Source organism: Gigantopelta aegis, chromosome 8, assembly GCF_016097555.1.
Source record: "Gigantopelta aegis isolate Gae_Host chromosome 8, Gae_host_genome, whole genome shotgun sequence".
In the NCBI taxonomy this organism is placed as follows: Eukaryota; Metazoa; Mollusca; class Gastropoda; order Neomphalida; family Peltospiridae; genus Gigantopelta; species Gigantopelta aegis.
Genome location: NC_054706.1, coordinates 65,680,475 through 65,922,759, shown reverse-complemented (window position 1 = coordinate 65,922,759; position 242,285 = coordinate 65,680,475). Strand labels below are relative to the sequence as shown.

At 36.9% G+C, this 242,285-nt stretch overlaps 3 protein-coding genes across 6 annotated transcripts; 2 read left to right on the top strand and 1 right to left on the bottom strand.

The window, feature by feature from the left end:
• Nucleotides 1–7,660: 7,660 nt before the first annotated feature.
• Nucleotides 7,661–145,498, top strand: LOC121378274 (calcium-activated potassium channel slowpoke-like). 4 transcript variants are annotated; one of them, XM_041506358.1, is made up of 27 exons: nucleotides 7,661–8,830; nucleotides 42,596–42,654; nucleotides 44,961–45,063; nucleotides 46,767–46,878; nucleotides 71,718–71,869; nucleotides 75,157–75,327; nucleotides 77,061–77,152; nucleotides 79,567–79,677; nucleotides 80,904–81,009; nucleotides 92,463–92,615; nucleotides 92,898–93,053; nucleotides 94,818–94,930; nucleotides 97,920–98,078; nucleotides 98,931–99,007; nucleotides 107,697–107,759; nucleotides 110,848–110,908; nucleotides 114,828–114,866; nucleotides 120,206–120,374; nucleotides 122,273–122,290; nucleotides 126,111–126,338; nucleotides 126,794–126,995; nucleotides 127,716–127,814; nucleotides 129,236–129,366; nucleotides 130,781–130,975; nucleotides 131,614–131,784; nucleotides 133,718–133,818; nucleotides 138,401–138,533. In XM_041506358.1, exons 1-26 carry the CDS (start codon nucleotides 8,507–8,509, stop codon nucleotides 133,793–133,795), a joined length of 3,342 nt encoding a protein of 1,113 aa, XP_041362292.1. In that variant the 5' UTR covers nucleotides 7,661–8,506; the 3' UTR covers nucleotides 133,796–133,818; nucleotides 138,401–138,533. The 4 variants fall into 4 exon arrangements, with proteins under 4 accessions (XP_041362292.1, XP_041362290.1, XP_041362293.1 ...); XM_041506356.1 differs by lacking the exon at nucleotides 133,718–133,818 and having other exon boundaries at nucleotides 138,401–145,498; XM_041506359.1 differs by lacking the exons at nucleotides 114,828–114,866; nucleotides 133,718–133,818 and having other exon boundaries at nucleotides 138,401–145,498.
• Nucleotides 145,499–146,617: 1,119 nt separating this feature from the next.
• Nucleotides 146,618–190,234, bottom strand: LOC121378416 (sodium-independent sulfate anion transporter-like). The gene is made up of 21 exons (XM_041506580.1): nucleotides 190,167–190,234; nucleotides 184,399–184,571; nucleotides 182,899–183,001; nucleotides 179,737–179,941; nucleotides 173,414–173,499; nucleotides 172,840–172,919; nucleotides 172,528–172,582; nucleotides 170,292–170,385; nucleotides 167,455–167,633; nucleotides 166,579–166,651; nucleotides 165,630–165,680; nucleotides 164,152–164,212; nucleotides 163,445–163,500; nucleotides 159,006–159,146; nucleotides 157,687–157,745; nucleotides 156,837–156,908; nucleotides 155,565–155,667; nucleotides 154,666–154,733; nucleotides 153,060–153,125; nucleotides 152,455–152,548; nucleotides 146,618–151,089 (listed from the first exon to the last, which is right to left on the bottom strand). Exons 1-21 carry the CDS (start codon nucleotides 190,182–190,184, stop codon nucleotides 151,025–151,027), a joined length of 1,902 nt encoding a protein of 633 aa, XP_041362514.1. The 5' UTR covers nucleotides 190,185–190,234; the 3' UTR covers nucleotides 146,618–151,024.
• A 42-nt stretch (nucleotides 190,235–190,276) lies between these two features.
• Nucleotides 190,277–235,650, top strand: LOC121378994 (N-sulphoglucosamine sulphohydrolase-like). The gene is made up of 7 exons (XM_041507427.1): nucleotides 190,277–190,470; nucleotides 212,765–212,897; nucleotides 217,682–217,815; nucleotides 219,138–219,288; nucleotides 229,400–229,638; nucleotides 231,953–232,128; nucleotides 234,357–235,650. The coding sequence occupies exons 1-7, from the start codon at nucleotides 190,386–190,388 to the stop codon at nucleotides 235,020–235,022; spliced, it is 1,584 nt and encodes a 527-aa protein (XP_041363361.1). The 5' UTR covers nucleotides 190,277–190,385; the 3' UTR covers nucleotides 235,023–235,650.
• Nucleotides 235,651–242,285: the final 6,635 nt, after the last annotated feature.

Below are 242,285 nucleotides of genomic sequence, written 5' to 3'. Positions count from 1 at the left end.
TTAAAATGTATACTGTAGTTTATTGTACATAAAGTAGCAGCTAGATTTAATTGCTCTTGAATTATTTTATTATGTTTATAGAAAGGTTTTTATATATAATTGTTTTAAACTTTTTGGCTATTTCAGTGACCACTTGAATTGTCAACATTTTTGTGAGAGTGTGAAAAAACAAAAACTTATTAAATCAAATTTTGTATATACTTTTATCGACACCCCCAAAATAAAGGTGATGATTAGTAATATTAGGGCAATACATCACTACCTTGCAAAATGGGTGGTCATCATAAAACACATATAGACACACACACATATATGCACACGCACACAACACACACATACACGACACACACACACACACACATACATACATACACACAACACATACATACATACATACACACACGACACACGACACACACGCACATACAGGACACGCATACATACATACACACACAACACACATACACACAGTATGCATGAACACTTATGTACGTATGTACATATGTCTATGAGAGAGAGAAAACATGAAGTAACGCTATTTTTCAACAAGCGTTTTAATTTCCATTTTGCAGCAATATTTACGAAAGGTTATTTGTGAAGTAGGGTCATTTAGTACGGCCTAATAGTCTACATAACCTAGTATTCACACTCGAATTGTTCTGAATTTTAACATGACAAATAAAAAACATAACATAACATAATAACAAGTTAAATGTCAGAGTACCAACTGATACTAGTACAATTTCCAAAGTTTTTCTGTTTAAAAAAATAGTTATTTTAATATATTGTTTTGGACAGAAATATAAATGATTTCATATATCCTGTAGAACATTCTAGATGAATTTGTTAGCTGCCTTCAGGCACAACGGAAGCAAGTAGACATTGGATAAGCTGACCGAGATCGAGAGTGTAAAGCAAAGTTTCTAGAGGGTTTGGGGTATTCTCTCCCATAATATTTTTAAAAATTTGTCTCTGCCTTATGATTTCTACCAATAATATTTTTGATTCAGAACTATTGGTGGGGGGTGGGGCAAGAGCCATGCCTGGCCTTATGTCTTATAAAATAACCTTGGCATAAGGTTTCCAGATAATTCAGAAATGGTAGAAACAAGACCAGTCAAAATCAGGCTTGAACATATTCATTATTATTACTTCTATTGGAAAGACTTTGTTGTCAACGTCATTTTTGTTCACAGGCACTGATGTTTTCATACTCCAAATCACATGCTTATGAAACATCAAACTCTAGATTTGAAGATTTAATAACGTCTTGGAGACTTTGCTAAAGTCTTAAGTCTGGAGTGTTATGACATCTAAATTTATATTCATTTGTCTGTTGTGAATGGAATTGCAGGGGTTGGTGCTTCTCAAGGGGAAGTGGAGTGTTTGTTATGAATGTATGCTTTATTATGTAACTAATGTTGATGGTTGTGAATGGTTGGTCCATTATTTTAACAATTGTGAAATTTGCAAATTTTATTTTATATTTTGTGACTCTTATGACAAGCATATACACATATATCTGAATAATAAAAGCTAGAAATTGACAGTTGTTCTGTGTTTAAAACATGCAAGTCTGTTTAACTGAAAAATATAATAGGTGCAGCCATAGTCTGCTTTTGTTTAATGACACCACTAGAGCACATTGATTAATTAATCATCGGCTAATGAATGTCAAACATTTAGTAATTTTGACTCGGTCATCAGAGGAAACCCGCTATAATTGTTTTCCATTATATGCACTTTCCCACAGACAGAAACGTATTGCTGCCTTTGACCAGTTGAGAATGAGAACCATAAAAACCAGTCAGTTTTTTACGTTCCACCTCAGATGACCACACAACCCATAGTCATGAAGCTATACAACACTGAGTACAGTTCTTCTTGGGAAGACTGGTGCACTCTGTCATCAAGTCTAAGATCAGTTAGCAGAGCTGAGACGTGTTGCAAAGGACAAGCGGATTGCTACCTTTCACCAGTTGTGGTGCACTGGTTGGAATGAGAACAAAAAAAACAGTCAGTTGAATGGATCCACCGCGGTGGTTCGATCCTGTGACGCAAGCACCTCAAGCAAACACTGAACCAACTGAGCTAAATCCTGCCCCCTGTAGAATAATGTCAGTATGTTTAAATGTAGTTTTTCACGTTCCACCTCAGATGACCACACAACCCATAGTTATGAAGCTATACAACACTGAGTACAGTTCTTCTTAGGAAGACTGACCGGCGTCGTGGCAGGCCATCGGTCTACAGGCTGGTAGGTACTGGGTTCGGATCCCAGTCGAGGCATATGATTTTTAATTCAGATACCGACTCCAAACCCTGAGTGAGTGCTCTGCAAGGCTCAATGGGTAGGTGTAAACCACTTGCACCAACTAGTGATCCATAACTGGTTCAACAAAGGCCATGGTTTGTGCTATCCTGCCTGTGGGAAGCGCAAATAAAAGATCCCTTTCTGCTAATCGGAAGAACCATGTAGTGGCGACAACGGGTTTCCTCTCAAAATCTGTGGTTCTTAACCATATGTCTGACGCCATATAACCGTAAATAAAATGTGTTGAATGCGTCGTTAAATAAAACACTTCTTTCTTTCTTTCTTTCTTGGGAAGACTGGTGCACTCTGACATCAAGGCTGAGATCAGTTAGCAGAGCTGAGACATGTTGCAAAGGACAAGCGGTCTTGATCTATCGCTAGACTGGCTTTTGCACTGAACGTTAGAATGAATGTGATGTGATCGAAGATGATTATAACAGTCAAATCAATCATGAGTGCTTGGCTTCCTGAACACGCCCACTGGTAAAATGTTAACTGAACTGATATTTGTGCTTCATATTAACCTGAATGGCCACTTGGTGAACACATCGCAAACACTAGCATTGCCACAGAACTCGGGAAGAATGAATTAACCAATGAATTCATGTTTGGTGTCTTAAAATGATTTTTTCAACATCTAGTCAAAACAGGAAGTTCGCTGCGGTCACATAGGTTTCTCCCACCAAAAAGCAGCAATAGACTTATTGTGCATTTTTTTCCATGTCGCCTGTTGTCATCAAATTTCCTACCTGTTTTATTTATCTCTTGACCATCCCTTTTCTCAAGCTCATTCGTTGTTTGAGAGCGTGTATTTAGAATTGGTGGGGGAAACTGGGAGTGGGTTTGATCCTTGAGCACTGACGTCACCTTTGGTGCAACAAAACTTAAGTTAAAATTGCTGTTTTGAATCAATTTTGATAATTGATTATTTTCAGGAACGAGGCTTCCTTTGCAAATGAGTTGAAAAGGTTGTGACATTCTATTAAAAACAATCGCCTTTGAAAGCTCTGTGGCGTAATGCTCGCACTCCACAGATCTGTAGTTCCTGTGGAAGTGAGGGTACAATTAAATGATACAATGGGTGATTTCACATAGAAAGCCACGATTCCTATAATACAATAATCAATTTTCCACCAAGAGATATACCAGACGTTGTCAGAAATAGCTTTGCATGGTACCAATTTCTGACGCATGTACTATGTGCAAACGTTTTTGTCATCTGCACCTTTCACCGACAACGGTGATGTTCCAATTAATCAAATTGTTGAGAATTGCTTGCTTGACCCATCGGATTAATTAATCGGTACACGTCCCATGACTAGGATCTGTCTGACCAAGAGACTATTAATATTATCTGCGTTTTCGAAAGTTGTTTTTCAAAGTTAACAGAACTCATTCTACAAAGATGAATAGTTTGTTAGGTTGTTTGTTATGTTTAACGACACCACTAGTACATTGATTAATCAATCATCGGCTATTGGATGTCAAACCTATGGTAATTCTGACTCGTAGTCATCAGAGGAAACCCGTTACAATTTTTTTCTAATGCAGCAAGGGATCATTTATATGCACTTTCCCACAGACAGGAAAGCACATACCACGGCCTTTGACCAGTTGTGGTGCACTGGTTGGAATGAGAGAAAAAAACAATCAGTTAAATGGATCCACCGACGTGGTTCGATCCCGTGACGCAAGCACCTCATGTAACTGAACTAAATCCCGCCCCCTGTAGAACAGTGTCAATATGTTTAAATGTAGTTTTTCACGTTCCACCAATGGAGTACGTAATTAATGGGGACTTGATCGATCGTGATAACCAGTTTTGGAATCAATCCATGTGGTGACATGTATATTCGAGATCGTCGTCGAACATGCACATATTGCAAACATTCAAGCATTTTAAATACCTCCCCCCCCCCTCTCCGATATATTTAAAATAAAGTATCATCAATGTAATGAAATATGATTTTCAAATTATTAATAACTATGCTGTTAATGTCTTCATTACGTTTATGTGCACAAGACATATGCGATATATAAATATGAAGAAAGAGGGTCGCCTTGTCTACATTCCCTTGCATGTGCCAACTGTTACTCACATATTGAAATAATATCTTTTTAAACTCCACAGAATACGACTGCGTTATTTATACTCACTTTAAAATTGCATGCACATAAAAACCAAAAATTGTTATTTCTAAAAACCTTTCCGTTTCTTTCTACGTCATGCCAAACTGAAAGTATGGGAAAATAACACATTTAGTTGAGACTGGTATTGTTTTTGAATTTGTACGCATATCTAAATTATTTACTAGTAAGTAAACTTTTTTTATTTATTTTTTATTTATTTTTTTTTTTATTTATTTATCTATTTATTTATTTTAAGGTGGATCTTTTCATCAATAATTTATTCAGCTAATATATAGCATAATATGGTATACACTTCAATATCATTACTAGGCCTACTTGTAACATGCAGTTTATGAATGTCAACGGTTTATTGACATACTTTTTCCCCTTGAAATATTTCCTAGTTCCACTCTTGTATTATGTAATAAAGTTATGGGTTTTTAAATTTACATTCTGCATTTAAAGGCGCAGACCCTAGTTTTAACCCGTTAAACATGGACACCAAGTTTAGTTAATCTACAAACCTGTAACTCGTTTGGATAAAGTTACAATAGAGTGAAAGAAGAGTCTGTGACGTTAAAACTGGAAATATCTGTAAAAACTCTAATCAATAAACCGTTACTTCTCAGACGCACATGTGTTTTTAAAAAAACATTTAAAATGCTATTTTTGGTATTAGAAACACCAGGATGACCAAAAACACTTCGATTCCACGGAAATTGATAATCTAAAGAATAAAATATAAATAATATTTCATTTCAGTGATCATAAATGGCTCTAATAGTGAAAAATATACTGAAGTGTTTAAAAACTTTCGTTCAATGTTTATTATGATATATATATATCATATAGATATTCAAGATATCAATAAAAGCATCAGTGATTTTCACATTGTCTGTTGGCAAATATTTCAAATTTAGCCTTATAAGTGCTTCGTCACTTTAATGGGTCATGTCTTAACAAATCAATCGTGATATTATTGAAAAGTGTTTTTTCCTCAAAGATATACTGTCCTGAGTTTGTTGCCATTTTGTCAAGATATTCTCGGTAAACAAACGTTTTAATGACTAAAATTATACATTAAAAACAAACATTAGAACGACCAAAACACACATTGAATAAATAGATAGAGGATATTTCATATTTTTTGTCAAATATGATTTATATCTCATTGAGTGAAGTTTGCAATCATATCTTACGAGTCACACTTGCACGACGAGTATGATATGATTGCAAACTTCACTCGATGAGATATAAATCATATTTGACTAAAAAACATGATATTTTCTATTATTATATAACTTTTGACAGTTTACCTTTATTTTTAAAATGCCAGCAGCAAAATAGTTCTGGCTTTCTTACAGTGAAGATAACACTTTCTACAGTGACGATAACACATTTTAGAGTGAAATAGTGAAATTTTCACTCTAAAATGTGTTATCGTCACTGAGTGACTGATAACACTTTTATTTCACTGATATTTTAAGATATTTCACTAAATGTTATATAATAAATAATGATATTATAAACACAAAATTATATTTAGTATGTGATTTTAGTCGTTTATTAGTCGAGAACATGGTACAGTAACAGTAAACTGATAATACCGTAATCTCTTTAAAAGAAGGAAATGTTTTATTTAACGACGCACTCAACACATTTTATTTACCGTTATATGGCGTCAGACATATGGTTAAGGATATTGAGAGAGGAAACCCGCTGTCGCCACTTCATGGGTTACTATTTTTGATTAGCAGCAAGGGATCTTTAATATGCACCATCTCTTTAAAGGAGGAGGACCGTGGAAAATAAACTTCCTTTATTAGATCTAGGTGTAACTACAGTAACAGTATCCTTACACAATACATGTAATAAAGGCAGTGTGTTCCTACAATCAATGAAATATTTGTAATTAAAATGTTTAAAAATACATCTAGTAAGTGGGAGGCACGATTTTCAGCAAAATATTAAAATTTCTCCCCTAAGCAATGTAGCAGTTCGTACTCTGTGTGCATTATAAAGTTTGTTTTATTTAACGATGCCACTAGAGCACATTGATTTTTTATCTTATCATCGGCTATTGGACGTCAAACATATGGTCATTCTGACACTGTTTTTTTTAGAGGAAACCTGCTGTCACCACATAGGCTACTCTTTTACGACAGGCAGCAAGGGATCTTTTATTTGCGCTTCCCACAGGCAGGATAGCACAAACCATGGCCTTTCTTGAACCAGTCATGGATCACTGGTCGGTGCAAGTGGTTTACACCTACCCATTGCGCCTTGCGGAGCACTCACTCAGGGTTTGGAGTCGGTATCTGGATTAAAAATCCCATGCCTCGACTGGGATCCGAATCCAGTACCTACCAGCCTGTAGACCGATGGCCTAACCACGATGCCACCGAGGCCGGTCTGTGTGCGTTATATGTGTTCGTTATATGCGTTCGTTTACACCAATGTATTTCCTAATAAGTATGGGGGTGAGATGTAGCTCAGTGGTAAAGCGCTCGCTTGGTATGTGGTCAGTGTGGGATCGATCCCCGTCGGTGGGCCCATTTGTCCATTTCTCCTTCCAGCCAATGCATCACGACAGGTATATCAAAGGCTGTGGTATGTGCTATTCTGTCTGTGGGATGGTTCATATAAAAGATCCCTTGCCACTAATAGAAAATGTAGCAGGTTTCTTCTCTAAGACTATATGTCAAAAATACCAAATGTCTGACATCCAATAGCCGGTTACCGGCCTCGGTGGCGTCGTGGCAGGCCATCGGTCTACAGGCTGGTAGATACTGGGTTCGGATCCCAGTCGAGGCATGGGATTTTTAATCCAGATACCGACTCCAAACCCCGAGTGAGTGCTCCACAAGGCTGTGGGAAGCGCAAATAAAAGATCCCTTGCTGCCAATCGAAAGAGTAGCCCATGTAGTGGCGACAGCGGGTTTCCTCTCAAAATGTGTGTGGTCCTTAACCATATGTCTGACGCCATATAACCGTAAATAAAATGTGTTGAGTGCGTAGTTAAATAAAACACTTCTTTCTTTCCAATAGCCGGTCATCAATATATCATTGTGCTCTTGTGGTGTCGTCCAACAAAATAACCTATTTTCTATTAAGTATAGAACAAAAAAAAAGCCTCTTCTTTGCGTGATGTGTTCCAATTATTTATTTAAAATTATGTTATCAAACACATATATCAAAAACCGTATTTCCCAATAACGCATATATGGGGCAGGCTGTTTATGTGTACTGGGTTTCCCCAGTAACAGGCGAAGAAATCGATCAGAGAGCTGTGCTCGTCTCCCGAGTTGTAGAGTATATGTGTGTCTGTATTTCACACACACTGCAAGATGCGCGAACCGCGCTACTGCTGGAAGGCACAGACCGGTTAATATTAGGCTCATCTCTAACAAGCAGTTCGCGTATGAAGCGTACCAGATACCGTATTTACTACACTATGTCCATACCAACAGAGTCGTACTGTTGTACGTGTGTTTACTTAATCGAATGTTGAAACACTGCTCGTTACGACGGAATAAGTGCCAATTCGGTGGAGGCAGTGCCCTTTTTTACAACACACTTAAAGTATCGTTTTTTTTACGCTCGATACTGGATTCTGTTGGATGTTTTTTTTTTTTTTACTGAAAGGTGAAAAAGCCAATTCTCACCAATGGTTTGTACCTGTGCCAACTGTTTCACCTGTCGGCAAGTTAACAGTGATTATTCAGCCAGCAAATGGAGTACTAAGAGAAAGTGTATTCACATTGTACACACGTGGACCTATATAAAATGATTCCTTATAGATTATCGTAACGCACCATTGGGTTACATGGAGTCTTTTCACTGGACGTAAGATACCGTTCGTATTGCATGACCCGAGCAGCTACTGTTTACATTTAACGACGGGCGTTCGACACTTTCTTCTCGAATTTGTACTCGGCTAATTAATTTGTATCTCTACTTCTGCTAATTTCATACACGTGCCTCCTTACAGGCATGTTCCATATATGTTTATGTTTATAAATTTAACGACAACATAAAGGTTTGGATTGGAACTGTACTACGATGGCTGATAATTCCTCGATAGTTGGATCAGTGGAGTGTCGGAAGGGAGACCGCATGTGGTATGCATTTCTTGCTTCGAGTCTTGTGACGTTCGGTCTCGGCTTTGTAATCATCGTGATATGGCGGTTCCTGACGTGGATATGTTGTCGCAAACGGAACAATGTCCAAGTGTTTTACAAGGCGGCGTCGGTCCCAGGGCAGAAACCAGGGACGGGAACCTCCCTGTTCAACAAGAACCCCGACCCGGAGATCGGGTGGATGACGGAGGCCAAGGATTGGGCGGGAGAACTCATTTCCGGGCAGACGACAACCGGCAGGATATTGGTAAGTGACCTCAATATCGTGACACAAACTGCACGTGCTAGCTCGAGTATCCTCTTATTTCGATGCACCGATTTATATCAGCATATGAATGTGGCAGTACCAGAGTACCTAAAGGCTATGTATGTGACTGTTATATCGCTTTTATTATAAATTATCGAGCTTATGCATGGGCGTACATAGGATTTTGAAAAGGGGGGTTCCAATACATAGGATTTTGAAAAGGGGGGTTCCAAAATAGATTGCAGAGATATTGGGCATATATTTCTATGCTGAGTAAATATAATAATGTCAGATATCAATGTCAGATATATTAAATTATTAAAAAAACGATTTCAGGGGGGGTTCGACCCCCCCCCCCCATGTACGCCCATGTTATGTAAATAACGGAAATTATGGCAAATTTGTTGGCAGCATTGCAAACTATTATAACTTTTAAACAATAACCACCATGAAAAGGAAAGAAATGACCGGCATCGTGGTTAGGGCAATGGTCTACAGGCTGGTAGGTACTGGGTTCGTATCCCAGTCGAGGCATGGGATTTTTAATCCAGATACCAACTCCCAACCCTGAGTGAGTGCTCCGCAAGGCTCAATGGGTAGGTGTAAACCACTTGCACCAACCAGTAATCCATAACTGGTTCAACAAAGGCCATGGTTTGTGCTATCCTGTCTGTGGGAAGCACAAATAAAAGATCCCTTGCTACTAATAGGAAAGAGTAGCCCATGTAGTGGTGACAGCGGGTTTCCTCTCAAAATCTGTGTGATCCTTAACCATATGTCTGATGCCATATAACCGTAAATAAAATGTGTTGAGTGCGTCGTTAAATAAAACATTTCTTTCTTTTGTTTTGTTATCCCTATGACACCCAATATGTGTTAATTGGCAGTTGCAACACAACTTGCTTCTTTCATAATCATCGCATGAATTATTAGAAATTGTATTGGCTCCATTTAAAAGGTCAAGGTCACAACATGTAGGTAAATGTCCCACTGAGCTTGTAATCACTTCATACATGTATTTTTACAACTACTGTCAATCTAATTAAAATGAGCTCCAATGATTAATTACTGTTACCTGTGAATCTAACAGCACCCCGTTGGAGCTCATGTCTAGTTGACCTTTCATTCGACCAATCAAAACATTATTTGCAAAATCATGCTAGTGATTTAAAAAGAATTTGAAAACATTTGGGATTATGCCGAGGGCATATGAAATGATTCGGGTGAATTAAGAAGTATGCCGGAAACTAATTTCAGTACAAAATTTTATATTAAATTCGTTTCAAGACGGAAAAAAATCCTGTGATGGTATAGCCATAAAATCTGTTTATACTAGTATATAATCCAGAGTTTATTACTGCACTTTCCCCGAAGTTTTTAATGTTGAAATAGACCAACAAGTTCACCTATTGCATAAATAGTCTCTCGCCCAATATTTTTAGAATTTGTATGCTCCCGAATAACGCTATAAAAGGCGAAGTGTAATTGGTCAATATTTAAATTGTTATTTATAGATGAAATGTCACCTGGACATGGGAGTCCACGCAATGCTGTTAGATCTAATGGTAGACCAGTAGAGCTAATTTTAATCAGATTGCAACAACTGTAGTCTTTTTAGCTTCTTAATTTGTACAGACAATCATCTTGGATAAATGCATCAACATGAAAGACTGAAGGGAAGGACTTTCATTTGGCACTGTCACTAACCTTAACCCTAACCCTAACTCTATTTATGATAAGTATTTACAGTGTTGTTTATACGTGACAGTGCCAAAGGAAAGTCCTACCACAACATTAACTTTACCAACTGTGATACATTCACCTGACTCATCTAGAGGTAGGAGTGGGTTAATGTTTTAGAAAGAGTTCCACTCATGCCGCTCTATCAAAGGCTCTAAAGACCTAACCCTAACCCTAACCCTAACCCTATCCCTAAAACTACCCTAACCACTGAAAGGTGGGTACGGATTGAACTCATGCCTATGTTTCATCCTTATATGGACTTTCCAGACTATTGAAATGATGTGAAGTAGGGGTGGGGTTGGAGGCACAAACACATTTAAAAAAATTGTTTATATATATATGTATGTATGTATGTATACAAGTGTGTATATATATATATATATATATATATATATATATATATATATATATATATATATATATATATATATATATATATATATATGTGTATATATAGTAGAATGAAAAAGCATAGTCATACAGGTCCCATTTTTGTAGGGGGGGGGGTAGGCTGGCTTTTGCCAGCTAGAGTACGGAAATGCCCGAATCTGCATAACAACATTTATTACTACCAAACAGCTATATATGGTTGCAAATGAATCACTATGCATTTTTACATGGAAATCCTAGCAAGTTTCAGGGTAGAATTATGGAAATACATGGTAAAAAGGTTACCACATTTTGCCTGAATATCTGTATAATTTTAGCCCGAATTTGAGGTTTTGCTCCAGCATTAGAGGGGCAGTTGCTCCATTTAATTTAATTTCAACTTATTTTCGTGTTTATATCCAATTAAGTTTAAGCACGCTGTCCTGGACACCCACCTCAGCTATCTGGGCTGTCTGTCCAGGACAGGGGGTTAGTACATTTATGTGAAAAAGGTAAATGTTTTTGAACCCCTATTGGGGTCTGTTTTCCTAATCTAAACTGTGTTGTTACATGTGATTATTCTGTGTTAAAGGGAAGTACCTAGTTTTCAGTTATTGAAAGATGTTTCCAACTAACAGCTAGAGCCTGTTGGGCAACTAAAATTACCTTTTTTTAAATTCAGATACTGATATTTTAAACAGAAACATACTTTAAACAGGCCTTCAGGCTATCATTTCTGGTAGCGTGTCGGTAAAATCATGAAACTGAAATTTTGTTTCCCATGATTATTATATCGAGCACGACTATTCAACGAATATATATATAGATAGATAGATAGATAGATAGATAGATAGATAGATAGATATAGATATATAATAAAACAGTTTCCGGTGAGTTCCTGTGATCACAAGGCACGGAACAGTGTTCGAAATAAGCACTTATCCGTTTGTCCTGACAAGTGATAATCTGCTGGGACAAGCAAAATGTGTCTTTAGTGGTTGTCCAGTGGACAAGTTAAAATGTATAATGTTGTTTCATGTTGAGCAATCAAAACAATTGTCCTTGCTCTTTAATAAAATTAACAGCTTATAATATGGACAAGCAAAAATATTGATGAACAAGTAGATTTGTAGATGTACTTGTCCGGTGGACTATTGAAAAATTATTTCTTATTTCTAACACTGATGGAACCGAAAAAGTGTTCCCCATGAAATTTGTAATCCTATGGCCTATTTAATATGTAACATTAACTACAAACAATCTGCTACCATAGCAGCAAACTCAGAAGAGTCACTTTAACATTTTTGGGTTGGGACGTTGCCCAGTGGTAATTAAAGCATTTGCCTGATGCACGGTCGGTCTGGGATCGATCCCCGTCAGTGGGCCCAGTTGTCTATTTCTCGCTCCAGCCAGTGCAACCACGACTGGTATATCAAAGGCCATGGTATGTGCTATTCTGTCTGTGGGCCCAATGGGCTATTTCTCACTCCAGTCAGTGCAACCACAACTGGTATATCAAAGGCCATGATATGTGCTATCCTGTCTGTGGGATGGTGCATTTAAAAGATCCCATGTTACAAATGGAAATTATATAGCAGGTTTCCTCTCTCAAGACTATATGTCAAAAGACTCAAAATTATATATATATATATATGGGGATGGGGGTCATGGCAGTGATTTTATTACATTCTTACTATAGTGAAAAAGACATTTTGAAACTGTGTGATAAATTTATTTTGTGTGATCTGGACCAGAACTTTTAAATGGGGAATTCCCTTTTTATTTTTATTTTTACTGCAGTTAGCACCTTTTATTTACTGACTCATATGATTTACAAATTACGTCACGTCATATTTGAAACATTACACAAGGCTGCTGCAGAGTATGATTCTTAACGTCTAGTAAATCCATGAAAGGAGTTTTGATCATAGATTTAACAAAGTGTTATGAAGTTACTGTAATAAATACAGAACTTCACATACATTGTTTTCGCTTCCTTTTTATTGCACTAATTTATTTTGCGAAAGAACATACCACTTGACCACTATGCGGTCTCATAATGTATATTCTTGCGCAAAATAAACATGTGCAATAAATAGGAAGCGAAAACAATATATTTGAAGTTCTGTATATTTATAAACAAAAAGGTAGTTAAAGAATTTCTTGTTTAACTTCACCAGTAGAGCACATTGATTTATTAATCACTGGCCATTGAATGTCAAACATTTTGTAATTTTGGACTGTTGGTCAAATTCGCTACATTTTTCCATTAGTAGCAAGGGATCTTTTACATGTATATGCACAGACAGGATAGCACATTATACCATGGCCTTTGATATATACAAGTTGTGGTGCACTGGCTGGGAGGAGAAATAACCCAATGGGGCCCACAGACAGGATAGCACATGATACCATGGCCTTTGATATATACAAGTTGTGGTGCACTGGCTGGGAGGAGAAATAACCCAATGGGGCCCACAGACAGGATAGCACATGATACCATGGCCTTTGATATATACAAGTTGTGGTGCACTGGCTGGGAGGAGAAATAACCCAATGGGGCCCACAGACAGGATAGCACATGATACCATGGCCTTTGATATACAAGTTGTGGTGCACTGGCTGGGAGGAGAAATAACCCAATGGGGCCCACAGACAGGATAGCACATGATACCATGGCCTTTGATATATACAAGTTGTGGTGCACTGGCTGGGAGGAGAAATAACCCAATGGGGCCCACAGACAGGATAGCACATGATACCATGGCCTTTGATATATACAAGTTGTGGTGCACTGGCTGGAAGGAGAAATAACCCAATGGGGCCCACAGACAGGATAGCACATTATACCATGGCCTTTGATATATACAAGTTGTGGTGCACTGGCTGGGAAGAGAAATAACCCAATGGGGCCCACAGACAGGATAGCACATGATACCATGGCCTTTGATATATACAAGTTGTGGTGCACTGGCTGGGAGGAGAAATAACCCAATGGGGCCCACAGACAGGATAGCACATGATACCATGGCCTTTGATATATACAAGTTGTGGTGCACTGGCTGGAAGGAGAAATAACCCAATGGGGCCCACAGACAGGATAGCACATTATACCATGGCCTTTGATATATACAAGTTGTGGTGCACTGGCTGGGAAGAGAAATAACCCAATGGGGCCCACAGACAGGATAGCACATGATACCATGGCCTTTGATATATACAAGTTGTGGTGCACTGGCTGGGAGGAGAAATAACCCAATGGGGCCCACAGACAGGAATCGATTCTAGACCGACTGCACATCTGGCAAGCACTTTACTGCTGGGCTATGACCCATGCACCCATCTTTTTTTTTTATATAGAAAGAAATGTATTTTGATTTGTAAATTGTTTGTCTTTACAAAAGACTCTTTATTAGTTGAAAATATTGTACAATAGCACCAAACTCATAACACGGGGGCTGGGATTGATGTGTAAATAATATGTACATATATAATGTAGGAAGTGAAAACAATACCTATTGATTTTATGCAAGGTATATGTGTGCCCGTAGTCCTATGTGTACCTGTATTTTCCATTTTATCAATGGTTCCAGGTGTGACAAGGTGTGGAAAGACCAGCAGGTGTTGGTTTTATGTTGTCCATTTGGTTCATTACATGTATTTGTGCAAATTAAATGTTTGCATTTGTACCTTGCCTTTCCTATGTTTTATAACAGGCACATACAACAATAATATCAGGAGGGGGAGACATGCTCTAGTGAAAGGGCATAGTCTCTAGTTGGGGCACAGTCTTTTGTGGAGTGCACAAGCCATGTTTATCTTTATTATGGATATAGTAAGACAAAAAAAATATAAAAAGGGTGCCCCTTAAAAAGCTTTTAAGTGTCCTTTTTGTCTATGTAGAAAAATTCAGCCCCTGCAATTGCCCATGGCAATCGGCAATGCCGTGGAGATTGCTGTGGAGTTTATAATTCTCGACTGCACTTTTCTACGTTAAACTGTATTCAGGTTTGTTTTCAATGGCATGTTTTTTTTGCCGTGGAAAGTTTCTTAATTGCAGGGGTTGAAATTTCGTCTACTACTGTGCCTCTATTGTTTATTACTGCCACTCCATTTACTTTAGGCTAAGTATCATAGATGCCAACCTTTACTGATCAACACCTGTAAGACTCTGGACAAAAATCCATAAGAAATCCATAAGCGAGCTGCAAAAGGACGGGGAACTGATGATTTTAAATTCAAGGCAACATGAAAATGAAAATCGAGACTATTAACAAGTACAATTTTGATTAGTGCACATATATTCGCTAGGTGGCACCTCTCGTCCAAAATAAATACGACAAAATGGCCATTTCCCGATTCACGAAAGGACAACGAAAATCACAAAGGATCACGAAGGATGGCTTACTTAGATGATAACGAGTCATGTAAAAATAATAATAATGAAAAAAAATTAAAACCTGAAAATGCGTGTTACCGTAAGGAATTTGTCCTACGCCGAAAGACTGTCAAATGCTAAAAAATCCGTAAATCTTATGGGTGATCTGTAAGAGTTGACATGTATGCTAAGTATGGACCTGGCATTGTTATGATTTTGCTGTGAAATACCGGTAGTATATACACTATATGCATGCCTTAACTATTAAATGAGGGTGGGATTTAGCTCAGTCAGTTGAGTGTTTGCTTGAGGTGCTTGCGTTGCAGGATCGAACCACCTTGATGCATGGATCCATTCAACTGATTGGTTTCTTTCTCCTTCCAACCAGCGCACCACAACTGGTCAAAGGCCGTGGTATGTGCTTTCCTGTATGTGGGAAAGTGCATATAAAAGATCCCTTGCTGCATTAGAAAAATTGTAGCAGGTTTCCTCTGATGACTACGAGTCGGAAGTAACCAAATGTTTGACATCCAATAGCCTATGATTAATTAATCAATGTGCTCCAGTGGTGGTGTTAAACAAAACAAACTGTAACTATTAAATGTTTGACATCTTATAAAAAAGATGTGCTTTAGTGGTGTCGATAAAAAAAAAAAATGGTTTACTGACACATTGGCTATTGGATGTCAAACATTTGGTAATTTTTACATATCAGGTATGTAGTCTTAGAGTCTTCTGAACTGAAGCATGCCAAGGAATCCAAGATGGCATCCATGGGAACAGACATTATTGTACTTTTTCTGGTTGTTATTGTATATGAAACCTGATTATGATCATTGATGAATAAATAACATGTCAAGTGTGGGTCTTCATTGATTGAAATATGGCACCATTCTTATGGGTGATCTGTAAGAGTTGACATGTATGCTAAGTATGGACCTGGTATTGTTATGATTTTGCTGTGAAATACCGGTAGTATATACACTATATGCATGTCTTAACTATTAAATGAGGGTGGGATTTAGCTCAGTCAGTTGAGTGTTTGCTTGAGCTGCTTGCGTTGCAGGATCGAACCACCTTGATGCATGGATCCATTCAACTGATTGGTTTCTTTCTCTTTCCAACCAGCGCACCACAACTGGTCAAAGGCCGTGGTATGTGCTTTCCTGTATGTGGGAAAGTGCATATAAAAGATCCCTTGCTGCATTAGAAAAATTGTAGCAGGTTTCCTCTGATGACTACGAGTCGGAAGTAACCAAATGTTTGACATCCAATAGCCTATGATTAATTAATCAATGTGCTCCAGTGGTGGTGTTAAACAAAACAAACTGTAACTATTAAATGTTTGACATCTTATAAAAAAGATGTGCTTTAGTGGTGTCTATAAAAAAAAAAATGGTTTACTGACACCACTAGAGCACATTGATTTATTAATCATTGGCTATTGGATGTCAAACATTTGGTAATTTTTACATATCAGGTATGTAGTCTTAGAGAGGAAGTCTGCTACATTTTTCCATTAGTAGCAAGGCATCTTTTTTATGTAGCACCTGCTCGATGCACAGTCGGTCTGAGATCGATCCCCGTCGGTGGGCCCATTGGGCTATTTCTCGTTCCAGCCAGTGCACCACAACTGGTATATCAAAGGCCGTGATATGTACTACCCTGTCTGTGGGATGGTGCATATAAAAGATCTGTTGCTGCTAATCGAAATGAGTAGCTCATGAAGTGGTGACAGCCAGGTTTTCTCTCTCAGTCTCAATATCTGTGTGGTCATTAACCATATGTCTAACGCTATATACCTGTAAATAAAATGTGTTGAGTGCATTGTTAAATAAACATTTATATGTACCATCCTACAGACTGGATAGCACATACCACAGCCTTTGAAATACCGGCTGTGGTGCACTGGCTGAAATGAGAAATAGTCCTTAAACAAAACAAATGTTAAACTTGTTATGATGTTGTTGCTGTTGTTACTGTCAGGCCATAGAAGACAAAGAATACTGTGGTATAATGATACTATAGATACATAAACAAGCTTATTTCATGGAGTAGCTATTATACTGCAGCCCTCACATGACTTGATGCTTTACGTAGCAACTGTCAAAACAGACAAACACAATTCACTTAAATCAATAAAAAAAATGATATAATTCAGTGACAATACCTACGGTACTAAAACAAATGTATTGATAAATATTCTCAAATGGCGTAAACAAGTTAAGAGCATTGAATATGAACACTATAAGACAGGTTTTTTTTCGTTTCCATTCTGTGTTACCTGAGAACTGCAAAACATTACAGTTCATGAAATAAGGAAGGAAGAAAAGAAATGGTTTATTTAATGATGCACTCAACACATTTTATTTATGGTCATGAAATAAATACTGTATTCCTCTGTTATTATGACTCCTAAAATTTATTTCTTGCTCCAGCCAGTGATCCATAACTGGTTCAACAAAGACCATGGTTTGTGCTATCCTGCCTGTGGGAAGTGCAAATAAAAGATCCCTTGCTGCTAATCGTAAAGAGTAGCCCATTTAGTGGTGACAGCGGGTTTCCTCTCATAATCTGTGTGGTCCTGTAACCATATGTCTGACGACATATAACCGTAAATAAAATGTATTGAGTGCGTCGCTAAATAAAACATTTCTTTCTTTCTCTAAAATTTCAACTGAATTTTTTTTCAGAGCTGGTCAATACCAAAATTAATGCTTCTAAAATACAACCACTGACAAACACATTAAATATATATTAATAAAATTGTTTGACAACCCTGTCATTACTAAGGTACTTTTTTAAAGTGATATTATTGCAAATGGATTTTAAAAAATAGTATTTTATGAATCTATAACTGTGAAGAGTTGTATCAATACACATTATACACTTGTTTGTCCTTTATTGACTAGCAACCATTATGAACAACGGAGGCAGGTTAATTGCCATTGTTATTAAACATAACGGGCTGAATTTGTAAAGCCTGGGTTTTTTTTAATGCAGTGGTTTAAGTGTGTTAAATATACATAGTTACATGTATACATGTGTGAGTCAAAAACAAGTTTAGTAAATTCAGACCTATACATTTGCAATCCCATGGTGGGTTATAGACCATAGGAACAATACAGGCACGATCCTTATAATTTATACAACTATGAACTCAGGGCTTGAACTTAAGAATTTGTCTCCCACGGCAATTTTTAAAAGAATTGTCATGGGTAAAACAGCCCACCGATGGCAATTTTGAGCCTGCCTATGGCAATTTTTTTTAAAGTGACATTTGCAGCAAATAAACCTGACTGGAAGGCTATCTTGTTATATGTAGACATCTTTTAAATGTGCAAATGTACTGGCAGATAATGTACACCAGGTGTATACATTTTGCTATTGTTGAGGAGTTTTACCGACGGTCAATAGATGTTACAGTTACTGTTATATGAACAAACCACCTTAAAGGATGCTAATAAAACAAAAATATTAATTTCTTTACAAACGTTTATGACTATTTTAATCAATAGAATTAAATATGACCGTAAATTGCCATAAGGAGCCACTCATTTTAAATGTTTCATTTTTTTTTTTAATATTCTTAAATATAATGTAAATACATGTATATCTTTCCTCGAAGTCATCTTTTGCTACTGAAAAATTAGTATGTAATATTGTTGATATTTATCTTGTAGGTAATATTCTTGTTACTTATATTGAGGTTGAATCTGGGCCTCATATAATTGTTAGCATTTTGATGAAAAAAATATAGCACGTTATTCAAGATTGATTTAAACCACGAATCTAATACATATTGTGGTATGTGTAGATCTACAAAGGATTATTTTCAAATTAGCATTTTTGCAGTTTAGTAATGAAATAATATATATAAAGAACATGACAAACATACAAGTACATGTATAAGTAAATAATGGTATTTACACATGTCAATACATACAGAATAGTAAGTGCAAATAAAGGCATGTTTTGTACAGACATACATACAATTATTTATCCTTACCATGTCATAAACCCATTTAACATTTTAGTGTATTAACATGGTTAATATTTTTATTGCTGCCTGTCAATGGGTCGTTTATTTACAAGCCAACATGATATGTACACCTGAGTGTAACATTTTGATCAGATTTAGTTAAAATGTATAACATCGGACTACATTTATGCCAATCTGAATGACATTATATTACCAATAAACGCGACTTATTGAACTGATTTACTTAATATTAACTTACATCTTGTGTTATTTAAGAAGTGTTGTAGGTTAAATTTTAATAGAGTTCACTTTTCATGATATTTTATATGTAAACTATCAACCTCATCTAGTTAACTGGTATGTGTCTCTGTACAGCCATGACAAATATTGATTAACATAGACTCAATTGATATTTTCCAAATCCTCTATATACATTTTTTAAATATTAGTGGTGACCACACTGCTTGTATTGTGATAGAAAGTCTGGAATTTGTTTCTCTAAAGCCTCAACAAATACAGAGTAACATAGACTCAGTTGATATTTTCCAAATCCTCTATATACCAGGGGTGGATTATGCTTTAAATAAAGGGCATTTCTGAAACAATATGTAAATGTTTATAATTTAAAATTATAAATTTTACGTGGACATAGTTTAGATCTACGTGGTAGGGTTGTTGTTTTTTAGCTGGGGGTTGGGGTGGGGTTTCCATGCAACTGGGAAATCCCCAATAATCCGCCCCTGATATATAAGTATTATATAAGTAGTGACCACAGTATATTGGCACTGTGATAGAAGGTGTTGAATTTTTTGCCTATCTGTGGGCAAATGTTTTGTAACACGACTAATAAAAAAGACCAAAGCAAATCTTTAAAAAAAAAATGGAGTGGACTTCTTTATAGATTCTTTCATATATCTTGTATTGGCTTATTGTCAGAATTCAGCAGGTTGCCACTTGGCTGTTCAAAAGTACAAAGCCAATGTTTTGGTTCACTGATTTTCGTCGTGCATCTCATCAATCTTTTCAGATACGCCAAGCCAACACAGCTTTTTGTACTTTTGTTCATGCTGGCGTGTCATTAAATATTCATGCATGTGTTAAGATCATACTGTTAAAATACTTGATTAATGGGTTAATGGGCTTATAAGGTTTTTAAATATTCATGCATGTGTTGAGATCATACTGTTAAAATACTTGATTAATGGGTTAATGGGCTTATAAGGTTTTTAAATATTCATGCATGTGTTGAGATCATACTGTTAAAATACTTGATTAATGGGTTAATGGGCTTATAAGGTTTTTAAATATTCATGCATGTGTTGAGATCATACTGTTAAAATACTTGATTAATGGGTTAATGGGCTTATAAGGTTTTTAAATATTCATGCATGTGTTAAGATCATACTGTTAAAATACTTGATTAATGGGTTAATGGGCTTATAAGGTTTTTAAATATTCATGCATGTGTTCAGATCATACTGTTAAAAAATACTTGATTAATGGGTTAATGGGCTTATAAGGTTTTTAAATATTCATGCATGTGTTGAGATCATACTGTTAAAATACTTGATTAATGGGTTAATGGGCTTATAAGGTTTTTAAATATTCATGCATGTGTTGAGATCATACTGTTAAAATACTTGATTAATGGGTTAATGGGCTTATAAGGTTTTTAAATATTTGATTGGAACAAATAAAAAACCCAAGAAATTATGGCTGAAACTAAAAAAGAAGAAGAAAAAAAGTAGATCACAGTAAATTTTATGACTTGGTCACTAGTGTGTGTGTTGGGTCAGGTGGTCACAACTGTTATAGCGAGTGCTCATTTCTCAATGGACCTGCTTCTGAATGGACCTGCTTCTGAACTGAAGCATGCCAAGGAATCCAAGATAGCATTCATGGGAACAGACATTATTGTACTTTTTCTGGTGGTTATTGTATATGAAACCTGATTATGATCATTGATGAATAAATAACATGTCAAGTGTGGGTCTTCATTGATTGAAATATGGCACCATTCTTGCATTATGAATAAACAGCATGTCTGTTGTGGATCTTCATCGATCCAAACACGACACCATTCTTGCATTGTGTATTTGTGCTGACGTCTTAACACTGACATTATTACTGGCATTATTAATCTTAAAAAGTTCAAGTTTGTTTTGTTTAACAACATCATTAGAATTATTAAACTAAATAATCGGCCGTATTGTTATTGAGAAGAAGTTTGTTTTGTTTAACGACACCACTAGACCACATTGATTTATTAATCATCGGCTATTGGATGTCAAATATTCAGTAATTGCGACACTTAGTCTTAGAGAGGAAATCCGCTACATTTTTCAAACAGGTCTTGTCTAAATTAGATAAATATTAGGTCCCTGGTGTGATCCAGTTTAGACGATGTTCACTGTATATTACCACTAATTGATTACTGCTGCACATACTTCGGGGAATCTGTAAAACAGTCCAATGCCATATAACCATAAATAAAATGTGTTGAGTGTGTCATTAAATAAAACATTTCCTGTAACACAGATGGACTATATTGCCATTTAAGATTGTAAAAGAAGGGCAGCAAGAATAATCCTTAATGTGGAACCTTTGTCACCCTCTGGACCACACTCTACACAATTAAACTGGATGACGGTGCATGGAGACCAGAATCCATTGCCATAACTATTTTCCATTCCAACCGGTGGTCCACAACTGGTCATCAAAGGCTGTGGTATGTGCTGTCCTGTCTGTGGGAAAGTGCATATAAAAGACCCCTTGCTGCTTATCAGAAAGAGTAGCCTATGTGGCAGCAGCAGGTTTCCTCTAAAGAAATATGTCAGAATGACCATATGTTTGACGTCCAATAGCCGATGATAAGAAAAAAATCAATGTGCTCTAGAGGCATCATTAAATAAAACAAACTTTACCATTACCATAATTGTCTATTCATTTATTTAAGTGTTTGAACAAGTAAGCACCAAAGTATGTTGAACATAGTATTCACTATATTGGAGAACATAATGGCATATACCACCTAAGGAATGTCATCCGTGGGCACCTACCGGTATATATATATTTTTAAAATTCTAAAAAACCTGAAGTACTCAAAAAGAACTTTTAACTACTTTGCTTCAGTGGTATGGAATGTACTACCAAATAACATTTGCTTTTCACCAAATGTCTTTTTTATAATTACCTGTAGTTAATCTCACAATACCGGCCTCAGTGGTGTCGTGGTTATGTCATCGGTCGTAACGCTGGTAGGTACAGGGTTTGTAGCTTGGTGGTAGCACTAAACCAAATAACTTCCGGCTGGGTCAAAGTTGAGGTGCACCGAACGTTTGATAGAGAAGTAAACACCACAAGTCCTGTGATTGGTTATAAATGTGGGTGTGTTGGTTGTAAAAAATAATAAGTTTCATCTGGGTAAAAAAAAAAATGCAATTTTATTTCATCTAGTACCAATGTTTCAAGTAGCTTTGTGCTTGAAACATGTATGGGGTACCTGTAAAAAAAAAGTACTCGAATTTTGTGCGGAACTAGGGTAGTCATAGACGCTACCCATTATCTCAGAAACGAGCAGCTTGACCCCCAATTTTTTCTGATTCACTTTTAAGTGTGAGGGGTGGTAGTATTTATATCCGTGGCGTTTATGTCGGTTGATACGTTGCAGGTAGGAGTTTTAGCCACATATGTTACTATTGTCGTCTATGGGATTTGATTTGGTAGTATACACCCTATAGCACATATTCAGTGCATAATAAAAAATATTACGATTTTGTCATTTTATTTAATTAAACTAACTAGTTGGTTAATCAGCCATCACTCGACCATGCAGGTTCACAATGACCTTGACCTTGACAATAATCTCTGTATATGGCTCTGAATGGAGTGAATCAAAGTTAGCACTGAAGAAAAGTTGGTTTTGGCCTATAATTCATACTGTAAAGATTTCAGTAATTTCTTTTTACATGGTATTTGACTTGCCATATACAACTGCTCTTAAATATGGTATTATATATAGGCAACCTGAACTAAGATTTTGATAGCAATTTATTTTTATATTGAAAATAGCATGTGCCAATAGTGGGTTAATGTCTTTAGTTTCCATTAACATTGTAAAATTTTTATGTATGAAATTCTGAAAACTCAAATTTGTAAAGAACATGATTTTTATTGTCATTTTGACATATTTATAGGGTGCTAAGTTGTATTTTAGACAAATTTGTAGTTTTATGCAAAATTTAAAGTAAATTTGAAGAAACACTTTACAAAAACATAATTAAATTTGTTGTCACTATTGTGCTTTCTGTTCTTATTTGTACATAACAATAAGGTTGTTAAACATATACTTAGATCTCCAGATCATTTTTTCTTTCTTAATAATCACTCTCATGAAAAGCATTTTGAGTTTATACTAGATTCCGAACCAATTTTTTCAGATTTGATTATCTGCCTTGGATTAAGTTGATAATTTATTTTATTGTTAAAGCTGTATTACACAATGTTACTAGCTAAATAAAATGCTGGATTACAGATTGTAGGAATACATCTAATATACATATTGTATTCATCCGGCTTAGAAAATAATGCAAGAAAATAGATGTTCAGGTAATTTTGTCATTTAAAAAAAAAAAATTCAGTAATTAATCAAAAATAAATGTGTGAAAGCTGCATGATAATTCCAGATATCACAACTGTTAAAACCTCCGACTACAGTAGGCTATAAATAAAATATAGTCACGAATATTGGTGGCTGCCAATGGTTTTGATGGTTCATTATGAAAATCAGCATGGCCGATGGATTTGAAATTCCCACACCTGGTAACTTGAAAAAGACACCCACACCCAGCATACAGGATTTCCTCCCAACACTAACGTTCAGGACATTAAGCCATTACTTCATACATGTACAGTCATGTTGGTGTTTCCTTCCTCAGATACTGTATTTTTAATACTGATATTTCTTTGATGTGCCTGTTAAGGTCTTCATAATCTAGGGGTCAATCAAGTGCATGTTTTTTAATGGAATTCTTTAAAGGGGTAGAGGTACTCTGACTATCTTTGTTGTCTCTACATATATACCTGAGTACACGCACCCAACTGACAGTAATAGTCTTATTCAACTTACTGTACTAGCACAACAACAATGCTATACAACCTGAGTCATCTCCTCCACTGCAGAATTGTCTTCCCTTGCCGGATGTATATCCATATCCGCGCATGGGCAGACCATCGTTCTCAATTCTGCAGTCCTCCATTGTGGATGTTCTGTTAACGAGCCCTTTTCGTTAATTGTCTCACGTGAAACGTTTCATTAAAGTGTTTTTTTGTTTATTTATTTTCCTTAGCCCTTACCAAAACATACGTTGTTTTTGGGATAATTGGGGTTACGTATTTTTCGTAATGTCTGACACGGCCTCATCGGGCTCAACCGCGAGGTTGACCGTGTGTGCCAAAGCCGGCTGTGGCAAGCGGCTTCCCCGGTTCGACTCGCACTTGTTGTGTTGGTCCTGTAGGGCCTGTTCATTTGACCAACAGTGCGAGGTTTGCGCGACATGGCCTTCGTCCATTTGGACGAAGTTTCGTTGCCAGGACCGGGAGGCGGACAGGAAGAGGGATGTACGTAAAGGAAAGGGAGAGAAGAGCGAGGAGGCAACCTCGGGGGTTGTCCTCCAATCGGAGGTGCCGCCGGCTTCCGTGAAGTCCGGGGGCACTGTTCTTGCAAGGAAGGGTGGTAGGCGTAAGAACGCTTCCTCTTCACACCGCCATTCGGATGGCGTTGCTAGTGGTTCCCCTTTTTCCCCATCCTGTGGATGGAAGCCGACTGGAGCGGCTCCAGTTTGGTGAGTCGAGTGGCTCGAGACTGTCCCTCCCGTCTGTTTCGGACGGGGTGTTCGGTTGACGGGGCCGGCGTTGGCTAGTGCCATGTCAGCCTCGGTCGGTTCTGGTTTTTTACGAAATCCGACGTTCCGCCCGTTGCAGGGTGAAGCCGTGGGGATGCTGTCGGGGGCGGCGGATCCTCACGTTGCACACTGGGTGCAGGACTCGTTGAATCCTCCCTATGTGTATGTTTACCCGGAGGGGCCGGCTCCGGAGGTTCCGCCATCGGCTACGCCGGGTGTGCAGGAGACGGCGGCTTTTTTAGGCGCTGCTTTGCCTACCTCGTCAGACCGAGGTAGAGGTTCACGGCGGTACCCTTCACAGAGGTGGCAGGAGCCTTTGGTTCCTGTAGATTCTCAGGGTCAGCCCGGAGGTTTTCAAGAAAGTTTGTTTGAAAACTTTCTCTTGTGGCTACGCCGCAGGTGGGACTTGTGTCTCAGCCTTCGACTCCAGCTGTGTCGGCTGTTCCGCCGCCGCCTGGTTTTCCAGCGCGGTCAGTGCCCGTTTCCCCCCATGATCGTTTTGGTGATGCGGGGGTGACGCATAGACGGAGGTTTGTTCCCATCCCTTCCCTTCAGGGTCAGCCGCGGTCTTCGGTGCCGTCGGTTTTGAGGGAGGTCTCTTCCGAGGAAGATTTGCCTTCCGGTTCCGGTTTGGAGTCGGAAGAGGTTTCGGACGATCCGGATTGCCGAGCGGTGGGAGTTGATGCCTCTGTCCCGCCTGCAGAAGATTTCGATTATGCAATGGTTCTGCAATTCATAAGCAACGAAGTCCGACTTGTATGCGCTGACGCTTTCCCAGCGGAGGTGGCTGTTCCCACTATTCAGGGCGTTTCTTTTGAAAATCGATCACCCAGGAGGCACACAAATCCTTACTGGAGATTGATACTTTGATCGCTGGCACCGATCGTATCATGGGAGCGGTGGTGGAAGAGTTTCCGGCGGCTTTAGCCATCAGGAAACTCTTACCCGGTACGAAGCTGGTGGCCCCCACTTCGTACCAAACGTTGGGCGCATCTTTCCTGACCCATGCTGTGGTTGTTTCTGCTCGGGTTAAGACTGATTGTCGTCCGGCGTCTTTCGTACGTGTCGCCATCGGAGACCTAGAGATGATGGTGAACAACCATCTAGGTACCTTCCTTTTTGGGTTGAATAAGGCTGTGGAGAGTCTTCCCCCGATGGCTCGAGGTTGTTTGGCGGCTGCCGCGAAGGCGTCGCATCACATTGCCCAGATGTCTGGGCGTTTGTGGGCAGAAAATCTCTTGTTGCGACGCGATCATTACTTGTCTGGGCTACGGGCTACCGGTGTTGTGAAGACGTATTTTCACAAGCCGGTCAGTGAGGGAGACCTTGCTGTTTGGGTCGGACTTCAGCCTTGTCATGGATAAGGAGTCTATCAAGTCCGTTCCCCTGCCCCAGCCTGGTAATGCTCGGAAGCGCCGTTCCAGCTTTTCTTGAGGGGGTTCAGAATCCTAAGGTTTCTGCTCCTACTTGGCAATCTGGGACGGTGCCACCCCCCATCAAACAGAATCGTGCTCGTCTGAGGGCAGCACGTTTTCGGGCTACCGCTAAGGGCACGGCACCTAAAGAGTGGTAAGCTGCCGGGGTGAGGGTGTTGCGACGACCAGCAACTGTTAACGGAGTTCCCGTGGGTGGCAGGTTACGTCATTTTCTGCCACAATGGCGTCTCTTGCCAGACCCGGACCCATGGGTTCTGTCGGTCATCAAGGAGGGATATCGGATTCCCTTTTTTTCGGCTCCCCCTCTCACTTCTTCTCCCCAGATGCCTCCAATGCCGTCGTCTGACAGGCGGGTTCTGGTGGAAACAATGATTGCCGAGTTTCTCGGCAAGGGTGCCATCCACCAGGTGGATTTGGACTCCTAGGGGTTTTACTCCCATTTGTTGCTATGCCCAAAAGAAAAATGGCGAGTGGAGACCGATTCTCAACCTCAAGCCGCTGAATGCATCCGTGGTCATTCCTTCCATGAAAATGGAGACGGTGCAGTCTGTCCGGGCTTTACTGCAGGTTGGGGAGTGGGCGGCGTCAATCGACCAGAAAGACGCCTACCTGCATGTTCCGATTCATCGGGATTTTTGGAAGTTCCTACGCTTCCTATTCGACGGCAAAGCTTACAAGTTTCGAGTGCTGCCGTTCAGATTGGCCACGAGTCCTCATGCCTTTACTCGTGTAGTCAAGGCTGTGGTAGACCGTGTACATTTTGGGGGCATTCGCATGCACAACTACCTAGAACGACTGGTTGATTCCAGCTTCGTCTCAGCAGGCATGTCTGACGGGTGTATCGACATGATACTTTGCTTGGGATTTATTCCCAATTGGGTGAATTCGGAGCTGGTGCCAGCTCAGGTTTTCACGTATCTCGGATTTGTCTTCAACCTTGTGGAGGCATCCGTTCGACCAACGGATGCACGCCTCCACAAATTTACGGCGTCTTGCTCGGGAGCAGCGCATTTCAGTGCGCACGCTGCACGGGTTGTTGGGACATCTCGAGTCATTGGCTGCATTGAATGTGCAGTTCAGACGATTCAAGAGACCTCTCCAGTGGCATCTCTCACATGGGTGGGATGGCCGCTGTTGGGATACGTTGATTCCGGTGGGGCCTTGGTTCGTGCAGATGATCCAAGAGTGTCTGGTCGACAAGTGCTTGTCCCAGGTCATTCCCTTACACCCTCTTGCTCCGGAGTTGGTCCTGTTCACCGATGCTTCCCTAGAGGGGTACGGTGCACATCTTGGGGATCAACATCTGTCAGGTGTGTGGAGTGCCTTCGAAAAGAGCCTCCATATCAATCTGCTGGAGATGGAAGCCGTTCGCCGGGCTTGCCTCCAGTGTCAGAGCATTATTCGACATCGTCGAATTTTGTTGAGGTGCGACAACACAGCAGTCGTCGCATACCTCAATCGTTGGGGTGGCACCAAGTCCGAGTCACTGAGTCACAGGGCCTTGGAGATCCAGGAATTGTGCGATCAGTGGGGGATTGTGTTGACGGCAAAACACATTCCCTCTTCGGTCAACATCTTGGCGGACGCCTTGAGTCGTCGTTCACCTGTCCAAACAGAGTGGATGTTGCACAGGGTGGTTGCGGGCAGGATGCTGTGTTTGTGGGGGAGTCCACAAGTGGATATGTTCACGACCAGGCTGAACCACCAGTTACTGGTGTTTGTGTCACCGGTTCCCGATATTCTGGCTCTGGAGTACGATGTGTTGAGTATGGACTGGACGGGATTGGATCTGTATGCCTTCCCGCCCCCAGTCTTACTCAGCAAGGTTCTGGCCAAGGTCGGAATGCAACCGTGTCGAGTGACACTCGTGGCGCCGGGTTGGGCAGCCCAACCATGGTTTCCTCAGCTTCTGTCACTGTTAGTGCAGGAGCCGGTGCGCTTGCCACCCCTTCCGGATCTGCACAGCCAGCGGCTGCAGCAGCCGGTGTGGCACCCGAAGCCGGAGGTCTTCCGGCTTCACGCGTGGAGGTTGTCGATTTTTCCCTGCGAGGCAGAGGCTGTCGGAACGAATTGCTGAACTCGTCTCCTCTTCGAAGCGCCAGTCAACTGAGCGAGTTTACCAATGCCACTGGAGCGCTTGGGTTCGTTGGGCAGGTGAACGGGATTTCGATCCCTTATCACCTACTGTCAGTGACTTAGCTGAATACTTTCTGGCCTTGGTCCAGGAAAGGAAGCTTAAAGTTCAGACAGTCAAAAGTCATCGTTCTTCCATCTTCAATACTCTCAGGCAGTGTGGTCGGACAGACTTTTCCACGAATCTCGTATTGCATGATTTACTCAAATCTTTGCAATCCACGGTTGAGAGGCCTTCCATTTTGCCAAAATGGGACGTCTTTCTGGTTCTTCATGCGCTCAAGGGTCCGCCTTATGAGCCATTGCGGTTTGCCACTCTTCGAATTTTGACTTGGAAGACACTTTTCCTGGTCTCTCTTGCGGTTTGTCGCCGTATTAGTGAGATTCATGCTTTCTTGCATGATTTGGTCGATTATAACTCTGATGGGTCGGTTACGTTGTGGACTGATCCCATCTTTGTGGCTAAGAACCAGATGCCAGGAGAGGAGTTTCCTCCGGCAATCATTCAAAGTTTGTCTTGTACGTTGCCTTCTGATAATTCTGATCGTCTCCTTTGTCCGGTGAGGGCATTAAAGTATTATCTGCATCGTACTACACTTCTTCGTGGTGGGAAGAAAAGGCTGTTTATTTCTTACACTAAACAGCCGGGAGATATTACTAAGAATGCATTGTCTCGATGGATTGCTGCAACCATCAAGCTGGCGTATGAGATGGCAGGAGAGCATGTTCTGCGGAACTTCTCAGTTCGGCCTCATGAGATTCGAGCGATCTCGGCTTCCTTGAATTTTCACGATTCCTTGGATATTATCAAGGTGATGAATGCAGGAGTGTGGAAGGGTCGACATACGTTCGACCGCTTCTATTTTCAGGACATGGCAGTTGGTCCCGATGGTACTAGACGTATCCAGTCGGTGATTGCTGGTCAGCAGGTTGTTTCTGTATGACGAGCCACGAGACAAGGGAGACCTCTGTTCCGGTAGGCAGCTCGTACAGGTCGTGTCGGGAGATAGTTGAGCCACCTTTTTGGGGAAAGGGTGTGGTTGCTATCTGGGGCAGCCTAGTGGTTTCCTTTCACTTGTGAGATGGTTTTGCCTCACGTGGGGGGTGGAAGATGTTTATCAATTCGGGTATTGATATTTAATAGTCACTTAGACTTTTATACCTCGTATGTCTTGGTTGTCTTACACCTTGTCATTACTTGAGACGATTCACTTTGGTCGAATGGTAAGTCCTCATGTTTTCTTACCTCCTCCCATTAATGTTGAATTAACGTGCTCTAACGGTGTTAAATCACGTCCGTTAGTTGTTGTGCTAGTACAGTAAGTTGAATAAGACTATTAGAAAATTTCTTTCTAATTTTCATTATTATTCATACTTACCTAGTATTAGCACAACAAAATCCCACCCGCCCCTAGGAGGTCTTCCCTGGATTCGGTCATTACGGACTTTGAATCGAGGACGATGGTCTGCCCATGCGCGGATATGGATATACATCCGGCAAGGGAAGACAATTCTGCAGTGGAGGAGATGACTCAGGTTGTATAGCATAGTTGTTGTGCTAGTACTAGGTAAGTATGAATAATAATGAAAATTAGAAACAAATTTTCTAAATATCTTCAGGAGTTTTATTTAAAAAAAAAATCTTGTTTAATATGACATTGCATTTGTACAAAACTATATGCAATATATATGCCTTTTGAGGTGTACATTATATTAGGTTGCACTGTAGAAACAACAATTTCAGTGAGGTTGTCAGTTTGTCAGAATACACCAGACCCTGGTTGTAATAAAGACACATAGCTGAACACTTTTTCAAAAATGTTTGTTATCAGTATAGGTAGTACTAGACCAAATAACTTCCGGCTGGGTCAAAGTTTGAGGTGCACCGAACTTTTGATAGAGAAGTGAACACCACAAGTCCTGTGATTGGTTATAAATGTGAGTGTGTTGGTTGTAAAAAATAATAGTTTCATCTGGGTAAAAAAATATGCAATTTTATTTCATCTAGTACCAATGTGTCAAGTAGCCTTGTGCTTGAAACATGTATGGGGTACCTGTAAAAAAAAAGTACTCGAATTTTGTGCGGAACTAGGGTAGTTATAGACACTACCCGTTATCTCAGGAACGAGCAGCTTGACCCCCAATTGTTTCTGATTCACTTTAAGTGTGAGGGGTGGTAGTATTTATATCCATAGCGTTTATGTTGGTTGATACGTTGCAGGTAGGAGTTTTAGCCACATATGTTACTATTGTCGTCTATGGGATTTGATTTGGTAGTATACACCCTGGTACTGGCTCCCACCCAGAGCGAGTTTTAATGCCTCGGTGGGTAGGTATAAGACCACTACACCCTCTTCTCTCTCACTAACCATTAACAACTAACCCACTGTCCTGGACAGACAGCCCACATAGCTGAGGTGTGTGCCTAGGACAGCGTGCTTGAACCTTAATTGGCTATAAGCAGGAAAATAAGTTGAAATGAATGTTTATAAATACAGACTGAAACAATATTTGCTACTTAAATTAGAAAATGTATTTATTTACATGTGTTTTTGGTATTTAACTGCATGCCTTGTAATTTTTATACACTTCCTGTGGTGACTTTACAATAATGTTTTTGCTTTTTTTTTGTATTGTAACTGAGGGCGTCAGAGAACATTAGTTCAAACTAACTGAGCCACCATCACTAAATAATGTGTTTATCATTATCATTGTTATTTTGTATATCCTTTGGGTGTCGTTCATATAGATAGCAACATGTAGGTCTCTTGTCATAAATGTCACCATCGTGTATGATATACATTTATAACATACATATATATATAACATTCGTGTCTCTCATGTGTCACTTGTATCATGTTGTCTTAGTAACCTGTTACTGGTGACAACTTACAGATAATACACTTAGTGTTGGAAGGATTAATTATTAAGCGAAGATCATGCGGATGTCTGTCATGTGTCTGGTAAAACACGTCCCATGTTCCATTGACTTTCCTTCTCATTAATCCATTCAGCTATATACCGTCTTCAGATGTCTTTGTTTGTGTATAGATTATATTGTTCAATTCCTTGCAGATTGTGTTTCACAAGACAGATCAATACAAAATGCAAAAGCTAAACACATAGGCCCAAACATCCAGAACAAATCTATACAAATTGAAAGTTATTAGGCCTGCCAGAACATTCAAGACAAATTAATATACAGTAAATTTTAAAGCTAAACACCTAGAGCCCAACCATCCAAAATAAATCAACACAAATTTTTAGCTACTAGGCCTACTACAGCAGTTAATAGAAATTTATAGCTAAAACTCCTAGACCTATAATCATCCAAGACAAATCGATACAAATTTAAAGTTACTAGGCCTATCAAGCACTGAAACAAATCAGTACAAATTTAAAACTACAAGGCCTATATCAATCATTGAAAACATATCGGTACAAATTTAAAGCCACAAGGCCTATATCAATCATTTAAAACATATTGGTACAAATTTAAAGCTACAAGGCCTATCAATGATTGCAAACATATCGTTACAAATTTAAAGCTACTAGGCCTATCAAGCATTGAAAACAAATCAGTACAAATTTAAAGCTACAACAGATTAAAATCAAATTAAAGGTAAACACACAGACTTGTAACCATCCAAAATGAACCATTTCAGACTTTAAAGGTACCACACAGGCGTGGGAAGGTGTCAAAAGGGGGGGGGGGGGACACACGCACATATATATATATATATATATATATATATATATAAATGTATAAATATAAAAAAAAAAAAATCGCTGCTCCGCTGCTCCCCCCCCCCCCCCCCCCCCCCCCACACTTTCTACACCAATGTACCGTAGTCAATTACACATACACCCAAGACAAATTACTAAAACAAATTTAAAAGCTAGACATTTTGGGCTGAATTTACGATGCCTGTTTTTATTAAATGCAAGTGTTTAATTAAGCATTGTAAGACTTTGTAAATTTGGCCCTCTATGTCTAACCTCGCTCCAGCCAGTGCACCACGACTGGTACATCAAAGGCTGTGGTATTGTGCTACTCTGACTTTGGGATGGTGCATATAAAAGATCCCTTGCTGCTAATCGAAAAGAGTAGCCCATGATGTGGTGACAACGTGTTTCCTCTCTCAGAATCTGTGTGGTCTTTAACCATATGTTCGATGCCATATAACCATAAATAAAATGTGTTGAGTGTGTCGTTAAATAAAACATTTCCTTCCTTCCTTCCTGTATGTCTAACCATACATGACAAATCAGTAAAACAAATTTAAAGCTATACACCTGGGCCTATAAACATCAAACAATTATTAATCATTGGCTATTGGATGTCAAACATTTGGTAATTTTGACATTTAGTCTTAGAGAGAAAACCTGCTACATCTTTCAATTAGTACCAAGGTATATTTTATATGCATCATCAAACATAAAAATAGCACATATATTGTACCACAGCCTTTGATATACCAGTCATGGTGCACTGGTTGGAACGAGAAATAGCCCAATGGGTCCACCGACTGGGATCGATCCTAGACCGACCACGCATCAAATAAACGCTTTACCACTGGGCTGCATCCTGCCCCGATAAACATCCAAAGCAAATTGGTACCTAGCTAATAGCCGATGAGTAATACATCAATGTGCTCTAGTCGTGTGTTATTGAACAAAACAAACAAACAAACACCTCCAAGGCAGTGTAGAATGATAATAAGTGTGGAAAATACTGAAACGGGTTATAGATGTCTGCCAAATAGATCTGCTTTCCCACAAACGCAGGTGCATCTGGGTCATTGCATATCGTTCGCTGTGCACCAGCAAATAAATAAGAAGAAACTTCAGCTTGGAATGGTACTGTAACATCTGACAGTTGTTCTTTATGGGAATAATATTATTTATGCTGACACTGAAATGAGTCAAGAACTGTTGTTCTAGTTACCAGGAGATCTCAACAACAAGTTTGACACCCAATAGCCGATATCCATTTTTGTGCTGGGGTGTCGTTAAACATTCATTCATTCTTATTTCTATGATCATACAAAAATTTACACCACATAAACTTTGATCAGTTGTGTTTCATTCAAATATAAAATAACATGTTTAGGTTAAAACGTTGTTGTTTTTTCTTTAATGACGCCACTAGAGCAATTGATTTATTAATCATTATCTATTAAAATGTCAAACATTTGTTAATTTGATGATAGTTTTAGAGAGGAAACCTGCTATATTTTTCCATTTGTAGCAAGGGATCTTTTATATGTGCCATCCATCTGGGGAATAGGTCCACCGAGTGCTTCAGGCCTATAACCCACCTATAACCCACCTCAGGCAGTGGTTTACCAACTAAGCTAGATTTCACCCCACTACAACCCTCCACTTCCGCCCCGAATGTGAAAACAGAATTGAGGAACAGTAATAATTATAGGGTATTTTCTAGGTACAGAGAAAGGGCATTTTTAAACTAAAAAGAGCAATTTAAAAATAAAATTAATTCTAGGAGTGCAAGTACAAGTGCCCCTTGCCCACTCCCCCCCCCACTGATACATATAGCTCTGGATATAAACCTTTTCTCATTTTGTTTTAATGTGTATTTTCTCATTATTATACTTGTGTGCTAGAGTATGACTATCGGTGCTAGTGGGACATCTGCTACTAATTTAGCAAGTACATTCTGTGCTTATTTACATGCACATGGTACAGTGTACATTCATATACTGTATAATAGTTACATATATATTATACTGAAACTGTCGGTTCGTATTTCTCATCTGAAAATGATTTATCATGTGTAACCGCAAGTGCTATATTTCACCATTTTCATTTTATTTGTTGTCATAAATAACTACAAATTAATATACCCCACACATAAGTTGTACACAAGGGACTGTTCAAATATTATGTAATGTTGTTTTTGTCATGAAAGTAGACTCCCACCCTCTCCCCTGTAACGCTCCGTAACGCTAAACCATACATCCCCATAATATTATGTAATACTCAAAGACACCCCTCCACTCCAAACAAGCAACATGACAATGTATTTATACACATAACTATATTTGTATGTACACTAATATAACATTATTGTAGTGCTATATTCTTTTACAGGGGTGGGACATAGCCCAGTAGTAAAGCGTTCGCTCGATGCGCGGTAGGTTGATCCCCATCCGTGGACCTCTTGGGCTATTTCTTGTTCCAGCCAGTGCTCCACAACTGGTGTAACAATGGTCATGGTATGTACTATCCTGTCTGTGGGATGGTGCATATAAAAGATCTCTTGCTGCTAATCGAATAGAGTAGCCCGTGAAGTGGCGACAGCAGGTTTCCTCTCTCAATATCTGTGTGGTCCTTAACCATATGTCTGACACCATATAACCATAAAAAAAATGTGTTGAGTGCGTCATTAAATAAAACATTTCCTTCCTTTGTTCCATTATTATGATTGGGAAAAGCACTGGTTTTGTATTTTTACCAAACTGATCTCGAGCATAATAATGGATGATGAAGCATGCATGGCTGCACCAGACTCTATAATGAAAGGTTATGGAAGAGCTCCTACCGAGTCATCATGACATAGGCAGAGATGAATTTCACTTGTAGAATACAGGAAATGGCATATCGGGACATCTAGTTCTCAAACGTTTACGGGGGAGTATACCCCCGAACCCCCTCCCCTAGAAACTTTGCTTTGTGCCCTCGATCTATCAAACCACCACCCCATGTCTATTTACTTTGGCCATGCCTGAATTTAAAGCATTATTTTGTGTATGGTGTGACAGATTGATCTTATTCAGTTGACTCATTCATCTTCAATCAATTAAATACAAGCATTCTGAGAGTACTGCTTCAGCAGTACATGTCCCACACTCGGCCCAACTTCTTTAATTTATTTCCGTGCTTATATCCAATTAAGGTTCAAGCACACTGTCCTGGGCACACACCTCAGCTATCTGGGCTGTCTGTCCAGGACAGTAGGTTAGTTGTCAGGTGAGAGAGAAGAGGGTGAAGTGGTCTTACATCTACCCATTGAGATGTTAAAACTCGCTCTGGGTGGGAGCCGGTATATACCGGGGTGCAAACCCTGTACCTACCAGCCTTATGTCTGATGGTGTAACTACGACACCACCGAGGCCGGTAGGGCCCAACTAATTTTTGTTATTATGTTCAAGAGCCATAACTCTATGAAAAATGAGTTAGTCATGAAAGTCAAACTTTACCTGTCTAGGGCTCACCCTGGATTAAAAATACCTGTAGCCAAAAAAATAGCCAAACAGGAATTTTTATTAGGAATAATGGATATATGTTTTAGCCAAAATTGTTTTGCACAGTACCATATACATGTAGAGTATTTATATATGAATATGAAAATGTTTCTTTTTCAGCAGTTTATGTTCAAACTGGAATAAATCTGTAAAACCGTATTAACTGTTCAAAATCAGACAGCAATGGGGCAGTTAATATATTACTTTGATTTTTCAGTGGAATGTGGAATGCACTATCTTCAAAGTTGAAGACCAGTGCCCTCTGTAACCACCCACCCACCTTCTAAGGCCTATGACATTAAATCAACAAATGTACACAAATATGGGAGTGGGTGGATCTTTATGGAGGGTGTTTTTTTCTTTCCTTTCTTCCTTTTTTTTCAAATAAAAAATTGAGAGCTAATACTTTTGACAGGCTATCACAGTACATGATAAAGCTACACACCATTTCAGCTCAGTATCTTGAGGCATTGTGGGAAAAAAGATTAATTAAGGACCATAAGTGTGTAAATCACCATGGAAGTCAAACTTGATCTATAACAGTATAAAGCTTTATACAAAATTTTAACTCAGTATCTTGGGGATTGTGAAAAAAATTTCTGAAAAACTATGTGTGACAGACAGACAGACAGACAGATGGACAGAGACAAAACCTATAGTCTGGTTCATGATTAATAATTGAAGCTGACTGGCTAGAACATTACCATTCAGTTTGGGCTTTCATCTGCATAGAAAGGAATTCAACAAAACTTACCATTAATATAACTGCAACTAAAGAAAACTTAAATTTGTGCTTTCATCTGCATAGAAAGGAATTCAACAAAACTTACCATTAATATAACTGCAACTAAAGAAAACTTAAATTTGTGCTTTCATCTGCTCAGAAAGGAATTCAACAAAACATACCATTGATATAACTACAGCTGAACAAAAATTCTATTTGGACTTTCAACTGCTCAGTATTGTGGCACTTTTTTTTTATCTGTTAGAAAAAAACTGGAATGAATATCCTTTTGGTTTTGTAAATGTCAAGATATTAAATAGAAGATTAAATCAAACTGATATTACATATTCAAGAATGTTTCTTTTGACTGCTATAGTATTGAATACGAGGCTTCTGTAGTTACTAGTATAGTCCTTTATTATATCATAGCATGCAAATTATCATTTGTGAATTGGTAATTAATAGTGCATTATTTGGTGGAAAGTGGTTGGGGGTGGGGGAGCAATTTCTCACCCAGGAAAACATGAACAAATTTCCTTTTTAGTTTAAATGTTGACCTTTTGCAGAGTTATGGCCCTTAAAGGAGGATCTTTTTAGAAGATGGGGGAAAAAGTTTGTTTTGTTTAGCGACACCACTAGAGCACATTGATTTATTGATCATCAGCTATTGGATGTCAAACATGTTAATTTTGACAGTCATAGAGAGGAAACCTGCACATACCATGGCCTTTGATATACCAGTCGTGGAGCACTGGCTGGAACGAAAAATAGCTCAGTGGGCCCACCTACGGGGATCGATCCTAGACCAACCATGCATCAGGCGTGCACTTAACCACTGGGCTACGTCCTGCCCTCTTTTAGAAGATGGGACTGCATGATAGTACCCCAATATCCATGCATCAGGCGGTGCCAGAATTATAACGGGCAAATTAAGCCCCCACCCACCCACCCACCCACCCACCCACCCCCCCTGGGATCTACCACTGTCCTGGAGTAGACCCTGTGGTCTGATTCTTGAACTGATTTTAGACTGCTTGATAGTATCACCATTATTACCACTCAATCTGCCCGTTAAAAGGTGCTATATCCTAGTTACAAATGCTATATATTACCCTGTTTTTTAACATTTAGATTGTAAATTAATATCACTGCAAATTACTCAATTCCACACATATCTTTACATACAATAACTCGGATGGAGGTATATCTTAAATTTTTGTAATGTGTTATTATATGCTTTTTAAAGAGTGTTATTTCAAAATGAGAAAAAAAAATTTATATAAATCTGGGAAACTTATTAAATCACATTATCGTAACATTTGGAGAATTGATTTAATTCCCATTATTTTATTTACTATTGAATGGTGGGGGACATAGCCCATGGTAGTCAACTTGATTCATAGTTACCCAAATGTTGCAGGTGATTGACACACCACCATTCATCTAGTCCACCACCAAAGTCCATTGTGAGTCAAACCGGGTGTGGACCTCCGCGTGTGTTGACAACTGCATGGCACCAATACCGGGTGCCCATGTGAAGCAACCAGAGTACGGATGACGTCCCGGGGGATGGTGGCCCACTCGGCCTGCAAGGCTGCTGCCAGCTCGGGCAGGGTCTGGGGCTGTGGTTGTCGCTGTCGGAGGCGTCGGTCCAACTCGTCCCATAGATGCTCAATTGGGTTCAAATCCGGTGATATCGATGGCCAAGGAAGGACATTAATGTTGTTGTTCTGTAGGAAAGCCGTTGTGAGACGTGCTGTGTGAGGCCTGGCGTTGTCATGTTGTACACTGCGTTGGCGTTGGCCATAACTGGAACGATGTGTGGCCGGAGGATCTGGTCAATGTAGCCCTGTGCATTCAGGTTTGCCCTGCACGTGGACCAGGTCAGTTCTGCCAGTGTGTGAGATGGCTGCCCACACCATGACACTACCCCCGCCGAATCTGTCCACTTCCTGCACGCAGTTTGCCGCATAACGTTCACCACGACGCCTATACACGCGACATCTTCCATCATGACGTCGGAGCAGAAATCGGGACTCGTCACTGAACCACACCTGTCTCCATCGCAGTTGAGGCCATTGTCGATGAATCTGGCACCACTGCAGTCGGAGTCGACGGTGTTGTGGTGTTAAGATGACACCCTCGAACTGGACGTCTGGCAAGCGAATTCCTACCTCACGTAGGCGTTCCGTACGGTCTGGTCGGATATCCTGCGCAAACCTGGTATTGCTGCGGCTGTGGAGGTGGCAGTAGTCAATCGTTCCCGAAGGTGGCGTACCTGGATGTAGCGGTCCTGCCCGGGGGTAGTGACCCGTGGTCGACCGGATCTAGGGAGGTCACGTGTTGATCCATGTTGCTGGTAACGGTCCCACAGTCTGGAGATGGTGCTTGGGGACACATGGAATGCCCTGGCAACGGCCGTTCTTGATTCGCCTGCGTCTAGTCGGCCGATGGCATTGTTTCTCTGCGGTTCACTGAGACGTGGCATGTCCTGGATTGTCAACTGTCGGCCAGATACAGAGGCCAGGCAAGCGAACACCCTGCACTTTTATACTGTCGGTGTTCATGTTGCACGTGCAGACAACACACGTGCAGTGGTGACATGGTTTGCACGTGGCTGCGTTTTTGCGAATATTCACATTTTGGAACTTTATTGTACAGTAGCTGCGTTTTATCGAATGTAACCGTGGGAATGTGTTTGGGACATGCAATGACCTTATATTCACAAAGCATGAACCGGTAGGAAACATAAACCCATTTGTACCCTTTTGCGTTTCTTTTTTTGAAGAGTGGAGTGTGTCTGAGTGTGAGTGAACTCGGTGCCAGAATTATAACGGGCAAATTAAGCCCCCAACCACCCACCCACCCTCTCCAGATCTACCACTGTTTTGTCTAGCTGGAGTAGACCTTGTATTGCTGTGGTCTGATTCTTGATTTTACTGCTCTCTTCCCTCTTGTTATTTTAGATTGCTTAATAAATATCACCATTATTCACTCACCCTGCCCTTAAAGGTGCTATATCATAGTTACAAATGCTATATATTACACTGTTTTTACATTTATTTGTAATAAATAACTGCAAATTAATCAATTCCACACATAATCTTTACATAAATAACTCGGGAGGGAGGGATATCTAAATTTGTAATGTGTTTATATGCTTTTTAAAGAGTGTTATTCAGTATGACTGGATTCCTGTTTTCATAAAAAAAATTTATAAAATCTGGGAATCTTATTAAATCTGGCAGATCGACTGGATAGGACCATCAGAGACGGATGAGTTGGTCGAAGACAGTAAATTTGTCAGCAACATACCCCTAACATGACATTACAAAGTGTTCACTATCAACTGAACATACGCAATTCCATTATTTATTTACTAGAAGTTTGCAATAATAATAATAATAATAAAAAATTAAAGTAATAAATTAAATAATTTAGTTGTAATTTGTTTTTAGGGGTGGGACATAGCCCATTGGTAAAGTGCTCACTTGATGCGCAGTCAATTTAGGGTCAATCCCATCAGTGGCCCCATTGGGCTATTTCTCGTTCCAGCCAGTGCTCCACAACTGGTGTAACAAAGATCATAGTATGTACTATCCTGTCCGTGGGGTGGTGCATATAAAGATATCTTGCTGCTAATCGAAAAGAGTAGCCCATGAAGTGGCGACAGTGGGATTCCTCTCTCTATATCTGTGTAGTCCTTAACCATATGTCTGATGCCATATAACTGTAAATAAAATGTGTTGAGTGCATCATTAAATAAAACATTTCCTTCCTTTCCTTGTAATTTTTTACTTGTATATTGTGGAAGGTATAATGCTTACATTTCAAAGCAAAGGTTAATAAATAATTTTGGTGGGAAGCTGTCATTATACAACTTCGAGACCGCGCCTTTAAGTGCAATAATATCAGTATTTATTTTAACAGGAATATTTGATGAATGACATTTACGCATTTAGTTAAAATTCCCGAGAACACAGCTTGAAGATTTTCGCACCTGATGGCATTATAAAATATATTGTCTAATTGTCGTCATTAATAACTGACCTTTACAACAACAGTTACATGTTGCTTGTTTATTGCTGTCAGATATTTAATGGTAGCAAACAACCAGCAGATCGATGCTGATCATAGGGAGGCGAGACGTAGCCCAGTGGTAAAGTGCTCTCCTGATGCGTGGTCGGTCTAGGATCGATCCCCGCCAGTGGGCCCATTGGGATATTTTGCACTTCATCCAGTGCACCACAAAGGCCATAGTATGTGCTATCCTGTCTGTGGGAAAGTGCATATAAAAAATCCCTTGCTACTAATGGAAAAATGTAGCAATTTTCCCCTCTAAGACTATGTCAAAATTACCACATGCTTGACATCCAATAGCCGATGATTAATAAATCCATGTGCTCTAGTGGTGTCGTTAAACAAAAACAAACCATAACTGATCATAGGCTGAGCTGACGTAAATACTGTTTATACTGAAGTATTGTTGGCTCTATTGTAGTGGTTGAAATCACCTGGAATTTCATCATCGATCATCCTTTTTAATCAGTATGCACCAACTGATCAACTTTTGATCACACAATCAGAATTATATGAGAATAATGAATGAATGAATGTTTAACGACACCTCAGCACAAAAATACACATCAGCTATTAGGTATCAGAATATGAGAATAAAAAGGATTTTAATTATTAGCACCATATATGCCGGTACATATTTTGTTCATCAGAAAAAGAATCTACAAATCACTCATTTTACATTTAATAACTTTACAGTATCTGTTTTGTTTGCGTACACATGAAAACAAACTGAAACCCCAGTATATTTACATCAATTCTATCATTCACAGGGGCGGCTCAGTGTAAAACAATAGTGGTATGGCTCGAAGTTGCCAGGCCCTGAATTTAATGCGTCCCTAAATTAATGTGAGTGATGGTGGGTAGACTAAAATGTGACATCAAATTAATGCGAGTGGCCTCCCTTTGAAATATTAACAACACACGACTGTGTACGTTTCCCTTAAATCAACAGTCTTCAATGAGATCAACTCACAAACAGATCAGCTTGCACATCAATTAATCTGCTTAGTCCCGGATGTTTTTAGTGAGATCAACTCAAAAACATATTTTTGCAGCAATCATGTACGTAACATGTATAGTTACCTAAATCTGACTAACATTAATTAGCATACATGTACCATTACAACTGAATCTTCCTTATCTGTGAACGGTGATTTCAAAGTCATAATGAAAGAACAATTCACCCAGTGGTATGCCGACAAATTTGCAGTGAACTTGGAACAGTAAAAACAAAGAAATGGTCTATCTCAGGATTAGCGTATGGTTGGACTATAAGACAATTGGTCTGTCTCATCTACGATGAATTGTTTTTCTTTTGCGTTTTATAAATATGTTAGAATTTTAATCTTTGTTTATTTTTGTTTTAATAATGTGGGACTCCTAGACAAAACCTAGAAATAAATGCGTCATATTATTAATGCGAATAACACAAACTCGCATTTTTCGCATTAATATTATGATCGCATTAATTTCAGGATCTACAGTATAACCCACAAAATAAAAGTGGTACAGCCATGGCCATACCAGCCGTACCGTCTGCGCTGCCCCCGATTCAAACTTTAGGAATAATTACAGGTAATATGTTCTGTGACAATCAATAATGGAGTTTTGTAATCAACCATCTCATCAACCAATCAATTTTTGATTATAGTCGATCATTGGAATATCACCACTATGTTGTTGTTTCTTCATGAACTTGGTGTTTAGCATACAATTCATTAAGATATTTTTGTTTTTATTTCATTGTAGGTTGGGCTGGTCTTTTTGTTGAGCATTGCTTCCTTAATCATCTACTTCATTGATGCATCGTAAGTACAAAAAAAAAAAGTATGTTCAAACTCATTCATTGACCATCCATCCATGGATGGATCCATCCATGCATGCATCCATCCATCCATCTGTCATTGTATCCATCCATCCATACACCCACCCATCCATCCATACACCCACCCATCCATCAATCAATCGGTCCATCCATCCACCCACCCACACACCCAAAATCCACCCAAAACCCACCCACCCACCCACCCATCCATCCATTCATCCATCCATTTATCCACCGTTACTTCCTTCCATCCATGCATCCATCCATTCATTCATCCAATCATTCACATGAATGCACTCATAATTATGTGGACATTTGCATATTTCCAGTAGAAGACCAAGTTTTAGTATATAACGCGGGTTATAGTGAAAAGAGAACCATGTCTAAATAGCCCAAAGTGAAAGCAGAACCAAAGTTGACAACAGGGCACCTAACCTTGGCTGAAATGGTACCAAAGTTGACAACAGGGCACCTAACCTTGACTAAATGGTGCCAAAGTTGACAACAGGGCACCTAACCTTGGCTGAAATGGTACCAAAGTTGACAACAGGGCACCTAACCTTGACTGGAATGGTGCCAAAGTTGACAACAGGGCACCTAACCTTGACTGAAATGGTACCAAAGTTGACAACAGGGCACCTAACCTTGACTGAAATGGTGCCAAAGTTGACAACAGGGCACCTAACCTTGACTGAAATGGTGCCAAAGTTGACAACAGGGCACCTAACCTTGACTGAAATGGTGCCAAAGTTGACAACAGGGCACCTAACCTTGGCTGAAAAATGGTGCCAAAATATGTCACTAAAATGGAACCAAATAATAAAAATGTCCAGAGCTCAATCTGAATTTTTTTTTTGGTTTAATTGATTTTCCGATGTCTCAAGTATTTCATAGAAAATATTAAAATGTGGTTAATTTAAGGTATATTTTATTAGCCAAAGACAAAATGTTGTAGCCACTTTATATAAAAATTAGCAATTGGCTAATTTGGCAGTAAAAAGGGTGAGCCCTAAATATATGGCAAAAATGGCATTAGAATTATTAAAAGTATTGTGCAGTCTTCAATAAAACAAGGGTGATCCCCTCTGGTAGGCCCATTGGGCTATTTCTCTTTCCAGCCAGTTCTCCACAACTGATGTAGCAAAGGCCATTGTGTGTCTGTGGGATGGTACATATTAAAGATCCCTTGTTGCTAATTGAAAAGAGTAGCCCATGAAGTGGCCACAGCGGATTTCCTCTCTCAATATCTGTGTGGTCCTTAACCTGTCTGACGCCATATAACAGTAAATGAAAATGTGTTTAGTGTGTCATTAAATAAAACATTTCCTTCCTTTCTTCAATAAAACATTTATTTTCAAACAATTTAACTTCACTTTCTTTTCTTGAACAAAGCGGAGTGGTCTTAATATCGGAGTGGTCTTAATATCGGAGTGGTCTTAATATCGGGGTGGTTGTTAAGCAGCATTTCACTGTAGAATGAATACAATCAGTGACAGCAAGCAATGCTAACATTCACAAATAATTTAAGTGGTTCCTAGTCCAATGCTTATAAATGTTTTAGAGTCTAGACTCAAGACTCTTATTATAGAGTCTGAGACTTTAACATCTAATTGCATGCATGCAATGTCATTAGAGATTTATAGTTTGTGGCACATAAATCAGTTTAGAGCGGGACGTAGCCCAGTGGTAAAGCATTCGCTTGATACGTGGTCTGTTTAGGATCGATCCCCATCGGTATGCCCATTGGGTTATTTCGCATTCTAGCCAGTGCACCATGACTGGTATATTAAAGACCATGATATGTGCTATCCTGTCTGTGATGGTGCATGAAACAGATCCCTTGCTGCTAAAGGAAAAATGTAGCAGGTTTTCTAGAAGTCCTGTTCTCCTGATGCGCAGTCGGTCTAGGATCCATCCCCTTCGGTGTGCCCATTGGGCTATTTCGAATTCAATCCAGTGCACCATGACCATGTATATCAAAGGCTGTGGTATGTGCTATCCTGTCTGTGGGAGATTGCATATAAAAGATCCCTTGCTACTAATGAAAAAATGTAGTGGGTTTCCCCTCTAAGACTATATGTCAAAATTATCAAATATTTGACATCCAATAGCCTATGATTGATTTAAATGTGCTCTAGTGGTGTTGTTAAACAAAACTTTCTAGCTGAACTCTTTTCTATTTTTTAAAACCATGTGTCATAACTACCATGTCAGATACCAAATAACCAAAGATAAAAATAAAATAATGCTGAGGTGTAATGAAGAAATTATTGATCTTTTTGTTTTCAGAGCTAACGACGGTGTTGAAACATGTCACCCTTGGTCGATGAGCACCACTCAACAAGTTGACCTTGCATTTAATGTCTTCTTCATGATCTACTTTTTCATCAGAGTAAGCACTGTCAAATCTGTTACATACCGTGGTTATTCCATCTGCTAGAATATGATGCTTCTATAATGCCTTTATAATAAATAGAGGATATTTCATGTTTTTTGTCAAATATGATATGATCGAGTGAAGTTTGCAATCATATCTCATAAGTCGCACTTGAGCAACGAGTCTGATATGATTGCAAACTTCATGAGATGAGATATAAATTTGACAAAAAACATGAAATTTTCTCTTTATTATATAACTTTTGGCAATTTAACTTTATTTTTAAAATGCCAGCAGCAAAATAGTTCCGGCTTTCTTACAGTGAAGATAACACTTTCTACAGTGACGATAACACATTTTAGAGTTAAATGGTGAAATTTTCATTCTAAAATGTGATATTTTATGATATTTCACTAAATGTTATATAATAACAAGAAATATATAGCACTGTCTTAAGTTGCAATCACCAGTCTCTGTGGTGTCGTGGTTAAGCCATCAGACATGAGGCTGGTAGGTACTGGGTTTACAGCCCAGTACTGGCTCCCACCCAGAGTGAGTTTTAATGACTCAATGGGTAGGTGTAAGACCAAAACACCCTCTTCTTTTTCACTAACCACTAACAACTAACCAACTGTCCTGGACAGACAGCCCAGATAGCTGAGGTGTGTGCCCAGGACAGCATACTTGAACCTTAATTGGATATAAGCACAAAAATAAGTGGAAATGTCACATGTGATCAAATCGTACTGTGAGAATACATAAATTGGAATGTCTTTAGTCTTTTAAGTTCTGATTTTTGTAGGGCCAACAAATCGCATTATTATTAAATAACATTTTTCATTTAAACCAGTGCACCATGATTGGTATATCAAAAAGGCCATGGTATGTGCTATCCTGTCTGGGATGTTGCATATAAAAGATCCCTTGCTACTAATGGAAACAAATGTAGCGGATTTCCTCTCTAAGATTATATAACAAAATTACTAAATGTTTGACATCCAATATTAGATATTTATATTTAGCCTATAATTAATAAATCAATGTGCTCAAGTGGTGTCATTAAAGAAAACAAACTATTTTTCATTAAATCAATTCAAAGGTAGTTTAATGGATTTTAAAGTTGTCTTAATTTGTTTAATGGATTTTAAAGTTGTCTTAATTTGTTGCCAAGACTGTTGGATATATTTTACTCATCATTTATGGTTGGGGTGGGGTGTGGAGGGGTGAGATGGGTGGTGGTGGTGGTGGAATTAAAACGAGCAGACTGTTCAAACTTAAAATTTATAATGCATTTCATTGATGAAGACTAAAATTATCTTCAGATTATTGTCACCATATTCTATTAATAAAATGGGAATAGAGATATTATTTTGTGGCATATGTATCTTGGAAACTGTATTTGTAACATAATAGATAAGTACAGTTTTAATAGTACAGTGAAACCCTTTTAAACTGGAACCCCACAAGACCAAGTAAAAACTTTGTTTTTTAGGGTATCCAGTTTAGAGATGATCGGTAAAGTACTGATACTTAAAATTGGATAGTGAAAAATTTCTTGTTTTGGTGGAATTCTGGTTTACTGAATATGTAGTTTTGAGGGATTTCATTGTATAAATAAACCCCCAATCCCAATTTTAGTTTGGTTTGAAAGTAGTATTGCCATACCATGATAAATGTTTTATTTGTGTGGTACACCGTTTTCCTGATCTTAATTTCAGTTTGTTGCAGCCAATGATAAGCTTTGGTTTTGGCTGGAACTCTTTTCATTTGTTGACTACTTCACTATACCTCCATCTTTTGTCGCAATCTACCTCGATCGAAACTGGCTGGGTAAGTCAAACAATTTTTATAAATATTTTTTTATCAGTTGGCAAATAATTCCATTTTATTCCCTGGGTTTCTTTTTTTTTTGGCACAAAACGTCGCTGTAATTTTATTTGTTAATTGATTCAGTGCTTGATTTATGGAAAATAATTTACACATTTTTTTATGGGGGAGGGCAGTTTCTGTTTTGTTTGGCTTTACCCACTTCAAGTTACTTCAGGGACATAGCCCAGTGGTAAAGTGGGCTGATTGAGGTATTTCTGTTTCTAGCCAGTGCACCACGACAAGTATATCAAAGGCTGTGGTATGTGTTATTCTGTCTTTGGGATGGTGCATATAAAAGATCCCTTGCTGCTAATCGAATAGAGTAGCCCATGAAGTGGTGACAGTGGGTTTCCTCTCTCAATATCTGTGTGGTCCTTAACCATATGTCCAACGCCATATAACCGTAAAAATAAAATGTGTTGAGTGCGTCGTTAAATAAAACATTTCCTTCCTTTCTTAATACTAATGGAAATATATAGTAGGTTTCCTCTCTTAAGAGTATGTAAAAAAATTACCAAATGTTTGACATCCAATAGTCAGTGGTGGATCAGAAAATCCATTTAGGGGGAGCCCCATTGACATCTTCCCGAAGGGATTCCTTGGATTATCCAACATAAAAAAAATAAAAATAAAACTCTCGTAAAATTTAGAGGGAGATCCGGGCCCCCCACTTCAATCCACCACTGATAGCTGATGATTAATAAATTAATGTGCTCTAGTGGTGTCATTAAAGAAGACAAACTTTAACTTTGATTTTTTAAAATTCTTTTTCACTACCCCCTCCCAGTTATTTTAGGTCAGGTTTGGCCTTGAATATCATGCTTAACCAAACTTGACTTCAACTAACGTGACCAGATGTATTCATTCAGGCTTCGCCCACTGAACATCAGTTACCCTGCTTAATGTAGTCTTCCATCCATGTTAACAGCAGTAATTACATGGCACTGATGTACTTGGAAATTAATGTCACTATATTATCTGTAAAATATGCAAATAACAAGAACCTATAGTGCATTTAGAAATTAATCTGACTATATTATCTGTGAAATATGCAAATAACAAGAACCTGTAGTGCATTTGGTACTGGTTTCATTGCAGACACCAGTTAGGAAAGATCCCTAAATAGAGTAAGACCAGTGTAATTAAACATAAGAGCACCTAAAACAAAAAAAATGAGTTCAGAGAGTAATTCTTTTAAAAACAAATATGATGGTGTCTGTTTTAAGTTAATAGGTACTAGGTTACCGTAATACTGGATTCCATCCATAATAAATTTTAGTGGTTCAGTGGGTAATTTTGACATATAGTCTTAAAGAGAAAAATGACTAACTTTGATATACCAGTTGTGATGCATCTGGCTGGAACAAGAAATAGCCCAATAGGCTCACTGATGGGGATTGATCCCAGACTGACCATGCATCAAGCGAGTGCTTTACTGCTGGCCCCTGTCATCAAAGAAACATATTCCTTTCCTTTCCTTTAAATGAGTAGTATTGTCTGAAACAAAAAGATACTTCCAATGCCTTGCTTCTGGCATTGTTAGCAGTCACCTGCTACCCCCCACTATGCTCCATTACAATCGGCGGTCATTAGTGAGCAAAAGGCAGTAATTATTTACATGTGCTGTTAACGTTCCAGGGCTGTTGAGGAAATATATTCATTAGATATACATAACTTAGCAGTTAGCACATTTCAGTTTAATGTTCGTTACTATAGATATTGGCAAAATCTCTTATATAACTGCAGGTTGACCTGCTGATTGATATATACATGCAATGATATGTAATGACCAGTCAGTATCTTGATATGTAACAGACAGTGAATATATAGGTTATAACACCCATTAAAAAAAAAACCAAGAAGAAAACTACAAAAAAATATCAACTTAAAAATAAGAAATACTGTATAAATAATTTATATCAAGAACAAAACCCAACAAAATAAAATTAAACAAAACTCACAAGCTGTATTAAATAATGCTTCACTAAATGTTGAAAGGTATTGTTGTTAATAGCTAATGATGTCAAAATATTTAATTTTGTCATGCTCATATACCACGAAGGTTTCGAGCATGCATGTCCATCCCGGGTCCCATCTCTGGATAGCCAGAAGCCTGATCCGGGACAGAGTGGGTTATGCAAAAGTGTATAGTCTATACAGTTAAGTGTTTTGTTTTCTGTGAATACAAGTACGAATTGAAAAAACACACATTTAAATCAATCTTTATAATTAATTCAGAGGTCAGTGCAGCATTGAACTGAATCTCCTCGGAGGACCTTTTTTTTTTTTTCCCCATTTCACAAAATGCCCCACAACTGGTGTTTCGAAATTAAGCCATGGGATGTACTAATACTGTCCTGTCTATGGAAAAATATAGCAGGTTACGTCTTACTTGATATCCAAAAGTTGATGATTAATTAATCAATTGATTTGCTTTGATGCGCTGTCGGTCTAAGATCGAGCCCTGTTAGGCTATTTCTCGTTCCAGCCAGTGCTCCACAACTGATGTAATAAAGGCTGTGGTATGTGCTATCCTGTCTGTGGGACGGTGCATATAAAAGGTCACTTGCTGCTAATTAATCAAAAAGAGTAGCCATGGAGTGGCAGCAGCAGGTTTCCTCTCTAATTACCTCTGTGGTCCTTAACCATATGTCAATGCCATATAACTGAAGTTGGGAGCAGGCCCAGTGGTAAAGCACTCACATGATGTGCGGTTGGCCTGGGATCGATCCATGTCTGTGGGCCCATTGGGCTATTTCTCATTCCAGCCAGTGCACCACAACTGGTATATCAAAGGCTGTGGTATGTGCCATCTTGTATGTATGATGGTACAAATGCCACAATGTAGCAGGTTTTCTTTCTAAGATTATATGTCAAAATTACCAAATGATTAATAAATCAATATGCTATAGTGGTGTTGTTAAATAAACTGAACTAACTATAACTATAGTTAAAATGTGTCGACTACGTCATTAAATAAAACATTCCTTTCATTCTTTCTTTCAAACAAATATGCCTTTCCTTTTCTTTGTTTTATTCTTTTTGTGCACTTAAAACTGGCATGGCACAAAAATCCAAAAGGTCATTGATAATTAAATTTTGTGTAGTCATGTGCAAGGAACATTTTGTTCACTATTGCATCATGATTAGCTTCACAAGTTTCAGAGATCACTACACAATTTTAAAATGTTAAACAGCAGTTTGCCAATCAATTTTCACTTGACCAACTATGTCTCTAATCAAAATGTTGATTACAAAATGTTCCCTGATGTGGCACACTAGCAAGGTCATGCATCTAGCTCCATAGATCCTAATATAAGCCGAAGCATTTGGTTTTAAAACGTTAAACAGCAGTTTGCCAATCAATTTTCACTTGACCAACAATGTCTCTAATCAAAATGTTGATTACAAAATGTTCCCTGATGTGGCACACTAGCAAGGTCATGCATCTAGCTCCATAAATCCTAATATAAGCCGAAGCATTTGGTTTTAATGTCAAAAGGAATTGCAGCTTCCGCTAACGTTCGCGAACTATTTGATTGGTTCCCGATTTGTCCATTTGGTTTAACGTGATTGCATAAACCAGTCTAGCTGATGATTTTCTGCTCGGTGTGGTTGAACTCAGCCCGGGGGTTGGATCTATCTCAGTTAGTAGAAAGAAAGAAAGAAATGTTTTATTTAATGATGCACTCAACACATTTTATTTATGGTTATATGGTGTCATATGGTTAAGGACCACACAGATATTTAGAGAGAAAACCCGCTGTCGCCACTTCATGGGCTACTTTTTTAGCAACAAGGGATCTTTTATATACACTATCCCACAGACAGGGTGGTACATACCACGGCCTGTAATGGTGCACTGACTGGAACAAGAAGTAGCTTAATGGGCCCACTGACAGAGATCGATTCCAGATTGACTGCGCATCGCGCGAGCACTTTACTATTAGGCTCAGTTGGTAGAGTGCTTGATTTCAAATGGTCATCCATAGTGAATTTGAGTGGTTCAGTGGGTAATTTTGACATACAGTCTTAAAGAGAAAACTGGCTAATTTTGATATACCAGTTGTGATGCATCTGGCTGGAACAAGAAATAGCCCAATAGGCTCACTGATGGGGATCGATCCCAGACTGACCATGCATCAAGCGAGTGCTTTACTGCTGGCCCCTGTATTGTCTGAAACAAAAGGATACTTCCATTGCCTTGCTTCTGGCATTGTTAGCAGTCACCTGCTACCCCCCACTATGCTCCATTACAGTTGGCGGTCATTAGTGAGCAAAAAGCAGTAATTATTTACATGTGCTGTTAATGTTCCAGGGCTGTTGAGGAATTGTATTAATTAAATATACATAACTTAGCAGTTAGCACATTTCAGTTTAATGTTCGTTACTATAGATATTGGCAACCTCTCTTATATAACTGCAGGTCCACCTGCTGATTGATATATATGTGCAATGATATGTAATGACCAGTCAGTATATTGATATGTAATGGAAAGTGAATATGTAGGTTATAACACCCCACCCAAAACAAGAAGAAAACAACAACAAAATATCATCCTGAAAACAAAAATAAGAAATACTGTATAAATAATTTATACCAAGAACAAAACCCAACAAAATAAAATTAAACAAAATCCACAAGCTGTATTAAATAATGCTTCACTAAATGTTGAAAGGTATTGTTATGAATAGTTAACGATGTCAAAATATTTAAAGACTGACATTAAGTGTTTTTCTGTTCCTATATAAATATGAATACAAAGAATCTGATACTCTTGTGTGTGTGGCACCTCATAGCGGGTTATGCAGTACTGTCCTGTCTATGGAACAATGTAGCAGGTTTCTTCTGAAGACTAAACGTCTGAATTACCAAATACTTGATATCCAAAAGCTGATGATTAATTAATCAATTGATTTGCTTTGATGCGCTGTCCGTCTAAGATCGAACCCTGTATTAGGCTATTTCTTGTTCCAGCCAGTGCTCCACAACTGATGTAACAAAGGCTGTGGTATGTGCTATCCTGTCTGTAGGACGGTGCATATAAAAGGTCACTTGCTGCTAATTAATCAAAAAGAGTAGCCATGGAGTGGCAGCAGCAGGTTTCCTCTCTAATTACCTCTGTGGTCCTTAACCATATGTCAATGCCATATAACTGAAGTTGGGAGCAGGCCCAGTGGTAAAGCACTCACATGATGTGCGGTTGGCCTGGGATCGATCCATGTCTGTGGGCCCATTGGGCTATTTCTCATTCCAGCCAGTGCACCACAACTGGTATATCAAAGGCTGTGGTATGTGCCATCTTGTATGTATGATGGTACAAATGCCACAATGTAGCAGGTTTTCTTTCTAAGACTATATGTCAAAATTACCAAATGATTAATAAATCAATATGCTATAGAGGTGTTGTTAAATAAACTGAACTAACTATAACTATAGTTAAAATGTGTCGACTACGTCATTAAATAAAACATTCCTTTCATTCTTTCTTTCAAACAAATATGCCTTTCCTTTTCTTTGTTTTATTCTTTTTGTGCACTTAAAACTGGCATGGCACAAAAATCCAAAAGGTCATTGATAATTAAATTTTGTGTAGTCATGTGCAAGGAACATTTTGTTCACTATTGCATCATGATTAGCTTCACAAGTTTCAGAGATCACTACACAATTTTAAAATGTTAAACAGCAGTTTGCCAATCAATTTTCACTTGACCAACTATGTCTCTAATCAAAATGTTGATTACAAAATGTTCCCTGATGTGGCACACTAGCAAGGTCATGCATCTAGCTCCATAGATCCTAATATAAGCCGAAGCATTTGATTTTAAAACGTTAAACAGCAGTTTGCCAATCAATTTTCACTTGACCAACAATGTCTCTAATGAAAATGTTGATTACAAAATGTTCCCTAATGTGGCACACTAGCAAGGTCATGCATCTAGCTCCATAAATTCTGATAAGCCAAAGCATTTGGTTTTAATGTCAAAAGGAATTGCAGCTTTTGGTTCATTCAGTGGATGTTTCAAATATGTGTTAGGCAGAACAATTATGTCAAACATATCAACAGCTGAGGGAATCATGTCACTGTCACTGACAGCTGTCGAAGGAGGCCGTGGAAGTTCCTAGCATGAACTTCCTTGTTACAGTGAAACTTTTCAGCAAACGTTTCCGTCAACGTTCGCAAACTATTTGATTGGTTCCCGATTTGTCCATTTGTTTTAACATGATCGCATAAACCAGTCTAGCAGACCTTTTTCTGCTCGGTGTGGTTGAACTCAGCCCGGGGGTTGGATCTATCTCTGTTAGTAGAAAGAAAGAAAGAAAGAAATGTTTTATTTAATGATGCACTCAACACATTTTATTTATGGTTATATGGTGTCATATGGTTAAGGACCACACAGATATTGAGAGAGGAAACCCGCTGTCGCCACTTCATGGGCTACTCTTTTAGCAACAAGGGATCTTTTATACGCACCATCCCACAGACAGGGTGGTACATACCACGGCCTGTCATGGCGCACTGACTGGAACAAGAAATAGCTCAGTGGGCCCACTGATAGAGATCGATCCCAGACTGACTGCGCATCGCGCAAGTGCTTTACTACTGGGCTCAGTTGGTAGAGTGCTTGCTTTCAAATGGTATTTGTTTCATAGGATTGAATCACCTCTGTGAACCCACTTCTCTGACTGGGTTTTTCCCCTGTCCCAACCCGTGCCCCATAACTGGTATATTAAAGGCTGTGGTATGTGCTATCCTGTCTGGGAAAGTGCATATAAAAAATCCCTTGCTGTTAATCAAAAAATTTAACAGGTTTCCCGTTTAAGACTTCATGTCAAAAATTACAAAATGTTTAACATCCAGTAGCTGGTGATTAATAAATCAATGTGCTCTAGTGGTGTGGTTAAACTTTATAATGTCAAAAGGAATTGCCTCTTTTTGTTTGTTTGGTGGATGTTTCAAATATGCCTTTGCCAGAATAATGAATGAATGAATGAATGAATGAATGAATGAATGAATGAATGAATGAATGAATGAATGAATGAATGAATGAATGACTGACTGACTGACTGACTGACTGAATAACTGAATGAATGAATGAATAAAGAAATGAATTAATGAATAAACGAATGAATGAACGAACGAACAAACGAACGAACGAACGAACGAACGAACGAACGAACAAATGAATGAATGTTTAACGACATCCCATACATGTGCTATTGTGTGTCAAACAAAAGTACAGGCAGAATAATTATGTGAAACACATGAACAACTGAGTAAAGCGTGTCACTGTCACTGACAGCTGTTGTAAATAGCCTTGGAAGTTCCCAGCATGAACTTCCTGCTACAGTGAAACCTCTTTAAACCGGACACCCATGGGACTAAGTTAAATAGTCTAGTTTTGAGGGGTTTTGTCTTTAGAGAGGTTCTGTTGTGTACTGATATTTAAAAAGGGACCATGAAAATGTTGTGGTTTTGTGGGAATTCAGGTTTATAGAGGGTCCGGTTTTGTGGAGTTTCATTTTATTTTATTGTACATAGTTATAACTTTTCTGTCAAAGCATGCTTGTATAAATTTGTGTGTGTTTTTATTTGGATGCACCTGTTTCCATTATTTACTGGGGTTTTTTTTCTGTTATCATTTACCAATGTAGTATTTTTCACATCCATTTGCATAAAATTTGACATTTAAATATAATTGTAGAAAAGATGTACAAGGAGAGGGTGTGGCATAATTTTTTAATCGTTATTATTCAAGCTGTAAAGTGTATAAACAGAAAGAAAACCTTTCTTATTTTAAATCTAAGACTATAATTACCAAATAAATAAATCAGTGTGCTCTAGTGCTGTTGTTGAACAAAACACACTTTTTTTTGTAACCTGAAGCTTTGGTAATGAGTACAGAAAAGCTGATTTATATAATAGGGTTACATGGCTTGAGCATGACAATATCCAATCATGTTGATTTTTATTACACACTTCATCAAACCATTAATTATAGACAAATGTCACTGGTTTAGTTTCTGTAACCGGCCTCGGTGGCGTCGTGGTTAAGCCATCGAACTATACAGGCTGGTGGGTACAGGGTTTGTAGACCGGTACCAACTCCAACCCAGAGCGAGTTCTTAAGGGCTCAATGGGTAGGTGTAAGGCCACTACACCCTCTTCTCTCTCACTAACAACTAACCAACTAACATGTAACCCACTATCCTGGATAGACAGCCCAGATAGCTGAGGTGTGTGCCCAGGACAGCGTGCTTGAACCTTAATTGGATATAGGCCTGAAAATAAATTGAAATGAAATAAATTTAGTTTCTTTTTTAAAATATAGTATATGTTTTTTTTTTTATCCTGGAAAAATGTCAGCCCAAGAGTTTAGAGCTTATTAATTAAGTTATAGAATCCAGCAGAAATACACTCAGAAACATGTCTGTGTTCATTAATTCATCTTGACTTGTTAGAAAGAAGATCTGTAATATCAACAATGGAGCTTTAAACTGAAGAGAAGATCAGTCTGACAAAACTGTATCATTTGTAGTCCCAGTTCCTACAGACAAGTTGCTGTAATGTGGCATTAGATGAAGTCATAAAATATCACAATGCCATACCCCTTTCCCACTTATGCCGTTTTCGTACAGTGCACGCGGTTCTTGAGTGTACGGTTTTCCGCCAGTTTTTTATGACCAACACGCAAATTTCATTACCTAGGCAGTGTGCTCACGGGTTGATCACGGCGGTGTAGCGGTTCCAGCGGTTCGATGCATTTCGGCTCGCGTAGGGTCGTAGAAGGTCGTCTTTCAGCAGATCGCCGGGGATGACAGACGGTGTGACGGAACATGCTCTTAATTTCTTTTCGCCTGTGGCGATATTAATTGTTTTAGAGGAACATGTGCAGTCCCAATATGCACTTAGACTAGGTGGGCACTTTGTTACGTAATACCTCCGTGCGACGGTGGTCGAGCTGTTCCCAATACACACCCAGACCAGATGCGGAGGCCATATGGCCAGTAGTTACGTAATACCTCCGCGAGTTCTGTTTTACGACCGGGGATTTCCGAGCGGGTGGCGTCAGCTAGTCTGACCATCTAAGAAAAAATGTCGTCTTGGTCGCTGTGGAAAATTCACATGATAGGGGGAGGACCGCGATGTGCCCCCAGGCGATATTCGGGTTTTTGTAATAAATAGATAGGATTTAGAGATATTGGGGAGAAACAAAAGGAAGGCTCCCAGGGAACGTTAGTCCGTTTGGACTTGGTAAATATATATTTTTCTGTTCTGTTGTATAACCTTGATGTGGTTGATGTGACTTTAAATATTTTAACACTGTATTATACCAATATTATTTAGACAGTGTTTCCGGTAACTGACGAAGTAAATTGTAGGCTTCACTGTTCTAAAAATATAAAGCTTAGCCGTTCATCCTAGAGGACCTAGGTAAACTGTATGTTATTGTCTTTATTGTACCAGTATTAAGTCTGTATTACAAGGTTACTGAATGAGTAGTTAAGGGTTAATTAAAAATTAACCAGTTAGGAATAGAGTTGTAATTCCTTTATTAATTAAGTTCCCCTGGAAGCGTTTCTCAATTATCACATGTGTGGGTGTTGTATCACGGTGAAGTGATTAGAATATTGTGTAAACTAGACACCTAGTGATTAACTAATTAAGTGATTAGTTCTGGGTTGTTATTATTATTGTTGTTGTTAATTAATTAACTGCGGCAATTATATTTGTCAGCTTAAGGTTAATACAGATTCCAAAGTGTATTGTGTTTTGTTGTGTTTTCTAGTGAACTAAACGTGCTATATTACATATACTTTATATAAGATCGTATCTCTGTTTATACCTAGAGCCGAGCTACTCGGGTATATACTGCCCGATACAGAGAGATCTAATAGATATAGAGTTAGGAGAGATATTTGGATAATCGTGTTTCTTTCAGTTAGGGTATTATAGGATCCCCGTGACACAGACCTATGTCTTTTCTGTTTGCCCTTTTCTCGTCCCTTGGGTGGCATGGTTATCAGATGATGGACAGTACAGTCTTGTAATAGGTTTTCTCAAAACAGTCAGTTTTCGTGGAATGAGGAGCTTTGGCATGGGCTGCTTTATATATTTCTCCAGAACCGCTGCAGATCGTGAGAAGAACGTAATTAAACGTGTTAGCCGTGTGGATAACGTAACAACCGTAGTTACCGTCAAGAAACCGCATGCAAACCGCCAATGCATTCAAGGGAACCGTATAGCTTCCGCAAAGAAACTGTAGCGACCATAAATGTTAATTGTGGCGGAAGGCTGCGGTTGTGTCGCGGAAGGTTAACGGTTTGCTTGCGGTCAGTACGGTGCATTCACGGTTCGCGCGGATTTCTTACGTTTTAGAGCTGCAGCATTTTGGCATGTTTAATTTTTTCGGCAGTGCCCGCGGACACTCACGGAACCTGCGGAAGCTTGTGGAAACATGCGAATCACCACGTGGTGTCTTCGAGGTTCCCTGCGGTTTTCAAACCACGTCAAACCGCGGTCTGAACCGCATAAGTGGGAAAGGGGTATAAGAGACCCAGCTGTTAGCCTAAAAAGAGGGAATGAGGAACATATGTGTCACTAAAGAGAGAGTATCTTTAACATACCCATGTACCACTAAGTTTTCAGGCATGTCTGTTGCGGGTCAAGTCTCTGGATAGCCAGTGGCCTGGTCCAGGACAGAGTTTCACTAGAGAGTTTCTTTTCTTATCTTCTGAATGGGGCAGATCATAGACCAGATGTAAAGCGCTCACCTGATGTGCCATCAGTCTAGAATCAATCCACTTCGGTTGGCCCTTTGGGCTATTTTTCATTCCAGCCAGTGCATCACGACTGGTATATCAAATTAATTCAATGGTGGGATTTTGCTTAGTCAGTACAGCAGGGAACAATATTTCAAAATTTTAGGTAACCGGAAGTCAGTTCACATGAGTTTTATTTAGGTAACCGATTGTTCGGTTATTTGAATATAGTTCTTGTAACCGATGGGTTAAGCCTACCTAATCCTAAAACACTTGAACTACGTTTCTGTGCTACATTGGTGGTTCAAAGGTATTTAAAAAGATAAACTGATTTTCACTTTCATTGCTGATATATGGTACTTTTAATGTTAGAATGTAATTGTTTACCATGTAACAGATTGGCAGTTCTCGTGATTTTAAAGTTGCGTAATCAACTCACGAACAGAACAATGGTTCTCGTGAAATATTGTGCACTGGTGCAGCATTGAATTGAATCTCCTCAAAGGACCATTTGGGGTTTTTTTTTCCATCCCAAAAAATGCCCCACAACTAGTGTTTTTAAAGCCATGGATGTACTGTCCTGTCCTGTCCTGTCTTGTCTATGGAAAAATGTAGCGGTTTCTTCTGAAGACAAAATGTCTGAATTTTCAAATGTTAATTAATCAGTTGATTTTCAGTCTAAGATTGAATCCCATTGGACTGTTTCTTGTTCTGGCCAGTGCTTCATGACTGATGTAACAAAAGCTGTGATATGTGCTATCTTGTCTGTGGGATGATGCATGCATATAAAAGATCCCTTGTTACTACATATAATGAAAGAATGTAGCAGGTTTCCTTTCTAAGATTATATGTCAAAATTACCAAATGTATGACATCCAATAGCCGATGATTAATAAATCAGTATGCTTTAGTGTTGTTGTTAAACAAAGCAAACTTTTATTTATTCTCTGAAACTGTTGTTACAATTACCATTTGATACGTATCTAATGACCACTATATTATTTTAAAATATCACTTAAATCCTCTTCTTTGTCGATGGAAAAAGCAATGTTTTGTTTTATAGACTTCCTGTCTATGGTATTAAGTTTCAACCATACAATAAAAAAAAGTATGTAAAGCTTTAATTAAGTTGATGGATTGCAACCAGCCTCGGTGGTGTAGTCGGACTTCAGGCTGGTAGGTACTGGGTTCGTATCCCACCTGAGGCAATGGGGGATTTTTCATGCCAGCACTGGCTCCAACCCAGAGTGAGTGCACCACTAGGCACTAAGACCACATACACCAAGTTTCACCCATTTCATGGGTGCGATTATGGGTGTGTCTCCCGAGTATATGACCCCACATGGGGGATTATTACCCGGCATGCACTGCAGGTTCCATGTACCCCGGGCTCGGGTGATACCAAGATAGCTCAACTGACAGCAAGCATGGAGCACAGACCTGTCAAATAGTGCCATACCGAAATGGAAATACTGCGGCTTCACCATTCATCTCATCATCATCCATATTTGTAATGTCCAAAAATGCAAAAAATTACTGTCTCTGTGTTAAATGTTTGTGGTGGGTTTTCTTTTGGGTTTTTTCAACAACAAAAAAACAACCCAAAAAACAAGTTGATGAATTGCATTTTGGAGTGTAGTTACAGAAAGAATATATATTAAATTTCATATGATTAAAAAGATTGGTATTGCATCTTGGAATCTAGGTAAACAGAGAATGTGTTAAATTCCATGTGTATGTACCTAAATGGATTGGTATTGCATTTTGGAATGTAGTTAAAGGAAGAATGTTAATTTTCAGATAATTACATAGACTGGTGATGCATCTTGGAATGTGATAAGAAAAGAAAACTACTGATTCATGCTTAAACATTTCTTAATTACATAAACAGATCTCAATTTGCTGTAGAAATGCAAATTGCTGTGAAAACTAGATCCTCAACTGGAGTTTCTCGATTGACAGAGAACTGTCTGTTTACGGAGGAGCAAACGTGTGAGTGAATGATTGAAAACCAGTTGATTCTTGACTTATGCATGTTGACCGTGTGTGTTAATTTTCTGTAACTGGATCTTTAAAGGCCTATTTAGTATGGACATGCACACTTGGCAAGAAAGGAAAAGTTTGTTTGACAATACCACAGGGAAATGTTTAATCAATAACTATTATATCAAAGTGTAGATGTTGCAACATATTGTAGGAAAAGAAAGAAAGAAAGAAATGTTTTATTTAACGACGCACTCAACACATTTTATTTACAGTTATATGGTGTCAGACATATGGTTAAGGACCACACAGGTTTTGAGAGGAAACATGCTGTCGCCACTTCATGGGCTACTCTTTCTGATTAGCAGCAAGGGATCTTTTATTTGTGCTTCCCACAGGTAGGATAGCACAAACCATGGACTTTGTTGAACCAGTTATGGATCACTGGTCGGTGCAAGTGGTTTACACCTACCCATTGAGCCTTGTGGAGCACTCACTCAGGGTTTGGAGTCGGTATCTGGATTAAAAATCCCATGCCTCGACTGGGATCTGAACCCAGTACCTACCAGCCTGTAGACCAATGGCCTAACCACAACGTCACTGAGGCTGGTTCCACATTGTAGGAAGTGTGAGAGAAGGGATACATTTTTATTAGCATAAAGCAGCACACAATAATAGGCCTACATGCAAACCTTTGTTTTGTTCATATATTAGTTATACTTCTTTATCCTGCAAGGGGGCATGATGTAGCCCAGCGGTAAAGCATTGCTTAATGCATGGTCGATCTGAGATCGATCCCCGTTGGTGGGCCCATTGGGCTATTTCTCGCTCAAGCCAGTGCACCACAACTGGTACATCAAAGGCCGTGGTATGTGCTTTCCTGTCTGGGATGGTGCATATAGAAGATCCCTTGCTGCTAATTGAAAAGAGTAGCCCATGAAGTGACAACAGCAGGTTTCCTCTCTCACTATCTGTGTGATCCTTAACCATATGTCTGATGCCATATAACCATAAATAAAATGTGTTGAGTATGTTGTTAAATAAAACATTTCCTTATCCTTATCCTGTAACCACTGTTTCTATTGGCCGATTATGGTGACAGATTAAGGCAAAGTCATAAATGTATACTAGCAGATTATGACTTTTGACATCACATGTGTGACATCACATGCATAGCTACATTACAAAATCACTCATTGGATCTCTTGGTCATCATAAAATGTAGCTGAAATAACAGCTATTCTCATACTGTTGTAAGGATAGCAGGATAAAAGTAATAATTAGTTAATGATATAGGATATATTGGCTTTATTGTGTTCAGGTCGAATGGGAAATTTCCCATTCTTGCCTTCAAAGATGAAGCCAATAAATGGAAATTCACTGACCCAACACAAGCTACTCCTTTTATAGAACAAAACGAAATGTTTTAAATGTTCTTTCCATTAGACAGAACAGTCCATATCATGGCCTTTGATGTACCAGTCATGGGACATTGGTTGGGATGAGAAAAAGCTGGAGTCTACCAATGGCAAATTTTTTCTGTGACTCATTTTCTACCACTGAGCTATCCCCTGCCACCCCATCCACATGCTAGAATTACAGTGGATATATGGAAACATTGCATATTATTGTTATAACTACAAATATATAATATTTGATATGTTACAGGTTTCATGCTAGAATTACACCGCATATTATTGTCATAAACGTATACATAACATTGATATATGAATGTTTAACTACAAATATATAACATTTGATGTACTTTAAATCAATTCATTGTTATAAGCATATATATAATATTGGTATATGAATATTTAATAACTACAATGTAACATTTGATATACTGTAAACTGGATTAATATTGCAACAGATTTTAATCATGCACCTTGGTGCATATTCGCTACATGTAAATTTTGTGAACATCCATGAATTGGTATCTGCAGTGCATGCATATAAATTTCATGTCTTGAAGTTGGGTACAAATGACATGAAATTTATATGCGCCTACTTCTTTTCCACTTTACAATGGTATAGACTCCAATATTCATGCTACAGTTAAAGTTAAAGTTTGTTTTTGCTTAATGACACCACTAAAGCACATTGATTTATAAATCATCAGCTATTGGATGTCAAACATTTGATAATTTTTATGTATAGTCTTAGAGAGGTAACCCGCTACATTTTTTTTTATTAGTAGCAAGGGATATTTTATGTGCACCATCCCACATATAGAATAGCTATCACATACAATATCAGTCGTGGTGCGCTGGCTGGGAAGAGATATAGCTCAATGGGCCCACCAATGGGGATCAATTCTAGACTGACCACACATCAATCAAGCGCTTTACCACTGGGCTATATCTCGCCCCTATTCATGCTAGAATTACAGTGGGTATTCAGAACTCTTACATATTGTTGTCACAAACATACACATAACATTGATGCATGAATATTTAACTAGTAATATATAACATTTGATATAGACCAGACCCCAGTATATTCATGCTATAATTACAGTGGGTACATGTGTATGGAAACATTGCATATTATTGTCATAAATGTATGTTTTCACATGACAATGATACATGAATATTTAACAACAAATATATAAGACATTTGACATAGTATACTTCACAGTGTTCATGCTAGAATTACAGTGGGTGTTTAGAAACATTACCTGCATGTTACTGTCAGAATTGTATGTGTAAACAGATAACAATGATTTATGAATATTTAACTACAGACATATAATACATTTGACTAGAATTACTGTGATTTACATAAATTAAGGCACAATATTTCATGTGAATCACATTCAGTCCTCTTGTCAGTTACTCAACTTTAAATTAACATGAATTGCCAATCGGTTATTTGCTGAACCATTATGCTAGGTTCACAATATCAACTGTCATGATAGAGTTGGCCAACAGTCTCAACAGTTGCTTTGTAATTTCCCTCACTCCCAACTTAACGACATGTGTAGTCAGACTAACAACTAATCAGTTGTAGTAGTTGTATGTGACGAGAATTGAGTTGTAAGAATGCTCAGAATAGCAACTGGACAGACATGGAAGTCAAGAGATTGGAGAGTTGTCAACTTCATTGTGACAGTTGGTAGATTATAAAGATTTCTAGGGTTTTAATTGTGTTGATGTCTACTGAGCTACTTGATGCCATTAAAATTCTGTGTAATGAAATCAGCAGTGCATGTGTGTGAATTTATTTACATGTAATGTCTGTGTTTGTTTGGGTTTTCTCTGTACATGTTGCTGTAGAAACAACAAGCTGAGGAGAAATGATTATCCAGTTACCCTATTATACACAGCAGGTGTGATAACAATATGTACTTATTTTCACTAACATGTATGTGGGAATGCAGGCAGGCAGTTGGCTTGTAATAAAACAATATACAGTGATCCCCCTCAAAATCAGAACCTCTGTAAACCGGAATTTCCTCAAAATCTCAACCGGCCTCGGTGGCTCAGTGGTTAAGCCATCGGACTACAGGCTGCATGGTAGGTACAGGGTTCGCAGCCCGGTACCAGCTCCAACCCAGAGTGAGTTCTTAAGGGCTCGATGGGTAGGTGTAAGGCAACTACACCCTCTTCTCTCTCACTAACCACTAACCAACTAACAACTATAACCCACTGTCCTGGACAGACAGCCCATGCAGAGAGCTGAGGTGTGTGCCCAGGACAGCGTGATTGAATCTTAATTGGATATAAGCACGAAAATAAGTTGAAATCAATCAATCAATCAATCAAAACCTGACTTTTTTTATGGTCCCTTTTAAATATCAGTACAGGAAGGAAGGAACTGTTTTATTTAACGACGCACTCAACACATTTTACTTATGGTTATATGGCATCAGACATATGGTTAAGGACCACACAGATAATGAGAGAGGAAACCCACTGTCACCACTTCATGGGCTACTATTTTCAATTGGCAGCAAGGGATCTTTTATATGCACCATCCCATAGACAGGATAGCACATACCACAGCCTTTGATGTACCAGTCATGGTGCACTGGCTGGAGCGAGAAACTATCAGTACAGAGCATAACCTTTCTGAACCAGACACCCCTTTAAAGTGGATTTTTCAACTTGGTCTTGTGGGTGTCCAGTTTAGAATGGTTTTACTATACCAGTAAATTGTTACTTGCTACATATACCATGTCCATTTTTTATTGTTGCAGTCTTATTCGTTATTTGTGATTAAATTGTTAAATGCTGACATAGGCCTTCGGATTTTACGGTAACGATTGTTTCCGATACCGTGTCAGTAAAATCATGGAACCGAAATTCCGTTTCCCATGTTTGTTATATCAAGTGTGACTATTCAATATATATACTACTCAAAAGAATTTAAGGGTCAAAAATTTATAACCAAATAAGTTTCAGAGTGTATTAGATTGATGATGTAAACTACACCAATTTTTTTATTTATTGTTCCATATTTACAAAAAAACACAAACGTCACTGTATACAAGAAAGTCACATGACATGCTGTCAAAGTTGAAGGTTGTCAAACATGGATTTTACACATTAGAACATTCGTTTAATAGTGTGTGAATCCACCCCTGGCGCGAATACACTCGACACATCGTTGCCTCATGCTGTTGATCAGACATCTGAAGAACTCTTGGGGAATGGCCTGCCACTCTGCCATAAGAAGTTGACCCAGATCATGAAGGTTGGCCGGAGGGGCATGGTTATCCCGAACTCTCCTGCCTAATTCGTCCCAGGCGTCTCTATTGGGGCCAAGTCAGGCGAATATGCTGGCCAATCCATCCTGGCGATACCTTGTTGTCTGAGAAAGTCCGTTACCACCCTGGCGCGGTGGGGTCTGGCATTGTCATCCTGCAGAACTGCCCCGCCGCCAATCTGCTAAAGGCCTGGGAGAACCAACGGCCGGATAATCTCATTCAGATAGCGGATTCCATTCAGATTGCCATCCACCACATAGAGGGGGGTCCTGTGGTGGATAGAGATGCCGCCCCACACCATGACGCTGCCACCACTGAACCGGTGACGTTGTCTAACGTTAACGTCAGCGAAGCGCTCCCCAGGACGTCTGTAAACACGAACCCGACCGTCGTTGAACTGGAGACTAAACCTGGACTCATCAGTGAACATCACTCGACCCCACTGAACACATTGCCACCGCAGATGAAGCGTGCACCAGTGACGTCTGGCCGTTCTGTGACGTGGTAGGAGTGGTGGTCGAACAGCCTGGCGATGGCAGCGTAGATTATTGGCTCTCAGACGATTGCGTATGGTTTGATCAGACACTCGAGTTCCAGTCGCAGTCCGCAGATTGTCACATGCAGTGGTTGTGCGTTGACGTAGAGCCATATTGGTGATGTAGCGGTCCTCTCTATTTGTAGTGCTTTGGGGTCTTCTCGAACGTGGACGATTTCGAACAGAATTCGTTGCTTGGTACCGTTGCCACAGTCGGCCAACGACACTCTGACTGACACCAGGTCTCAGAGCAACATTTCTTTGCGTATTGCCATCCTGAAGCCAAGCAATAGCCCTTCCTCGATCTTCGATAGTCAGTTGAAGTCGTACCATTGTCGAATTTGGAGTGTGCACCGTACAGGAACGCAAGCTCCAATTATACGAAAATTCAGCATTGGGAACATGGAATACACATGCAAAGCATGCAAATGAAGCGCTTTGTGAAAAAGCAAGTTATGGGCACTTAGCAGACCTTTCGCTTTCGCCCTAATTTACGTGCAAATGTAAGCATGTTTTCGCCATTAGAACTAGTCGACAGTGTCAATGACAGTGGATTTTAATTCATTTATGGGTTGCTTAGACCCACTTTCGTCAAAATGGAACAATACCATGCGTGACATTATGGTCTAGCTAATATAATTGACATTCAGAAAATAATGTTGAAAATATCGTCTGACCCTTAAATTCTTTTGAGTAGTATATAATGTTTCTATTACCACACTACTAAAGAGTGTGTTTGACACAATCACAAGACACGATTCGGATTGTTGTGTTAACCGAACTTCTCAGTGTTCCAGTTCATTTCATTTCAACTTCAATTATTTTCATGCTTATATCCAATTAAGGTTCAAGCACGCTGTTTTGGGCACACACCTCGGCTATCTGGGCTGTCTGTCCAGGACAGTAGGTTAATTGTTAATTATTAGTGGTTAGTGAGAGAGAAGAAGGTGTAGTGGCCTTACACCTACCCACTGAGTCGTTAAAACTCACTCTGGGTGGGAACCAGTACCGGACTGTGAACCCTGTACCTACCAGCCTGATGTCCGATGGCTTAACCACGACAGCACCGAGACCGGTGTTCCGGTAAACCTGAATCAGAGTTCCAACACGCGCTCAAATCAAACACGTTACACATTTGAACCAAAATCACTGGCATTAATTATTTGTAGTGTATCTTAGGGTCAAGAAGTAGCATTTAAATTCAAAAGTCGACGTCACTCATGTGCTTGAGTACTGAATGTGGCAATCGAATAGGCCCCACTATTTTCTGTGGTTAGCTTATGGGAGGAAATAACATAGGCCTAAACTATTATTTTTATTTGGCTGTCAAAAGCACAACTTCATGCATGTAATGGAGAGGGCGTGTCGAAAATCAACTTTATAGTGAGTTTGAAAACGTGTCTCTCTGTACAGATTTTTGCAATAATTTAAATCAGTAGTATTAAAAGTGGGTTCCCATGACTCTTGTTTTTTACAGAACTTAAAAACAGTTTCCGATCAGTTCCCATGATCACAAGGCACGGAACTGAAAAAGTGTTTCCCATGAAATTTGAAATCCTATGGCCTGTGACAAGACTATGCAATTGCACTTCAACAAAATTGTTCAGCTATTTAAAGAGTTATGAAATCATTATTTTGTTTTGTTATATAGTTTCACCTTTGAACATTTCATTTATGGTTTAACCTTCCTAACCTGGATATCCCTTTAAATCAGACTTTTTATTTGGTTCTGTGGATGGATGGATGGATGGATGGATGGATGAATGGATGTTTAACGACACCCCAGCACGAAAAACAAATCGGCCATTGGGTGTCAGGCAATGGTAATAAATATGTAACAAATATATCAGTTAGTCTCCAGTTTGGAGGGTTTTCACTATACTATACCAATGATAGAAATAAGCAGAATTTTTTTACTAGTCCAGCGGACAAATGCATCTAGAAATTTACTTATCTATCAATATTTTCACTTGTCCAAATAAATGGTTTATTTTATTCAAGTGCAAGGATGATGTTTTTAATTTTTCAAAATGAAACTGCATTGAACATTTTCACTTGTCCACAGGACAACCACCAAGGTATACTTCGCTTGTCCGAATAGATTTTCAATTGTCAGGACAAACGGACAAGTGCTTATTTCGAATGCTGTCGAACATGTAACTAAAGTATTTTTTTACATACAGTTTATGTGGTTATCTTCATTTCCCCCTATTTTAGACTCAAAACGTTTTGTAAAAAATACTATTCAATTTTGATACTTTAAAAGCTTACAGAAGAAACTCCATAGTACTATATAATCTTTACTCTTGATATTATTTTATATGCACAAGGCTCGAACTAAGAATGTGTTACTTATGTAAATTTTGAAAGTTTTTACCACAGGCAAAACATACTGTGGTCAAATGAAGAAGAACGAAGAAGGAAATGTTTTATTTAATGACGCACTCAACACATTTTATTTACAGTTATATGGTGTCAGACATGGTTAAGGACCACACAGATATTGAGAGAGGAAACCTGCTGTCGCCACTTCATGGGCTACTCTCATTAATTAGCAGCAAGGGATCTTTTATATGCACCATCCCACAGACAGGGTAGTACATACCACGGCCTTTGATGTACCAGTCGTGGTGCTTTGTCTGGAGAAAAAAATAGCCCAATGGGCCCACAGACAGGTGGTCAAAATATCAACTATGGCAGTTTTGAGTCTTCCTACAACAATTTGAAACCAGTAACTATTAAAACAAATAAACACAAAATTGAAAATAAACAAATGATTAATTTGTATCTACTGGCTAAACAACTGCCATTGGTAAATTTTCGATTAGCAGCAATGGATCTTTTATATGCACCATCCCACAGCCAGGATAGTACATACCACAGCCTTTGTTACACCAGTTGTGGAGCACTGGTTGGAACGAGAAATAGCCAAATGGGTCCACCGACGGGGGTCGATCCTAGACCGACCACACATCAAGTGAATGCTTTACCACTGGGCTACGTCCCGCCCTTTAACAGCTAAGGATGTACCATTCCACATACAAGATAGTACATTGCCTTTTTTATACCATTGTGGAGTATTGGCTGGAATGAGAAACAGCCTAATGGGCCCATCAATAAGAATTGATCCTAGATCAATTGTGCATCAGGCAGGTTTTTTACCAATATGTCCTGCTCCTGTTAGTCGATAAAATACATTGAACAAAAAAAAAAAAATTAGAATCTTCCTAGCAGATTTCCATTAATTATTGCATATTCCCTGTGACATAAAGAAAATAACATTCAGCCATCTTGATCACCATCTTGTGCTCATGTTATCGACTTGCCTTTTTTATATTCAGTCATTTTCTATATAGTGGTCTATCGCAGAAAGGCAATTACACTTGCCTTAAAGCAGGACAGAGTTGAAACTGGTATGGATATGTATCGAGAGAAATGTGTCATGTAGGACTGTCACACGGTATTGATTTCTGCCAGTACTTAGCAATCATTTCTTGCTCCATTTCAAGTGCCAGCTACCTACACTGGTGTGTGTATGGTGTGTGTGTGTGAGAGAGAGAGAGAGAGTGTGTGTGTGTGTGTGTGTGTGTGTGTGTGTGTGTGTGAGTGTGTGAGAGAGAGAGAGAGAGAGAGAGAGAGAGACAGGGAGAGGGAAAGGTGGAGGGGGAGGGAGGGAGTTAGGGAGAGAAGTATGTATCTGTGTATGTATGAGAGACAGACACCGAGATAGAGAGAGACAGATATATATACAGAACAAAAAAAGAAACTTCCGATTTGTACATATAGTATTTGTTGTGTTAAAGAATTCAGACTACTGTTAATAATGAAATTACAAGTTTATAATTTTTACTCACATATAGGTAGCCTTTAAGCTGTATTATCGGCTAATGATTCATGAAAAAAATCGAAAAAGTTGCGTTTACTTACGGGTATTTGTGGCCAGCTGTCCAGTATTTATGTCCATTATTCCTAATAACAGTGGTTTTCTGACCAGAATTGTTTTTTTTAAACCCGAACTAAGATTCATTTGCAATATTTGGTAATTTTCGTTGTTGGTAAAACGATCAAATTTATTATCAAATTAGCTGTCAAATCAGCTATCGATCCCTGAAAATGACCGCGACGTGCCGCCATTGTTGTCAAGCGAAAATACTTGCCGAAAACCACTTTTTGAACTCAAAATTTCAAGGTATTTTCAATTGAAAAAATCAAAACAAAAGCCACCATTTTGAAAAAAAAATCTTTTTTCTTGTTTCCGGTGAGTTCAAAACATGAATCCCGTGTAGTATTATCGACTGTGACAGATTTGATTTAGTCAGAAGGTTAAAGAATTCATTGTGTAATGAAATTATATAGGTAGCCTTAAGCTGTATTATCAGGATTCATGAATTTTATCGATTATTTTTGCACTGTTAATCGTCGACAATGTGAAATTCAATTTGCACGTGCATGCATGGTTCAACATGTCCCGTGTAGTATTCGGTCAATTTGATTTACTTGTCTTACTGACATTGTTGTCAAGTGAACACTTCAAATTATTTATTTTTTTTACGTTTTTTACATTGTAGCAAGAATACCCAATAATTTACACGAATGGGTGATTGGCATGCTTGATGCTGGCATGTCGACAGAAGACGTTGCAAGGCATGTTGGGAGTTCTAGTTGAGCAAAACGAAATCTTCGCGTAAGATTTCGAACGACGAAGCACCAACGACTTGTCACGTCGTGGACGTCCGTGTGTTACAACGCATGGTCAAGACCGCTATAGCATGAACACGCATTTGCGCAATCAATTCCAAACTGCCACTGCTACTGCTGCTAACACACCTGGGCTTCATAATAACCAAATCGGTGGGCAAACTGTTCGTAATCGTCTGCGGGAGAACGGTTTACATGCACGACGTCCTTACGTCGGATGCATTTTAACGCAACGTCATCGTCTAAATCGTCTTAATTGGGCACGTGTACACACTCGTTGGATACGGCGACGCTGGAATACCATTCTTTTTTCAGATGAATCCAGATTTTCTTTACAACGTGGTGATGGAAGGGTACGCGTCTACCGTAGGAGAAATGAACGCTATACTGACTGTTGTGTTCTTGAACGAGATCGTTTTGGGGGTGGGGGCTGTATCATTGTCTGGGCAGCCATTGCCCATGGTTATCGTTCACCACTAGTTGTCATTGATGGCATTTTAAATGCTCAACCTTACCACGATGACATTCTCGCTCATCATGTCATTCCTCTGTTCCAACATCTCGATTTTTCAGCATGATAATGCCACCTCTCATACAGCTAGAGACACTGTAAATTTTCTTAGGACAAATAACATTGATTTCATTGATGACTGGCCCGCTAAAAGTCCTGATCTCAACCCCATCGAGCATGTCCCAACCCACCCGCTAACGTCAACAAACTTCGTCAAGCGCTCATTCAGGAATGGAACAATATTCCATAGGCAGAAATCAACACTTTAGTCAATTCTATGCCCCTGCGATGCACTGCAGTGGTCAATTCAAGAGGTGGTCATACCCGTTATTAAGTGGGTGTTTGTTTTTTTAACCCCTACCACACTTGGTCAAAATTTCTCCCAGTTTCTGTTAACCTATGGCCATGATTTTTGCCCCAAACGATGCATCATGGAACACTTTTTAAACGCATATATAACAATTATTCCCCCAGTTTGTTTTTATCAAGTTATGTTTAAGCAAAGTTAGCGGAAGTTTCTTATTTTGTTCAGTATATATGTTTGAGACAGTGGATTTGTTGAACCGTGTGGGTTTGGGAAATCAAGTTCATTGCAGCAGATCTTTGTATTAATATATGAGATGCGAGTGTATCTTCACTGGGTTTTTTTTTTTTTTTTTTTTTTTTTTATTTTATTTACTAGTATATATTTTTTTAATATGATCCCTGATATAAATTGTATTTGAAATGAAACAGTATATAATAAACACAGGAGCATATATTGAATATAATTGAAAATAACCTAATATTACTGATGAGGATATAGCTCAATGCTCAAGTTTAATAAGTGTGTTGAGGGTGCAATTAAACAGACATTACATTTCATTTTGTATTTCTCTATATGGATAAACAAAAGTTTGTTTTGTTTAACGACACCACTAGATCACATTGATTTATTAATCATTGGCTATTGGATGTGAAACATTTAATAATTTTGACATATAGAATGGAAACCAGGGCTGTAGCTGGGGGGGGGGGGGGGGGCACAGAAAAAATCCAGAAAGCATTCTAGAAACTTAAAGAAAATTATCTTCTGTTTAAGGAGTTTTAGACTATTAACTACTCAGTTGCCCCCCCCCCCCCCCCCAAACAAAAAATCCTAGCTACGGCCCTTGAAACCCACTACATTTTTCTATTAGTAGCAAGGGATGTTTTATAATATACAACCTCCCACAGACAAGATACCACATACCATGTTTTTTGATGTACCAGTCGTAGTGCACTTGCTGGAACGTGAAATAGCCCAATGTGTTACTGACGGGGATGGATCCAAGACCAATCATGCCTTTTATAACACCCAATAGCTGATGTATATTTTTGTTCTGGGGTGTTGTTAAACATGCAGTCATTCAGACAAGCAATTTACCACTGGGCTACATGTACGCCCCGCCCCATTGAAAAAACAAAAGATGAGAAATGTAAGGTGGTGAATCATATTTCTCCAACACCAGTGTTTCTGAGGTTAATAAACAATAAAAAATAATAAACAATTTAAAAAAAAAACCCAAAACACAAAGAAACATTTGATAGTGTTACTTGATTGTCTCGTTTGTTGCAGGCCTCAGGTTTCTCAGAGCCCTGCGGCTGATGTCCATTCCCGACATCCTGACGTATCTGAACATTCTCAAAACCAGCACGCTGATCCGGCTCGTGCAGCTCGTGGCATACTTCGTCAGTCTGTGGCTGGCATCGGCAGGATTTCTACATCTGGTATGTTTTTATAAAAAACAAAACTAGGTCTGTTTGTCTTTCTCTGTGTGTCTCTCTGCCAATTTGTCTCTGCCTCTCTCCATTTGTCTCTACATCTGGTATGTTCTAGACAAAAATATAGGTCAGTTGGTCTCTCTGTGTGTCTCTGTCTTCTGTCTCTGTTCTCTCTGTTTGTCTCTACATCTGGTATACTTCGTCAGTCTGTGGCTGGCATCGGCAGGATTTCTACATCTGGTATGTTCTAGACAAAAATAGGTCTGTCTGTCTGTCTCTTTGTGTGTGTCTCTCAATTTGTCTCTGCCTCTCTCCATTTGTCTCTACGTCTGGTATGTTCTAGTCAAAACTAGATCTGTCTGTCTCTCTGTGTCTCTTTCAATTTGTCCCTGTCTCTCTCAATTTGTCTCTGCCTCTCTCCATTTGTCTCAACATCTGGTATGTTCTAAACAAAACTAGATCTGTCTGTCTCTCTTTCAATTTGTCTCTGTCTCACTCAATTTGTCTATGGCTCTGCATTTGTCTCTACATCTAGATCTACATCTACGTCTCTGTGTGTCTCTCTCTGTCTCTGAGACGAGACATAGCCCAGTGGTAAAGTGATGGCTTGATGCATGGTTGGTTTGGGATCCATCCCCATCAGTGGGCCCATTAAGCTATTTCTCGTTCCAGCCAGTGCACCACGACTGGTACATCAAAGTCCATGGTATGTGCTATCCTGTCTATGGGATGGTGCATATAAAAGATCCCTTGCTGCTAATCGAAAAGAGTAGCCCATGAAGTGGCGACAGAGGGTTTCCTCCCTCAGTATCTGTGTGGTCCTCAACCATAGTTCGACGCCATATAACCGTAAATAAAATGTGTTGAGTGCATCGTTAAATAAAACATTTCCTTCCTCTCTGTGTATTGTCTCTTTCAATTTGCCTCTCTCCAATCATCTCTGTCACTCCATCTCTCATTATCTCAACTTTCTCTGTCATTCTCTCTCCATTTCTGTCTCTCTGTTTCTGTCTATCAATTCCCATCGGTGGGCCCATTGGGCTATTTCTCATTCCAGCCAGTGCACCACAACTGGTTTATCAAAGGCCATGGTATGTGGTATCCTGTCTGTGGGATGGGGGAACGTAGCCCAGTGATAAAACACTCGCTTGATGCATAGTTGGTCTCTGATCAAACCACATCGGTGGGCCCATTGGGCTATTTGTCATTCCAGCCAGTGCACCACGACTGGTATATCAATAGCCCTGGTATGTGCTAACCTGTCTGTGGGATGAATCATATAAAAGATACCTTGCTGTTAATGGAAAAATGTAGTGGGGTTTCTCTCTAAGACTTTGTCACAATTACTAAATGTACGACATCCAGTAGCCGATGATTAATAAATCAATGTGCTCTAGTGGGGTCATTCAACAAAACAAACTTTAACTCTCTCACTCACTCTTTTCTTTTTTTCCCTATTTTTCATGTTGCTCTTATTCTCCCTCCACTCCCTGGTGAGTTTGGTTTGTCTGTGTAATAATTCTGAGATTAAATAAAAACTCTGATCTGATTAAACTCCACTCCACTGGTTTATAATCATGGCCTGTGGTAGTTACGGACCCAGTGCAGCTGATTTTAATGAGATTAATAAAAACTCATTGTTAATTTTCCTCTTTTTTCTACTCTTACCTATTTTATACTTTTATATAAATATATACATATTTCCTATACACATTTTGAATCAAACTTTCAAGATTATTGAATTATATTTTTAAAACGTCTCTTTGTTCAATTATAATTAACATTAGTTTGAAAAACGTATTTCTATACAAATACATGAAAGCTTATTATGTAAATGTTCATGTTCCATCATTAGTAATTCAAGACATATTCATAAATACCCATTATTAGTTTAAATTTTAAAATGTGTATACTTAACTCCAAAAGAAATACAAATGTAACTTTTATCTGTAACATTAGATTTTGCTTTTTATGAAGGAATTAATATATTAATTATATTGAGATACAGGAGAGTTACAGGTTTCATCAGTTAATTTCACAGAACGGAGGGTTTGTAACCCATTTGTAATTACAAAGTAACCATAATGCTGATTTGCATTTATTGTGTAACCCATTTGTAATTACAAAGTAACCATAACGCTGATTTGCATTTCTTTTATTACAAATCGGCCTCGGTGGCGTAGTGGTTAGGCCATCGGTCTACAGGCTGGTAGGTACTGGGTTCGGATCCCAAACTCCAAACCCTGAGTGAGTGCTCTGCAAGGCTCAATGGGTAGGTGTAATCCACTTGCACCGACCAGTGATCCATAACTGGTTCAACAAAAGCCATGGTTTGTGCTATCCTGCCTGTGGGAAGCGCAAATAAAAGATCCCTTGCTGCTAATCGGAAAGAGTAGCCCATATATTAGCGACAGTGGGTTAAAATCTGTGTGGTCCTTAACCATATGTCTGACGCCATATAACTGTAAATAAAATGTGTTGAGTGCGTCGTTAAATAAAACATTTCTTTCTTTCTTTCATTACAAAGTAACCATAACGCTGATTTGCAGTTTTTTTATTACAAAGTAACCATAAGGCTGATTTGCAGTTTTTTAACCCATTTGTAATTACAAAGTAACCATAATGCTTACTTGCATTTCTTTTGTAATCCATTTGTAATTACAAAGTAACCATAACGCTTACTTGCATTTCTTTTGTAATCCATTTGTAATTACAAAGTAACCATAACGCTTACTTGCATTTCTTTTGTAATCCATTTGTAATTACAAAGTAACCATAACGCTGATTTTCAGTTTTTTTATTACAAAGTAACCATAAGGCTGATTTGCAGTTTTTTAACCCATTTGTAATTACAAAGTAACCATAACGCTTACTTGCATTTCTTTTGTAATCCATTTGTAATTACAAAGTAACCATAACGCTTACTTGCATTTCTTTTGTAATCCATTTGTAATTACAAAGTAACCATAACGCTGATTTGCAGTTTTTTTATTACAAAGTAACCATAAGGCTGATTTGCAGTTTTTTAACCCATTTGTAATTACAAAGTAACCATAACGCTTACTTGCATTTCTTTTGTAATCCATTTGTAATTACAAAGTAACCATAACGCTTACTTGCATTTCTTTTGTAATCCATTTGTAATTACAAAGTAACCATAACGCTGATTTGCATTTCTTTTGTAATCCATTTGAAATTACAAAGTAACCATAACATTGATTTGCATTTCTTTAGGTGTAAATCCTCACATGTATATTTATTTATTGTAACATAAAATCTGTTTGATGTTTCAGATTGAAAATTCAGGTGATCCCTTCTTTGACTTCAGTAATGCCCACAAACTTACATATTGGGAATGTCTGTACTTCCTGTTGGTTACCATGTCAACCGTGGGTTACGGTGACGTGTCTGCAGAAACTGTCCTCGGCAAAATGTTTATTGTCATCTACATCACAATCAGCATTGTAAGTTGACAAGTTATTCAAAGATTGTCTCTTAATCCTTTTAGATTTATGAAATTATGAAACTATGTCTTGGCACAAGTGCCAAGATAGGGTAGCTGACACTTGATATTAAGATTTCAGATGTGCACCAGAGTATCTGACACTTGATATTAAGATTTCAGATGTTTACCAGGATATCTGACACTTGATATTAAGATTTCAGATGTGCACCAGGGTATCTGACACTTGATATTAAGATTTCAGATGTGCACCAGGGTGTCTGACACTTAAAATAAAATTTTATCAAATATATCTTTTGATAGCTAATGCTAAAAAACATGCAGTGGATTTCAACAAAACTTTAACTGCAGTTTCAATTTCTGGATTTCTGTTCAATGACAACAACTTGCATGAAACAAAACTTTAACTGTGGAATTTCAATTTCTGTGTAAACTGGTGTAATAACAGGGTTCTGTTCAATGACAACAACTTGCATGAAATTTGACTATTCTGGCAGAGGGATTTAGCTGAGGTGCTTGTGTCGCAGGATTGAACCATTTTGATGGATCCATTTCAGCTGATTTATTTTTTCTCATTCAAACCATTGCACCACAATCGTCTGTGAAAAAAAGTGCATTTAAAAGATCCCTTGCTCCTAATGGAAAAATGTAGTGGGTTTCCTCTGATGACTACGAATCAGAATTACCAAATGTTTGACCTTCAAATTCCAATAGCCAATGATTAATTGATCAATGTGCTCTAGTGGTGTCGTTAAACAAAACAAAACTTTATCTGTGTAATTTGGATTTCTGAGTAAACTGGCATAATCACAGGACTTGTTCAATAACACCAATTCTGGCGTTCTGCCTATATAATGGTGTGTGTTGTCAGTCCCCATTAACATCGGTTTGGACAGTTTCCATGTATGTACAGTTATAATTGAAATGTTGAAGCCCTACATGATTGCTTAGTTCATCTAAAGGTTATCAGGTTTAACAATCAAGGCTCAAATTTGCCAGGGTTAAAAAAAAAAGTGTTTTGTTTAATGATACCACTAGAGCATATTGATTTATTAATCATTGGCTATTGTATGTCAGACATTTGGTAATTTTGACATGTAGTCTTAAAAAGGAAAGCTGCTAAAAAAAAATCATTAGTAGCATGGGATCTTTTATATGCACCATCCCACAGAATAGCACATACCGCAGCCTTTGATATACCAGTCGTGGTGCACTGGCTGGAATAAGAAATAGCCAAAACTGACCACGCATCAAGCGAGTGCTTTACCACTGGGCTACACCATATGCTTTCTGATATCTTAAAGCATTGTACGACAGATCAAATGAAGAAATTAGGGCCAACAATGTTGACATTAGAATGACCACTGTTAAATTAGAGATCATAATTTTTTTTTTAATAATAATTTAAAATTAGATATACATGTAACAATGAAAAAAAACACCAATTGGTTAACTTTACATAAAATTAGAGTAAAGTTTATATCAGTACAAGCGGATTAGAACCATTTCTCAGTTGTTTGCATTTGTTCCCAGATTAAACTATGGAAAGCAAAGATTGCTGCTCATTCCATAAAATGAATTTTGAGTCTTGACCAGTATCAGAATGATTTGTGTATACTTAATTGTCTTCATATCCCTATAAATGTAAAATAAGTTTTAGATTTTATTCCTTGATGAAGATGTAGAAAATAGAAGTTTATTGTTTTTCTGAATGTGTTGTGCCTTGTGTTGTAGGGTTTGTTTGCCAGCTTTATTCCTGAAATAGCAGAGATTCTTGGCAGAAGACAAAAATATGGTGGAACTTACAAAAAAGAAAGGGGGAAAAGGTTTGTATTACATCATCACCAAAGCTGTATACCTATAGTCCGCCCCATAGGGAATGCCTTTTTTCATGCTATGGAATTTACTACTTGTAAGTTATTTATTTATGAGCCAATTATTTTCCAAATTGGACATGAAAATGGTTGTTTGTTTTGTTATTTCCAAAACATTAGGTCAAACAAAACTGAAATTATTTACAAAAAACATTTTTGTAGGAGGATGGCGCAAACTATATCATGCAAAACCTGGGATTTTTTCTTTACCTTCTTGTCACACATAATATTTCATAATGCTAAGACTTTCCCATCTATATATAACACTCTTATCCCTTGGACAGGATCTAGCTCAATCCTTAGGAAGGAAATGTTTCATTTAACGACACACTCAACACATTTTATTTACGGTTATATCAATCCTTAGAGTGCTCAAATGAGATGCTTGGGATGGAGGATCAAACCCTCTTGATGGACCCATCCTCTGATTGTTTTTTTTCCCATCCCAACCAGTGCCCCATGACTGATATGTTGTGTTGTCTTTTCTGAAAAAAATGCATATAAAAGATCCAAAGCTACCAATAGAAAAATGTAGCAGAATTTTCTCTCAAGACTGATGTGATCGGTTTGGGACCGATCCATGTTGTGGGCCTACTGGGCTATTTCTTGTTTTAGCCAGTACATCATGACTGGTATATCAAAGGTCATGGTATGTGCTATCCTGTTTGTGGGATGGTACATATCAGTGATATACGCCAATTAAAAAATAACTTTTACTGAAAATGAAAAAATGGATATATCGCATTTTGTGCCTAAACTCTTCAAATATATCTACAAATCCACTTGTCTGCCAATACTTTCACTTGCCCAATTAAATTGTTAATTTTATTCAAGTACAATGACTTTAGGTTTTGATTGATAAAAATGAAACTGCATTGAACATTTTCACTTGTCCCCTGGACAACCATTGAGGTACATTTTGCTTGTCTGAGCAGATTTTCACTTGTCAAGAGAAACGGACAAGTGCTTATTTCGAACACTGCATATAAAAGATCCCTTGCTACTAATGAAAAAATTGTAGTTTCCTCTCTTAGACTATATGTCACAATTACCAAATGTTTGACATCCAATAGCCGATGATTAATAAGTTAATGTGCTCTTGTGGTGTCATTAACCAAAACAAACTGAAGACTAAATGTTTTATATCCATTAGCCAATGATTAATTTAGCAGTGTGCTCCAGTGGTATTGTTAAAGAAAAGAAACTATTAACTCTTGTCCGTTTTCTCTATCACCATGGTGTAATCTGACCAACATTATTAATTTTTTGTATTTCTAATTTGTCATTTTGGCATTAATAAAATACTTGATAAAGAATTATCTGTAATAGAAACAATGGCACTCACCAAATTCACCAATTGCAAATAACGATATTTGTAGATTTTTTGGGGGGTTTTTTTGGCGAAATCATTTTGTGTAATACTTGATGTTCTGTTAGAAAATAACTAGATTTTTGCAATTTTTGAAATTTTAATACATAATTTGGCACACCCCAAGCTAGCCCTGTTGGAATATGCCAATTATATACTGTCAAGATGTTATGTCACACTTTTCATTTTAGTGGGATGTGACACTTTGATATATGAATCCAGATATTTTTAACCATAAGGGTAATAAATAGTTGTTAGTGGTTGGTGAGAGAGAAGTTGGTGAAGCAACCTTATACCTAACCACTGACCCGTTAAAACTCATTCTGGGTGAGAGTCGGTACTGGGGTGTGAACCCTTAAGGCTTAACCACTCTGCTTTCTGTCCCACACTTGACCACTGGCCAGGCCAGAGATTGGGTGTGGGAGAGACGTGCCTGGACCTTACTTGGATAGAGGCACGTTAATAGAATTTACGAGTACGAACCACTCTGTCATCAAAGCCAGTGTCTGTACTCCAAGAGACATTGATCTTTAGAGCTTGGTCTATAGTTACTATTTTGGCTTTACTTCAGAAAAAAAAAAAAAAAACAACAACAAATCTTGTTAAAGTGTAATTATAGTCTATATTTAGATTCAGCATTTGTAACAGATAATTAGATTTTATTAGGGATTCAGACATAGGTTATTTTAGACTAATGATATTAACAACACCCTAATGGCCTCGGTGTCGTCAATGTTAAACCATTGGACATAAGACTAATAGGTACTGGGATCACATCCCAGTACCGGGTCCCACCCAGAGCATGTTTAACAACTCGATGGGTAGGTGTAGAAATTAGGTAATAAATTGAAAGGAACCTCACTGTTTGAAGCAATTTTAAGCTGCTTTGTGGGTAAAACAGTATTATTCAGACATTATCTAATATGCTAATATGCAAGCCATCATATCATGGCTTTGCCATTCTAGTCTGTAAAGAATTTCTCCTTTATAATTTCAGGCATATTGTTGTGTGTGGTCATATTACATTCGACTCGGTTTCAAATTTCCTCAAAGACTTTTTACACAAAGACAGGGAAGATGTAGATGTGGAGATTGTCTTCATACACAAGTGAGTATTCAGGTTGTCTTCATGCATAAGTGAGTATTCAGGTTGTCTTCATGCATAAGTGAGTATTCAGATTGTCTTCATACACAAGTGAGTATTCAGATTGTCTTCATACACAAGTGAGTATTCAGGTTGTCTTCATACACAAGTGAGTATTCAGATTGTCTTCATACACAAGTGAGTATTCAGATTGTCTTCATACACAAGTGAGTATTCAGGTTGTCTTCATACACAAGTGAGTATTCAGGTTGTCTTCATACACAAGTGAGTATTCAGGTTGTCTTCATACACAAGTGAGTATTCAGGTTGTCTTCATACACAAGTGAGTATTCAGATTGTCTTCATACACAAGTAAGGGGTGGGGCGTAGCCCAGTGGTACATCGCTTGCTTCGATGCATGGTCGGTGGGCCCATTGGGCTATTTCTCATACCAGCCTGTGCACCACGACTGGTATATGAAAGGTCGTGGTATGTGCTACCCTGTCTGTGGGATGGTGCATATAAAAGATCCCTTGCTGCTTATTGAAAAGAGTAGCCCATGATGTGGCTACAGCAGGTTTCCTCTCTCAATATCTGTGTGGTCCTTAACCATATGTCTGATGCCATATAACCATAATTAAAATGTGTTGAGTGCGTCGTTAAATAAAACATTTCCTCTCTCTCATACACAAGTGAGTATTCAGACTGTCTTCATACACAAGTGAGTATTTAGAATGTCTTCATACACAAGTGAGTATTTAGAATGTCTTCATACACAAGTGAGTATTCAAACTGTCTTCATACACAAGTGAGTATTCAAACATTTCCATAGCAAAAAGACCAACCTCCATCATGTGTTTCAAAATAGTCTGAAAAACATAAATTGGAAAACAATTTGCCAAATTTGAGTGAACCTATGAATGCCTGTCTGAATGGGACAAATAGATATGTGATGTAATCATTAGGAAAATACATAAACAAATAATTATGTTATTTCAGCTACATTAAACATTGACCTAGAGGTCAAATGAGCTATTTTGTAATGCACCTATGCATGTGACATCAAAAGCCAAAATCTGCTAGTATACATTTATCACAAGTTTGTTTTAAAATGGGTCATCAGAATTGGCCAATAGAAACAGTGGTTGCACAATAAATTGTTTTAAATAACTTGTAAGACAAATAGTATCTGACAGTTATAATTAAGCAATGTAGTATTCTCTATATCTCTATGGACAATTTTATTTCAGAGGTTTGCCTGACCTTGAGTTGGAGGGTCTGCTCAAGAGACATTTCACCCAAGTTGAATATTTTCATGGCACAGTCATGGATGCCAATGATCTTGACAGAATTAAGGTATAATTGAATCTATTTACATTTCCCCTTAGTGCTAGATGATTTTGATACATCTTTGTTTCAAAAAGAAGTGTAGAAGCTTAGACTGATTTTTAAAGTGACAGCTTAGCGGACCCTATTTTATTGTTAGATTATCCATTGTCATACATCCAGTGTTTTTCTGCAATCACCATGGTGTTTATAATACCACAAAATTCATGTTTTATAATTCGAAAAATGTACAGACCTCTAAGAAACAATTATTATTGAGATGAGCTGTAGTTTATTTTAACCAAATTTAGTATCCATTTTCATTGGCTAGGGTTTGTGACCCTTAATATAAATAAAATTGATATGCATGGGAATCAAGGGTTTTGACTGGGTTTTGCTGCAGATAGGGCCAGATTAAGGCCTAAAACCATGTGCTTCCATGGGCCACACACAGATTACTTCTTTTTTTTTATGTGGAGTGCTGGACAAATATGCCCTTAATAAGATGTGTAAAAATTAATATTTCAAGCAAGAGACTAAGTGTTATGTAGAAAACCTTATAGTGTCATAAGATGACTTAATTAATATATTTCAAGCAAGAGACTAAGTGTTATGTAGAAAACCTTATAGTGCCATAAGATGACTTAATTAATATATTTCAAGCAAGAGACTAAGTGTTATGTAGAAAACCTTATAGTGTAATAAGATGACTTAATTAATAAATTTCAGTTGTAGGGGTTGTTTTCTCTAACACATTGAATAAGTGAGGCAGGATTTAGCTAAATCGGTTAGTGCTCACTTGAGATGCTTCAGTCATAGGATCAAACCATCTTCAGTGGTCAAAGGCTGTGGTATGTGCTGTCCTGTCTGTGGGAAAGTACATATAAAAGATCCCTTGTTGCATTAGGAAAAAAGTAGCGGGTTTCCTCTGATAACTAAGTGTCAGAATTATCAAATGTTTGACATCAACAGCTGATTATTTAACACTGGCGTAGGAAGTGTGGGGGGGGGGGGGGGGCGTGGGAAATGTGCCCCTCCACTTTTTAGCAGCAGCAGTGGTTTTTATATATTTATACATGTATTTAATTATATATGTGTGTGTGTGTGCCCCCCACTTTTCGGCACCTTCCTATGCCCATGATTAATTAATCAATGTGTCCTAGTGTTGTCGTTAAACAAAACAAACTGTAACTTATATTCAATAAGAATGAATGAATGAATGAATGAATGTTTAACGACACCCCAGCACGAAAAATACATCAGCTATTGGGTGTCAAACTATGGTAATGCAAATAATATATTGAATAAGAATTCTGTATTTTATTAAGTTTGCAGCTGATACATTTCAGTCAAGTGTTGTTGTTGACTGTTTAGATATATTAGGACAGAACTGAGGCAACGGAAAATAGACAACTACTATGAGAAGGAGATCAATCACTATTGATGGATGTTTAGTGAACTTGGATTCAAAGGGCACTTCATAATTTGGTTTGTGGTGGATAATGAGAATTTTATGTCATGGTTTCTGGGATATAGTATTTGGATTTACAGACAACCCATGGTTTAAGAAACCACCAAAGAGAATATCAAACATTGGTCTCATAAGTCAGGTAGATGTCATAAGACAGCTGCATAATACAGACATGTTTTGTTATAATAAATAGGTGGCTGCTTAATAGAGGTCAGTTTATACTATATAAGACAGGTGGCTGCTTATAACGGATCTTTTTTACTATATAAGCAGGTGACTGCAAAATACAGGTCTCTATGGTACTGTATAAGCAGGTGGCTGCTTAACAAAGGTGGTCACTGTAATTGGTTACTTTCCGCATAGCATTTTTCATCTACATGTATAGACAACTTTTGTCAATAAGGTATCAGTATGCAGATTATGGCTGACACACAATGGTCGATTAGGATTAGACATGGTTCATTCATTTTATATGGTGGTCTTCTTAATTAGTATACAGTATAAAAGGGGTAATTATAGTATGATTACCAACTGGCCTTAGTGATGTCGTGGTTAAGCCACTGGACATAAGGCTGGTAGGTACTGGGTTCGCATCCTGGTACCTGGTAAAACCATTACACTCTTCTTTCTCACTAACCACTAATAACTAACTGACTGTCCTGGACAGAGAGACCAGATAGCTGAGGTATGTGCCCAGGATGTGCTTGAACCTTAATTGGATATTAGCATGAACAAGTTGAAATGAAATGAAAATGATTACAAAAGGTTTGCTCAGGACTACTAGTGACTTGCATGACTGCTGTTTGTCAGAATGACCATGCTGTTATTACATTAAAAATCATATATCTATACAAGACAAAATCCAAGAGATAATATACAATAAAAAAGACACACTTGTTGAATAATTAGTTTTACTCCATGCTTCAGTCTTCACTGCTATTTCTCGTTCCAGCCAGTACACCACAACTGTTATATCAATGCTGTGGTATGTACTACCCTATCTGTGGGATGGTGCATATAAAAGAACCCTTGCTGCTAATTGAAAAGAGTAGCCCATGAAGTGTGGACAGTGGGTTTTCTCTCTCAATATCTGTGTGGTCCTTAACCATATGTTTGACGCCATATAACCGTAAATAAAATGTGTTGAGTGCGTCTTTAAATAAAACATTTTCTTTCAGTCTTCACTGCTAGTGGCTTGCTTGAGTGCTGTTCATCAAAATGAGAGAAGTTCTACTTTATTAAAATTCACATTAACGTTTTTACAAAACAGAATCCAAAAGAGATTTAAAAACTAAGCTGTAAATATTATTTCATATTATGAATTATGATTCTAGATTATCGATAAGGATTTCAAATTATGAAATTATTTTAATTTAGTCTGCACGTGTTTTAGGATTTCAGATTATAAATATGTGTAATATGATTTTAGATTATCAAAGTATGATGTAAGAATATGGATTACAGATTAGAAGGTACTAATAGTAAAACATTAAATGAAAAACATATATAGATAATAAAAAAATTTCCTCACCATTCCAACAACAATATATTAGCATTATTTATATCTTTTATGACACCCAATAGCTGATGTGTATTTTTGTCCTGGTGTGTTGGTAAACTTTAATTCATTCATTCATTTATTCATTCATTCATTCGCATTATATAATTTTCCATAGGTATTAAGTGGACATATACATATAACTAGCACTATACTGTACTTCTGTTACGACCACTTGAACTTTACTGCATTGTTGTGATGAAGTGGAATTATGACTAAACCATATAGAACTCAACAAACCAAATTAGCGTGTTCTATTTTCCAATAAACAGATCTACCTTTAATAATAGTAGGTAACACATGTGAGGTCCCAAGTTCAGTTACAGCAGCTGTTTCCCCTGCATTGTGCTTCTGTGTTGTGCGGGGTGAGAAATAAATAAACAAGCCGCACGGAAATAGCAACAACATTCACTGTGGAATGGGGCTTGTTCTGCATATTAGTATTATTAGCTGTCTGCATGCAGAAAATATCATATTTGGCACCACGTACCTCAGAGAGATCATTATCACTCACTGGCTGCTCCGAAACAACAGAACAAGAAATGCCATTGGGTGTTTTCCTCTTACAGATCTAATCGTAATGTATTGACATTTTTTCAAATGTCAAGATACATGGGCAGCTCCAGAAATGCACTAACATGTTATGTCTATATGATATATAGATAACTCCTTTATTTGTTGTGCAATGCAGTCGTGGCACTGTTTTAAGAAAAACAGTGGGTTATTCCAATCTTTTATCATCTTGGTTTTATTTTAATTCCTGATTTGGATATGAAATAATATTCATACTTGTAGAATGACACTCAATATTTGATTTATTTTGATGGTGGTGGGGTATATTGTAGGGTATGGTAAAGTAAAGGGTGTGTCTTTGAAGGTGTACCTTAATAGTGAGTGAATGAATGAATGAATGTTTAACGACACCCCAGCATGAAAAATACATCAGCTATTGGGTGTCATACTATCATGGTGAATGCAAAACAGTAATAATTGTGTGTGATGGATGACCAGACATATTGGGCTCTATAGGGGTCAATTTCAAAATATTTTCTTATCATCGGATTTGGTCAAGACCATATAATAAGTATTTGGACTGGTATATCAAAGGCTGTGGTATATGCTATCCTGTCTGTGGGATGGTGCATATAAAAGATCCCTTGCTACTAATGGGAACATGTAGAGGGTTTCATCTCTATGACTGTGTCAAAATTACCAAATATTTGACATCCAATAGCCAATGACTTAATAAATCAGTGTGCTCTAGTGGTGTCGTTAAACAAAACAAACAAACTTTAACTGAAGAGATCACAGCAATGACTAGGGGTGGGATGGGATGTCATGGGTTGGAACTGGTCAGTTATATGTTAATTGGATTTTAAATTTGGGGGGGGGGGGGCATCATCTTCAGAGTTAGGGGGCCAGTGCCTCCCCCACCGTCAAACCACCCGCACCCCCACCCCGGCCTCCCTCTACATCTGATGCTGGTACAGACCTAGAAGATCTGACACACATCTAAACTAGACGGTGTTCAGATATAAATATCTCCTTTATTTGTTGTGGATGCACAGTCATTGCATTGCTCATAGAGCAAGTAGCACGTCATTCCTGTCTATCATCTTTAACTTTGTTTTTGGTGATAGTAGTAACGTACTGTGGATAACGCTGCTTTCCAATAACAATTGCAATGCATGCAATGTTTACACCTTACAAAATATCTATAAAATATGGTATATTTACATCTTTTGAAGTAAATAAGAGAAAAGGCTGTTAGTTTTGAATTTAGTGTATAACAGGAATTGTCTTTAATTACCAAACATAAATTTTCATAATAATTTTAAGTGCACTTGGCACCTATGTAAAGCACAAAATACTTAGTATACTCTAATAATCAAATTTTAGAATATTCTGACCAGATGAAACAAGGCTTTGACAATAAGTCTGATCACATATCTCAACATTGTCGATGTGGTGGTGCTATGGAATTTGAATGGAGCAGTTAAATGCCAAAGAGAAAAGGGTGCGCAATTTTGATTGAGGGAATTTGGCGCAATTTTGAACGGTCGGTCGAAAGGTAAATGGCCGAGCTAATATAGGTTTTGATATTAGTGAATCGAGAGTAGCTCGTTAATTTTAGACCTTTACGATGCTGTGGTGTCTCCCTAGGTTGCCCATAGGGCCCTTTTAAGGGCCTGACCGCTTCTGGTCGAGGCATCACCAAGTACCAAGTTATTACCAGCAGCAAGTATTGGGGGTTTGGGTGGGGGAGGCCAATATTCTTTTGTTCAGCTGCTTCCCCCGGGTGCATTGCAATTGTGTACTCGGAACGGTATTCTTTTGTCCGGTTCCTTATTAGAGTACGTGCTGGGCCATTAAATGGGGGCGGGTGCATTGTTATCATTAGTCAATGCACCCTGTGTACTGATCCAGTGAGCGTGTAGTCTGTGTGTGAATTCTAGTTTTGTGTTATGGTTGTACCTATTGTCTTAAGTCCCTATTCTAGTGAGTTCAACGGTCATTCATGACCACCCATCCCCCTCCGTCATTGTATAGCACTGAATACAATGACAGAGGTGGAGTTAAACTAGCCTAGCTATCTAATTTGAAGGGTTAAACCCGTATAGTGTAGGTATTGGTTTAAAAGCCTAGTGCTTGGCATACTTAACTTTATTACCAATGCAATAAAATGAAACTAACAGTGGCAAGTAGCAATTGTATACATATATGCACCGATCTAGGTACTTAGTTTGAAGAATTTTGATTCCCACCCCCTAAATATAGGATTTTAGTAGGCTTACTTGGTTTGTCTTCAGGCTATCTGGATAGTTGGGTATCGGTTTTCCTGCATGTCTTTGCTTCTGGAACCTTAGTTGACTTACCTTAGTTAGCTAGGATGGAATGCATCAGTAATAAAATTTGTTTTAGAAACATGGTGCGGGTACAAAGACAAATTCGTGCAGTTTATTTACAGTTAGGTGTAGTGGGGTTCTTGATCCGTGATTGGCTGGATTGGACCAATGAGGGTGCTGCAAAAAATAGGCGATAATTAGTGGTGTCCTATCTTGGTTGATTATCTAATGATGTTGATTGGCTGGTTAATTAGCCAATTGGGTTACTGCGACTTTGATCCTGTCTTAGTGAGAAAGAAAGAAAAAAATAATAATAATAAAAAACAAAATAATAATAATAAACAAAAAAGAATTTTAAAAAAAAGCGGGTGGTGTATGCCAGTTGTCAATCACGAGCTTCAGAACATGAACATATTTACAGTAGAATAATATGGTTATTGTGGTTAGATCTGGATGGCATTGGCATATCTAGTGGTTATTAATCACTCGCTACCGTCCCACCATTAATCCCCAGGTTGGAGTGCCTGGTCGAGTGCTTAAGGTCGCTCTTCCATCCAAGGGATGTACAGGCGGGTAGTTTTGAGTAATTGTTAATTTATATTGCTAAATTTATGCCAGCTAAGTTGGTTGAGTATATGCTTTTACTTTTGTCGTTTCACCGTTCTCCCCCCAGGTTGGAATATGTGGTCTGTTCGAGTGCGTAGGGTGGATGTTCCACCAAGGGGGTCACAGATGTCACGATTCAAGCATTGTCATATCTAGCGGTTATTAAATCATTCGCTACCATCCCGCCGTTGATCCCCGGGTTGGAGTGCTTGTTTGGTCGAGTGCTTAAGGTCGCTCTTCCGTCCGAGAGATGTACAGGCTGGTGGTTTTGAGTAATTGTTCATTTATTGCTGAATTTGTGCCAGCTAATTTGGCTAGGTATATGCTTTTACTTTTGTTGTTTCACCGTTCTCTCCCCGGGTTGGAATACGTGGTCTGTTTCGAGTGCGTAGGGTGGATGTTCCATCCAGGGAGTCACGGGTGTCACGAGTTAAGCAGCGTATTAATTACTTACATGTGTATCTTAATTATAGATTGTTGGTCCCCCGGATTGGAGTGCATGTCGGTCGAGTGCAGAAGGTCGCTCTTCCCTCCGGGAGACGTACAGGCGGGTGGTTGCGATCATTTTCTAATTTTAGTTTTTAACTTTATGACTGCCAGGAACCAGATGGGTGTGCTACGGTTTCCCATCCTGCCTGCGATCAGTTGGGTTGTTGGTCCACGTCGACCGAACACTGGCAAGGTGGGCAGTACGTGGCACTTATAGTTTTGGTTTGGTGGACTGGACGAATTGATATACTGCTTTGAAGGTTTTATGTTTTAGATATTTATCAGGGTTAAGTAAAAAGTTAGGTGTAATTGGTTTATTGTGGTTGGCTTCGGCTATTGATTCTATCATTAGTTTTCTCTGGCTGTTGTGTAGCATGCAATCCAGGAGATAGTGTGTCATGTCTTCCCGGGTGCCACATTCACAGTCAGGGTTTTTATTGGTGAAAGAGCAGCTGTTTTGAGCTGCGAAGATTTACCTATGCGCAATTTAGTAATTATTTTATCCACATAAGTGTTTAAGTGTTTAGGTCGGATAGAGTTGACTAGTGGTTTGATGTTATAGTGCCATGTATTGGTTGTTAGGTCCCAGTTGGCCTGCCATTGATTAATGTAGTGTTTTCTTGCTTTTTACATTTGTTCTGATATTCCTAAAGGTAGTGCTGTAATTTTGCTAGTGATTGAAAGTGCAGTTTTGGCTCCATAGTCAGCTATTTCATTGCCAATTATACCTATGTGAGCTGGGACCCATTCGAATACTACTATTAAATTAAGCTGGTTTAGTTCATGAAGTTTATTGTGGATGGCTGCGAGGATATCTGGCCTGGTAGATTTATTAGTTTGAAGTGATTGGATAGAGCTAAGACTATCTGAAAAAATAACGCGTTTTGAGTATTGTTTAGTTTTAATCCAGATTAGGGCTTCATAGATGGCTGTCAGTTCTGCTGTATAGACTGATTGGTTTTGAATCTGACAGCCTGGCGTATTTAACTAATTTAGAGTGTTTAGATATTTTTTCTTCAACTACTGCGAAGCCAACCCTACCGTTATCTGGATTTGTTTAGCCATCCGTGAAGATATGGATGTGCTCAGGGTAATTTTCGCTGGCTGCGAACAGGATTTTCTTAAATGGTGGAAATGGAGTTGAATCCGTAGCTTGTTTAATTAGATATGGTGTGTGGCACTCGACTGGCTGATTGATATGGTATAGTGCCACTGGCGTGTTATCTATACCTACTTCTATTTCTATTTTACTAGCTTTAGTGGCAAAAGAATCATTAAGATTTTGATTGGTTTTGAATACTAGTCCTGGTTTAGCTATGATAGGAGTGAGTTCCTGAACTGGGTGATCTAGTTTAAGAGAGTGGATTTTTAGATGATAATTAAGATGTTGAAGATTGCGACGATATTTCAGTGGCATAATGTTAAACTCAACTTCTAAGCTCTGTCCGCTGGTATTTGATGGAACTTTAGCTATGATTCTAAGAGCTTGGTTTTGAATAATATCTAATTTATGTAACAGTTTGGGGGCGGCGCAACTGTAGGCTTGGGCTCCATAATCGATTCTGGAGAGTATGCATACTTTGTAAACCATAAGCATTGCCTCTGTTTGCGCTCCCCAACTGGTACCTGAGATGGCTCTTAACAAGTTTAGAGTATTTTTTGAGTTCCTGACCATGTCATTGATATGGTCGCTAAAGGTTAGTTTTGAGTCAAAAGTTACACATAGAAATTAAAAAAATTTGACTCTTGGAATTATTTTATCACTTGATTTAAGTTGGTGATTATCTGATTTATTGACTTTATTAAAAAGCATATAGACAGTTTTATTACACTTTGATCCAGTATTAATGCTATTTACTATACTGAAACCTACATGTATAAAATGACATTTACTAATTGATACTGGTGGGTTTTGGGGGGTTTGTGTGAGTTTGTGGCGGAGGATTGTACTGCAGACACTATGAAAGGATTTTAAAAATGGAATGGTCCTTGAAACTTGGAAGCTAGCACTAGGGGTCCTGTCCCAGATATTTTGCTTTTAGGTTAAAGAGAATTGGAAGTAATGCTTTTGACAGACATCTAAATTAATCAATGTTCAAGCAATATGTAGAAATATTTTTATTGCAGTATGTTTGTAACAGGCATAATTTGCAGCTCCATATAATATAAATAAAATTGTTGTATTGTTTTTGATGTAATATAATAATCATGACATGTGTATATATATTCAGGTAGATTCTAACTGGTATTTAGAGAATAACTAACAAGCTACGAAGAATTACAGATTATCTGTCCTGAGTGAATTGATGTTGTAAACCTGAGCCTCTGGTGAGGGTTGTATAACATTAATTCACAAGGGACAGATAATCCATAATTCCTCGTAGTGAGTTGATTATTCTCTTTGTTAACCATTGTCAATCTTTAACGATTTTAAAAGTCTATTTACGTTCCAACTGATGTAACAAGCTTGACCAGCCATAACAATATATTCATATGCGCCATTACTGGAGTACACCTAACAGTATCCACGGAAGAATAGTTCCAAAAACAGTCAAAATAATAAAATAAAAACCTTTCTTTTTATATTGGTACATATATTGTGTTTATTAATTTTTGAAAATGATCACAGTAATGTTGTCATATAAACACACACACATGCACATACATACACACACACACAGACAACCTCCACCCTAAAAACCAGTCATTTTATGACGTTAACCTAGAAACCGCCAGTTGTAAGCAGGGCACACATTATGGAAGGAATAGTCGGCGTTATAAAAAGGAATACAGAAAATGTGGCAACAACAAAAGAACCATTGAAGTTAGAAAGGTATTGGTTGCAAGAAAAAACACAAAAACAGCTCGAAAATAACAGAACAGTGCATGACCCATGACACATCCTAGTTTGAGCCAGTTTGTTGCATGTGGCTTACATGTGATTGCGTGCTGTACAATTTAATTGGACTCTGAATCGGACAACTGGAGTATTCATCGCTGTTTAGCTGGATTGTTGGAAGTGTTTTGATGTTCATGATTGTTGGTGTCATCATTGCTTTTGGCATTGATGGTAATGTTGAAAACACCACCATAGATGGGAGCTGAAAACAGACTGTGTACCATGTTGGATACCTCAAGTGTGCGGGACATCTCGCGTGTGTGCGACATCACAGACTTTGACATGTTTGACGCAGTTATTGCTGGTACTGAATATGATGCATTTTCCTTCAATATTGGTGTTGAAGTTGTAAGAACTTTGCTAAGTGTCTAGTACTGTTCATTTGTATTATGCGAATATAAATTTATTGACTGAATGTTTTTGTGTCTAGAAAGTTGCATTATTTGATTATATATATTCATTTTTTCCCCCCGTATATGTTCGTATCATAAAAATATATTTGTAGTTTGTAGTAATAGTTTCACAGATGAATGAAAGCATGAATGAACAAAAAGTAGTCCCGGCAGTATATAATTGCCAATCAAATCTCATCTTTATAAAGCCAGCCAATCAGTAGCTGTAGAAGCAATCTGCACACTGTGCAGAGATTGAAGAAATATTACCCCGTATATTTGAGCCCATATGGGTAATAAACGCTCATATTTCATAGTTTTGTGTACTTTGAGTTTTTATTCTTGTTTTGTTTTTAGTGGGATTTATTCTTTTTGTTTGATTTTTTGGAGGGGTTATTACTACCAGGGCCACAACTAAGACTTTGAAATGTGTAGTCAGTCTGGTTTGGTTGTGCAATTTATAGTTTAAAAATGTACTCATTTGAATGCATCTCTTGTAGATGTAGTGATCCCTGTCAGTGGGCCCATTGAGCTATTTCTTGCTCCAGCCAGTGCACCATGACTGGTATATCAAAGGGCGTAGTATGTGCTATCCTGTCTATGGGATGGTGCATATAAAAGATCTCTTGCTGTTAATCGAAAAGAGTAGCTCATGAAGTGACGACAGAGGGTTTCCTCCCTCAATATCTGTGTGGTCCTTAACCATACGATGCTTGCTAACAAATATTGTCAAGTGTGTCTGTGATTAGCAAAAGGATTATATTTTTGTATTTGTCAGACCGATGCCTGTTTGGTGCTTGTTAACAAATATGACCGGTCGTGGTTAGGCCATCGGTCAACAGGCTGGTAGGTACTGTGTTCGGACCCCAGTCGAGGCATGGGATTTTTAATCCAGATACCGATGCCAAACCCTGAGTGAGTGCTCCGCAAGGCTCAATGGGTAGGTGTAAACCACTTGGTCCGACCAGTGATCCATAACTGGTTCAACAAAGGCCATGGTTTGTGCTATCCTGCCTGTGGGAAGCACAAATAAAAGATCCCTTGCTGCTAATCGGAAAGAGTAGCCCATGAAGTAGTGACAGCGGGTTTCCTGTCAAAATCTGTGTGGTCCTTAACCATATGTCTGACGCCATATAACCGTAAATAAAATGTGTTGAGTGCGTCGTTTGCTAACAAATATTGTCATGTATGTCTGTGATTAGCAAAAGGATTGTATTTTCAGGTCCGTCAGGCCGATGCCTGTTTGGTGCTTGCTAACAAATATTGCCAGGATCCAGACCAAGAGGATGCGGCGAACATCATGCGGGTGATCTCCATAAAAAACTTCTACTCTGAAATCAAGGTCATCGTGCAGCTGCTACAGTACCACAATAAGGTAAGTGTATTCGATGATAATAAATATAAGATAGAAACTTTATCTGGAGAAGGTAATTTTATTAATGACTATTCTCCGTTTATGCCTTCATCACAGTAAAATGTACATATTAATATATAAACTAAGTTTTGATCTTTAGTTTTCTAGCATTATTTGATTGCTATTTTAGATTAAAACAGCATGATCAACTATAGCTTGAATGCAGATAACGAAACAAAACAATTAGGTGGTTTTTGTCGAAGGAATGAAGATGTATTTGTTTACTATATAACTTTATTTCAGGGCTATTTGCTCAATATTCCCAGCTGGGACTGGAAACGAGGTGATGATGCTGTCTGCATTGCTGAACTCAAACTCGGATTCATTGCCCAGAGCTGTCTAGCACCAGGATTCTCCACTCTGATGGCAAATCTTTTCACCATGAGATCATACAAACATGTACGTACCAACATCTCTTCACCATGAGATCATACAAACATGTACGTACCAAAATCTCTTCACCATGAGATCATACAAACATGTACGTACCAAAATCTCTTCACCATGAGATCATACAAACATGTACGTACCATCCTTGATTTATTTCCACAAATTTAATTCCAGTGCTCTACAGGCTTACTTCCAATTTCAAATTTAATTCCAATTCCAGTGCTCTACAGGCTTACTTCCAACTTTTCAAATTTAATTCCAGTGCTCTATAGGCTTACTTCCAACTTTTCAAATTTAATTCCAGTGCTCTACAGGCTTACTTCCAACTTTTCAAATTTAATTCCAGTGCTCTATAGGCTTACTTCCAACTTTTCAAATTTAATTCCAGTGCTCTATAGGCTTACTTCCAACTTTTCAAATTTAATTCCAGTGCTCTATAGGCTTACTTCCAACTTTTCAAATTTAATTCCAGTGCTCTATAGGCTTACTTCCAACTTTTCAAATTTAATTCCAGTGCTCTATAGGCTTACTTCCAACTTTTCAAATTTGTTTTGTTTAATAACACCACAAGAGCACATAGATTTATTATTTATTACTCATTAGCTGTTGGATGTCAGACATTTGGTAATTTTGACTCGAAGTCTTTAGAGGAAACCTACTTAATGTTTTTCATTCGATATACAGACACTGGTTTTCTAAACAAGAAAATATATTTGGTATGAAATGGTAGTTGCCAACAAGTCTCTGTTATCGCAAACATCTTACAATGGCTGTAAACTCAGGACAGTCCCTTTACGGCTCTGTTATCGCAAACATATTACAATGGCTGCAAACTTAGGACAGTCCCTTTACGGCTCTGTTATCGCAAACATCTTACAATGGCTGTAAACTTAGGACAGTCCCTTTCAGGATCCATTCGTATTGTTAGTTTAATAGCCTCTATGTTTTGTGACCCTCACTATCTGCCAAACATATTTTGTCAACAGATTTTCATTAAGCCACTATAATTCTCTTGATATTATCCCCAGTAATGACAGGTCTGATCAGAATTTGATCCCATAGAGCTGTAATTGACATGTTGATTGGTGAAATCCCAGCAGTGCTATTAACTGGTAGTACACTGTTAATCTCCATTGTGCTATTGTCTAGTGATTAACACTTAACTGTCACTGGTGGAAATGCATGAGTAGCTTCAATATTCTTGTTCAAATTAGTTTAGCTGTACAGGACCAGTTACATGTATGGTGATCACTTGACAGATGGATGCATTTGGCCAGATGTTTCCATCATGAATTAGTTACATGAATCGGTGGCATCAGGTAAAATTAAGTGCTAGTAGAAAATATTGATTCAGACATTTTCAGCTGAAGTGGATTTTGAATATAATTTGGTGAATTCTTTTCACTCAGTGTTTTGCTTTTCTTCATAAACTCCTGGTTCTTGAAATGATTAACTATTATAATCCATTTTGTTGTTATCATAATCACCACCACCATCACATGCAATCATCATCAGCAGCATTATCATCATTATCAGTGTAATCACCATCAATACTGCCATCATCATAATCACCTCCACCTTCATCAGCATTATCATCATTTCCACCACCACCACCATCATCATCACCATTAATAATTATTATCACCATCACCATCATTATCATAATTACCATTAATCATTATCACCATCACCATCACCATCACCATCACCACCACCACCATGATCATTGTAACAGTTTAAAATGTAAGCTGATGGTTGATGTTTTGCTTGCAGGGCTGTGACATGGCTCAGTGGCAGGCGGACTACATGCGGGGTACGGCCATGGAGATGTACACAGAGTATTTGTCAAGTGCCTTCAACGCGATGACCTTCCCTGAAGCAGCAGAGTGAGTTCTTTGTACTGCTCTTTCAGTTATTTTCACAACCATAAAACATTCTTACCTTTCCTGCTGTTTCATCCTATGGAGTATCTGTCAAGTGCCTTCAACGCGATGACCTTACACTGTGGTTTTACATAAATATATCTAAATAATATTTTCACATACTAACCATTTGTGACACCCAATAGCCGATGTGTATTTTTTGGCTGGGGTGTCGTTAACATTCATTGATTCCATTCATTCCCTGAAATGAATTCTTTATACTGCCCTTTCAGTAATTTTCACAACCATAAAACAATTCTTACCTTTCTTGCTGTTGCATCCTATGGAGTATCTGTCAAGTGCCTTCAACGCAATGACCTTCCCTGAAGCAGCAGAGTGAGTTCTTTTAACTGCCCTTTCAGTTTTCATAACCAGAAAATAATTCTTACCTTTCCTGCTGTTTCATCCTACGGAGTATCTGTCAAGTGCCTTCAATGCAATGACCTTCCCTGAAATGGGTTCTTTATAAATTATACTGCCCTTTCAGTCCTTTCTTGCTGAGGGATGGGATGTAGACCAGTGGTAAAGTGCTTGCTTGATGCACATTCGGTTTGGGATTGATCTCTGTCGGTAGGCCCATTGGGCTATTTTTTATTCCAGCTAGTAGACCATGATTGGTATATCAAAGGCTGTGGTATGTGCTATCCTGTCTGTGAGATGATGCATATAAAACATCCCTTGCTACTCATGGAAAAATGTAGCAGGTTTCCTCTCTAAGACTATATGTCAAAATTACCAAATGTTTGACATCCAGTAGCTGATAATTCATAAATCATTGTGCTCTAGTGGTGTCGTTAAATGAAGCAAACTTGAGTTAACTTTCTTGCTGTTTTATCGTACTCTTGTCTGAAAGATGAGATAATTTATCTGTGATCCTGTGAGTCTTATGTATATTGAAAAAAATGTTAAAAACTTGCTACTACATGCTAACCTATTATCTTCACTTCCGAGAGAAGGAATGACTTAATTATGATCTTGATTCATAACAAAGTCAATATTTATTTAATGAGTCTATGTCCAGAATGTTGATAACCACAAGTTACATGACTATTAAAAAATAATAATACAGTGGACTCTGTCTAAACCGGATTCTGTGTAATCCGGATCTCTGCGTAAACCGGTCCATTTCTACAGCCCCGTCCAGCTACTGTGTATCTCTTGGGTATACATCTCTGCCTAATCCGTACTCTGTCTACTCCAGACTCCGGATCACAAATCAAGAATGAAAGAACCGTTCATGCATTAATTACCTTTGTCTACACTGGATTGGGATGTGACTGAACGACGGGCTGCTTAATTAGTTGAACAATGATCGTCACTTGCCGAGTAATTAGGATGCGGTCACAAGATCAAATACAAAATGTAATCACACTCGTGTGAAGTTTACTCTTATTGCGGTAGGTCGTTAGATCTGGATTTTCTATTCAAATAATTTCATACGTACGAATAAATAATGTTTTAGGAAATAAAATGAAATTTAACCTAGTACAAATATTAGAACGACCAGAAAAACGTTTAATATCCAGCCACTAATATTTTATGCAGAAAAATATATTTGATATGTAATTACAATCATTAAAAAGTCTTTGTTAGTGGATATCATCTTAATAATTGCAGCAAACTCAGGAATGTCGCTTTAGGTATATTTGTTATGTTTGTGAAATAATTGATTGCAAGTCTGGCTTGTATGACTTTGTTTCCCAACCATCCATGGGTTCAAATGTCATTGTTGATCGCGAGTGGTCGATCATTCAAGAACCATAACTCTGGATGAACTCTGTCTAAACCGGTCCTCTATGTAAACTGGACTATTTCGACGGTACGAAGTGAGTCTGGTTTAGACAGAGTTCACTGTAAACATTTTACTTGCTATACTCTTTGCTGCCATATTGTCAGGTCTAAATTAGCAGTGATCCTGTGAGTCTATGTTTGTTGAAAAAAAAATATATATATTTCTCATCTTCCTTTCTACTACCTCTGATGGTACACCACATTTTGGAGGAGTGTAAGTATCTGCAAGAAACTAGAAAAGATATATTTCGTCAAAAAAATGTGATGTAATCATTTCGATTCCATCCAGAACTTTTATTGCAGTTTTTACGTGATACAGACTTTTATTCTAAATTTTAATATTATATATCTGTGATATTTGTATTTTTACACAGTTCTTTACACTGTGTTTTTATTTAACTTTTGAATTTTTATATTGATTTTTCTCATCACATTATTGTTGCATTTACCATAGTTTGACACCCAATAGCCAATGTACATGTGTATTGTTCATGCTGGGGTGTCGTTAAACATTCATTCATTCATTCATTTCTACTACATGCTGACCTATTATCTTCTCTTCTGAGAGAAAGAATGACTTAATTAAACAGGCCTCAGTGGTGTCATGGTTAAGACATTGGACATAAGGCTGGTAGGTACTGGGTTCGTAGCTTGGTACCGATTCCCACCCAGAGTGAGTTTTAACGACTCAATGGGTAGGTGTACGACCACTACACCCTCTTCTTTCTCACTAACCACTAACAACTAACCCACTGTCCTGGACAGACAGCTCTGAAAGCTGAAGTGTGTGCTCAGGACAGTGTGCTTGAACCTTAAGTGGATATAAGCACGGAAATAAGTTGAAAAAGTCTATATTTACTATGCCCAGAATGTTGATTGTGCTACTATTAAAAAAAAAAAAAAAACAGAAGAAAAAAGTTATATGTTGCTGCCATATTGTTGTGTCTTTTGAGAGAGTGACTATCATCTTGGTTCAGGAAGACATTTCAATAGTAAATCTCCATTCTTGGTAATACACACACATGTGTATATCTTTCTTTAATATTTCTAAAATATTAAAATGGTAATCTCGGATGAGTCAAAGGAAGAAATTCTGTTTCTTGTATAAATTTTACTACAAGTTTCTTAATGAAACATTATGTTTTGATATTTTATCTTTCAGGCTTTGTTTTACAAAACTGAAGCTTTTGCTGTTGGCAATAGAAGTTCGGCAAGAGGATATAAGGGAGAGCACTCTAGCCATCAATCCTGGTCCCAAGGTTAAAATAGAAAATGCTACACAAGGCTTCTTTGTTGCTGAATCAGCTGAAGAAGTTAAAAGGTTATTAGTATATCTTATTATATATTTTTTAGCTGTTATTATCACATACTGGTACAAACCTTAAAACACAAAGTAGGGCCTACAGATTTTGAAAGACTAGTTTTAAGATGTTAATACAATGTTTTAGCTGTTATTATATTGAAAAACATTACAACAGATTTTAATATTAATTTTTTTTAATTTTAGAAGCTGGAATTGTGTATTATATTTTGCCCACAGAAATGTTACTTGATTATTCAGATGTTTTGAACCCTGTGCAGAGCTAATGTATTTGACACCAGAAACTGATAATAAATTGGGGGAGGGTTGTTTTATAGGGTCTTCTATACTTTTTGATTGAAACATTTTTTATTGCTTTTTAAAGAACAAATGGATTAGGCACTAGTTACACAACTTACTAGGCCTTCTCTAAAATACATACATATTACAACAGTAATATATTTTTGCAATTTAAATATAAACAGAAATAAATATTATTGAGAAAGAGAAAGGAGAAAGAATAAAGGAAACAAGGAAAAAAAAGAGATGCAATGAAGTCTTCTCTACTTGGATAAAAAAGGCATTCTTAAACTAAGGCACTTTTATATTTAGGGTTGGGATCTAGCTCAGTCAATAGAGTGCTTGTCTGAAGTGCTTTGGCTGGAACTGGCGTAGGAAGCTCTAATGGTGTGGGGGTTTTTTTGGGGGTACAATGCCTACTACAACTTGCTGGTTAATGAACACTTCTTGATTTGCTATTGATCAAATAATGTGGCTCAATAAAAAGAAAAATATCTTTGTAAAATTTGAAATTTTTAAATATCTATGTAAATCAGATGAAATATATTTGTGTATATCAATTATACATTTCAGAGCTTTCTATTACTGTAAAAGTTGCCATAGTGAGGTCACAGATGTACGAGCTATTAAGAAATGTCGATGTCGACCATGTAAGTGACAGCATTATTATTCTTTAATTACATATATTCAGGGGCAGATCTAGAGAGGGCGACATGGGAGTCCAGACACTACTTAAGAAGAAATGTCTTGTTTTACCTAATTCATTTTTATTAAAGCACTAACATCTGTTTTTCATAATGCATTTAAAACAATCCCTGCAATTGCCCACGGCAACCGGCAATGTCATGGAGTTTTTAGTTCTCCATGGCACTTTTTTGCCTTTGCTTATATTCAGGGTTTTTTCAATTGCATGTGTTTTTTTGCTGTGGACATTGTCTTAATTGCAAGGGTTTGTAAATGCAGAGTTTTCTAATCTTGTATAACCATCAGGATGCTTTAGATTATCAGGGTGGAAATGGTCTTCCACTGAGTTCAAGATGGTTCTTTATTAGAATTTTCATCCTCCCTCAGAAATCCTACACCAAAGCAGAGACCAAGCAGAAAAACATTTGCTACATCATGTTAAGCCAAATGATCACATTGGGGACCAGTTATATAGTTTGCAAACGTTAGCTTCATTCGCTATCGCTAGATATGGGGCAATATATCATAGACAGATAGTCTTTATTACCCTTGTTATCTATAACTAATGTTAGATTCCAGATTCAGGACTGGCACAGACAGTATGGCCATATGGCTGTACCACGTTTTTTTTTTTTTTGGGGGGGGGGGGGGATTATATTTGTTGTATCTGTGAAAATGTCTTTCACAGGTGAATTTAAAAGAGTCTGGCAACCTTGAGCCATACCACTATTTTTTTACACTGTTCCACCCCTGAGATTAATATGTAAATTTAACCTGAAGTCAATGATATACACATTGTATAATTTGTTTCTGAAGTGTCCCCTTATAAATCCTAGACCGGTATTTTGTAGACAAACAGTCTTTATTATCTCGGTATCTATAGCTATTGCTAGATTTCAAATTAACATATATATTTAACCTGAAGACAATGATATATACATTGTATAATTTGTTTCTGAAGTGGCCATGTTCAAGAAGGGAGCAGCAGCCGTTTTAGGTATTTTATTTTGTTAAATGTCTGTGTTCGTACATGTATATCTAAATGGCACACTCCACTTGGACAATTTTAATATCTATTTGTCTTGTAAAGAAAATTTCTCAAGATAATTATATATTTATTTTTGAAGCCTGTCTGTGTCATACATGCATGTTATGGAGGACATGCTGATTTTATGTTTGTTTATAATGAATGTAATATATAAACTTATTTTCATTAAGCTACCTGTATGTACCTGTACACTGCAAATAAATTTTTATTAAGTATCAGGGGCTTTTGTTTAGTGAATTTTCTGTAATATATTGTAGGCATTTTGTTTTATATTATGTGCGTATAACTATATTGAAAATGAGGGTGGGGGAAGAAGTAAAAAGTGATTTTGGGCAATTTTTTTAACATATTTTAAGTTTGAATAGTAATACATAAATTATTAATATTTTTAATATTTGGTTATATTTTTCCAAAATTATTTGTTCTTGTGAGTAGTAAATTACAATAAAATGTATATTAAGTTTTCCTTTTTAGTTACAATTTTACTTAATCAATATTAAGAGAAATTCACTGTTTACTTTTAAGAAGTAAAAAAAAAAATAACGAGATATATTTATCACTTATATTTTAATAACATTACTACGGTATATTTTCAAACAGATGTATCCCTTTATAATTTACTAATCACTAAACTTTAAATACATGTGTTTATTTTTTATAATTAACTACTAACTATCTTTTCTAACAAATATATTTATCCCTTTATAATGTTTATAAATTTTTCTCTTTTTAAAAAAATATATCTATACTAGTTTTTATTTCTTTATATTGTGTACTAAATTCACAATATTTTTTAAAAACACAGCACATCTAACTAATAGCATGAAAGTTGCATGAATATTACTGAATGTTGTTGATGTATCTGTATGTTTATATTCATGTTTAATTTACTGATACATATATTATATTTCATATTTACTTGTCTGACTGTTTTATTTCTGAATGCTGTAAAAACTGTACATTATTTTATTAATATTAGTATGCATGAAAACTGAACTGTCTCACTCATATTTCAGATTACCTATTTGCACACTATAGCTAAAACAATACTTGGTACATTAAGATAGCTAAATATTTTATTTACAAGTCTTTAAATTAAAAACAATAATTATAATCAAAAATAGCATGTGTTTAGTTTGTATTAATGATGTTAAGTGGTTTTGCATGTGTATTTGTTCTATTTGAAAATTCTCTCTTTTTTTAATAACAAAGAAGTTATATACATTGGTATCATAAACCAATAACAAAATTTGCCAACATTATATATATATGAATTAAAAAAACCCAACAGTATAGCAATTTTTTTAATAGATTATTTAAATTATTTAAATACTTTAAATGTAAATGTCAATAGAATTTTTTTATTATTATTATGCTTTGAAGAATTACTTTGTCTAGACTCACTGTCTCACTAGATTGATTTTTTAAAGACACATTTTGAGATACATGTTTAACATTAAAAAATTGTCTTTGTAATTGACGGCTGACAACTGAAATTGATTACAGTCACTCTTTGTGAAAATCAGATCAATTCTCTGTATCATATTTTTCTTAACAGTTTTTTTAGTGGGAAGAGATATATGAATAATGAATAGGAATGATGAAAAGGTGCATAATTTGAGAAATTAATAAAACTACTTTATTTTTTTTATTTTCTGAATGCATTAAAAAAACAAATCTTCTGGAAAAAAATAATAAATCTACGAAATGTTTGACATCCAATAGCCAAGGATTTAACAAAATAAACTTTAACTTTCTCCTGAAAATCAGGGGCAGGATGTAGTTCAAAATCAGGGGCAGGATGTAGTTCAAAATCAGGGGCAGGATGTAGTTCAAAATCAGGGGCAGGATGTAGCTCAGTTGGTAGAGCACATGTTTGAGGTGTTTGGGTAACAGGATGAAATCCTCAATGGACCCAGTCTCTGATTAATTGATCTTTGTGTTCCCCCAACCCACGCACACACACACACACTTCCAACCAGTGCTCCATGTCTAGTATATCAAAGGTCATATGTGCTGTCCTGTCTATGGGAAAGTGCACATAAAAGGTCCCTGCTGCTAATAAAAAAAAATGTAGCAGGTTTTCTCTGAAGATTTTTTTTATCGAGGTTCGTGATTTTGGACATACCCTTTTTGATTGTTAGCCCTTGTTAGTCTTGAAACTATATTGCATTCTGTCAGCTTCATATGACTCCAGTTTAGACTAGTACAGCACTCACCTGATGCGTGATCAATCTAGGATTGATCCCCTTTGGTGGGCCATATAACCATAAATAAAATGTGTTGAGTGCATCCTTTTTCCATTGGGCTATTTCTCATTCCAGCCAGTGCTCCACAACTGGTGTAATAAAGGCCATGGTATGTCTATCTGTGGGATGGTGCATATAAAAGATCCCTTGCTGCTTATCAGAAAGAGTAGCCCATGAAGTGGCGACAGTGGCTTTCCTCTCTCAATATCTGTGTGGTCCTTAAAGGAATGCTAAAGCAAGGCTTTTGGACATAATGATACATAATGCACATTATTGCTTAATATCAACAAGTATAATCGTATAGTTAATTAATAAAACGGTTAAATGTGACGGCTATTATATATAAGGGCGCAGCCATTTTGTACCATCTGTGTGAATATGCCCTCTGGCGAGCTGGTGGTTACGTAATACCTAACGTGTCACATCAGGAATTAGTCTTCGAACTGAAGAAACAAAACATACCTGATTTTTGCGGATGCATCGCAATGTTCTGTAATAATATCTATCCCAGTAACACAGCAACGTGTATATGTGGTTTATTTTTCAATACAAAATAAACCACCATTATCAAAGTGTTGAAATAACTGTATTATATTTTGTATATAAATTAACCCACATACTAAAATAATAGTCGAAGTGTTTTCTTGCTTAATTGGTCTTTTCTTTACCCTGTACCTGTGGTTCTTGATTGGCAGGTGTATATTTAGATGTTCCCTAGACACTGTGTCTAGACACTAAAAAGATGTGCCTCTTTTATTAAGATCACAGGGTATTGTGTGATAACCTCAAATCGTAATGGACTTTGCCAGCTTTATTACTGTAAGTAATTCTGTAAAACCCTGGATTAAGTAGACTTTCCCATCTAAAATCACAAAACTTACCAATTACGTAGTCCCAGAGAAAAGAAAATTATCACTTGGGTATTGTGAGTGGTCATTTTTGCTCGAAGGTATCCTACCAATAGGCCTAATAATATGCATTTTTTCTTTGGATTTTTAAAAGAAAAAAATACTATAACTCCATTTCGTTATATTGATGCAAATTGAAATATATTTAGTTAAATAGTTTATTATACTATCAAGTCATTTATGTTGTTTTACAAGTCAGGTTGATGAAAGCGAAGTGCCTTGTCGTAAATTAGAGCATTTGTTTACACTGTGCATAATAAAGAAGTTGGACCTGAGCTGACGTCACTTCGCCCCAAGCTATACCACCGGACATCACAAAAACGAAACAAAATGGCTGCCCCCAGTTAGCAGGAATAATCATGGTTTTTTATTAATTCTAAAATTACGCGTTTTTCATTTGTTAAAGTGTCAGTATGTGTTGGTGGTCATGGTATGCATCTTTCCAACACATAAGGCTCTTGTTGGAGTTTAGTCTACCTTTAACCATATGTCTGAAACCATATAACCGTAAATAAAATGTGTTGAGTGTGTCATCAAATAAAGCATTTCCTTCTTCCTTCCAGTTTAGACTAAGTTAACTGTACTAAAACAGTGCATAATAAATATGTTCAATGAAAATTCCACTTGGGTAATATAATAATGTTCCATTATGAGATTATTTTTGTTCTTTTCAGCTCGACCGCATGTTAATAGTGTATTTGATGAAGTTACATATTCAGATCAGTTTGGTAGGATCTTTGGGGTTTAGCTATTGTAGCTGCTTAATAAACTAAAATTCACATCACAAATGTTTGGTGGCAAGCAAATATGACTATACAGAAATACAATTTCTGCCAGAAAAGATATTCACGGATATGCCATTTAAATACACATTATGTTAATCCACTATGTTTGGCATTATAAAATGTTAAATTTGAAACTCAAATTTGACTCCAGTCCAGTACTTTTTCATGAATGGAGAGTTATGATACCCTGACTTAAAATGCACCAGTAACTAATAATATATGACTCATAATGTGAATACACTTTCTGATTTTTGTTTGTTACTTCAGGACAAAAAGTGTGTATTTATAAAAGGTGACATACAGATTTTTAATGCTTTCATGTCAAATATGTATTTTAAAAAAGGGTTTTTAAACATGGGAAGTTTTAGCTGATGTGAATATGAAGCCCATGATTTCAATATGATACATTATTTAATAATTAAAAACTTCAATAATCCATATGGCTTGATAAGGTAGCTTCATAAAACTAATTTTGTATTTTGGCATTATCTATATCAAAGTTTTTACAGTATTGTATATGGCATATCCAGTTTATTGACTGGCAGAATTGCTAGGATACTGACACTCACATTGCATTGGTTACTAGTTGTCATGGTTGACTGCTTTATTAATGTTTTTCCTTTACTAAGAAATAAATTTGACTCACATTAACAATAACATGTTGTGGATTTTGGTATTTCCCAGACATATGTTTATTAGAATTGATACATTTATCCATAGTTGAATTTTTAGATATATTTTGGTATTGATGGTAACATTAACTTTTATAATTAAGGATTTTCCTTTTTTCGTAGTTAGTTTTTATTTCTTTATATAAAAAAAACCCTCACATTAATGAAAGTGTCATTTTGTCAGATACGGTGTTGGTTATATCAAGATGTCCTTCCATTATTGTTTATGCAATAACTTGAAGATGTGGCTTTTATTGTAAATCTTATGTTACTAACATGGATTAAAATATCAAAGAATTTGGTCATTGTTTGACAAAGTTATTAAAAATAAAATTCCCTTAATGTACCTTGCACATTTCCCCTTTAATACTCTGGCACACTAAGTCTAACCCTTACTATTACTATTATTATTACTATTACTATTATTATTATTTTTTTATTTTTTTTTAATTATTATTATCATCATCATCATCATTATTATCATTATTATTATTATGTTATTGAAATTAAAACATTTATTTGATATGCTTATTCACCCTATTGGTTGCTTTAAAACACTTCGAGTTTCCATCATGTTATAATATATTAAAATTTCATTGTATTGTAGTATTATTTGACTATACATCTTTACACACTGCTTTGCTTGTGAGCGGTCACACTGTGCAACTTATAGTAATGATCTGTATCACACAAGCTTAAATTGTGACAATTGTAATTGCATGTATGCTATGTTGTACAGGAATTAAAATAATTAGAACCAGCCCTATTTCCTATTATATGACTAGTGGTACACATATAGCTGTATCTCATATGAAGGTAATATATAACCAGTAATGTTCATAACATATTATAGTATTCAAGTGTATACAGTCACATATATACACGACAGATCATTGCTGTTAGTTAAACTTTGAAAATCTGATAGTACCTTTAACTGTACTGTTGTTGATTCAATTTCAAATATTAATCTGTTGATACAATTTAAAAACAAATTTCTCTTTTTTTTTCCCCTCTTTTTTTTTGGGTTGATGCAATAAAGTTATACTTTTACAAAATTATACTTAAATGTTTAAGTAAATATTTTATAAAATTTTGTCTCATGTAAATTTAAAAAATTTGGTTTAGACTTTTTTGTGTGTGTGTTTTTTGCTACATATAACTGACAGAATAAGAATGGATTGCAAACTTACTACATTTATTTAAAACATTTAATATGCCCATGAAATATCAAATGTATTACACATTTGTAATATTTACAATTTTTAAAAGAAAATCTAAATATTAATGATTTTATGAGATTAACATATTTGATTTAAATGGGCTTACAGTTGAACTGGTCAAGCAAATAATATTTATGCTTCTAAATTTTAGCATTAACATGGCTAAGAAATGCTAAAAGTTAGATATTACCTAGCATTATGCTATGCATCATGTCATGATTGCTTGCTAAAGCATATATCTTGAGGTGGGACAGGAATTGATTGATGTGTTATCGGTCTGGGCTATTTGTTCTTCCAGCCAACACCCAATAGCAGATATTTTTTTGTGCTGGGGTGTTGTTAAACATTCATTAATTTATTCATTGCATTCATTCTAGCCAGTGCACCACGACTGGTGTATCAAAGTCCATGGTATGTACTGTCTTGTTTTATGTCATGGTACATATAAAAATTCCCTTGCCATTAGTGGAAAAATGTAGCAGGTTTCCTTTCTTAAACTACATGTCAAAATTACCAAATGTTTGACATTCAGTAGCCAATGATTAATAAATCAGTGTGCTCTAGTGGTGTCGTTAAACAAAATAAATTTTAACGTTTTGTATTTTGAGACAGTAATTTATTAAGAAAAACTAGTAATTTTTTAATTTGAATTAATTCAGTTTGCAATAATTAGGTTAGCTTTACTTTGTGTCTTTATCAACAATATCATTTTCAACACAAAAACCTTTTGTTATTAAACATTTATATGAACATTTATGTGTATGACATACCCACCCATTAACACATACTGTAATTAAAATATATGTATGGTTAATGTTGAATGAATTTGATGTTAGCATAATGAGAGTTAATTCACACTGAAAAGTTACCTTTACTTTAATGTAATTAATAATGAAGAGGTTTTTTTTTTTTTTATCCTCACTTTTAATTTATAAATATTTTAGCAAAACTTTCCATGCAGTATGTAAAATAAACTACATGTATAGGTAAATGGAACAATGGTGGGGGAATTAGGCACCACTGTCAAACTATCTCAAATTAAACCAAATCACAACAATTTTGAAAGATCTGACAATATTTATTTCTTATGGAAGATTATATTTTGAAACAAACTTTTAAAAATATGTTTTGAAGCTGTCTTGGAACATATTCACTTATTGTTCATATAGATAATTTATTTAGTCCTATCTCAATTAAAGAATGCTGAAAAAAACTATTTAATTATGTTCTGAGGTTTTCTTTCTGAAGTAAAAAAACACAATTTTTAACTTTGAGGATATGAAGAATTCATTTCCAAAATAAAATATATCAATTTTTATCATGTTTATTTTGTTGCAGCATGATGTAGAATATAACACACGAAACTCAGTTTTAAAATTAACATCCCCTTCAGTTGGATTGTGTTTTCATAAAAACTGTATGGCCATATTGTTAGAGTTGTACTAACTAACAGAATACCTTCAGTGCTAACTCCAAAATCTGGAACTATGTACATACAGTTGAATCCCGTTGGCTCGAACACTGTCAGTGCACAAGACCTAACCATTCGGTCAACATCGTGTAAGTCAAACTCGGAACTTTGTTTTTGGTTCAAGGGTTGCAGTGTATATAACTTTTCTGATTTTGAACTAACAAGATTCTACTATATCACATTTTAGAAATGAATTCTTCAATCATGTATACGAATGATGTTGATAAAGACACCAGTAGAGTTGGCCAGTTTGTGTTTGTGTTTGTATTTTTGTTTGATCACAGTTTGGTTTGTTTTATGCAGCCCTTCAGCGATCTGAAACCTCTAACAACCCCCGTGCTACACCACTTGTTCCTCCCATAGACGGTAATGCACTCCTGTCAACATCACATAATTATTTGATATTTATCCCATGCATATAAATGAGTATAAAAAAAATTGGTCACTTAAAACTCACTCCTGTTAACAATCACAACAATTAATACAGCTTTTTGTTCTTACATCCCTGTTAAAAGCATTTAGTAAAACAAACCATTATTTTTTCTTTTCATTGAAAGATGTAGGGTTTAAGCTGGATACCAAAAATTAATAGCAATTTGGTGATTTGGATCAGAAAATGTGTAGCCAAGTTTAAGTAACATTTAGCTATTTAACAGAATTCTTTTTTCAAATAGATATCAGTTTTTCTGCCAGAAAGAAAATTTTGGATATGACACTATGGAATTGAATGCAACCAGTCTGGGGGTCCTTCTCCCAGAAAGAAAATGGGTTATGTTTAGGGTTTGGGTCAAGCAAATCATACAATAATGATAAGAGTAATTAATTTTGTCAAAAAGCTAACTTAAAATAAAAAATCTGCAAAAATATTTGGGTATTGCGCCATACCCATTTTACCCGCTGTCAGAAACCCTGGCTATACAAATAAAAATGACACACCATTTTTAAATTAGCTTTTTTTATAAATTAGTAATGAGATATATTTGCCAAAACAAAAATTTCATTGAAAGATGTAGGGCTTATGCCAAAAATTAATAGCAATTTGGTGAATTTGATTAGAGAATTCTTTTTTATATTAGCTATATACACATACAAAGGATACACAGCTTTTTGGTGAATTGGTAATGACAACCGGCCTCAGTGGCATCGTGGTAGGCCATCGGTCTACAGGCTGGTAGGTACTGGGTTTGGATCCCAGTCGAGGCATGGGATTTTTAATCCAGATACCTTACCAAACCCTGAATGAGTGCTCTGCAAAGCTCAATGGGTAGGTGTAAAACACTTACACCAACCAGTGATCCATAACTGGTTCAACAAAGGCCATGGTTTGTGCTATCCTGCCTGTGGGAAGTGCAAATAAAAGATCCATTTCTGCTAATCAGAAAGAGTAGCCCATGTAGTGGCAACAGCGGGTTTCCTCTCAAAATCTGTGTGGTCCTTAACCATATGTCTGACGCCATATAACCGTAAATAAAATGTGTTGAGTGCGTCATTAAATAAAACATTTCTTTCTTTCTTTTGGTAATGACATATCAAGAGTTGCATTTGGCCAACGGCAGCGTAAACTCTAAATATGTACAAGTTTTGGCTTATATTAAAAAGTTGTAACACAGTATTTATATTATCCCAATGTTTTCTATGTGTCCCGACACCTATTTTGATATTTATCCCTTGCATGTACACTCAAACTTGTGTTCAAAACCCATATAAAAGAGTATTTAAAAATGGCCACTTTTAACTTATGACTACTTACTATGTACAGGTTAAGTTGTACTGTATTAGATTAAGTGTCAGAATAATAAGGTGGCTTTTTAATGTAGTTTTTTTTGTTTTAACACCAGTGGCTGCATTAATAATAGGGTTGACTGTATACCCACTAATTATTAACTGAGAATCAAGGATCGAAATTGCTTGTGATATTTTAGTCTGGAAACAAAGGCTAGAAACAGAGAAGATGTTCTAGACCATTTGTACTGATATCAACTTTACTCTTAGTTTATGTATATTTAAACTAATCTTCTTTTGTTTTGTTATTTATTTATTTATTTGTTATTTATTTATTTATTTCATTTTTACAATATCTAATTTAGCAATTGTCTTCCTAATATTGACATTGTTGGTACTAATTTCTTAATCCAAATAGTTGTACAATGTTTTGAGATGGAAAGCAAAAGCTGCATGTAAAATTAACAAGCATATATTGTGTCTTTTGAGTGGTGGTTGTCTTTTGCTCCCTGACAGTTTTAAACTTTGCAGAATAGTAAAGGCTTTAGATTGAACTCAAATTTATTAAATGTGTTCTTTAAAAATCTATAATAATCCTGTTTTAGGCAACAGCACTGTAAAACTATTCATTATATATATATATATATATATATATATATATATATATATATATATATATATATATACAGTGAAACCTCGATAATCCGGACAGTATTGGGTTTTTTTAAAACGTCCAGACTAACGAAGTTTCGGAGTACTGAATCGTCCATAGAGTCAGTGATGTTTATTTTTTCTCCCAGATTTTTGGCTTTTTCTATCAACATTTGATCGTTAATAGCTGCATTTTTGCTAGACATGTCACTTAACCATAAGTACAACGCCTCATCTAACTTTTGGTTCTTGGCATTTCGAGCCCGTGAGAGTGACGCTTCGTCCTCTGCAATCTTCAGCCATTTTTCTTTATTTTTGAGAAAGTCACCAATCGTTGATTTTCCGATTTCATGACTAAAGGTGTTACCAAAATGTTTTGACATGCTATCTAGACTGGCTTTCATATTTGTTAGTTTGTACTGACATATTTCTTGTTTCTCAAATGCTGTAATTTCGTGACGTTTTCGTTTTTTCTGTTGGCTAGCCATGACAATAAAAAGCGATTTGTGTCAAAGTAACATCCACGGATGTTTTATGCAATCTCCAGTTGATTACTGTTGCTCAAACCAGCATTCCCAAGCATAGACAATTCCTATTAATTAACTGTTCAAAGGCATGTGTTAACGACTGCAGATAAGTGAACACTACGCAGCCACGCTTCAAACAAAACCGAGGTGTGATACCCTGTGCAGCCATGTTGACGGCTACGGTTCACACAACAATGATGCAGTTACTAATTAATCTGCGATCAAACGATTTTAAGTTCTTAAATGGCCTCCGGTTAAATGAAGCATTAAGCTGTTATTTTTTACACTTCATTTTGAATAATGGCCGTCCGGTTCCAGAAGCCGAATTTCATGATTAACGAACACATTTACAACATAAGAAGTTAGTTTTTTGGTTTTGCTGTCCGTAAGGCGGGGTTTCCGGACTACTGGAGTCCGGATTATCGAGGTTTCACTGTATATATATAGAGAGAGAGAGACAAAGACAGAGACACACACATACACACAAACTTTACCAAAGATACCATTAATCTAAATTAAATATTGTAAACGTGTTGGTTTTTTTCCTTTTACAGTTTCAGCCAAGGAGAAAAAACCTATGCAAACTGAGTCCAAAGCAGGTTCTCATACACAAGTGTAAGTATCGGCATTTGCCACGTTAATAATTAAATATTTATTTTAACTTTTTAGTGAAATAAAAAAAAACCTGGTAGCCCATCAACTGCAGTCTTACAGGAAAAACTAATTTTTTAATCTTGATAACATTTTGATCTTGAAACAAAAAAGTGAAAAACTTGAGAAACAGTTCTAGTCCAGTTGTCTTGATATAATAAATTCTATAGTTGTATGATATCTTTAATTTTCCTGTCCTGGATAAAGGAGCCGGCAAAAGTCGACACCTGCACCCATGACAGGCCTGTGCTACAACAGCTCATTCTGAATATGACCTGACCTGACCTGACCTGACGTGACCCAATACTTTAAGATAGAGAGCAAAAGCTGCTTGTAAAACTGATTAGGTCATAAAGCATATTGTATATTTTGAGTGGTAATTTCCACTTGTATCATGTCAATTTCAAGCACTGTTTTGTTAAAAAAATCGTCCTTTTCTTACTTTATATAATTTTCTCAGGAATGTACTTGCTGAACTTAGCTACCATGGCCATATTTTCAAAACTGTCTTAGAGCTATGAAATCGTAAAACCATCGTAAGCTATGACGTCATTACAGCACACACCATAGTGACGTCATAGCTTACAATGGTTCTACAATCTCGTAATGCTAAGTTGGCTACAAAAATATGTGCCCAGCTTTGGAAGACAGAAACTTCCTACTTTGAAATGCAACCTTTTGCAATTGCCCACAACAATCGGCAATGCCGTGGAGATTGCTGACTTCTTTTTGCTGTGGGCTACATGTATATTCAGTCTGTTTTTCCCAGGTTTGTTTTTTTGCCATAGACATTCTTGACACATTAACTTGGATCCCTGGCTTAATAATGTTGCTGAATGTATGTCCGCTGTATCATTTGCAATGTTACAGATTTCAGTTGTGTGGTAAAGAGGAGTCTGATTGCAAGATAGACTCGACAACTGTTGAACCAAACACTAAAAGTGGTCGAAAGAAACGGACCCGCAGTAAACAGAAAGAAAAGCAGATGCATAAAATATCACCACGATGTGCAGTGTAAATAAAACATTTAGAAAACTTTGCTTGACTTTATTAATTTCCCCCATAATGAAGTTGCTGGTTTTTCGTTTTGCTAATAAAATGTTTATATTAATGAAGTTGGTATGCTGTTCCCAGCATGAAACTTAAATGTCTAGTATTATGATAATAATGAGAGTTCTGGATATGTGGTTTCTAGCCATTGTTTGTTTATGTGAATTACGTACAATCACCTCTCACTATTGACAACATCACCATCATTGGTGTGACCAGCATTTCATTAATTCATTTATTTATAACCACTTAAAGCTCTGGGTCTGGGTATGGGTGTGGGTAATTTTTGGCATGTTTCCATCAGAGAACTGTTAAAGCATGCCTGTCGTGGGCACAACCTTTGACTTCACCAGAGAGTTTTATCCATGACAGGAGGCTCTGGGTCTGAATGAATATTGTTTTTATTCCATTCATTCATATCTGATCTCGCTCAACACTTGATGTAATTAGTATTCTTTTAATGGTTAATTTTAAACAGTTAGCAATTTTGTCCATCCTGTATATTTTGTGTGCTGAACTGGAATTATATATATTTTTTTATTACTGGTCCAATGGGAATAATTTCCTAAATCTTTTAACTTAAATTGTGTTTGTAGCAATTACACATTTTCAGAATCTGCATTGTTTACCTTTTCTACTTAATTTTAAAAACTATATTTCATTTAAATAATTTTAATCATATCTTTAGATTACAGTCAAACCTGTCTTAAGCGGTCACACAAGGGAGTAGATAAAAGTGACTGCTTAAGTCAGGTGGCCGCTGAGTACAGGTTGTCACATATTATATAGTCTTTAAAACATTTGTTGTTTCTTATTTTACCATCTGCACTGCTAATCAATGGATGTGTGCTTCACAGTTGACTATAAATCAATATTTTGACAGAAATAATGCAAATGGAATGTATTAAATTAACCGTTCTCAACAAGTTTGTTTTCTTTAATTCTTTAATTTAATTATTTAATTCCTACTTCATGCAGTGTATTGTCATAGTAAGTGAATCTACAAATGTCAAGTGTAGCCTGCCCTGAGGCAATTAGATGCATGCCAGAGTCATACTTTCTTAATTGATACACTGAATGGGTACTAGTATTTCTAAAGGTGTGAAGATCGGTTATTTGCTGCACCTTATAGCCGTTGTTAAAATACCATTTCTATATAATAGTAAAACTTTACTCTGGCCGCTTAATACAGGTATTTTAGCGATTTGTGATCCGATTTAGGTGGCAGCTGGCCGCGTTAGACAGGTGACCACTTATTGCAGGTGCATTTACATTATAAATCGTTTGGGAGGGGAAAAAAGTGGCCACTTAAGGCAGGTGACCACTGAATACAGGTGGCCGTTAAAACAGGTTTGACTGTATTTTGAAGCCGTTTTTTCTTTAGAAGTGTTTTTTCTTATTATTACTTAGATGTGATTTTTTAAAATTGTTTTATTTAAAACTGTTCAGATACACTTGCAAATGATGAGAAATACACTTATATGAATACTCAAAGATATATTCATACCACACACCAGGAACATAACATTATACAAAAAACATACATACAACAAATATTAATGTGTAAATAATTAGTTTTAACACTAACTTACCAGATTTATATGAAATGCATTTTGTCTAAGCACAGTATATGTTCAAATAACATGCATAATAATATAATCATAGGTTGACCAACTACCGGTACATTTTAAAGAAATATCTACAAAATTTGTTTTCATATTTACCACCATTTATAGATCTACAAGTGCTGGAACGTATTATTTGAGAAGTACATGGGGTTTTTTGTTTTAGGGATGTGGGTTGGGGTTGTTTTTAAAAAAAATTAAATCAACTGTTAGCGAATGTTTCCAGTTGACTAATATATAACAAAAACCAGACTTGTAAACTACACACCACACTAGTTATTATCCACATAGTTCCAGATATTCAGGGAAATATAACCAGTATGATCCACATGTGTCATAATGATTTCATGTGCACAACAAATGACATAATTTTGTGAAGCAACCTCATAACTTAATGCAACTTCCCCAGTCTTAAATGTGTGTAAATACTTATCAAAATGACGTTTATTTACGTTTGAAACATTTTGACATGGTCTCAGCTTGTTATTAATAAAAATAATATTTTGGATAATGTGGATAATAAAGAAATTATTACACATGTGTGTGAATCATACTGATTTATGAAACTCATGTCAGGATTCATGTATTACCCTCGCTCTTGCTCGGGTAATACAGTAATCCTGACACTCGTTTCGTAAAATCAGTACGACACACAAGCTCGTATAATAATCTCTATTTATATACTGGATTATCTTCATGTCAATCGAACAAAATGACACCATTCTAGCCTGACTATATTAAGCTGCTTCATTATATGGCATAAAAATAATAATGGAACTTGCATCAGATTTTTATACTGCTATTGTATTCAAATATGCATTAGGGGCGGGACATAGCTTGGTGATACAGTGCTCGCTTGATGTGCGCTCAGTCTGGGATCGATCCCCATTGGTGGGCCCATTGGGCTATATCTCGCTCCATCTAGTGCACCATGACTGGTATATCAAAGGCTGTGATATATGCTGTCCTTTCTGTGGGATGGTGCATATAAAAGATCCCTTGCTGCTAATCAAAAGGAGTAGCCCATGAAGTGGTGACCAGTGGGTTTCCTCTCTCAATATCTATGTGGTCCTTAACCATATGTCCGATGCCATATAACCGTTAATAAAATGTGTATTGTTGAGTGCATTGTTAAATTAAACATTTCCTTCCTTCCTTCCTTCAAATATGCATTAGTAAATACTGTGATATATTTTTCATTTATGTAGAGAAATCACCCAGTATGGGCAGCTAACACATACAAACAAGTAAGAATATACACAAATACCGTATTTGACGTATTAATTGCCCTGCAGCAATTAATATATACAATCCTTGTATGTTTCAGAAGAAAAAAATTACTGGGATAAAGTTAAATATCATTTACTCATTTTAGAAAGAAAACATATAAGATACTTTATATATGGTCTTTGGTCTAATAATATATATTTTTTAATCAGGACATAAATCAAATTGGTTAATATTAAGAGTACACTGCCATAGGTAATTAATCAGCTGAAGAATACAGCTTAATAACACCACACCTACACCCTTCCCCAACACACATCACACACATGCACACCACTCACACTCATAAACCACTTACACACATCGTGTAATGCATTAACACATAGTAGATTCATACAACGTGATATAATAATATAAAGCTGACTTCAGCAGAAAATATTATTGACATTATTAACACATAACCGTATCTAACAACACACATATGTGCCAGACAACACATGTACTCAAATAACACAAAATAACAACACAACAAATAGCAGGGGCTGCCATTGATTTAGTAACGGTGGGATCTAGCTCAGCTGGTAGAGTGTTCGCCTGAGGTGCTTGGGTCGAAGGATCTCGAATCCCATTGGTAGACTCATTCTCTGATCCCAACCAGTGCCCCATGATTGGTGTATCAAAGGCTGTGGTATGTGTTGCCCTATCTATGGAAAAGTGCATATAAAATTTATCTTGCTGCTAATGGTTTCCCCATAGACTATATTATGTCAGAAGTACCAACACCAAAATTTTATCATCCAATAGCAAGATGATGAATAAATCAGTGTGCTCTAGTGGTGTCATTAAACAAAACAAACTTTAGTATTTTTATTCAAGTAATCACTTATTTGCTAATGGATATATATATATATATATATATATATATATATATATATATATATATATATATATATAAACCTGTGGTAGATCTGTGGACTAAAGCCAACCAATATAGATATCCACTTTGTGGTTTAAGTGGAGCTATCACTTTGGTCCATATTACTCGTTCCAGCCAGTGCACCACAACTGGTATATCAAAGGCTGTGGTGTGTGCTATCGTTTTTGTGTGTGTGTGGGGGGGGAGGGCACGTAGCCTAGTGGTAAAGGGCTCGTTAGATGCATGGTCGATTTGGGATCAATCCCCGTCAGTGGACCCATTGGACTAGTTCTTGCTCCATCCAGTGCACCATGGCTGGTATATCAAAGGCTGTGGTGTGTGCTGTCCTTTCTATGGGATGGTGCTTATAAAACATCCCTTACTACTAATGAAAAAAATGTAGCGGGTTTCCTCTCTAAGACTATTATGTGAAAAAGTACCAAATGTTAGACATCAAATAGCCATGATTAATAAATCAATGTGCTCTAGTGGTGTCATTAAACAAAACAAACAAACACTTTGTTCCAAGGAGAGTGATTTTTTTTTGCTCCCCTTGGTAACAGTACATGAATTTTGAAAAATACTACTACAACAGGATGAAATATCAGTGCTCAATATTCAAGAAAAATATGGTAACATCTCAATTGGCTTCACAAAATCTAAGTTATGGAGATATTAATCACTCCCTAATTGTTTTCACTACAAGGTTTGCAGTTTGATGCTCATTGCTTGCACATAGTATTTACACCATCTATGCTGCTGAAGAGTGTTACTTAAATTTTTGTGTCTTCATAGGTATGCAAGAAAACATGGCAGGTATCTAGTTCACAATTTAGTAAACTGATGAATAACATACCTGTAATTTTATTATCAAGGTCACATAGGGTATTTTTACCGATTACTATTATAATAATTTATTTTACACAAAGGGTATTATTTTTTCACCTTTCGTGTGGATTCACTTTTTTAATTTTGGATTGAATTTGCTATTCACTTAATTCATGCACCTGACACTAATATTATATTACACATATCATTTATATGTCACAGTCATACACCATTACAGTAGAGTAAATAATTACTGTCATCTTGATTTGGACCATTCAAATGTATGTATGGGTAATATTATGTCAGTGCCTCTTGTTGAAGGTTATCACATACTCAGGGTATTTAATATGTCAAATACAGTAATAATGTTTTCACTCTATCTTTTCTGTGTACACATCTCATATTTATAACACCTCTATTGTTGCAGATGGAACTTCTAATACAGTTGAACCTGTCAAAGCAGTTACCTCTAGAAACCTGCCTTAAATTATTTAATACAATACAAATTGCCTTGTATAAAATACAATCAGTGTGCTCTAGTTGTATTGTTAAACAAAACACAAAACAAAAAAACTTTTGTATAAAATATCATATTTTTAATATTATAACAAATCTTCTGACTGACTAAATTGAACTGCATCGATCTGACATCTGTCTTTATGGACCATACATATTAATCAGGTGGCTGTATAAGACAGGTTTAGACTGTTTATTATATGCTGAAATGCACAATACATATCGAAGTACATAACATCTTTTAAGTTTTGAATCAGTTTGGTTTTATTTATTTATTTATTTTAACTTATTTTCGTGCTTATATTCAATTACGGCTCAGCTATCTGGGCTGTCTGTCTAGGACAGTGAGTTAGTGGTTAGTGAGAGAGAAGAGGGTGTAATGGTCTTATACCTACCCATTGAGTCATTAAAACTTGCTCAGGATGCAGGAGTTTTCTAGGAATTATAAGCAATATTTGCTAGAAACACCCAGCCTATTATGATGTTACATTTCTCTCACTAACTATAAGCAATATTTGCAAGAAACACCCAGCCTGTTATGATGTTACATTTCTCTAACTAACTATAAGCAATATTCGCCAGAAACACCCAGCCTATTAAGATTTTACATTTTTCTCACTAACTATAAGCAATATTTGCCAGAAACACCCAGCCTGTTATGATGTTACATTTCTCTCAGGAACTTTAATCAGTATTTGCCAGAAACATCCAGCCTATTAAGATTTTACATTTCTCTCAGAAAAAAGACATAATTTGATTGTATTTTATGATAATCAATGGATTTTGGTGACACTTCATAGTTTATGGAAATGGGTGTGAATTAACGGTCTGGATCCACTTCTGAGATTCTACCAGTATCTTATTGCATTTGTTCACCGATTAAGATGTTACACTTCACTTATTTTTCACTCATCCTATGTATCTAATTTGCTCAGACCGATCACCACAATTTGGCAGCTAAGCCAGCGGAAAGAGTAAGAACCAGTGAAACAATAAATATCATAATTTTCTTATTTGCTTTAGCGTCAGCACTTTTTAAAATAACAGCTTAGCTGGTCTGTTGTGATTAAATGCAGCATTTTATAAATTATTTATTATATAACATTTACTGAAATATCTTAAAATATTAGTGCAATAAGTGTTATTAGACACTGGTGGTACATTTTAAATTTCACTATTTTCCTCTAAAATGTGTTATCGTCACTGTAGAAAGTGTTATCTTCACTGTAAGAAAGCCAGAACTATTTTGCTGTTGGCATTTTAAAAATAAAGGTAAATTGCCAAATGTTTTTTGTCAAATATGATTTATATCTCATCTCGTGAAGTTTGCAATCATATCACACTCATCGCACAAGCGCAACTCGTGAGATATCATTGCAAACTTCACTCAATAAGATATAAATCATATTTAACAAAAAATATGAAATATCCTTTGTATCTTTATTTTAATCCTTTTGGTCTTTAATCTTTTGAGATCATCTTCAAAATGGCTTACAGTAGTTGGAAAGATTATAATTACATACCACTCATGGTCATTTACTGCATTAAGGCACACTATAGACCAGTTAATCTGTATGTTAATTAGTCTATGTATTAATTAGTATATGTATTAAGTTATATGTTAATTAAGTGTCCACTGGCTTGAAATATCCTTTGCACAGTTTATTTAATAATTTCGTTTCGAAAGGTTTAATTTACTTTGTTATTCTATTGAAGAGTTTCATTTTCTGTCTTTGAATGTAAATGTGCAGACAAGTTGCATTTATTTACCAGTTTGTATGTGTTTACTTTACTTTAACTTTGTTTGTTAAACTTTTTTTGTTTTTGTGATCTGATGTTTTGATAGTGGATACAGTATGGGGAATGCAAGAAGGCATGTGACAATTATGAACATTATCAAATCTAAAATACTCTCAGTTTTATAATATATAATAACCCACCAATATAGTCTTTGTGAATTTAAAGAAAAAGATTTTTTAAACTAAATAGCCAGAATGCTTTAAATCTGTCAATTACATTTTCTAAAACCACCAACCACCACCACCACCACCACCACCAACAACAACAACAAAAATCTTAATAGCATGAAAAGATAAGTCTGTATTTACACACATTTGGTAGATATTGGCCAAATAAACATTAGGTACCTACCATCCCTGATATTGGTATTTTTTTTATCTGGGACAATTACCTATCAATCTCTGTAGACTACCTAACACTCCGATTTTGTAAAAATAAAAAAATAATAAAAAAAATTACTGGATTACTTTTTAAACTCTTTAAGAAAGGAATATGTAGCAGCTTAAAAAAAGATAATGTACTATTTTTCCATGAATTTAAATAAAGTGTATTACAAATTTGAAAAAAAAAAGTATTTAAAAATATTTTCAACAATTTAACAATAGTTGTTATGTTTGTTTTGAAACTGATTTCATATTCATCACATTCTAATACAACCATAATCTTTACATTTTTTATTAAAGGAGTTTATTTAAATATTGCATGATGCTTGAATATTAATATTTCTTGTTTACTTGATGTCTTTCCTAGTAGTAAATGTAAAGTATTCCCTGTGTCATTTATAATATCCAATCTATTAGTTATTTTTCTATTGAAACTGCAATTAATTTATTATGAAAATTTGTTTTATCAAATCAGTAAATTAGTACATCTTGAAAAAAAAGTAAATAAAATGTATGAAATGTAATGTCATTTTCATATTTAAATGTTTAATGTTTTGTATCATACATAAAATAAGTATATTGTTATTGACCATAGTTTCTGCAGTAAGTATTATTTTAATAGTGATGCCATATCATTATCACCATATTTGCAACACCATAATTGTTATTCGTATTTTCTCACTATAATTATTATTGATAATCTCTCACTATAATATTACACACATTTGCTGTAATATAATTAATATTTTTACTGCATTTTGATATTTTGATGCAGTATAAATTAGTTTTGATGCAGTATAACCATTATCTGTTTTTACAGCAGTATAATGATGATTTTATGCAGTATTTGTTTTTGATGCTGTATAAGAATGATCTGTTTTTGCAGCAGTATAATGGTTGTTTATATTTTTTGCAGTCCTGTTACAAGTGGAAACAGTCTAGAATGCACAACAAACATGGCAGACCGTCTTGCACCATCACCATCAGGAGATTCCCACCTGAGTGCAAGTGAAGAGCCGCGCAGATTTGACTCAACAGGAATGTTTCACTGGTGTCCCGATCGGCCCCTTGAAGAAGTTGTCATTGTAAGTTACATGGTTCTTACATAAAATGATACAACTTTACTCCACATAAAATAAGCATTTTAAGATCAAATACAAAAAATACTACACTACATATTAATTAAGCGCTTTAGAATTAAATATGAAATATACTAGTCTATTGTATATTAAATAAACACTTTAGAGTCGAATACAAAATACTAACTGCTTATTAATAACACTTTAGAATTAAATATGAAATATACTAGTCTATTGTATATTAAATAAACACTTTATAGTCAAATACAAAATATTAACTGCTTATTAACAACACTTTAGAATTAAATATAAAATTTACTACTCCACTGCATTTTAAATTAACTATCTAAAATCAATTATAAAATATATATTCCCTGCATATTAAATAAAATCTTTAAAATCAAATGCAAAATATACCACTCTGCCAGATTTTAAATAAGTAATTTAGAATCAAAAACAAAAATATCCAGTTTTGTCCATATACTAAATATAGAAATTCATCACATACTTTATTTAGTACAATGGTACATGCTGAATATAGTGCTTTGGTAGATACTGAATATAATGCTCTGGTACATACTACCGGTAAATTTAGAGCTACAAGTGATATTACCGGTAACTATAGTTGCTGTCACATACCAATTATATTGCTGCACCAAATATGGTACTGAATATAGTACTCTGTTGTCCACTAGTGTAGTATAATGCTGTTGATGGCTATTACATATATGTACTATAGAGAGTGTCCTGAAAGGTATTAAACATATGTCATTATATTGCAATCTGTGGCTCACAGACCCAGCTTACAGCAGCAGCAGATGTACTAGTAATGCATGCAGTTTGCAGACTGTTTTACCTTTGTTTTTTGGTATACTTTTTTTTGCAAATAACTTTTGGCTAGCATAAATTGCATAAATGTCTATGTGGGTTGAAATCGACATCTAGCTACTAGTGTATGTCCTGTTTGTTATAATGTAAAGAAATAGGTTGACGTAAACTGAGCCCCCAAAGCGGGTGAAAATGTTGTGGGGGGGGGGGGGGGGGGGTGTTCGGGGCATGCTACCTACTAGCATTTAAAAAAATGATATTAACGGTGAATTAATCACAGATGTGAGTCCCTTTTTTTAATGGTTACAATTTTTACGGTCCCGGTAAAGACATTTACGGGGTTGGTACAGGGTCCTTCCAGTCCCTAGGGAAAACACTGAACAGAGATCTCTCCATGAGCAAAATTGAAAATAGTGATTAATATCTCCCCCAACTTAGATTATGGGGAGCCATTTAAGATATTACCATACTGAGCCTTGATATCCTTTTGTAATACTTTTAAAAAAAATTCATATGCTCGAGGGGAGCTAAATATTGCTCTCAAAGAATGACGGGAGAAATGGGAACCAGAGTGATAGCTCCCCATAAACTATGATGGCTGATTAAGGTGGTTTTGTATTTTACATAGTGTAAGATGGTTAATTGCTGGTGGGGAATAGTACAATCTTAAATCACACTTCTCATTGATTTTTTTAACAAAATTCCTGGTGAGGGAAATATTACAATCTTAAATCACTTTTCAATGATTATTATTATCTTTTAATGAATTGTTGGTGGGGGAATAGTACAATCTTAAATCACTTATCAATTATTATTATTATCTTTTAATGAATTGTTGGTGGGGGAATAGTACAATCTTAAATCACTTATCAATTATTATTATTATTATTATTTAATGTATTGCTGGTGGGGGAAATAGTACAATCTTAAATCATTTTGCATTGATTAATTTGTTTTTTTAATTAATAAAACAAAATTTACTCCCATTCATTGCCTAGCTATAAACATTATTAAAAAAAGCCTAACGTGGGATTCACACATAGTAGCACTGTCTTGTATGCTTGTTTTGTTTGTAGGCTAAATGTCGTTCAAAGGTAAGTTCCGAGGAAAGAGCAAATTTTACAAATATCTTGTACCTTCTTTGACTATTTTTGCAGCTTTTGTTTTTCTAGATTACAGGATTTATTCTGATATGGCTTAGCACTTGCAATGCTCAAATTAAAGAACAGGAATTAGCTATATATAAATTATGCATGTTTCTTACTCTACTTTTTTTTCAAATCCCAGAGATATAAAATATTTCTGCAAGAGAATGCAATGGCTGACATATTTTAAGATTGCTTGTCATTCATTAGTTTATCTGTCACCAAGTTTGAATGGGGTCTTACACAGGCTTGTATCTTGTTGGAATGGTTCATCCTGCATGGATGTTAACTTTTCATATGCTGAAATCTGTGATTAGTTTAGATTTTATTCTTTTTTGTATTGACTGATAAGAATTTTGGTTGGGTTTTTTTCATGTTGGTCATACAATATTTTTTATTGGCCATGAGCCACCATGATTGGTTTGCATGGGCATCAGAACATGACTACAGGAGTGAGCTATATATTAATTTGATTTTCAGCTGGCTGGGGTGGGGGCATTGCATTAACTTGAGAGTTGTGGGATAGGTGGGTCACTGCATTATGGCCCCTGCTTCCAACACCTATGGTTTGCAAATATGTTACCACTGACTTTGGTAGTAGAGATAGTTTGGTCAGAGATAATTTACATTAGCTCTTAAATAGTTTTGATTTGTTCTTCCACTAACTAAGATATATATATAGTTTTCAATGAGGCAATTGAGAAATCATTTCAAACCATTGATCTATTGAATGTTAGATACCTAAAAGAGAATTGGTCAGGCATTTTGATTAGTTATTAAATTTCATTGTATGGCTGATTTTTTATTGGCTATAAGGTAGTTTGATTGGTGAAATCACTTTACACTACATGTAGTTTGGACATGAAAGTTAAAGTGGGTTTTGTTTAATGACACCACTAGAGCACATTGATTTCTTAATCCATTAGCCCATGTAGTGGCGACAGCGGGTCTCCTCTCAAAATCTGTGTGGTCCTTAACCATATGTCTGACGCCATATAACTGTAAATAAAATGTGTTGAGTGTGTCGTTAAATAAAACATTTCTTTCATTTTTTTTAATAATTGATAAAGAATCACCTACTCTGGATGTTAAGTACTGAACTGATTTGTGCTTGTTAGAAAACTAACCTATTTCTTTATTACACTGCCAGTTCTACAGACAGCATGAGGATGCACTCTTTCTTACATGCATGGCGAGATGTAGCCCAGTGCTAAAGTGCTTGCTTGATACACGGTCGGTTTGGGATCGATCCCCGTCGGTAGGCCTATTAGGCTATTTCTTGTTCCAGCCAGTGCACCATGACTGGTATATCAAAGGCCCCATGGTATTTGCTATCCTGTCAGTGGGATGGTGCATATAAAATATTCCTTGCAACTAATTAAAAAATGTAGTGGGTTTCCTCTCTAAGACTTTTCTTTTGCCCTTTCCTCAAACATTAAAGCACAAAGACATTCATTTCTGGACCCATTCTGTGATTTTTTCCCCCATCGCAACCAGTGCTCCATGACTGGTTTATTAATGGCTGTGGTATGTACTGTCCTATCTACTGGAAAGTGCATATACAAAATCCATTGTCACTAACGATACCACTAGAGCACATTGATTTTTTATCTTATCATCGGCTATTGGACGTCAAACATATGGTCATTCTGACACTGTTTGTTTTTAGAGGAAACCCAGTGTCGCCACATAGGCTACTCTTTTATGACAGGCAGCAAGGGATCTTTTATTTGCACTTCCCACAGGCAGGATAGCACAAACCATGGCCTTTGTTGAACCAGTTATGGGTCACTGGTCGGTGCAAGTGGTTTACACCTATCCATTGAGCCTTGCGGAGCACTTACTAAGGGTTTGGAGTCAGTATCTGGATTAAAAATCCCATGCCTCGACTGGGATCTGAACCCAGTACCTACCAGCCTGTAGACCGATGGCCTAACCACGACGCCACCAAGGCCGGTACTAATGGAAAAGTGTAGGAGGTTTCCTTTCTAAGACTGGGGCGGGACGTAGCCCAGTAGTAGTCGGTGCACCTCGACTGGTACATCAAAGGCTGTGGTATGTGCTATCCTGTCTATGGGATGGTGCATATAAAAGATCCTTTGCTGCTAATCAAAAAGAGTAGCCCATGAAGTTGTGACAGCGGGTTTCCTCCCTCCATATCTGTGTGGTCCTTAACCATATGTCTTACGCCATATAACTGTAAATAAAATGTGTTGAATGCGTCGTTAAATAAAACATTTCCTTCCTTCCTTTCTAAGACTATTTATCATCCATTAAAGGCTTTTGTAGGAGATATCGCTGGCACTCTAATTTGTGATATCTCCTGCGATATCGCTTCTTATAATCTTGATTGGTCAAATTTTAATCACAAGACAATGTTTTGTTATGTACTGTGTTTGTTTCAGCCCTAAACCTACCATTAGTGACATCACGCCACTGCTGTTCTGCTAGTTAATGAGTCTACCACTGACATTCAACCCACATTACTGACATTGTTTACAACTGTCGCAAATGAAAAGAATGATAATGGATGATAAAAAGAATACCCCCCTTGTGTCTTGTGATATCATAATTTATCAGTACTCGTTGATAAAAGTATAAAATCCTCGGCAAGCCTTAGATTCCATACTTTTATCAACTTGTGCTGATAAACTATGATATCACAAGACACTCGGGGAGTATCCTTTATATGTGTAATTTTTACCAAATGTAAAACGTCCAATAGGCAATGATTAATCAATCAATGTGCACTAGTGGTGTCGTTAAATAAAACAAACTTATTTTCTTTTGTTTTATTGATAATCTACTACTAACAAAATGCTTGGAAAGAATTAAAGACTGCAACATTTTACAAACCAATATTAAAGACACTAACCCTAGATAATATCGTCAATGTAAAATATGTTTTGCAATTACAACTTTTTTAATCATTAAATTGCACATTACTTAAAATTTCCTTGCTTAAATTATCATTTCATTTCAACTTAACCTGAACTCCAACTAATAGCGTTTCCCCCTATTACGATAGACTGGTCTGGACATCCCAAATTATCAAATTTGACAAATCCAATATGTTCATTTAATTTCAACTTATTTTCATGCTTATATCCAATTATGGTTCACACATGCTGTCCTGGGAACACACCTCAGCTATCTGGGCTGTATGTCCAGGACAGTGGGTTAGTTGTTAGTTGTTAGTGAGAGAGAAGAAGGTGTAGTGGTTTTACACCTACCCATTGAGTCATTAAAACCTGCTCTGGGTTGGAGCTGATACTGGGCTGTGAATCCAGTACCTACCAGCCTTATTTCCAATGGCTTAACCATGACACCACCAAGGCCAGTTCCAATATGTTTCTGATCATCCAAAGACCTGTTCAGAAGGGCTAGGCTGGTTTTTGCATCTAACTTTACATGAATGCTATATGATAGAAGACAGTGATATCGGTCAGAAAGTTCATGAGCGCTTGACATCCTGAAAACACCACTGGTGCTTGCAGGAAATATACATACCTTGGAAACTGAAGTCAGTGAATTTTAAAACATATTATAATTATAATTAGATATCTTGTTTTGTTTTTCTGCTATTATGATTGCAATGTTTACGTGTATAATTTGAAGTGTGTGTGTGGACTGTAAAACACACTGACTTAACCACTAACAAAAAAAAGGTTTGATGAAGGAATAGGGTATACTTACAAGGCAATACAAAGACCTATGTTAATTAAAGTCATAACTAGATAACTACATATATTTTATTTTGTGATTTCAGGATCGAAGTCAGGCCAGTCTGTCTGGTATGTACAACCACGTGATAGTGTGTGTGTTTGCCGATGCTGCATCACCTCTGATTGGTCTGCGTAACCTGGTGATGCCACTGCGAGCCAGCAATTTTCACTACAATGAGCTGAAGCATGTCATCATCGTCGTTGGCAATCTTGATTACATCCGCAAAGAATGGAACTCTCTCCAGAACTTTCCCAAATTGTCCATCTTGCATGTGAGACCAATTTGTTCTGTATTTAAGAGATTTGGTAAAAATGTTTAAAATAATTAAAACATAATTCTGACTTGACTCGATTCTTTGACTTAACTAATAGTGTAACAATTTAAGTCCATTACTACATCAATGTAAATTATGTCTTCATATTTGTGACTTATTTTGTCAAAAGTAAAAAAAACACTTAATATTAATCAAATGGTGAAACAAATTGTTCCCTATTGGTCCATATCATTACTAAAATAATTTTTACAAATTTAATATCATGTCTGTATATTGGGATATATAAAGAAGAATAAAATGTAGTCAGGACTGTTAAGTTAAACTCTATTTTTCACAGAGTTATAGCACTTTAACTTAGGCGATGCAAAAAATTTTTGGGCCCGGTATAGGGGACATTTATTCCTTTAGCAGTACTCTCAGAATACATGTACCTATTAATATTTGATATTCAGGGACTTCCATTGAACCGAGCCAACCTGCGAGCAGTGAACATCAACCTTTGTGATATGTGTGTGATAGTGTCTACAAAAGACAAAAACGTAGATGATCCCAACTTAGTGGACAAAGAGGCCATCTTGTGTTCTCTCAACATCAAAGCGATGACCTTTGATGACAGTATTGGTCTCATGCAGTCTTCAAACGTAGCAAGCGCAGGTAATGATTACTATTCACAGGCAATCTGTTTCATGCAGTCCTCAAACGTAGTGAGCACAGGTAATGATTATATTTACAGGGAATCTGTTTTTTACTGGTATCAGTGTCTCAGCAGATATCTTAAAATGCTATCCCTTTCCCAAGTCAGACCCCCGATCCTATCGGAAGCCGGACTCGGAATAGGTGTGTTCGAAACCCTAGTTGTATATGGACACGTTAAACCAGTTACTAAGTTAAAATGCTAGGTGCTGGTTTTTCATATCTCAATACAAACAATATCTTTGTTGATAGGAAATTAAATGCATATTTTTCATATCCTTTAACTTTGAGTATCTTTGGAATATATCCTGGTTTGTTTAAATTTTAATGGTGTTTTTTCTTTTAAATATGACAGTTCTGGTCTCATCAAAAGGATCTTAAGTTTATTTTTAAGCAATTAATTTGGGTTGTTCTATAAATGACTGCTTGGAGAATGAGGGGTACTAACATTATTTTATATGACAGGTGTAATGGTATTTGTGTTAACTGCAAGTAAAATTCAATAGACTCGCATCAAAGATAGTTATACTAAAAATGTTTTACAAAATGATTTTTCTTTCTAATTTAACATTTGGTTGATGCCAGCTTATTGACATGTTAGTAACTGTAAAATATTGTTTGCCATTTAGTAATGATATTTATGGTGAATGTAAAACTTTATGTATCTTTTTGTTATTTCAGGTTTTCTCCCTTCAGGGTTCTCTCCCCTTGGCAGCCCATCAAATTCTTCAAGAAGAGGCTCTGTTTCTGGTTCAAATGTTCCACTTATCACAGAGCTAGGTATGCATTAAAATGACAGACCCTGGTTTGTAAACACTACAATACATTTTTCGAAATTAAAACAGTTTTTGATAATTGAAATCAGATATTATTTATATTTTATTGTTTAGATTATCCATTTCTGTACCTCTGAAGTGTTTCTGATAATCCTGTTGTTTGTAATACCAAGAAATATGGTGTGTTTTTTGTAAATTTTAAAAATGCATGTGCCTCTAAGAAGTAACGGTTATAGAGATGAGCTCTATAGTTCAACTTAGAGGCTATTTCCATGTTGCAACATTACAGATATTTATTTCACTCTATCAAAACTTTATCTAGACGTGTTACATGTTTGTAGGTTAACCTTACTTATTGTCTATTTTTATGGGTTTAAACTAGAGTTTGCGACTTAAACAATTTAGTACATACAGTAGAATGCTACATATATTAGCCTTTTATTGTCCAATGTTAATGATCTATGTTTGTGATAAGGTAGCTTCCACCATAAATAGTGACTTACACGGTTTTGTTTCTTGTGACAAATAATGTTAAATTTATTTTGCTTTCAAACACTTCCACATTTAATAAATAAACCTTTAAATTTATAAGGTTGTTTTTTTTACCTGAAAACATAACAAGTATTTTCACTTAGTTTTTCTGTCATCTTTGCCAGTGTTCTCACTGGGTGAAAATTAAAGGAGGGCGGCCGTGCAGCACCACACCTTTCAAAAAAAAAAATAATGAAAACAAAGGAGGGTGTGAGGGGGGGGGGGGAGAGACAGTTTGGTGGTTACCATGTTGTTGTGTGTTGATAGACTTTGTGGAAAGACATACTCCTTATTTTGATTACAAAAAGTTTATACGAATTGAACCGAAGATGTTATCAGTCTGATATTCACTGGCAGTTCCAGTTTTGCTGAACTGATCAAGGTTTTAATATTATTATTTTAATAAAGATTTCAAGATATAAGAAAAACAAAAAAGACGTTTGTGTGATCCTCTAATGTCGATTTTTTAATTTTTTATTCCCATCTTCATCGAATAAATCGATCGCTGTGATAAAATATCGCCAACTGATAAAAAGTAGTTTCGTTTTTGTAGTGGCGGTGTATATATTATTGGGCACCCAAGATGAATGATTTTAATGCTAAACACTACCACTTCCGTTGATTTTATAAGTGGTGATATCCCCCCAAAATGAAAAGTTTACAATATGTCATAAGAACTGCTGAATAAACAGAATGACAGAAATGACAGAAAGTAAAAATCATCAGTTACAATCAATTATATCTGTAACTGAGGACAAAATATCAGACGACAGTTAGTGGAAACAAAAGATAGAGTGACCGTTCTGATCATGTGACAAATTTGGCACCAAATAAGGGGTTTTTTTCAATCAGAGATTGCCAAATCCATAAAAAATAAAAATGTTTTCATTACAGCCAATGATTCGAATGTACAGTTCTTGGACCAGGATGATGATGATGATCCGGACACCGAGTTATATATGACTCAACCGTTTGCATGTGGCACAGCATTTGCTGTCAGCGTTCTCGACTCCCTCATGAGCACGGTTAGTCTCCTATATAGAATTTCTTTATATTAGGACTGTCCATGTGAACAAAAGAAAGGAATGTTGCTATGTTATTCGACAATTGGCCTACTAAATAGCCCAAATAAATAATACCTCAAAATATATGAAGAATGTATTTCCACAATGCTATATATCTATTTAAGTCATTTTGAGAAAAGTATCGTCACATTCACCAATTGCAAATTTTTTAAACAATTGGAGAATTTTATTTCAATTTGGCAAAATAATTTCAAATAATAATTGATATTTTTCCAGAAAATAACTGGGTTTACGCAATTTTTAAAGTTTAAGTGATAATTTGTTTAAAAAAGAGAAAAATTCTGAGCCAGAGCTAGCCCTATATTAGACAGACCACAGTGTTTATATCTGTTTAATGGGCATAGACCTTATTTGGACAGAAACTTTGTCATATTGTTGACTTGTACTAACATCAGTATATCTTCACTACTGACTCCAAAACCTGGAAATTGATGTATGTTGTCTTGTAAACTTTGGAAAATGTTAGCATTTTTAAATTGGTTACCTCAAACTTGCAAAAAATTACTTTATCTTTTGAAGTTTGAAACTTTACAATGTAACTAATTGGCCATTCACATGAATTTAAAGTTACATAAACTGACATATGAACAAGACAACAATTCACATGAAATATTGTGTCCTAGCTAGCTGCATCTTTAACAATTTGGGGTGGGACGTAGCCCAGTGGTAAAGTGCTCACTTGATGCATGGTCCATCTGAGATTGATTCCTGTCGGTGGGCCCATTAGGCCATTTCTCATTCCAGCCAGTGCATCACGATTGGTATATCAAAGGCCATGGTATGTACTACCCTGTTGTGGGATGGTACATATAAAAATGGAAAATGTAGCAGGTTTCCTCTCTTAAGACTAAATGTCTAAATTACCAAATGTTTGACATCCAATAGCCGATGATAAATAAATCAATGTGTTGTAGTGGTGTCATAAAACAAACCAAACTTTAGAAATTTGGTCTAGAAAATAAGAGAAATGTTTGTTTAATGATAATTATATGATAATTAGTGACTAATCGTTAATATAATAATTTGTCATATGTATTTATTGCAATTTTTGTTTTTCTTGAAATTAAAAAAAAAAATTCACAAAAAGAAATGCATCTACAGTATTTTACTTTATAAATACAATGTATTATTACTAGAATACAAAACTGTTTGAATCCTTATGCATAATTAGACTTATTATGTTACATTGATGTTGATCATCACTTCATGTTTTGAATTACCATAGTTTGACACCCAATAGCCAATGTATTTTTTGTGCTGGGGTGTCGTTAAACTTCATTCATTCATTCATTCATTATTATGTAACCTATTCTCATAGACTTACTTTGGCACCAATTTCTCTCATCTTTTACAGAGTTACTTCAATGACAATGCTCTAACGTTAATTCGCACTCTGATAACTGGTGGCGCCACCCCCGAGTTGGAGCAGATTCTAGCAGAAGGTGCGGGAATGAAGGGAGGCTACTGCACTCCTACAGTTTTAGCAAACCGGGATCGATGTCGCGTCGCCCAGGTGTCTCTGTTCGACGGACCGTTAGCACAGTTTGGGGTAAAAACATATTTACATCTGTCAGCAATAGAAATAAGCAGAAATTAGTACCAGTCCAATGGACAGGTACACCTGGAAATCTACTTCTCTGCCAATATTATCACTTGTCCAAATAACTGGTTTGTTTTATTCAAGTGCAAGGACAATATTTTTTTAATTCTCAAACTGAAACTGCATTGAATATTTTTACTTGTCCACAGGACTACCATTCAGGTACATTTTGCTTGTCCGAGCAGTTTTTCACTTGTCAGGACAAACGGACAAATGCTTATTTTGAACATTGTCTATGAAATTTGTGTATGTTATTCATAAATACATGTATAGGATGTAATTATTCTTTTAATATTGCTGTCATTATGTAATGGATAATTGAACCTCCATTTAGGGCATTCAAATAAGGTACATTCTTTGTAAAGTAGCTACTGTCAGGAGTTGCATTTTGTACACAAAAGGGTGGGAGTTAGCTCACTGGGTCAAAGGATCAAATCCTCTTGGTGGATCTATTCTCTGTGTTCACTTTGTTCTTATGGAAACATGCTGATTTCTATGTCAAAAACCAATCTTGTGTCAGATCAGTGCAACTGTTTTTGATGTCTCAGACACACATATTTGTTACATGTTTCTGCTTGTTATTTCAGGAAGGCGATAAATATGGTGATCTCTTTGTTTATGCATTAAGACATTATGGCATTCTATGTATTGGACTGTACCGGTTCCGTGACACTAATGAATCGGTAAAGAGTCCATCTTCCAAGCGATATGTGATAGCAAACCCACCAGAGGACTTCAAACTGCTGCCAACTGACCAGGTCAGTAGGTCACCGAAAACTGATCCTACATTGTAGTTCAGTGTTACATGTATATACAGTCAGACCTCATTACAACGACCGTCATTACTACGACATTTACACCATCCGATCACAAAATGTCGGGAACGAACATACATCAATATTATTCTGTTCATTACACCGAAATTCACACCTTCCGACACCGACCGAGTAAATTGGGAACAAATGTGCATCCAACGTCTCAAAACACCTCTTTATAATGACATTACATAATCACAGATGCCATAGCACATTGGCAGTACACACAGCCGTTTGTCATCCTTGATTTCTTCGCGAGCTGACAGTGTAACATGATGTCCGAGTTACCGATGTCGGCTAAATCATAGACGTGTATTTCTTTTGAAAATAAGTCTTTAGTCTCATTCAATTAAAGGATTAACTTCGAACAATCAAGTCTACTAGTTTTATATCATTTTGTAAACAAAGTAGATTGACAATGAATGCGCCTTGATTAATAATAATACTCTTAATATTTAATAATGGTCTGTGATCCATCCCTGTCGTTGGGTCCATTGGGCTATTTCTCATTCCAGCCAGTGCACTATGACTGGCATATTAAATGATGTGGTATGTGCTATCCTGTCTGTGGGATGGTGCATATAAAATATCCCTTGCTACTATTAACACCCAATAGCTGATGATTAAAAAAAGCAATGTGCTCTAGTGATGTCATTAAATAAAACAATTTTTTACCACAGCAATTTCGATATCACGACAAAGTGACCCAAGGACGAATGTGGTCGTTATAATGAGGTCTGTCTGTATAGGGAATAACTGGTTATTGTTTTAAGATATCGGCTTTATCCTGTGAAGGTTAGAATGGCGAATGCAGCGAGGCTCTGCCGATCAGGATAAAGCTGATATCTTAAGACAGTAACTAGTTATTTCTTTTATCCTGCAATCCTAAAGGAATATTTGAAAAATCATTATTGATTCAAGTTTTGTGTGCACAAATCGAGTATTGTCAACCTAGCAAGGCTTTTGCCGTATGACGTCATTCTTTGTAAGACACTAGCTACATTCTGCCACATTAAAAAACCATTTCTAAACTCTAATTCATAAATAAATATATAAGTTTTCTATTGTTATCGCAAAACTAAAAGTTATTTGTATTTACTATACTTCAACAAATGATTTAAAGAGTATGTTTATTGAAAACTACTCTGAAATATTCGAGTCAAGTTGGGCTTGTCACATGACCTATATTTTTGGTCAGTTACCGAAAATATAGAGATTTATCTAGTCATCATATCTTGCCAGTGTATATAGTGATTGCTGGATAAAGATATATATACAGTTAGAATACAGGGTTCTGTTTTATCACCTTTAGAAAAAAATATTTGAAAATATTACTATTAATAACATAACTCTGTTATCAGTTACTAAAGACTCTGAAAGGTGTTTACCATCACCACAGTGGTCGACCTGGATTAGGAAAACGTATGGTAGGAAACTGATGAAATGACGTTCGTTACTTGTAATTTATATATTTATGATGCATATAAGAGCAGTCGTGATATTATCAAATCATTCTTTTAACTCTGTTTTGTGCAGAGATACATTTTTAAAAATGTCAGTGATTTTCTCATTCAGAATTAGTGACCTGTTAAGACCAGATAATTTTTTCTCTGACCAAATTCCATCTCTTTGAGTCCGTTTAATTTATTGTTGGGGGTTTCTGTGTGTGTATGTGTGTGTGTGTTTTGTTGTTTTTTTCCTGACTTTATATATGCTCTCCAGTTTCTGTTTCATCTAAATTAAGTTAACTTTGCTTTGGACTTTCCTTCCTCTCACTTTTTCACTATATATTATATTTATTTTCTCTATGGTGGATGTTACTTGATTTGTCATGTTATGGGACCTTTTTCTTTTTCTTTTTGGTCTTGTTTACCAGGTGTACTGCCTAAAACCGTGTCTTTTTTCTTCCCAATCGACTGTGTACTCAACTGTCACGACAGATTCAGCCCACTAGGCCTACTGGGAAGGCAAAACTCTGTATGTTTATTCACAAAACCTGCACACACCTAGCAGAGTTCAACTGACACACTAACATGTAGCAAGCTAATCAGCTTATGTTCTTTGAATGGCAAGTAACCTACAGAGACTCAGTACTTACGTAGACGAATATAGTCTGTACTTATCATACAACTCTTTTAGGTACTAATTGCAACATATAGGAATGCTTCTTGTACTTCTATATTTGACAATCATAATCTTCAGACATTAATGCTTCTTGTACTTACATTTAACATTCATAATATCCAGAAAAAAATGAAGAATGCTTCTTATACTTATATGTACATTCATAATATTCAGAAAAAAAAAAGAATGCTTCTTGAACTTCTATCTTCAACATTCATAATATTTAGACAGGTCAAAATACAGTTTCTCTGCATTTCTGTATGCATGAATGGATTTGGAAACAGTTTTAGGTATTTGTTGACCTGTTACTTAGTGGAATGTCTTTTACTAATTTCTTTGTCAAGGAATGTTTCATGTTCAAGATCAAGAATACATGCTTTATTAATAATTAATATATAATGTGGCATGTTTCTTTACTCCTCAATAGTTCTTCCCAGGAGTGAACATCATTTTCTTACTGTTGTATGCACTATAAACATACTATTTTCTAAACCCATTGGGTTTTTGTTGAAATTGCACACAAAAATAGTGGTTTTTTTATTATTTAAAAAAGACACTTCTACTTCCCCACCCTCAATCAAATGAAACTGATATTATTTACAAAAAACAATGTTAATGGAAGCTGAGAAGGACTATATAGTTATGTTTAACTGTAATACCAGAGCTGCACAAAGTACTTGCCCGCTTGCCAAATGAGAGTAAAAATTCTGATGGAAGAGTTAAAAAATGCAACTACCAGTCTGACGTTCTGTCTGTCTTTTTGATATTGTTTGCCACTTGATGCTGATCACCTATCAAGTGTCCTTAATACTGTTTTGTCAATATATCTAAATATATTTTCTTTTCAACATTACCTGTCCTCAACACAAGTGCGCGCGCGCCCCCCCCCCCCCCCCCCCATGCTCAGGGGAAAAGAAGGAAGTTATAGTCACATGACCGGAACTACAGGGAGCATACAGTAGAAGAATTTTAGGCCATCCCATTGGCTGTCAGGATGTTCGGACCAGACCACTAGCATATGGGGGAGGGGGGGGGGCATTTGTGTTGCCCTATAGAGTGGCGGACTAGTAGAAATTCTGGCAGACTAGTAATAAAAGTCTGGATAAAATGGTCTGATGTTTTACATTTAAAAAGCAAGATAATACATGATATTTTGGATTTTTTAAAAGATTTATTTTTAAAATTCTAATTTCACTTTTGGCTTAATTGATCAAATTGCTATCCAAATCTCTCTGAACTTTTGGGCAAAGCCTGTCTTAAATTTCCTTTCATTTTAATTCCACAAACACAGTTTTTAACATTCCATAACATGTATCAATGGCTAAGAAAAACAAAACAAATGTGGACATGCTAATAAATATTGAGTAGTATGAATGTGTTGATGCAAATTCAAATGTCCAAATGATAAACAGAATTAGAATGAAAAAGATACATGATACATAATACATGTATATACTGAAAGTAAGTGTCCATATATACTGGTTTATAATCAAAACTGAACCTTCAGTTGTTTTGTTATCATAAAAAGATGAAAGCCACAGAGACGGTGCTTATCAAGATGTAGATTTACTAAAACATGTATTAAATACTAGTGGGTTTGTTAGTAGATTAGTTGTATACAATGTAGATTAGTCCATAACCAATGTTTTTGCACCTAGAAAATGTGTTATCTTTTAACATAACTATATAAATAAAATGTTTATGTATATTTTATAAATTTGTTTTTATGTTGAAGTAATTTCCTAGTTATTAATATACATCGTTTTATGAAGCTATTTTTTGTTAATATAACTTCACTGATAACATTTTCATATTATGGGTAATTTATTTTATATTTTATATCCTTTAACTGATATTTTATGTACTTAATTATTGTCTGTTAAATGTTTAGCTAGAGTAACACTAATTGCTTTATCTTTTAATGTTCATTTATGTTAGCATTTTGCTTTGTGTTCAGAATAATAATGCAAATGTTATTATTCAGGCTTATTAGTCCCCTACTGGTCCAACCGGAGGGGACTGTAGGTTTCATCTCCATCCTGTCTGTCTGTCTCTCCATCTGTCTGTCTGTCTGTCTGTCTGTCTCTCCATCTGTCTGTCTGTCCATCTGTCTGTCTGTCTGTCTGTCCAACTGTCACACATATAGTTTTCCGGATGTGTTTTTAGAATGCTTTGAAATATTGAGAAATTTTGTATATAGATTTATCATGTACTGTTTCAGATCCAGTTTAACTTTCATGGTGATTTACCCATTTTTGATGGAGTTATTGCCCTTGAACTTAGGAGATATGAAAATTAGTTTTCCTGACCTTTTTTTTCACAAGGTCTTAAATATATTGAGCTGAAATTATGTGTATAGCTTTATCATGTACGGTTACAGATCAAGTTTGACTTTCATGGCAATTTACTCATTTGTGACTAGAGTTATGGCCCATGAACTTAGGAGATACGAAACATTGTTGGGGCCCGGTAGGGGACAGTAAAGTTTGTTTTATTTAACGACGCCGCTAGAGCACATTGATTTTTTTATCTTATCATTGGCTATTGGACGTCAAACATATGGTCATTCTGACACTGTTTTTAGAGGAAACCCGCTGTCGCCACATAGGCTACTCTTTTTACGACAGGCAGCAAGGGATCTTTTATTTGCGCTTCCCACAGGCAGGATAGCACAAACCATGGCCTTTGTTGAACCAGTTATGGATCACTGGTCGGTGCAAGTGGTTTACACCTACCCATTGAGCCTTGCGGAGCACTCACTCAGGGTTTGGAGTCAGTATCTTGATTAAAAATCCCATGCCTCGACTGGGATCCGAACCCAGTACCTACCAGCCTGTAGACCGATGGCCTGCCACGACGCCACCGAGGCCGGTCGTTAGGGGACAGGTATTGCTTTAGCAGTACTCTCATAATGCCTGTTATTATTATTGTAATCAAATGAGTCCTACCAAGAAGCTTTGGCTTTGCACATTTGTTCATTGTTTTAGATGAAGTGACATACTTGATAGCTGTAAGGACAGTATACTAATGAAAGGTGCCACCAGTGGAGCAGGATATGCTCCCCTTTTGCAAACACCTGATATCATCACTGTTTTGAAAGTGATTCATGAGTGCATGTTATCACAGCTATATTTATTCCAATGAGCTCTATCCTGTGCTATTTTTGATTTAGTAAACTAGTCTGAGAGTGGCTGTCTTCTTTGAGTGATACAGGAAGGATGTATTGTCCAGAAAAGGATTTCCTCGGGAGTGTCTGTCCTATAGATGAAGCAATATAGACAAATATTCATGGGATCGGCCACTATTTTCTCAAATATCTATTCAACTCTGCATTGTGCAGAGATGCGGTTTTGATAATGGATAATGGTGGTGTCATTCAGATTTGGTAGAAACAAATCTTGAAAAATAACTTACTCAGTGAATAGATGAACTGAGAGATAGATAGATGAATGAACAAGTTAATGATTGAAGTAATATATTGATAAAAAAAACACCCAGAAAGAACAAATAAAGAAATAAAAGAACTCATGGATTTTGTGGTTCCTTAGTGCTCATTATTGTACATGCATCAGTCAATGAAGACCAAACTTGTCAGTTCAGACTGATACATAAAAAAAAAAAATCCCCCCCCCCCCCCAAAAAAAAAAAAAAAAAAAAAAAAAAATAAGTATGCTAATTTTGGTTGCTCATTCTCTCAGTGGATGTGAAATGATTTGTTTCTTTCATTATTTCATTCACAGTTAATGTTTAACGACACCAGTAGAGAACATTGTTTTATTAATCATTGGCTACTGAATGTCAAACATTTGATAATTCTGACATAGTCTTGGAGAGAAAAACGTTACATTTTTTATTAGTAGTAAGGGATCTTTTATATGCACCATCCCAAAGACAGGATAGCACATACTTGATATACCAGTTGTGGTGCACTGGTTAGAATGAGAAATACATGTAGTTCAATGGGCTGACTGATGGGGATCGATCCTAGACTGACCGCCTGTCAGGCGAGCACTTTACCAGTGGGCTGTGTCCCACCCACCCTTCATTAATAGAAGCATTTGTTAATCCTTAATACATTGTTAACATATATGTACTGATATTTCAACTATTGATACTGTTTTAATAGAAGCATTTGTTAATCCTTAATACATTATTAACATATATGTACTGATATTTCAACTATTGATACTGTTTTAATAGATAAATTTAATATTTTGATACAGTCTTCTTTTTGATTCAAGTTACTAAATAGTGTACATTCAGACTGGATTGATAATGTTTCTGAAGTATTCAGAATTGTCTTCCCTTGAACACACTGTTAATAACTGTCATGTTTGGGAACTATTATTTAAACAATAATTAAATATTAATATAAAATATTTAAAACAAATACTTAACACATATCTTATGTATTTTATATGTTTATTGTTTATAGGTTTATTGCCTGCAGCCCTTTAACTTCAGTGAAACAGTAAAGAAATCCAAACGGAAGACACATCGAACACCGACACCTAGAACAGAGGCAACGAGAAATGAAACAGAGTCATAGGTCTCAACAACAGTTTCAGGAAACCTGTGATTCTGTATTCTCAGATACAGTTTTTTACTCTAATGTCTAGACCTGGGTCTAGGGAATTTTATATCATAAAGATATCTTGGTCCACATTAAACAGACAATGTTATCTTGTGCAGTTATAACCAATGATTGAAACCCAGTGATGAAGACACTAATGACTATTTGCAATTGAGTTTTGTGTCTTTAAACAACCAAGAAGATCCAACTCAAAACAGTTGGGGGTTTTTTCATTCAAGGTTCAGGCATATCCCCCCTGGACCCTGCCTCTGGTATAGCCAGTGGCTTGGTCCAGGGTAGATCCAAGGAGATCTGAACAATGTGGCCTTTACAGATGTTGGACTGTTCATAAATATGAAAGTCAGTGTGATGATTTATGAAGATGGGGAAATAATGCCAGTTGTTTCAATGGACAGTGGTCTTCAATACAATGTGACTGTAATTCCACTGACAGGATACTCAACTACACAAATCTGTTATGGATGACATTGTGCTAAAATGCTTGAAAAACAAACAGAAATACAAATGTATTAGTAAGAGCATTTTGCACAGTGCCCTAATAAATCGAATGCAATCTTGCTTACCATGATATTATCTAAAGATGGTTTTCTGATTTGTCAAGCAAGATGCAATATAGAGATGGGTTTTTTATATATAATATACATTTTGATAAAAATATATTGGACATCCAGAATATTATGCAGAGATGTATTCTGATAAGATGCATTTGTTACAATGATATTAAACTAGCAGATACCCATCAGAAATGTTTACCATTATAGATACGCAGAATACTACTTCAAAACTCTTTTGATCAACTGACATTTTACCATAAGAATGAAGAGAGATTGATCATAATTTAATATTGAGGTAATAAAGGTATTTTCTGATAAAGAAAGACCCCATGTGCATATTTTCATTCAAAGATGCTTTCTGGAAATAAATTATCTGATTAACATAATATAAGATTCTGATGGTAAGGGACTTGATGACAAGAAACCAGTCTAAAAGATTCCACTCAGAGATGCATTCTAATGGTAAGGGACTTGACGACAAGAAATCAGTTTAAAAGATTCCACTCAGAGATACATTCTGATGGTAAAGGACTTAATAAAATCATACCTCATTGCATGATATTGTCAACAAAAAAGGGAGGTCAGACCTAGAGAATGCTCTATGACGAAGTGTCCTAGTCACGAGGTTAGAGTTTCGACCAAAGTATTGGTATATCAAGACGTGTTGTGGTAAGGAAACAAGAAATTACTATATCAAGACATTCTGATGAAAACTGAAAAATTGTCATATCAAAACAGATTGCTATATCAGAATACAATTCAGACTAAGAATACCAAATCAGCAGAGGTTCTGATAAACGTTACGATAAGACAAGAGATTGATGTATAAAGGCACATTCTTATGAAAAGAGTTCAGAGTGACATTGTTCTCATGATAGACATCTGAACAATTAAATACCACTAAAAGACCATCAGCAATGTGCAATATAAAAGTTATATACTGAGAGATATTCGGCTAAATATTATTGAGAAACCCCAAAGTGTACACTACAAGAGATACCCACTGATAGATAACCAGCTATGAAACTATTGTTGTGAAACTCAAAAAGTGTGTACTATAAAATATATTAAATATGACTGAAGAAGCACAGCAGTACACATTATATCTCTGAGAACACAAAAAGTGTGCAGTATAACAGATACGTTTTGATAGAGATTAACCGGATAAATACCAGTGAGAGATGACCAGCAGTGCAATATAAAAATATCTTCTGACAGAGAATACGGTGCAGTTAAGTACTGGGCTAGACGAACTGGAAATAGCCGTTCAAAGAAAAAGCTGTTTATTCTGATGCATTCTTTAGCAACCAAGCAGTTTTGAACAGCAGAACAATTATATTTACCATAGACTGTGATGTGTCCTAATTTATGTAGATACAATAACTCATACTTTTGGTTACATTGCCAGTTCTACTACTTGAGCTCCATGCATTGGTGGTATGGTGAGTTTTTATTTGGTGCATTTTGATATGTGTAGACCATCCAAACAGGCATGTGTGCAGAAATTTTATGCAGGAGTGAAGGGAGGGGTCTAGACTGGTGAGCGAACTTTATAGAGGGGGTCAAATCATGCACCTCCAAATCATTTATTGAAAAAAAAGAGAAAATTTGCTCGAGTAGGGTGGAGTGAAGGTTCCACCAACCAAAACGCTCCCCCTGCACATGCACCTGCTAAACTGTTGTCACTTAGTTAGCACTGGTTACTCTTTGACATGTCCATATTTGTTCTAAGTTACACTAGAGTTCCATCAAAGAACAAAGAAGAAAATGAAAAAACAAAAACAAAAAACCACCCAGTATGGACAGTGTTTTCCTTTATACCTCCTGCTGAAGACATCCCACTAGTTTGAAGGTCTGCTACTTCAAATGTCTGCAACTCTGAAACTGTCTAGAATGTTCATCATAAATGTTAAGTCATTTCATGGCTGTTGTTCAATTGGTATTCTTTGTGTTTTGTGTACACGTTATTGCAACATGGTGTACCTCCAGGATTGGGGTTGGGGTTAGGACCTTTCAAGTAGGGGACCTTCTGAATATACACATGCCATGATTGCCATCCCTCCTAATAATGTCAGAAGTCACTACTGAACGCATGCTTACAGACTGAACCGCAAAATGATAGGCAACCTTCACAAGAGTCAGGACTGGGTTGTAGGAGGTGAATCTCAAGTAAGAGACAGTTGCTGTAGTAGGGTGAAGTGTTTTGTTTTTATTACTGATATTAACAGAATGTGTAGTAGTGGTTTTACTGGTGTTAATATTGTGAATAACAGGAAATGTGTTGACAAAAATAGACCTTGAGCTTGTGTCATCTTTTATAGTGTTTGTTGTACTTTGTTCTGTTTGCTATGTATGTGCAAGATATGCCAGTTTTTTTATTGAAACAATTCTTCCTATTTCTTCATATAGTACTTTTTGTACTTATTATAATATTAATATAACCTTAAAAACACTTTCTGAATACTCTGAAAGTATTACATTTTCAAACTTAACTTTATTTTTGAATTGTCATTAGACACAAAAAACAATACTCTCGTACTCCATTTTCTATTTGTTTGTATCCTTTTAATGATACTTAGTATAGACCTGCTGTGATAACCGTATAAATACATAACCCTGTGCTCATGAATGTGATGTAAAGGCAATTAAGCTCAGATTCATTTTACTACCGGTATTTCAGTTGAAGTAACGTTGCTAACCTTTTTATCACTACTTTGAAGTAAAACGGAAGTGCTGGTGTTTAAAATTGTTACATTTTTACTTTGAAATCATGTAAATTCAAACTGTTTCTGTATTTTTGTCTTCTATTGATACTTGTCAATATGGGGTTTATTTAGAAATATATTTGGGGTTTTTTTGTCAATAAATGGCTAATTAATTTTGCAGTATTTGTATATTTCAATTTATGCAGGGAAGGACCATTTTGTAGTGTATTTAAAAATTTAAATGGTCAATTTGAAGTATATTTCAATTTTTCCTTGCTTTCAAGTGGAAAACATTTCCATATGATTTGATTGGAAGGGGGGGTCTTCAGTTTTTGGGACTGGTTTGGATTTTGTTTTTCGGGAGTTTTAAAAATTATTTATTGTTTTTATTGGGGGAGGTGGGGTGGGGGGAGGTCTCTTGCTTTCAAGTGGAAAAAATGCTATATGATTTTTTTCTTGTTTTTGGGATTGGTTTGGGTTTTGTTTTTGGAATTTTTTTATTGAGGGGGGAGGGGGTAGTATTATATTTTTTCTCCATGAGCTTTCAGCTGCTGCAGAGTTGATCTCACCTCCTTGTGATTATATTGTGGTTGTGAATACATGTACTAGTTTTCCCTTGAAGTAAATCTGCTAGCACATTCAACTTTTATTCTTAAAAGGATGGCAACAGATATTAACTGATATCATAGATATATTTTATTTATTTTAATATTAGGTTATAAATTAATAAAATTAGAAAAGGATATATTATTATTATTATTATTATTATTTAAATTACATGTGAATATTTTATTTATATTATTATATTTTATGTTAGGTTATAAATAAATGAAATATAATTTTTAATTGTATATGATAATTTAACTTTCTAGCATTCTACTTTTAATGCTAATGAATATGACAACAGATATTCAGTAATATCATATTACATAGATATATTTTATTTATTTTAATATTTAGATAATTTTAAAATGTATACTGTGCATATTATCATTAATTTTCCAGTTCTACACACAATAAGTGTGATTTTAAATACTTACTGTTTCTTTCTGTAATTTTGACTTTTTGTACACCTAGCTTAAATAAATTGGAAAAATTTTTGTTAAAGATGAGGAAACTACATGTGTATGTTGACTAAATTATGGTTAAATGTATCTATAAAGACAAGGGATCTGCATTCAGGTTAAAGTGTATATATTTATATGCTGAAGGAATGTGCCACAATGCATTCTGTCTGTAGACGGTTGTTTTACAAGATTTGCTATTGTTGACTAAAAAATATACAAAATTGTACTTGCTCTGTAAATGTGTATTTACTGTATAAACAGAATGCATATATATATATATATATATATATATATATATATATATATATATATATATATATATATATATATGTTGCATATGTCAGGTATACTATAAAGATATACCTGGTAACTTAAAAGAGAACCCCCGAGAAATGTTGTATTGTGTGAACCACGATAACAAGAACACGTGTGTTGATCCAACCAGGTGTTTGATCACACTGTGAAAACTATTTTGATGTACTTAAACAGTTATTTTTTGTGTTTTTCTACTTTTTCTAATCTAAAATCAGGAAAATAATTACTGTATTTTTATTGAAATAAAAGTTAATTGTGAGACCGTGAATATGTTGATGAAATTTAATGTGAGATTTAGAAATTACTGATATTAATGTTGAATGTATGATTGAGAAAATATGTTGATGGTATTTTAATGTGAGATTCAGAATTTTGATATGTTTATAATACTGAATGTGAAATTCAGATAGTGATGTTGCTGAGTTTCACTGTGAGATTCAGAATACCAGTAGTGAATGTTAGCATATTGATTTATGATCAAGAACAATGTCATGTTGTTGGTATTGAATGTAAGATTTAGAATAGTAAGGTTGCTGACATCCAGTGTGACTGTGAATAGTGATATATTGATATTATTGAATGTGAAATTCAGAATAGTGATGTTGATGATATTGAATGTGAAATTCAGAATAGTGATGTTGTTGATATTGAATGTAAAATTGAAAATATTGATAAATTGATGGCACTGAATGTGACATGCAGAATGGAGATATATTGGGTTTTGAATGTGGGATTCAGAATAGTGGTGTTGATTCTGTCCAAAAATAAACAGTTTTGGGATTGGTCAATTGGCTAAATTCTATAACATTTATTATATGAATTTACTTTCTCTCTCTTACTCGCTCTGTCTGTCTGTGTCTCTCTCTGTCTGTCTGTGTCTCTCTCTGTCTCTGTCTCTCTCTCTCTGTCTGTCTCTCTCTCTCTCCATATATATATATATATATATAGTCAACATAACATCAATGAGGTCATTTGAGAATTGGAAAATATAAGGATAATAATATGTTGATGACATTAAATGTTAGGTTGATAATGACTATGTTCATAGTGTTCAGTGTGAGATAACAGTGGTATGTTGTGTTGTTCGTAGTGAGACTGAGAACAATATTTAACTGATAACGAGAGTGAGATGAGAAACAAATTTATATTATCATATTTTAATACCAAATGTTGAAGTGAGAAAATTTATAAATAGTTTTTAATGCAAAATGTTTTGTTTTTTTATACTTATAAATAGCAATGTGAATGGATGTTACTGATATTAAAACATGCAAGGTTTATGTAATGGTATTAAATTAAAGATTGTTTAATGTTAAACAAAATAATCTGAATATGATACTACATGTAAATTTAAAAACTGATGAAAGAAAGTTTGCTTTAAAGATATTAAACAAGTTAAATTCATAATAATGAGGCTTTGATGATACAGAACGAAAGAGTTAAAAAAAACTACTACATGCATGTAAAAATAGACTGGACCTCATCTACATAACCATTACTTTTCAGAAGTATGTGCATTTTAAGAATTATGAAAAATTTATTTTGTGGTATTAGAAACAGTTATACGAAAATGGATAACCTAAACAATAAAAGTAATTATTTATTTCAATTATGGCTTTAATAGTGAAAAAATACACTGATGTTTAAAAACTAGAGTCCGTCACTTTAACATCATGTGCCACTCATTACTACAAGCACAGATATAGATTTGAATGTTTTAAAGGCAGTGAATACGAGATGCAAGATTTTAAAATTTCTACTTACTTTATTTTGCAGAGTAAAGTATTTATTTAAGATTGTTAAATGTATTTATTTCACATTTTACTGTGCTATTAGACAAACAACACTCATGTTGTTAATAAAACAGGATGAATGATGTGATGGATGTGAGTGAATGAGGGTGTTTAGATAAAACCTAAATCACATTATACAACGCGACACAACTCAATAGTCTAGTCGAGTAATGTCGTGTAGTACATTTGTGTATGTATCGAAAACCAGTTGCCTGTGACTGCCTAACGGCATTTGACATGACTGAACATGTTCGATTGCAGACAAAGGTCGTGGCTCACGATGTGACGCAACCGTCTAGTTGAGTCGTGTCATCTGTGATCTAGGCTTTAGATGTCAGTAATTCAAGTCTAGTAAGCTAAATTGTTTGTGCACAGCTGAAGGACACAAGCTTAATTAATGTTTATCAGTACAGAATTGTTTTCTCTTAAAATCATTGTTACATCTATTCTGTCACCAGATTTTTACGAGTGGTGTGAAATTTATTAATAAATAATGAAGAAAGTTTTTACATATTTTGTTGTTTTTTGTGTGATGTACTTAACATTTAAAAAACAAAAGTTTATATTAATAAATCAATGTGCATGCTCTAGTGGTCTGATTAAACAAAACAAACTAACTTACCCCACAGACAGGACAGCACATAGCACAACCTTTGATATATTAGTCATGGGGCACTGGATAGGAAGAAACTCCCATCAGAGAATGAGTCCAAGGGGATTCGATCCTTTGACCCAAGCACCTCAAGTGCTCTTCTAGCTGAACTTGATCCTGCCACGGTCGGTCCCAGATCGATCCCCGTTGGTGGGCCCATTGGGCTATTTCTCGTTCCATCCAGTGCACCACGACTGGTATATATCAAAGGTCATGGTATGTGCTATCCTGTCTGTTGGATGGTGCATATAAAAGATCCCTTGCTGCTAATCGAAATGAGTCGCCGATGAAGTGGCAACAGCGGGTTTCCTCTCTCAATATCTGGGTGGTCCTTAACCATATGTCCGACGCAATATAACCGTACATAAAATGTGTTGACTGTTAAAATAAAAAATAAAAATTGATCCTGCCCCCCACACCAATAACACTGAGTCACTACACCATGTACATTTTAGAATGTGGTCACTTCTGTATGTATACTCAACAAACTAAGTTAAGGGCCAGTTGATATTTACAGCATTTAAAAAATACTGCTTAAAGAAACCCAGCTTCTTCCATTGCAAGGTGTCAATGTGATGCTATGTTCTTATAATATAATGATTTAAATAACAATTTAGGGTGAGTAAATAAACAAGTATCATTCTAATATATTAATGGACATTACACTAGTTTTCATAAATGCATGAAGAAAAAAACACTTTGTGCAAGATTTTTGCATATATCATGGGTCAGTTTTTACTGAATTTTTTTTTAGAAATCACCTGTGATCAAAACTTGATAACATAATATGGCACTTCCAAAGAATTACCAAATATTTACTGGCCTTTAATTATTTTTGTTGAGTATATATTACAATTCTTTTATCTTTATAGAGGCAACCGACTTCCGAACAGTGGTCAAAGTTTACTTTTTCACTGATGGGGAAAACAACTGTATAATGAAGAAAGTAGGTACATAAAGAATAAACAACAATTAATTTGCTGTGTTTTTATTGCCTTTTTACTGTATTTTAACAAAAATAAGTAAAATGCATAAATATACACAGCTTGATCAATTAGACATAAGATAATAACATTTGATTAATTTATGTAATATATTAATAGCTATGTTGAATAAATCCATATTGATATAGGAAAAGCTATTTATTACATCGTGAGATATATATACCAGTGTATCACAGACATATTTTTAAGCCACCAAACTTGAACAAAACCTCTTCTTTTTTTGATTAGTTCTTGTAACCATATATATTAAAATTAATTTAATGATATAAACTAGTATACATGAACTAGGACAACTTAAAACCCGGAGCTTTCCTACTTAAGCAATTAACAAAAGGATTTAAAAGATTTATAATCAAAACAAGCAATTCTTACAAATAAAATGCCCAAAACAATTAATAAAGCCATGATACCCTTTGTTACTGAATACAAACCCAACAACAGCAAACAATTAATAAAGCCATGATACCCTTTGTTACTGAATACAAACCCAACAACAGCAAACAATTAATAAAGCCATGATACCCTTTGTTACTGAATACAAACCCAACAACAGCAAACATTTTTAAAAAGATGAATAACAATTTGAATAATCTGCAACAAAGAAATACCATAAAGAACATTAAATAAATACACAATTATTGAAAGTAAACAACAACCTGCAAACTTAAAGAGGATCATGTCAATTGTGAAATGTTTAGATGCTTCCCAAATTAAGTTACAAGTTATAAAATGTAATAACACATGGCCTGGCATGCATGTAAAGCAATTTACTGTAATGAGACTTGCTCTTCGGAAATATTATTGAGTAAGAATGTTTATATTGAACACTGAATTTATCTTCAACAAGAGTAACAGTTCATAAACAACAAATTGTCCATTCAGAACATGGACATATACATGATTCCAAACATATTCGTTTCAACATCTACCCAAAAAACTAAATGTTTGCCACTTGAGGATAAAATGCATTTTATTAAGCTGTTTATTAAATCACAAGTTAATGTAGGATATGCAAATCTCACATGTTCATTACCATGTTTGTTTGTGTCCCCGTACAGAGTTCTAGTAGTTCTATAGCTCATACATGTATGAACACAAATATATACTGATGGAAAAAAATAAAGGATCACACAGATAGCAACAAGAAATAATGACTGCATCAAAAATCAATTGATATTGTCAGAATTTGACTGGGAACATACAGGCATTCAATCCCACGTTACATTTGGTCTACAATTCAATGTGTTCCCTTATTTCTTTCCATCGGTATATAAACACTGTAATAAAGCTAAACTAGTTATGCTTTCTGATGATAATGACTACTGTAGAAATGGTATATACCATTAAGGCAAATGTTTTGAATTTTTTTTTTAATATTGCAAAAAATAAAAAATAATTTTTATGTTTTAACCATTATTCTCCAATATTAAACATTTATCTTTATAGATAGAGACAGGCAAACACTGACAGAGACAGACAAATATTTTTAAAAGATATATCAATCAAATTCAAGGTTTTAATCATTCATGTAAACGTAACAGAATATAATAATTTTTGACATAACCGGTACTTTGTATTGTGTAGACCTATTACACACATACCAGTACAAAATACATTTCTAGATTGTTTCAACACTGACTAGTTCAGAAGCATGGCAGTCTACAGTATGGTTGCCAATAGTAGGGACAAGTAATCTACAAGCTCTGATTACTTAAATCCTAGAATTTCAGAGCACATAATTCTAGTTAAAACCAATAATTCCATTTCAATGTTAATAAACTGATCATTAACAGTGAAAGAAATAGGTGTAATTTTTCTCTAGTCCACCGAATAAGTACATGTACATCTTTTTATGCACCAAACCACAGACAGGATAGCACATACCATGGCCTTTGATATACCAGTTGTGGTGCACTGGCTGGAGCGAGAAATAACTCAATGGGCCCACCGACTGGGATCGATCCCAGACTGACTTCGCATAAAGCGAGCGCTTTACCACTGGGCTACGTCCCGCCCCCTTCTTGAAGAAAATGTACTGGTAAAAATATCAAATAATTATTGCACCAATACATCAAATGACTGGCTCAAATTAGGTTCAGGATTCATTAATGTTTACAAATCAGGGTCGTAGCTTTTGGGGGGGGGGGGGGGGGCGCAACTGAGTAGTTAATAGTCTAAAACACCTTAAACGCTTAAGAAGAGAATTTTCTTTAAGTTTTTATAATTTTTTCCGAATTTTTTTCTGGGGGCTATACTGCCCCACCTTGACCCCACTAGCTACGGCATTTTCCAAAAATTGACATAAAAGCCAGATGAGTTCGATGTTTGATCAGTGGGTACAGTTGACATGTACAATATATTATGGTGGTGACATGTGGTTATTATGTAACATCTACATTTAAACAGCAATTCTTGTAAATTAATGTCTGGATGAAGATTTTATTACAATTATTATGAAACAAAAATAATATAAAAATATACCAATATTAGCATAGGTCTATAAATATATAACTGTATATAAATTTCATATCACAATCACCTGAATATGAATTGTGCCAAATTATGGAAGCCCTGATCCATATTAATTCAAAATAATTGATATTAAACAAGAACTCCATGGAGTTAAATGTCTCGCCTACTACCATAAACATATTCGATGCACCCGACTGTTGCATCCATAGATAGTTATCTCAATGCTTAAACTATAATATTGATATTAATATTAATATTTATTCATTAATATTACTATTAATATTATAACTTTTAGCATTGAAATAACCATCTATGGATGCAAGTTAACAAATTTAAATTTTAATTAATGTTGTTTCTTTTTTTGCATACATTGTGATGAATATTTATAGGTGCAACTATAAACCAAGTTTCATTGATCTAGAACTTATAGTCTTTAAAAAATGGAGCTAAGCACAAAACTTTAATGTTGATCTAATTGTAAAAGTTGACACCATTGCTGCAGCCATCGGAAAAGTAATACCCAACAACTCACCCTTTTACTTCGCAAAGGCAAGACAATAAAAATTAAACGAATGCATAAAAAGCAAAACCATAATTTGATGAAAATGGGACTAACAAACATAATAGTAAAATATAAGTAAATTAACATTAGTATACAAATATAAAATTGAACATAACAAAACACATGACACAAATATGAAATGTGTCTATTCTTTGAAACATTTACCTATAAAGCTTTGAAAATATAAATTATTCGGTGTTTGGAAACAATTAAATTAAACAAAAAGAATAAAAATAAAAATACACTGATTGTGTTAATATTTAGCACTATAAGAAAAAACCCATCTAAATACTGGGTAGTAATATACAAATTATTCCAAAATATATACAAAAAATAAACACATAGTTAATAAAAAAGAAAACAACTTTTAAGTAGATGGTAGTAATAAATCTACTTTGCTCAGCAGACTATCATCAAAATGGTAAGTGACATTCTGGAATATGGAGCCATATCATTTGCTAAAAAAACATTTCTACAGTTTTTAATTTTCATTGCATTCTTATACATTATACTATACATGTGCTTTTGACAGAAACAAATCTGAATGGACTGTTTTTATATTAATTCATATTTAGAAGATTAAATATTGTATTAATAACACTTTTTTGTGCGTTAAGTAACATAAATTTAATAAGACATCTTTATAGTTTGTGTGTAATATACATGTCTAACAGTACATTGTTAACACTGCAGCCAGACACCATACATGTATTTCAGTTTATAATTTTGGTGTTCTAATTCTGGTATGTTATACTATTAATCAATTAAAAACTATTGTTTTTTAATATGCCATTTTTTGTGTCATGCTCTACAATTAAATTGAAACCATAATTTGCTAATGTTGTTTTTGTGTGTATTTTATTTTTGTTTTGTTGTTAATTTTAAAATCATTAAATTCAAAACCATGATGTTCTGTTGTGCCAATTCTGCTGAAATCTGCTGTTTCCTTGTTTTTGATTTTTTTTAAATTTGCAAACGATTAAATTAAAAACCATTATGTTCTATTGTTATTCAGCAGTTTTCTTTTCTTACCATCGGCAAATGCTTTGATTTAAAACCATTATATTCTGTTGTTATTCATCAGTTTTCTTTTCTTACCATCTGCAAATTCTTAAATTCAAAACCATTATGTTCTGTTGTGCCAATTCTGCTGTTTTCTTTTTTTAATCATCATTTTATAATTCCAAACCATAATGTAATGATGCTGCATATTTGGTATCATGTACTATTATTCAGTTCAAAACAAGTATTTTGTTCCTGTTCCTGCACTGTACAGGTCAATTAACACAATATCCTGGTTGATGGTTGATCTTTTGGTTGATGGTCAACAGATCTTCAACCTCAAGCCAAAGCTGGATGTTCCTCATCACTTATATCTTGTGGCAGTATCATCTCATGACCATCAGCTGTGAAGGAAATAAAGAAATTAAAGTCATGGCTAAAATAACTTGAAGAAGGAAGGAAATGGTTTATTTAACAATGCACTCAACACATTTTATTTACGGTTATGCGGTGTCGGACATATGGTTAAGAACCAAACAGATATCGAGGGAGGAAACCCACTGTCGGCACTTCATAGGCTACTCTTTTCAATTTGCAGCAAGGGATCTTTTATATGCACCATCCCATAGACAGGATAGCACATACCATAGCCTTTGATGTACCAGTCGTGGTGCACTGGCTGGAGTGAGAAACAGCCCAATGGGCCCACTGATGGGGATTGATCCCAAACCAACCGCGCATCAAGCGAATGCTTTACCACTGGGCTACGTCTCGCCCCCTTAAAACAAGGAGGAAATGTTTTATTTAATGACACATACAACACATTTTTATTTATGGTTATATGACATCAGATATATGGTTGAGGATCACAGATAATGAGAGAGAATACATGGTGCTGCCACTTCCATGGGCTACTCTTTTTATTTAGCAGCAAGGGATCTTTTTTATATGATCATTTCACAGACAGAATAGTACATACCATGGGCAGTAAAAAGAAAAGAAACCCTCCCCCCAAAAAACCCCAGGGGCCCAGTAATATAGGGTCTTCCTAACCTAGACAAAAGGACAATTCTAACCTAAAAATGGCACTTTTTTCAAATTGTTCTGCCCCTCTTCTAATTATGGCAATAATTTTACAAATTAACATTTAATATCATTTTATATCATAATATAAATTTTCAAAAGTTACAGTTTATTTGTTTAAATGATGCCACTGGAGCACATTGCTTAAAGGAACAATCAAGTCAAATATGACTCTTTTATGAGCCTTATGTGTTGGAAAGATACAGAACCCAGACCACCAACACATACTGACACTTTAACAAATGAAAAATTTCATAATTTTAGAATTAATAAAAAACCGTACTTGCACTTTCCCACAGACATGACAGCACATACCACAGCCTTTCATAAACCAACTGCGTAACATTGGTTGGGATGAGGAATTTTTGTTTTGTTTTAAAGTTCGCCAAGGGGATTCGATCCTTCAACCTCAGGAAAGCACTTTATTAACTGAGCTTAATCCTAAGAGGCCTGAAGAACTCAATGATGATGGCAGGAAGAGATCCAGAGTGGGGAGATGAGGGGGTCTGGACCCTCCACGATAACAAAAAAATAAATAAATCAACTTATTTTTAAGTGCATTCACCACTAATATACAACTTACAATTAAGTAGTTGCATAGTAAGTAGTTGCATGTAGACCCCCCACCCCCCAAACCCACCCCCCGAACCAAAAACCACCCGGATTCCTGTCTGATGATGACTTGCCTTGTGCCAGGATATCCTCACAGGCCTCATCCACTGTAGACCGGATTATGAGGAATGGAATCTCAGCCTGGTGTAAATCAAACATCACCTGAGGCTGTCAGATGGAGAAAAGAATGGAATGTTTTACAATATCACAGGATATTAGGTTTCTGACAAAAGATAATGCTAATCTCAGACTATATGTCTGATATACACCTAATGTCTGATTATATTATATGTCTGATATACACCTAATGTCTGATTATATTATATGTCTGATGTACACCTAATGTCTGATTATATTATATGTCTGATATACACCTAATGTCTGATTATATTATATGTCTGATATGCACCTAATGTCTGATTATATTATATGTCTGATGTACACCTAATGTCTGGTTATATTATATGTCTGATGTACACCTAATGTCTGATTATATTATATGTCTGATATATACCTAATGTCTGGCATCATTTGGCATCAAATGTAAGTTTTGTTGTTGTTTTTTTTACCCTAAAACATTTTGTAAATCTTCTTTCTTTTTTTCAATAGTCACTGATGGCGTAAAAACAGACAATAATACACAATCTCAATAAAACTGATAACAGTAAAACATACAAACCTGTACATGCACTAACACAACACACTGACCCTTACGCTTCATTTCAGCAAACAGCTGCTTCAAACTCTACAAAATAAGTGCATTACTATTAAATAATTACATCAAAACATTTATTCTTACTGACAGAATGATTGAAAAAGTAATACAATTTTTAATTTGAGGAAAACACTGAGTATTTTTTCTTTTGTGAATACTTTTGGGTGTTTGTATGAATACGTAACCATCCTGACCTCACTATATACATGTATGTTCATTTTCTGGTGCTTCAATGGACTGGTCCAAACATCGCAAAAGTCGATGATTAACTAAAATTGTTTACTGTGTCATGATGGGGAGGTCAGGTTAAGCATGAAATGAAAAAAAAAAAAAGTGTAATTTACAATGAATTGGTTTCAGCTTAACACTAGAGTAGAAACCAGTTGTAAAGCATCCGCCTGATGTGCTGTCGGTTTGGGATCGATCCCCGTTGGTGGGACCATTGGGCTATTTCTCGTTCCAGCCAGTGCACCACAACTGGTATATCAAAGCATGTGGTATGTGCTATCCTGTCTGTGAGACTGTGCATATAAAAAATCCCTTGCTACTAATGGAATGTCAAAATTACCAAATGTTTGACATCCATCAGCCAATGATTAAATAAATATTTGTGCTCTAGTAGTTTCGTTAAACAAAACAAACAAACTTTAATTTGTAAAAAAAATGTACAGCTGCAGGACTCCGCCCATTCAACAATTATTACCCTTTAATTTAATTTGCTGGCTAACTCTACATCCCAGTTCCTATTTCTCATTAACAGGTGGGGAGGGAGACATGCATGGGGCAAATGCTCAGTGGTAGAATTTTTATTTGAGGATGTTTTTTTGTTTTTTTGTTCAACAACACCACTAGAGCACACTTATTTATTAATCATCGGCTGTTGGTTGTCAAATATATGGTAATTTCGACATATAATCTGAGAGATGAAATCCGCTACATTTTTTCATTAGAAGCAAGGGATCTTTTATATACACCATCCCAGAGACAGTATAGCACATACCACAGAATTTGATATACCAGCCGTAGTGCCTGAGGATATCTGACAATGTTAAAAAGCATTTACTATTACCGATTATGCCACCTGAATACCTGTGGTCGATTCTTAGTGCCACAGGGCAGGTCAGCCTTATTAGTAACAAAGAGTAAGGATGTCAGGTGAGTTAATGATAATTTAGCTGAAATATTATATATAATGTTGCCTTGTATATAGAATGTCCAAATATGATTAATCAAAATCTTTTAACTACTTTTAGCCAGAAAAATGTCTAGTTACTAGAAAAAGAATGAATGAATGAATGAACGAATGAATGAACGAACTAACGTACGTATGAATGAATGCTTAATGACACCCCAGCACAAAAAACAAACTACTGGACTTGAATATATGAATATAATTCACATTAAAAGAAATGATATAACTATGTAAAAACACAGTGTAAAGATCTGTGAAAAAATACAACCATTACAGGCAAGCATATTAAAAAATGTTGTATAATGAACAAATAAAATCTGTTTCTATGTTATTATTAAATCTCATTATTGTCATACACTGCTTCAGTTTTGTTCTTACCTGTACTGCACTATAATCTATCTTAACAATGTGCTGGAAATCCAGTACCACAGATCGCGGGCGACCACCTATTTCAGAAACAGAAAAATCATTAGGTTATCATGAAAATAGTTATACATTGGGAAACACATACAAGATGATCAGAAACATTTTAATTACGGCTAACAAGGTATATTTAGTATCTCCACGAGTACTCAAGTACTCACACATGGTTTGAGTCTAGCAAGAATCAAGTCCATTCACAGGACTCGAGTACCCGTACAAGGTGGAATATAATGACCAACTATAATATAATGGACAATGTAGGACAATCATTTCAGCAGTAGATAATCAACGATATAAGTTACACAATAATTATAAGATCATGCGCTAGTTTCTCTTTTGAATCTGGCCGTCCATCCGTCACAATATAGAACGTAACAACTGGTTTGTGAATGCAATACAACGGCATCCATGTTCAGGGCTGGAATTAAGATGCATAATACTATTTTACTTTCTTCCTTAATCTCATCATCATCTACTGTAAGCATCAGGTACTCGAGTCCGGGTAGAGTTTGACTCTCGAGTAATATTTTGGACTCGTGGAGGCCCTAGTATCAAGTAATGTTTACATATGCACGATTATCACCTTTTTTTTTACCTAATGCTAGTCTCAAACTACCAACTACCATGACAAAGTTGGCCAACTTTCTGCTCTCATTACTTCTACGACTGTCCAGTTGCTAGTCAGAGTGCTCTTATAAATCTATTTCTACTATGACTGATTAGCTGTTAATCTGTGCACACCCATCATAATTTGGCAGTTGGGAAAAATTAAAACACAACCACTGAATTGGATAACTTCGTCATGCCACTTAACAGTCTGAGCCTAGCATTAGACAGAACACAAAAGTCTTTACCTTTGGTGGCTTTATGGACTATTGATTCACTGATGTACTCTGCTGCTGGGAACAACATTCCTTGATGCGGCTGTACAAGCAGGATTCCAGGGCGGACCAATGTCTGCAGAAACATGTAAATGATTTTCTACTGAAACAGCTCAATAAATAATGCTATACTAGAACATTTATAAGATATTATTTGACCTTTCGTGTCATTTAATATTTAACTACCATGTGAAATAATTTTTGTATGTTACAACCTTTAACAAAAATAATTTCACGAGGGATATAAAATTACAAAGATATAGTGGTGAGTTCAGAATGTTTTATTATTTTTTATTATTCAAGAATGGTGTTTCTAAACAATATGGTCTGGTGATATAATTTTAAGGAATGGAGACAGACAACTCATGTTCAAAGCCAGTGATGATAACTAATAGTTACTCTCGCCTTTCATTCTATAAATTAACTAAGCATAGTATGGTTACCGGCCTTGGTGGTGTCGTGGTTAAGCCACTGGACATAAGGCGGGTAGGTACAGGGTTCGCAGCTCGGTACCTGCTTCCATTCAGAACAAGTTTTAATGACTCAATGGGTAGGTGTAAGACCACTACACTCTCTTCCCTCTTACTAATAAATAACAACTTATTTACTGTTCTGGACAGACAGCCCAGACAGCTACGGTGTGTGCCCAGGACAGCTGCTGAGGTACTTCTTTTTGGTCTTTTTATTAATAGTCCAAATATTGATATTATCAATCTTTGTTTGCTTTTAATAAAATACTATATACATATTTGTAAAATGAAAAAAACTCAGCCAAATTATATTTCATGTTTAGCTAACATACGTCGTTATAAGCAGATTGAATTGTATTCTCTTTATCTTTACCCCCCGGAAAAAGCTAGTAAAATAAGAAAAAAGTGGCAATATGTGGAAAAAAGTGGCAGTAGAGTACTTCACATGTAATACATATTTTCTTGTATTAATAACTGTGTTTTAACAGAAAATGTAACATTTCATTATGTACTGTAATAATATGTGTTTTGAAGCTCCGAATAAAAATTTGAATTTAAAAAAAAAAAAAAAAAAAAAAAAAAGAAAAAAAAGTTTTAACGACTCAATGGGTAGGTGTAAGACCACTACACTCTCTTCTCTCTTACTAATAACTAACAACTTATTTACTGGACAGACAGCCCAGATAGTTGAGGTGTGTGTCCAGGACAGCATGCTTTAACATTAATTGGATATAAGCACAAAAATAAGTTGAAATGAAAACGAAAAATAAACTACCTTAAGTGGTGGCCTGGCTACTGGATAGAGAAGAATGAGCAAGGACACTCCTATTCCAATGAGGATTCCATACTGAAATAAACAACATATAATGTAACACATCATACAAATTCTTAATTTCTACTGTCTCCATTAATCTTTTCCATTCTGAGATCATCCTTTATTTTCACTCTTTGATAATGCCTCTCATCTTTCACCTATGTTCTTCCACTCTTCTCCACAACCCAGTCTTTGACCCTTCAATCATCTGAGTTCGCAGCGATTTAATTTCAGTAAACATTATAATTAATCCACAATTTTAGACAATAAAATTGCTCATAACACTCTCCTGCTCCACGACTGTCAAAATAAATAATAAAATATAGTTTGGACTGAAAAACATTGAAACCAAAAAGCACTGACATAAACAACTATTAAACAGTTTTATAAAAAAAAAAATCAAAACAACTCCAACACACACACAAACACAAATGTTTGCAGGCAGGTGGATAATAAAGTATACTTAAATATATTTAAGAAATACACATGGCTTCCCCACTAGTGCTGGAGAAAACCCCCAAATTCGGGCAAAAATCATAAAGATATTCGGGCAAAATGTGCTTACCATGAGACCTTTTTAACCATATATTTCCATTATTCTAGCATCAAAATTAGTTGTAATCCATATAAAAGTGCGTAGTAATTTATTTGCAACACTATATAGCTGTTTGGTAGTACGTAATGCTAATATGAATAAATGTTGTTTTTCACATTCGGGCATTTTCATTTAATTCGGGCATAAGCCAGCTTGTCCTCCTACAAAATGGGAGCCTGTACGCCTATGTTTATAAATGAAAAATGAATGTCTTACCTCAATACCAATGGCTAGTGATGTAACAAACGTAAACAGATGAGGTACCAGATCCATTTCTGAAAAATATTAAATTTTATACCAATGAGTGCCTAATATTTTTCAAGATTATAAATAAACAATATTCACATTGAGCAGAATACTACTTTTAAATCGATCTCTTAAATCTGCAGTCATTATTTTAAACAAACTCATAATTTCTACTTTCAAGCTGGATCATCAACTGACTATATGAAAGTCTTGTCATTTTAACACTAAATATTATTTTCATTACACTGCTATGACGAAAGAAAGAAAGAAATGTTTTATTTAACGACGCACTCAACACATTTTATTTACGGTTATATGGTGTTAGACATATGGTTAAGGACCACACAGATATTGAGAGAGGAAACCTGCTGTCGCCACTTCATGGGCTACTCTTTTCGATTAGCAGCAAGGGATCTTTTATATGCACCATCCCACAGACAGGGTAGTACATACCACAGCCATTGATATACCAGTCGTGGTGCACTGGCTGGAACAAGAAATAGCCCAATGGGCCCACCGACGGGGATCGATCCCACCCCGACCACGCATCGAACAAGTGCTGTACCACTGGGCTACGTCCTGCCCCTGCCATGATGAAGACACTCATGGAATATTCTCCATCTCCCACAGTGTGGGATATGTTTTTTGAGAGATCGTGACCTCAGATCTGTAGATATTTGTGTTCATTCTCAAATTGTAAAATTTATAGACACATTATTTTCACTGCAGATATGGACCGCAGATACCAATGGCTGTTTGAGAAATTTACATGTTGTGAACATGCTCTAAGGCGGGGCGGGACGTAGTCCAGTGGTAGAGCATTCGCTCGATGCGCGGTCAGTGTGGGATCGATCCCCGTCAGTGGTCCCAATGGGCTATTTCTCATTCCAGCCAGTGAACCACAACTGGTATATCAAAGGCCATGGTATGTATGGGATGGTGCATATAAAAGATCCCTTGCTGCTAATTGGAAAGAGTAGTCCATGAAGTAGCGACAGCAGGTTTCCTCTCTCAATATCTGTGTGGTCCTTAACCATATGTCCGATGCCATATAACTGTAAATAAAATGTGTTGAGTGCATCGTTAAATAAAACATGTCTTTCTTTTATTTTTGCTCTAAGGTATCTATTCACAAATAAAGCATGTCACAATATTAATTCAGTTTACAGAACACACCATTTTACCTTTGTCATTTTTTTTTACTTTCTTGCCCCAGAGAACATTGGCAATGTCAGAGACATAGTATACAAACTGATGCTAACTAAGATCATATGAAGGAGAATACTGACTGTTGGTTTTCCACAGAGACTTGACGATCGCGAAGTCCACCATCTGGACAACAGCTGATATGATGACAGCACCCAGAGCAGCATTTGGAATGTAGTAGAATAAGGGTGTCAAGACAGCCAGCGCCAACAGGATTATTGCCCCTGAAATATCCAAATATAAAATATTTGAGTGGTTAAAAGACTAGATACTTTGTTAGTTATCAAATAACTAGTATAAAAACAGACAAAACTGATTACACTATTATTTAAAATATATTAAAATATTATAAGAATATGCATGTATATACAGTGTACTGCTATACTGGATTTAAATTAGATATTTTACAGTACCGGTAATAATTTATTTATTTCATCATAAACAAATTATTAGACTCTTATATAACATACATGTACCTATACGTTTGAAAGCTTGTTCCTGACTGGTTGATATTAGCTGACTGTATTTAAGATAAACCAATGGAATGACATCTTTCTTAGACTTCAGTATTATCCTTATTCTATCAAATACAATAGCATCCTACAATTTAATTTTTATTGACTATTTCTACCTATATCTGACATTAATGCATAGCCAGAGTTAAAAATTAAACATTTAAATGAAATGAGAAGTAGCTGAACAGGTGTGTGTGTGTGTGTGCAGGTTATTTAGCTGGGAGTCTAGACTGTAGCGAGTAAAGTTTATAGCGGGGGTTGAGTCATTCTCCACCAGAAAATATATTAAAAAAAGAAAAAAACATTTGCTTGAACAAAGAGGGGTTGCCTGAAACCCACCCACTGCATACAGGCCCCTTGAAGTTTGCCTATTATACCCAGGGATTTCCCCAGGGCCGTTAGGCATAGCGGCCCGACACGCCTTGGTCTGTAAAGTAAGCGATTTGATGGTGTGGAAGTGCCTTAAATCAATTGCCACTATGCCTTGTTAAAGTGCTTTAGAAAAACGATCACAAGTATGAGCATGGCAGTCGACTACCTCTTGCAAACAACTAGTGTACCAGTATATCAAGCACACCTAATCACTATGACAGGTAAAACACTTCCTAAATACCTAACAATGGACCAGTCATCTGCTCAAAATTGGTGTTGGGTAATTTTATCACATCTACTGGGACCACTAATCCATCAGGAAGGCGCTTATGCATAACGGATTCCCGTGCAGAGCAATCAAGCTTCAAGGCCGATCAAAGAAGATGCCCATTGACAGAATCAACTGTACCATTTAAATGAATAAACGATAGGTGAAGCACTTTTTAAAAGTACAGTTAATTGGCAATCACTCATTTCTATCCTAACACCCCCTTCCCAAAACACACACACACACACACACACACTGAAAACATCCATGGCTCGCACTGTCGGTAGCCAAATTAGCCATTGGCTAATTAAAAATTATTTTCACAAAAAATTGCTAATAAAATTTGCCAGTGGCTAAAATTTTGGCTAAGACATTTTCTATCTTCTGATGTGAACATATGGTTACATAGTCTATCCGACACCTCAAACATAATAATAATAATACCAAATATTCAATTAGCGTATTAGCGATCTCGGGACCGGTAACGAGAAACGGTGTTATCCAGAATACAGCGTAGGCCTTAGGATGTTTGCTTATTTTAATAATCACAGTTATTAATTTTAACAGCATGCATTCATCATGTATGACAGCAATGTGACGGTGATTCAATGTCTAGAAGATCTGTAACTTGTTATTTTAACTTTGTAAAGTCTTTAAACCATAGTAATAAAAACAAACCGACAATGCATGTCAATTTGAATACACATGCCAGTTCATGGGCGGATCCAGGAAATATTTTTAGGGGGGGACCAAAAAAGAAGGGCACATTGACTCGTCAAAAGGGCACCTTACTACAAGTTTTGATATTTACAATTAATATGAATTCCTACAGTTCTACGTCATAATATACTAGCAATAATGAAGTAAATTGGCGTCACTCGCGTTAGAACCTCAATGGGGCCCCATTGAGACTCAATAACACAGACACATATCTGCAAGCTTGCGCATGTACACGAAAATCTTTGATTTCATTTATCTACAATATAATTATTGTTTACTTAAAAAAAAAAAAATCTACAAACAAAAAGGGCACTTGGACATTTTGAGGGCACTTGAACAATTTTTTGGGGGGGGGACGCGTCCCCCTGGTCCCCCCCCCTTGGATCCGCCCATGCAGTTCAGGGCCGAAAGACATGTAGGCTACCCCAAGGGCTGAGTTCAGCCAGACCGAGTGAAAACAAAACGTTCGCTACACTGGTTTGTGTGCTTCACGTTAAACCAAATGGACACGACGGACACCAATCAAATAGTAAAGTAAAGTTTGTTTTATTTAACAATGCCACTAGAGCACATTGATTTTTTATCTTATCATCGGCTATTGGACATCAAACATATGGTCATTCTGACACTGTTTTTTAGAGGAAACCCGCTGTCGTCACATAGGCTACTCTTTTACGACAGGCAGCAAGGGATCTTTTATTTGCGCTTCCCACAGGCAGGATAGCACAAACCATGGCCTTTGTTAACCAGTTATGGATCACTGGTCGGTGGAAGTGGTTTACACCTACCCATTGAGCCTTGCGGAGCACTCACTCAGGGTTTGGAATTGGTATCTGGATTAAAAATCCCATGCCTCGACTGGGATCCAAACCCAGTACCTACCAGCCTGTAGACCGATGGCCTAACCACGACACCACAGAGGCCGGTTCAATCAAATAGTTGGCGAACATTAGGAAGAAGGTTCGTTGGCTGAACTGAGGAGAGCTTTCGGTGCGAATATACGTCATGCTTCAGTCAGCTGACACCTACGTGTCAAGAGACATCATTGCGGACTCTAAACAATACGATTACACAAAAGTAAATCTTGATGAAAATTTGTAGAAAAACAATAGTTGTTTGCATCAATGAATACCGAACTGCAGTTTTGTTTATTTCCTTTGTCTTTGTAATTTTGTACTTATGGTCGAGAGTACGCATGCAGATCGCGATCGTGGGAAATGAACATGTAGTATTTATACAAATTTCAGTTAAACGTACACTGAATTAGTTTACAATAATCATATTTGTTAGATATATATATTTGTAAGACTTTGAGGTGACATTTAATAGTTAGCTGGATTTAATAGTTAGCTGGATTTTATTAAAGTTTTTTTTTTTTTTAATAAATGTAATATATTGTGAAGTCAGCATTCTTAGCCTAGGTATTTTACAACCAGAAATAACAACAAGCATTTAACAGGATGAAATCAACAGCAACAACATAGCACAAATTATGAAATTGTTGGGGGTGGGAAATTGATGGGTTTACCGTATTTTACCTTTCTTTTTTTAAAAAGCATAATTAGCCGATTGTAGGAAAAAAAGTAAAAGGAAAAAAGTCAAGGAAAAAAATGTCATGAAAATAAAGTCAAAAGGAAAAAAATCAAGAGAAAAAAGTCATAGGAAAAAAGTCAAAGGAAAAAAGTCAAAGGAAAAAAAGTCAATGGAAAAAAGTCAAACTATATTTTTTTTTAAACATATAAAACATAACAAAAATGGAACAAAAGTGTAAATATGTATTTATTAAGCACAGCAGGTGTCCTACTTCCCAATGCAAATTTTTACTGAATCTGTAGAATGAATCTTTCCAACAGTGAGGACCCATGTGCCGAGTGAAGAGGCATGCGAAAAAACAATCAGGAATCAGCAACCCAGTCTTCCCTCACCTCCAACGCGTATGCAACTTGGTGATATTCCTCATGAATATACAGTATTTGTGAATGGTGATCAAAACGACTTTAATATATGATAATGGTACCTATACAATGAAAATCGAATGCTGCTATTTGCAACCAACGAAGGGCTCCGTCATCTTGCTGAAGCAGAAACATGGTTTCTGGATGGGAATTTCTCAATGGTACCGGACATCTTCTGCCAACTTTACATTATTCGCATACCACTTGGAAACTCTGTCATCGCAACCGATAACATTGCTATATTTGTTGGAAGAAAATAGTTCTATCAAAACATTTGCCTGATCGACAATGACTAACATTCACAATTTGTTGCAAAACAAAACATACGATATACAAAATATTTTTCTATTGTTAGCACTTACTTAGTTACTTGTGATTACTGGGGAAACAAACAAAAATTTCTTATGTCTTTTTTCCCCATGACTTATTTTCCCTTGACTTTTTTTATTTGACTTTTTTTCCATGCACCGATTAGCTGGATTGAAGGCAAACACTTAACTGTTTTCAACCCACTACCCCACTTATTGTGGCTTGATTTGTGTTATACTGATGCTAAAAAATGTAAGTGCCTTAAAAAAATCCTGGGGAAAAGCCTGTATATCCTTATGTAAACCTTGTCAAATAAACATTAAATATTTAGTATCGAGGTGTATTTGTCAGAACTAATCAGTGTTATCAATGAAAGATCGAACCTGTAAATATTCCGTTTGCAGGAGTCCTCACTCCACTCTGAGCATTGACAGCAGTTCTGAAAATAAGATGCATCATAGGTAAGGCAGGTGACACTTTGTGTTAAATATATTTTAAATCATTAATACATACTGTGATGGTGTTAAATATATTTTAAATCATTAATACATACTGTGATGGTGTTAAATATATTTTAAAACATTAATACATACTGTGATGGTGTTGGTGCACTGTTATGTGAAAAGAGTACAAACATAAGATTTTATCTAGACCCATAAGGATCAAGGTAGTAAAATTCAAACAAAAAAATCAACCTACCCTACCTAATTTTCTCGGGCACATTCCCAGAAACACACAATTTCTTTTAGGCCTTAATGAACAACTGCAATTTTCATTGTTTGAAAAGGTGTGTTAGTTACAAAATGAGGTAAACTTTTAGTGATGTACATTTTCAGAAATACATATTCTGATCTTTCACCTTTCCCATTCCAATTCCCTCCTCCAACAACCCAAAACAAAACAAACAAAACTAAGTATAGTACCATAGATTTTTAAGCTTCTGAATCATTTTGTAAATTGAGAAAAAACTGGCAGCTCATTTGTCTTATTGTCTGATAAAAGGGCACTATATCAACTACGAACAGACTGCTGTTATATTCGGCAAATCTTGTATCATATTTCACTGCATTATTGTATTAAAAGAATTTACCTGGAGAAACTTCCAGTGACAGGATATGATGATACAAATGAACCAATAATATTAGCTGCACCTGTAAAACAAAAATTATTTAGACATTACTTGTCATAGGGTTTTATGTGCACATTCAGAACAAGCTGTTGTAGCGCATGCCTGTCATAGGCACAAGAGACGGCCTTGGCCGGTTTCTCCGTCCATGACAGGAAAGGTGGGGGGAGGGGAGAGGAGGGACCGCCTGCACTGGCAGGTACAAGGGAGCACCAGCAGCCCGATCAAATCGGTAGCAGGCGGGTGGGGGTGGTAGTGGTGCTATGGAATTTGAATGGAGCAGTTAAATGCCAAAGAGAAAAGTGTGCGCAATTTTGATTGAGGGAATTTGGTGCAATTTTGAACAGTCGGTCGAAAGGTAAAAGGCCGAGCTAATATAGGTTTTGATATTAGTGAATCGAGAGTAGCTTGTTAATTTTAGACCTCTACGATGCTGTGGTGTCTCATTACTTGTGCATTCTCAATGTGTATATACCTGTATATACTGAACATTAAAAGAAATGCAAATCAGGGTTGTGATTAGTTTGTAATTAGAATGGGTTTACTTGATTACAAACACTCAGTTCTGTCAAATGATCAACAACATATCAAGATGTAATTCACCTGAATCTCAATAAGTATTAGTCTGTTCTTAAATAAAACAAATTAATGTGTTTCTTTTGCTGTTCAGTATATTAGTACATGCTACAAATTTTAATGGAAGCCCAATATACAATTTCAAATCCTGAGCACATTTTTCTTCTGCTAATATCAAATCCTGAAAACATTTTTCTTCTTATAATGTCAAATCCTGAGAATATTCTTCTTCTTATAATGTTAAATACTGAGAATATTCTTCTTCTTATAATGTTAAATACTGAGAAAAAAATTATTCTTATAATGTTAAATACTGAGAACATTTTTCTTCTTATAATGTTAAATACTAAGAACATTTTTCTTTTGCTAATGTTATTTAAAGTAAGACATTTAATTTCAAAGCCTTAAAAAGTCTGCAAAAGAGCATACTCTCAAGGACAGTCTCAATGTCATTCATTTCTAAACATTTATCATACAATATACTGTGAAATTCTTTATTTTCATAGGCTTAAATTTTTATAATTTTGCTAAAAAACCCAAATTTCATTAAGTACATAAATTTGTGGATCAAAAGGTGGTATCATAAATTAATATTATATGCATTATTTTTTGTTGACTGCCCTAGTCCATAATTTAGACGAAAATTAGACCACCATTAATAAAAGTGATTTCACAGTAACTTAATTGTACTAACCACATTTAATTGCATATGAAAAGAAGCACATATCAAAAATGCACTTTGTTTTATTTGAACAATGGTAAAACACCCTACAATGCTAACATTTTATTAATTCATTGGACAATGTTGAAAAACCTTTCTTACAGTGAACTTAAATTTTGGCTTTACAACATTAAATACAACATACCTATTGCTATAAGTTCTTGGCTGGCATCAATAACATAATTATTACGTCTTGCTGAAAAACAAAAATGAAGAAACTACTACATATTAAATCCAGAAATCACGATGCAAAATACAAGCAGTAAATTAATATTATTTGACAAGCTTTACACACGATACACTAGCCAATAAATATAGCATGTCATATCTTACCATATTGATGGAAAGAAATGAGGGTTCACACCAACATTAACAGCAAAGAATGACTGCAAGAAACATCTTCCACAGTGTCAGGAAATCACTTGTGTTACTGACATTAATTCCACATTACTGACATTCAATCCATCATCACATCTTTGTATTTTATACAAACATAATGATGCTAATAATTAACTAAATGTGGTCTGTAATACAAAGTGTTCCCTTTTTTTCTCTCTCAATAGACCTTTTTTTCCCTTCAAATATAGTTTATTTTTCAAGGAGTTACTTCACACAAGTTTGGCAACAATCACAGAAATGTTCTAAATTATATGCACAAGAAGTAAACAGTATCCAGTAAAAGTAATAAACTAACAGTGATAAAAAGATATAATAGCGTTAAATAAAGTTCATTATCTTCAAATCCAATAATAAAAAGATATAATAGCGTTAAATAAAGTTCATTATCTTCAAATCCAATAATAAAAAGATATAATAGCGTTAAATAAAGTTCATTATCTTCAAATCCAATAATAAAACGTTATTAAAAACTATAGTGAAACTCCTCTAAACTGGACATCCACAGGACCAAATAAAAAGTCCAGTTTTAAGGATATCCAGTATTTAGAGAGATTCTGTTCTATACTGAGTTTTAAAAAGGGTGACTGTGAAAAACATTGGGTTTTGAGGGAATTCCAGTTTACTGTAGGTCCTGATTGATGAGATGTATGTAGAGTGAAGTAAAATGTAACTTGAGTTTAGTCACCATCACTCACCAAAAGCTTTGCCTATAGCTATAGTTTCCACAAGACCTAGAACAGGCACAATGAAGAAACCCATTCCAATACCCTATAAGACAATGAATAGAACATTAATAAAATACATGCATAATTACACAATCAATGATTTTTTTTTTTAATGGGAGATCCAAATTCATGCACTTTATGTGAATAAGACAAAAGTTCGGACAATGAAGAAATCTATTTCAATATCATATTATACAAAGAATAGAACATTCACAAAATGTATGTCTCACATTATTATTAACAACATAATTTTGCTTCTTGTAAACTTTTTCAGTTTTTTAATGACAGAGATAATATATGTTGGATATTTTACTCTAGCTACAAAATACATAATTATATAATTGTTATGCATACGAAAAAAGAAAAAAAAACATCTGGAAAAATTTGTTAAAATTCAAATACTTTCTATGGAATAAAGACAAACGCTTCTGTCCCTATCCTAATGGGCATGTATGACTTTATCAACAACCCAGTATCCAAAGTGGTACCGAGCAAGGAGAGACGACAAAAATTATAAAAAGTATTTGTAAGAGTGAAAAAAATATAGGAAAGAGGATCCTAATCTTAAATATATCTAGATCTAGATTTATCTTGAGAGAGAGAGAGAGAGAGAGAGAGAGAGAGAGAGAGAGAGAGAGAGAGAGGAGGGAGGGAGGGAGGGAGAGAGAGAGAGAGACAGAGACAGAGAGACAGAGTGTGTGTGTGTGTGTGTGTGTGTGTGTGTGTGTGTGTATTGTGTGTGTGTGTGTGAGTAAGCAAAAGAAAGAGAGAGAGGTCTAGGATCACAGAACCCCCTATTTTCAAGATCCATGTATTTATTTTAAGACTGAGAACGAAGCAACTCACACTAAAAATATCACCAGCTGTGTATGTTTCAGTACCATTAGTTACAGAGAATGAAGGTACTTTAAAGGGAGGCAACCCTTCTTTCAAGTGTCCTGTGAGTGACAGGTGGCCAGTGATGTTTTGACTATGGAGAACAGCTACAATGCCCGCCGCCGCTATCACAATTACAGCATTGGCACCTGGAAAAACAAAAATAATGAAATAGTCTTGTGTCATGCTTGCATTGGTCACACATACATGACAAATTCATTTATTTTTAAGAAGGATATCCTCAACCTTAGTGCCGACAATGTATGTACACTGACGATTCACAACAGCATGACCAATGGAGACCAATCAACTTGGATGAACACCCATTTATAACATAAAATGAAACCAAAATAAATTTACCTTTTTATATCTTCATCAAATTTTCAACACAATGATTTTTGTTTTTCAATGCTATACAAATTGTTTTTTAAATTAAATAAAATTTCGCTATCACCATCTGGCTCTGACTGCTAATCCTATTTTACTTATCACTAGAGTAGAGGTCTCTATAATGGAAATGAATGTCTTAGGTAATATGGTTCTCTTCTTAATAAAAATGAATTGAAAATTAGATCTGTGGTAGGCTAATTAATAGATTGAATTTAGATTTCTGTATCTCATACCCATGGTGAAAATATAATTTGTTTATAGTCAACCATGACAGGATTTCAAACTATAAAAAATTAACAAACAAACAAACAAACAAACAAACAAACAAACACACAAACAAAAGAACCAGTTAGTCAGTCAGTAAGTCAATCAAAATTTAACCACCACCCCTCGAACACAAAAAATCCAATGACCACTGGCTGTCAACCCACACAAAAAACCCAATCTAGTCTATGTCTTTTTCTTCATTTTTAATTTATGTCTTCAAAATAGGAACAAAAAACAAAAAACAAAAAAACATTTGGTGCAAGCATTACTGCTATAATAAATATTTTGAAATTACAAGACTTCAGGAATATATTATTCAACTGATACCATAAAACATAAAATTGTGTTAAATAATACGAAGGTATAAGACCCAACGAGAAATGTGTGTATTAATTAATACAAGGACTCTTAGGGTCATACGTACAGTTACCAGTGTGGCTGTAATAAGAGCTAAATCAGGGCATTGCTTGAACAGCAGTTTATATCATTAAAATGAAATGAAACACTGTCGACTGCCAACCCATACAGCTTATAGATGTGACAATTAAACAGCTGTTACACAAGCGTAGTTTCAAGTTACAGGGTTTCTTTCATCTGTATTCACAGGATAAGAGTCCAGCAATGTTTGAAAACAACAACCAGCCTCGATGGTGTCGTAGTTAAGCCATCAGACATAGGGCTGGTAGGTACTGGGTTCACAGCCCGGGTACCGTTTCCTACCCAGATCGAGTTTAAATGACTCGATGGGTAAGTGTAAAACCTCTATACACTCTTCTCTCTCAATAACCACTAACAACTAACAACTAACCCACTGTCCTGGACAGACAGCCCAGATAGCTGAGGTGTGTGCCCATGACAGTGTGCTTGAACCTTAATTGGATATAAGCACAAAAGAAAGTTGAAATGAAATGAAAACAACTGACAAGGTTTCTATGGGGACCATATTCCCTTTTCCCATCTATTGTGGTTACAATTCTGGAAATGCGATGTTTGGAGACCTAAAATACTAAATGTTCTCAGGGAAGCATGAACCCAACTTCCTCTAACAAGTTCCATCACCTGTGCCATTGTACTGACAGTGTCCCCTCCTTTCAAATTTCACTGACAATGCCCTCTCCCCTACAACTTTCAAATACAATCTGTCGTCCCTAATTAAGTGGTGAAATAATTGAAAAACTATACAATTAATAATTTGACATTTGAAGGTTCAAGAACATCTGTCTTAGACACATCCACAAAATTTTCCGGATGTGTCCAAGGGATCTTTTATATGTACTTTCCCTTAAGCAAGACAGCACATACCAATTCCATTCATATACCCATCATTGTATATTGCTTGGGATGGGAAAAAACAATGGGTCCACTGAGGAGGTTTGATCCTGCGACTTACCTCAGGCAATCACTATATTCACCGAGCTAAATCTAGCCCCTTTTGTAATCATTAAATTACATTCCACTTACAACTTACTGCTTAAATTATCAATCTTGGAAAATCTATTGTGCTTCTTGTCATCTCTATGTTTGTAGTATCTCAAAATGTATTTTATGTGGAAACGGAAAGATGCAAACCTAGGAACTAGAATCAGTGACTTCAATATAATAGCAGGGCCCGTGCTTATAAAAATTTAAAAGTCAAGACTCAATCTCTAATGATGTCACACACATTCAATTTGTATGGCATTGTCATGACATTAGTGTCTCAGACAGTCAAGACTCAATCTCTAATGACGTCACGCACAGACAATTTGTATGGCATTGTCATGACATTAGTGTCTCAGAGTCTATTTAGAGTCCAGACTCAATCTCTAATGGCGTTGTCATGACATTAGTGTCTCAGACTCTATTTAGAGTCAAGACTCAATCTCTTATGACGTCAAATGCATACAATTTGTATGGCGTTGTCATGACATTAGTGTCTCAGACTCTATTTAGAGTCCAGACTCAATCTGTTATGATGTCACAAGCATACAATTTGCATGGCGTTGTCATGACATTAGTGTCTCAGACTCTATTTAGAGTCAAGACTCAATCTCTTATGACGTCACACGCATACAATTTGTATGGTGTTGTCATGACATTAGTGTCTCAAACTCTATTAGAGTCGAGTTTAGACTCTAAAACTTTTATAAGCACCACACCAGATCTCTCACCTGTACCAATGAGCCAGAGAACTTTTCTGGCTATTTTCTGTGACAGCTTTATCTCTGCACCTGGTTCATCCTTCCAATCAATGGTTCGCAATTTCTAAAAGAAAAAGCAAAAAGTTAGTGTTGCAGTTTAAAAAAGAAAAAAGAAAAGAAGAAAAGGTCATTTGTCCCATTCCATGAAGCAATCGTAGTGCTAAGATCACCTTAAGTTACAACGGGGCCATGTATTACAGTTTCTAAAATTAAAAATATATATTCAGGTAATTTAATCTAATTATTACATCATTCCAAATTAACGGTGGATTCAGGTTGTCAGTTCACTATCAGAAGCAATGGTTCAGAATATAATAAAATAAACAAAATTAAAAGTGTACAAATGACCAAGTTGAAGCCCACTGTTAATAAACTGGCAATAAATGGTTCACATATCTAACAAGTTTGATAGATGAAATTTCAATATCGGTTCTGCCAGTTAATGATAAAATAGTTCAAATAACTGATAAATAATAGTTTAATGACAACTCAGCACATTTTAAACTATGGCTATTTATTGTCCAACTTGTGTCATTTTGACATTTGGTCAACAGAAAGAGAAGAAACCAACTGCCACCACATAGGAAGGAAGGAAATGTTTTATTTAACAACGCACTCAACACATTTTATTTACGGTTATATGGCGTCAGACATATGGTTACGGACCACACTGATATATAGAGAGAAAACCTGTTGTCACCACTTCATGGGCTACTCTTTTCGATTAGCAGCAAGGGATCTTATATATGCACCATCCCATAGACAGGATAGCACATACCATGGCCTTTAATGTACCAGTCGTGGTGCACTGGCTGGAGCAAGGCCACCACATAGGCTACTGCTACAAATAAAAGAACAATGTGCATTTTCCCAAATTCAGGACAGTATGTACCACAGCTTTTGATGTTCCAGCTGTAAGGCACTAGTTGAGACCGGTAAAACAAGCATTCTGAGAGTACTGCTAAATCAATACATGTCCTCTACCAGAAACAAATTTACGCATCTCCTAAGTTCAAGGGCCATAATTCTGTCAAAAATGGGTAAATCGCCATGAAAGTCTGTAACAGTATATGATAAAGCTATACACAAATCTTCAGGTCAAGCATTGCAAACAAAAGTCTGGAAAACTAATTTTCGTATCCCCTAAGTTCAAAAAAGTAAAAGTTTGTTTTATTTAACGACGCCGCTAGAGCACATTGATTTTTTTATCTTATCATCGGCTATTGGACGTCAAACATATGGTCATTCTGACACTGTTTTTAGAGGAAACCCGCTGTCGCCACATAGGCTATTCTTTTACAACAGGCAGCAAGGGATCTTTTATTTGCACTTCCCACAGGCAGGATAGCACAAACCATGGCCTTTGTTGAACCATTTATGGATCAATGGTCAGTGCAAGTGATTTACACCTACCCATTGAGCCTTGCAGAGCACTCACTCAGGGTTTGGAGTCGGTATCTGAATTAAAAATCCCATGCCTCGACTGGGATCCGAACCCAGTACCTACCAGCCTGTAGACCGATGGCCTGCCACAACGCCACCGAGGCCAGTCTCTCCTAAGTTCAAGGGCCATAACTATCAAAAATGGATAAATATCTGTTAATGTCAAATTTGATCTGTAACAATATATGATAAATCTATATGCAAAATGTCAGGTCAATATTTCAAGGCATTGCAAAAAAAGTCAGGAAAACTACATGTATATGTGGGACAGACATGGATAGACGGACATATGGACAGACAGTCAGACAGATTGACAGACAGACAGACTAAAAAAAAAAAAAATCAACTGAGGGTGATCGATCCTGTGACCCATCACACGTCAGACGAAAGTTCTACCATTAAGCTACAACCTGGCCCGGTTTTGAGGCAGATGGACAGAGTGTAGACAGACGACAAACATTTAGACAAATTTCATTTTATTCTAACTTATTTTCATGCTTATATCCAATTAAGGTTCAAGCACACTGTCCTGGGCACACACCTCAGCTATCTGGGCTGGCTGTCCAGGACAGTGGGTTAGTTGTTAATTGTTAGTGTGAGAGAGAAGAGGGTGTAGTGGTCTTACACCTATCCATTGGGTGGGAGCCGGTACTGGGCTGCGAAACCAGTACCTACCAGTCTTATGTCCAATGGCTTAACCACGACGCGACCGAGGCTGGCGAAAAATTTCAGTAATTAATTAAATGCAGTGTTTTACTCGTACCTTTAATAAAAAGAGAATAACCAGAGAACACAATCCCATTATGGTATCCCAAATCCTGCAAACAAAATGTTAAACATTAGACATTACAAATTACACATAATAATAATTTGTTTTTAATTTAAAATCAAATAAAAAAAAATTAAAAATGTTTTAACACATATTGAGATGCACCTACGGGGTTCGAGCCAATAGGATTCAACTGTATCTTATGTTACATTAAATGTACAGTTAATGTCATCACTGCCATCACAAAGGTAACATCTATATATAATGCAATTTGATTTCGACAAGGACAGACAAACATGATCTCACCTTGTTTCTCCTATATGTGCAAATGTCTCGTAAACCATTGGTCCAAACTCTCTTGGAATGTTTTTCAGGCCAAGGATGTTCTAAATGATAAAATAACAGAAGATACAGAAGGTAGATAGACGGCCCTGAATGTTGATATGGAAGGTCATGGTCTTATATAATAAACTGTATGTGCTAAATTAACTTTTTATATATGTTACAGTCAATGTCTAAAATCAGGCAATTTGTAAAATGCCTGAAATTTTCAGACAATTTATAAACTGCCTGATTCACTCAGTCAATTTACAAAGTGCCTGAAATTTCCAGTCATTTTACAAATTGACTGGAAAATGAGCCCCTTTATTTGATAGAGCTAGGAACGCAAAGTACTAGAGAAAACATGCTACATTTTTTTCATTAGCAGCAAGGAATCTTTTATATGCACCATCCCATAGACAGGACAGTACATACCACAGCGTTATATAGTTACACCAGTTGTAGAGCACTGGCTAGAACAGGAAATAGCCCTATGGGCTCAACATGGAGAAATGAAGACATTCACATTAAAAGCAGGAATAATGTTTAAGTGACTTACCTTGACCTGTCCAAACGATATGGTAACAGCAGCAGCTGATGTGAAGGCATTAATGACAGGGTATGAGATAAAGTTTACCAAGATACCTACAAAGAGTAGTTAAAAAAAATAGTTTCAGTTTTGTTTAATGACACCACTAAAGCACATTGATTTACATTGATTTATTAATCATCGGCTAGTGGATGTCAAACATATAGTAATTCTGATATATAGTCTTAGAGACGAAACCTGCTACATTTTTCCATTAGTAGCAAGGGATCTTTTATATGCATCATACCACAGATAGGATAGCACATACCACAGCCTTTGATATACCACTGCTGGAATGAGAAATAGCCCAATGGGCCCACTGATGGGGATCGATCCTACACCAACAGTGCATAAGGCAAATACTTCACCACCAGGCCATGTTTCACACCTAAACTGTTTGGTTTTGTAAACAGGGAATAATACACAAATATATCGTGATCGTGAAATCTTTTAACATACTCATATAACATTATGTTTTCGAGCACGCCTATCATGGACTATCGCCAGTGACTAAGTCCGGGACAGGAGAGGGTAGGTAAGTTTGAAGTGGGTGGAATTTGTACTAAAATTTAGAAAAAGGTCAAAGACCTAAACCTAAAATGGAGAACACAGTCATTCTATACTCATGTCTGGGGAAAAGTTGAGTCCAAAAATAAACTTTGAGTGCTTGGCTGAAAATGTTTCTGGTGATTAAACATTTTGAGCAATTTAGACAGACTTGAAAATAAACTGTGTTGGACTATTTATAAAAAACAAAACATAAGCTTTGGAACTGGAGCTGAAAATATATCAATTGGAGACAATTTATCTTACTACAAGTGGCTGTTGCCAAAAGGGAAGTTCAACTATTAAATTAAGTAATGCTCTAGTGGGCGTTTTAGTATGTTTCATGGGATGCATTACCAAACATTATGGGGAGGGAGCAAGAGCAACGACATATAAGTACATATAACAAGTTACTTCATTGAATTGAATTGAATAGATGTTTAACGACACCCCAGCACAAATAATACATCGGCTGTTGGGTGTCATACAATGGTAAAAATAAAAAATAAAAGGTTAGGTTAAAAACAGTGTATAGAGCTGTGCGGTGGTACATGAAATTTGAAATGTTAAGTCAAAGACAGTGTAAAGAGCTATACAAAATAATACATATCACATTTGTTATAAAGGTAAAATTCATGTTACAAATCAAATATTACACAAAAGTAAATTTGGAATAAAATCCAGTTTCTTTTAAAAACTTTAGTACAAGTTCAGGGTGGAATCTAAAGGATTCCACCAAATCTCTTGCTTCGAATATATCCTTTCTAGTCTGGATCAGATGATTACACTCCACCAAAATATGGTGCACCGTCAGTGTACACTGACAATGCTCACACTGAGGTGGAGGATCCTTCTTGAGAATAAATGAATGGGTAATGTAAGTATGTCCGATGCGAGCATGACACAAGACTATTTCATCCCTTCTGCACCGCCTATAGGAGGACTGCCACTCTCTCAGGACTTGCTTAACAGAATGAAGCTTGTTCGCGACCACACCGTTCCAATCATCTTGCCAAGTAGAAAAGATATAATTATTTACGTGATGTTTGAGATCACTATAGGGAATACCAGCATTGGCATGTGGCAAAGTCAAAGCAGACTTGGCAGCACAATCTGCCCTTTCATTGCCTCTGATGCCAACATGGCTGGGTACCCAACAAAACACAATATTCTTATTATTAATAGATAAAAAGACACACTTTCGTATCAGCATCCCAATTAAGGGATGTTCCAGCTTCATATATTGTAAAGACTGGAGACACGAAAGTGAGTCGGTATAGATTATAAATTTAGAGGACCTAGAGTTTTTGATTTCCTCTAGGGCTTTAATAATTGCCCAAGTTTCGGCACTAAATATAGATGCCAAATCAGGCAATCTCATAGAGATTATTTTGTCTGATGGAAAAACTGTGGCACAAGCCACAGAATTCCCATCCCGTGACCCATCTGTGTAAATAGGGATGTAGTCACAGTATTTCTCTTTGACTTCCATAAAATATTGGTTATAAATAATTGGATCCGTGCGATCTTTCTTCAGATGCACGAGATCCAACACAATTTTAGGTGGTTTTATGCACCAAGGTGGCAAAACAAAATATGAAGGTGTTTCCAAAATGTCTGAAAGATCAATGTTGGAAGCAGATAAAAGCTGCCTAATGCGAAGACCAAATGTGCAGATTGCATTTGACTTCACATCAAACAACTTCATAAATCGGTTGTCAAAGATAGTGTTATGGGTGGGGTGTTTTGACATTGACTTTATCTTGGTAGCATACTGCAGAGACAGCTTTGCACATCTAGCACCCAAACTAGGTTCGTGTGCATCGACGTACAAACTTTCCACAGGAGATGTTCTGAAAGCACCAAGACAAAGCCTAAGTCCCTGGTTGTGTATGGGATCAAGCATCTGCAAGTAAGTCTTGCATGCCGACCCATACACAATAGAGCTGTAATCTAGTTTAGACCTAATCAAAGATCAATACAGTCGGAGCATAACCTTACGGTCTGCTCCCCACTCTGTGCTGGCAATAACTTTGAGAATATTTAGGGCCTTTAGCCCTTTCTTTTTAACATATTTTAAATAAGGTATGAAAGATAGCTTCCTGTCAAATATAATTCCCAGAAATTTGGTCTCCTCGACCACGGGAATCGGGCTTTTGTCCAGAAACAGCTGAGGGTCTAGGTGGTGACCTCTTTTCTGGCAGAAGTGCATACAGACCGTTTTTGATTTTGAGAATCGAAAGCCATTGTCAGTTGTCCATTGTTGAAGCTTATTCAAACAAAGCTGCAACTGACGCTCAATGATACTTATATTGGACGACCTGTAACAAATCTGAAAATCGTCAACGTATAGTGAGCAATCGACACCAGGTTTTAAACACTGGGCGATGCTGTTAATTTTAATTAAGAATAGGGTAACCGACAGGATGCTACCTTGGGGCACCCCCATGTCTTGTGAGTGGGAATCTGAAAACGTGGATCCCACTCGCACTTTAAAAATTTTATCTTTTAAAAAGTTAGAAATAAAATTTGGAAGAAGACCTCTTAGGCCCATGCGATGGAGGTCTTTTAAAATTCCATACTTCCATGTGGTATTGTAGGCCTTTTCCAAATCAAAGAACACTGAAACCAGGTGTTGATTATTGACGAAGGCCTCACGACAAAACGTTTCAAATCGAACGAGATGATCAACCGTACCTCGACTGGATCTGAACCCACATTGCACGTTAGTAAGCAATTTGTGGGACTGAAGAAACCAGACAAGTCTACGATTGATCATTCGTTCCATAGTTTTGCAGATGCAGCTTGTGAGAGCGATGGGGCGGTAATTGGTAGGGTCAGTAGGATCCTTGCCAGGCTTTGGAATAGGAATTATAATAGCCTTCCTCCAATCAGGAGGAAAGTCACCAGAACTCCAGATTTTATTAAAGATGTTCAAAAGAACTAAAAGAGAAGATTTGGGTAAGTGTTTTAGTAGTTGGTAATGTATTTCATCTGGTCCCACCGAAGTATCATGGGCTTTTCGAAGACCATCCTGCAACTCCTCCGAAGAGAAGGGCCTGTTGTATACTTCAGCATTCTCAGATGAAAAATTAATAGGTTGCTTTTCAGCTTTAGTACGGACAGATGTAAAAGCATCTGCGCTGAAAGCAGAAGAGGAGTTATGAGAAAAGTTGTCTGCCAGTGCATTGGCGATGTCACGTTGAGATGTGATGTTTGTGTCATTGACAGACAAATGATGGACAGTACTACTGGATTCTTTTCCCTTGATTTTACGGATCCTATTCCAAACAGATTTCACAGAGGTTTGGGAATTCAACTTGGAGACATATTTTCTCCAAGATGTTTTCTTACTTTGTCTGATCTCTCTGCGGGCCTTTGCCTTAGCAATACGATAGGCAGAGAGGTTGTCCCAGGTGGGTTACCGTTTAAACCTCTCAATGTGCCTGTTTCGTTCCTTAATAGCATCTTTGCATGATTCATTGAACAATGGTTTAGTGAAATGTTTCGGCACTGCCGAAGTCTTGGGAATAGTTTCTTCTGCAGTTTCTTTCAAAATGGAAGTGTAAGAGGACATGAGATCATCAGCATCGTCAATGGCAGATTGTTGCAGACGATTGCTGCATAGATGCTGAAACTGATCCCAGTCAGCCCTCCATAACTTCCATCTTTGAACTCTTTCAAGTGATGGTGGTCCATCATGCTCCAAAAAAATCGGAAAGTGGTCACTGCCACAGGGGTCTGACCGATTTTCCAGGAGAAATCCAGAAACAGTGATGGACTACATAAAGTTAGATCAATTGAAGTGAAAGAGCCACTTGCAGCGTGAAAATAAGTTTGACTTTTATCGTTAAATATAATTAAGTTATTTTTGAGAATTAAGTCTTCTAATTGTTTGCCTCGAGTATTTACATCCTTGCATCCCCACAAAGTGGTGACCATTGAAATCTCCCATAACCACAAAAGGGCTAGGGAGTTGGTCGAAGAGATCTTGAAGATCTTTGGGATTGAAGTTGAAATTATTACGAGGAGGCAAATAGAGAGAGCATAAAGTTATAGTTTTATGGGCTGTGACCTTTACAGCCACAGCTTGCAAATTAGTATTTAATGTAATTACACTCTGAGTGATATTTTCATTTACTAAAATGGAAACACCCCCAGCTCTGTTATCAGTTTCCTAAAACTTGTTATAGAGGTTAAACCCTCTAATATTAACATTGTCAGTGTCCTTCAGGAAAGTTTTCCTGAAGACATACCGCAATAGGATTATATTTTTGAATTAGAAGACTTAATTCATCAAAATTGGGCCTAAGCCCACAACAGTTCCACTGGATGACTTTATTCGCCATCAGGAGGAAGTATGGGAGTTATCTTTGGCTTTGGTGGTGGTCATTTTGTTTCTGGATAATCAAGTGATGAGACTTCCATCTCATCACTTCCATCATCCAGAGCCTGAAACATATTACTTGTTGTTAAGTTCTGTTCGGCTTTTTTAAGCCACCTAGAGGTGTCATCCTTCTTTGCTGGTTTGCTTTTTAACTTGAGAGTAGGTTGGGAACTGGCATCCCAGTACTCAACCCAACTGATGATTTGTTTGTGTCCAAGGACACCTGTGTGGAGGTGGTAGCATTGGCAGGAGCTTGCTTCTTTTTCTCACCTGCCTCCTTCTGCTGCTGAGCAGCTTTTGCAGTTTTCTTCTCCAAGTTTACAACATCAGATAGTTTTTTGTACTTTGCATCATCGCATTGCCACGTCAAGTCTGTATTTACTGAAATACTTCTGGTGGAGACCTTCACTGCAGCAGCAACAGCATATGATGCTGCTACTCTAGCAGGTTGAAATCTCTCCACCAGTTTTCTGGCATCAGCAAAGGTTAGACGTTTCTCAACCCTAACCTCCTGAACCTTCTTTTCCTTTTTCCACATCGGGCACTCTCTCGAGTACGCGAAATGATCTCCCTTGCAGTTTGTACATACAAGGTCTTTTTTGCAAGTTTTACTGTCGTGGTCAAACTGACCGCAACGAGCACATGTCAGTTTGCCTCGACAGGTATTTTGACCATGGTCATATTTCTGGCATTTGAAGCATCGAAGTGGATTAGGAATGAAAGGCTCAACAGGAATGTTGAGGTATCCAGCCTTAATCGAATGTGGAAGGGTAGGAGTACTTCAAACCAATGGGTTATTTAAATACTACAGAGGTCAACCTACGTGTAATCATCAAAGAAAGATTTCAAAAAGCATTTCAAAATTTTGTAGTATTTTTTTTTTATGAGGAACTATTTCCTAAACCGGACTATATTAAGCTGCTACAGCAAGTAATGACATGATAAATGGTGGTGTATTTCCTTAAAAGATGGGTTTTTAAAACGTTAATTGAAATTTTTTCTACTGTGCTCTTCTATATTTAAAAGAATAGTTTGGATAATAACAGTCCATTTAATAGAGATTTTTACTTGAGCAAATCTAACTGTACTAAGGGTTGATTTAAAAAAAAAGTTAATTGAAATTCTATAAACTGTGGTCTTCTTCTATTTTTTAAAATAATTTTGGATAATAACATAGTCCATATAAAAGAGAGTTTTACTTGAGCAAATCTAATTGTACTAAGGGTTGATTTAAAAAAAAAAGTTAATTTAAATTCTATAAACTGTGGTCTTCTTCTATTTTAAAAAATAATTTTGGATAATGAAATAGGCCACTTAACAGAGATTATGATTTGAAGAGATTTGTCTACAATATACTGACCGAGGTTAAGAGTGCCCATGACTAGCTGAACGACTCCACACACCAGGGAGAGAATGATAGCATATGTAGGATCCTGCGGGATGGGTGATGTGGCAAATGTTGCCGTCATCAGAGACATGATGGCGGTCGGCCCCAGCGTGATGTCCTTGGAGGTGCCGAGAAAGCAGTAGATGAAAGAACCCATGAATGCAGAATATAAACCATACTGAAAAAGAAAAGAAAGGAATGTTTGTTGAATAAAAAGTTAAACAATTAATCATAGGCTATTGACTGTCGAACATTTGGTAATTCTGACTCGTAGTCATCAGAGGAAACCCATGCAGCAAGGGATCTTTTATATGCACTTTCCCAAAGACAAGAAAGCACATACCACAACTGTTGACCAGTTGTGGTATACTGGTTGGAATGAAAAAAAAAAACCCAATCAGTTGAATTGATCCAACGCGGTGGTTAGATACTGTGATTCAAGCACCTCAAGTGAGCACTCAACCAACTGAGCTAAATCCAACCCCAAATATTTGTTGAATAATGAGAATATTTAAATGACTGGCCTCCATGGTAATGTGGTTAAGCCAGTGGACTTAAGGCTAGTATAAAAACCATATTGAAAGAAAGAAAAAAAAGGAATACTTGTTGAATAATGACAATGTTTAAATGACTGGCCTCAGTGGTGAACTGGTTAAGTCACTGAACTTAAGGCTAGTATATAAACCATACTGTAAGAAACAAAGCAAGGGAATATTTGTTGAATAATGACCATAATGTCAATGTTTAAATGACTGGCCTCAGTGGTGAACTGGTTAAGTCACTGAACTTAAGGCTAGTATATAAACCATACTGTAAGAAACAAAGCAAGGGAATATTTGTTGAATAATGACCATAATGTCAATGTTTAAATGACTGGCCTCAGTGGTGAACTGGTTAAGTCACTGAACTTAAGGCTAGTATATAAACCATACTGTAAGAAACAAAGCAAGGGAATATTTGTTGAATAATGACCATAATGTCAATGTTTAAATGACTGGCCTCAGTGGTGAACTGGTTAAGTCACTGAACTTAAGGCTAGTATATAAACCATACTGTAAGAAACAAAGCAAGGGAATATTTGTTGAATAATGACCATAATGTCAATGTTTAAATGACTGGCCTCAGTGGTGAACTGGTTAAGTCACTGAACTTAAGGCTAGTATATAAACCATACTGTAAGAAACAAAGCAAGGGAATATTTGTTGAATAATGACCATAATGTCAATGTTTAAATGACTGGCCTCAGTGGTGAACTGGTTAAGTCACTGAACTTAAGGCTAGTATATAAACCATACTGTAAGAAACAAAGCAAGGGAATATTTGTTGAATAATGACCATAATGTCAATGTTTAAATGACTGGCCTCAGTGGTGAACTGGTTAAGTCACTGAACTTAAGGCTAGTATATAAACCATACTGTAAGAAACAAAGCAAGGGAATATTTGTTGAATAATGACCATAATGTCAATGTTTAAATGACTGGCCTCAGTGGTGAACTGGTTAAGTCACTGAACTTAAGGCTAGTATATAAACCATACTGTAAGAAACAAAGCAAGGGAATATTTGTTGAATAATGACCATAATGTCAATGTTTAAATGACTGGCCTCAGTGGTGAACTGGTTAAGTCACTGAACTTAAGGCTAGTATATAAACCATACTGTAAGAAACAAAGCAAGGGAATATTTGTTGAATAATGACCATAATGTCAATGTTTAAATGACTGGCCTCAGTGGTGAACTGGTTAAGTCACTGAACTTAAGGCTAGTATATAAACCATACTGTAAGAAACAAAGCAAGGGAATATTTGTTGAATAATGACCATAATGTCAATGTTTAAATGACTGGCCTCAGTGCTATAGTGATTAAGCCATTGGACTTAAGACTGGTAACTAGTGGATTTGAACTCTGATATGGACTGGTTCCCATCCAGACCGATTTATGATGGCCACTACACCAATTTTTCTCTCACTGACAAACTGTCTTGGACAGACAGCTTAGATAGCTGAGAGAGGTACCCAAGACAGTGTGCTTGAACATTAATTGGACAAAAGTGGAACCCTTGAAATGTTTCATTTGCCAGACGCATGAATAAAAATATGCATTTTAGTGTAAATCCATACCAATGCATTAATATCAGGACACATTATTTTTCCCTTGATGTGCGGTCAGTCTGGGATCAATCCCCGTCGGTGGGCCCATTGGGCCATTTCTTGCTCCAGCCAGTGCACCACAACTGGTATATCAAAGGTTGTGGTATGTGTTATCCTGTCTATGGGATGGTGCATATAAAAGATCCCTTGCTGCTATAATCAAAAAGAGTAGCCCATGAAGTGGCGATGGCGGGTTTCCTCTCTCAATATCTGTGTGGTCTTTAACCATATGTCCTGACGCCATATAACCGAAAATAAAATGTGTTGTTTGCGTCGTTAACTAAAACATTTCCTTTCTTCCTTCATTATTTTTCTGATTTCCAGTATTTGTTTACTAGTCAACAAAACCTGTACACCTGATTAACTAAAGTGTGTGATGTCAAACTATATTGGTGTCGATCGTGATGACATATTACCGATGAAGGTGACTTTAGAACTGTGATTTCCTAAATACTGACTGAAAATGCTATTTAAATTTTTAGAAGTTTTATAGCATAAACAAATTTTGCTACTCATCTTATTTTAATATGTAAAATATAAACAGAACTTCAACATATATCGATTAAAACAGACTTGGTTGATATTTTTCATATTAAAAACCCTCATGATGAATCGTCTGTATATTACTAGTGACACAGATATTGAGAGAGGAAACCCTAGTGCTCTGTTACCTGAGGTGGGAGCCCAGCCAGCTTGGAATATGCCAATCCCTGCGGTATGACTGTAAGTCCAACAGTGAACCCCGCAATCGCGTCACCCTCATGATGAATCCTCTGTATATTACTAGTGACACAGATATTGAGAGAGGAAACCCTAGTGCTCTGTTACCTGAGGTGGGAGCCCAGCCAGCTTGGAATATGCCAATCCCTGCGGTATGACTGTAAGTCCAACAGTGAACCCCGCAATCGCGTCACCCTCATGATGAATCGTCTGTATATTACTAGTGACACAGATATTGAGAGAGGAAACCCTAGTGCTCTGTTACCTGAGGTGGGAGCCCAGCCAGCTTGGAATATGCCAATCCCTGCGGTATGACTGTAAGTCCAACAGTGAACCCCGCAATCGCGTCACACTGAAGCTCCCGCAAACTGAAATTATAATAAAATACTGACTAATACACACCAACAGATTTATATTGATGAAAAGAAATAAGGGGTCAGACCAACACTAAAACAGCCAAATCCCTCGTCCACAGTGTCAGGACGTTAACCGTGTTACTGACTTTCAATCTCACATTACTGAAATTCAATCTCACATTACTGACATTCAGTCTCACATTACTGACATTCAGTCTCACATTACTGACATTCAATCTCACATTACTGACATTCAGTCTCACAATACATCTTTGTACTTCAAAGAGACATTACGATACTAATAGTGACTGAAATTTGGACTACAATACCAATTAGTGTCCCCTATTTTGTCTCTCAGAATACAACACTAGTACCTGTAGTTTGATTTCTAACATAATATTGCATCATATCTGTGCAGCCACACAGTCTATTCCTACAGAAAATGCAGCACTATTATAATAGACAGGACAGTACATACCACAGTCTTTGATGTACCAGTTGGGAGCAACTGACATTGCAACCCAATGCACCTCAGCAGAGTGCTCTGTCACTGAGCTACATCTCACCCCATTATACAGCAGGCAGCTGCTTATTGAAAGTACATTTTGTAAAACATCTTCCTAATATTTTTTTATTCAATATGAAGTAATGTAGTCAGAACATTTTACTGCAGGGGATACACCTTAAACTCATATACCATACTGTAGGTGATGATAGTGTATATTAATATCTGGCCAAAAACTGCTACATGCAACATATATCAACATATACACGATGAATATAATTACAACAGCCCGTCACCCAAGTTTTAAAAAATCTGAAAAATGGAATGGTTAAACTGCTAGTTTTAAACATAATGAGAAGCATCTCCAGATGACTACTCTAGTTCTGCACAAAAGGTATCATCCTAACATGCTTAATAGTAGCTGGTACATTGACATTAGTTCAAATTAAATGACTTTAATTTACTAGCCAGATGAAACAACATTTTATGACAACAAGTCCTGTTAAACTGAATGGTATGATCTTATTAAATGCGATATGAAAAGTTAGGTGTATGTGCACTTTGAACTTTGACCTGGTGAGATACCATTTGGTATATTGCTACTAGTACTTGTAAAGATGATGCCACATGATACGAGTGCATTGTACAAGAATAGCCAAGAGGAGAGCCGATTGTGGCAAAACAACATCCCGATTTCATTGGTTGTTATGCAATTGGCTATTCTTATTTGAGTCACTTGTATCATGTGGCATTGCCTTAATATATAGATGGTTCCAGACGTTCTGTAGCCAATGAACTTTACCAATGGCCAGTTAATATAGTATACTGACAAGCTTACATTATACCACTGCTTACATGATATATTAATATAATTTAATCACAACAGTCAAACATGCTACGGTACCCATATTTAGGAATCCACTTGATGCATGGAAGCTTCTTCCTGAGGGTGCTGATGGAACACAGTTTATTACCGCACTGGCGACACTGGTCTTTGAGCTGGACATTTTTCATATCTGCTGCATCCTCTTTAAAACCAGCATACTCAGCATTATCGGTGTCCTCCTTCGCATCATCCTGAAAGACAACAATACACACCATTTATTACCCATATGGTTAAAAATATCTTGGTACATATCAAAGTGATATGACCCACTAGAACACCAAGTGGGACGTAACACTTTGACGTCATATGATGACGTATTTCTTGTTCCAGCCAGTGCACCATGACTGGTTTATCAAAGGCCATGGTATGTACTACCCTGTCTGTGGGATGGTGCATATAAAAGATCCCTTGTTGCTAATCGAAAAGAGTAGCCCATGAAGTGGCAACAGTGGGATTCCTCTCTCAATATCTGTGTGGTCCTTAACCATATGTCTGACGCCATATAACTGTAAATAAAAATGTGTTGAGTGCATCGTTAAATAAAACATTTCTTTATTTTTTTCAAACAATAATGTCATCAACTGGTGCACTACAACCTTACAGGAACGTCAACTAAACAAGTTGAGTGATATACATTAAGATTGATTATGGGTAATAAATAGGATATTAAACTCGCTACCATTTTGTATTATGTTTATGTCCCTCAGGAAAGAATTTTTTCACTGGGGATATAAACATGATATGAAATGGAAACTCGTTTAATATCCTATAATTATAATATATTCCACATCTACAAACTATAGAAATAAAATAAATACCCTACATATCTGAAAATTGGCTAAAAGAAATTTCTTTCCAGTGTGATCCTTGCATGATTTCAACTTTTCTTTACATTTTTTATTTTTTTAACATGGATATATCACATCCCTGAAAAATACACAACTTTGTGTTTAACCTGGACAAAATTTATTAGTTGTGTTTTCAGTGCATTACCATTACAGCTACTCTAATACAGGTAACCCCTACACGTTTGTTCTCTTTTTCTTCCCACAAAAAATATCACATAACACAACATGGTAGTCTAGAGTTTTTAAAAGAGTTCCTTGTACACCATGCCTCCACACCCCAAATCAAACTTCTTCTTTTTTTTTACTGTATTAAAGGCATATTGTCACAGATCACTGACATATTTAATGGTCTAACAAAGTATTAGCTGAACAAAAATAATTTGATTTGTCCCTAAATGTAGTTTATTCAATCATCTTCATAACCACCATACTCCATTTATTAACGACATTTTGTAAAAATAATTGAATTATGGCAATGGTCCATAATTAAAAAACTAAAATTGCTGAGAGGGTTGACTTGGATTACACTCCATCATGGATCAGTTAAGGTGATGCGATAGCTAGATTTGGTTTTCAACAATTAATGTAATTTTTATTTATTATCCATTTTTAGAGAAATAAGGTCCTTAAATCTGTGACAGTATGCCTTTAAATTTGATAAAATCATACATAGTGTAGTTTGTCTCCCTCACCCCCAAATATAAAAGCTGCTAGAAAATTACTGGTATCTAGTGATAAATTTTGTCAGTTGACACTGGCACCAAATGTACTTGTTTCAAATATTATTTTAAGGGATAACATGTTCTTCTTCTTTCTTTTTTACATTTTTGTGCAACATAGGGTGATGGTTTTGAAAACAAAAATTGTCTTGATTTTCCCCTTAACATCTATACTCTCTTCCACTCTTCCCTGAGAGTATGTCGAGATATATCTGTAAACAGGGGATCTGTGAATAGATTTTTTTTTAAATACAGTAATAAAATAATCAAAAATTAAAATAAAAATAAATCTGAAAAAATTAAATATATTATATATACTCTTCAAAAAAAGTAGGGGAACCTGAAATATTAATGTATATATTGTTAATATCAACTATTAGACCGAACATATATTTTGACCACAGACATCCTAGTAAAGAACGTTCTGTTTATCAAGACACCAAAACACATTCCATAGTTTGCACATGCATCACGCAGTTGCCCTGTACACGTGTGTGGGGTGTCATTATCTCTTTTGACAATTTCCAGGAAGGTCGATTAATTACTGTGGAACATTATTTCTGTCAATCGTTTTCATTCTGTTGATTTTTGTTTTTAGTCATTTTTATTGTTTGAATTGGCGATTCAATAATAAAAAATGCCAACTTTCAAATTTTACTTCTGACCTCAATTATCTTTCAAGATCTCTGGTGGTCATAAAACCTACTGTAATACTGAACTACCGGTTGTAATGTTGCCCAATTAATTCACTATTATCATATAACCATTCCCCACAGCTAATATACCTTACAATTTTGGCAATTGTAAATTCTTATTAGTGTTCCCCTACTTTTTTTGAAGAATATATATATATTTGTTTCCCAACTGAAACTGTAGAGTAAAATTCGGTGTCCGTAAAATTCTGTGATATTTGTATTTGTATTTTTGCACAGTTCTTTACACTGTTTTTGTTTAAACCTTGAATTTTTATATTGATGTTGATCATCACTTTATTTATTTGCATTACCATAGTTTGACACCCAATAGCCGATGTATTTTTCGTGCTGGGGTGTCGTTAAACATTCATTCATTCATTCATTCCCAACTGAAACTGATAGCTAGAGGTAAAATTGTTCCTGCAACATATCTGTGTTCATCAGATCATCACTAAAGTGTCTATAGCAGTGATTATATCAGATGGTTGTAAAAGTATTACTTATTTTCTGGTGGCAAGCCTCTCATTAGGGCTTCTGCCATCTATTAAAAACTGTGTGACCGGCCTCGGTTGGTGTAGTGGTTAGACCATTGGTCTACAGGCTGGTAGGTACTGGGTTTGGATCCCAGTCGAGGCATGGGATTTTTAATCCAGATACTGACTCCAAACCCTGAGTGAATGCTCCGCAAGGCTCAATGGGTAGGTGTAAACCACTTGCACCGACCAGTGATCCATAACTGGTTCAACAAAGGTCATGGTTTGTGCTATCCTGCCTGTGGGAAGCGCAAATAAAAGATCCCTTGCTGCTAATCGGAAAGAGTAGCCCATGTAGTGGCGACAGCAGGTTTCCTCTCAAAATCTGTGTGGTCCTTAACCATATGTCTGACACCATATAACCGTAAATAAAATGTGTTGAGTGCATCGTTTAATAAAACATTTCTTTCTTTCTATTAAAAACTGTGATGCTTCTAGAGAAGGGAAGCAACCATATAAAGTTGTCAAGTCAGTGGGGAGATGTACGTCACAACACTGATATCTCTCTCACTAACCACTATATTTTATAACCACTCAACAAACAGCTCGGGTATACAGCTACGGTGTTCTGATTGTTAAGCCATTGAACATAAGGCTGGTTCGACTCCTGGTAATGGCTCCACCCAGAGAGAATTTAACAACTCAGTGGGTAGGTCACTACATTGACTTCATTAACCTCTAACAACTAACCACTAACCCAGTGTCCTGGACAGACAGTCCAGATAGCTGAGATGTGTGTCCAAGGAGCTTAAACCTTAACTGGATATGGGTATGGGAACTATATTAACGTGCCCACATCCAAAGTTAGGTTCAGGCACGCCCACCCCGGACTTAGCCTCTGACTTCTTCAGGGACCAATTCCGGGGCAGGAAGATTAACTGGATATAAGCACAACAATAAGGGTAGACAACTACATGTATATAACAGGACAAGCCTGTAGGAACAACATCTGATATGGGGGACACAATCTCCACTGAAGGGGTACAGTCTCTTGTAAGGTGGGGGGGGGGGGGGGGGGGGGGGGGGGGGAGAGGGTGCATAAGCCATATTTAATTATATAGAGTAGGATGAATTTTTTTTTTTTAATTCATCAAATCTGTCCTACACCCAACCACTGGCCATGTCAGAGACTAGGCGTAGGATGAACATGCTTGGACCTTGATTGGATATAGGCACATTAACAGAGTTAACCAGTGGTGAATCCAGAAATTCCATTTAGGTGGGGCCCCAGTGACATGAGATGAAATGCCAAGGGAACTTTTGGGCTGGTTTGGAGGGGGTGGGGATAAAAAAAAAAGTGAAAATTAATATATAACAAAATTATAACAATCACAAAATTTAGGGGGGGCCTGGGCCCCTGCCCCCCACCCCCCCCCCCCAGATCTGCATCTGTTAACAGACATAAACACTAAAATAAATTAAAAGAAAATAACAAAAGAACATATTAAATTATTAAGCCATTATAAAACTAATAGGGGAAGGGAAGTGGAGGGTAAAAAATACAAAATAATGTCCATTTTAGTTTACTAGTATTTCATTTGAACTAACAATTTAGAGTAAATGATTGCCGGGTTTAAAAATTATATTTCTTCAAAAATGTATTTAAATAGTGATGCCTATCAGCACATCTACATGTAGATTTGTTGTCTGGAGGAGCAAAAAAAAAAAAGAAGTTTTATTTAACAACACCACTAGAGCACACTTATTAATTAATCATAGGCATCGGCTTTTGGATGTTAAATATTTGGTAATTCTGACTTGTAGTCATCAGAGGAAACCCGCTACATTTTTCCATTAGTAGTAAGGGCTCTTTTATATGCACTTTCCCACAGACAGGAAAGCGCATACCACGACCTTTGACTAGTTGTGGTGCACTGATTGAAATGAGAAAACAAAAACAATCAGTTGAATGGTTTGATCCTTCGATACAAGCACGTCAGGTGAGTACTCAACTGACAGCTAAATCTCGCCCTCCTGGGGGAGCATGCCCTTGAACCTTCCTAGGAAGTTATCGGGTTGTTCATGCTCTCCTTCTCAGTCAGTCAGCCATCCCAACCCCATGTTCACAAGACACTGATAACTAGGTGATCTCGTTCCAGCTAAATGCACCACGACTGGTATATCAAATGCTGTGGTATGTGCTATCCTGTCTGTGGGATGATGGTTATAAAAGATTGCTTGCACAGGCGTAGGAAGGTGCCAAAAAGTGTGGGGGGGGGGGGGCACACACACAGAGATATATATATATATATAAATACATATATAAATATATAATATAAAACATTGCTGTTTCCCCCCCCCCACAAAGTGGGGGGTACATGCCCCCTTGCCCTCATCCCCCGCTTCCTATGCCAGTGCCTTGCTACTAATGAAAAAATGTAGCGGGTTTCCTCTCTATGACTGTGTCAAAATTACCATATGTTTGACATCCAGTAGCCAATGATGTGCTCTAGTGGTTTCGTTAAACAAAAGAAACAAACTGATAGATGCATGCCCTCCTCCCCCTCCCCCCCATGTCAAAACAAAAATAATTAAACCCTGTTCAAACACCATAGCAAATGGATCGTTCTTTCTATGAATTATTATTATTATTATTATTATATAAACAGCTCAATCATGTTCTGCTTGAACTATAACTGCCCCTCCCCCAACTTATTTTAGACCTGAATTGTGAAATGTTCTGGGGCTTTTAATGATTATGCACAGCACTATTTTATTCAAAATAAGTTACATGCTAATTAAAAAGCTTAATGAAAGTTGTGCCCTATTGGTGTCGTTAAAGTTAAACACAACAAATTTTACTTTGCTTTAATGAAAGAATTTAATGGAGAAATCGCTTCCTCTTCCGTGTTAACTACACGGTAAGCCTAATTATACGCCCGATAAATTAAAATTGAAACTAGTTATTAAGTGAAAACATTTAGGTCAAATGAACAGTAGAGTTATCTAAGTCATATCAAATAAAAATGATAATATCAAGTAAAATCCTACCAACAACGGCTGATGCATGTTACTAATGACATTTCAGTTCATCGTTTGTTCTTTCTTCTTAATTTTTCTTCGTATCACGTGACTATCATGTGATTTCGTACAATTAAAGATCAGGAAGTGTGATTTAGTTTTTCAAATACAATGCTTCGTTTTTATAATCTTATATGTTTGTAGACATATATCTTCCAGACGACAGACGAATGGACAATTCCAATCATCATGTTCAGTTTTATTGGGCTATTCCTGTTCGTTGTCGGGTTTGAAAATCTGAATGGCCTAAAACGAAATGTGCTGGTTTTTGTCGGTAAGTTTAAAGGTGAAGTATCGTAGTTGCTAGTGCCATATTTAGTGATGTTCTTGTGTGCGTGTTCGGGCATGTTTATTATGTAATGGGATGATGAAGACCTATACCATATGTGACCTAAAATAAATTGGTGGCTGATGCAAGACAAAGAAGAAGAAGAAGAAAAAAAAGGACCAGGGTAACAGGGTTCACAAAATTGTTTTGAGATATTTTATTGATCAGAAAAAAGTCAAAAGGATTGCACAACAGGCAGAGCCTATATAAGTGCTCTCCTAAACAAGACTTACATCAGACAATAATCAATATTCATAATCATATATAAAAAATAATAACATAATGTTCACAAAATTATGAGATCTGTAATTCAGTATATTGTGGTAGAAAAAGCCACATTACAAAAAGAGTATCACAGGCTTGTAGCCTACCTTTGGTGGTCTGGGTTGCCTACCCCCATAGCAATTTAAATAATTAACATACTTTTTGATTCTTCAGCTTGTTGGAGCTAGACAGACATTTGGATGGTTATGATCGCTCTCTCAGCCAGAGAGAATGCTGATCAACTTGCCCCAAAACCATTTGATCAACTCGTCCCATTGTTTAGACAACTCGCCCCAAACTTTACTGTCCATAAATAATTGTGACAAAATTAAAAATGGACGTCTACAACTTTGGTGTAATTTTATTTATTATTATTATAGTGAAACTCTGCTATTACAATGGTTTTATATTGGGGAGATCCAATAATCAATTACAGTGAACTGTCATGCCTATTTTAACGACTTTTTCAGTTTGCCCCTTATATCCTTAAAGGAATGATCAGGCAAGGCTTTTTTGAAAGTCCTGTAAACTATAATCTTTTACTGATTCCTAGACGGTTATCTTCCACAATTTAAGTTTTGAAAAGGCTTTGAATATCCAGATGTAATGCTTATAGTGCATACGGGTTATTTCTCCTTGCCACTTATTTACACTGATTTCGTCCCTAGACCAAGAGGATTTGACCCAAAGATAGTCTTCCTGAAATAATATCATCCATCATAAACAAGTAACGATAGATGTGATTAATGAAATGGTAATGATATATGAGTTGACTAAACAGTGTGGGGCAAGCTGACCAACCACTTTGGTAGGGGGCGAGTTGACCTGCTACCACCAGAGATAACTATAGCAAAAACACAGTATGCTGCCTACCACCAGGTAGGCAAAGAATCCCGCTCTAATACAACAACATAACTCTATGTTTGATGCTAAATACCATTACGGTACATTAATAATTTTCAAGTTTGCCCATAACAATTAAATATTTCACATATTAACCACTAATACACACACTACAGGAAGGCACCCGAGAGCATCCCCTTTCCGTAATGTTCCGGTTAAATATGTAGGTGCTGATGGGTTAGTGCTTCAGCTAGACAAAAAGGGAAAAAACTTTCATGTTTTCTTGTGCTATATTACATGTATATAATCATTGCCATTATTACTATATATCTGATTTAACCATTTTATGTTCTTATTATGTTGTCTAATGTATGCCAATGTATGCCATGCCATTTTATATGATCCATATATAAAATATGATTTGAATTGAATTTGTTATCTCAGAGGTCATAATTTTTCATACACCATACCAAACCCCCACCCTGTGCGATATCCTTTTTTTCTAGGAAGCCAGATTTTTTCTTAGCAGGAAATATTCAGCTATCCTAAAAAAATATAACAGTCTGCCATATTTTGTTTCCTCATTTGGGCCCTGAAATTTAAATTCATGCAAACCATCAAATGCTTATGTAGTACTTTTATGAAATCCAGTGAAATATGTTTTAAAAAGTATTTTGTTTAGCTTAAACTTACGGTATCAGTTGGAAATACTGTCATTAAGATGTAAATTCACTGCAAGTTTGAGTTAATTGAATACAGGTTACCATAAATCCTTCTTTTCTAAAAAAATTTCACAACGCTCTATTCATTGCACCTGACAAAGCTAGAATAGCAGAACTAGGCAGAATTCTATTTAAGGCAGGCCTCTGTTCAAAGCAGGCCTCTTTTCAAGACAAACCTCTGTTCAAGACAGGCCTCTGTTCAAGGCAGGCCTCTGTTCATGGCAGGCCTCTGTTCAAGGCAGGCCTCTGTTCAAGCCAGGCCTCTGTTCATGGCAGGCCTCTGTTCATGGCAGGCCTCTATTCATGGCAGGCCTCTGTTCAAGCCAGACCTCTGTTCAAGGCAGGCCTCTGTTCAAGACAGACCTCTATTCAAGCCAGGCCTCTGTTCATGACAGACCTCTGTTCAAGGCAGGCCTCTGTTCAAGACAGACCTCTGTTCATGGCAGGCCTCTGTTCATGGCAGGCCTCTGTTCATGGCAGGCCTCTGTTCATGGCAGGCCTCTGTTCAAGACAGACCTCTGTTCAAGGCAGGCCTCTATTCAAGCCAGGCCTCTGTTCAAGACAGACCTCTGTTCAAGGCAGGCCTCTGTTCAAGACAGGCCTCTGTTCATGGCAGGCCTCTGTTCATGGCAGGCCTCTGTTCAAGGCAGGCCTCTGTTCAAGCCAGACCTCTGTTCAAGACAGACCTCTATTCAAGCCAGGCCTCTGTTCATGACAGACCTCTGTTCAAGGCAGGCCTCTGTTCAAGCCAGGCCTCTGTTCAAGACAGACCTCTGTTCATGGCAGGCCTCTGTTCAAGCCAGACCTCTGTTCAAGGCAGGCCTTTGTTCAAGACAGACCTCTATTCAAGCCAGGCCTCTGTTCAAGGCAGGCCTCTGTTCATGGCAGGCCTCTGTTCATGGCAGGCCTCTATTCAAGGCAGGCTTCTATTTATTTTGTGATGCTCTAAGATACGGCCTCTATTCAAGGCAGGCCTCTGTTCATGGCAGGCTTCTGTTCAAGACAGTCCTCTATTCAACGCAGGCTTCTATTTATTTTGTGATGCTCTAAGATACGGCCTCTAACCGAGGCAGGCCTCTGTTCAAGACAGGCCTCTATTCAAGACAGGCCTCTGTTCAACGCAGGCTTCTATTTATTTTGTGATGCTCTAAGATACGGCCTCTAATCGAGGCAGGCCTCTCTTCAAGACATGCCTCTATTCAAGGCAGGCCTCTATTCAACGCAGGCTTCTATTTATTTTGTGATGCTCTAAGATACGGCCTCTAATCGAGGTAGGCCTCTGTTCAAGGCAGGCTTCTATTCAAGGCAGGCCTCTATTCAAAGCAGGCTTCTATTTATTTTGTGATGCTCTAAGATACGGCCTCTAATCGAGGCAGGCCTCTGTTCAAGGCAGGCCTCTATTCAATTCAGTGATTCTATTCAAAACAGGCCTCTATTCAAGGCAGGCCTTTGTTCAAGACAGGCCTCTATTCAACGCAGGCCTCTATTCAATTTTATTCATGCTCTAAGATACGGCCTCTAATCGAGGCAGGCCTCTGTTCAAGACAGGCCTCTATTCAATACAGGCCTCTATTCAAGACAGGCTTCTTGTGATGCTTCTAAGATACGGCCTCTAATCGAGGCAGGCCTCTGTTCAAGACAGGCCTCTATTCAAGACAGGCCTCTATTCAACGCAGGCTTCTATTTATTTTGTGATGCTCTAAGATACGGCCTCTAATCAAGGCAGGCCTCTGTTCAAGACAGGCCTCTATTCAAGACAGGCCTCTATTCAACGCAGGCTTCTATTTATTTTGTGATGCTCTAAGATACGGCCTCTAATCGAGGCAGGCCTCTGTTCAAGACAGGCCTCTATTCAATGCAGGCTTCTATTTATTTTGTGATGCTCTAAGATACGGCCTCTAATCGAGGCAGGCCTCTGTTCAAGACAGGCCTCTATTCAAGACAGGCCTCTATTCAACGCAGGCTTCTATTTAAAACAGGATCTATTCAAAACAGGCCTCTATTCATACAGGCCTCTAATCGAGGCAGGCCTCTATTCAAGACAGGCCTCTATTCAAGGCAGGCCTCTATTCAAGACAGGCTTCTATTCAATGCAGCATTTTATTCATGCAGGCTAATTCATACGGCCTCTAATCGAGGCAGGCCTCTATTCAAGACAGGCCTCTATTCAACGCAGGCTTCTATTTATTTTGTGATGCTCTAAGATACGGCCTCTAATCGAGGCAGGCCTCTGTTCAAGACAGGCCTCTATTCAAGGCAGGCCTCTATTCAACGCAGGCTTCTATTTATTTTATTCAAGACAGGCTTCTAAGAAGACAGGCCTCTAATCAAGGCAGGCCTCTATTCAAGGCAGGCCTCTATTCAAGGCAGGCTTCTATTCAAGGCAGGCCTCTATTCAAAGCAGGCTTCTATTTAAAACAGGCTTCTATTCAAGACAGCTCTATTCAAGACAGGCCTCTATTCAAGGCAGGCCTCTATTCAAGACAGGCCTCTATTCAATGCAGGCCTCTATTCAAGACAGGCTTCTTGTGAAAACAGGCCAGTATTCAATACAGGCCTCTATTCAAGGCAGGCCTCTGTTCAAGACAGGCCTCTATTCAACGCAGGCTTCTATTTATTTTGTGATGCTCTAAGATACGGCCTCTAATCGAGGCAGGCCTCTGTTCAAGACATGCCTCTATTCAAGGCAGGCCTCTATTCAATGCAGGCTTCTATTTATTTTGTGATGCACTAAGATACGGCCTCTAATTGAGGCAGGCCTCTATTCAAGACAGGCCTCTATTCAACGCAGGCTTCTATTCAATATTTTCAAGACATGCCTCTATTCAAGACGGCCTCTATTCAAGGCAGGCCTCTATTCAATACAGGCCTCTATTCAAGGCAGGCCTCTATTCAACGCAGGCTTCTATTCATTTTGTGATGCTCTTCAATACAGGCCTCTAATCAAGGTAGGCCTCTATTCAAGGCAGGCTTCTATTCAAGGCAGGCCTCTATTCAAAGCAGGCTTCTATTCAAAACAGGCCTTCTAAGATACGGCCTCTAATCGAGGCAGGCCTCTGTTCAAGGCAGGCTTCTATTCAAGACAGATGCTCTATTCATACAGGCCTCTAATCGAGGCAGGCCTCTGTTCAAGACAGGCCTCTATTCAACGCAGGCTTCTATTTATTTTGTGATGCTCTAAGATACGGCCTCTAATCGAGGCAGGCCTCTGTTCAAGACAGGCCTCTATTCAATGCAGGCTTCTATTTATTTTGTGATGCTCTAAGATACGGCCTCTAATCGAGGCAGGCCTCTGTTCAAGACAGGCCTCTATTCAACGCAGGCCTCTATTCAAGGCAGGCCTCTATTCAAGACAGGCCGCTATTCAAGGCAGGCCTCTATTCAAGACAGGTTCAAGACAGGCCTCTATTCAAGACAGGCCTCTATTCAACGCAGGCTTCTATTTATTTTGTGATGCTCTAAGATACGGCCTCTAATCGAGGCAGGCCTCTATTCAAGACAGGCCTCTATTCAACGCAGGCTTCTATTTATTTTGTGATGCTCTAAGATACGGCCTCTAATCGAGGCAGGCCTCTGTTCAAGACAGGCCTCTATTCAAGACAGGCCTCTATTCAACGCAGGCTTCTATTTATTTTGTGATGCTCTAAGATACGGCCTCTAATCGAGGCAGGCCTCTGTTCAAGACAGGCCTCTATTCAAGGCAGGCCTCTATTCAATGCAGGCTTCTATTTATTTTGTGATGCTCTAAGATACGGCCTCTAATCGAGGCAGGCCTCTGTTCAAGGCAGGCTTCTATTTATTTTGTGATGCTCTAAGATACAGCCTCTAATCGAGGCAGGCCTCTGTTCAAGACAGGCCTCTATTCAAGGCAGGCCTCTATTCAGCACAGGCTTCTATTTATTTTGTGATGCTCTAAGATACGGCCTCTAATCGAGGCAGGCCTCTGTTCAAGGCAGGCTTCTATTCAAGGCAGGCTTCTATTTATTTTGTGATGCTCTAAGATACGGCCTCTAATCAAGGCAGGCCTCTGTTCAAGGCAGGCTTCTATTCAAGGCAGGCCTGTTTTCAAGGCAGGCCTCTGTTCAAGGCAGGCTTCTATTTATTTTGTGATGCTCTAAGATACGGCCTCTATTCAAGGCAGGCCTCTATTCAAGGCAGGCCTCTATTCAAGGCAGGCCTCTATTTATTTTGTGATGCTCTAAGATACGGCCTCTAATCGAGGCAGGCCTCTATTTATTTGTGATGCTCTAAGATACGGCCGCTAATAAAGGCAGGCCTCTATTCAAGGCAGGCCTCTGTTCACGGCGGGCTTCTATTCAAGGCAGACCTGTATTCAAGGCAGGCTTCTATTTATTTTGTGATGCTTTAAGATATGGCCTCTAATCGAGGCAGGCCTCTGTTCAAGGCAGGCTTCTGTTCAAGTCAGGTCTCTATTCAAGGCAGGCTTCTGTTCAAGGCAGGCCTCTGTTCAAGTCAGGTCTCTATTCAAGGCAGGCTTCTATTCAAGGCAGGCTTCTGTTCAAGTCAGGTCTCTATTCAAGGCAGGCCTCTGTTCAAGTCAGGTCTCTATTCAAGGCAGGCTTCTGTTCAAGTCAGGTCTCTATTCAAGGCAGGCCTCTGTTCAAGGCAGGCTTCTGTTCAAGGCAGGCCTCTGTTCAAGTCAGGTCTCTATTCAAGACAGGCCTCTGTTCAAGGCAGGCTTCTGTTCAAGGCAGGCCTCTGTTCAAGGCAGGCCTCTATTCAAGGCAGGCTTCTGTGCAAGGCAGGCTTCTGTTCAAGTCAGGTCTCTATTCAAGGCAGGCTTCTGTTCAAGTCAGGCTTCTATTCAAGGATTTACGGTAGTTACGCAAATATAACTGAATAATCTTTTACCTACATGCATGTAGGTAAACATTATGTGAACCGACTTAAGTTACCGATGATTTTGAAATATTGTCCCCATATCTTATATTAAGATTGTCAATCACAGGTTCTCCAGTACTTAATGATCATGGGTTTTTTTGCACAGATCTCCATTAACCATGGATAAAATACCACAAGCAAATTGTGCAGTGTTTGCCATAATGCTCCTACCTTAATTTTCTGCAAACTCTACAACTTTTATGGTTCTATTAGAATCCTTCATACTTCCATTCTTTATTTCCCGTTCCAGCCAGTGTACCACAACTGGCATATCAAAGGCTGTGGCATGTGTTATCCTGTCTATGGGATGGTGCATCGTAGTGGATTTCCTCTAAAACTACGTATCAGAATGACCAAATGTTTTACATTCAGTAGCCGATGATTAATAAATCAATGTGCTCTAGTGGTGTTGTTAAAACAAACATTAACGTTCCTTCATAGTTGTGAACTTGCTACTATTACTATTAGGGCGAGATTTAGTTCATTCTTCAGAGCACTCACCTCATATGCTGGGTCATAGGTTCAAATCCCCTCTTATTATTATTTATTGTTTTTACCCTTGTCCCAACCAGTGCCCCACGACTGGTATATCGAAGACACAGCCCTTGAAGGTCGCCATGACAAACAAAATGTCATTACAATAACCACAGCAGTGGTGAATATATTTAATACATTTTTTAAATTTCTGTCTAAAATTCAGATAAAACAATGTGCTGGGGTGTCATTAAACAGACATTTATTTGAATATTGGTCTCTCTTTTTTCCTTTTAAAACCATAAACAATTTTGTAATTAATTATTATATATACGGGTATACATTTACTACAATGGGTGGAGTAATTTTCAGTGGTGGCAAAGATATACTTACTGTCTGGATAGAGAACATTACTGTCTGGATAGAGAAAATTACTGTCTGGATAGGGAAAATTACTGTTTGGATAGAGACAGCTTATGGGGACAGTCTGCTGGTCTTCTGGGAATATAGGAAAACTTTGATTTACTAATAATTTAATATTCATGCTAATTGCAAATAATTTAATAATTGAATATCCTGGTGAGATTCTGAAGTAATTTTTTAACAGGTTATTTTTTTTTACATGTACAATTTCATTTCATTTATACAAATTTTTGTGCTTGTATCCAATTAAGGTTCAAGCATGCTGTCCTGGACACACACCTCAGCTATCTGGGCTGTCTGTCCAAGTCAGAGGGTTAATAGTTGTTAGTGGTTAATTAGAGACAAGTCGTTATAGTGGCCTTGCACCTACCTATTGAGTCATTAAATTCGCTCTGGGTGGGAGCTGGTACTGTGGTGCAAACCCAGTACCTAGCAGCCTCATGTCCAAATTTCTCGCTCCAACCAGTGCATGACAACTGGTACATCAAAGGCCATGGTATGTGCTATCCTGTCTATGGGATGTGCATATAAAAAATCCTTAATGCTAATCAAAAAGAGTAGCCCATGAGGTGGTAACAGCAGGTTTCCTCTCTCAATATCTATGTGGTTCTTAATCATATGTCCGACGCCATATAACCGTAAATAAAATGTGTTGAGTGTGTTGTTAAATAAAACATTGCCTTCCTTATGCTCAGTGGCTTACCCACTACACCACCGAGGCTGGTACACGTGTACTATGATCAGGATCTGGTGCTAAATGCCACAACAATAGATCTGTTGCACTTATAAATTTGAATACGGGTTTTAACATATAGGTAGCTAGACAGAGGGCAGGCGAAATTGCTTTCACATGCTGAACAAATCTTTAACACATATATATCATGTAGATAACCCTAACTTTCAAAGACTTGACCCGCTTTCAAAGTCTATAATGTGTTTAACATTAATTTCCGCCATGAGACTCAAGTTCCATTGACCTCAATTGCTATTCTGGGGTATATCTTTACAGTCTGATGTTATAACATAAAAATGTAAAATACAATAATGAATTTGTGTAGCAACCCGATCCCCCTTGGTCTCATAGTCTTTCTACAGTGTGTCCAATATGTCTGTAATCAGGGCTTATATATAATTTAATTTTTAAGAACACAATCTGCTCTGTGAAAACTGTTTTGTCTACATCCAGGTGCTGATCCAAGGGTGGGTGCTGAGGATGTACATGTCATCCCCAAGCATCAAAGTGCCCCAAATTTTCAGTGCATAATGAATGAATATAAAGAATTGTGTGGGGGGTTTTAGTAGGGGAAATATAATATTATTGGTCAGCTGAGTATTTCTGGGGAAGGTTATCTGTATTTAGTGCATGATAGTGTAAAGTTGAATACTGTTCATGTAGTTGCGCTTTTATAGGTATTACTCTTCTGATGGCGGATCTAGGGGGGCCCCAGGGGCCCGCCCCCCCCCTAAATTTGCGACAGTTACATATTTTATTATATATTAATTTTCTTCTTTTTTTACGATCCCCCTCCAAACCTCCCCCAAAGTTCCCATGGCATTTCGCCTCATGTCATTGGGCCCCCTAAATGGATTTTTTGGATCCACGATTGGCGGTGGTATTGGCATCAACTTTTGTTTTATAGTTTTGCATTAAAGTTTTGCATTTAGCTAAGATCAGTGAACTTGGTTTATCATCAAAGTGCACGGAAAACGTTTATGGTAGGTGACACATTTAAGTGTGTGGAATTCTTGTTTTAAAATTGCATCCCCTCATTAGTAAAATCCTGCATCTACTTCTGTATATCGGTATTTACAATCTAATTAAAATTAGCTCCACTATTACATGTGGATCTAACACCAGCCAGTTGGAACTCATGTCCACCAATCAAAACCTTACTTGCAGAATCCTGCCAGTGATTTAAAACTAACAACACTGCGTAGTCCCCAATGTCCAGGTAACATTTCGTCTGTAAATAATAATTTAAATATTGACCAATCACACTTCACCTTTTATAACGTTATTTGGGAGCATACACATTCTAAAAATATCGGGCAAGTCTATTTTAGTGGCCGCAGTACAGCGAACCATACCAATACGTACGGGGTGGGTTATCAGTCTTCAATTTTACATTAAAAATTATTTATTTATTTAAAAAAAAAATCAAAAACTAAATCAGTCTTCAGTTTTACATTACAAATTATTTATTTTATAAAATAAAACATGTTTTAAGGCATTCGTAATTCACACGAAACATGTCGTATACCCTCAGGATAATTCGGAATGTTTTCAAATTATTTTTAAATCACTGGCAGGATTCTGCAAGTACTTCTGTATATCGGTATTTACAATCTAATTAAAATTAGCTCCACTATTACATGTGGATCTAACACCAGCCAGTTGGAACTCATGTCCACCAATCAAAACCTTACTTGCAGAATCCTGCCAGTGATTTAAAACTAACAACACTGCGTAGTCCCCAATGTCCAGGTAACATTTCGTCTGTAAATAATAATTTAAATATTGACCAATCACACTTCACCTTTTATAACGTTATTTGGGAGCATACACATTCTAAAAATATCGGGCAAGTCTATTTTAGTGGCCGCAGTACAGCGAACCATACCAATACGTACGGGGTGGGTTATCAGTCTTCAATTTTACATTAAAAATTATTTATTTATTTAAAAAAAAAATCAAAAAAAAAAAACAGTCTTCAGTTTTACATTACAAATTATTTATTTTATAAAATAAAACATGTTTCACACAAAACATGTCGTATACCCTCAGGATAATTTGGAATGTTTTCAAATTATTTTTAAATCACTGGCAGGATTCTGCAAGTAAGGTTTTGATTGGCGGACATGAGCTCCAACTGGCTGGTGTTAGATCCACATGTAATAGTGGAGCTAATTTTAATTAGATTGCGGTATTTATGCATTAAATTGTTTCTGATTTTTAAAATTATTATTCTGCCTAATAACACACTAACATATATATATAACTACAAAGCATCCCAGTAAATAATTTGTATAATAATACATATAATTAATTAAAATTTAATAATTAAAAGCAGGGTTGTGTCTAGACCAAATTTAATGCCTGGCTGAACCAGTACGGAAGATACTGCTAAATTTAACCAACATTTTATCAAGACATATTTAATATACTTCAAGAAGTAATGAAAATATTTTTTAGTATATTAGTGAAAATGCTGGCGGATGAGATATGAATGGTTGGTTGGGCATAAGCATTTCTTTGGAAAAAGTCAGTTTTGTTATACAGCCATTGAAGGGAAATCTTTGTGATGCAATGGTAATTCATAGCAATGTCCTACATATGGTAGAGATCAATTTAAATGCATCTGATGGCTGCTCCAAGGTGATGGCCAAAGTCAAAGTCAAATCATCCACAGAAATTAACACAGCTGAACCTGATTGCTATCTATGTGTTTAAGTTAACTATTCATGTGCAATTAAGAAATGTAAATACATTTAGTTGAAGACACTGAATTCTTTTGTTGATTTTGTTTGTTTTTGAGAATCTATAAGAAATAAAACATTATACTCATACCTGTTAGATAACATTGATCTTACACATCATTTAAAAACATATCCTATTGACTTTCACTTGTTAGATACATTTTTAAAGAACTTGTTTCTATTGTAACTTGTAAAATAAAATGGTATTTAATGGCCACCCAAAAACAATCAGTATTTGACAAATGTTTGAGAAAGTCACTAGCCCTTTTGGAAGCCTTGGCTAGTGCCTATGTATTATGGTAATGTGGATGATAATTTCCACTAGCCCAGACCAAATATTCACTAGCTGGGATCAACAATGTTTTGATACTGATGACAGGACTTCTAGAATTTTTATAAAATCCACTAGCCCTGGGATCGGTGATTTAAAAAAATTACTATTCACGATTAAAAATTCACTAGCCCTACTTTACTTTACGTGAATACAATTTTATTAAATAATAGTAAAAATCGGATTTGTCGTCTAAAGAGGGAGATATAGCTTTACAAGACTAACACTGGGGGGTTGGGATTGGGACAGGATGTTCCTATTTACAAAATAGACTTAACTGCAACATTTGACCCAAAACAATCACTAGCTGTCAGGCATGGCAATAGTAATTATTTACTAGCCCAACATTGAATATCAATAATCTAGAAGCCCTGACTGATGTCTCATTGCAAACTGGCTGAGATACACTGTGCTAATATCTTTTTACAATGAACACAGGAAGAAGACATAATTCTACAAACACTATGCTTAAAAAATGCTTGAATTTTACATTCAAGTGCTTAAGCTTTATAAAGTTTAAATTTTGGTTTGTTTAAAAACACCACTGTTAAGCTTTATAAAAAAAACATCTTGAATTTGCGAAAGAAAATAGAATAGAATTTGTCTGTTAAAAAAATAAACATACTTTTTATTAATTTTTAAGTAAAATTCAGAAACTATAACAAGAAAAATTACGAGAAACATGAGTGTACGTGATGCCAAGTCAGTGGATACTTATTTGTAAACAAAAGTATGAAATATGTACATGTATATAGCCTACAATTAATATTTTTGTAATGGTATAGGTTGAGAAATGTACGTAGTCCTTGAAAATATCAGAAATTTGCTTGAAAAGTACTTAAAAGAGATCTTAAAAACATTTTGCTTAGTACTAAATGAGCCCTTGCATGGCCCCTTTGCACTACTAAGTTTAAGAATCAACATGCCAAAGAGAATGGGCAGCTACATAGATTGATCAGGCACTTACTTGCATTTCGATTTTGTCGTGTATTTCTTTTGTCGGCATTCTGTTTGCAAATGTTTTATGATGTATAAGTCTTGCATAAGTATCCGATTTGAAATGTTTATTTTCTCAATGGAAAAAAAAATTGAATTTAAAATTTGAGACCAAATAGACGGAATGGCATGTTTTAGTTTGTACGGATTTAAGTAGCATAACTTGTTTACATAGGCTTTAGAAGTAAGTGGAACTTCCTCTGTTACCAACCTATTGTGTTATACTACTCAAAACAATTTAGGCAATTGGCACACATGTGCAAGATTTACCCCCCAAAATTAATTTTGTTATTATTTAAAACCCCCACCCCAAAACCACCAAAACTTAAGATGGCATTTAAAAAAACAATGTTAGTTTTACAATGTGTTGCACATCAGTATATAATGACTACATTTCTTATCCTATATATTATGCATATTATTATACACATTTTGGGTATGGTTTCTGGCAATCCATGCTAATTACTGAATGACACCACTAGAGCACATTGGTTAAATAACTATCAGCTATTGGATGTCAAATATTTGGCAGTTTTGACATATAATCTTAGAGAAAAAACCCACTACATTTTTCCATTAGTAGCAAGTGATCTTTTATATGCACCATCACACAGACAAGATAGCACATACCACAGCCTTTGATATACATGTACCAGTTGTGGTGCACTGGTTGAAACAAAAAATAGCTAAATGGGCCCTCCGGCAGGGATCGATCCTAGGCAAACCAAGCTTCAAGCGAGCATTTTACCATACTAATAAAAAAAATGCTTTGCTACTAAAATTTTTTTTATCCTGGCCTGGATAAAAGAACTGGCAGTAGTCAAACATTCTCCATCACAGCCGTGTGTTGCATAATGGGATTGATCACCCATTGCTTTATTTCCTCTTTCAATTGGAACTGCACATCCTGTTTATATATGCTGCCCTATTTGTGATAAAGTGCCTCATACTAAAGATCCATTGTTATTATACAAAAAGAGTAGACTATGTGGTGGCTGTGGGTATCTTTTCTAACACTCAAGACAAAATAGCTTCTAATTGAACAATGTATATATCTAGGAATATTAAACAGATATTACTTTTCCTATAGTTACTTGTTCCAACCAGTACCCTACAAACTGTGTATCAATTAAAGGCCATGTTAGGTGCTGTCCCATCTATGGCAAAGTGGATATAAAATATTCCTAACTGCTGATGGAAAAATATAGCAGGTTTCCTCTAATTAAAACACCCAGTGCATACTTCTTATTTATTTATTTTTAAATAACTTTATTTTTTGCAATATTGCATTCATCTTTCTTCAATATTTAGCGGCCCAATGGTAAAGCATTTGCTTCATGTGCGGTCGGTCTGGAATCAATCCCTGTCGGTGGGCTCATTGGGATATTTCTCGCTCTAGCCAGTGCACCACGACTGGTATACCATTAGCCGTGGTATGTGTTATCCTGTCTGTGGGATGGTGCATATAAAAGATCCCTTGCTGCTAATGAAAAAGAGTAGTCCATGAAGTGGTGACAGCGGGTTTCCTATCTATATCTGTGTGGCCCTTAACCATATATACGATGCCATGTAACTGTAAATAAAATGTGTTGAGTGTGTCGTTAAATAAAACATTTCCTTCCTTCCTTCTTCAATATTTATAAATGTGATACACAATGGTAAAACAAAATGCACAATTTCTTTTTTGTCAGAGTATATTAAGGTAAAAAAAAGTCTTATTCCAAGTTTATTGAACACTACTTTAACAACAATATACTATCAGTTTTTAATACAACTGCTGCTAACTGATTTAGCTGGTTGTAAATCAACTTTGTAGAATTTGGATCCTTCATTTCATTCACTTGTTTGCTCGTGGGTGATAAGGGGGGTTACTTATTGCACCCATGTGTCCTTTATTTGAATAACAGTCACATTTATGAAGGTTACCTTTACTCTAAGTATGTAGCCTCCAGCACATACAATGTCACGTTTTCTTGTAGTAACCGCACCACAGTGTTTCTACATATTTAAAAAACACTTATCTGGTATTTTGTATTACCATAAAAAAATATATTACTAGTCATGGTATGGATTGGTTTTTTTTTCTTCACAGAAGTTGTTAATTTAACAACACCACTAGAGCACATTGATTTATTAATCATCGGCTATTGGATGTCAAACATTTGGTAATTTTGACATTCAGTCTTAGAGAGAAAACCTGCTACATTTTTCCATTAATAGCAAGGGATCTTTTATATATGCACCAACCCACAGACAGGATAGCACATACTACAGTCATGGTGCACTGCCTAGAATGAGAAATAGCCCAATAGGAAGAAAGGAAATGTTCTATTTAATGACGCACTCAACACATTTTATTTAGATATATGGCATCGGACATATGGTTAAGGACCACACAGATATTGAGAGGGGAAACCCGTTGTCACCACATCATGGGCTACTCTTTTCGATTGGCAGTAAGGGATCTTTTATATGCACCATCCCACAGATAGGATAGTACATAGCACTGGCTGGAACGAGAAATAGCCCAATAGACCCACCAAGGAGGATCGACCCTAGACCGACTGCCCATCAAGCGAGCTCTTTACCACTGGGCTGCATCCTGCCCCTTCACACAAATTGTAACATTGGGTTGAGGGAGGGTAGTGAGAGGCAACCAATATATCTTGTATATTGCTATTTGCAGTTCCTGAAATTTATGCATCCAGCAGGAGGAGTGCAACATCAGAAAACAGAGCACCTGCAGTACAGTATTCGAAAGTGCATTAACATGCATTATATAGAAGGTTTTTTTCTCATTCCAACCAGTGAACAACAACTGGTCAAAAGCTGTGGTATGTGCTTTCCTGTCAGGGAAAGTGCATATAAAAGATTCCTTGCTGTATTAGGATAAATGTAGCACCACAACTGGTATATCAAAGGTCACAGTATGTGCTATCTTGTCTGTGAGATGGTGATCCTTTGCTACTAATGGAAAAAATGTAGCAGGTTTCTTCTCTAAAATCTTATGTCATAATTACCAAATGTTTCACATCCAATAGCCAACGATTAATTAATCAAGATTTTCATGTTAGTTTGAAATTTGGGGGAGGACGTGTGCACCACCAGCACACTCCTCTGGATCTGCACCTGCTGCTGCTGCAATGTGTCCTATATGTGTCATGTAATACTGTATTTACTTAGTGTGATCCTGTACCCATCTTATCATAATCCTGTAACACAAGTCTAAAAAATAAACAAATATTTACTTTTTTAAATTTTTTGTATGGTATGATTTCCTGGGAACAAATGTAATGCACATAAAACATTTTTTTTTTTACAGTTGGTGGATACTGGAAAGCTGAACTACAATTAAGGATTCTCTGTTGTTTCCTTTACGTACACATATAAGTTTGTGGATTAACGTAAAACAAATAACAGACGATTCTTATAATTAAATTTAACACATACTAATAATATACTAAATTATATTTTATTTTGAATTTTATTTTTGGTTCTTAAAAAGTAATGGTCAATAAGACAAAGTACCAAATTGATATAAAGTGATGACTTCAGATATAATATACAGTGAAACCCCTCTAAACTGGACACCCTCGGGATCAAGTAAAATGTCCGGTTTTAAGAGGTATCCAGTTTAGAGAGGTTAAGTTCTTTACTGATTTTAAAAAAAGGACCGTGAAAAATGTCCGGTTTTAAGGGAATTCTGGTTTACAGAGGGTCCGGTTTTGAGAGGTTTCACTGTAATAATAATAATAATAATAAATTCTTTATTTAGTGAGAGTAACACAGCAAAAACTAATCTTCCCCAAGGCCCTCAGGTACAAACAATACAGAATTGCAATACATACATTTATGAACAAATAGAAAATACATATATGGCAATAAACATATGTAAAAATTATATTATTTTAGAAAATATTTCTCGAGTCTATATTTAAAAACATCAGTATTTGGTGATGATCGAATAGCTTTATGTAATTGATTCAAAAGTACTGGTCCAGGGTAACTGAAAGTATTTTTAAATAGAGACATTTTAGGTTTTGGCATTAACAGATTTCCATCCTCTACATTTCAAAGGTTATAGTTTTCTCCAACATATATTAATAAGTTTGAAAGATAGTTTGGGGCTGACATTATTTTTACGTTCATCGAGAAATGTACAAACTGGCATTACTGCGGCTGGACCAGTGGGATGACATCAAATGGCAATGTATGTAAGGGAAATTTACTTATTTGATATTGTAAAATTAAATCCCATCTTTGTAATGTATATAACTTAATTAAAAATATGGTAAACATATTAACTTTGTATATTCAAACTTAACAGTCAAATTGATAAAAAAATTAAATACACATTTTGTTAACTTATAAATTGTTTTTGTAAATCAGCAAAATATGTTACAGGATTGACAGACAAAATTAATTTTTTGACTTAAATAACACATATAAAATTAGTTCATTTCATCTTATTGTCTGCTAACAACATTGGTAGTTGTCTTTGTCTCTGTGTTAAATGTTTGTGGCATTTAAAAACAAAAAACAAACAAAAACCCCAAGAAAACATCCATCACTGATAGTTAAAAGGTGTAGGCCTATAAACATTGACCCACACTGTATACTGAAAGAGGGGTTTCGTTTACAAAATATACAATATTCAAAATTATTTAACCTGAAATAGCTGCATTTACATTTTTATTCTATATATTCAAAAAGAAAGCTATTTGTGCCATTTGACACATTATGCAGTATTAATGAAGAGGACTTGGAAATTTGCTGATACTTTGAGAACAGGATCCTGCTTGTAACACTAAATCCAGATTCAAGACTTAATTTTTCTGCATTTCCAGACCAAATGAATCTTGTTTGTATCACTGGAATTTTTCTAAACTCTTCACTTTAAACCTTTATTTACAAAGGCTGTTTTTCTTAAATGCAGGTGTTTAACCATTGTAAAGGGACAGGACGTAGCCCAGTGGTAAAGTGCTCGCTTGATGAGCTGTCAGTCTGGAATCAATCCCTGTTGGTATATGCCCATTAGGCTATTTCTCATTCCAGCCAGTTCACCACGGCTGGTATAGCAAAGGCCGTTGTATGTGCTATTCTGTCTGTGGGATGGTGCATATAAAAGATCCCTTGCTACTAATGGAAAAATGTAATATGTTTTCTCTCTAAGACTATATGTTATAATTACCAAGGAAATGGAAGGAAACTGTTTATTTAACGACGCACTCTTCACATTTTATTTACAATTATATGGTGTCTGACATATGGTTAAGGACCACACAGATTTCAAGGGAGGAAACCCACTGTCGCCACTTCATGGGCTACTCTTTTTTGATTAGCAGCAAGGGATCTTTTATATGCACCATCCCACAGATGGGATAACACATACCACAGCTTTTGATGTACCAGTCGTGGTGCACTGGCTGGAGCGAGAAATAGCCCAATGGGCCCACTGACGGGGGTCAATCCCACACCGACTGCACATCAAACGAGTGCTTTACCACTGGGTTACGTTTTGCCCCTTCAAAATTACCAAATGCCGATGATTAATAAATAAATGTGGTTTAGTGGTGTTGTTAAACAAAACAAACTTTAAGTTTTAATTACATGTGTGTCAGGCACAAACGGTCTTTGTAAATTTGGCCCTGAAGTTTTAAAAGCATTGGACCAAGCCCGTCTTTAAAGTTTAGACTCAAGGCTTCAATAAATATACTGGGTGGGATGTAGCCCAGTGGTAAAGCACTCGCTTGATGCACAGCCTGTTTGGGATCGATCCCCATCAAAGGCTGTGGTATGTGCTATCCTGTCTGTGGGATGGTGCATATAAAAGATCCCTTGCTACTAATGGAAAAAATGTAGCAGCTTTCCTCTCCAAGACTATATGTCAAAATAACAAAATATTTGACATCCAATAGCCGATGATTAATAATCAGTGTGCTCTAGTGGTGTCATTAAACAAGACAAACTTTATTATTTTCAATAAATATACAGAACTACAGGCCAGCTGTTTTCTCATGTTGTTTATTGCACAAGTTCATAGTGTACATGAATATTATACCACAAGACCACATGTGGTTCTGTATTTATTACATACCATTTTTGTATATTATGATTAACAAAAGTTTAATTAACTAATGCAACTTATACTTCGTCTGAAAAGTTAGTTAAATTTTGTGGAATTGACGGAATGTTGAGCGACCTGGCTAGGGACATGACATCATTTGAGTGAACTGTACATGCAAGGTTTTGTATTTGTTCAATAACAGATTTGTTTTATTGTACAATCAGAATGGTCTTTATTACTAAAGTAAGATTAAATGGGTATGTAATAAAGTCATGCCCACACATTCTAAATATCATCTGGACACCATTTTATAAAGTGTGGAGACTCGATTGTAATGGTTTTAGTGGTACATGTGCTATCACCAGCTCGGTGGTGACGCGGTTTTAGTGGTACATGTGCTATCACCAGCCTCGGTGGTGACGCGGTTTTAGTGGTACATGTGCTATCACCAGCCTCGGTGGTGACGCGGTTTTAGTGGTACATGTGCTATCACCAGCCTCGGTGGTGACGCGGTTTTAGTGGTACATGTGCTATCACCAGCCTCGGTGGTGACGCGGTTTTAGTGGTACATGTGCTATCACCAGCCTCGGTGGTGACGCGGTTTTAGTGGTACATGTGCTATCACCAGCCTCGGTGGTGACGCGGTTTTAGTGGTACATGTGCTATCACCAGCCTCGGTGGTGACGCGGTTTTAGTGGTACATGTGCTATCACCAGCCTCGGTGGTGACGCGGTTTTAGTGGTACATGTGCTATCACCAGCCTCGGTGGTGACGCGGTTTTAGTGGTACATGTGCTATCACCAGCCTCGGTGGTGACGCGGTTTTAGTGGTACATGTGCTATCACCAGCCTCGGTGGTGACGCGGTTTTAGTGGTACATGTGCTATCACCAGCCTCGGTGGTGACGCGGTTTTAGTGGTACATGTGCTATCACCAGCCTCGGTGGTGACGCGGTTTTAGTGGTACATGTGCTATCACCAGCCTCGGTGGTGACGCGGTTTTAGTGGTACATGTGCTATCACCAGCCTCGGTGGTGACGCGGTTTTAGTGGTACATGTGCTATCACCAGCCTCGGTGGTGACGCGGTTTTAGTGGTACATGTGCTATCACCAGCCTCGGTGGTGACGCGGTTTTAGTGGTACATGTGCTATCACCAGCCTCGGTGGTGACGCGGTTTTAGTGGTACATGTGCTATCACCAGCCTCGGTGGTGACGCGGTTTTAGTGGTACATGTGCTATCACCAGCCTCGGTGGTGAGTTTTAGTGGTACATGTGCTATCACCAGCCTCGGTGGTGACGCGGTTTTAGTGGTACATGTGCTATCACCAGCCTCGGTGGTGACGCGGTTTTAGTGGTACATGTGCTATCACCAGCCTCGGTGGTGTCGCGGTTTTTTAGTGGTACATGTGCTATCACCAGCCTCGGTGGTGACGCGGTTTTAGTGGTACATGTGCTATCACCAGCCTCGGTGGTGACGCGGTTTTAGTGGTACATGTGCTATCACCAGCCTCGGTGGTGACGCGGTTTTAGTGGTACATGTGCTATCACCAGCCTCGGTGGTGACGCGGTTTTAGTGGTACGCGGTTTTAGTGGTACATGTGCTATCACCAGCCTCGGTGGTGACGCGGTTTTAGTGGTACATGTGCTATCACCAGCCTCGGTGGTGACGCGGTTTTAGTGGTACATGTGCTATCACCAGCCTCGGTGGTGACGCGGTTTTAGTGGTACATGTGCTATCACCAGCCTCGGTGGTGACGCGGTTTTTTAGTGGTACATGTGGCCTCGGTGGTGACAGTGTACATGTGCTATCACCAGCCTCGGTGGTGACGCGGTTTTAGTGGTACATGTGCTATCACCAGCCTCGGTGGTGACGCGGTTTTAGTGGTACATGTGCTATCACCAGCCTCGGTGGTGACGCGGTTTTAGTGGTACATGTGTATCACCAGCCTCACCACTATCACCAGCCTCGGTGGTGACGCGGTTTTAGTGGTACATGTGCTATCACCAGCCTCGGTGGTGACGCGGTTTTAGTGGTACATGTGCTATCACCAGCCTCGGTGGTGACGCGGTTTTAGTGGTACATGTGCTATCACCAGCCTCGGTGGTGACGCGGTTTTAGTGGTACATGTGCTATCACCAGCCTCGGTGGTGACGCGGTTTTAGTGGTACATGTGCTATCACCAGCCTCGGTGGTGACGCGGTTTTAGTGGTACATGTGCTATCACCAGCCTCGGTGGTGACGCGGTTTTAGTGGTACATGTGCTATCACCAGCCTCGGTGGTGACGCGGTTTTAGTGGTACATGTGCTATCACCAGCCTCGGTGGTGACGCGGTTTTAGTGGTACATGTGCTATCACCAGCCTCGGTGGTGACGCGGTTTTAGTGGTACATGTGCTATCACCAGCCTCGGTGGTGACGCGGTTTTAGTGGTACATGTGCTATCACCAGCCTCGGTGGTGACGCGGTTTTAGTGGTACATGTGCTATCACCAGCCTCGGTGGGACACGGTTTTAGTGGTACATGTGCTATCACCAGCCTCGGTGGTGACATTTTAGTGGTACATGTGCTATCACCAGCCTCGGTGGTGACGCGGTTTTAGTGGTACATGTGCTATCACCAGCCTCGGTGGTGACGCGGTTTTAGTGGTACATGTGCTATCACCAGCCTCGGTGGTGACGCGGTTTTAGTGGTACATGTGCTATCACCAGCCTCGGTGGTGACGCGGTTTTAGTGGTACATGTGCTATCACCAGCCTCGGTGGTGACGCGGTTTTAGTGGTACATGTGCTATCACCAGGTTGGTGACGCGGTTTTAGTGGTACATGTGCTATCACCAGCCTCGGTGGTGACGCGGTTTTAGTGGTACATGTGCTATCACCAGCCTCGGTGGTGACGCGGTTTTAGTGGTACATGTGCTATCACCAGCCTCGGTGGTGACGCGGTTTTAGTGGTACATGTGCTATCACCAGCCTCGGTGGTGACGCGGTTTTAGTGGTACATGTGCTATCACCAGCCTCGGTGGTGACGCGGTTTTAGTGGTACATGTGCTATCACCAGCCTCGGTGGTGACGCGGTTTTAGTGGTACATGTGCTATCACCAGCCTCGGTGGTGACGCGGTTTTAGTGGTACATGTGCTATCACCAGCCTCGGTGGTGACGCGGTTTTAGTGGTACATGTGCTATCACCAGCCTCGGTGGTGACGCGGTTTTAGTGGTACATGTGCTATCACCAGCCTCGGTGGTGACGCGGCTATCACCAGCCTCGGTGGTGACGTTTAGTGGTACATGTGCTATCACCAGCCTCGGTGGTGACGCGGTTTTAGTGGTACATGTGCTATCACCAGCCTCGGTGGTGACGCGGTTTTAGTGGTACATGTGCTATCACCAGCCTCGGTGGTGACGCGGTTTTAGTGGTACATGTGCTATCACCAGCCTCGGTGGTGACATGGTTAAGCCATTGGACATAAGACTGATAGGTACTGAGTTTGCAGCTAGGGACCGGCTCCCACCCAGAGCAAGTTTTATCGACTCAATGGGTAGGTGTAAGACCACTACACCGACTTTTCTCTCACTAACAACTAACCACAACCCACTATCCTGGACAGAAACCCCAATAAGCTGAGGTGTGTACCCTGAATAGCATGCTTTAACCATAATTGGATATAAAAGCATGAAAATAAGTGGAAATAAATGAAGCGCTAGCTTGCATGTCCCAGATCGTAATGTGGGGTTTTTTCTTGCAGGAGATGATGCTGGTTTTGAAAGTCAAGTGTACAACAACAGTGTGTGTTGGACACCCAACTTGAACAGACTTGCTCAGAGAAGTGTCATTTTCAAACATGCGTATACTTCAGTCAGCAGTTGTTCTCCAAGCAGGTATTCGGTGTCATCTTACATTGCTACTTATAAAAGAAAAAAATGTTTTTGTATAATGTTTTCCTAATAAGTATTTTAGTATTGTAAAAGGCAATTTTTTTTTTTTTTATTTCATCTTGATTAGTATTTTAAAAATCCCATTTCCCTTGAATTACAGCTCATTTCTTCCCAATCTGGCAGCTCCTCCCATCTTTTAACTTCTTTTTGCAGTCCACCCCCACATCCCAGTCCTTGTCTCTCCAGTGACAAGAGGTATTTGTCTCTTATGGCCAGACACCTGCCATTTCCCATCAGCTTTTTCCATGGCCATAATCTGACCACTTTGGAGAATGTCTGTTGATTACTTCTGGTCAGTTGTTAAGATGCACTTGTAACCATCTACTATTTGTTCCTTCTATTAGAGTTTATTAGTAGATGTCATGGGTATTGCTAAGAGGCAGCTGCTACATTCTTCTAAGTTCTACTAGCTATCATTAGTTGGTGTGATGGGTCAGAGCAGATTTATTAGCAGCAGAGAACCTTGGCAAAAAGGCACAACCTGGTAACTGATATATTAGTCAACACTGAGCTAATGTAAGTTTTCAAGTTACTAAGTTATTATGCCCAGGTTATATTTCAGTGAGTTCGTGCAAACTGAACTGCAGATAGTTTGTTTAAACTAAGTCATCACAGAGTCAGAACCTAACAACTCCAGTGACCACATCAGTTCCACTCCTCAAAATAAAAGAAATTCATAAATTAATAGGAAATGCTTAAAATTACTTAAAAAAGAGTCATTACTGTTGTTATTGAAATCAGGGGCGGGACGTAGCCCAGTGGTAGAATGCTCGCCTGATGCACAATCAGTCTAGGATTGATCCCCATCATTGGGCCCATTAGGTTATTTTTCGTTTCAGTCAGTGTACCATGACTGGTAAATCAAAGGCCATGGTATGTGCTGTCCTGTTTGTGGCAAAGTACATATAAAAGATTCCAGATGCTAACAGAAAAATTAAGTAGGTTTCCTCTAGGACTTCAAGCAAAAAATTCCCAAATGTTTGACACCCAATTAATAGCTGATGATTAATAACTCAATGTGCTCTAATGGTGTTGGGGCAGGACGTAGCCCAGTGGTAAAGTGCTCGCTTGATCCGCGGTCGGTTTGGGATCGATCCCCGTTGGTGGGCCCATTGAGCTATTTCTCATTCCAGACAGTGCACCACGACTGGTATATTAAAGGCTGTGGTATGTGCTAGCCTGTCTGTGGGATGGTGCATATAAAAGATCCCTTGCTGCATTAGGAAAATTGACCAAATAGTTCGACTACAAAATAGCATAAATGACGCCTTCCGCAAATCCAATAAAGTACTAGCAATTTTTATAGATATTGAAAAAGCATGATGGTATGGCGACAGGGACTCCTCATGAAATAACGGCATTAAGAATATGTTTAACATAAATGTTTCTGAGAGTAAACGGACACTATTCCCAAAAACAGAAATAATAAACGGTATCCCACAAGGTTCAGTCTTATCACCAACCTTGTTCAACATCTTTATTAATGATATAACCAAAGCGCTCAACGCCAAGAGTAAAACTAATCAACCACCCCCCTAAACACAGCCCTCTTCGCTGACGACTGCGCCATTTGGCGCACAGGCAGAGTAACTAAACAATTATTTAGCCTCATGCAGAACGACATGAATAAACTCAATAAATGGGCCCAGGACTGGGGCATAAAACTGTAAAACAGTCTGCATGCTATTCCATAAGGTCACTCATCCGATAATCACCAAATAACCTCTAATAACAAACCAATCCCAAGGGTCAAAACCTTTAAATTCCTAGGAGTAACATTCGTTTTAGCGACCATATAAATAACGTAATCAAACAGTCTAAAAACACGCTAAACTTACTACGGGCAATCTCAGGCACCAGTTGGGGAGCGCAAACGGAAGCAATGCTTTTGGTCTACAAAGCATGTATCCTCTCCAGGATAGACTACGGAGCCCAAGCCTACAGCTGCGCCGACCCCAAACTGCTACAAAATTAGATATCATACAAAATCAAGCCTTACGAACAATAGCCAAAGTCCCACGTATACCAGCGGCCAAAGTCTCGAGGTAGAATTTAACATCATGCCACTTAAATTTCGCCGTAACCTACAACATCTAAAATACACCTAAAAATTCACTCGCTTAAATTAGACCACCCAGTTCAAGAACTTACCCCTATAATTGCTAAACCAGGGCTAGAATTTAATAAAAATAAAAAACTTAACGACTCATTTGCCACTAGGGCCAGTAAACTTGAAATAGAAGTCGGAATTGATAACACACCAGTAATAAAACATTAATCAACCTATGGAATGCCACACTCCATACCTTATTAAAAAAGCCACTGACAAACACCGTTTCCGCCATTCAAAAAAGTCCTGTTTGAAGCAGCAGCCAATGAAAATTACCCAGAACACGTCCACGTCTACACAGATGGATAAAAAAACCCGGACAATGGCAGGGTTGGCTTTGCAGTGGCAGAAGAAAAATATCTAAACACTCTAAAATAGTTAAATACGCCAGGCTGTCAGACAACTTATCAGTCTACACAGCAGAACTGACAGCCATCTACGAAGCACTAATCTGGATTAAAAATAACAATACCCTAAAAGCGTCATTTTCTCTGATAGCCTTAGCTCAATCCAATCGCTACAAACTAATAAATCTACTAGGCCTGACATCTTAGCCCATCCACAAAGTACTTAACGAGATAAACCAACTTAAATTAACAGTAGTCTTCGAATGGGTCCCAGCCCACGTGGAATAATTGGTAACGAAGTAGCCGACTATGGAGCAAAAACAGCACTTGCAATTACCAGCACAATTATTTAGGAATAACAGAGCTCATGTCAAAAGCAAAAAAACACTACCTAAACCAATGGCAAGCTAGCTGGGACCTAACTAAAAACAGGCACTATAACAGCCTCTAGTTAGACCTAAACACAAAAACCGTATGTAGATAAGCTAATCACTAAACTACGCCTAGGACAATCGTCAAAACTAAACAGCTGCTCCTCTAATTAAACCCAGAATGTGATTGTGGCAACCCGGGAAGATATGAAACACTATCTCCTGGATTGCACGCTACATACCACCCAGAGACAACTATGTTAAAATCAATCAAGATAACCATAACAAACATATAACGCCTAACTTTCTACTAAACCCGGATAAATGCCTAAAGCATAAAACTTTCAAAGCAGTTTATCGGTTCGTCCAGTCCACCAAACCAGAGTTATAAATAAATAAAATAATCTTCAAAACTAACCACCTGTACACCCCTACACAAGAGTTGTAATAATTTCAGTATAGATTGATGTACATATTATATTATCAAATTATTAGTAGGTTTGACAATCAACCCGGCCCTCTAAACCAAAACATTATACTAAACTGTTAACTAAACTATACATAAAGAATGTTCAAAACCACCCGCTTGTAAGCCCTTATATACGAGCTGCTACCACTTAGAACTAGGAAACGATGCACTCTACTATAGGTGGTCAAAGGTGGGGAGGTAGCGAATATATCAATACAACAGGTTACTAACTATGCTTCTAAAAACAACTTGGTAAAATCATGCATACCATTCCGTATGTGACCACAGTAATACAGCTGAACAAGAAAGTAACCAGCCACCCCAAACCTATGTACCAATCAGGGTAGGACTACTAATTATCAACTTCTCCCTTTTCAGCCGCCAAACTTAGTAATGAATAACACTAGCAGACGCGGTAAGTCATACTGAAAGACAACCATGTTAATGGCGCTACCCAACCAATAGATAGATAATTCAAATAACGGGGGATCAATATGTGTTGACTATTGATTAATAACCAACAATGTATGTTCTAATGGGCGTGTTCAAATTAGATAACCAGAATAGGCCACTGGTTAATCAACCAACACAGAGGCATGGGGGGAGCATGATGACAGTTGGATACACTAGAATGGGACGTAAGACAATTAACAGCATGCTCACGCTTGATAATGATAACAATGCATCCGCCCAACACCCAGCATTTTTGGATCAAGCTTGTACTTGTGTCACTGAGGAGCAAACTGAAGACCAAATCAACACCTGCGCTTCTACTACACCCCGGAACAACTGCCTTGCCTACTCTATTCTCCTGACAGTACCACGACCTGAGTAGTGTCAGGTCGTAGGTATACTCGAATTAAATTCGAGACCGACCGTTCAAAATTGCGCCAATCACTCAACAAAACTGGCTCCCACTCAAAATTCCATAGCATGTGCAATCGGACTGCTGGTGCTTGCACCTGCCAGTGCAGACGGTCCCTTCTCCTCCCCCCCCCCACCTTTCCTGTCTTGGACAGAGAGGCCGGCCAAGGCCGGCAACTGTGCCCACGACAGGCGTGCGCTACAACAGCTTGCTCTGAACGTGCACGTAAAACCCTTTGACCTTGACCTTGACCATTAGGAAAAATGTAGCGGGTTTCCTCTGATGACTTATGTGTTAGAATTACCAAATGTTTGACATCCAATAACTAATGATTAATTAATCAATGTGCTCCAGTGGCGTCGTTAAACAAAACGAATGTTTCTAATGGTGTTGTTAAACAACACTTTAATTTTACTTCAATCAGTCAACCAATCTTATTATACAAGGATCTTATTTCAATTTGTATCAATATGCAGAATTATGTTTTACTAATTTCATGTTGTTACATGATTTAGAAAAGTTATAGATTTATAGAGAGAAAATAAAAAGATTAATTTTTGCACAGATCTGCTATCCTGACTGGCCTACCTCAGCACCAGAATGGAATGTACGGTTTGCACAATTCAGTTCACCATTTCGTCTCATTTGACAGTGTTCGGAGTCTTCCATATTTACTGCAGAAAGCCAACATCAGAACAGGTTAGACAATACTAGGAACATATAACCTGTCAAAAGACTATGCTATGTAATTCAGTGATCCATGTCTAAAGCATTATATTTGCCAAGTAGAGCCATTTCAACTCATTTTCAATTGTTTAAATACATGTACTTCCATATTTAATACATGTACTAGAAACATACATGGTAAAACACCATGATTTGTAATTCAATAACAGATGCATGTCCTAAGCATAATAATTACTTTTCAAATACTGTATAAAATATGCAGGTTGATATATTTTGCTGGTTAAACTAGCAGTTGTTGCCACAAGATTTTATCCAACTGGTTTCTCTAACGGTAGGTTTACCCCCATTTTAATGTATAATTTGTCTTCTGTACCGGCCTCGGTGGCATCGTGGTTAGGCCATCGGTCTACAGGCTGGTAGGTATTGGATTCGGATCCCAGTCAAGGCATGGGATTTTTAATCCAGATACCGATTCCAAACCCTGAGTGAGTGCTCCACAAGGCTCAATGGATAGGTGTAAACCACTTGCACCAACTAGTGATCCATAACTGGTTCAACAAAGGCCATGATTTGTGCTATCCTGCCTGTGGGAAGTGCAAATAAAAGATCCCTTGCTGACTGTTGTAAAAGAGTAGCCTATGTTGCGACAGCGGGTTTCCTGTAAAAACAGTGTCAGAAAATGACCATATGTTTGACGTCCAATAGCCGATGATAAAATAGAAAATTAATGTGCTCTAGTGGCATTGTTAAATAAAACAAACTTTACTTTGTCTTCTGTACTCCTTCATGATAATCTGTTTTGGACCTGTAAAACAAGAACTTAGTTATAAGATGCTTTAATAGATTTAAATAGATTTTAAAATGTATTTCAGTTTAAAGTTTATCTGTATGTATTATATATGTTTGACATTTTTTTCGTTGCTAAATATTTAGGGCTAGCTATATCACTCAGCAAATTAACTATTTGCAAATTTTAAACACTATTGTTGATTTTGATTATAATTTGGCAAAATAATTGCATTTGTTGTAAAATAACAGTGAGTTTGTGTAATTTTTAAAGTTAAATAGATAATTTTGTGAAATTATCTACCCACATCAGGGCTAGATCTGGGTGAGCAAAATATTTCGCCAAATTGTCTATTAAACTTTAAAAATTGCAGAAATCAACAGTTATTTTCTTTAAAAAATGTCAATTATATGAAATTATTTCGCCAAATTAAAATAAAATTCACCAACTGCTTTCAAAATTCACAATTTCACAAATTTGGCGAGTGCACATCCAGAGCTAGTCCTGAGTGTGATTGCTGTTGATGTTAGTCTGTTGTTATTTACAGGTATCATTGGTAAGAAACATGTAGGCCCAGAGCACGTGTATCCCTTTGATTTCTCTCAGACGGAAGAAAACCACCCGATTCTTCAGATCGGAAGAAACATCACTTTGATGAAGCAGTATGCAAATGAATTTCTCTCAGTCAAGGACGAAAGGTTTGCTGTGCTTTTAAGTTTACTAATAACTGACCCACCTTTAGAGATGAAGTATATTAGTTGTTCACAGTTTTTGCAATACAGTATATATAGAGATTATTATACGAGCTTGTGTGTCGTACTGATTTTATGAAACAAGTGTCAGGATTATTGTATTACCCGAACGAGAGCGAGGGTAATACACGAATCCTGACAGGAGTTTGGTAAAATCAGTACGATTCACACGCAATTGTAATAATTTCTTTATTATCCACATTATCCGAAATATTATTTTCTTGAATAACAAGCTAGGACTATGTCAAAATGTTTCAAAAGTAAGTAAAAAGAGACGATGAAACAACGCCATTTTCCACAATGATGTCATTTTGATAAGCGTTTACACTGGGGAAGTCGCATTAAGTTATGATGTCGCTTCACAAAATTACGTCATTCGTTGTGCACATGAATTCATTATGACACACATGGGTCATACTGGTTATAGTTCCCTGAATATCTTGAACTATGTGGATAATAAATTGCAATATAGATATACATGTATAGTGTTTTCCCTAGCTTGTTTTAGGATGGTGTGGCACCATCTTGCCTTAATTAGCACCATGCTCCCCTGAGGTTAAAGAAGCCTTTTTTCTACAAGTAATTCTAAAATTGCCTTTTATACATTTTGTTATTCATTCATTTATTACAGCAAGCACATTAATTGCATTATGAATATGCCTCAAATTTTTTTAATCTACCATGCTTTGCCAAATTTCTAGGGAAAACAGTATATATATATAATTACCCATATGGGTAGTGAGATGCAGGTGAATATATTTTCTATCTTTCCCTTGACGTTAGTTTGGTGACATATCATCGGTTTCCTCGACTGTCGTCTCTTGTTGATGAGATTTTACAAAATATTTAGTTCCACCAGTGTTCAGTTTTTGTTGAAATTGTTTAAGCAATTTATTCTTGTTAACAATTAAACATGCTCTAAACTAATTTCTTTGTAGTTCATTCACTTCCTACTAGAAACATCAGTTCATTATGAATGTGACCTCTCTTGCTTACATTTGATTTGTGTACCTAAAGATAGTTTTTGACGTCATTGCTTTTCTTTCATGACATCATCAGTTTCCTCAGACTTTCACGTCTTGTATATTATATAGTTTGTGTCATGTAAGAAATGTCATGTAAGAAGTTTACACTATGGGTAATAAATACAATAACCCACTCGATACTTGGAATTACAGATTATTTGTCCCTCGTGAAATTAATGTTGTCAGTCACTCGTTAAAGCTCGTGCCTGACAACATTAATTTCACTCGGGACAGATAATTCGTAATTCCGAGTAACTCTTAAGTTATTGTCTATATATAGAATACTAAACAAGCTTGCCTGTCCCGTAGTCTCTATATATATATATATATATATATATATATATATATATATATATATATATATATATATATTTTATATATACACATGTATGTTGTTTTCCTTAGAAATTTGGCAAAGCCTGGTAGACTAAACACTTTTAAATTACACTATTTTGTACAAACACGGTTAGATATGTTAATAATCTCTGAACAAAACATTTTCAACAGCAATTTTTCACTTAATGTTTTGTAGCATTCATAAAAAGGACGTGTCATGCACCCAGTTATTTTATTGCAGGGAGATGAAAAGTGACATCATTCGAATAACGATGTCATTCAAAAAAAATAAATATATATTACACTAGTTAGATATTGAATAATTGTTATGACATGAGTAATATCTTACACTGGTGTGTAATAAATATGTATATTATACAATAAAACCCCTTTAAACTGGACACCTATGTGACCAGATAAAAAATCTGGTCTTTAGTGGTATCCAGTTTAGAAAGGTTCTGTTCTGTTCTGTACTGATACAGGGACAGTGAAAAATGTCCAGTTTTGAGGGAATTCTGGTTTATTGAGGGCCTGGGGCCTAATTCACAAAGATCTCTTGGGCTCTGTTAGATAACAAAGCATCCTCTTTGTAAGTCTTTTAGCATTGCACTGCAAGATTGCAAAGTTACGAGAGTTTAGTGAATTAGGCCCCTGGTTTAGAGGTGTTTCACTGTATAACGATTTATCACGTACTGCATGTGCATGGTATAGCCATGACTAGCACAGAAAGAGTCATCCATTCATTCATTTTATATTTTACTTATATCCCATCAATGAGGTTCAAGCATGCTGTATTAGGCACACACGTCATATCTTTATAGCCGCCCAACTTATTTTTTGATCTCGGTATGGCTTTTCATGGTACAGAAGTTATCCCCATCTTCCCTAATAAACACTCACTCTTTCAATAAAATAAAAAAAAGTTTGTTTTGTTTAACGACACCACTGGAGCACATTAATTAATCATTGGTTATTGGATGTCAAACATTTGGTAATTCAGACTCGTAGTCATCAGAGAAAACCTGCTACATTTTTCCTAATGCAGCAAGGGATCTTTTATATGCACTTTCCCACAGACAAGAAAGCACACACCACGACCTTTGTCCAGTTGTGGTGCACTGGTTGGAATGAGAAAAAACCCAATCAGCTGAATGGATCCACAGGGTGGTTTGATCCTGTGACAAAGGAAGGAAATGTTTTATTTAACGACGCACTCAATGCATTTTATTTATGGTTATATGGCATCAGACATATGGTTACAGATCACACATATATAGAGAGAGGAAACCTGTTGTCACCACTTCATGGACTACTCTTTTTGATTAGTAGCAAGGGATCTTTTATATGCACAATCCCACAGACAGGGTAGTACATACCACGGCCTTTGATATACCAGTCATGGTGCACTGGCTGGAGCGAGAAACTGCCTAATGGGCCCACCAGCGGGGATCGATCCTAGACCAACCACACATCGAGCAAGCACTTTACCACTGGGCTATATCCCGTCCCCTCCTGTGATGAAAGCACCTCAAGCAAACACTCAACCGGCGGAGCTACATCCCGCCCCTCCTGTGATGAAAGCAAACACTCAACCGGCTGGGCTACATCCCGCCCTTCCTGTGATGAAAGCACCTCAAGCAAACACTCAACCGGCTGAGCTACATCCCGCCCCTCCTGTGATGAAAGCACCTCAAGCAAACACTCAACCGGCTGAGCTACATCCCGTCCCCTCCTGTGATGAAAGCACCTCAAGCAAACACTCAACCGGCTGAGCTACATCCCGTCCCCTCCTGTGATGAAAGCACCTCAAGCAAACACTCAACCGGCTGAGCTACGTCCCGCCCCTCCTGTGATGAAAGCACCTCAAGCAAACACTCAACCGGCTGAGCTACATCCCGCCCCTCCTGTGATGAAAGCACCTCAAGCAAACACTCAACCGGCTGAGCTACATCCCGTCCCCTCCTGTGATGAAAGCACCTCAAGCAAACACTCAACCGGCTGAGCTACATCCCGCCCCCTCCTGTGATGAAAGCACCTCAAGCAAACACTCAACCGGCTGAGCTACATCCCGTCCCCTCCTGTGATGAAAGCACCTCAAGCAAACACTCAACCGGCTGAGCTACATCCCGTCCCCTCCTGTGATGAAAGCACCTCAAGCAAACACTCAACCGGCTGAGCTACATCCCGTCCCCTCCTGTGATGAAAGCACCTCAAGCAAACACTCAACCAGCGGAGCTACATCCCGTCCCCTCCTGTGATGAAAGCAAACACTCAACCGGCAGGGCTACATCCCGCCCCTCCTGTGATGAAAGCACCTCAAGCAAACACTCAACCGGCTGAGCTACATCCCGTCCCCTCCTGTGATGAAAGCACCTCAAGCAAACACTCAACCGGCTGAGCTACATCCCGCCCCCTCCTGTGATGAAAGCACCTCAAGCAAACACTCAACCGGCTGAGCTACATCCCGTCCCCTCCTGTGATGAAAGCACCTCAAGCAAACACTCAACCGGCTGAGCTACATCCCGTCCCCTCCTGTGATGAAAGCACCTCAAGCAAACACTCAACCGGCTGAGCTACATCCCGTCCCCTCCTGTGATGAAAGCACCTCAAGCAAACACTCAAACCAGCGGAGCTACATCCCGTCCCCTCCTGTGATGAAAGCAAACACTCAACCGGCTGGGCTACATCCCGCCCCTCCTGTGATGAAAGCACCTCAAGCAAACACTCAACCGGCTGAGCTACATCCCGCCCCTCCTGTGATGAAAGCGCCTCAAGCAAACACTCAACCGGCTGAGCTACATCCCGTCCCCTCCTGTGATGAAAGCACCTCAAGCAAACACTCAACCGGCTGAGCTACATCCCGTCCCCTCCTGTGATGAAAGCACCTCAAGCAAACACTCAACCGGCTGGGCTACATCCCGTCCCCTCCTGTGATGAAAGCACCTCAAGCAAACACTCAACCGGCTGAGCTAAATTCCGCCCCTCTTTCAATGAAAGACTAAACTGGTGATATAGATCAAAGTTATCAGTTTCATCAAAGCCAAGAGTCCTTGGAATCACACGGATACAAACCTGCACATGAAATGTTTACAGCATCTGTGATATTTACACTTGTCTTTATCTGGAACCATATTGGACAATAAAAAATAAATAATTTTGCGGTGTATATGTATATTGCATTTTTGTCTGTGCATAAATCTGATGCCTCGTCATTATTCCCTTCAGATCTTTTGAAACAGGGCCATCAGTATCTTGGACAAACAAAAATCTAGGTGTATGTTCTCTTTGTTAAAATGAGAGCTCTTCATTATGGGTATTACAAATATGCTTAGAAGTCAAACATGTGTCTCTTTTGGTATATGATTGAAGTGACAGAAATGCTCAAAATTTTTCTAATGAGTACATCTTGACTTGAACTTACAGTACTAAGATGGCTTAAAATGTACGATGTAAAGTTTTGGAAATCATATAGCCCATGCCAAATTCTGCATGCATTATTTCAAGAAGAAAAACATCTACTTTGTATTATTTAGCTTCTTACAAACTCATTGGTGAGAACATCATGGATTATTTTTGTTAACACATACTGATAACATACATATGTGTGATAACAATTTGAAGACACATAACTGGCTTCTCCTAGGTGATAATCAGGTCACCATAGCCGTACAGTGAAAAAAAGCACTATGGAAATTGACTGCACTATGGTGTATACGTTAAATGAAACTGATTTCACTGTGACGCTCAGCACTAGGGCTGTATAGGTTTTAGTTTGAAAAGAGGTTTCAATTTATTTTAAAACTAGGGGTTGGTTTTTTAGGATATGTAAGAAAATACCACTACATTTGGGTCTGTTGGATACCATATATCTCACAGCTTTAAAAATATATCCAACTTGTTTTTGTGCTCATTAGATTCGTTTAAAAAAAAACTTGATGTCAGATAAATATGGTATCTTAACAACCAGTGTTCTCTATTTTAATTTTTCAGGCCATTTTTCTTGTATATTGGGTTCCACGACCCTCACCGATGTGGCCACACCCATCCAGAGTTTGGCAGCTTATGTGAAAAATTTGGAAATGGCCGACCGGGGATGGGGCTGATTCCCGACTGGAAGCCCGTGTATTATAACCCTGACGAGGTGATTGTGCCCTACTTTGTGCAAGACACACCAACTGCAAGAGCAGACATTGCATCACAGTACACCACTATTGGCAGGATGGATCAAGGTGAAGAGTGGAATGGAATGGAATGGTTGTTTAACGTGCACATTCAGAGCAAGATGTTGTAGTGCACACCTGTCCTGGGCTATATCCCGTCCCCTCCTGTGATGAAAGCACCTCAAGCAAACACTCAACCGGCGGAGCTACATCCCGCCCCTCCTGTGATGAAAGCAAACACTCAACCGGCTGAGCTACATCCCGTCCCCTCCTGTGATGAAAGCACCTCAAGCAAACACTCAACCGGCTGAGCTACATCCCGCCCCTCCTGTGATGAAAGCACCTCAAGGAAACACTCAACCGGCTGAGCTACATCCCGCCCCTCCTGTGATGAAAGCAAACACTCAACCGGCTGAGCTACATCCCGTCCCCTCCTGTGATGAAAGCACCTCAAGCAAACACTCAACCGGCTGAGCTACATCCCGCCCCTCCTGTGATGAAAGCACCTCAAGCAAACACTCAACCGGCTGAGCTACATCCCGTCCCCTCCTGTGATGAAAGCACCTCAAGCAAACACTCAACCGGCTGAGCTACATCCCGTCCCCTCCTGTGATGAAAGCACCTCAAGCAAACACTCAACCGGCTGGGCTACATCCCGTCCCCTCCTGTGATGAAAGCACCTCAAGCAAACACTCAACCGGCTGAGCTAAATTCCGCCCCTCTTTCAATGAAAGACTAAACTGGTGATATAGATCAAAGTTATCAGTTTCATCAAAGCCAAGAGTCCTTGGAATCACACGGATACAAACCTGCACATGAAATGTTTACAGCATCTGTGATATTTACACTTGTCTTTATCTGGAACCATATTGGACAATAAAAAATAAATAATTTTGCGGTGTATATGTATATTGCATTTTTGTCTGTGCATAAATCTGATGCCTCGTCATTATTCCCTTCAGATCTTTTGAAACAGGGCCATCAGTATCTTGGACAAACAAAAATCTAGGTGTATGTTCTCTTTGTTAAAATGAGAGCTCTTCATTATGGGTATTACAAATATGCTTAGAAGTCAAACATGTGTCTCTTTTGGTATATGATTGAAGTGACAGAAATGCTCAAAATTTTTCTAATGAGTACATCTTGACTTGAACTTACAGTACTAAGATGGCTTAAAATGTACGATGTAAAGTTTTGGAAATCATATAGCCCATGCCAAATTCTGCATGCATTATTTCAAGAAGAAAAACATCTACTTTGTATTATTTAGCTTCTTACAAACTCATTGGTGAGAACATCATGGATTATTTTTGTTAACACATACTGATAACATACATATGTGTGATAACAATTTGAAGACACATAACTGGCTTCTCCTAGGTGATAATCAGGTCACCATAGCCGTACAGTGAAAAAAAGCACTATGGAAATTGACTGCACTATGGTGTATACGTTAAATGAAACTGATTTCACTGTGACGCTCAGCACTAGGGCTGTATAGGTTTTAGTTTGAAAAGAGGTTTCAATTTATTTTAAAACTAGGGGTTGGTTTTTTAGGATATGTAAGAAAATACCACTACATTTGGGTCTGTTGGATACCATATATCTCACAGCTTTAAAAATATATCCAACTTGTTTTTGTGCTCATTAGATTCGTTTAAAAAAAAACTTGATGTCAGATAAATATGGTATCTTAACAACCAGTGTTCTCTATTTTAATTTTTCAGGCCATTTTTCTTGTATATTGGGTTCCACGACCCTCACCGATGTGGCCACACCCATCCAGAGTTTGGCAGCTTATGTGAAAAATTTGGAAATGGCCGACCGGGGATGGGGCTGATTCCCGACTGGAAGCCCGTGTATTATAACCCTGACGAGGTGATTGTGCCCTACTTTGTGCAAGACACACCAACTGCAAGAGCAGATATTGCATCACAGTACACCACTATTGGCAGGATGGATCAAGGTGAAGAGTGGAATGGAATGGAATGGTTGTTTAACGTGCACATTCAGAGCAAGATGTTGTAGTGCACACCTGTCCTGGGCTATATCCCGTCCCCTCCTGTGATGAAAGCACCTCAAGCAAACACTCAACCGGCGGAGCTACATCCCGCCCCTCCTGTGATGAAAGCAAACACTCAACCGGCTGAGCTACATCCCGTCCCCTCCTGTGATGAAAGCACCTCAAGCAAACACTCAACCGGCTGAGCTACATCCCGCCCCTCCTGTGATGAAAGCACCTCAAGGAAACACTCAACCGGCTGAGCTACATCCCGCCCCTCCTGTGATGAAAGCAAACACTCAACCGGCTGAGCTACATCCCGTCCCCTCCTGTGATGAAAGCACCTCAAGCAAACACTCAACCGGCTGAGCTACATCCCGCCCCTCCTGTGATGAAAGCACCTCAAGCAAACACTCAACCGGCTGAGCTACATCCCGTCCCCTCCTGTGATGAAAGCACCTCAAGCAAACACTCAACCGGCTGAGCTACGTCCCGTCCCCTCCTGTGATGAAAGCACCTCAAGCAAACACTCAACCGGCTGAGCTACGTCCCGTCCCCTCCTGTGATGAAAGCACCTCAAGCAAACACTCAACCAGCTGAGCTACGTCCCGCCCCTCCTGTGATGAAAGCACCTCAAGCAAACACTCAACCGGCTGAGCTACGTCCCACCCCTCCTGTGATGAAAGCACCTCAAGCAAACACTCAACCGGCTGAGCTACGTCCCACCCCTCCTGTTATGAAAGCACCTCAAGCAAACACTCAACCGGCTGAGCTACATCCCGCCCCTCCTGTGATGAAAGCACCTCAAGCAAACACTCAACCGGCTGAGCTACATCCCGTCCCCTCCTGTGATGAAAGCACCTCAAGCAAACACTCAACCGGCTGAGCTACATCCCGCCCCCTCCTGTGATGAAAGCACCTCAAGCAAACACTCAACCGGCTGAGCTACATCCCGTCCCCTCCTGTGATGAAAGCACCTCAAGCAAACACTCAACCGGCTGAGCTACATCCCGTCCCCTCCTGTGATGAAAGCACCTCAAGCAAACACTCAACCGGCTGAGCTACATCCCGTCCCCTCCTGTGATGAAAGCACCTCAAGCAAACACTCAACCAGCGGAGCTACATCCCGTCCCCTCCTGTGATGAAAGCAAACACTCAACCGGCTGGGCTACATCCCGCCCCTCCTGTGATGAAAGCACCTCAAGCAAACACTCAACCGGCTGAGCTACATCCCGTCCCCTCCTGTGATGAAAGCACTTTAAGCAAACATTCAACCGGCTGAGCTACATCCCGTCCCCTCCTGTGATGAAAGCACCTCAAGCAAACACTCAACCGGCTGGGCTACATCCCGTCCCCTCCTGTGATGAAAGCACCTCAAGCAAACACTCAACCGGCTGGGCTACATCCCGTCCCCTCCTGTGATGAAAGCACCTCAAGCAAACACTCATCCGGCTGGGCTACATCCCGTCCCCTCCTGTGATGAAAGCACCTCAAGCAAACACTCAACCGGCTGAGCTAAATTCCGCCCCTCTTTCAATGAAAGACTAAACTGGTGATATAGATCAAAGTTATCAGTTTCATCAAAGCCAAGAGTCCTTGGAATCACACGGATACAAACCTGCACATGAAATGTTTACAGCATCTGTGATATTTACACTTGTCTTTATCTGGAACCATATTGGACAATAAAAAATAAATAATTTTGCGGTGTATATGTATATTGCATTTTTGTCTGTGCATAAATCTGATGCCTCGTCATTATTCCCTTCAGATCTTTTGAAACAGGGCCATCAGTATCTTGGACAAACAAAAATCTAGGTGTATGTTCTCTTTGTTAAAATGAGAGCTCTTCATTATGGGTATTACAAATATGCTTAGAAGTCAAACGTGTCTCTTTTGGTATATGATTGAAGTGACAGAAATGCTCAAATTTTTTCTAATGAGTACATCTTGACTTGAACTTACAGTACTAAGATGGCTTAAAATGTACGATGTAAAGTTTTGGAAATCATATAGCCCATGCCAAATTCTGCATGCATTATTTCAAGAAGAAAAACATCTACTTTGTATTATTTAGCTTCTTACAAACTCATTGATGAGAACATCATGGATTATTTTTGTTAACACATACTGATAACATACATATGTGTGATAACAATTTGAAGACACACAACTGGCTTCTCCTAGGTGATAATCAGGTCACCATAGCCGTACAGTGAAAAAAAGCACTATGGAAATTGACTGCACTATGGTGTATACGTTAAATGAAACTGATTTCACTGTGACGCTCAGCACTAGGGCTGTATAGGTTTTAGTTTGAAAAGAGGTTTCAATTTATTTTAAAACTAGGGGTTGGTTTTTTAGGATATGTAAGAAAATACCACTACATTTGGGTCTGTTGGATACCATATATCTCACAGCTTTAAAAATATATCCAACTTGTTTTTGTGCTCATTAGATTCGTTTTAAAAAAAACTTGATGTCAGATAAATATGGTATCTTAACAACCAGTGTTCTCTATTTTAATTTTTCAGGCCATTTTTCTTGTATATTGGGTTCCACGACCCTCACCGATGTGGCCACACCCATCCAGAGTTTGGCAGCTTCTGTGAAAAATTTGGAAATGGCCGACCGGGGATGGGGCTGATTCCCGACTGGAAGCCCGTGTATTATAACCCTGACGAGGTGATTGTGCCCTACTTTGTGCAAGACACACCAGCTGCAAGAGCAGACATTGCATCACAGTACACCACTATTGGCAGGATGGATCAAGGTGAAGAGTGGAATGGAATGGAATGGTTGTTTAACGTGCACATTCAGAGCAAGATGTTGTAGTGCACACCTGTCCTGGGCACAGTTGCCGGCCTCAGCCAGCTCCTTTGTCCACGACAGGAAAGGTAGGGGGTGGGTAGGAGGGGGGACTGCCTGCACTGGCAGGTGCAAGGGAGCACCAGCAGTCCGACCGTAGCTGGTAACAGGCGGAGGGTGGTATGGTGCTATGGAATTTGGAATGTCCCGTAGGATTAAGCCAAAGAGAATGGGTGCACATTTTTGATGAAGGAATTTATGTGCAATTTTGAACAGTCAATCTAAATGGAAAGGTAGGGAGCTACGAATAGATTTGGAAGTTAGTAGGCCAAGAGTAGCTCGTTAATTGGACCTGTGGTGCTGACATGTCTCCCTAGGTTGCCCATAGGGGCCCTTAAAAGGGTCTGAACTATTCAGCTCAAGGTGAAGAGAGACAGACAGACAGACAGACAGACAGACAGACAGACAGACAGACAGAGAGAGACAGACAGACAGAGAGACAGAGAGAGAGGGAGAGAGTTAAATCTACAACACTTCATGTAGTAGTTAGGCTATGTACAAATATACTGAGTGATAAAACAAAATGCAAGTAAATACAAATACCTCGTAGTAAAAATAACTGTACAATATTAATCAAAAAAGAAACTAGCTTGAAATCACAGAATTGCAATATTTCAGTGTTCTTCTGCCTGACACTGTCTAAGACAACACATTTTATTATTTGGCAGTTTGCATTTTTTCTGTCACTTAATTAGTATATTTTTGTGCAGCTATTACAGCTTTTTCACCTCTTGTTTAAATTATTATTAGGTAATTTAAATGAGTTTTTGGTCATTCTGTTATCTGTAGTAGCTGAGAAATGCATGTTATTTAAAACAGGAACGGTACTAGCCTTAGGAACTACAAGTAGGTATATTAACATCAGTTTAGTTCATTAATTCAAATGTGACAAGACAATTTAGGTTATCTTCAAACACACACTGTTACTATGCCATATGGTCAGTGACTTTAACATTCTGTAACAATTTGTTAGTTGAGACATTTTATTTTATTAGGTTATCTTTGAAAACAAACAGTAAATCTGAAGAACAACCTTCAATTTTATAGTACAGAATCTGTTTTCCATGTCAAATAAATGGCAGTTGTTAAAAATATTAGTTTATGTATGTGAAATAAATTGTTATTGTTAAATACACATATTGATTAAAGTCGCCGAACCTAGTTTCAACCCCTTAAAATGGACACTAAGTTTGGTTAATCTATATTGATTAAAGTCGCCGAACCTAGTTTCAACCCCTTAAAATGGACACTAAGTTTGGTTAATCTATATTGATTAAAGTCGCCGAACCTAGTTTCAACCCCTTAAAATGAACACTAAGTTTGGTTAATCTATATTGATTAAAGTCGCCGAACCTAGTTTCAACCCCTTAAAATGGACACTAAGTTTGGTTTATCTACATTTAGATGAAGTTACAGTAGAGTGAAACAAGAGTCTGTGACGTTGAAGTGGGGAAATACCCGTAAACGATAGACTAGAGCTCGTCTCAGTAACTGTTACTTCTCAGAGGTATGGGAATTTTTAAGAATATGAAAAATGCATTTCATGGTATTACGAACACCAGGATGATCCCAGAAACATTTCATTGTATTACGAACACCAGGATGATCCCAGAAACATTTCATGGTATTACGAACACCAGGATGATCCCAGAAACATTTCATGGTATTACGAACACCAGGATAATCCCAGAAACATTTAAACACTTAAATCTAAGTAATGTCTGATTGCAATTATTAAAAATGGCTCCAGTAGTGAAAAATATCCCGTAGTGTTTAAAAGTTAGTTTGTTTATTTAGTTTAAGGACACCATTAGAACACATTGATTAATTAATCATCGGCTGTTGGATGTTAAACATTTGGTAATTCTCGTAGTCGTCAGAGAAAACCCGCTACATTTTTCCTAACGCAGAAAAGGATCTTGTATATGCACTTTCCCACAGATAGGAAAGCACATATCACGGCCTTTGACCAGTTGTGTTGCTATATGACCAAAGCAGGTGTATAATAAAGAATTTTAAATATTATTTTTTTCTTATTTTTTGTGTGGTTTTATCCTGCAATGATAATGTTTAAAAACTAGAATCTGTCATTTTAAATATTATTTAGACCAAGGCAGGTGTAGAATAAAGAATTGTTTTATTATTATTATTTTTTTTATTTTTTTTTTTACTTTAGTGCAAGTTTACATGTAGACTTATTTACCTGTATTTTCACACAGGTGTTGGACTGATTATGGAGGAGCTGACAAAGGCTGGCCATCTTGATGATACACTGATAGTGTTCACATCGGATAATGGAATTCCATTTCCCAATGGACGCACAAACCTCTATGATGCAGGAATGGGAGAACCCTTGTTAGTGTCATCACCTTATGACACACAAAGATGGGGACAGGTATTTATAACAGGTTTTTTTGTGTAATGACACCACTAGAGCACATTTATTAATTAATCTGCTATTGGATTAATGTTAAATATTTCATAACTGACACATCATCTTCACAGGAAACCTGCTAGATTTGCCCAGACCCGTCAACCTTTAGTCAAGAGAAAGCAGGAGGTGTGTGTTGAAAAAGCAGGAGATTTTTTAAATTCACACAATTTAACCCAAAATCGCAAGATTTAAAAAAAACATTATTACAATAAGTTATATGAATACTATATAATGTCATATATACTTGTTAACCTTAGATCTTGGCATTAAAAAAAATAAAAAATTGTTTTTAAAATTATTAATTAATTTTTATTTTTTTAAAGTTTAAATATTATTATGATTTAATACATATTTAAAAAAAATATATATATGTTATCCAAAAATGTTAAGAACATGAACAAGACATTAAAAAATTAATTAGTACATTTACGGTATTACACTTACAGCCTTACAGGTTGCGTTACATTATCATTTATGGTTAGTGTACCTAAGTACCAAAGACAAATTTATATAAATTAATATTCAGTTTTTAATATAATGAGGAACGGTGGCGTGGTACTTATTTAAAATCATTATAATGATGCAATAAACATTGTATTTGCATTAATCATAAGTAAAACCTCATTACGGACATCGTGTGAAATATACCAGAATTATACCCATTTCCGTGAGTAACTTTATGTCAATGTCAAACACAACATTTTTTAATTGTACAAAAATAATTTCTTGAAGTGTACCCTTACAACCAACATTTTACTACACAAACATACAAAATTAACTGACACAAGTATGTTTATACAGCTAATTGGTCTTTTCGTTGTCTTGCTGTGACATGTGATTTTAACATCATAATGCATCGTGTGTATCGCTGTCAACTCGGGAGTCTGGCAGTTCAGATTCGTCATAGTTGCATTATGTAAACCAGTGGGAAGACATTTTACAATTCAGAGTTGTTATTAGAACTAAATTGGATAGTGTTTTTTTTATATATGGCAACACTGAATGTCAATACACAGCCTATTGAATTAGCGGCAACACGCTTCATAGCCATTATGATTACGATGACAACAAACATTATAATAACACGTCATTTTATAAACTCCATGTGCTTTTTGAAAAATATAAATAGGCTATCCCACAATTCTCACTTCGGCAAAGGTTAACAGTCGGGACAATTCGGCCTGTTACATTCTCAGAAACCGAAAGTAGTCAACATTTTCCGAATGAGAAAAAGAGGCAGAGTTACTTCCCTTATGTTATTTTGACAAAAGAGGATCGATTTTTTTTTATGCTCACAAAAATGTCATTTAACAGGAGAAATTGTCTCCCACACAGGTGAAAGGAGATTTGAGCAAATACCGGGAGACTCCGCGGAATCCGGGAGGGTTGACAGGTCTGGATTTGCCCATTAGCAGCAAGGGATCTTTAAGATGCACTTTACTATACAGTCAGGACAGCACATACCACAACTTTGAGATACAACAGTCCTGTGTATTTTATATAGGCTATTCCAGAATTAAACCAAGTATGCATAGAGAAAACATTACAGGTGATGCATCAGGTGTAAAGTAATAATTACAGTACCTCTCGCAGCTTCCATTCATAAAATGACCTAACTCATTTTCTATTCGTTTCAAATCTACTTTATGATTTTCTTATGTTCACTTATGTGGAGTAGTTAATATAGTTTATTGATGGAATACTCGTACCTGCCTGACATTTGATGGATCATAGATTTATTTTTGTTTTCTATTCAGAGTCCGTGCTCCATGACTGGTATATCAAAGGCCATGGTATGTAGTGAAGCGCTCACCAGAGGTGCCCGAGTTGTAGGATCGAATCCCCTTGGTGGACCCATTATCTGATTCGGTTTTTTCTCACCATCCCAACCAGTGCCCCATGGTGGGTGTATCAAAGGCTGTGATATGTGCTGTCCTGTCTGTGGGAAAGTGCATATAAAAGATTCCTTGTTGCAAAAGGAAAAATGTAGCAGGTTTTCTTTGAAGACAGCCAGAATTATCAACAACATCCAATAGCAAATGATTAATAATAAATCAATGTTCTTTAGTGGTGTTAAGCAAAACAACCTTTAACTTATCTGTCTATACTTAGACCAAAAGACAAAAACAGACAAATCTAGTTTAACACTAGTAATGTTAACATTATTATTACTCTTTTCTTTTTTTCAGGTTAGTGAAGCAATGGTAAGCCTGGTTGACATTGTACCAACAGTCCTCGACTGGTTTGGCCTTCAGTACCCACACTACAATCTACAGAGACAGCCTGTGATCCTAACTGGCCAAACAATGCTGCCTTTACTCAGATCTGATCCAATCACTGGTTGGGACAGGGTGTACGCCAGCCACGACCTGCATGAGGTCACCATGTATTATCCAATGAGAGTCCTCAGGACAAAACAATTCAAACTAATACAAAATCACAACTATAAAATGCCTTTTCCCATTGACCAAGATTTCTACATATCGAGGACATTCCAAGATCTGCTCAACCGAACTCGGAGGAAAGAAGCTCTCCACTGGAGTAAGACATTAAAGTCGTATTATTACAGACGGTCATGGGAGCTGTTCGACTTGCTCAATGATCCACACGAACTGACCAATGTGGCTTACAAAAGTGAATATGCCGATATTGTTAAAGTATTAAAAACAGAACTCAACCGATGGCAAAATGTCACCGCAGATCCATGGATCTGTTCACCCTGGGGTGTGCTGGAGTCAACCCGTGCAATATCACCCGTATGTCTACCTCTTGATAATATGCTAGATGATGGTGATACCAATTCTGTATTGTTCACTCATGATAAGTATACAAAAGACATTAACTTTGATCCATAATAAGAGTGTTCGAAATATAAGCACTTGTCCACTTGTCCTGACAAATGAAAATCTGCTTGGACAAGTAAAATGTACCTTGGTGGTTATTCGGTGAAAATGTTTTAAATTTCAATGCATTTTCGTTTTGAGCAATCAAGAACATTGTCCTTGCACTTGAATAAAACAAATCATTTATTGGACAAATGAAATTATAGGTGGACAAGTAGATTTCTAGATGTATTTGTCCGGTGGACTAGTGAAACGTTCTGCTTATTTCCATCACTGAGTAAGTAATTTGAAATACTGGAGAATGTTAATGTACATTTACAGAAGGGTGTAATCACTGTGTCACTATTGTAGGTTAAGTTTTTTTTATGAAAGGAAGTATTTCGTTTTTTATTTTTAATAAAATAATATTCGAAATGGTGCTTTATTATTCATGTACTTGAATATTGTAAAAATGGTCATACATGTAATTGTATTTACATTAGAATATTATCCATCTTCAGATGTATTAAATATTCAGATGCCTCGGTGGCGTAGTGGTTAAGCCATCGGACTACAGGCTGGTAGGTACAGGTTCGCAGCCCGGTACCGGCTCCAACCCAGAGCGAGTTCTTAAGGGCTCAATGGGTAGGTGTAAGGCCACTACACCCTCTTCTCTCTCACTAACTACTAACCAACTAACAACTAACCTACTGTCCTGGACAGACAGCCCAGATAGCTGAGGTGTGTGCCCAGGACAGCGTGCTTGAACCTTAATTGGATATAAGCACGAAAATAAGTTGAAATGAAAAAGATGTATTTAAAATAAGTAAATAAAGAGGTCTTATAAAAGGTTAAAATGCCAGTTTCACTGTATGTTTTAAAAGGGACATCAGACTTACAGTTATACAAATTATTATTTGAATGTCTGACAGGTACGTAGTCGGGTCCCATTTTCCAGAAATGTGACATGTATGAGCATTTTTTTTAGGGTTTGGTTCAACATAGATTTTGAACCTAATTTTGGTATGCTGAATCTGAAAAAATATGTTGGCCATCTGAAAAATTATATTTTACAGTTCAAAATGTCCGAAAACAAAATGGTGGAAAATTGCATAATAAAAAGTATATAACTGGTATCCCAACAAGCTTTATAGGATTTATTTTGACATTAACATACATGTGTATGTACCACAACCTTTGATAAACAATGAAATAACCTTATATGTTCATTGAGGGGAATTGGTTCTAGGAATTACTGTGTTTTGGGCAAACAAGCTGTATCCCATTCAGAAGTCTAAAAAAGCTATTTTTTATAAAAATCTCCACATTTGCTTCCAGAAAGTATTCAGTTAAGTAACAATTTTCATTGCATTGTTATTTAAATTTCCTAGCCTGCGTATCTTGAAAAACTAAATGAACAATGTATCAAGCTTACTGCTTGACCATATGGGGAAATTGTTCTAAATTAGACTTGGAAAGAATAAATAAATTACAAAAAAGAACAGCACGTATTATTTTTGACAAATCACCTGATGATCCAACTGATTTACTTTTTTATGAACTACAGTGGCTAAAAATAAACAGAAGAGTGGAATATCAAAAAGCCATTCTTGTATATAAAACACTAAACGGACTTATTCCTCGGTACCTCAAAGACCTGTTTAATCCAATATCATCAGTTTATGAACTTTGCTCCATTGATGACGGAAATATGTTAGCTCCCTGACCGAAAATAGAGCACTACAATAAAAGTTTTCAATTTTCTGGAGTTGGTATCTGGAAGAGTTTACCTAATGATGTTAAAAAATGTACTAGTTTAAATATATTTAAGAAAAAATGTTACAAACACTTCTTAGAAACATGATTGCTCTACTACATAATTATGTCTTAATATCTTTTATGGTTGTATATATTGTACATACATGTATGGTTTTGTTAGTTTTTATTTTTAATAATTAATATGATTATTATTATTATTGTTATAATTAGTAAGAAGGCCTCAGGGGAGAATAGTAGAGAACTAACTGAGTTACCTTCTATAAATAAAGATTTTATTATTATTATTATCCTTCCACTTGAAGAATACATCAATATTTTAATTTCAGTTAAATTATTTTGATAATAAATTCAGGGGCCTAGCTTGGGATTTTCAGGTGGTACGCAGACTTTTTCTGCGATGGAATAAAACGCATACACATACACGCATACATGCGTACCTGCATATATGGAAGCTAGGCCCCAGAATATCTACTTAAAAGTATCCCCATGTCGCTGAAAAGAAATGAGTGAAATGAGACCTGTGATTACAGTAATACATTCCATAATATTATCCAGATATAACTGCAGACTTTTTTTTATCTTAAATGATTTGCTGACTTCTGAATGGATGACAACTTAAAAAGTACATGTTATCCTTCCATAAAACACAGAAAATTATGTTATTATTCAAGTTAATGGCATTAATGACAAAAGCAATTGATTTGTTATTTTTTGACGAGTATATAAAATATTATGAAACAGATATATGTATATAGTATAAATTCACTTTGCTAAGCAGTGCTTTGCATTTTGTGACTTATACATCAATAAATTTCCTCACAATGAAAAATCATTTTACATTAAAAGATAAGAAACAGCAAAATTCAAAATACAATTTGCATTCCTTACAAAATGTAAAAAGAAATATTGAGAATAATGTATATACATATATAAATCATGTGTGTATATAAATATTAAGAATACGTATAATAAATAGACGTTATTACCAGAGTGTTTTTCGGTATCGTCAATATCATATATTAGGAATAAAAGCTGAAAGAAACGATTACCACAATTACAAGTTGACAGCAGGCAAGCTGTAAATAAAAACATACATTAATTACAAAAGCTGATAGCAGGCAATATCTGCAAATAAAACATTAAATACAAATCCTAACTAAAACAAATACCACATACTTCCACACATATATATATACATATATATATATATATATATATATATATATATATATATATATATATATATATATATATATATATATATATATATATATATACAGTCGAGCACAGTTGTGTCGATATCGTGGGGACCACAAAAAAAAATATCGAGTTAACCAAATATCGACTGTAAATTGTGAAATTAAAATCACTGTGAAAGTTAGAACAATCTAAATTTTATTTTTAACATATGAATTTATAAGAAAGTTGTAATAACAAAATACAGTTACACCAAATGTTTTGTAGAAGAACAAAGAAAAAATTCCATACCCAATTCATAGTATAAAAATAATGTTTGTCACGCATTGGTTCGTGGTATGAAAGTTGTAGAGCTAAAACATTTACACATCGACGTCTCGTCATTTTCCGTGACAATCCTTGCATCAACTTCAGAGACAATAGGGCCATTGGCAGTTAACACCTCTTTAACAATGCTGTCGTCCGACTTGGTCGCATAGGTGGTAAAGCGCTCGGTTGTCGGCACGTGTATAATCGTCTTAAGTCACACACACTGTTGGTTACTAGGTATGATGATGGAATATGGTCGTCCGGGTAATACCTGAATATCTCGACTCAGTTGCCATAAAAAAGCAGGCGAGATGTAGCCCAGTGGCTATTTCTCGCTCCAGCCAATGCACCACGACTGGTACATCAAAGTTTGTGGTATGTGCTATCCTGTCTATGGGATGGTGCATATAAAAGATCCCTTGCTGCTAATCGAAAAGAGTAGCCTATGAAGTGGCGACAGCGGTTTTTCTACCTCAATATCAGTGTGGTCCTTAACCATATGTCCGATGCCATATAACCGTAAATAAAATGTGTTGAGTGCGTCGTTAAATAAACCATTTCCTTCCTTCCTTCCTTCCATAAGAAAGTCAGCATAATGGAAACAGTGGTGTCGCTGAATAAACACTGAGATCGCTGCCTTCTATGTCAATTAACTATCAAGACAAATTTCTCAAAACCACAAATCACATGACTAGTTGCATTCTGTAACAATTGTCGTCTGCTAGTGTTTTCTTTTAAGCTCAATAAGACCATTTTAATACCTTGTTCAATGGTTTAGATAATTTTATTTGTTCATCTTACATGTTACAGTAACTACATGTAAAAATCATGTGTTTACAGTCAAATGTTGGTAACTCTTTTGATAGTTGGTTACATGCTCACAATACTGGTACGGCATTGACTTCAGGTCGTGCAATTCATATTTACCTTTGAACATATTTGATTTATTTTAACACATAATATTAATATTCACACATGGAGACATTTTTCCATATAAAAGTCTACGTTGGGACCCAAAAATATATCGACACAAACGTAATATCTACTCAACAGAGATAAAAACATGATAGTTAATACACGTTTTGGCTGGGACTGGCCAGTCATATTGACACAACTGAAATATTGACTCAAGCAAGTTCGACAATATGGTGCTTGACTATATATATATATATATATATATATATATATATATATATATATATATATATATATTAATTAGTGATTATACATCTATATATGTATCTAAATAGTTCAATTGTAACATGATCAAACAGTAATTTCCTGTCTTATACAAGAAACATGTTATTGAACACTAAAAAGTGTTACTGGGTGCTTAAAAACTGTTATTGGACAGCAAATCACCCCTGTTGTGCAACATGACATCAAGTAAGGTAATAAGTATTGTAGGTCAAGTCCGTCAACAAAAAGTAGCTAAGGAATAAAAATTTAAACTGTGTTTTGTTTATTGCCACAAAAAAATTGACGTTTTAATATTATTTGCAAGATATAAAGGTTATTACACAATGTAGTAAAAACCTGTATTGGACTCAAGGCCTGTGGCCTTTTGTCTAATATGGATTTTCACTACAATATAAACTCGTAACTTAACTTACAACAGTAACCTTTGTTGTCTCATAAAATAAGATGCTTAAAGTTGCGTAGTAGGTAATTATGATGAAAGTAAAGTTACAACTGTTGTGTGAGATTGAGCCCTAATACATAATTTGAAGTGGTTATTACTGATTACTAGTTAGTTTTAATTTGAAAACCTAGCTGTGCTTGATCACATTTCATGACACTGGACGGAAAAATATTCAAGTTAATATGTCTTGTAATTTGATTATGTTATACATGTATTTTATAACCATAGATGGAAAATATTTAAGTTAATATCTATTTTGTAATTTTATTATATTACGTTTCATGACATTGGATGACAAAAATTGTAATAATATCCATATACATGTACTACAATACAACACAATTTGATAATTTATATTGTAATTTTATTACATTACATTTAATGATACTGGACGGAGACATATATACCTACATGTATCTTGTAATTTGATTGTATTATAATTTATGACACTAAATGGTAAAATATTAAGTAATATCTAATCTGATTGCATTTCATGATTTTGGACGGAAAAAAATTAAGGTAATATTTATATTGTAATTTTATTACATTACATTTCATGACATTGGATGACAAAAATTGTAATAATATCCATATACATGTACTACAATACAACACAATTTGATTCTATCATATCAAATGACACTGGACAAAAACAAAACACAAAAAGACATGCAAGTTAACGTATCTATAACATTACTGTACATTATAACAGTTAAATTGCATCATACTTCATGACACTGGATGGAAAAATATTTAAGTTAATATTTATAAGCATAGTCAAAAAAAAATTAAAATTAATATTTGTTTTGTAATTTGATTACATTGCATGTCATGACACTGGACAGAAAAATATTTAATTTGATATCTGTATTGTAATTCGATACTAAGTTAACATTTGAATTTGATTACAGTATATTTCATGACACTGGATGGACAAATATTTAAGTTACCGTATACGCAAATATTTTCGCGGCTAAAATAATTCACGATCAGGCTTTCATTTTACATTTTCGCGAGGAATTATTTTTGCGATTGTGTCCCCCGATAATAAAATCAAAATTACCCATATTTCATTTGCCAAACTCTTTTCAATGACAATTTCACGCACATGCTGTCAGGGAGACATCAATGTTGTATGTATGTCTGATAAGACATGTTATTGATGGAACACGCACATGCGATACAGAAAATTGAAAAACGCAAATATCAGAAGAAATAACTTTTAATTATTGGTGGTACCCAAAAACTTCCATTCAAGGTTACAAAGAAAACAAAGAAAACTGAGGTTACGTAACAACAGACTTACGCGCAAATGTGTGTCACTTCGATCAAATCCACGTGACCAGGCAGGTTTACAGAATCACGTGACCTTGCGGACCTCTGACTGCTTGATTCTGATATGGGTTGGGCGTGTAGAGATAAGACTATATATTATAAGGTAAATAATATACCAAATCGGAAATAAGTACGCGCGTAATTAAATTTGCGGTGCTATCAACGTGTTCGCAAACATATTTGTGTATACGGTATATCTATATTGTAATTTGATTACATTACATTTCATGACATTGGACAGAAAAATATTTAATTTGATATCTGTATTGTAATTCGATATTTAACATTTGAATTTGATTAGGGCCTACAGTATATTTCATGACACTTGATGGACAAATATTTGTTATATCTATATTGTAATTTGATTACATAACATTTCATGACATTGGATGAAATGTTTTTGTAATAATATCCATATTTGTACAATACAACATAATGTGATTCTATCATATTTCATGACAATGAAATGGACAAAAACAAAACACAAAAAGACATTTAAGTTAACATTTCCATAATATTATTGTAAATTATAACAGTTACATTACATCATATTTCATGATACTGAATGAAAAGTTATATATCTAAACTTAATATCCATATTGAATATTGCAATTCATATGGTAAAGTTCTTCTTCTTATTATTATTATAATGTTATTGTTTAAAATGTACACTGGAAAGTTTGTGCAGTCAATAGAAAAACATTTAAAAAAATCATAATATCTTTAATACTGTGCCATAAAAAAAAACCTATGCCCCCCCCTCCCAAACCCCCCCCCCAAAAAAAAACCCCACCCAACCTCCCCCAACCACCACCACCAACAACGAATCATTGTTTTAGCAAGTGGCTTGAGCAACAATAAAAGAATCTCTTGTATGCTTCTTGAGAAGCATTCTATCCTACGCAAATAATTAACTACTTTTAAATACATGTACTATTTTAGTTTTAATATGTACATGCCATGTTTAATTATCTTTCTATCCTACAATTAACTATTTTAGAAATATATAATATCATGCATGCACCGGTATTATC

Excerpts from the sequence above, each read along its gene's own strand:
- LOC121378274 (XM_041506356.1), top strand. The coding sequence starts at position 8,507 with ATGGCTGATAATTCCTCGATAGTTGGATCAGTGGAGTGTCGGAAGGGA. Across the intron at positions 42,655-44,960 it reads ATCTACTTCATTGATGCATC|AGCTAACGACGGTGTTGAAA; the intron begins GTAAGTACAAAA and ends TTTTGTTTTCAG. Across the intron at positions 110,909-114,827 it reads GCAGGTTCTCATACACAAGT|AGAAATCACCCAGTATGGGC; the intron begins GTAAGTATCGGC and ends TCATTTATGTAG.
- LOC121378416 (XM_041506580.1), bottom strand. Across the intron at positions 173,500-179,736 it reads CATGGGCACTCTTAACCTCG|GTATCTTGGTAAACTTTATC; the intron begins GTCAGTATATTG and ends TACTCTTTGTAG. Across the intron at positions 153,126-154,665 it reads TAGATTATAGTGCAGTACAG|AGTTTGAAGCAGCTGTTTGC; the intron begins GTAAGAACAAAA and ends CTTATTTTGTAG.
- LOC121378994 (XM_041507427.1), top strand. The coding sequence starts at position 190,386 with ATGTTCAGTTTTATTGGGCTATTCCTGTTCGTTGTCGGGTTTGAAAAT. Across the intron at positions 212,898-217,681 it reads AGCAGTTGTTCTCCAAGCAG|ATCTGCTATCCTGACTGGCC; the intron begins GTATTCGGTGTC and ends ATTTTTGCACAG. Across the intron at positions 219,289-229,399 it reads CTCTCAGTCAAGGACGAAAG|GCCATTTTTCTTGTATATTG; the intron begins GTTTGCTGTGCT and ends TTAATTTTTCAG.